At 43.9% G+C, this 288,358-nt stretch overlaps 1 protein-coding gene across 3 annotated transcripts; it reads left to right on the top strand.

Annotated features, from left to right (window-relative positions):
* Positions 1–82,931: 82,931 nt before the first annotated feature.
* LOC121562277 (leucine-rich repeat and fibronectin type III domain-containing protein 1-like protein) lies at positions 82,932–226,146 on the top strand. Of its 3 annotated transcripts, none has more exons than XM_041874588.2 (7): positions 82,932–83,691; positions 167,064–167,266; positions 177,001–178,405; positions 213,494–214,155; positions 215,218–215,307; positions 215,912–216,341; positions 225,772–226,146. In XM_041874588.2, exons 3-5 carry the CDS (start codon positions 177,024–177,026, stop codon positions 215,286–215,288), a joined length of 2,115 nt encoding a protein of 704 aa, XP_041730522.1. In that variant the 5' UTR covers positions 82,932–83,691; positions 167,064–167,266; positions 177,001–177,023; the 3' UTR covers positions 215,289–215,307; positions 215,912–216,341; positions 225,772–226,146. The 3 variants fall into 3 exon arrangements, with proteins under 3 accessions (XP_041730522.1, XP_041730530.1, XP_041730524.1); XM_041874596.2 differs by having other exon boundaries at positions 215,218–215,334; XM_041874590.2 differs by having other exon boundaries at positions 215,218–215,444.
* Positions 226,147–288,358: the final 62,212 nt, after the last annotated feature.

Here is a 288,358-nt window from a genome sequence, read left to right as displayed (position 1 = left end):
AGGGAGCGGGAACTAAAACTGTCAGGGTATTTATGGAAGAATTTGTAATGAGGAAGTCAGTTCTCTGTCTGCCCTGCGTGGTATTTCAGTGAGCCCGTATACGAACCATCATACTTATCATACATACATTTTGCATATAATACATTTAGCTTGGATTGAATATCTCTTGATTATGTTTTCTCTTATTCCAATATCAGATTTGAATTACGCAATTTCTAACATCGTCAGGCACAGTGTTCAAACGACCAGCACTAACTGGAGGTTGAACTGCAAGAACTGAGGATTCTGCACTTGCCTCTTGTCAGGAGGTCAGTGTGATGCGGTAGGACGAAGTCAGGCACAGGACACAGAGCTAATCGAAAACGTACATTACTCGTAGGTAACGTAAACAACATAACCTCCACGCAGGGAGGAACAAACCCGCTCACCAGACGACAACCAAACATGAATCCGTGACACCTCTTCCGTTGACAATCTTGAATGTGGGAATGGGTGCTGTCCTCATTGAATGTCAATTTGCCTGATGATTTTTCCATTACACCTCATGGCACAAAACGTTTACTACTAATATAAAAATATACTTTTCTTTCTTCAAACTTGCATACAACGTCACAACATTGTGTGAAAGAATCATGTAGAGGAGCGTCGAATTAATACATCCTCGCCGGGGGGATGTCTATATCAAAGATCCTCCTAACAGCACAAGGGTGGCCAGTTTAACCAAATGGTTCTCAGACAGCCTGCAGGAGACATGGACACAGCAGATCTCGATGAATACTGAGGATGACTACGGCTCAGTCAAGTAACTTCTCCCTTGGAGAACAATAAACTGCCTCAAACGCTCTTATTATGCTTCAAATGCTCTTACCACACAATGTTCACACGGACATTGGAATTCATTATGAGAGTATACAAAATACCCTCCTTTTGTGTGGACAAGTGATTAATTCATAGGCTGTGCAGATCACAGAACGATGCAGGCAATGAATGTGGGCGGACTCGTTCCCTGGAACTTTTCCCTCACCTGAGCCAATCATAGCTCTCCTGACGAGTGGCCTCACCACTTCCTGGTTCCAGGACTATAAACTGAACGTGTGAACACCACTCCTTGTGTTCGGATGGCGACCAGCCATATGGTTGCTGTCATTTATGAACTAAAAAAACATTCAAGGACTCCCCCCTCATGGCGAACTTGAGATACTGGTCTGCTGACCTTTGGTTCCAGACAGAATATACTGTACGTAAGATTATCCAGCTCGATTTCAACTATCTTTTCCCTGTTTTGAATATGAGCGTGTATCTTACTTTTATTATTGCTGTCTATATTACTCCTATAATCCCTGCCTTGTTTCGTTCTGAAATAGCTGTTTGTTTGATCTTAGGCCCAATAATCCTTATTCTCTGTTTGTGACTGATTCTATAACCTATGATATTAGTACATCATTTTGCCATTGTCACGCCCTGGCTCTGGGACTCTGTTATGTTGAGCCAGGGTGTGTGGTTTCTATGTGTTTTGTGTGCTAGGGTGATTGTCTAGTTCGTTTGTTTCTATGTTGGCCGGTGTGGTTCTCAATCAGAGGCAACGTGAATCAGCTGTTGCTTGTTGTCTCTGATTGGGAACCATATTTAGGTAGCCTGTTTTTCCACAGTGTTTGTGGGATCTTGTTCCGTATGGTTTGTGTTGTAACTAAGGACTTCACGTTTTGTATCGTTTGTTGTTTTGTTCGTGTGGTGAATAATAAATAAGTATGTTCACTTATCACGCTGCGCATTGGTCCATTTCCTCCGACGATCGTGACAGAAGATCCCACCATAACTGGACCAAGCAACGTGTCCAGGAGCCAACGCCAGAGGTGACTCTGAAGGATATCAACCTCGACTGGGTCAAGCAGCGGGAGGAGGAGAGAGGCTGGACTTTGGAGCAGAGGAGCGAGAGTCTGGCGAGAGCCATGGAGGACTGGCCCACGTTGAGGAGAGACGCCCAGACATTTTTTAGGGGGGGGCTCACGCCGTGGACGACGGGGCAGCAGGAGGCCGCCAGGTTACGGGAGTCACTGGTCACCAGGGGGAAGGAGGATGTAGAGGCACGGCGAGAGGTACTGGGATGTGTTGCCAGTCCGGTCCGGCCCGTTCCTGATCCCCGCGTAGGGCCAGTGGTGTGTGTGCCCAGTACGGTCCGGCTTGTTCCTGTCCCTCGCACCGAGCCTGTGGTGCGCGTCGCCAGCCCGGTCCGGCATGTTCCTGCTCCCCACACCAAGCCTATGGTGCGCGTCACCAGCCCGGCCCGGCCTGTTCCTGCTCCCCGCACCAAGCCTATGGTGCGCGTCGCCAGCCCGGCCCGGCCTGTTCCTTCTCCCCGCACCAAGCCAATGGTGCGCGTCGCCAGCCCGGCCCGGCCTGTTCCTGCTCCCCGCACCAAGCCTGTGGTGCGCATCGTCAGCCCAGTCCGGCCCGTTCCTGCTCCCCGCACCAAGCCTATGGTGCGCGTCGCCAGCCCGGCCCGGCCTGTTCCTGCTCCCCGCACCAAGCCTATGGTGCGCGTCGCCATCCCGGCCCGGCCTGTTCCTGCTCTCCGCACTAAGCCAATGGTGCGCGTCGCCAGCCCGGCCCGGCCTGTTCCTGCTCCCCGCAACAAGCCTGTGGTGCGCATCGTCAGCCCGGTCCGGCCCGTTCCTGCTCCCCGCACCAAGCCAGTGGTGCGCTTCGTCAGCCCGGTCCGGCCCGTCCCTGCTCCCCGCACCAAGCCTGTGGTGCGCGTCGTGCCTGTTCCACCGGTGCCTGGTCCGGCACCGGTCAGCTGCTCCACTCCGGAGCTAGAGCAATCCGCTCCACCAGTGTTCAGTCCATCTCCGGCCAGCAGGGCCAGACCGGACCAGGGGCGCTTTGGGGGGTTAGAGAGGGAGTGGGGGTCATGCCCGGAGCCGGAACCGCCTCCGAGGAGGAATGCCCACCCGGCCCTCCCCTGTTCGGTTTATGTTTGGCGCGGTCGCAGTCCGCGCCTTTGGGGGGGGGGGTACTGTCACGCCCTGGCTCTGGGACTCTGTTATTTGGAGCCAGGGTGTGTGGTTTCTATCTGTTTTGTGCGCTAGGGTGATTGTCTAGTTCGTTTGTTTCTATGTTGGCCGGTGTGGTTCTCAATCAGAGGCAACGTGAATCAGCTGTTGCTTGTTGTCTCTGATTGGGATCCATATTTAGGTAGCCTGTTATTCCACAGTGTTTGTGGGATCTTGTTCCGTATGGTTTGTGTTGTAACCAAGGACTTCACGTTTCGTATCGTTTGTTGTTTTGTTCATGTGGTGAATAATAAATAAGTATGTTCACTTATCACGCTGCGCATTGGTCCATTTCCTCCGACGATCGTGACAGCCATCATAATCTCCATTATTCATTCATCCTGTACATTCATTGCCTTACCCTGGTTATTTATAAGTACATTTTCTTTGTTTTTGTAAAATATCTACTGCCTCCAAGAATGCATTACCATGTCATTTTAAGAACTTAATTGCCTTCAGAATGATAAGTTAAAAGTAGTTATAATTTTAACTATTTTATAGTTTGTTGCTGACTTATAGCAAGTGGTGCCCCGTTAATAATTTCCTAGTAATAAGTGTACACACTCCGTTATAATCATGAAGTCTAAAAACTACCCACAATCCTCTAAAAACAGAGTCACGTGGCAAGGTATGAAATACAAGGTGATTAAAACCAAATACTTCCAATGAGTTCAATCACTCTATTGTCTCTCTCTTTGGTTATCCTCATGAACAATGCTTTATTTTGGTAAAATGAAATTAACAAATCATTGAAACAAATATACAGTACCAGTGAAAAGTTTGGACACACCTACTCATTCCAGGGTTCTTCTTTATTTGTACTATTATATACATTGTAGAATAATAGTGAAGACATCAAAACTATGATATAACACATATGGAATCTTGTAGTAACCCAGAAAGTGTTAAACAAATCCAAATATATTTTAGATTTTAGATTCTTCAAAGTAGCCACCCTTTGCCTTGATGACAGCTTTGCACACTCTTGGCATTCTCTCAACCAGCTGGAATGCATTTCAATAAACAGGTGTGCTTTCTTAAAAGTTAATTTGTGGAATTTCTTTCCTTCTTAATGCGTTTGAGCCAATCAGTTGTGTTGTCAAATGGTAGGGGTGGTATACAGAAGATAGCCCTATTTGGTAAAAGACCAAGTCCATAGTATGGCAAGAACAGCTCAAATGAGCAAAGAGAAATGACAGTCCATCATTACTTTAAGACATGAAGGTCAGTCAATATTGAACATTTTAAGAACTTTGAAAGTTTCTTCAAGTGCAGTCGCAAAAACCATCAAGTGCTATGATGAAACTGGCTCTCATGAGGACCGCCACAGGAAAGGAAGACCCAAAGTTACCTTTGCTGCAGAGGATAAGTTCATTAGAATTAACTGCACCTCAGATTGCAGCCCAAATAAATGCTTCACAGAGTTCAAGTAACAGGTACATCTCAACATCAACTATTCAGAGACTGCGTGAATCAGGCCTTCATGGTCGAATTGCTGCAACGAAACCACTACTAAAGGACACCAATAATAATAAGAGACTTGCTTGTCCAAAAAACACAAGCAATGGACATTAGATCGGTGGAAATATGTCCTTTGGTCTGATGAGTCCAAATTTGAGATTTTTGGTTCCAACCGCCGTGTCTTTGTGAGACACAGAGCAGGTGAACGGATGATCTCTGCATGTGTGGTTCCCACTGTGAAGCATGGAGGAGGAGGTGTGATGGTGTGGGGGTGCTTTGCTGGTGACACTGTCAGTGATTTATTTAGAATTCAAGGCACACTTAACCAGCATGGCTACCACAGCATTCTGCAGCGATACGCCATCCCATCTGGTTTGGGCTTAGTGGGACTATCATTTGTTTTTCCACAGGACAATGACCCAAAACACACCTCCAGGCTGTGTAAGGGCTATTTTACCAAGAAGGAGAGTGATGGAGTGCTGCATCAGATGACCTGGTCTCCACAATCACCCGACCTCAACCCAATTGAGTTGGTTTGGGATGAGTTGGACCGCAGAGTGAAGGAAAAACATTCCTCATGAAGCTGGTTGAGAGAATGCCAATAGCGTGCAAAGCTGTCATCAAGGCAAAGGGTGGCTACTTTGAAGAATCTAAAATCTTTGTTTAACACTTTTTTGGTTACTACATTATTCCATATGTGTTATTTCATAGTTTTGATGTATTCACTATTATTCTACAATGTAGACAATAGTAAAAATAAAGAAAAACCCTGAACTTTTGACTGGTACTGTATATTTTGGGAGTGTTTTGACAGTTTATTGAGACAGTTATGAAGTGAAAGAGGGATACAGATTGAAGGGTTGGAGTGGAACATTTAACCCCGGTCTTTGGTGGGGAGAGGAGTGACGTGTCTGAGGCGGGTACGTTACCGCTAGACCACAGGCTCTGTACAACTTGCATTCATTTTTATTATGTCTGTGTTGTTGTTGTTGTTTTTTGTGTCAATTTCAATTCACCTCAGAAGAATTTCTTACAGTGTGGTTGAGTGGGTAAAATTTCAACAAAATGTTCCATCTTGCTGCCCCTCCTGTTTCTAATCTGTCTAAATCAAGCATTGAAAAAACAATTACACATCAAATATTCTCCGTAGGCCCTTTTTTCATCAATCAATATTAAGGCTATAAACCATTTTGTGTTTTCCAATCCAGAGTAGGGAAGCAGCACTGAGTGTCAGACAGTTAGCACTGTCCTTCTGCTGGGAAACCCCAGTCATCAGCTAAGGATGCAGAGTGTACATACCTATAACTCACTGATATTGGGGACCCCTGCTGCACACATTGAAATTATGGTAATTATATGGTAAATCTCAAATGTTCTGCTGCAGTTTTAATGTTTCTGAAAACCTTTGAGCAGTTTTGAGCTAATGATGGTGGTAATTAACTCATTACCTTCAAAGGCAGAAAAAAAAAAAAACATAAAATACAGCACACTCAAAGCACTCCAGGAAGGGTAAAAGTCTCCAGAACACTTGCTCAAATTGAAGGGGATTTAGTGTCACTTGTGCTGATTCATTCAACACCGTCAGTATAAACATTGTATAGTAGGTAGTGGAATAGCACTAAAAATGGAATGACTTTCCACCACCATTTAAAATGAATGTACCATCTTCATAACTGCTGCTTTATCTATGATATATCAATTGGTGATCTCTACATTAGATAATTTCAAGGTTGGCCCCTATTTGTGTGTATTCATTGAAACAGTAGCTCAGTTGGTAGAGCTTGGCGCTAGCAATGCCAGGGTTGTGGGTTCGTTTCCCACGGGGGGCCAGTATGAAAATGTATGCACTCACTAACTGTAAGTCGCTCTGGATAAGAGCCAATGCTAAATGACAAAAAAAACTTTAAAAAACCGACAGTGGTGTAAAGTACTCAAGTAAAAATACTTTAAAGTACTACTTAAGTAGTTTTTTGGGGTATCTGTACTTTACTTTACTATTTATATTTTTGACAACTTTTACTTTTACTCCACTATATTCCTAAAGAAAATAATGTACTTTTTACTCCGTACATTTTTCCTGAAACCCAAAAGTACTCGTTACATTTCAAATGCTTGGCAGGACAGCAAATGGTCCAATTCACACACTTATCAAGAGAACATCCCTGGTCATCCCTACTGCCTGTGATCTGGCAACTCACTAAACACAAATGATGTAAATTATGTCTGGGTGTTGGAGTGTGCCCTTGGCTATCCGTAAATAAAAAAAACAAGAACATCATGGCGTCTAGTTTGCTTAATATAAGGAATGTGAAATGATTTATACTTTTACTTTTAATACTTAAGTATATTTTAGCAATTACATTTACTTTTGATACGTAAGTATATTTTAGCAATTACATTTACTTTTGATACTTAAGTATATTTAAAACCAAATACTTTTAGACTTTTACTCAAGTAGTGTTTTACTGGGTGACTTTCACTTTTACTTGAGTCATTTTCTATTAAGGAATCTTTACTTTCACTGAAGTATGACAATTGGGTACTTTTTCCACCACTGGAAACAGACATGTCATCCATCTTAAAGTGATAGTCTTCTATCCTTTAATCTGTAATCATGTTGGTGATCTAGCCTCAGCCCTCAGTCTCCCTCTCCCTCCATCTTCCCTCTCTCCCTCTCTCCCTTTCTGCCCTCCTCCCCTTCTCGTATGAAAGAGGTTTGCTTCCCTGCACCACAGTCTCCTCTATTTTGCTTTGCTTGATTGCACTTTTGATTTCTCTTCCACTTGTGGAGTCTCACCGGGATGTAGATTTGTGGAGCCGTGGGAGAGAGAGAAATGTGCTTTTCAGACCCCATCCTCTCCTTGGGAAGCCAGGGCTGTAATAGCAGTGCTATACACATAATTGGCAATCCTTATTATTTGATCCCTCTCCAGCGTTAATGTTCAAATGCAATCTCTGGTGTGTTTACTTTGTTAAAGCAATCCTTATCTAGAGAATGTGATGTAGGTAGCTAGAGAATGTGACAGAAGGTGGCTGTTCAAAGCTCCAGTCCTTGGCCAGTGTGTGGCCTAGTGCAGCACTGAATGATACCTCCTCAGTTGTAAAACACCATATTCCATCTCTGGGACAACAGAGGTCATGTTACAATTCTCTTTTATAGTTTTTAATCCATGTCTGCTCTCCTTCATAACGAATTGCCTGGAAGGAATTGATCGCTAGCAGAAGTACTGCTACAAACCATCTCTCGTTGCATCCCTTCATTCTAGCAGCCCAGTCATATTAGTTAACGTGGTCTAGGAACTAGGAATCAGGACATAGCAAAATAATTGGAGTATTTGGACATAGCCAGGGATTTGGTGATTATTACACGTGACTCATCATTGTACTGATGAGACCAAAGCCTCCAGCTCCTCTTTATTACTTACCAACGGGAGGGAGGGCATCAGGGCCAGATCTCGCCCACCTGTAATAAAGACAGACTGAAAGATATTGTCTGGGACTGGGACGCAGACAGAGGCGTGCTCCAGAGCCTCTATTGTAGTTAGATGAGGATGAGGTTGGTGTAATTAAAGATAAGATCTCTGTGATGTCCCCCCACTAACCAACTCCACTTTTGATTGCTTCAGAGAAAATTAGAGCTTTGAAGCCTGTACCGCCGCCGAGATTGGTCTGGCACGCCAAGGAAGGGATTTGTTTGGAGTGTTATGATGAATGTATGTGTTGTAATGGAAAAGGAACCATTATTGGAATTTAGCTATTTTTCTCAGCTTGTTGTTGGTAAATGCTATGTTTGACCGTATTTCTGACTATACAGTGTTGAAGTAATGGATCTTCACATTAAAGTTTCTCACTTTTAACATTATGTGGCAGTTTGTCCTATCACAATCCACTGGACAATTGTCACGGTTTCGGCCGAGGCTGCCTCTCTTCCTTGTTCGGGCAGGCTTCGGCGTTCGTTGTCTCCGGAATACTAGCTGCCACCGTTGCATGTTTCTATGTTCGTTTGCTTTTGTCTAATTGTTGTCACACCTGTTTTCGTTTAGTGTATTAGTGTCCTATAAGTTCTCCTTGGGTTTGTGTTAGTGTTGTGTGTGATTGTTTTCACTGTCGTGCTTTGTTGCTGGATGTATTTACTATTTGCTCGGTAGAGCTGTCCTCCATAGTTTGGAGAGTTTTGTCGCACCTGTTTGTGCGCCCGTTTTGTTTCGCCTGCACGCGGAGTTTCGCCTTCGGGCTATTTAGTGCTTGCACGGTTAAAGATTTCACTAAAGTCTTTGGAACTATACTTCTGCGTCCTGCGCCTGATTCCACCACCACACCCACTTACAACATCCTTGACAGAATCACACACCTTTAAATGGAATCAGCAGGAGCCGAAGCAGCGCAGGCGTCCGCCAGCAAGATGACCAGATCCTGCGGATGGGGTCCGCACTGCAGGAGGTGATCACCACCATCAGAGGCTGGGAGACCCGAGGGACACCTCCACTACCATCGTCCCTGCCCGCGCCATCGGCAAGTCAGCCTCTTCCCGCTCCGGAACCCAGAGGAGTTCGACTCTCGCTCCCGAGGGCCTACGATGGGACCGCTGCCGGGTGTCAGGGATTCCTTCTCCAGGTGGAGCTTTACCTGGCCACCGTGCACCCGGCACCCTCGGGGCACGAGAGCGTGTCCGCCCTGATCTCCTGCCTTTCCGGTAAAGCGTTGGAATGGGCCAACGCAGAGTGGAGGAGAATAGACGCTAACACCATCACCTACGACGAGTTCTCCCGCCGCTTCAGGGCGGTGTTTGACCATCCCCCGGAGGGGAAAGCGGCGGGGGAGCGTCTGTTCGGCCTCCTGCAGGGGAGGAGGAGTGCCCAGGAGTTCGCCTTAGAATTCCGCACTCTAGCGGCGGATGCAGGGTGGAATGAGCGGGCCCTCATCGATCACTATCGATGTAGTCTACGTGAGGACGTCCGTAGGGAGCTGGCCTGTAGGGACACCAGTCTCTCGCTCGACCAGTTGGTCGACATGTCCATCAGGCTGGATACCCTGCTAGCTACCCGCGGACGTCCCCGAGGGGGGTCCGTCCATTTCACCCTCCAGCGCTCCGAGCCGTGCCCCATGGAGCTCGGTGGCGCTGGCGCTAGAGAGAGGAGGGGTCGGAATACGAGGGGGTCCATCTCCTGCACCAACTGTGGTCGGGAGGACACACCACGGCTAGGTGCTGGGGATGGCCTCCTAGGGGGAAGACGACAGGTCCCGCACTGGGGAGTCCTTCCAGGTGAGTAGGCGCCCCACTCACCCAGAGCTCTCTGTTGCACACTTTTGTATACCTGTGCGTTTTCCACAGGTAGCACCTCATTCCCAGCATAAGGCGCTGGTAGATTCAGGCGCGGCTGGGAATTTTGTTGATAAGCAATTTTGTTTAGCCTTAGGGATTCCCCTTCTACCTGTTGACGTTCCTTTCCCCGTTCATGCCCTAGATAGCCGTCCGTTGGGTGCGGACTTGATCAGGGAGGTTACAGAGCCACTTAGGATGTGTGCGCAGGGGGGTCATCAGGAGATGATCCAGCTATTTCTGATCGACTCGCCTGCGTATCCGGTGGTGCTGGGCATGCCCTGGTTGAGTGCCCATAACCCATCTATCTCGTGGCAGGAGAGGGCTCTGATGGAGTGGTCTGCCCAGTGTGTGGGTCGATGTTTAGGCGTTTCCGTAGGGGCTACCTCGGTGGAGAGTCCAAACCAGGTGCCCGCATTGCACGTTCCCCCTGAGTATGGGGATTTGGCTATTGCGTTTAGTAAGTTGAGGGCGACGCAGTTGCCGCCCCATAGGCAGGGAGATTGTGCGATAGACCTCCAGGCAGGAGCTGCGCTCCCACGGAGCCATGTGTATCCTCTGTCTCAGGAGGAGAAGAAAGCTATGGAGACTTACATAGACGGATCTCTGAGACAAGGATACATACGGCCTTCCACTTCCCCTGCGTCCTCGAGTTTCTTTTTTGTGAAGAAAAAGGATGGTGGGTTACGCCCGTGCATCGATTACCGTGGTCTCAATCAGATCACGGTGAAGTACAGTTATCCACTCCCGCTGATTGCGACCATGACTGAGTCATTGCATGGGGCGCGTTTCTTCACTAAATTAGATCTCAGGAGCGTGTACAACTTGGTGCGCATCAGGGAGGGCGATGAATGGAAGACAGCCTTTAGTACCACCTCGGGCCATTACGAGTATCTTGTCATGCCATACGGGTTGATGAACGCTCCGTCAGTTTTCCAATCATTCGTGGATGAGATCTTCAGGGACATGCAGGGGCAGGGGGTGGTTGTGTACATAGATGACATTCTCGTGTACTCGCCTACCCGAGTCGAGCATGTGGCCCTGGTGCGCAGAGTGTTGCGGAGGCTGGTGGAGCACGACCTGTATGTCAAGGCAGAGAAGTGTCTGTTTTTCCAGGAGTCGGTCTCCTTTTTGGGGTATCAGTTGTCTGCGTCAGGGGTGAAGATGGAGGTAGACCGGGTGTCAGCCGTGCGTAATTGGCAAACACCAACCACTGTGAAGGAGGTGTAGCAGTTTTTGGGGTTTGCGAATTACTACCGGAGGTTTATCCGGGGTTTTGGACAGGTGGCAGCTCCCATCACGTCTCTTTTGAAGGGGGGTCCGGTGCGTCTGCAGTGGTCTGCCGAGGCGGACAGGGCGTTCGGGAGGCTGAAGGACCTGTTTACCTCGGCCCCGGTGCTGGCGCATCCGGATCCCTCTTTGCCATTTCAGGTAGAGATGGACGCGTCAGAGGCCGGTATAGGAGCCGTGCTTTCGCAACGGTCCGGCGCGACACCTAAACTCCGCCCCTGTGCTTTTTATTCCAAGAAGCTCAGTCCGGCGGAGCGAAACTATGACGTAGGGGACAGGGAGCTGTTAGCCGTGGTACAGGCCCTAAAGGTGTGGAGGCACTGGCTTGAGGGGGCTCAACACCCTTTCCTCATTTTGACGGACCACCGTAACCTGGAGTACATCCGAACAGCGAGGAGGCTGAACCCTCGCCAGGCGAGGTGGAATATGTTTTTGACCCGGTTCACATTCAAGATCACGTACATCCCTGGGTCACAGAATGGTAAGGCAGACTCACTGTCTCGGCGGTATGACACGGAGGAGAGGTCCGTGGAGCCCACTCCCATACTGCCGGAGTCGTGTCTGGTGGCACCGGTAGTGTGGGAGGTCGATGCTGAACTCGAGCGAGCGTTACGCACCGACCCTAGTCCACCTCAATGCCCGGAGGGTCGGAGGTACGTTCCGCTCGAGGTTTGGGATCGATTGATCTATTGGGCTCACACGTCACCCTCATCTGGACACCCTGGTATCGGCCGGACAGTGCACTGTCTTAGTGCCAAGTACTGGTGGCCCACGTTGGCGAGGGATGTGAGGGTTTATGTTTCCTCCTGCTCGGTGTGCGCCCAGTGTAAGGCGCCTAGACATCTGCCTAGGGGTAAGTTACTACCCCTGCCCGTTCCACAACGACCATGGTCTCACCTCTCGGTGGATTTCCTAACTGACCTTCCTCCTTCACAGGGGAATACCACTATACTGGTCGTTGTGGACCGGTTTTCTAAGGCCTGTCGTTTGCTCCCCATGCCGGGCCTTCCTACTGCCCTGCAAACCGCCGAAGCACTATTCACCCATGTGTTCCGGCACTACGGGGTACCCGAGGATATTGTGTCTGATCGAGGTCCCCAATTTACCTCCAGAGTCTGGAGAGCTTTTATGGAGCGATTGGGGGTCTCGGTGAGCCTCACCTCTGGTTACCACCCGGAGAGTAATGGGCAGGTGGAACGTGTGAACCAGGATGTGGGTAGGTTTCTTAGAACATACTGCCAGGACCGGCCAGAGGAGTGGGCAAGGTACGTTCCCTGGGCCGAAATGGCCCAGAATTCCCTACGCCATTCCTCCACTAACCTAACCCCTTTCCAATGTGTGTTAGGTTACCAGCTGGTTCTGGCACCTTGGCAGCAGAGCCAGATCGAGGCTCCTGCGGCGGATGAGTGGGTGCGGCGCTCGGAGGAGACATGGAACGCTGCACACGTCCACCTGCAGCGGGCCCTCCGGCGTCATAAGGCGAGCGCCGATCTCCACCGCAGTGAGGGACCGGTGTACGCACCTGGTGATCGAGTCTGGCTCTCTACCAGAAACCTGCCCCTCCGCCTGCCCTGTCGGAAACTGGGTCGGCGGTTTGTAGGGCCATTTAAAGTCCTGAGAAGGTTGAACGAGGTGTGTTACAAATTACAACTACCTGTTGAATATAAAAGTATTAACCCCTCGTTCCATGTGTCTCTTCTCAGGCCGGTGGTAGCTGGCCCACTCCAAGAAAGTGAGATCAGGGAGACTCCTCCACCCCCATTGGACATCGAGGGGGCACCGGCGTACTCCGTGCGGTCCATCTTGGATTCGAGACGTCGGATGGGGGGTCTCCAATATCTAGTGGAGTGGGAGGGGTACGGCCCGGAGGAACGGTGCTGGGTGCCAAGGAGGGACATTTTGGACCCGTCTCTCCTGACGGAATTCCATCGTGGGCACCCGACGCATCCTGCTCCGCGTCCTCCTGGTCGTCCCCGAGGCTGGAGTCGGCGCACGTCTGGAGCCGCGCGTCAAGGGGGGGGTACTGTCACGGTTTCGGCCGAGGCTGCCTCTCTTCCTTGTTCGGGCAGGCTTCGGCGTTCGTTGTCTCCGGAATACTAGCTGCCACCGTTGCATGTTTCTATGTTCGTTTGCTTTTGTCTAATTGTTGTCACACCTGTTTTCGTTTAGTGTATTAGTGTCCTATAAGTTCTCCTTGGGTTTGTGTTAGTGTTGTGTGTGATTGTTTTCACTGTCGTGCTTTGTTGCTGGATGTATTTACTATTTGCTCGGTAGAGCTGTCCTCCATAGTTTGGAGAGTTTTGTCGCACCTGTTATTGCGCCCGTTTTGTTTTGCCTGCGCGCGGAGTTTCGCCTTCGGGCTATTTAGTGCTTGCACGGTTAAAGATTTCACTAAAGTCTTTGGAACTATACTTCTGCGTCCTGCGCCTGATTCCACCACCACACCCACTTACAACATCCTTGACAACAATTTACGAATGTCACCTTACAAATGCTGTGGAGTAATCCCTGAGATCTTCAGAGGACTGAACACATTAATACTGGCCCCTTGGAAAAGGCGACAACTGCTCCTGATGGGCTAAAAAACATCCAGAAATGATAAAAAACGAGGGTATTTTGGAGCGGGTGCATAGTGTGGTCTCCATGGTGTCACAGACTGTTCCAATTAATCTCGACTTGTTTACAACAACCTAATTAACGAGATGGTCATCTATCAAGGGGAGGTGAACACACTTATGTATGCATGTTTATACTAGTATGATCTATTCATTTGTACATTAATTGACTGCACACATCAGTTGAAATGCATCAACCATGGCAACAACAATCTACTTCAATGGGGTTACTGTCAATTCATTTTGTTAAATGACTGGCATGGTATGCGCAGACATGCTTAAAAAATAATTGCAGTGTATAATAATAATAAACCTGGTTTATTATTAATGGAAAATTGTCACCAAATACAATTACACACTATTCCATTTCTCCGAAGCTTGACTCATATTTGTTATTGTGGTAGTTTTTTTCTACGAACATAAAACCGGTGTCTGTTTTGAAATATTTAAAGGTCAGGGGTCATGCAAAACAAACCTGTTTTTGTTTATATAAAAATCTCTCTCTGGTGATCTGACATTCTGTTGTTTACTCTAGCCCATCTAGTCTGAGCTGAAGAGTCTATGAACTCACTAATTAAGTCTGTGGTAGTGGTAGATACTAATTGTTCATGACAATAAAAACATCTGAACACGACTCCTAGACCGAGGTGTTACCTGATCCTCTCAGATGTGTCTCCAACAAGGGGGAGTGACTGTGAGGACAGTATCTTGGCTAAAAGGTGGGTCCATAAAAGACTAATCATCTCACAGGAAAGGTCACTGTCATATTCCTCCAGCCCGTAAGTCTGATCGAGTGTCAGGGCCCGGAGATGAAAGCCTAATTGTACACAGACGTTGTCTGTAATTAACTGGCCCCACGCATAACGAAGCAACAAATGAACCACGGAGGACCTGCTTCCCTCTCTGGATCTACAGAGGATGTACTGCATGTGGGAACAGGACATTAAATTGATTAGGCAGTCCTCAACATTATACAGCTTTTAGGTTACTAAATGAAAGACCAAAAGGGATTTGATTATGTATTTCTGCCATCTATTTACACTTAATGCAACATGAGACATATCCATTATAGTAACATTGATAAAAAAAACAAAAATGCAGCATGTGTTACTGTATCAAATGTGTCCCCTGTACAAGAGAGCCTGTTGTTATGGCTATTTTGTTCCCCTTTGATCCATGTGGACACTCTCCTGCGCTCCACAACTAATGGGGTAGCCTTTCAGGAGAGCTGGGGAGATACTGTAGCTTAGTTGCGGAGCTAAGAGCAAATTATTAAGTGAATGGCCTGCTACAACTCTGTGGATTCAGACTAAAGGGGTGGTTGAGGAGAAAGGTGGTGAAAGCATGAACCACACACACAGAGACACAAACACTCATCCATTAAGACACACCATGTGATATCAAAGCCTTTCCAACCTGCGTACACTGGTTTTATTTCTCAAATTCTGGCACTGATATTTTCTTGCAACAAAACAACAATACAATAAAGAAACCTCATGCAACTTCATTATCTTCTCATTATGAAAGGTGAAGACAGGGACAATAATTATCCTCTGTCAGCCTGCCTATGACAAAATGCAAATCTTTAAACAATGGAAGATTATTCACATTTACAGGACTAAACTATTGTGCAATTTCACTCTGAGCTGTGCCAGCAGTATACTGTTGTTTAATATCACTGTTGCTGAGGCATATACAGTGGGGGAAAAAAGTATTTAGTCAGCCACCAATTGTGCAAGTTCTCCCACTTAAAAAGATGAGAGAGGCCTGTAATTTTCATCATAGGTACACGTCAACTATGACAGACAAAATGAGAAAAAAAAATCCAGAAAATCACATTGTAGGATTTTTAATGAATTTATTTGCAAATTATGGTGGAAAATAAGTATTTGGTCAATAACAAAAGTTTCTCAATACTTTGTTATATACCCTTTGTTGGCAATGACACAGGTCAAACGTTTTCTGTAAGTCTTCACAAGGTTTTCACACACTGTTGCTGGTATTTTGGCCCATTCCTCCATGCAGATCTCCTCTAGAGCAGTGATGTTTTGGGGCTGTCACTGGGCAACACGGACTTTCAACTCCCTCCAAAGATTTTCTATGGGGTTGAGATCTGGAGACTGGCTAGGCCACTCCAGGACCTTGAAATGCTTCTTACGAAGCCACTCCTTCGTTGCCCGGGCGGTGTGTTTGGGATCATTGTCATGCTGAAAGACCCAGCCACGTTTCATCTTCAATGCCCTTGCTGATGGAAGGAGGTTTTCACTCAAAATCTCACGATACATGGCCCCATTAATTATTTCCTTTACACGGATCAGTCGTCCTGGTCCCTTTGCTGAAAAACAGCCCCAAAGCATGATGTTTCCACCCCCATGCTTCACAGTAGGTATGGTGTTCTTTGGATGCAACTCAGCATTATTTGTCCTCCAAACACGACGAGTTTAGTTTTTACCAAAAAGTTATATTTTGGTTTCATCTGACCATATGACATTCTCTCAATCCTCTTCTGGATCATCCAAATGCACTCTAGCAAACTTCAGACGGGCCTGGACATGTACTGGCTTAAGCAGGGGGACACGTCTGGCACTGCAGGATTTGAGTCCCTGGCGGTGTAGTGTGTTACTGATGGTAGGCTTTGTTACTTTGGTCCCAGCTCTCTGCAGGTCATTCACTAGGTCCCCCCATGTGGTTCTGGGATTTTTGCTCACCGTTCTTGTGATCATTTTGACCCCACGGGGTGAGATCTTGCGTGGAGCCCCACATCGAGGGAGATTATCAGTGGTATTGTATGTCTTCCATTTCCTAGTAATTGCTCCCACAGTTGATTTCTTCAAACCAAGCTGCTTACCTATTGCAGATTCAGTCTTCCCAGCCTGGTGCAGGTCTACAATTTTGTTTCTGGTGTCCTTTGACAGCTCTTTGGTCTTGGCCATAGTGGAGTTTGGAGTGTGACTGTTTGAGGTTGTGGACAGGTGTCTTTTATACTGATAACAAGTTCAAACAGGTGCCATTAATACAGGTAACGAGTGGAGGACAGTGGAGCCTCTTAAAGATGAAGTTACAGGTCTGTGAGAGTAAGAAATCTTGCTTGTTTGTAGGTGACCAAATACTTATTTTCCACCATAATTTGCAAATAAATTCATAAAAAATCCTACAATGTGATTTCCTGGAGAAATTTTTTCTCAATTTGTCTGTCATAGTTGACGTGTACCTATGATGAAAATTACAGGCCTCTTTCATCTTTTTAAGTGGGAGAACTTGCACAATTGGTGGCTGACTAAATACTTTTTCCCCCCACTGTAATGTGATCAAGCCATCGACTCTTTTGATGTTTAGACACATAACAATAAAACAGAACTGTACTCAAGAAGCTTGACTTCATCCTGGAATATAAATGTTATTAAAAAGCTATTTCCTTCCAGGCTGAATTTTTTTGGCTAAAGCATCACCAACTTCTGATTATGAGGAATCCTTTCAGGGAGTCGTCTTGTGTTGTCAACTCAAACAAATGGAAATAATGACTGTTAAAGGAAACTTTAGTGTTGCGCCTTGATGAGATATCCTCCCCCGCCTAATCCGGTCTGTGTCATTACTAGCTAGAGCTTTGCTATCTTCAGGAAATTGCTCGGCACACTTTATGCAGAAGGTTTTCAAGGAGAGGCCAGTTATTCTAACCCAACCTCTGGAGGAATAACTAAGTGGGTGTGAGTCTGCTTTTAATTCCTCTGCTCTCCTCTCTCCTCCTCTCTGCTTTTACCACACTGTCCCAAGCGCAGCTAATGCACATTCTCATGCATCATTGTAATAGAGGAGTCATATCATCAGTAAAGGACATACCGCCTGGACACCGCCTCTCAATGTCGCCCTGTTGCATAATGGAGAGCTCTGAAATGGAGGTCTCTAGCCCAAGACACACTACAAAACCACTTACACGGCTTTAGCGGTTTCACAGCAAGATCTTTACAGGCGGATTAAATATATATTTTTACACACAGTTGCCATCCAGCTCCGGCTCTCTTGAACTGGCTGCCTCTCAAAAGTGCACTAAAAGCAACCTGGACACATTGTTTCACAGACGGGGCAAGATCAGAGCCGCACTTATAATATATAGGAGAGCTTCACTTTTTGTCTGGTGAAGTTGACAGAATTTTGAATGGGACATAAGGTTAGAGTTCCTCCACCTACTCTACTCACTCTGAGTGTAACACTTTTGAGATTTTTATAGATTTAAATGGGATGTTTTGGCTGCGCTCCACAGACGTGGTGGTTAAAATGATTCAACTAGCAGTGTTTTCTCTCTTCTCTAGCTTTGGATTGAGAGAGGGTTGGAGGTGAGGGGTGGACTGGAATAGTAGACTCTGCATAAGGATATTACTCTCAGACTGGCTAGATAGAGAAGACAAATGTGTTTCTCTGTTCATATATCATCCAATGATAGAGGGGCGATCTGTGGTATCTGTTTTTTTCATCAATAGAGTAAGGTACTGTGGGCCTTTAGGAGAAAGTTAATACACAGAGACAATAGAACATCCTTTGTGTTTTTATTTTCTTATCATATAGATCAAACCCCAGAGCCAAAAACATTGATCAAACTCTTTCTCTTCTCTCTTTGTCCACACAGGCCTACATCAATCTTGTGTTTAAAAGGAATCTTCTGCAAAAAAAAACCTGAAACAAACATTTACTAAAGCCCGTAGTAAAGATTTATAGTATTTCTAATATTAACTATATATTGCAAAAAACAAAGCATGTTTGTTACATTTTTTCATTCACTGTCTTAGAAATAGATATTCAACCTTGTATGACTATGGTCATTGAATGTTGGGCTTGTGTCAGGGGTCTTAGCCGCTAATGTCTTTATTTCACCTTGGTTAAATTTGACAGTATTACTGAACTTGGCCTCCTCTTCTATTAGCTGATCTGTTTGGCTATGCTGCTTCAATGATAGTACGCTGTAGGAACTCAAATTAACATGCCTACATTACTTGACAGAGATACAGCGGGGCTTTTTATAATAGGGGCATGACTTTATTTCAAGTAATTTAAAGCTAGATTTAGCCCCCTGAAGCTTAATTATGTTTCCTGATAAGCCGTCATTGTGTCACAAGTTGTACATTTAACACTTTTGTCGGTATTACATTTTCATAGTGTTGCGTGCCTTATTCATTGACTCTTCATTGTAGATTTCACCATGTCACTGTTCATCATGTGTTCAATATTCAGTGTTCTCCTCATTTCTACAACATCTTCCTCAGTAATTAGCTGTAAATGTTTCAGGGACACGGATAGCCTGGGGCTCAGGCCCATTCCACCACAGAGGTCAAACACACTGGTGCTGCCAGATACCCAAAGCAGAGCAGACACACATTCTCCATTCAGCGGGTACACAGCATTCTGTTTAAATCTACTGGAACTAATAAGTAATTAAAGGAAATGGGCATGTTTAGCTACAGGCAGTAAGACTGAAGGAGGTTACAACGGTTCAGCACCAAATATAAACCAATCACTATTTTCTTAACATAGAATATCCCAGACAAGACTTCAGCGTATTCAACTCCAGTCTACTCCCCTGATGCTGTCATTATTTTTTTTCACATGAAATCAACATTTAAAATTCAGTTTGTAGAGTTCAAAATGAGGTGAGAAAAAGTACAATGAAGTCACCTGGAAGACTAAAACAATGGCTGCAGAAGCAGAGACTGTAAAGCATTAAGCAAGTATGGCAGTGAGGAATTCTCAGGTATGTCACAAAACTTTTCCTAATCTTGATTATTTTTGGGAACACTCACTTATAAACGCGACCTGTGGAATGCACGTGGTGTTTTTACTTGGTAGCACCAGTGTCGCTCAGATAATTCATTGAATGGCCATGGTTACATCTGTATCGTTGTTTCAAGTCTTGTGCACTCAGGATGTTATTACATTTGTATCATTTGAGGGACGGGCATCACGAGCAAAGTAATTTGTATCATTATACTTCACCTGTGAGCGAAGATGAATGATGATGTACAAAACATTAAGAATACTTGCGCTTTCCATGACATAGACTGACCAGGTGAAAGCTATGATCCCATATTAAATCCACTTCAATCCGTGTAGATGAAGGGGAGGAGACAGGTTAAAAAAAGATTTTTAAGCCTTGAGACAATTGAGACATGGATTGTGTATGTGTGCCATTCAGAGGGTGGCACACATACAAAAACTGTAAATGCCTTTGAAAGGGGTATGGTAGTAGGTGCCAGGCACACAGATTTGTGTCAAGAACTGCAATGCTGCTGGATTTTTCACACTCAACAGTTTCCCATGTGTATCAAGAATGGTCCACCACCCAAAGGACATCCAGCCGATTCATCCAATGGCGTTGAGGAGTATACCACCTCAGTCATTGGCTTCACCAATAAGTGCATTGACGACGTACGTACGTACATATCCCAACCAGAAGCCATGAATCACAGGCAACATCCGCATCGAGCTAAAGGCTAGAGCTGCCGTTTCAAGGAGCGGGACAATAATCCGGACGCTTATAAGAAATCCCGCTAAACCCTCAGATGAACCATCAAACAGGCAAAGATTGATTAAGATTGAATCCTACTACACCGGCTCTGACACTTGTCGGATGTGGCAGGGCTTGAAAACTATTAAGGACTACAAAGGGAAACCCAGCCGCGAGCTGCCCAGTGACGCGAGCCTACCAGACGAGCTAAATACCTTTTATGCTCGCTTCGAGGCAAGCAACACTGAAGCATGAATGAGAGCACCAGCTGTTCTGGATGACTGTGTGATAACGCTCTCGGTAGCCGATGTGAGCAAGACCTTTAAACAGGTCAAAATTCACAAAGCCACGGGGCTAGACGGATTACCAGGACATGTACTCAAAGCACGCACAGACCAACTGGCAAGTGTCTTCACTGAAATGTTCAACCTCTCCCTGACCGAGTCTGTAATACCTACATGTTTCAAGCAGACCACCATAGTCCCTGTGCCCAAGGAAGCGAAGGTAATCTGCCTAAATGATTACCACCCCGTAGCACTCACATCGGTAGCCATGAAGTGCTTTGAAAGGCTGGTCATGGCTCACATCAACAGCATCATCCCGGATACCCTAGACCCACTCCAATTTGCATACCGCCCCAACAGAGCCACAGATGACACCATCTCAATCGCACTCCACACTGCCCTTTCCCACCTGGACAAAAGAAACACCTATGTGCGAATGCTGTTCATTGACTACAGCTCATCGTTCAACGCCATAGTGCCCACAAAGCTAATCACTAAGCTAAGGACCCTGTTACTAAACACCTTCCTCTGCAACTGGATTCTGGACTTCCTGACGGGCCACCCCCAGGTGGTGAGGGTAGGCAACAACACGTCTGTCACGCTGATCCTCAACACCGGGGCCCACTCAGGGGTGAGTGCTTAGTCCCCTCCTGTACTCCCTGTTCACCTACGACTGACCGGTCAAACACGACTCCAACACCATCATTAAGTTTGCTGACGACACAACAGTGGTAGGCCTGATCACCAACAACGATGAGACAGCCTATAGGGAGGAGGTCAGAGACCTGGCAGTGTGGTGCCAGGACAACAACCTTTCCCTCAATGTGAGCAAGACCAAGGAGCTGATCGTGGACTACAGGAAAAGGCGGGCCAAACAGGCCCCCATTAACATTGACAGGGCTGGTCGAGAGCATCAAGTTCCTTGGTGTCCACATCACCAACAAACTATCATGGTCCAAACACGCCAAGACAGTCATGAAGATGCCTTGACAACACCTCAGGAAACTGAAAAGATTTAGCATGGGTCCCCAGATCCTCAAAAAGTTATACAGCTGCACCAATGAGAGCATCCTGACCGGTTGCATCACCACCTGGTATGGCAACTGCTCGGCATCTGACCGTAAGGCGCTACAGAAGGTAGTGTATATGGCCCAGTACATCACTGGGACCAAGCTTCCTGCCATCCAGGACCTATATTCTCGGCTGTGTCAGAGGAAAGCCCAAAAAATTGTCAAAGACTACAGTCACCCAAGTCATAGACTGTTCTCTCTGCTACCGCACGGCAAGCGGTACCGGAGCGCCAAGTCTAGGACTAAAAGGCTCCTTAACAGCTTCTACCCCCAAGCCATAAAATGGCTGAACAATTAATCAAATGGCCACCAGGACTATTTACATTGACACCCTCCATTTGTTTATACACTGCTGCTACCAGCTGTCTATTATCTATGTAAAGTCACATTACCCCTACCTACATGTACAAATTACCTCGACTAACCTGTACCCCTGCAAATTGACTCGATACCGGTACCCCCTGTATATAGCCTCGTTATTGTTATTTCATTGTGTTACGTTTTTATGATTTTTTACTTTAGTTTATATGGTAAATATTTTCTTAACTCTTTCTTGAACTGCATTGTTGGTTAAGGGCTTGTAAGTAAGCATTTCACGTTAAGGTCTACACTTGTTGTATTCGGCGCATGTGACAAATAAAGTTTGATTTGATTTGAACTTGAACTTGACACAACTGTGAGAAGCATTGGAGTCAACATGGGCCAGCTTCCCTGTGGAACGCTTTCGAAACCTTGAAGGGTCCACGCCCCAACGAATTGAGGCTGTTCTGAGGGCAAAATGGGGTGCAACTCAATATTAGGAAGTCTGCAACACCATTAAGCAAGGGGTACCTCCAAGCAAGCGATACCATGAAGACCAAGGAGCTCTCCAAACAGGTCAGGGACAAAGTTGTGGAGAAGTACAGATCAGGGTTGGGTTATAAAAATATCCAAAACTTTGAACATCCCACGGAGCACCATTAAATCCATTATTAAAAAATGGAAAGAAATATGGCACCACAACAAACCTGCCAAGAGAGGACCGCCCACCAAAACACACAGACCAGGCAAGGAGGGCATTAATCAGAGGCAACAAAGACACCAATGATAACCCTGAAGGAGCTGCAAAGCTCCACAGCAGAGATTGGAGTATCTATCGATAGGACCACTTTAAGCCATACACTCCACAGAGCTGGGCTTTACAGAAGAGTGGCCAGAAAAAAGCCATTGCTTAAAGACAAAAATAAGCAAACACGTTTTGTGTTCTCCAAAAGGCATTTGGGACACTCCCCAAACATAAGGAAGAAGGTACTCTTGTCAGATGAGACTAAAATTGAGCTTTTTGGCAATCAAGGAAAACGCTATGTCTGGCGCAAACCCAACACCTCTCAGAATTGAAGGAATGACGGGGGGGCAGTATGAAAATAAAAAAGAATAATGTATGCACTAACTGTAAGTTGCTCTGGATAAGAGCGTCTGCTAAATGACATAAATGTAAATGTAATGTAATGAATGATGGATGGCGCTAAATACAGGTAAATTCTTGAGGGAAACCTGTTTCAGTCTTCCAGAGATTTGAGACTGGGACGGAGGTTCACCTTCCAGCAGGACAATGACCCTAAGCATACCGCTAAAGCAACACTCGAGTGGTTTAAGGGGAAACATTTAAATGTCTTGGAATGGCCTAGTCAAAGCCCAGACCTCAATCCAATTGAGAATCTGTGGTATGACGTAAAGATTGCTGTACACCAGCGGAACCCATCCAACTTGAAGGAGCTGGAGCAGTTTTGCCTTGAAGAATGGGCAAAAATCCCAGTGGCTAGATGTGCCAAGCTTATAGAGACATACCCCGAGAGACTTGCAGCTGTAATTGCTGCAAACGCTGGCTCTAAAAAGTATTGACTTTCGGGGGGGTGAATAGTTATGCACGCTCAAGTTTTCAGTTTTTTTGTCTTATTTTGCATCTTCAAAGTGGTAGGCATGTTGTGTAAATCAAATGATACAAACCCCCAAAAAATCAATTTTAATTCAAGGTTGTAAGGCAACAAAATAGGAACAATGCCAAGGGGGAGATACTTTCGCAAGCCACTGTACAGCCCTCATACATACCCCATCTACATCCTTGTTTCAATGAAATTCCTCTTAGCAATCATTCACCGGCTAGCATTCCAAATGTATTCAGCACCGTGGGCACACTGTCTATATGCAGTTTGAAATAGATGAATGCGCTACTCGATTGGATCATTAAATTGTTGTCACCTTCCACTAAAACTCTTTAAGATGTTATCCTTGTTTTGTAGCAATGTATTTTGTTTGTGAGAATAAGATACCATTTTGATTCCAACAAGTTTTTGTTGTTGTTTTGTTTATTTCATAGGTAAACAATAGATACCTGGGTTATTCAAAATGGAAATATTTTAATTTAATGAAACAATTAGCTGTGATAGACTGTAACAAGGCTCCATAACATATTAGCATTATAATTGTAATTTTAGTAAAAATCTGTAATAATCTTGTTCAAACAATAATACTGATCACACTATACAAACAGCAATAATTGTGCGTATTGAGAAGCTTCTTGTTAAATCATGCAACATAATTTAATTATTCCATTCACGCTGATTGTTTGTCTGTGAGAATCATAAATATGAATAATTATATTACATAGTTCTGTAGGCATAATAATCACACATTGTAATTTACAATAGAATTTCCTTCAAACCCAAAGAGCCATGGCAATATTATCTATGAGTGAGTGCTTAACGGAAACAGTCCAATACATGCCTGCACGTTATGAATAGGAAGTGATTATACCCCAGCTGGCTTCTCCTGTGGGAACCTTCAGGGCGACAGAACACAATTCGCCACAATTTACATTTATATGACACTTTGGGAAGAGGGCACCTGGAAAGAAGCAGCATCAAAACAAAATGTTGTTATCGATATGTTACATTTTGGCACTGAGACCAGTAGGTATGACATGCTGTCAGGCACACTGGACAATCTTCAACATAGACCCTCTTCAGAGTCCATGTTCATTGCTTCCTTTAAGCATTACACTAAGTCACTGATGTTTTACACTTGTAAGTGAATGTACCTTTTGTAATAGTGCTTTTTCTGGGTGTATCCATACCCCAGTCCTGAAAGACCTGCATGCATCCAAGTAAACAATTTCATAACTATACTCCTATTAGTGAAATTCAAACATTATCTAGGCTTACCTACAATCATGGTTTTGAAAGTAATTTCGTGCTTCTTAGATATACCGGAAAACTGAGCACGTCTGTCTGATATATACCCTTGAGCGTGTGTGCATGTGTATGTGCGTGTCTCAGTATGTGCTTGTGTGTGTCTTAGCTCATGTGCATGTGCCTCATCATCCATGTTATTGGCCTGTGGCCCACAGAAAAAACAATTAAGGCGTCCAATAATAACAGTGGCCCAACTCTTCTAGGCTACATGGGATGGTGAAGGTATTTCATAAACAAACAAATGAGGACTTTAAAGTACAACATTGTGTAATAAACATATTTGGAACATGGCAACAACAAACCACTGTATCACATCCCAAGTCATATTATAAAATAGGCCTACTAATTTTAGGGAGTCACTGGCCTTGTAGTGTTTTTCACTTGTCATGTTGCATCTTTGGTCCTGTGTGTTCTTAAAGGGGCAGTGCAGTCAAAAACGTGATTTTGGAATAATACTCTAAAATTTTGAAATGTATAACAATGCACTATTAGTGTGAGAGCTGTTTGGCTTGATGGGGCTTTTTTGTGATGTCACCAGGGGGTATAAGTTAATAGACCAATAACAAAGAGAGGTTGCCCTCCTCTCTGCCATTAACAGCTAGTTTTCAGGTTACACATTGCTCCCATTAGGCTCCTCCAATTAGGCCCCTCTCTCAGACCACTCCCAGACAGTCCTAGCAAAATTCTTGCTTGAGAAATTACATTTAGCCAAGAAGCTATTTTTGTTTATTTTTTTACAATTTTAATTGAAAACAATCACAGTAAGGTACTTCATTGTTTCCCAGAAATCGAATCAAATAAAATTTTATTGGTCACATACACATATTTAGCAGATGTTATTGCGAGTGTAGCGAAATGCTTGTAAAAAAAACACAAAAAACGTTCTGGGCTAATAATGTAAGAAATACATACTAAAAATAAATAAAAAATAACTGCTGCATTGGACCTTTAAAACAGATCATAAGAGTGTGTTGAGATTATTTCTGGATGTATGCTTTCACAGTGGGTGTATCAGTGCTTATCTCATTTGCATAGAATATTAATCTTGATAAGTAACTGCAAATGAGAAACAGCTTGAGCATTCTGCCGACCCAAATGGCAGCTAATTTTTCGGCACTTCTCCAAGCTCGCACCACTGTAATCGACTTAATAGAATGAGAATCCGTATAACTAATGTTGCACATTAGGTGGTAAACTGCTAAAGCTGGGGTGAGACAGTGTGAAGAGCTACCCAGTATGGAGACAAACAATATTTATTTACTCTCAGGCCACTAAGTCGGAAAGCACCAAATAAACCAACAAATCTTATTTCCTACAGTAAGTTTCCTCATGCTCAATTAGAGAACCAAGGGGAAATAGTATATTTGGTTTCTGGAGACAATGCAAGTTGAGTCACCTTATTCAGCCGGTGCAGTGAGTCGCTGAATCTCTGAGGTGCAGTGTGGGTAGAGTGGGCAGCTGGACGGGATTCACACAACCTGACTAAGACCGACTCATGTCCAATATTCATCTCCATACAACACAGGAGAAAGCCTACTGTCCTGCCATTGGTTAAGCCAACAGAGTGAGTGGTTTAAAGAGATAAGTAACTTAATTCCCAACCAGTGAATTGCGTGGCTCTTATAGTAATTCCTTAGTTTGGTCTACACATCTGCGTTTTGATAATAAAGACTTAATGAAGAGAGTATTATATGCTTGTGATAAAGCATATAATCTCAGTCACTAATCCCTTGCGTTACCCGGTGAGCAGAGTGTCCCCGTACATCTTTCAAGGACAATACCGCCTCTGCTTGGCACTACATATAATTTATACTGTACATTGGGGATCCATAGAAGATGTTATTCCCTTTCCTTGGGGTTGATAAGACGTTGTATCTCTCTATGCTGGCACCAAAGGTGGCTCATGTGTCATAGCACTAGCCCTAATCTCATTTAGCGAGGAGGAAGATCACACCCTCGCTCCTGGAAATAGACCGGGGGACTCAGTGGGAGGTTCAATGCACTGGATTAATTGAGCAATTATTTTATTACGTTACAGCCTTATTCTAAAATGTATAAAAAAGTTATTTCCCCTCACACAATACACCATAATGACAAAGCAAAAACAGGTTTGTAGAAAGTTTGGCAAATTTATAAAAAAAATAAAGAAAACGGAAAAATCACATTTACATAAGTATTCAGACCCTTTACTCAGTACTTTGTTGAAGCACCTTCGGCAGGGATAACAGCCTCGAGTCTTCTTGGGTATGACGCTACAAGCTTGGCACACCTGTATTTGGGGAGTTTCTCTCATTCTTCTCTGCAGATCCTCTCAAGCTCTGTCAGGTTGGATGGGGAGCGTCACTGCACAGCTATTTCCAGGTCTCTCCAGAGATGTTAGATCAAGTCCGGACACTGGCTGGTCCACTCAAGAACATTCAGAGACTTGTCCCAAAGCCACTCCTCCGTTGTCTTGGCTGTGTGCTTAGGGTCGTTGTCCTGTTGGAGGGTGAACCTTTGCCCCAGTCTGAGGTCCTGAGTGCTCTGGAGCAGATTTTCATCAAGGATCTCTTTGTACTTTGCTCTGTTTATCTTTCTCTCATTCCTGACTGGTCTCCCAGTCCCTGCCTCTGAACAACATCCACACAGCATGAAGCTGCCACCACCATGCTTCACCATAGGGATTGTGCCAGGTTTCCTCCAGACGTGACGCTTGGCATTCAGGCCAAAGAGTTTAATCTTGGTTTCATCAGACCAGAGAATCTTGTTTCTCATGGTCTGAGAGTCTTTAGGTGCCTTTTGGCAAACTCCAAGCGGGCTCTCATGCCTTTTACTGAGGTGTGGCTTCCGTCTGGCCACTCTACCGTAAAGGCCTGATTGGTGGAGTACTGTAGAGATGGCTGTCCTTCTGGAAGGTTCTCCATCTCCACAGAGGAACTCTGGATCTCTGTCAGTGACCATCGGGTTCTTGGTCACCTGCCTGACCAAGGCCCTTCTCCCCCAATTGCTCTGTTTGGCCGGGCGGCCAGCACTAGGAAGAGTCTTGGTGGTTCCAAACTTCTTCCATTTAAGAATGATGGAGGCCACTGTGTTCTTGGGGACCTTCAATACTGCAGAAATGTTTTAGTACCCTTCCCCAGATCTGTGCCTTGACACAATCCTGTCTCAGAGCTCTACGGACAATTCCTTCGACCTCATGGCTTGGGTTGTGCTCTGACATGCACTGTCAACTGTGGGACCTTATATAGAAAGGTGTGTGCCTTTCCAAATCATGTCCAATCAATTGAATTGACCACAGGTGGACTCCAATCAAGTTGTAGAAACATCTCAAGGATGATCAATGGAAACAGGATGTACCTGAGCTCAATTTCGAGTCTCATAGCAAAGGGTCTGAATACTTATGTAAGTAAGGTATTTCTGTTTTTTATGTTTAATACATTTGCCAACATTTCTAAAAACGTGTTTTCGCTTCGTCATTATGGGGTATTGTGTGTAGATTGATGAGGAAAACATTTTATTTAATCCATTTTAGAATAAGAGGTCTGAATACTTTCCGAATGTACTGTATATAAACATTATATTTGGGAGCAGTATAACGGTGAGTGGACATTCTCCCCTTCTCTTTATATTGGATCTTTGTACAGCTACTGTGAAAAGTTTGGATGTGCGTAAATCCCTCCATAGTCTGCATTGTTTTCATAGTATATGCCCATGGGAAGCAATTATGGTCTATTTAGACACAGCCTATTTAAAACAAGATGCTGTTTAGTTTTTAAAATAATTATTCACTCTCTTTTAAGGCCTTATCAATAATTAATTTCATCTTGCTTATTGACAATGTTTGGCATGTCCATAATGCATTTTACAGTAGGCCTAACCCCTATATCAGTGTGAATGCTATGTATACTTGTAACGAAGACCCAGGGAGTCAGGAAGCAAGTGCAGTTGGTGAGTTGAATAACAAGGAACATGAAGATATACAAAACAAGAGCAGTGTACTGGACATGAAAACAAAACCAATACCGCCTGAAGACTGTGGCTACTGAGGGCTAAATAAAGGGGAAGTAATAAAGGTAATGATGAAGTCCAGGTGTGCAAAACGATGGGGAGCAGGTGTGCGTAATGACAGAGGGTAGATGCGGCTGCGTGGAGGCACAGAGCCTGCAAGCAGGTAGATGGCACAGCCACGGGTAGGTTTGTGGACCCTACCTCCATGGGATCAGGCTCTGTCTCAGGGCGGCCAAAGGAGGAATGTGATAGCCGATGGGGGTTTCGATGCTCCCGAAGAAGGTGAGTGAGTCCAAGGAGAGGTTGTCGTCTTGACGCGCCAGCTCCGTCTGGACCTCTTCGTGTAGTCCTCTTCTGAATAGGGTGCAGAGCGCCAGCCCATTCCATCCACTGGAGGCTGCCACGGTCCGGAAGGGGAGGGCGTGCTCCACAGCGGTCTGGGCACCCTGCCGGAGTTGGAGTAGGCACTCACCTCCCTCTCTGCCAGGTGTGCGTAATGTGGGTTGCCAGGATCGGTGCTTAGCTGACCGGTGATGTCGAGCACCGGAGTGACAATTTCAAAGATTTTACTGAGTTACAGTTAATTTAAGGAAATCACTCAATTGGAATAAATTCATTGGGCCCTAATCTATGGATTTCACATGACTGGGCAGGGGTGCAACCATGGGTGGGCCAAGGCGGGAATACAGTGCCTTGCAAGAATTATTCATCCCCCTTGGCGTTTTTCTTATTTTGTTGCATTACAACCTGTAATTTAAATTGATTTTTATTTGGATTTCATGGAATGGACATACACAAAATAGTCCAAACTGGTGAAGTGAAATTAAAAAAATAACTTGTTTCAAAAAATTCTAAAAAATAAATAATGGAAAAGTGGTGCGTGCATATGTATTCACCCCCTTTGCTATGAAGCTAAATAAGATCTGGTGCAACCAATTACCTTCAGAAGTCACATAATTAGTTAAATAAAGTCCACCTGTGTGCAATCTAAGTGTCACATGATCTCAGTATATACACACCTGTTCTGAAAGGCCCCAGAGTCTGCAACACCACCAAGCAAGCGGCACCATGAAGACCAAGGAGCTCTCCAAACAGGTCAGGGACAAAGCTGTGGAGAAGGAGAGATCAGGGTTGGGTTATAAAAAAATATCAGAAACTTTGAACATCCCATGGAGCACCATTCAATTTATTATTAAAAAAAATTGAAAGAATATGGCACCACAACAAACCTGCCAAGAGAGGGCCACCCACCAAAACTCACGGACCAGGCAAGGAGGGCATTAATCAAAGAGGCAACAAAGACACCAAAGATAACCCTGAAGGAGCTGCAAAGCTCCACAACGGATATTGGAGTATCTGTCCATAGGACCACTTTAAGCCGTACACTCCACAGAGCTGGGCTTTACGGAAGAGTGGCCATAAAAAAGCCATTGCGTAAAGACAAAAATAAGTAAACACATTTGGTGTTCGCCAAAAGGCATGTGGGAGACTCCCCAAACATATGGAAGAAGGTATTCTTGTCAGATGAGACTAAAATTGAGCTTTTTGGCCATCAAGGAAAACACTATGTCTAGCGCAAACCCAACACCTCTCATCCCCCCGAGAACACCATCCCCACAGTAAAGTATGGTGGTGGCAGCATCATGCTGTGGGGATATTTTTCATCGGCAGGGACTGGGAAAATGGTCAGAATTGAAGGATGATGGATAGCGCTAAATACAGGGAAATTCTTGAGGGAAACCTGTTTCAGTCTTCCAGAGATTTGAGACTTGGACGGAGGTTCACCTTCCAGCAGGACAATGACCCTTAAGCATACTGCTAAATCAACACTCAAATGGTTTAAGGGGAAACATTTAAATGTCTTGGAATGGCCTAGTCAAAGCCCAGACCTCAATCCAATTGAGAATCTGTGGTATGACTTAAAGATTGCTGTACGCCAGCGGAACCCATCCAACTTAAAGGAGCTAGAGCAGTTTTTGCCTTGAAGAATGGGCAACAATCCCAGTGGCTAGATGTGCCAAGCTTATAGAGACACACCCCAAGAGACTTGCAGCTGTAATTGCTGCAAAAGGTGTCTCTACAAACTATTGACTTTGGGGGGATGAATAGTTTTTTGTCTAATTTCTTGTTTGTTTCACAAGAAAAGTATTTTGCATCTTCAAAGTGGTAGGCATGTTGTGTAAATCAAATGATACAACCCCCCCCAAAATCCATTTTAATTCCAGGTTGTAAGGCAAAAAAATTGAAAAAATCCAAGGGGGGTGAATACTTTCGCAAGCCACTGTATGCCACCCCCACTCGGCAGCCAGGCCCACCCACTGGGGAGCCAGGCCCAGCCAATCAAAATTAGTTTTTCACCCACAAACCCCCCTCAGAATATCCCAGAGGTGAAGAAACCGTATGTGGAGGTCCTGGGCTGGCGTGGTTACACATGTTCTGCGGTTGTGAGGCCGGTTGGACGTACTGCCAAATTCTCTAAACGACAGGCAGCTTATCGTAGACAAATGAACATTACATTCTCTGGCAACAGCTCTGGTAGACATTCCTGCAGTCAGCATGCCAACTGCCCGCTCCCTCAAAACTTGATGATCATGCTGTTTAATCAGCTTCTTGATATACCACACCTGTCAGGTGGATGGATTATCTTGGCAAAGGAGAAATGCTCACTAACAGGGATATAAACAAATTTGTGCACAACATTTTAGAGAAAGAAAATGTTTGTGCATATGGAACATTTCTGGGATTTTTTACTTCAGCTCATGAAACACGGGACCAACACTTTACATGTTGCGTTTATATTTTTGTTCAGTGTATATATTTCCACATTGAAGCAATGCAATTGCTCAGAACAATGTGGACTGCAACAGGTTTAAGTTACCATATTTAGTAAAGATGGGATAGGTCTACATTTTCCAATTTTTTTTAATAAGCTGTTTAACAAACTATAACGGACTAACATTGGAATTGGAGTTGATTCCAAGGCAATACATAAAAGATTGTAAATACACAACCTGAAGCAACCACATATTTAGCCATTGAGCACGTTCTGATTGGCCAGTGAGGGGCCAAGCCTCGACATACCAACAACTTGTTTATTAATCAAAACCCAGCCCTTTCACGACAACGTCAGCAACAGAGCCGATAATTGTGCTTGTGAAAATAGCTAAAATATTTCTGACACACCCCAGAACCTATAGCGATACCGCCAGCGCTTAGATTTACCATTGTGTTAGGTTTGTTTAAACAGAGCCCCCTATGTCACACATGCAGAAAATATATACACCTGTGTCCGTGAGAACCAGGGCTACGGTACAATGCAAGCCATTTCTATCTATGGTGTCCACAGATCGATTTATAAGTAAAAATGTTGGTTGGAAACGGTACCAGAACCACGCAGGTCCCCTAAACAGGGGAATTTACATCTAAGAGGTTTTGAAGGACACAATTATAATATGTCCACCCCTCCCACCTCAGCGCAAGCATGCTGATGTTAAACAGGTAAATTGACGAACCTGGCGTTAGGGCTGGAAAATGCCAGTGCACCAATTTTTATATGATGAAATGACAAACTAACTTGCCCCTCCTTGGTGTCTTAGTGCCAGATGAAAATAGAGCCACAAGTGTGATTATAAACTCTCTGTGGCACATATATTCTCTCTTTAAAGTTATTGAGACATGCTTGTGACTTATTAATGTTTGGACTTGGGAGTTGGAAGAGTTTAGGTGTTTCATTAAATACATTTAGTAAGGGAAGCAATTATTTCAGCTAAGGAATTAGCTGATGGATTTATTAATAATTAAAATACTTAAATCTTGATTTTATTATGGATATGAAATGGCTCATAAGAACATTAGAAGTGGATGGATTTGTCCCATTTATTTCCTTTTATTAAATGCTTATCTTAAATTTGATATCCATCTGGCAACAAGTTTCACACATTTCCTTCACAATTACATGAATACTGGACCGCCCACACATTTACCACATTACCTTGCTTTATCTTCTTTTTATTCTTCATGTGGGAGAAATTGTCATCCCTCAAAGCAAATTGCTGTGCCTTACTGCATGGAAGGAACATGATAACCCTTTATTTGTAATCTTGTCTGTTAGATGCTTCCCATGCTCTATGTAGGCCTATAGAACATCCATGTTGCTCTTTATGGTACAGTTACAATATCAAACTAATCAAATTCAGAAAACATCCAACTAATGGAACCTGTGAACTAAATAATCATAGCATTAATTTATGATGAACCTTATGTTGGTCATGATATTTACCATAATTATATTTAACATACAGTGCATTCATAAAGTATTCAGACCCTTGACTTTTTCCACATTTTGTTACGTTACAGCCTTATTCTTAAATGGATGCAATAGTTATTTTTTCTCCTCATCAATCTACACACAATACCCATAATGGTGTACAGAGCATTCGTAAGGAATTATCTGTTTTTGGTCACACCACTTTTTAAAAAACACACCACTTAAATCCATACAGTGAGCGTGTAGAAGGGGCCCTAGCACTAACGATGTGCATCTCTCCTTATTAGCACAATTCGATATGCATCTACATACATGGGCTCCGATACGATACAGGAATGATACTTTTAGTGTGAAACGATTCGATATAATTCGATGCACTAACAATTGTTTCATGAACACATTCATTTTCCATCCAAATTAATATACTGATGGAGCTCAGCAGCTAAACTGGATCTGTCTGAGCTGACTTCTCTGTGTGTGTGTGTGTGTGTGTGTGTGTGTAGTGTGTGAGCTGAGTCATAGGGCAGACTGAGCATCTACCACTATCAGATTAGGAGATATGTTTTTATCCCCCCAGTTTCTATCTGAAATCCTCATCACCCGCTGATTAACTTGTCATATAGCAGATTAAAATATTTTGAGCTAGTAATAATGTCAATATTTATCTTTAGAAATTAGCTTTGACATACAGTTGAAGTCGGAAGTTTATATACACTTAGGTTGGAGTCATTAAAACTCATTTTTCAACCACTCCACACATTTCTTGTTAACAAACTATAGTTTTGGCAAGTCGGTTAGGACATCTACTTTGTGCATGACACAAGTATTTTTTCCAACAATTGTTTACAGACAGATTATTTCACTTATAATTCAATGTATCACAATTCCAATGGGTCAGAAGTTTACATACACTAAGTTGACTGTGCGTTTAAACAGCTTGGAAAATTCCAGAAAATTACGTCATGGCTTTAGAAGCTTCTGATAGGCTAACTGACACCATTTGAGTCAATTGGAGGTGTACCTGTGGATGTATTTCATGGCCAACCTTCAAACTCAGTGCCTCTTTGCTTGACAAAATGGGAAAATCAAAAGAAATCAGCCAAGACCACAAAAGAAAATTATAGACCTCCACAAGTCTGGTTCATCCTTGGGAGCAATGTCCAAATGCCTGAAGGTACCACGTTCATCTGTACAAACAATAGTATGCAAGTATTAACACAATGGGACCACGCAGTCATCATACCACTCAGGAAGGAGACGCGTTCTGTCTCCTAGAGATGAACGTACTTTGGTGCGAAAAGTGCAAATCAATCCCAGAACAACAGCAACGGACCTTGTGAAGATGCTGGAGGAAACAGGTACAAAAGTGTCAATATCCACAGTAAAACGAGTCCTATATCAACATAACCTGAAAGGCCGCTCAGCAACGAAGAAGCCACTGCTCCAAAACCGCCATAAAAAAGCCAGACTACGGTTTGCAAATGCACATGGGGACAAAGATCGTACTTTTTGGAGAAATGTCCACTGGTCTGATGAAACAAAAATATAACTGTTTGGCCATAATGACCAGCGTTATGTTTGGAGGAAAAAGGAGAATGCTTGCAAGCCGAAGAACACCATCCCAACCGTGAAGCACGGGGGTGGCAGCATCATGCTGTGGGGGTGCTTTGCTGCAGGAGAGACTGGTGCATCAATAGATGGCATCATGAGGAAGGAAAATTATGTGGATATATTGAAGCAACATCTCAAGACATCAGTCAGGAAGTTAAAGCTTGGTCGCAAATGGGTCTTCCAAATGGACAATGACCCCAAGCATACTCTTTTCTCCGTGTATATCAATGATGTCGCTCTTGCTGCTGGTGACTCTCAGATCCACCTCTACGCAGACGACACCATTTTGTATACATCTGGCCCTTCATTGGACACTGTGTTAACAAACCTCCAAACGAGCTTCAATGCCATACAACACTCCTTCAGTAGCCTCCAACTGCTCTTAAACACTAGTAAAACTAAATGCATGCTCTTCAATCGAACGCTAATGGCACCCACCCACCCGACTAGAATCACTACTCTCGATGGGTCTGACCTAGAGTATGTGGACAACTACAAATACCTTGGTGTCTGGTTAGACTGTAAACTCTCCTTCCAGACTCACATTAAGAATCTCCAATCCAAAGTTAAATCTAGAATCAGCTTCCTATTTCGCAACAAAGCCTCCTTCACTCATGCTGCCAAACGTGCCCTCGTAAAACTGACTATCCTACCGATCCTTGACTTCGGCGATGTCATTTACAAAATAGCCTCCAACACTCTACTCAGCAAATTGGATGTAGTCTATCACAGTGCCATCCGTTTTGTCTCCAAAGCCCCATACACTACTCACCACTGTGACCTGTACGCTCTTGTTGGCTGGTCCTCACTACATGTTCGTCGTCAAACTCACTGGCTCCAGGCCATCTATAAATCACTGCTAGGCAAATCCCCGCCTTATCTTAGCTCATTGGTCACCATAGCAGCACCCACCCGTAGTCTGCGCTCCAGCAGGTATATCTCACTGGTCATCCCCAAAGCCAACACCTTCTTTGGCCGCCATTCCTTCCAGTTCTCTGCTGGCAATGACTGGAACGAATTGCAAAAATCTCTGAAGCTGGAGACTCTTATCTCCCTCACTAACTTTAAGCATCAGTTGTCAGAGCACCTTACCGTTCACTGCACCTGTACACAGCCCATCTGAAATTAGCCCACCCAACTACATCATCCCTATATTGTTATTTATTTTGCTCTTTTGCACCCCAGTATTTCTATTTGCACATAATCTCTAGCATTCCAGTGTTAATACTAATTGTAATTATTTTGCACTATAACCTATTTATTGCCTTACCTCCATAACTTGCTACATTTGCACACACTGTATATATATTTTCTGTTGTATTTTTTGACTTTATGTTTTTTTACCCCATATGTAACACTGTGTTGTTGTTTTTATCGCACTGCTTTGCTTTATCTTGGCCAGGTCGCAGTTGTAAATGAGAACTTGTTCTCAACTGGCTTACCTGGTTAAATAAAGGTGAAATAATAATACAAAAAAAAAATTACAAAATTGTTGCAAAATGGCTTAAGGACAACAAAGTCAAGATATTGGAGTGGCCATCACAAAGCCCTGACCTCAATCCTATAGAACATTTGTGGGCAGAACTAAAAAAGCGTGTGCGAGCACGGAGGCCTACAAACCTGACTCAGTTACACCAGCTCTGTCAGGAGGAATGGGCCAAAATTCACAAACTATTGTGTGAAGCTTGTGGAAGGGCTACCCGAAACGTTTGACCCAAGTTAAACACTTTAAAGGCAATGCTACCAAATACTAATTGAGTGAATGTAAACTTCTGACAAATAAAAGCTGAAATAAATCATTCTCTCTACTATTATTCTGACATTTCACATTCTTAAAATAAAGTGGTGATCCTAATTGACCTAAGACAGGGAATTTTTACTAGGATTAAATGTCAGGAATTGTGAAAAACTGAGTTTAAATGTATTTGGCTAAGGTGTATGTAAACTTCCAACTTCAACTCTACATAGCCAATTAATATAACACAGCTTTGGATTTCACCCTCATCTCAAAAGCGAATGGTTTTGACTGTTTGGAACTTTACAATTCCGACCAGTGTGGCTCGCAAAAATGATTGCTGTCCTTGTTATAAAATTACATCTTTACCCTGTTCATGTAAAAGTGACCAAATGCACTGACTGTTTAAAGCAGAATTATAAAATATATATTTTACATTGTACTTTTTGCCGCATTTGTTGATAACGATATCTGAAAAAACTCTGGATGCATTCAGTAACATGATAAGAATATTCCTTGAAAATGTAGGGTAGGTGCCACAGGTGTGCCGGTGCTGAGACAAGGGCCGGGGCCTTGCTCACTCCCCCTTGGCCTTAGCTAGCAGCGTCAATGTCTCTAAAAAACAGCTAATCCGAGAACAAAGTGAAACATAACTAGCTTTCACCACTTGGACTAGTAGCCTAGCTGCTTAGCACAGTGCTGGCCGGAGAAGCTAATCCTTTAACAATGTGAACATAGCTAGCATTGGTCACATGGGCTAGTGGCCTAGCTAGTTAGAACAAAGTTAGCCAAAGGAAGCTAGCGATATGTTGGTCTTGAGACTAACAAAAGCGTGGCTCTCGACCGATAAGCATTGACGCTAGGACGGTCTCTCTAGTCAATGCGGGTAGTGGGTTGAACTAAACAAGGGACTGAACTAGTAATTCTACCGTTCCAGGTAGAAAGCTAGTCGGAAGGATAGGTAGCCTTGCAGCGAGCTAGCCAGGTTAGCTAAGTATTGCAGCTAGGCTAGCCAAGTCTCCGCAGCTAGCCATGTGACTCTAGCTACAACAGTAGACAATAGAAGAAAAGTGGTGAAGCTAATTCTTACCCGAAGCGAAAACTTTCCTGTCGGTAATGTCACCCAACACAAAAGATGAAATCTGATAACCCTGTGCTCTGCTGCTTAACTGTGATGGCACACCTGTGAACAGTTAAAGAGGAAAACAGATCAAGCCGTGCTGAGGAGAGCTAGGTAGAACTCTTCTGTGAAGAACGATCAGAGGGCATGCGAATGGCTCTTTAGGATGAGGGGAGGGGCTCCCTCATTCACCAATCGACCTTTCAGTCTCTGAAAAAAGGGTATGATTGGGGTAACACTTTTGAACCATGGTCATAACCATGTCATAATTTGTCATAACAGCTGACATAACTTGTCATAACCTGTCATTATATGGTCATAACACTGTCATGACCCATATATTTAGACCTGTTGTGACATACACTACCGACAAAGGTTTTAGAACACCTACTCATTCAAGGGTTTTCTTTATTTTTACTATTTTCTACAACTATGAAATAACACATATGGAATCATGTAGTAACCAAAAAAGTGTTAAACAAATCTAAATATATTTTATATTTGAGATTCTTCAAATAGCCACCCTTTGCCTTGATGACCCTCTTTTTGACTGATGACTGACATAAGGGCATGTACGTGATAGGCCTATCTGGCATACATGATTCTGATGGTTATAATGCTTCTTGACAGTGTCATAAAGTGTATTTTCTTAGTCTAAGTAAAGTGACACAGTATAGTCATAATGCTTCATTACAGTGTCATAAAGTGTATTTTCTTAGTCAAAGTGGCACAGGATGGTCATAATGCTTCTTGACAGGGTCACAAAGTGTATTTTCTTAGTCCAAGTAAAGTGACACAGGATGGTCATAATGCTCCTTGACAGTATCAAATGTATGTTATGCAAGTTCTTTAAAATATGATGATGAAAACATGACTGTAAAGAATTCGCTTCAACAACAACAAAGGATTTAAGAAACAAACGTTCAAATGAAAGGAAACTTCTTGGCAGGGAAAAAAGACATTTGAATAAATGTGGGTTTTGACACTCTTATGTAGGTGTCATAACCAGCCATAAAGTAATGCAATATATTTGTCACAACAGGTGTAAATATATGGGTCATGACAGTGGTATGACCATATTATGAAAGGTTATGACAAGTTCTGTCAGCTATTATGACATTATGACATGGTTATGTCCGTGTCATAATGTGCTATGACGCTAGGTGTCAAGTAAAGTGTTACCATAATTGGTTTGTCGAGCTAGTTAGGAGACTCTGGTGAATCTCACTAGTGAGATGTCAAAATAATAATTGAAAGAGAACCAATAGCTTTTGCTTACGATGAAAATAAATAAAAGTAAAGCCAGTTCTCAATGAAAGCAATTCAGTTTGTAATTCTCATAGCAACCTAATGCTTTTAGGCCAACTCTACTTGAATAGTCCAACAAGTGGCAGCTCTCTGAGAGGGCTATCCCTTTGGTGCAATTCTCATATGAAGCCAAAACATTTGATGGAGAAATGGGCTAGTGACTAAAATGTTTGACAATCCTAATAAATAATACAATTATAAACCATTGCATGGCAATCTTATGTTTTTTCATAGTGACATTTACCATTAAACCCAACCCAATACCATTGCAAAGCACTGTGTGTTTGAGACTTTTACCATTGAAGACCCTTAGAGATCATTACATTGAAACCATTAGAACTGCTGTAGCTTAATGGTTTGCTTGTTCACCAAGAATGGTCTAACTAATCCAGACCTTGTCACAGATTAAGCCTATGAGAAGGATTGTGCGGCGGACACGGCCGGCTGCAACACAGCCTGGGATCGAACCTGGGTCTGTAGTGACCGCTGTACCACTCGGGAGGCCCCAAAACCAGGTACTTTCACACTAATTTATGGTGGAAAAACATCACCAAATTACATAGTATGAAAAACTATAAACAATGCACAGCTTCATACTACTTGTCAAACATAAAGAATGTATACTGTACACTGGCCGTTGGGGTGGGCATAGTGTGGGGTTTGGGGGGTCCGTGTGTGGTGTTTGACCATTTATTTTGATTAACCATTGTTAAGAAGTACTATGTTATTGAATATAATACAAATTCATCTAATTGAAATGGCCAATTTGGGTTCAATAAATTAGCTTAATTTCTCAGAGTCCAAATTATCTTTCAAGCAAAACAATGTTTCAGGATTGCTTATCTTATCTGTTCTTAACTACAGAAACAATTTCAGAACAATATGCGATGGTGGGTGACGAAATCCTGTTTCTTGTGCTTTTGAGGTGGAACGAGTCCATTTACACATCATACACAACTGTTGTATGCATACTTCGATGGGTTCATTCACAATCACAACCCAAAATACACAGTCCCAGTGTATGTCATACCACTTACTTCATAGATTATAATTTGGACTACAGTACTATACAGTGAGGGAAAAAAGTATTTGATCCCCTGTTGATTTTGTACGTTTGCCCACTGACAAAGACATGATCAGTCTATAATTTTAATGGTAGGTTTATTTGAACAGTGAGAGACAGAATAACAACAACAAAAATCCAGAGAAACGCATGTCAAAAATGTTATACATTGATTTGCAATTTAATGAGGGAAATAAGTATTTGACCCCTCAGCAAAACATGACTTAGTACTTGGTGGCAAAACCCTTGTTGGCAATCACAGAGGTCAGTCGTTTCTTGTAGTTGGCCACCAGGTTTGCACACATCTCAGGAGGGATTTTGTCCCACTCCTCTTTGCCGATCTTCTCCAAGTCATTAAGGTTTTGAGCCTGACGTTTGGCAACTCGAACCTTCAGCTCCCTCCACATATTTTCTATGGGATTAAGGTCTGGAGACTGGCTAGGCCAATCCAGGACCTTAATGTGCTTCTTCTTGAGCCACTCCTTTGTTGCCTTGGCCGTGTGTTTTGGGTCATTGTCAAGCTGGAATAACCATCCACGACCCATTTTCTACTAAGCCATATGGAATTGTTTTAAGAAGGTCATACCAAGGATCATTTAGCTATTTGATTTGGAATTTTTCGACCCCTTAAAATATAAATATCAATATATGTATATATTATATATATATATATTCGGAAAGGACCCCTTGACTTTTTCCACATTTTGTTACGTTACAGCCTTATTCTAAAATGTATTAAATTATTTATTTTGAAATAAATAAAAAACAGAAATACCTTATTTACATAAGTATTCAGACCCATTGTTTGAGACTTGAAATTGAGCTCAAGTGCATCCTGTTTCCACTGATCATCCTTGAGTTGTTTCTACAACTTGCTTGGAGTCCACTTGTGTTAAATTCAATTGGACATGATTTGGAAAGATACACACCTGTCTATGTAAGGTCCCACAGTTGACAGTGCATGTCAGAGAAAAAACTAAGCCGTGAGGTCGAAGGAATTGTCCATAGAGCTCCGAGATAGGATTTTGTCAAGGCACAGACCTGGGGAAGGGTACCAAAACATTTCTGCAGCATTGAAGGTCAGAAAGAACACAGTGGCCTCCATCATTCTTAAATGGTAGAAGTTTGGAACCACCAATACTCTTCCTAGAGCTGGCCACCCGGCCAAACTGAGCAATCGGGGGAGAAGGGCTTTGGACAGGGAGGTGACCAAGAACCCGATGGTCACTCTGAGAGGATCTGCAGAGAAGAACTGGAGAAACTCCCCAAATACAGGTGTGCCAAGCTTGTAGTGTCATACCCAAGAAGACTCGAGGCTGTAATCACTGCCAAAGGGTCTGAATAATTATGTAAATGTGATATTTCCAAGGGGTTGTTAAACCTGTTTTTGCTTTGTCATTATGGGGTATTGTGTGTAGATTGATGAGGAGTTTTTTGTTTTTTTTAATCCATTTTAGAATAAGGCTGTAATGTAACAAAATGTGGGAAAAGTCAAGGGGTCTGAATACTTTCTGAATGCACTGTACAGTATATTGGCCCTTACTCCTATTGCCCCATACAAATGCGTTGAATAACAGATTCACTACATGGAAGAACAGATAGTCCCCCCCAAAAAATTTAAAGGAAGTTTGTTCCACCATAATTTGCTAATTACATTGTAAAAATCTGATATTTTACCTAATGGCTCTCTCTAAACATCTGCAAATTCCAATAGGAACACAGACATTGTGCAGGGCTTGTGCAAAGTCATTTAGAGAGCTTGGGACTATAAGGTTCTATTTGCACAAATATGATTTTGAGATAATTGGCTTTAAAGTTCCAAACCCTCATTGGTTTGAATGTTGTCAGCGATTTTTTGCTGGTATTTTTTTGAATTTAGCAACATGAATTGGGTTACTATATTGGTAGAGAACATTGAACAGAACAAGGCAATGTTAAAAATAAAATTCTGACCAAAATGCAGATAGAACCTTATAGTCCCAAGCTCTTGTTTTTTCATCGTACAGGAATCATTTTCTGTTTTACAGGAATGATATGCGTATGAGGAGAAAGCTGAAGTCTCTACCTATCCTATGTGTACCACACATCCCTTATAATAATAGCGTTGAAAGCCATTAATTTCAAAAGTGTAAAAATGTGTTTTTTACATTTGGCAGAAATTCACTTGAAGCAATTTAGGTTTTTAACTGTGAGGCAAATGTCTCCACAGATACCAAGGCCAGCATCCAGAGGTCAAGCTGTAAACACACAGGAATGAAATGGATAAATGTATTATTTCCACGAGTGCTTCAGACAGTGACAGTTTCAGCAGACGTTTTAACAAACAAATAACTTCACACTTCCAAGTGGTGCTAGGGCGGCACTGAGACACTAATCAAAATGTCGACAGATAATATTCACTCTTAAGCCCAAATGAAACGGAAAGCGTATTTTTTACGCACGTGAACAAGTCTGTACACGCTGGAATTAGAATGCAAGGTAGTGAATGAGAGAAAACAGACGGGGCATCATAGGTCAAGTTAGACTGTTTGTGCATTGTTATGTCTGGAATTGTGACATGTATAGTTAAAAAGTGTCTATTTATATGCCATTTAGCAGACTCTATTTAGTGTTGATAATAATAATACTGCCAGTGCCAATAATACATATTTGAAAACAATAATATTATGCCTACCTGTGTTTCAATCACAGGCATATAGTCTATGCAGGCTACGGCTGGGAAAATCGAGGAAATGCTATTTCAAGAGACAATACTGTTAGTAGAAAAAATGAGACTAGCTAAATTCTTTATAAACTGCTCTGGTGTATTAGCTACAACTGTCCTCACGTTTGTGAGCTAACATAACAACTGTTTAGAGCAGGCAGGTATGGTGGCTCCCGTAGGACATACAGTATAAGGTGAGTGAAAAGGAAAACACAACAACAATTCACAAGGGCTACATAGCGAACATAACAAATACAACTTTATTATGGATTCTCGTGACAATTAAGCTGGCATACGCTACACAGTGTATGTGAATTGACGCTCTCTACTCCCGCATGCAAATTCTGACGCTGTTGACGACGTCTCGCCGTGTGATTTGGGCTTTAGATGTGTTTGAGTTGGGTTATCTCAGGGGAGGTTTTGAAAATCTCTAAGTGTAAAAATCTCACAATTTGAACTTGATTTAAGACTTTGTAGAATTTAATTGTAAAGTGTTACCATGAAAGCATTAAGTGAAAAATCAATGAAACATTACCCCTCAAATAAATTAAATTAGTTATGTGTTAATGTTAGCCAATACTATTTTAACACACCATATTGTAATGATAATTGGCTATTATGCTGCAGGTATGGGAATGGTTGGAGGCGTGTCCAACCCACAGGTGCCATCTTGAATTAGACTGCATGCCCATTGTTTCAGGAGAATTAGCTGGTAATTCCACAAATAAAGTACATTTTGTGTCTAATTTATATTTTCAGTAGATATTGTTTACCAATATTTAATTTTAGAATTCTGTTATATTAAATAAAGTCCCCTTTAATATAGACCACATAGAAACTGCCATAAATCAGCAGTTTGACATGTCCCTCATCATGTTTTTCCGACCTAGGGGGAGATTTTAACACACAGCCCCAAAATCTCTTCAAGTTTTCACCATGGTGTGGTACCTGAGGCGAGTTCAACAAGGCTTCTGTTTGCGGCAATATGTTGCCAGAGTAACAATTTCAGTTGAACGATTTTAATGAATGTTCCAAAATGTTACGGTGAAACGTCAAACAGCTACTTTTTGTAAGAATTGCTGTGTCTTTTTAGTGTCAATATATAAACTGAAAATGACTTAGCTATTCCTACTACATATAGTAGAAAGTCTACATGGCCACTTGATTATTTTTAGAGGTAGTTTAGACCCAAAACAGACACTTATGTTCACAGCACACTACCTTCTCAGACTGTTAGCTAATGTTAGCGAGCGGTCGCGGCTAACACAAAACAAATGGAATATATTTGCAAACGTTAGCCAGCGTTTGCAAACTATTTCCCTTGTTGAGCACCTCTGGTGTGGTCGTCATGAGCAGCTCTGTGTCAGTAACTGTTATCCTCATCTTAGTGTCTGGGAACTACAGGGAGGGTCTGGCAGCTGTTTGGAACAGAGTTTATTTCATACAGTGGGGAAAGGTTGGTCTCAGTTGGCCATGTAGTTGACTCATTATTGAAGTGCCACCTGACCTCCTATGATAAGTGGCTTATAAAGACATGGTCAGTGCGAGTGTGAACTTCCATTGTAGTACCAGCATCCATTCTCAACATGCCAACCGAAGAGGGAGAGTTGAATGAGGTCTACCTTGGTCACGCTTTTAGCAATCCTGCTACTCTATCTGTCCCCCTTCTGCAAACAAGCTGAAAATACTGACCTATGTTGACTTCAATGTTTCCCACAGTTGTGTCAAGTTGGCTGGATGTCCTTTGGGTGGTGGGCCATTCTTGATATACACGGGAAACGGTTGAGCGTGAAAAATCCAGCAGCGCTGCAGTTCTTCACACACTCTAACTGGTGTGCCTGGCATCTACTACCATACCCCGTTCAAAGGCACTTAATAAGGATCAGACCCTTTTTTTTCAATTTACGCCTAAAATGACATACCCAAATCTAACTGCCTGTAGCTCAGGACGTGAAGCAAGGATATGCATATTCTTGATACCATTTGAAAGGAAACACTTTGACGTTTGTGGAAATGTGAAATTAAGGTAGGAAAATATAACACATTAGATCTATTCATCTTTGAAATGCAAGGCCACAATATAATATTGCAGTTTAGGCGCAATTTAGATTTTGGTCTCTAGATGGTAGCAGTGTGTGTGCAAAGTTTCAGATTGATCCAGTGAAGCATTGCAATGCTGGACTATTTTGTATCAAGTCTGCCCAAATGTGCCGAATTGGTCAATTGATTCATTTTCAAGTACATAACTATAGAGAACATACAACAATGATATGGTAATACAAAATGTAAGTTTACACACTCCCAGGAATGTCATACATGATGGATCATTAGATTATACACTAACTTTCACACATCTAGATGGCCGGGCGGGGTGGGTGTGGAGCCAGAGACAGCAGAGGTTCAAAATGTAGAACCCAGTTCCTATATTTGAATATAAAAATGGATTTTATCAAACAAAACTATGCTACATTTTATCTCTGGGACCCTCAGGATTTCAAATCAGAGCAAGATAACTGAATTTAAGTACATTATTTACCTTCAGAGGTGAATGTATCAAACCAGTTGCCTCGATAAGTTTTTTGTTGTTGTGCACTCTCCTCAAACAATAGCATGGTATTTTTTCACTGTAATAGCTACTTTAAATTGGACAGTGCAGTTAGATTAACAAGAATTGAAGCTTTTTGCCCATATAAGACATGTCTATGTCCTGGAAAGTTTGCTGTTACTTACAACAGTCATGCTAATCACATTAGCTCACGTTAGCTCAACCGTCCCATATAGGGACACTGATCCCGTAGAGGTTAAATATTGTGTCTTGTCCATTCACCCTCTGAATGGCACACATACACACTTCATATCTCAATTGTCTCAAGGCTTAAAAATATTTTTTTAACTCTCTCCTCCCCTTCATCTACACTGATTGAAGTGGATTTAACAAGTGACATCAATAAGGGACCATAGCCTTCATCTTGATTCACCTGGTCAGTCTATGTCATGGAAAGTGCAGAGTTCCTAATGTTTTTTACACTCAGTCACCTCCAAAATTATTGACACCCTTGATAAAGGAGCAAAAAAGAAATAAAATGATTAATACAAATACTGAGCTACAGCTTTATTGTATGCTAAAGAAAACATGGAAATTATTTTATTTTATACTAATACAATTTCTCAGAGAAAAACATACATTTTTAGAAAGTTATTGGAACCCCTAAAGATGTTTTCAAAAAACAAACCCAAAAAAGTATTATCTGCGTAAAAATTATACTAAATTAGTCTCAGTTTAAGGAACTGTATTGTGGCCTTCAATTGCTTCCTGTGTCATTGGGGTATAAAAATGACGAAACACATAAAGTCCATTTGTCATCCATGGCCATGGGAAAAGGCAAAGAATAACAGCCATTGTTCAGGGAGGTTGATGATGAATTTACACTGATGGAAACATTTACGGACCTACAATATGATTAGTCTGCAGTGGCTGTGTGATATAATTATTTTAGTAAACATTTGGGCTGTGCGGCAGAAGAGAAAATAACTTATCCCGGCCATGAAAGCTGCCAGAGCACGTGCTGACATTGCTTACATCCGCTATGACAGGCTCATTGTCCACCCTCCCTCCCAAAAGCCTGGAAGGGATGAGAGAGCCAAGCCTATGGGTTCATAGTTTCAACCCCGCAGCACACACACACACACTTACACACACCAACTGATTAATGGAAGGCTGAATTATTATTTTTTTATCTTGCTTTATTTGTTATTTTCCATTTTATGTCTATCTCTGGGACGCTACCCAGGGAAAGGGCTGAAAATAGCCCATATTAATACACTGCTCAAAAAAATAAAGGGAACACTTAAACAACACAATGTAACTCCAAGTCAATTACACTTCTGTGAAATCAAACTGTCCACTTAGGAAGCAACACTGATTGACAATAAATGTCACATGCTGTTGTGCAAATGGAATAGACAACAGGTGGAAATTATAGGCAATTAGCAAGACACCCCCAATAAAGAAGTCGTTCTGCAGGTGGTGACCACAGACCACTTCTCAGTTCCTATGCTTCCTGGCTGATGTTTTGGTCACTTTTGAATGCTGGCGGTGCTTTCACTCTAGTGGTAGCATGAGACGGAGTCTACAACCCACACAATTGGCTCAGGTAGTGCAGCTCATCCAGGATGGCACATCCATGTGAGCTGTGGCAAGAAGGTTTGCTGTGTCTGTCAGCATAGTGTCCAGAGCATGGAGGCGCTACCAGGAGACAGGCCAGTACATCAGGAGACGTGGAGGAGGCCGTAGGAGGGCAACAACCCAGCAGCAGGACCGCTACCTCCACCTTTGTGCAAGGAGGAGCAGGAGGAGCACTGCCAGAGCCCTGCAAAATGACCTCCAGCAGGCCACAAATGTGCATGTGTCTGCTCAAACGGTCAGAAACAGACATGAGGGTGGTATGAGGGCCCGACGTCCACAGGTGGGGGTTGTGCTTACAGCCCAACACCGTGCAGGACGTTTAACATTTGCCAGAGAACACCAAGATTGGCAAATTGGCCACTGGCGCCCTGTGCTCTTCACAGATGAAAGCAGGTTCACACAGAGCACATGTGACAGACGTGACAGAGTCTGGATACGCCGTGGAGAACGTTCTGCTTCCTGCAACATCCTCCAGCATGACCGGTTTGGCGGTGGGTCAGTCATGGTGTGGGGTGGCATTTCTTTGGGGGGCCGCACAACCCTCCATGTGCTCGCCAGAGGTAGCCTGTCTGCCATTAGGTACCGAGATGAGATCCTCAGACCCCTTGTGAGACCATATGCTGGTGTGGTTGGCCCTGGGTTTCTCCTAATGCAAGACAATGCTAGACCTCATGTGGCTGGAGTGTGTCAGCAGTTCCTGCAAGAGGAAGGCATTGATGCTATGGACTGGTCCGCCCGTTCCCCAGACCTGAATCCAATTGAGCACATCTGGGACATCATGTCTCGCTCCATCCACCAACGCCACGTTGCACCACAGACTGTCCAGGAGTTGGTGGATGCTTTAGTCCAGGTCTGGGAGGAGATCCCTCAGGAGACCAGCCGCCACCTCATCAGGAGCATGTCCAGGCATTGTAGGGAGGTCATACAGGCACGTGGAGGCCACACACACTTCTGAGCCTCATTTTGACTTGTTTTAAGGACATTACATCAAAGTTGGATCAGCCTGTAGTGTGGTTTTCCACTTTAATTTTGAGGGTGACTCCAAATCCAGACCTCCATGGGTTGATACATTTGATTTCCATTGATAATTTTTGTTTGATTTTGTTGTCAGCACATTCAACTATGTAAAGAAAAAAATATTTAATAAGATTATTTCATTCATTCAGATCTAGAATATGTTGTTTAAGTGTTCCCTTAATTTTTTTGAGCAGTGTATATGTAGCTTTTGAAATAAGGTTCCTGAAATCAATAACTTGCTAACATCAGATAACATTCATATATTAGCCATTTCTGAGACTCACTTGGATAATTCCTTTGATGATACAGCAGTAGCAATACAAGGATATAACATCTATAGAAGAGACAGACATGCTTATGGGGGAGGTGTTGCTATATATAGTTGAAGTCGGAAGTTTACATAGACTTAGGTTGGAGTCATTAAAACTTGCTATTTAACCACTCCACACATTTCTTGTTAACAAACTTTAGTTTTGGCAAGTCAGTTAGGACATCTACTTTGTGCATGACACAAGTAATTTTTCCAACAATTGTTTACAGACAGATTATTTCACTTATAATTCACTGTATCACAATTCCAGTGGGTCAGAGGTTTACATACACTAAGTTGACTGTGCCTTTAAACAGCTTGGAAAATTCCAGAAAATTATGTCATCAATTGGAGGTGTACCTGTGGAAGCATTTCAAGGCCTACCTTCAAACTCAGTGCCTCTTTGCTTGACATAATGGGAAAATCAAAAGAAATCAGCCAAAGCCTCAGAAAAAAATGTGTAGACCTCCACAGGTCTGGTTCATCCTTGGGAGCATTTTCCAAACGCCTGAAGGTACCATGGTCATCTGTACAAACAATAGTACGCAAGTATAAACACCATGGGACCATGCAGCCGTCATACCGCTCAGAAAGGAGAGGTGTTCTTTCTCCTAGAGATTAACGTACTTTGGTGCGAAAGTGCAAATCAATCCCAGAACAACAGCAAAGGACCTTGTGAAGATGCTTGACGAAACATGTACAAAATTATCTATATCCACAGTAAAACAAGTCCTATATCGACATAACCTGAAAGGCCGCTCAGCAAGGAAGAAGCCACTGCTACAAAAACGCCATAAAAAAGCCAGACTACGGTTTGCAACTATACATGGGAACAAATATCGTACTGATGGTCTGATGAAACAAAAATAGACCTGTTTGGCCATAATGACCATCGTTATGTTTGGAGAAAAAAAGGGGGTCGCTTGCAAGCCGAAGAACATCATCCCAACCGTGAAGCACGGGGGTGGCAGCATCATGCTGTGGGGGTGCTTTGCTGCAGGAGGGACTGGTGCACTTCAAAAAATAGATGGCATCATGAGGAAGGAAAAATGTGGATATGTTGAAGCAACATCTGAAGACATCAGTCAGGAAATTAAAGCTTGGTCACAAATGGGTCTTCCAAATGGACAATGACACCAAGCATACTTCCAAAGTTGTGGCAAAATGGCTTAAGGACAACAAAGTCAAGATATTGGAGTGGCCATCACAAAGCCCTGACCTCAATCCTATAGAAAATGTGTGGTCAGAACTGAAAAAGCGTGTGCGAGCAAGGATGCCTACAAATCTGACTCAGTTACACAAGCTCTGTCAGGAGGAATGGGCCAAAATTCACCCAACTTATTGCTACCAAATACTAATTGAGTGTATGTAAACTTCTGACCCACTGAGAATGTGATGAAAGAAATAAAAGCTGAAATAAATAATTCTCTCTACTATTATTCTGACATTTCACATTCGTAAAATAAAGTGGTGATCCTAACTGACCTAAGACAGGGAATTTTTACTAGGATTAAATGTCAGGAATAGTGAAAAACTGAGTTTAAATGTATTTGACTAAGGTGTATGTAAACTTCCGACTTCAACTGTGTGTATATATTCTTAAATTCCATTCCTTACTAGATTTGTGTGTATTGGGTATATGTTGTGAAATTGTTAGATATTACTTGTTAGATATTACTGCATTACTGCACATTTCGCTACATCCGCATTAACATCTGCTAAACACGTGTATGTGACAAATAACATTTGATTCAATGTTTCACGAGATCCTGGCGCCTCAGAGAACACGGACATATTCTCCTGGACCAACTCTCTGATCGCTTGTCGTTGGGTCGGGCTGAGGTTTTCCAACATTGGAAACTTCGACAGAGGGCAGGTTCTGCTATGGCCGGGTCCACTTTGCACACAGCGCCTCTCATGCATGCATTCTCTTCAGTAGGTTCACATGGTAAAGCTGGAGGGGTTTTCTCCGCCCCGGTTGGCGGACCTTATAATTGACGTCGCCTACCCGCTCGACGATGTCATAGGGCCCATGCCACATAGCCAGGAATTTCCTCTCCGTTGTGGGGATCAGCACCAAGACCTTCTCACCCGGATGGAACTCTTGGGCCTTCATCCTCTCCCTCATCTCCTCCACGTGTTCCACCACGCTGCGAAGGGTGGTCGGTTGGTCCTTCCAGACCTCCTTGGCTAGGTCCAGTAGTCCGCAGGGCCGACGGCCATACAAGAGCTCAAATGGGGAGAACCCAGTGGACGCTTGGGGTACCTTGCACACCGAGAACATCAGATGGGGCAGCAGCTGGTCCCAGTTCCTCCCGTCTCTCTCGATGACCTTCTTCAGCATCTGCTTTAGGGTCTTATTGAAGCATTAGACTAGCCCGCCCGTTTGTGGATGGTACACGCTGGTCCTCACCTGTTTGATTCGTAAAAGATTGCAGACATCTTTCATTAAACGAGACACGAATGCGGTGCCCTGGTCCGTCAGGATTTTGCTCGGGATACCCACTTGGCTGAATAAAGGGAAGAGCTCCTGATGGATTATCTTAATTTTCTGGAGAAAAAAAAAGTGGAGGTCGAAAAACATCAGTCTATTATGGTTCAGATGGCCAAGTCTAGGCTACGGTGAAAAGCTATTTGCCTCAGCTCAGTTGCAATTCGCAAGGAGGAAGAACTTGCCGGTGTTTCTGATTAATTAATAAAAAATGTCATGCTGGTAGGTGGTAACATTCAAATAAAACCCAGCCCTGAAAATAAATGTTGACTGAAAAGTATTAGCACGTTATATCATAGGGGAAGCACACAGCATTGATAGCAAAACATTTTAAGTCCCCTCTTCGGATTTCCCACTTCAAGCACAAATATATCAGACTTTGACTAAAACAATATTGACTTAAATCGTTGTGTAACATCATGGGTAAGCTCTGGGCATCGTATTTCAATTCCCGCTCTTGTGGTACTTTAAAGTAGCCTCTACATTTTAACTGCCTTGATAACCTTTCCGCTGTTGTAGAGTGAAGGAAAAGCAGCCAACAAGTGCTCAGCATATTTGGGAACTCCTTCAAGACTGCTGGAAAAGCATTCCAGGTGAAGCTGATTAAGAGAATGCCAAGAGTGTGCAAAGCTGTCATCAAGGCAAAGGGTGGCTATTTGAAGACTCTCAAAAAATATATATATTTTGATTTGTTTAACACTTTTTTGGTTACTTCATGATTCCATATGTGTTATTTCATTGTTTTGATGTCTTCACTATTTTTCTACAATGTAAATAATAGTAAAAATAAAGAAAAAACGTGGAATAAGTAGGTGTATTCAAACTTTTGACTGGTAATGTATATATTTTATTGATTTTCTTATTTATTATTATCTAATCTTTGGATGTGTTGGCTCATACTGTATCCCCCACTAAGAAAGTTATAACACAATATTCAAATGAGATCCTCATGGGTGATAAATAAAAAAGGTGTAATCCTTCTCCTCCACCTCTCTGTCGCTGTCTCTGATTTCAACAGGCACAGTCAATCCCTCCCAGGTGGTGAAGACAAAGTTAAACATCCATATATCACAATGCTTTGGGGTCAGCATTTTTTTTTTAGAAAGGAGGTTGTAGTAAATTGCTTGTCATCAGTGTTATGATGGATTTGGAAATGTGGGGGATTTAAAAGAATAGTTTTAATCCGTCAATGGGAGACTTGTGTAACCGATTCCGCACAGCTCCGGAATTTAGAATTGTCTGTAGCAGCTTTCTTCTTGTCTTTCTTACCCTGCCCTGACCCCCCTCCCTCATCGACCTGAGTCCACCTTGGCCTGCTCGACAGCCTTTTGCCATAGCGTTTGATCGAAGCGTGACGGGCCGTGAAATTAAGAGTCACAATAATGTAGCTGAAAGGTGCCCTGCTCTGACATGTCTAAGAGAGATGAGTGTGGGATAATTCATAGCATTCCTTTGTGTCTGTCCTCTTCTAATGGATATGTTAAATTATGTTTATGGCTTTCAATTAACACAAAAGGACATTTATAATTATTATAGAGACGTGACAAAAACAGAGCAGGATTGACACACCACCAATTTCCTGAGCCGGTAAAGCCTCAGTCAAAAACATGGTTAAGGAGTAATCTGGTATGGGTCACTGATGCGATGATCGATTGTGTTCAGCTATATCAGTTTTGCCAAATGGATAACGGAATATTTTTTTTATTTAGTAAACATTAAATCATTTTCTACACATATAATTAGAATGACCCTCCTCCTAGGCTACTTGGTGATGCTGATGCCTTTTCTCACCCATCTCTGCCTTGGCTGAATTTGCATGTCCCCAGCACTAACCCACTCTCTGTCAGGGCTGATACATCACCAAAAGGTCAGCATAAGGAATATCCTTGGGCACAGCAGTAAGTGCTGCTGAATTTCCCGGAATGCAAAACACTGCCAATAATACCCCGGGAAGCCTGGGAGTTACACTGAGACTGCCTTTCTCTGCCACCTAGGCTGCTGACAGCATCACAACATTGCCCTGCATGCCCTGAAAGAGCCGACTCAGGGAAACCCATTATAAATGTAAATAAAAACAACTCGGTCATGATTCAGTTATCCCCTGTTACAGATTCAAATCTTCCTCATGAACATTGCCTGCATGACTGGTTTTTAGCATCCATGGCATTCCTGAAATCCAAAGTGAAATTCTAAATATTATTTGGGACAAGAGATCATTTCAGATGTGTGCTTAAAGTCTCCTCTCTTACCTCCTATTTGGGAGCCAGTCTTTGTTTTAGGTGACAGCACTGACTTACCGCAACAGACACTAAATTGTGCATTAAATGAAGATGTAAAATCATGATGCAGTAATTACAGATAGCTCAGTTTGTTATGGGATTAGGTGTTAGAGCAGTGCGTTCTCAATTAGCTGACAAGAATCTTAGACCAAGTGTAATCAGCTGTGGCTGTGTCCATCCCACGTCTGCCTCAGTCTCTTCACTTCTCCCCAGGATTATTCAAGTTCAACTTATTTAGTGTGAACCACGGCCTCAAATATCATTGACTGGATGGGAATATTCATACAGGTAACAGAACGCTTTATAACTGACATTGCTAAAGATTGCATTGGAGTAACAAGAGAATAGGCTATTGGATGAAGTCCAACATCACAATTTTCAGAACCTATTGAATTCTAAATAAAGTGATGTGTGTGTTTTTCCCTCTCACATCAGAGTAAACAAGGCAAAGGCCTTTAAAAGTCCAACTAGAGCATAATGCATAACTGAACAGGCTCCCAAAGCACTCAAAGGTGCACACGAGAAAGCTTCCTTATTTGGTCTTAGCATAACATAAACGTTTAATCAGTGCTACCCCTTTCAGTCTATTGCTTCAACCTGTAGTCTGAACCCTTGAGATTCCCACATTGAACCATTTGGACGATTCCATGCCAGCGTGGCCAGCAAATATTTTTGGTATCAGATTGTTGTGGGAATTCTACAATATAAACTTCATCAGGAGGAAAGATGTTTGAATCACAAACCATTTGTGAAGAAAAAAGAAACATGGCGAATGTGGCTGTTTTAAGCTCCTTTTATACCTACAGTGAGGGAAAAAAGTATTTGATCCCCTGCTGATTTTGTACGTTTGCCCACTAACAAATAAATTATCAATCTATAATTTTAATGGTAGGTTTATTTGAACAGTGAGAGACAGAATAACAGCAAAAAAAATTGCATTTTAATGAGGGAAATAAGTATTTGACCCCCTCTCGATCATAAAGATTTCTGGCTCCCAGGTGTCTTTTATACAGGTAATGAGCTGAGATTAGGAGCCCACTCTTAAAGGGAGTGCTCCTAATCTCAGTTTGTTACCTGTATAAAAGAAACCTGTCCACAGAAGCAATCAATCAATCAGATTCCAAACTCTCCACCATGGCCAAGACCAAATAGCTCTCCAAGGATGTCAGGGACAAGATTGTAGACCTACACAAGGCTGGAATGGGCTACAAGACCATCGCCAAGCAGCTTGGTGAGAAGGTGACAACAGTTGGTGCGATTATTCGCAAATGGAAGAAACACAAAATAACAGTCAATCTCCCTCGGCCTGGGGCTCCATGCAAGATCTCACCTCTTGGAGTTGCAATGATCATGAGAATGGTGAGGAATCAGCCCAGAACTACACGGGAGGATCTTGTCAATGATCTCAAGGCAGCTGGGACCATAGTCACCAAGAAAACAATTGGTAACACACTACGCCGTGAAGGACTGAAATCCTGCAGCGCCCGCAAGGTCCCCCTGCTCAAGAAAGCACATATACAGGCCCGTCTGAAGTTTGCCAATGAACATCTGAATGATTCAGAGGAGCACTGGGTGAAAGTGTTGTGGTCAGATGAGACCAAAATCGAGCTCTTTGGCATCAACTCAACTCGCCGTGTTTGGAGGAGGAGGAATGCTGCCTATGACCCCAAGAACACCATCCCCACCGTCAAACATGGAGGTGGAAACATTATGCTTTGGGGGTGTTTTTCTGCTAAGGGGACAGGACAACTTCACCGCATCAAAGGGACGATGGACGGGGCCATGTACCGTCAAATCTTGGGTGAGAACCTCCTTCCCTCAGCCAGGGCATTGAAAATGGGTCGTGGATGGGTATTCCAGCATGACAATGACCCAAAACACACAGCCATGGCAACAAAGAAGTGGCTCAAGAAGAAGCACATTAAGGTCCTGGAGTGGCCTAGCCAGTCTCCAGACCTTAATCCCATAGAAAATCTGTGGAGGGAGCAGAAGGTTTGAGTTGCAAAACGTCAGGCTCGAAACCTTTAATGACTTGGAGAAGATCTGCAAAGAGGAGTGGGACAAAATCCCTCCTGAGATGTGTGCAAACCTGGTGGCCAACTACAAGAAATGTCTGACCTCTGTGATTGCCAACAAGGATTTTGCCACCAAGTACTAAGTCATGTTTTGCAGAGGGGTCAACTACTTATTTCCCTTATTAAAATACAAATAAATTTATAACATTATTGACATGCGTTTTTCAGCTCATTACCTGTATAAAAGACACCTGGGAGCCAGAAATCTTTATGATCGAGAGGGGGTCAAATACTTATTTCCCTCATTAAAATGCAATTTTTTTTGCTGTTATTCTGTCTCTCACTGTTCAAATAAACCTACCATTAAAATTATAGACTGATCATGTCTTTGTCAGTGGGCAAACGTACAAAATCAGCAGGGGATCAAATACTTTTTTCCCTCACTGTATACATGCCTACTGTAAGACCCTATGATCCGTAAATCATAGATGATACAGACAACATCTTGGTATCATTATGCTCCTTAAAGTCTGCTCTAAAATATGGAGTAGATTCTGAAGTAAGTACGGTCTCTTGCAAAACTATTCATCCCCCTTGGCGTTTTACCTATTTTGTTGCATTACAACCTGTAATTTAAAAGCATTTTTATTTGGATTTCATGTAATCGACATACACAAAATAGTCCCAATTGGTGAATTGAAATGAAAAAAATAACTTGTTTCAAAAAACTCTAAAAAATAAATAACGGAAAAATGGTGCGTGCATATGTATTCACCCCCTTTGCTATGAAGCCCCTAAATAAGATCTGGTGCAACCAATTACCTTCAGAAGTCATATAATTAGTTAAATAAAGTCCACCTGTGTGCAATCTAAGTGTCACTTGATCTCAGTATATATACACCTGTTCTGAAAGGCCCCAGAGTCTGCAACACCACTAAGCAAGTTGCACCACCAAGCAAGTAGCACCATGAAGACCAAGGAGCTCTCCAAACAGGTCAGAGATAAAGTTGTGGAGAAGTACAGATCATGGTTGGGTTATAAAAAAATATCAGAACATCCCACGGCGCACCATTAAATCCATTATAAAAAAATTGAAAGAATATGGCACCACAACAAACCTGCCAAGAGAGGGCCACCCACCTAAACTCATGGACCAGGCAAGGAGGGCATTAATCAGAGAGGAAACAAAGAGACCAAAGATAACCCTGAAGGAGTCTGTCCATAGGACCATTAAGCCGTACACTCCACAGAGCTGGGCTTTACGGACGAGTGGCCAGAAAAAAAGCCATTGCTTAAAGAAAAAATTAAGCATGGAATTGTATAGAATTGATCCAAACGAGATGTTTAAAAATGAGCTAAATCAAAAAGGATACTTTTGAGATATGCACATTCATATGTTTAATATTAAATAAATTAATGTATTTTTTCTTCTTCTGAATCTAGATATACTCCATAATTTAGAGAACACTATAAGGAGTATAATGACACCAAGATGTTGTCTGTATGATGTACGGTTCACGGATCATAGGTTCTTACAGGAGGCATGTATACAGTGCATTCTGATACAATACCCCATAATTACAAAGAGAAAACAGGTTTTTAGAACATTTTGCACAAACAGAAATTACCACTGATCATCCTTGAGATGTATCTACAACTTGATTGGAGTCCACCTGTGGTAAATTCAATTGATTGGACATGATTTGGAAAGGCACACACCTGATCTATATAAGGTCCCACAGTTGACAGTGCATGTCAGAGAAGAAACCAAGCCATGAGGTCGAAGGAATTGTCCGTGGAGCTCCGAGACAGGATTTTCTCTGGGGAATGGTACCAAAAAAATTATGCAGCATTGAAGGTCCCCAAGAACACAGTGACCTCCATCATTCTTAAATGAAAGAAGTTTGGAACCACCAAGACTCTTCCTAGAGCTGGCCCGCCCGGCCACACTGAGCAATCGAGGGAGAAGGGCCTTGGTCAGAGAGGTGACCTAGAACCCGATGGTCACTCTGACAGAGCTCCAGAGTGGGAGAACCTTTCAGAAGGACAACCGTCTTTGCAGCACTCCACCAATCAGGCCTTTATGGTAGAGTGGCCAGACGGAAGCCTCTCCTCAGTAAAAGGCACATGACAGCCCGCTTGGAGTTTGCCAAAAGGCACCTATAGAACTCTCTGACCATGAGAACTAGATTATCTGGTCTGATGAAACCAAGATTAAACTCTTTGGCCTGAATGCCAAGCATCACGTCTGGAGGAAACCTGGCACCCTCCCTACAGTGAAGCATGGTGGTGGCAGCATCATGCTGTGGGGATGTTTTTCAGCGGCAGGGACTGGGAGACCAGTCAGGATCAAGGCAAAGCTGAACAGAGCAAAGTACAGAGAGATCCTTGATTAAAACCTGCTCCAGAGTGCTTAGGACCTCAGACTGGGGTGGAGGTTCACCTTCCAACAGGACAACGACCCTAAGAACACAGCCAAGACAATGCAGGAGTGGCTTCGGGACAAGTCTCTGAATGTCCTTGAGTGGCCAAGTCAGAGCCCGGACTTGAACCCGATCGAACATCTCTGGAGAGACCTGAAAATAGCTGTGCAGCTACGCTCTCCATCCTACTTGACAGAGCTTGAGAAGATCTGTAGAGAAGAATGGGAGAAACTCCCCAAATACAGGTGTGCCATGCTTGTAGCATCATTTACATTTTACATTTACATTTACGTCATTTAGCAGACGCTCTTATCCAGAGCGACTTGCAGTTAGTGAGTGCATACATTATTTATTTTTCATACTGGAATCGAACCCACAACCCTGGCGTTTCAAACGCCATGCTCTACCAACTGAGCTACATCCCTGCCGGCCATTCCCTCCCATACCCTGGACGACGCTGGGCCAATTGTGCGCCGCCCCATGGGTCTCATACCTAAGAAGACTGGAGGCTGTAATTGCTGCCAAAGGTGCTTCAATAAAGTACTGAGTAAAGGGTCAGAATACTTATGTTAATGTGATATTTCCTGGGTTTTTTTTATATACATTTGCAAAAATGTCTAAAAACCTGTTTTTGCTTTGTCATTATGGGGTATTGTGTGTAGATTGATGAGGGAAAAAAGCTAACAATTTAATCGATTTTAGAACAAGGCTTTAACTTAACAAAATGTGGAAAAAGTCAAGGGGTCTGAATACTTTCTGAATGCTCTGCAAGTCTACAAAATAATTGTGCTACAAATGTAAAATGAATGTCAAACATCCTTCATCCTAATGAAGTTAAAATGTGAGAATTGCCAGAACGATCTGAGATACCAAAAAAAAAATCAGTCCACGGTGGGATAGAATCGCCCATATGTCCATAATGCTAAAGTAGATGTTTGGCGACAATACATTATAGTTTTCCATGAGTGAATGACTTGACTTCTAGATTACAAATTTGCTTTCAAACTTTCATGCTCACTAGTTAGCTTTCTGGTGCTGAACCATAAATGTGTTTCTGCTCTGTACTTTGACCTTGAGTTTTTTCCTCACTCTGTTGCTGTGATACAAGCTTGGGAAAGGGAAATGTTTTGCACCTCAGGCTATGTCCCCTTATTGTGAGCTTCAAACACCACCAAGTATAAAAACATTTTCTTTTAAAGGCTTTAGGACATTCTCATTTAACCTGTACATTTAATTGTTTAAGAATTGTTTTAGCTTTCCTCTCAAGCAGAGCATATGTTGCCAGTTTATTGTTTCATAGAATATACTTGTTGGCAAACCAAGACATTAAACTAGTTTTATTCTCTAGCAAATCCTGGAAAGTCTTACCTCAGTCGATGTGGCCTTTTACTTTAGGATCATAGTCTGTTCAATTATGCCAATGTATCTCTGTCATTGTACATGACTAGAAGCACTGCAGCATTTACAGCTAACCAGAGAATATAGACAGTATTTTCAGGAAAAACAACACAGGTGGTACTTGACAGGGATAGTGTCACGTTTTCAGCGTGCCTAACATGTGTTATGGACATTGCTGTAATCAGACGGCAAACCTTGTGCAGGATGCAGAAAAGGCAAGCATGCTAATTATCAATGAAGATGCTGTTGGAGTTAGGCAAGTGCAACAGGACTTGAGGACATTGGCATTGAGAGAAAGTAAGGCAACAGCCTCCACAAACGTGTCCCCTTTAATGAATCTGTCTTTCTGCCTTACTGGCTCAAATCAAACACTCATCCCCCGTATCTTTAAAGAATTGGTTGGAGACTACAGTGGGGAAAAAAAGTATTTAGTCAGCCACCAATTGTGCAAGTTCTCTTCCACTTAAAAATATGACAGAGGCTTGTAATTTTCATCATAGGTACACGTCAACTATGACAGACAAATTGAGAAAAAAAATCACATTGTAGGATTTTTAATGAATTTATTTGCAAATTATAGTGGAAAATAAGTATTTGGTCACCTACAAACAAGCAAGATTTCTGGCTCTCACAGACCTGTAACTTCTTCTTTAAGAGGCTCCTCTGTCCTCCACTCGTTACCTGTATTAATGGCACCTGTTTGAACTTGTTATCAGTATAAAAGACACCTGTCCACAACCTCAAACAGTCACACTCCAAACTCCACTATGGCCAAGACCAAAGAGCTGTCAAAGGACACCAGAAACAAAATTGTAGACCTGCACCAGGCTGGGAAGACTGAATCTGCAATAGGTAAGCAGCTTGGTTTGAAGAAATCAACTGTGGGAGCAATCATTAGGAAATGGAAGACATACAAAACCACTGATAATCTCCCTCGATCTGGGGCTCCACGCAAGATCTCACCCTGTGGGGTCAAAATGATCACAAGAACGGTGAGCAAAAATCCCAGAACCACACGGGGGGACCTAGTGAATGACCTGCAGAGAGCTGGGACCAAAGTAACAAAGCCTACCATCAGTAACACACTACGCCGCCAGGGACTCAAATCCTGCAGTGCAAGACGTGTCCCCCTGCTTAAGCCAGTACATGTCCAGGCCCGTCTGAAGTTTGCTAGAGTGCATTTGGATGATCCAGAAGAGGATTGGGAGAATGTCATATGGTCAGATGAAACCAAAATAGAACTTTTTGGTAAAAACTCAACTCGTCGTGTTTGGAGGACAAAGAATGCTGAGTTGCATCATAAGAACACCATACCTACTGTGAAGCATGGGGGTGGAAACATCATGCTTTGGGGCTGTTTTTCTGCAAAGGGACCAGGACGACTGATCCGTGTAAAGGAAAGAATGAATGGGGCCATGTATCGTGAGATTTTGAGTGAAAACCTCCTTCCATCAGCAAAGGCATTGAAGATGAAACGTGGCTGGGTCTTTCAACATGACAATGATCCCAAACACACCGCCCGGGCAACAAAGGAGTGGCTTCGTAAGAAGCATTTCAAGGTCCTGGAGTGGCCTAGACAGTCTCCAGATCTCAACACCATAGAAAATCCTTGGAGGGAGTTGAAAGTTGTGTTTGCCCAGCGACAGCCCCAAAACATCACTGCTCTAGAGGAGATCTGCATGGAGGAATGGGCCAAATTACCAGCAACAGTGTGTGAAAACCTTTTGAAGACTTACAGAAAACGTTTGACCTGTGTCATTGACAACAAAGCGTATATAACAAAGTATTGAGAAACTTTTGTTATTGACCAAATACTTATTTTCCACCATAATTTGCAAATAAATTCATTAAAAATCCTACAATGTGATTTTCTGGAAAAAAAAATCTAATTTTGTCTGTCATAGTTGACGTGTACCTATGATGAAAATTACAGGACTCTCTCATATTTTTAAGTGGGAGAACATGCACAATTGGTGGCTGACTAAATACTTTTTTTCCCCACTGTATGTACCCTTCCGCAAAGCTCTGCCGTCAGGACATTTTCTCTGGATACCTCGATAGCTGTGAAAGTGCCAAGGATTTTTGCAATTCGTTCCAGTCATTGGCAGCAGAGAACTGGAAGGAATGGCGGCCAAAGGAGGTGTTGGCTTTGGGGATGACCAGTGAGATATACCTGCTGGAGTGCAGACTACGGGTGGGTGCTGCTATGGTGACCAATGAGCTAAGATAAGGCAGGGATTTGCCTAGCAGTGATTTATAGATGGCCTGGTGCCAGTGGGTTTGACGACCAACATGTAGTGAGGACCAGCCAACAAGAGCGTACAGGTCACAGTGGTGGGTAGTGTATGGGGCTTTGGAGACAAAACGGATGGCACTGTGATAGACTACATCCAATTTGCTGAGTAGAGTGTTGGAGGCTATTTTGTAAATGACATCGCCGATTTAGATTTAACTTTGGATTGGAGATTCTTAATGTGATTCTGGAAGGAGAGTTTACAGTCTAACCAGACACCTAGGTACTTGTAGTTGTCCACATACTCTAGGTCAGACCCGTCGAGAGTAGTGATTCTAGTCGGGTGGGCGGGTGCCAGCAGCGTTCGATTGAAGAGCATGCATTTAGTTTTACTAGTGTTTAAGAGCAGTTGGAGGCTACTGAAGGAGTGTTGTATGGCATTGAGTTCGTTTGGAGGTTTGTTAACACAGTGTCCAATGAAGGGCCAGATGTATACAAAATGGTGTTGTCTGCGTAGAGGTGGATCTGAGAGTCACCAGCAGCAAGAGCGATATCATTGATATACACAGAGAAAAGAGTCGGCCCAAGAATTGAACCCTGTGGCACCCCCATAGAGACTGCCATAGGTCCATACAACATGCCCTCCGATTTGACACATTGAACTCTATCTGAGAAGTAGTTGGTGAACCAAGCGAAGCAGTCATTTGAGAAACCAAGGCTATTTAGTCTGCCAGTAAGAATGCGGTGGTTGACAGAGTCGAAAGCCTTGGCCAGGTCGATGAAGACGGCTGCACAGTACTGTCTATTATCGATCGCGGTTATAATATCGTTTAGGACCTTGAGCGTGGCTGAAGTGCACCAGCTCGGAAACCGGATTGCATAGAGGAGAAGGTACGGTGGGATTCGAAATGGTCGGTGATCTGTTTGTTAACTTGGCTTTCAAATACTTTCGAAGGGCAGGATGGATATAGGTCTGTTTGAATCTAGAGTGTCACCCCCTTTGAAGAGGGGGATGACCGCGGCAGCTTTCCAATCTCTGGGGATCTCAGACGTTATGAAAGAGAGGTTGAACAGGCTAGTAATAGGGGTTGCGACAATTTCGGCGGCTAGTTTTAGAAAGAAAGGGTCCAGATTGTCTAGCCCAGCTGATTTGTAGGGGTCCAGATTTTGCAGCTCTTTCAGAACATCAGCTGTCTGAATTTGTGTGAAGGAGAAGCGGGGGGGGGGGGCATGGGCAAGTTGCAGCGGAGGGTGCAGAGTTGGTGGCCGGGGTAGTGGTAGCCAGGTGGAAAGCATGGCCAGCCGTAGCAAAATGCTTGTTGAAATTCTCGATTATTGTAGATTTATCGGTGGTGATAGTGTTTCCTAGCCTCAGTGCAGTGGACAGCTGGGAGGAAGTGCTCTTATTCTCCATGGACTATACAGTGTCCCAAAACTTTTGTAGTTAGTGTTACAGGATGCAAATTTCTGTTTGAAAAAGTTAGCCTTTGCTTTCCTGATTGCTTGTGTATATTGGTTCCTAACTTCCCTGAAAAGTTGCATATCGCGGGGCCTATTTGATGCTAATGCAGTACGCCACAGGATGTTTTTGTGCTGGTCAAGGGCAGTCAAGTCTGAGGAGAACCAGGGGCTATATCTGTTCTTAGTTCTGTATTTTTTGAATGGGGCATGTTTATTTAAGATTGAGAGGAAATTACTTTTAAAGAACAACCAGGCATTCTCTACTGACAGAATGAGATCTATATCACTGAGATCCTGGTTGAAGACAGCGGAGGTGTATTTAGAGGGTAAATTAGTCAGGATGATATCTATGAGGGTACCCATGTTTACGGATTTAGGGTTGTACCTGGTAGGTTCGTTGATAATTTGTGTGAGATTGAGGGCATCTAGTTTGGATTGTAGGATGGCCGGGGTGTTAAGCATATCCCAATTTAGGTCACCAAGTAGTACGAACTCTGGGGATAAATGGGGGGCAATCAATTCACATATGGTGTCCAGGGCACAGCTGGGGGCTGAGGGGGGTCTGTAGCAAGCGGCAACAGTGAGAGACTTATTTCTGGAAAGGTGGATTTTTAGAAGTAGAAGCTCAAACTGTTTGGGCACAGACCTGGTGTCACGGATTCTGCCGAGGCTGCTCCTCCTCCTTGCTCGGGCCGGCTTCGGCGTTCGTCGTCCCCGGAGTACTAGCTGCTGGCGATCGATGTTTCGGTTTTTGTCTTGTTTAGTCTTGAGTGTTTACCCCTGTTCGCTGTTATGTTTGATTGTAGTCCCTATATTTACCCCTGTCTCTCGTTTGGTAAATTGTGTGTTATTGTTTTGTTACCCATAAGGTCGGCATTGCTGTGTCGTATGCGTGTATTTGTTTCCTCCCTGTTAGGAGGTTTTGTTTTGTATGTTCTTTTACTGGTTAGTAAAGTTTGTCTGCCAGTAGCTCTGTGTCCTGCGCTTGACTTCGCTCACCGCATACACGTCGCCTGTGACAGAATAACACACCACACATGGAGTCAGCAGGATTGGCGGTGCCAACGGGATCACTGGAGGAGCGCGTTATCCAACAAGCGGCCATGATCCAGAATCTTGGCAACGCCATGGAAGGGGTGATGGACACCTTGAGGCGTTGGAAAAGAGGAGGTTTGCCCACACCTCCTCCAACGATACCACCACCATCAGCCATACCCATCGTTTCACCTCCGGAGTCCAGTGGGATTCGGCTCTCACTCCCGAGGGCTTATGATGGCACCGCGGCCTCTACCTGGCAACCGTCCACCCGGCGCCCTCGGGATGCGAGAGCGTTTCCGCCCTCATCTCCTGTCTGTCCGGCAAGGGACTGGAGTGGGCCAACGCCGAGTGGAGGGGAATAGACGCCGCTACAGTCAGCTATGCGGAGTTCTCCCGCCGCTTCAGGGCGGTTTTCGATCATCCCCCAGAGGGGAAAGCGGCGGGTGAGCGTCTGTTCCACCTCAGACAGGGGAAGAGGAGCGCGCAGGAGTTCGCACTGGACTTCCGGACTCTGGCTGCCAATGCGGGATTTAATGAGAGGGCCCTCATCGACCACTACAGGTGCAGCCTAAGGGAGGACGTTCGCTGAGAGTTGGCCTGCAGGGACACCAACCTAAGTTTCGATCAGCTGGTGGACATGTCGATTCGTCTAGATACCCTGTTGGCTACCCGCGGACGTCCGGAGTTGGGGCCGTCCATTCCATCCCCCAGCACCTCTGAGCCGAGCCCTATGGAGCTCGGGGGTGCTGGTGCTAGAGAGAAGAGGAGAGAGACCAGGAGAGAGGCCGTCCACTGCACCAACTGTGGCCGCAGAGGACACACTGCGGTTCGGTGCTGGGGAGGGTCTCCTAGGGATCGAGGCAGTAGGCCACGCACTGATGAGTCATTCCAGGTGAGTAAGCACCCAACTCACCCAGAGCTCTCTGTTGTACATATGTGTATTAAAGTTGTGTTTCCCGAGGTTTCTTCTCACTCCCAGCATAAGGCGCTAGTCGATTCAGGCGCAGCTGGGAATTTTATCGATCACTGTTTCTCGTATAAGTTAGGGATTCCTCTTATACCAGTTGATGTGCCCTTCCCAATCCATGCCCTAGACAGCCACCCTTTGGGGTCGGGATTGATTAGGGAGGTCACAGCGCCACTTAAGATGAAGACGCAGGGGGGTCATGAGGAGATTATACAGTTGTATTTGATTGACTCTCCTGCGTTTCCCATGGTGTTGGGGCTTCCCTGGTTAATATCTCATGACCCCAACATTTCATGGCAACAGAGGGCTCTCAAGGGATGGTCTGATCAGTGTGTCGGGCGGTGTATAGGTGTTTCCGTAGGGGCAACGATGGTGGAAAGTCCGAACCAAATGCCCGTAATGCACATTCCTCCTGAGTATGCAGACTTGGCACTCGCCTTCTGTAAGAAGAAGCCGACTCAATTACCGCCTCATAGACAGGGGGATTGTGCGATAGACCTCCAGGTAGGCGCTGCACTTCCTCGTAGTCATGTGTATCCTCTGTCTCAGGAGGAGACGGCAGCTATGGAGACATACGTCACCGAATCTCTGAGACAGGGATACATACGGCCGTCCACTTCCCCTGCGTCCTCGAGTTTCTTTTTTGTGAAGAAGAAGGATGGGGGTTTACGCCCGTGTTTTGATTACCGTGGTCTCAATCAGATTACCATTAAATACAGCTATCCTCTCCCTCTGATTGCTAGTATGACGGAGTCATTACACGGGGCGCGATTCTTCACAAAATTGGATCTCAGGAGCGCTTACAACCTGGTGCGCATTAGGGAAGGAGATTAATGGAAGACAGCATTCAGTACCACCTCGGGTCACTATGAGTATCTCATCATGCCATACGGTTTAATGAATGCTCCTTCAGTCTTCCAATCATTTGTGGACGAGATTTTCCGGAATTTGCATGGACAGGGTGTAGTGGTGTATATTGATGACATTCTAATATACTCCGCTACACGAGCCGAGCATGTGTCCCTGGTGCGTCGGGTGCTGGGTAGACTGTTGGAGCATGACCTGTATGTGAAGGCGGAGAAATGCCTGTTTTTCCAGGAGTCCATCTCCTTGCTGGGACATCGGTTGTCCGTGTCAGGTGTGGAGATTGACCGTGTTTCAGCCGTGCGTAATTTGCAGACTCCCACCACGGTTAAGGAGGTGCAGCGGTTTTTGGGTTTTGCCAATTACTACCGGAGGTTTATCCGGGGTTTTGGACAGGTAGCAGCTCCCATCACCTCCCTGCTAAAAGGGGGCCCGGTGCGTTTGCAGTGGTCGGCTGAGGCGGACAGGGCGTTTAGACATCTGAAGGACCTGTTCACCTCGGTTCCGGTGCTGGCACATCCGGACCCCTCTTTGGCGTTCCAAGTTGAGGTGGATGCGTCCGAGGCGGGGATCGGTGCTGTACTGTCTCAACGCTCGGGCACGCCTCCAAAACTCCGCCCCTGTGCTTTTTATTCCAAGAAGCTCAGTCCGGCGGAACGCAATTATGACGTGGGGGACAGGGAGCTGCTAGCGGTGGTTCAAGCCCTGAAGGTGTGGAGGCATTGGCTTGAGGGGGCTATACACCCTTTCATCATTCTGACTGACCATCGTAACCTGGAGTACATCCGGGCAGCGAGGAGACTGAACCCTCGTCAGGCTAGGTGGGCCATGTTTCTTGCCTGGTTTGTATTTAAGCTCAGGTATATACCAGGGTCACAGAACGCTGAGGCAGACGCCCTGTCCCGGCGATATGACACAGAGGAGAGGTCCATTGAGCCCACTCCCATACTTCCAGAGTCTTGTCTAGTGGCACCGGTGGTGTGGATTCGAGGCATCGGAGGGGGGGTCTGCAGTATCTCGTGGAGTGGGAGGGGTACGGTCAGGAGGAACGGTGCTGGGTCCCTAGGAGGGACATCCTAGATCCCTCCCTGTTGAGGGATTTCCACCGGAGTCATCCGACTCGCCCTGCTCCGCGTCCTCCTGGCCGTCCCCGACGGGGGGTTGGGGGGGGTACTGTCACGGATTCTGCCGTGGCTGCTCCTCCTCCTTGCTCGGGCAGGCTTCGGCGTTCGTCGTCCCCGGAGTACTAGTTGCTGCCGATCGATGTTTCGGTGTTTGTCTTGTTTAGTCTTGAGTGTTTACACCTGTTCACTATTATGTTTGATTGTAGTCCCGATATTTACCCCTGTCTCTCGTTTGGTAAATTGTGTGTTATTGTTTTGTTACCCGTAAGGTCGGCATTGCTATGTCGTATGCGTGTATTTGTTTCCTCCCTGTTAGGAGGTTTTGTTTTGTATGTTCTTTTACTGGTTAGTAAAGTTTGTCTGCCAGTAGCTCTGTGTCCTGCTCTTGACTTCGCTCACCGCATACACGTCGCCTGGATGACACCTGGATAGTATGATAGAGCTCTGCAGGCTATCTCTACAGTAGATTGCAACTCCACCCCCTTTGGCAGTTCTATCTAGACGGAAAATGTTATAGTTGGGGATGGAAATTTCAGAATTTTTGGTGGCCTTCCTAAGCCAGGATTCAGACACTGCTAGAACATCAGGGTTGGCGGAGTGTGCTAACGCAGTGAATAACTCAAATTTAGGAAGGAGGCTTCTGATATTTACGTGCAGAAAACCAAGACTTTTACGGTTACAGAAGTCAACAAATGATAGTTCCTGGGGAGCAGACTGGCCGAATAATAGATATGCTAGAGCTGGCTGGTAGGTGGTGCAGGCCACGAACAATGGTGAAAAACCGCTAACGGTAGCTAATAGCAAGTAGCTAGTTAGCTGGCTACTCCCGTCCGATAGACCGAGAGGTAGATAGCCGGGATATGGGCCTGGCTCTAGGCTAGCTCGAGGCTAACTGGTGCTTGCATCGGGAGCAGTGGTGATTAGCCAAACAGCAACATCCATTTGGTTGTGGCTAGCTAGTTGCGATCCAGTGATTAATGTCCAGTGATTAAATTATTCCGGCAGAAAAATCCAATGTTCTGGGTGAAATACCGCTAACTGTGGCTAATAGCAAGTAGCTAGTTAGCTGACTAGCTAGTTTCAACTGGATATTCTAGATAAAAGGTAAGTCAATAATGGAATCTGTTCCACATTGAGTGAGGCGAGTTGCAGGAAAGTATATTTTGTAGAAGGATGAAAAGTCTGATAGGGAAATATGTACGAAAAATACAAAAAAATAGGGTATTTACAGGCTATTTACAGACACACGACAAAAACAGGACTGCACTACTACGCCATCTTGGATTATTAAGATGGTGGTCCGATAGTCCAGGATTATGAGGAAAAACGTTTAGATCCACAATATTTATTCCATGGGACAAAACTAGATCCAGGGTATGACTGTGGCAATGAGTATGTTCAAATCAAATCAAATTAAATTGTATTGGCCAAATGCGCAAAATACAACAGGTGCAGACATTACAGTGAAATGCTTACTGACAGCCCTTAACCAACAGTGCATTTATTTTTTAATAAAAAAGTAGAATAAAACAACAAAAAAGTGTTGAGAAAAAAAGAGCAGAAGTAAAATAAAATAACAGTAGGGAGGCTATATATACAGGGGGGTACCGGTGCAGAGTCAATGTGTGGGGGCACCGGCTAGTTGAGGTAGTTGAAGTAATATGTACATGTGGGTAGAGTTAAAGTGACTATGCATAAATAATTAACAGAGTAGCAGCAGCGTAAAAAGATGGGGTGGGGGGGCAGTGCAAATAGTCAGGGTAGCCATGATTAGCTGTTCAGGAGTCTTATGGCTTGGGGGTAGAAGCTGTTGAGAAGTATTTTGGACCTAGACTTGGTACTCCGGTACCGCTTACCGTGCGGTAGCAGAGAGAACAGTCTATGACTAGGGTGGCTGGAGTCTTTGACAATTTTGAGGGTCTTCCTCTGACACCGCCTGGTATAGAGGTCCTGGATGGCAGGAAGCTTGCGGTCGGAGGCCAAGCAGTTGCCATACCAGGCGGTGATGCAACCAGTCAGGATGCTCACGATGGTGCAGCTGTATAATTTTTTTGAGGATCTGAGGACCCATGCCAAATCTTTTCAGTCTCCTGAGGGGGAATAGGCTTTGTCGTGCCCTCTTCACGACTGTCTTGGTGTGTTTGGACCATGATAGTTTGTTGGTGATGTGGACACCAAGGATCTCAACCTGTTCCACTACAGCCCCGTCGATGAGAATGGGGGCGTGCTCAGTCCTCTTTTATTTCCTGTAGTCCACAATCACCTCCTTTGTCTTGGTCACGTTGAGGGAGAAATTGTTATCCTGGCACCACACGGCCAGGTCTCTGACCTCCTCCCTATAGGCTGTCTCATCGTTGTCTGTGATCAGGCCTACCTGTGTTGTGTCGTCGGCAAACTTAATGATGGTGTTGGAGTCGTGCCTGGCCATGCAGTCATGGGTGAACAGGGAGTACAGGAGTGTAATAGTTTTCAAGCCCTGCCACATCCGACGAGCGTCAGAGCCGGTGTAGTACGATTCATTATTAGTCCTGTATTGACTCTTTGCCTGTTTGATGATTCGTCGGAGGGCATAGCGGGATTTCTGATAAGCGTCCGGGTTAGAGTCCCGCTCCTTGAAAGCGGCAGCTCTACCCTTTAGCTCAGTGCGGATGTTTCCTGTAATCCATGGCTTCTGGTTGGGGTATGTACGTACGGTCACTGTGGGGACGACATCATCGATGCACTTATTGATGAAGCCAGTGACTGATGTGGTGAACTCCTCAATGCTATCTGAAGAATCCCGGAACATGTTCCAGTCTGTGCTATCAAAACAGTCCTGTAGCTTAGCATCTGCGTCATCTGACCACTTTTTTATTAACCGAGTCACTGGTGCTTCCTGCTTGAGTTTTAGCTTATAAGCAGGAATCAGGAGGATATAGTTATGGTCAGATTTGCCAAATGGAGGGCGAGGGAGAGCATTGTATGCGTCTCTGTGTGTGGAGTAAAGGTGGTCTAGAGTTTATTTTCCTCAGGTTGCACATTTAACATGCTGGTAGAAATTAGGTCCAGAGACATGTTGGACAAAACCCACTGAGTCGATGATGGCTCCCGGCGATAGCCTCAGCGTAGCGAGCGAGGTACAGGTCGCATTGCAGAAGGAATTCCTTGCATCTCGCTGGCGCGCCGTCAAAGCGTGATGGAGATTTTTTAGTGGACTATGAGATAAAACTGGGTTAATCACGAACATAGAGTTAGAATTCTTTGTTACTAGGCAAATAACTTAATTGGGTCATTTCACTGTGTGTGTGGGTGAAGTGGGAATCTGACCTAGGGTCGAATGGCTCGCTCTTACTTAAATCCATGGCTGTCCTACTTTATCAGAGACTAAAACCAGACTGGGCCTTTTGCCTCTCTCCTCAAACAAAGTGGAAAGAGCGGCCAGAGTTGGACAGAGTTCAGGCTAAACCTTTGTCTCTCCTGGGCTATCTTCTTGATTAATTACAGCATGATGGGGTGGGGTTGTGTATGTTTGAAAGATTTAAGTATGGACCTGTCATGTTCAACAATCAGTCTTCAGGTCAAGCCCGGGAGAGCCGGGGTTGAACAGAGTTTAAACTAAACATGAGTGTTTTTGCAAGATAAGGGATTGATTGATTGTATTACTATTGATTCTGAACTGAATCAAAGTTGAACTTAGCCGCCATCATAGACAAAGGAAGTGGGCGGAGCAATAAAGAGTGGGAAACTGAAGAGGGAGGGATTTTAAGCTAGGGTGTGTGTGAAGGAGACTATGTAGCTAGGGAAGAGAGAGAGAGGGGGCCTAATCTGCAGATTATCCTGGCTTTGTTGAAATTGTAATAAAGTCATTCTTGATTCTACAAAAACTCTGGAAGAACTTTGAATTTTTAATGAAGTATAGTGATTATTTTCCACAACAAGCACTCCAGGAGGGACAGGGGTATTCCGTGGACCGGCTCAGATGGGACGGAGGCAGGTAGTGGTGGTGTGGGGGCTGGTGCCGTAACCGGTGCTGGAGGATGGAGGGACTGCACATTCCCATCCAAACGCAGGATGGTTGACAGCACGCTGTCCATGGCGCTGCAGAGTCTGGAGAGACAGTCCTCGTGATGCTGCACTGTCTCTACGATGGTCTGATGGTTGCTGATAATGGGCCTCTGGACGCCTATGTAGATATTCCATTAAACATCAGCCGTTTCTAGCTACAATAGCCATTTACAACATTAACAATGTCTACACTGTATTTCTGATCAATTTGATGTTATTTTAATGGACAAAAAAATGCTTTTCTTTCGAAAACAAGGACATTTCTAAGTGACCCCAAACGTTTGAATGGTAGTGTATATGTTGTCATCCAGCCCATAACTAGAGATTCAGCCAGTATCCTCTAAGAATATCTGAACGCAGATCTTTCCAGGTCTTCAATTAAAAGCAACTGATGATTTGAAGTGTGTTGTCTGTTGGTCTCATGAGTAAACCAAAAGAAACAGAAAACAGGCCCAAGGGTTGATGGTGTTACAACTGATTATTAACACTGCAATGAGCATCTCCAACACACCTGCCCTTCCCTGCCTGGCTGCTGACTCAATAGCAATCTAGTCTGTCTCTGCCCTAAGGCTCCTCTCATGACCGATGATCGTCATGTGACGGACTCTTTCTCATTATTCCCTTATTCAAGGAATCAAGCCAGAATAAAAAACTATTGCTGGTCTCCTAGACGTTGTTTGAGTATTATGTAAGGTAAACATGGCAAATTCTCGGAAAGAAGCTCGCAAGAAGCTCAGAAGACATTAGCATATTGTTCTTCATGAAAAACTATTTCTGGACAAAAAAAATATGTTTACCAAGAGCAGCACTGTATTGCTATTGTGCACTGAAATGTTGTAAGCATAAAAATTGCTGCAATTTACAAGCTTCATATTTGTATTATGCATATAATGGAGTTAGGTTTGACTGTGTTTCCCTTTAACAATATTACCTGAGCTCTGTAAAGGCATCATTCATGTGCAACATAAACGAGGAGAATCAATCTCCAAGAGAAAACGCGACTCGTCGACTGATACTGATGATTTATGCTTTTCACCACTGGGACTGGTAAGTGTGGAAAGCAACCTTTTGAAGTCGATAAATGACAAACTGGGCATACTAGAGTTGGTCAGTAATGATGTAAAAGAGTTGAAGGCGAGTGTTGAAATGAGTAACAGAAAAGCTGCGATAATGGAGAAAGTTACAAAAAAACTAAAAGAGACGGACGTTAAGGAACTTAAAAAGGAGAACAACTTTCTGAGAGAAGCCTTACTAGACATGCAAACTAGATTGACGAGGAAAAATCTAGTACTTACGGTTATCCAGGAAAAAGAGGGAGAGGTAACCGAGACTATTGTGAAGGACTTCTTTCTAACAGCGCTTCAAATCCCACTCGAGGCTGTCGATAAAATCCAACTTGAACGTGTACACCGTTTCGGACAAAGAGGACAGAGATATGAGCGTCCAATAGTTGCCAAATTTGCTTTTTTTAAGGATAAAGTAATGGTTAAAAGCCTAGGTAAAATACTTGCTGGCACCAAAATACGAATGAATGATCAGTTCCCGAGGGAGATTGCAGAACGGCGCAAAGTTCTGTACCCAATCTTAAAGGAAAATAGATTAAAAGGAAAGCGTGTTACTCTCGTTGTCGGTAAACTGTATATGGACAACCAAATGTTCCGCAACACAAAGACTACTCCATGGCTATTCTGAAAGTTCTAATAGAGGAGTCGAATAATGGAGCACCCAATACTAGCCATGGTAGGGATTGTAATAATAAAGAACATTTATAGTATGTATAGTATTTTATAAAAGAATAAAACGGTATTACAAGAAAAGATAACAAGCAAAATAATACATCTTCAAATACAACTAATTAGAACACATGTACTCAATCAACATAGTGGAGATAAAAACATAGTGAACAGAAGACATAGAAGGCACAGTATGTGGGTATGTGTGGATGAATTGTGATGGAAGGTGTGGTGTGTGTTTTTGTGTTTGAAAAAGTGTGCCGTTAAGTGAGTGAGAAAGGAAATGGTTGCATATCCCAGAACCAACGTGTGTCTGTGAACAGGGGTTGTGAGAGAGAGCTTTCAATTTTGTGCAGATGAGGGATATACATTTTAAAATAAAGTATACATCTAATCTATTTTTGAATTGTCCTATCATGATGGAACGATCCCCAACCCTATATCCTAGACACCCACCTGAGTGACCCATACACCAAAGAGAAGTCCCCATCTGTTTTATGGACCTGCTGTGAGTTGCCTATATGCAGCCTAAACAGAAAAATAAATGCGGTCAGATACCTACTTGAGCAGCATCGCCACCTCAAGATTCTGAGCCTGCCTGGCAGGGTTGGTCCTACAGAGCCAGAGCCCCCTGATGGGAGAGCATAATATACAAGGACATTCTCAAAGCTGCTAATGAGAACCTTGACGACCTTGTACCTAGCCGGTGGGGATTCCGGTGGGGTACCCCCACCCAGGTAGTGGCAGTGCTGGCAACACTGGCTGCAGTAAACCATGGGGAGGGGGTCACACTCGGACAATCAGAGAGGGGGCTTATTATTGTGGCCCAAGTGGCCCAAAATAATCAAAGGTCTGACTGCACGGAGATGCTTGGGGAAAATGGTTACAACGGGGTACCAGAGTGTTTGTGTCTCAGGTGAAGAGGGTGGATCTGATCTCCAGCACCTAGGACTTGACATAGATTAAATAGGTTAATCAAATCTCACATTGTTGTCCATTTTTGCTCAATCTTGTATGCTTTCTTAAACAGCTGTAACTGTATATGCATTCGTAAATCAGGTCCTTTCTTGAGTTGGGCTCTGGATGTAACAACCGTTGAGCATCTGATCTTATGGTTAATTGCGGAGGAAAGGGGTTGAGTGTGTTAGAGTATGTGTGTGTATGTTTATGCCACATCTGTTGCAAGGGGGTAATGATGTTAGGGAGAATATAGGATGAACCACAACAATTGTTTGCCAAAACAATAATTGCTTGTCAAAAATGTAATCCTACGCATGAACTGCCGACATTATTACACATATTAATCGATAATGATGGAAAATAAGATATGCAAGATATTTGAATGGATATATATATATATATATGAGTTGAGAGCATTGGAAATGCTTTTCGCGGTTGACCTGCTTCTGTTTTGTGGGTGGCACTGTGTGCTGTTTTCGATGGATGGGTCCTGGCCTCTCGGGGGCCTAGGGATTCGGGGGGACGGAGGTGGTATGCTGAACACTGGGATGACGGCCCAACTTGGGATGGGGAGGGGCTTTAGTGGGGGAATTAGTGGAGAACAATTGGATGGTTACTTAGTAGCAATAGAAATATCATGGTACAGCTACAGTGGGGAAAAAAAGTATTTAGTCAGCCACCAATTGTGCAAGTTCTCCCACTTAAAAAGATGAGAGAGGCCTGTAATTTTCATCATAGGTACACGTCAACTATGACAGACAAATTGAGAGAAAAAAATGTATGATTTTTAATGAATTTAATGCAAATTATGGTGGAAAATAAGTATTTGGTCACCTACAAACAAGCAAGATTTCTGGCTCTCACAGACCTGTAACTTCTTCTTTAAGAGGCTCCTCTGTCCTCCACTTGTTACCTGTATTAATGGCACCTGTTTGAACTTGTTATCAGTATAAAAGACACCTGTCCACAACCTCAAACAGTCACACTCCAAACTCCACTATGGCCAAGACCAAAGAGCTGTCAAAGGACACCAGAAACCAAATTTTAGACCTGCACCAGGCTGGGAAGACTGAATCTGCAATAGGTAAGCAGCTTGGTTTGAAGAAATCAACTGTGGGAGCAATTATTAGGAAATGGAAGACATACAAGACCACTGATAATCTCCCTCGATCTGTGGCTCCACGCAAGATCTTACCCCGTAAGAAGCGTTTCAAGGTCCTGGAGTGGCCTAGCCAGTCTCCAGATCTCAACCCCATAGAAAATCTTTGGAGGGAGTTGAAAGTCCGTGTTGCCCAGCGACAGCCCCAAAACATCACTGCTCTAGAGGAGATCTGCATGGAGGAATGGGCCAAAATACCAGCAACAGTGTGTGAAAACCTTGTGAAGACTTACAGAAAACGTTTGACCTGTGTCATTGCCAACAAAGGGTATATAACAAAGTATTGAGAAACATTTGTTATTGACCAAATACTTATTTTCCACCATAATTTGCAAATAAATTCATTAAAAATCCTACAATGTGATTTTCTGGATTTCTTTTTCTCATTTTGTCTGTCATAGTTGACGTGAACCTATGATGAAAATGACAGGCCTCTCTCATCTTTTTAAGTGGGATAACTTGCACAATTGGTGGCTGACTAAATACTTTTTCCCCCCACTGTATATATATATATATATATATATATATATATACATATATATATTTGCGAGAGAAAAAAACAAAAAAACATTAGCAGCACTTGTCTTGCTCATAGAGTTTATATGTTCAGCATAGTTTTTGATGGACTGTAGGCTGTGAAGCTGGTTTGATTACCACTGGTGCAAACTTCAGCATGTTGTCATTCTGGAAAGCCAATTTCAGCATGCTGTGGATGATTAGTATTTTACTGCAGCGAGTTCATCATTAACCATGATCCATTCCTCAGCTCCTCTTCAGCATGGCAAACACAGGCCTTAGCTGTGACACAAATGATGCATCTATATGTGTGTGTGTCTATGTAATTGTGTATGTGCTGCATCCATGTCCATAACTCAGCCTATACTGCATGTAAGGGGATTTTCCTTGGTACTTCATGGCAGAATATGTATCAAGGCAGTTGTTAATGTCATGATGTGTTGCAGCACGCACCTTGTCTTGCACTCTGCATGCATACATTCATGAATCAAAATCAATTTCAGCTCCCAGGAATCTGCTGCATGATCAAAATAAACATAGTCATATTCATTTAGCTGCAAGTAATATTTGAAAAACAGCACTGTACTATACAGTAGCCGTTCATCACTGATGCGTACCTATGCTATTGGCTTAGCTTTCCTGGCTGATACACACCCTAGAGCTCAGAGCATGCAAGACATTGCAGTGGATTATGTGTCAAAAGTGTACCAAATTCACCATTAATAAGCATGAATTGACAAATAAATGGATATATGAAAAAGCACCTATGGAAGGCTCTGAACCATGGAATGACCACATCCTCCTAACAAATCCTGTCAAGATTTCAATGATCATTTAGCCAGGAGGTAGCCATCAATCATCTATTACACTATAGATTACCTATCAGATCTGAAACAACTGATTGTCACAATTATATTTTCAGTTATATAGACAGGACACACCCATTACATTGAACATAATTTACAATCATAACCTTCTCTTGACTTGATCAAACAGCAGCTGCACTTACACAAACGTACTCTATCATACAGTTATGTAAGTATCACATTAGAAATGCAAACATATGACAATGTAATGAAAATATGTATATACTATGAATTATGTAATTATATCAATGTTTTCTTCTGCATTGAAAAATAATACAGTGTATCTTCTTTTTCCCTCATACAAAATGCAGGATCAATCATCCCACTTTGTTTAAGGTCTGTGCCTTCCTTCTGTCTGTGACATTAATTGGAGTGAAAAGTCCTTTGTGTCTGTCACGCCCTGACTCAGAGGACGTTTATTTGTTGAGTCAGGGTGTGTATATTCCGTGTTATGTTGTTTCTATGGTGTAGATTCTAGAATGTATAGATCTATGTTGGCCGGGGTGGTTCCCAATCAGAGGCAGCTGTAGCTCGCTGTCTCTGATTGGGGACCATACTTAGGCAGCCTTTTGGCACCTGTTAGTTGTGGGATCTTGTTCCATGTGAGGTATGTTATTTGTCAACCTTGGACTTCACGTTTCGTTTGTTGTTTTGTCATGTGTTCAGTACGTAAATAAATATGAATGCATATCACACTGCGCCTTGGTCCTTCTCGTTCATGAACGATCGTGACAGAAGATCCCACCAAAATAGGACCAAGCAGTGTATCCAGGAGCAGACAGCCTGGACCTGGGAGGAGATCCTGGATGGGAAGGGATCCTGGACTTGGGAGGAGATTCAGGCCGGGATGGATCGCCATCCTTGGGAGGAGACAGTGGAGGCGCGATATAGAGAGGAGCAGCGGCAACGCGAACGGCGCCAACAGTGCCGACGACGGAGACCCGAGAGGCAACCCCAATAAAAAAAAAATTGGGGGGGGCACACGGTGTGGACGACGAGGCAGCAGGAGGCAGCGACAGGGCGATTCTGCAGGTTAGGAGAGGAGGCCACCGGGTTACGGGGGCTATTGGTCCAGAGGGAGCAGGAGTTATTTATTACAGGAGGCTATAAGGGAGAAGGAGAGTGTAGAGGCACGGCGAGAGGGGCTGGTTAGGCAGCAGAAGGAGCGGGTGTTTATAAGGGAACCCAGTCCCGCTCCTCGCACCAAGCAAGTGGTGCGTGTCGCCAGTCCGGTCCGGCCCGTTCCTGATCCCCGCACTAAGCCAGTGGTGCGTGTTCCTAGTACGGCCCGACCCAGTCCTGCTTCCCGCACAAGGCCAGTGGTGTGTGTTCTCAGTACGGTCCAGCCCGTTCCTGCTCCCCACACTAAGCCAGTGGTGCGTGTTCCCAGTACGGCCCGACCCGTTCCTGCTCCCCGCACAAAGCCGGTGGTGCGCATCACCAGCCCGGTCCGGCCTGTTCCTGCCCCTCGCACCAAGCCAGTAGTGCGCGTCGCCAGCCCGGTCCGGCCTGTTCCTGTCCCTCGTACCAAGCCAGTGGTGCGCGTCGCCAACCCGGTCCGGCCTGTTCCTGTCCCTCGCACCAAGCCAGTGGTGTGCGTCGCCAGCCCGGTCCGGCCTGTTCCTGTCCCTCGCATCAAGCCAGTGGTGCGCGTCGCACCAAGCCAGTGGTGCGCGTCGCCAGCCCGGTCCGGCCTGTTCCTGTCCCTCGCACCAAGCCAGTGGTGCGCGTCGCCAGCCCGGTCCGACCTGTTCCTGCCCCTCGCACCAAGCCAGTGGTGCGCGTCGCCAGCCTGGCCCGGCCTGTTCCTGCCCCTCGCACCAAGCCAGTGGTGCGTCGCCAGCCCGGCCCGGCCTGTTCCTGTCCCTCGCACCAAGCTAGTGGTGCGCGTCGCCAGCCCGGCCCGGCCTGTTCCTGCCCCTCGCACCAAACCAGTGGTGCGCATCGCCAGCCCAGTCCGGCCTGTTCCTGTCCCTCGCACCAAGCCAGTGGTGTACGTCGCCAGCCCGGTCCGGCCTGTTCCTGTCCCTCGCACCAAGCCAGTGGTGCGCGTCACCAGCCCGGTCCGGCCTGTTCCTTCTCCCCGCACCAACCAGTGGTGCACGTCGTCAGCCCGGTCCGGCCCGTTCCTGCTCCCCGCACCAAGCCAGTGGTGCGTGTGTCCAGTCCGGCACGGCCCGTGCCTGTTCCACCGGTGCCTGGTCCGGCACCGGTCAGCTGCTCCACCCCGGAGCCAGAGCAATCCGCTCCACCGGGGTCCAGTCCAGCTCCGGTCAGCGGCTCCACTCCGGAGCCAGAGCAATCCGCTCCACCGGGGTCCGGTCCAGCTCCGGTCAGCTGCTCCACTCCGGAGCCAGAGCAATCCGCTCCACCGGTGCCTGATCCAGCTCCGGTCAGCGGATCCACTCCGGAGCCAGAGCAGTTCGATCCACCGTCGTCGGGTCCAGCTCCAGTCAGCGGTTCCAGTCCAGACCCAGACGTCAGCCCCTCTCCAGGTTCGGGGTCTAACCACACCAGGGTCCAGACAGGGCTTGGTACGTCGTGGGAGGAAGGATAGGGGAAGCAGCGCGCCGAGGTCCAGACCAGACCAGGGGCGCAACAGGGAGGTGGAGAGTAAGTGGTGGTCACGCCCGGAGCCGGATCCGCCTCCGAGGCGGAATGCCCACCCGGCCCCTACCCTGTTATGTTTATGTGGCGTGGTCGGAGTCCGCACCTTTGGGGGGGGGGGGATACTGTCACGCCCTGACTCTAGGACTCGTATTTGTTGAGTCAGGGTGTGTATTTCTGTGTTGTGTTGTGCTTTGTTGATTGTCTATGGTTAGATCTAGTATGTATAGATCTATGTTGGCCGGGGTGGTTCCCAATCAGAGGCAGCTGTAGCTCGTTGTCTCTGATTGGGGACCATACTTAGGCAGCCTTTTGGCACCTGTTAGTTGTGGGATCTTGTTCCGTGTAAGGTATGTTTGTGTGTTACCTTGGACGTCACGTTTCGTTTGTTGTTTTGTCGCGTGTTCATTTGTTAAATAAACATGTATGCTTATCACGCTGCGCCTTGGTCCTTCTCGTTCGTCAACGATCGTGACAGTGTCTTTGGGAGATGAAAATGCTTCGAGACAAGGTTGGAAAATGTTCCACAGCCTGTTCTTTAGCTCTGAACTAGGAAATCTCATGGGAATTCTGTGTAAGTCAGTGTTTACCTTCACAATGTAACTACTAACACGAACCGGGCATATCTGAAGAAGGAGACGTTCGCAATGCTGATTTTGTAGCTTCAATTTCAGAAACTCAGGTAACCTTAAGAGAACTGTTCTCACTCCTACAGTATCTGCACTTGAAACAAATATTTTGTGATTTTTGTTGTGCTTTACCTTATCGAGTACAGTACCCTACTACACACACTCTTGTCTTGTTCTTGGGAATGTTTTACCTTTATCTTTGTAATTCTGTTTTTCCAGGTTTCACCTTATCTTCCGTGTTCTCAGTTAGTCTACTCTTCCTTTATCTTACTCTGTTACAGAAACAATAGTGAAGTTTATTTTTGCCCCTGTCCTGAGTCTGTCAGGTTATTCACCGGGAAACTTAAAACCTTGTTCCCACTTCCTGATCCCGTCCAGTATTGACTTTTCCTCACCTCTTTATTGTCAATCAGTCACTCTTTCATTGCCCTCTCTGAGATAAACATCCGCTGGCGGAATATCTCTTCCATCTCTTCGTTCTTGCAATTGCGGATCTCGATCTTTCTCTCTGTCTCCTTTTCTCTCGAACGGACTCCTTCCCAGTTCCCCAGTGGTAGAATGAATGACGTGCCTGGTGAGATATCGAAAGGTCTGCTGAGTTCAACCTCTGTGTCACTGAAGGACACCTTTCAAACAACTACTGGCTTTTCAAAGTTGTCTGATATTCTCAACATTCCCGAAGAACAAAGTTGAACATGCTGGCCTTGTGAGGTATGCAGGTGCACTTGCTAAACAGAAATCAAAATACAGTGAATGAGACAAAATTGTAGACAAAGTACTTTATTCACTATTGACAGCTCTTTAAAATGTGTTTGTATAAAAGAAACACCTAGTAATTCAGGAAATGTGCATCCATTCGGAAGGATGTCGACCTCAACAACTGTGTTTACGCTACAGTATGTTGTTGGAATCTACTTGAGTATCCTGCTTTCATCCCATCCCATCCACCGACTAGGTAGAAACTCCCAAAACATGTGCAGACTACTGTGGAAATCAATGTGGTTAAACCTAACCTAGGCTAATTCTAAATTGAGGGATTGAGAAGGGATTGATTGATTGATGGATCGATTGATTGGTATAGAACCTGATGGAATATGCCAGAGACAGTATGCCTGCTACTAGAGACAGATAGTTAAGAGTTAAGTACTTTTTTCCATAAGTCCAACTGGGACTCAAACCCATGTCCCTCTGGTTTCTCCCAAGCAAACATGTTCTCCATAAGAGTTAACTCCCTTGGGGGAGCTAGGAATGCACTTATCCAGGATGGCTACACTATTAATCCCTCTTTCTGGAGCTCACTAATATCTGCCCGCACTTCAGATGTCCTGGCAGCCTCATCTCACTTTTGACACCATTGTAGCAAATCCAAGGAAAACCAGATAGGGACTCAAGCCCAGTAGTTCTGGTTCTGAGTCAAGGACACGAATCATAACCTCAAGAAAGTGAATTCCATTGGAGGAGATTGGAACACATCTACAGTGGATATAAAAAGTCTACACACCCTTGTTAAAATGCCAGGTTTTTGTGATGTAAAATAATGAGACAAAGATAAATCATGTCAAAACTTTTTTCCACTGTTAATGTGACCTATAATGTGAACAATTCAATTGAAAAACAAACTGAAATCTTCGAGGGGGAAAAATGAAAAATAAAAGTGTGCACACCCTCTTATAACTGGGGATGTGTCGGTGTTCAGAATTAACCAATCACATTCAAACTCATTTTAAATAGAAGTCATTACACACCTGCCATCATTTAAAGTGACTCTGATTCATCACAAATAAAGTTCAGCTGTTCTAGTAGGATTTTCCTGACATTTTCTTAGTTGCATCTCAGAGCAAAAGCTATGGTCTGCAGAGATCTTCCAAGGCATCAGAGGGATCTCATTGTTGAAAGATATCAGTTAGGAGAAGGTTAAAAATAATTTCCAAAGCATTACATATACCATGGAACACAGTGAAGACAGTCATCATCAAGTGGAGAAAATATGGCACAACAGAAACATTACCAAGAACTGGACGTCCCTCCAAAATGTAGGAAAAGACGAGAAGAAAACTGGTCAGGGAGGCTTCCAAGAGGCCTACAGCATTAAAGGAACTGCAGGAATTTCTGGCAAGTACTGGCTGTGTGCTACATGTGACAACAATCTCCCGTATTCTTCATATGAATGGGCTATGGGGTAGGGTGGCAAGACGGAAGCCTTTTCTTACAAAGAAAAACATCCAAGCCCGGCTGAAGTTTGCAAAAACAAACATCAAGTCCCCCAAAAGCATGTGGGAAAATGTGTTATGGTCTGATTTATTTTGGCTATAATTCCAAAAGGTATGTTTGGCGCAAAAACACTGCACATCACCCAAAGAACACCATACCCACAGTGAAGCATGGTGGTGTCAGCATCATGCTTTGGGGCTGTTTTTCTTCAGCTGGAACCGGGGCCTTAGTCAGGGTGGAGGGAATTATGAGCAGTTTCAAATACCAGGCAATTTTGCCACAAAACCTTCAGGCGTCCGTTAGAAAGCTGAAGATGAAATGGAAGTTCACCTTTCAACACGACAATGACCCAAAGCACACATCCAAATCCACAAAAGCATGGCTTCACCTGAAGAAGATTAACATTTTGGAATGGCCCAGCCAGAGCCCAGACCTGAATCCAATTGAACATCTCTGGAGTGATCTGAAGAGGGCTGTGCACAGGAGATGTCCTCGCAATCTGACAGATTTTGAGCTCTTTTGCAAAGAAGAGTGGACAAATATTGCCACGTCAAGATGTGCCATGCTAATAGACTCCTACCCCAAAAGACTGAGTGCTGTAATAAAATCAAAAGGTGCTTCAACAAAGTATTAGTTTAAGGGTGTGCACACTTATGCAACCAGGTTATTGTGAGTTTTTTATTTTTTATTTTTCCCCCTCAAAGATTTCAGTTTGTTTTTCAATTGAATTGTTCACGTTATAGGTCACATTAAAGGTGGACAAAATTCTGACATGATTTATCTTTGTCTCATTCTTTACATCACAAAAACAGGGGTGTGTAGACTTTTTATATCAACTGTATAATGGAGTGCTTGTATGCTTCAACTACACTATATATAAACATATTTCTGTCTTGTGACCAACAATTTGGTCAAATTTCCTAGACCAAACAATCTGATTAATTATACTGTCCTTTTAAACTTGTGTCCTTGCTCTGACTCAGTGAGTGTAGTTAACCGGCTTACTCGCCACTGACTGTGGTTCCAATTCTGAATCATCATTGTATCATCGTCTGACGCTGAGTCCCTAAAGCAGTCATCCCTAAAATGACATCAAAATTGTGAGGAGCCGCTCTGTCAAAGAGGTAGCAGAGAGAAACGTGTCTGAGGGATTGAGAGCTGTGATGTGATCAGACCGTATTTTCAGACCCAAAGCTTGCTGCTGTCCATGTTACTACGTGATTGTGTCATTGTGGTATCTAGTCTTAATCATATATTCACTTAAATATAATAGGCTATATTACATTTCCAATCTACATGTGTCAGAAAGGATACACATTCTGACCACGTATCTTAGCCCCTCTCTGCATGATCCCCATCATATGGCTCTTTGAAAATATAGCGGTTTGCATGTAGAACATTTCCTCAAATTAATCCTATAATTGCGCACGTTCAAATATTCCTATGAAATCTCAAACATGTAAATTGAGCACAGTAATCCACTCCCTGCTGTGGGTTGGTTAATGTAGACGCTTCATCAACGCGCACGCATCATCATCATACATTGTGTGCTCTTTCTTGCTATTTGATAAGGAGTCTTCTGTTTTGTGATAAAGGCGTCAATATGACATATTCTTTGACAGCAGTCAATACACTGTCTCCTAAGGCAGAACACCACGCTCGATGGCATGATTTGACAGTCATCGTTACCATTCATTCCGATTTGTAATCCCATAAACGCAGTACCATTTTCCCAATAGGAGGTGGAAAGAGCTTGTTGGCCGGCTGCGGCATGTAGCTGTGGAGAGAAGGCTGTTAATACTCAGTGCATCGAGGGGTGCGATGCATGCGTAAACTAGCGCAAACCTCGCCTTGAAACGCCCCTTACTCCGCACGGAGACCGCTGCCGGCCGCTCACAGCCTGTCAGTGCTACACCGGACTTGCATGGCTACCCAGACTCCTTACTCCATCCAAACCGTACGTCACGCCCACGGACGTTAGTTTCTTCTCCGCGAAGGACAGAGCAGCGGAAGAATGTAGTGTGAGTCGTCAGGTTAGCACTGGACACCGCCGACTCAACTTCTAGCAGGTCTTCGCTCCAAGGATGTATACCTGATACGGATATTCCTGCCTTAACAAGGCTATTAACGATCGAAATCGGGGCACGGATAATCTGGACTCAACAGATTAATTTACAATCACTGCCACTATATGGAATGACCGTTGCGTTCTACAGAAAACATTGAGAAACAGGGCTCTTCGGTCTGGGTCGGCTCATTTGACGCTAAAACGTAAAAATGTCAAATTTGGATATTGCACACATAGATGCTACTCATTTATGTGATCATATCTGAGGGAACTAATTGCAACGCAACTGCCCTCCGCGGTGCAAGTGAGTGTTCTTTGGACACCAAGTCCAGAAATCTTGGCTGGTTGTGGTGCTTCTTCACTCTGCTACTGGGGAATCGATGCATTTACTGCTCAAATCTACTCGGGCTATTTACCTCGTTGCATAGCCTACTGGAGATTGACAGATAACGGAGAGGCAACATCGGTCTCTGGAATAGAGGTAACCATATATCATCATGATTTCATTGTTTTCTCATATGCAAGCTTTTTCAATTCGGACAAAACAGACTAAGAGAAAATTGATAATTGTTTCTACAGAGGTAAGAGTATAGTCACATTGAGGTGTTATGTGATAGTGGAGTTCCATGTGTAATTGCATTTTAGGGTAGGCTAATACTAGGTGTGGATCAGGTGTGGTTTGTTTGACGTGGTGGGGGTCTACAACAGAATGCTGCGTAATGCTCTATGGATAGGCTATTGCACCATTCAAAAGTAACCCTCATACCATGATTCGTTAGCAGAAAGGTCACTACTCTAGTCTCGTTTGGTTGTCTCACCACATAAACAACCACAGGAAATGTAGATATGGTCATTATCAAGTTTGTTCCCCCATCCAGATATTTACTCCTAACATTCTTTAATCTGATCATCCTTCTGTCTTGATTTGTGACAAATACTGCATGCACACTTACAGCACACCAAACTGCTTTGCGACATTGTGAAATATGATTCTTAAGTTCTGTCATAGCCATTGCATTTTCTAAATCGATTCGATTGTGTGTTAAGTGCACTATATCCTAATGGAGATGGTAACCAAGAATGTGAAGACAGTGTTTATTATGAAGAATGCATTTGGAAATTATTTTCAACTATGTTGGCTGAACAGATCCTAGCCTACATGTTTATTTATGTTGATCTTTTTCGAAAAGACATAAAAAGGGCGAGACCGTGTCTGTGAAATCGATCTCCAATCACGTCGCAAATCCACAAGACTATACAGGCTAGGGTTTATGTTGGGACACTCATGTGCCTTACAAAATCAAGACACTGGGAGTAGAAAGTTCAAGAAATGCCTGTGCATATGAGTAATGGGATAAGCAGTGGCACAATTTAACGTCTGGTCTCCCCTTTTTATTTTGTATTGCACACTGGTGGACCAGTGTTTTTTCAATAATTCAAAATTACTTTTAATCATTCGCTTCCATTGGCATTACATAACGCAGGACCACTTTTAATTAATCTGTTCCACCTGAGCTAGTTGAGATTGTGCAATTCGGCTTTTAGCCGAGGTCTCTCCTCATCATTGCCCAATCATGGCAGTGCATTTTTCCACTGATGCAGCACCTAGATGTATATCCTTTGTACCGTAAATCCAGTGAGTATTCTTAATGTCAAGCTGCAGTGCTTGAGAATTACTTATTTTGTACCGCAGGTAGGGGGCCACGGAGCACCAGCCGCAGCTTGCAGCTCCCTCGTCACATGAGCTATAGTCGGTTATGCTTCACATGACAATGCTCTTATATCTGTGGGAACACAGTTAATGTGCTACTAAACAATCCAGGTCAGCTAATACATGCATGTGTGTCTGGCTAGCTACAGGTACCTGCCAAAATAATGGAAACACTTGAGTAAATGAAGGATACAAAGTATATTGAAAGCAGGTGGTTCCACCGAGGTGTGGTTCCTGAGTTAATTAAGCAATTAATATCCCATCAGGCTTATGGCCCTGCTACACTACAGCCATCGTGCATCCGGCATTGCCATCAGTCATTGAGGGAATGATTCCTTTGAAATCAATGAAAGCAGCTATACTGCCCGTGTTGCGCTCACGTTGCGTCACGTCCAATGGCAGCGTTCAAGCTCAAGACTCGCAGAGGTTCAATTTGCGATTGCTTACGCGCAAGTTCATTCTGTCTTGTGAAATGAAATAAGGATAAATAAAGTTGATTTTGGTTGCATATGGCCTCGACTATACACCACGTTATTTTACTAATATTTAGTCAAGAAGCTACTAGCTAACATAAACTATAGCTAGCTAGCTACATTGACTATGTTCACAAACTAAACAAAAGCAACTTGGGTAATTAGAAGATCATTTAGTACAACCACTAGCAACAATTTAATGAGTACTTGCGAAAAACTGGACCAAAGCTATTATTTTAGCAACCATGGCTATGCCCCCATAAGATGACAATGCCCCCATCCACAGGGCACGAGTGGTCACTGAATGGTTTGATGAGCATGAAAGCGATGTAAACCATATACCATGGCCATCTCAGTCACCAGATCTCAACCCAATTGAACAGTTATTGGAGTTCTCAAGTTTCAAGTTGTGTTAGTCCTATGTATGGCATACACTGTCCAGTGAAATGCTTACTTGCAGGTTCCTTCTCGACAATGCAACAACAATAATAAATAATAAAAGATAAGAAAACATTTTAGCATAAGTATAATACAGGAAGGCACAATTTACAGTCCAATATTTACACCTGTTTTGGGGAAAGGGGGATTGGGGCGAATGTGTTTAAATTATGCAGTATTTAGCAATCATAATAAGAGTCTGGTAGCAGCAGTTGTGATGTGTGTGCAGCATTAGTGATGGGGGAAAAAGATTGATGCAGTTACATTTTGGGATATTATTTTGGACGATATATCGTATCGTATCGTTTTGACAATATCGCAATATTATTTTTGCGCTAGTTGGCTGTACCTTCACCAAAACATAGATTGTTCTCCATCTTCTTTTTAATAGGGAGCCAATTTGTTTTCAGCACTTTTATTTCCAGGACTGATCAAAACTTGTTTTGTCATGGCTCTCTCTTGACTCTCTGCAGCAGACATATGATGAGAAATATGTTTTTAACATGAAATCATAATAAAAGTACAGTACGAATCGTGAGAATTGCAATGCATATTGTATCGGCACCTAAGTGTTGTGATACTATCGTATTGTGAGGTCCCTGGCAATTCCCAGCCCTATGTAACATGAATGTATATGTGAGTGTACAGTGGGGAGAACAAGTATTTGATACACTACCGATTTTGCAGGTTTTCCTACTTACAAAGCATGTAGAGGTCTATAATTTTTTATCATAGGTACACTTCAACTGTGAGAAACGGAATCTAAAACAAAAATCCACAAAATCACATTGTATGATTTTTAAGTAATTAATTTGCATTTTATTGCATGACATAAGTATTTGATACATCAGAAAAGGAGAACTTAATATTTGGTACAGAAACCTTTGTTTGCAATTACAGAGATCATACGTTTCCTATAGATCTTGAACAGGTTTGCACACACTGAACCCACACACTATTGGGTTCAGGTCTGGAGACTGGCTAGGCCACTCCAGGACCTTGAGATGCTTCTTACGGAGCCACTCCTTAGTTGCCCTGGCTGTGTGTTTCGGGTCATTGTCATGCTGGAAGACCCAGCCACGACCCATCTTGAATGCTCTTACTGAGGGAAGGAGGTTGTTGGCCAAGATCTCGCAATACATGGCCCCATCCATCCTCCCCTCAATACAGTGCAGTCGTCATGTCCCCTTTACAGAAAAGCATCCCCAAAGAATGATGTTTCCACCTCCATGCTTCACAGTTGGGATGGTGTTCTTGGGGTTGTACTCATCCTTCTTCTTCCCCCAAACACGGCGAGTGGAGTTCAGATCAAAAAGCTCTTTTTTTGTCTCATCAGACAACATTACCTTCTCCCATTCCTCCTCTGGATCATCCAGATGGTCAATGGCAAACTTCAGACGGGCCTGGACATGCGCTGGCTTGAGCAGGGGGAACTTGCGTATGCTGCAGGATTTTAATCCATGACGGCGTAGTGTGTTACTAATGGTTTTCTTTGAGACTGTGGTCCCAGCTCTCTTCAGGTCATTGACCAGGTACTGCCGTATAGTTCTGGGCTGATCCCTCACCTTCCTCATGATCATTGATGCCCCACGAGGTGAGATCTTGCATGGAGCCCCAGACTGAGGGTGATAGACCGTCATCTTGAACTTCTTCCGTTTTCTAATAATTGCGCCAACAGTTGTTGCCTTCTCACCAAGCTGCTTGCCTATTGACCTGTAGCCCATCCCAGCCTTGTGCAGGTCTACAATTTTATCCCTGATGTCCTTACACATCTCTCTGGTCTTGGCCATTGTGGAGAGGTTGGAGTCTGTTTGATTGAGTGTGTGGACAGGTGTCTTTTATACAGGTAACGAGTTCAAACAGGTGCAGTTAATACAGGTAATGAGTGGAGAACAGGAGGGCTTCTTAAAGAAAAACTAACAGGTCTGTGAAAGCCGGAATTATTACTGGTTGGTAGGTGATCAAATACTTATGTCATGCAATAAAATGCAAATTAATTACTTAAAAATCATACCTGATTTTCTGGATTTTTGTTTTAGATTCCGTCTCTCACAGTTGAAGTGTACCTATGATAAAAATTACAGACCTCTACATGTTTTGTAAGTAGGAAAACCTGCAAAATCGGCAGTGTATCAAATACTTGTTCTCCCCACTGTATGTCTGCTAAGGTGCAGAGAGTCAGTGCAGGTGATCAGTCCAGTTCAAGTGTTCAGCAGTCTGATGGATTGTAGATAGAAACTGTCTCTGAGCCTGTTGGTATCAGACCTCATGCTCCGATACCGTCTGCCTGATGGTGAGGGAATGAATAGCTCGTGGTGGGGTGTGTGTGGTCCTTGATGATGCTGCAGGCCTTCCTCAGGCACTGTTTTAAGTAGATGGGTGGGAGCACGATCCCAGTGATGATTCTGGAGTGGCGTCTGACACAGCGTTTTCCACCACCATCAACAAAACCCCAAATTATGGAATTTCTTGTGGAAGAATGGTGTTGAATTCCTCCAATAGAGTTCCAGACACTTGTAGAATCTATGCCAAGGTGCATTGAAGCTGTTCTGGCTCATGGTGGCTCAATGCCCTTTTAAGACACTTTATGTTGGTGTTTCCTTTTTTTTGGTTAGTTACATGTTGCCCTCTGCATTCTTGTATTGATCCACTCCCTGTGTGTGTTAATGGGTAGGCTGATATTGGCTAGGAATTGTTTAACAGCTGCCAAGGATCTGTGTGCATGTCTGGACTGTTATCATTCTGCTATGTGCCCGGAGGTGACAAATAAGACTTGACATCGGAATCTTGAGATACACTGACCTCAAATTGACAAAGAGTGTATGCGCTCCCGAGGTATCTCTCGAGATCTATTAGTGCTGTCTGGTGTTCTTTGTCCCGCGATAATGGATAGCTGACCTTCTGCAATATTCTCCCCCCTCCATTCCGTCTTCCACCCTCTAAACCTCTGTCTCTAAGACAGGTGACAGGCAGGGACACATGAAATGACAGTCCCCTCCGCCCATGTAGGACATCATGCTGCCAGTCTGAGGGTGTCAGTACCAGCATGGCTCTATAATAAGGCACATGGCTGCACCATCTGCTCCTGGGTTCACTATTTAAATGTGAGAATAGGCCTGGTGGAGCATCCTGGCCTTGGAAGTGTTTGTAAGGATTTTCCTGAAATCAGTTGGATTTTCTAGAAATATGATTTACAGCTATAATTGTTTTTTACTTGAAGACCGTAAAACATGTATGCTTTCAGGTAATACAAATCATGGCAAGACAAAAAGGAACTGTTGAGGTTTGTTCCTGAAATGTCCCAAAATGTATCTCTCTAAAATGAATACAGTTTAATCATATTTCACTATAATCTCAGATCTACATCAAGATGAAAGGGGCATGAATATTTCATGATGCATTTTGAAATGAATGTAAAGTGTAATATCGCTTCTGTGTGGAAAATTAGCTCAGTCGTCATTAGTGATCGCCTACCGGAGATCTCATTAATGTTTTCGGAAACATTGGTTAGAGTTGTTCTCGGTTGAGCAGAGCCTGTAGGCTAAAGTAACAATGTCCACTGAGGTGCTATATTTCAGCAGTTTTGGACTAATCACCTGATCTGTTGATAATACAGGGTTTGGTTCCTGCTTAGTAAGCACTTATTAAACGGGTGTTCTTCCATCCAGTCCGTAAGGCCATGAATCATTTAAAGTCTAACTCAAAGTCATGGGCTCATCAATCAGGATGGCATGTTAGCGAGCACTTCAGTGGGGTAATTAAGTTTAGACTGGTGAGAAACCCCACCTGTCTTCACCACAAGGACCCAATCACGCTCCACGATAAAGTAGTACTTCAGTAGTAGCTGTATGCTAATGTAACACTTGGTAAAGTGATGTTATCCTCAAAATGTGCAAGGTGTTTTCATCACACGTACAAGTGTGTTGAGATGGATGTGTCCGACGCATATTAATACTTGTCCTGTTTTTGTGAAGAGAGCTAGGCAAGTGCTATCATACACAGTACCTTGATGTAGCTGGCATCTTTGACAAGGCTTCATACCTGCAAGCTGGCCTTCATTATCTGCTCCCATGCTGATTGTTTCACAATGACTATGCTCTTACTTGCATCAACAGTCAATAATGTGTTATTGATTATATCCCTGCATCAGTTAAATGAACGTAATACATTCCTTTTGGACAAGGCTTTTCCAAATCTGTGTTATTGTTGGGCCTTCTCCAAAAGAAAAAGGCACAGCACCAAATGGGTTTCTTTGATGGCATTTTTGATGCATTTCTCAGTGGGATTGAGGCAGATATTTCTACAGTAGGCTGGTAGTCAGCATGGTGCTTTTTGATGACTATAGAAAGGCTCCTTGATGAGCATAGGGAGTGTGATTTACAGGAAGTGTGTTTTATATATGTGTAATTATGTTCTACAAAGACTAACATCCCAGCCAGCTACCAGATCCCTTACTTAATGACACCTCCACAGTGCTCATAACCCCACTCCCATCACCAGTACCACCCCTTAACCCCTCAACCCCCCTCCACTCCATCAGCCCAGCATGTAATGTACCAATTGATCCTTATCAAGCCCAAATAGGCTGCTGTGGAAGTATATTTTACTAAGCTCCCCCTCCCCCCTCTCTCTCTCTGTTACCCCACACTGTCATGGAACAGATGTGAAGACCAGGCTTATGACTGAAGTGGGGGGTCCGTCACTCCCCCATCTCACTCCAGAAACCAGCCTTTAAGATGGAAGCACATTGATACTGTGCTTGAAACCTTTTTACACCTCTGAGTCTGAAAAGGCGGGTAGCAATTGCAGTGTCAATTTCTTGGGCTCTATGGCCTTCTGCATCTCATGTTGGCTGTTACCGTGTCTATGCAAGAAAGGAGAGAGACCGTGGCATCTCACAGTGTATAATTTTCTCATTTCCCCAATACTTTTCCAATAGCGAAATCGTATTCCATATATTATTCCATATATTATTATCTCGCTAAGACACATTCTTTTTCATTACGCCACTTGTCTATTTGACCTTTCTTATTCGTTTGGATGACATCAAAGCGAGAGGATGATGCATCTATGGCACTTCGCCATTAAAATGTAACATTGTAATTGCAATAATTAGCTTGCAACCTTTAGGAAGGCTCTAATTTGAATTCCTAATTACTAGGGAGGCAAACGATGGTCTTTCAGTTCCATTGGGTTTGCCATTTTACACTGCGGTAGAGGTTAAGTATGGGAGTAATGACTTTGTGCTGCTTATAAATATATGCTTACCTTATCTCATTAGGTTGACTATAGAATATTAAATATCATTCACTGATGGATTATTGGGATTCATAAAGTCCCATCCCCTGTTATTACACAAGTCAACCTTAAATTCCTACACATCATTTATCTTATCTCAACAGTTGGCCTTCCTTTGACTTTATATCCTGCCCTGTATCTCTCCCTCTCCCTCTCTCACTCTCACTCTCACTCTCACTCTCATGCTCTCTCACTCTCTCTCTCTCTCTCTCTCTCCCGCTCTGCTGTAACCACTGGCACAGACAGAACTAATCACTTGCCGAATACCCTCTGGGGAACAGATCTGGCTCTGTGGGATTACTCCTCCTACTCCCGGCTGCCGCATTCCGATGTGACTCAATCCCATTGCATCCTGCCTATCGAGCGACCAGAATCTCAATCAGCCTGCTTCTGACCTCTGCTGCCAGGCATCTGGACCGGTGCCACTCACTGCCTGGTGAGATGGGGTATTAATGGATGGATACTGCGCTGTGCCGGGCTGGGACAGACCTCACTGCCAGGTCTGCTTCTGTGCTGTGCACGTCCAAAGTCACATTTTACTGTCTGGACCTTTATATTAGTCCTAGTGGGCACAGCACTTGGCCAGCAAATCAACCATGACACACAGTAAACCCTGTGAATATCAGTGTCCTCCCCCTCCTCTTCCCCCCTCCCACAGCCTTGTGCAGCCTGTCAGGTGGATGATATACAGTAAATAACAATGTTCTCTGTAACCATCTGCATCCTCTCCTATCAGACGGTGGGATCCATACAGACCTATCCGGCTCAATGTCAGCAGGCAATGCTGCCACATCTGGGCCTGTGTACATCTAACCAGATGCATTAGCATTAGTGCTGCCAAGGTTAGTGTGCCAGTTGAGAGGATTCCTGAGCTGAGACTTTACTGACACACATCAGGTTGGGATAAGGGCCGGGAAAGGAGGCAGATGGAGGCAGACGTGGGTGTGCCAGGTTTATGATCAGGATTATACAGGCAGGATCACATTCCCCAACTCACTCACTACAAAGGGCCTCGAGCAGATTGGTCCTAATCTAAATATAAAACAAAAAAAACATGACAAAACAACCCAAAAAGCAGAGGATCTATTCATGAGCAGAGGATGAGGGATGGCCATGCACAACTAAGAAGGAGAGCTGCTGCTGTGGAAATGTCCCATCAAAGAGCGGTACTTCAGGCTGCGTTCCGTACAGTACTGTCTGTATTCCACTTAACCCCTTCCCCCACAATGCAACGCTCCAGGACGATCTCCTCTCTCTTTGTTCTCCCTCTGGCTTTACATCCAAACAGCTGCAAACATAAACAAAGCACCTATGATTGACAGAGTCTTTATGAAGCAAGATATTGTTGCTGAGAGGTTCTTATCGTGACAGTCTTTTGACCCTGGCCCCAGTGAGAAATTACACATGCTGTGTTATCACACAAGCTGTACACTTTTACAGCAGGTTAAACAATTACACAACCCGCTCCTCAAACAGCAGTGGAATGCATTAGAGTGGTGGAGCGGCATTGTTCAAGTTGCCTGTTTATGTCTGTTTATGCAGATCTATGTGAGGAGGTGGATGCTGCGCTGGCATATTTCCCTGAGTCAGGGGGTCAATGTTCTCCATAGTATTTCTGCCACATCATCACATTGCTCCAGCGCCTTGCATATGATCCCTGCAACAGCTGTGTGGCTTGGCATGTGTGTGTGGGCACAGGGTGGGTAGACACTAGACAGAGGTCAACCTGAGTGCTGTGCGGCACATATTGAGGACAACTGCTGTGAATTATTCTATGCTAATCTATTATACAGTAGCTTACGTGGAGTGTGGTGATCCTACTGGGTGCTATAAATTGCATGTCTGTAATTAGGTCCCTCATGGGCCTTGGCTATCAGGCAGCAGAGGAGATTACTTGTCTAGCTGGTTTGAGAAATGCTTTGTCAGCATCTTTTCGTAATTCAAGTCAGTTGAAGTCAATAGCGCTTTCTTGTTTTATTTTTTACAATTTGGTAATCAGAGAGAAGATCCAGTCTATAGCCCTTAGTTGAGTTAGGTTAGGTGAGGCCAAGTTAGGCTAGGGCAACAGAGGTAAGGACGTTAGTAGTGTTCTTGAACGCCTCAGGGAATCATGAGAGACATCAGGCTGATCCAGAGTATGAGCATAACTAAGTTGTACTATATACATGGGGTATTGGAAGTGATGCAGACAATTACATTGATGTAAGTTACAATCTATCTGCAATATTAAGCTGATCTACCACCTTAAAAAAAAAAAAAAAAAGTGTACTATATATAGTACTGTATATATATATATAGTGCATTTTTACCCATATTTTTTACCATTAAACATTCAGAATACATTACAGTCTATCACAGATAGTGTCTGCTAACCAAGCATAACTCTAGGTTTCCCCCTGCGAGCTAAGGTGTGACGTTTGGAGACACCAACTCCAGGACACATCACTTCACTATAGTGCCTGAGGCAGGCATTGGCATTTACAGCTCACAGTGAGTTAGGGTACTGTCAAAGTGACAAAGATCTGTTGGCAGATATCGCTCCACACATCGATATGGGTAATGGGGGCGCATGCTTAAACAGGCTGATTTTCATACGACTTTCATGGGCAGCCTGAATGAAGAAGCAACATTCCTTCTCTTCTTGATGTGTGACAGTATGTCATATTTTATACTAGTTATGAATCCCACTAGCTTATTTATGTGCCCCATGAATGCTAGTGTTATTGTTATTGCAGTGTGAGATGCGTTTAAAATAATGTAGCATTTAACAGACTGAAAGCAAATAAATATTTTATCTCAGACTTACAGTTGAAGTCGGAAGATTACATACACTTAGGTTGGAGTCATTAAAACCCGTTTTTCAACCACTCCACAAATTTCTTGTTAACAAACTATAGTTTTGGCAAGTCAGTTAGGACATCTACTTTGTGCATGACACAAGTAATTTTTCCAACAATCGTTTACAGACAGATTATATCACTTATAATTCACTGTATCACAATTCCAGTGGGTCAGAAGTTTACATACACTAAGTTGACTGTGCCTTTAAATCGTTTGGACATTTCCAGAAAATGATGTCATGGCTTTGGAAGCTTCTGATAGGCTAATTGACATCATTTGAGTCAATTGGAGGTGTACTTGTGGATGTATTTCAAGGCCTACCTTCAAACTTACTGCCTCATTGCTTGCCATCATGGGAAAATCAAAAGAAATCAGCCAAGACCTCAGAAAAAAAATAGTAGACCTCCACAAGTCTGGTTCATCCTTGGGAGCAATTTCCAAACGGCTGAAGGTACCACGTTCATCTGTACAAACAATAGTACGCAAGTATAAACACCATGGGACCATGTAGACGTCATACCGCTCAGGAAGGAGACGCGTTCTGTCTCCTAGAGATGAACATACTTTGTGCGAAAAGTGCAAATCAATCCCAGAACAACAGCAAAGGACCATCTGAAGATGCTGGACGACATAACCTGAAAGGCCACTCAGAAAGGAAGAAGCCACTGCTCCAAAACCGCCATAAAAAATCCAGACTACAGTTTGCAACTGCACATGGGGACAAAGATCTTACTTTTTAAAGAAATGTCCTCTGGTCTGATGAAACAAAAATATTACTTTTTGGCCATAATGACCATTATGTTTGGAGGAAAAATGGGGTGGCTTGCAAGCCAAAGAACACCATCCCAACCGTGAAGCACGGGGGTGGCAGCATCATGCTGTGGGGGTGCTTTGCTGCAGGAGGGACTGGTGCACTTCACAAAATAGATGGCATCATGAGGAAGGACAATTATGTGGATATATTGAAGCAACATCTCAAGACATCAGTCAGGAAGTTAAAGCTTGGTCGCAAATGGGTCTTCCAAATGGACAATGACCCCAAGCATACTTCCAAAGTTGTGGCAAAATGGCTTAAGGACAACAAAGTCAAGGTATTGGAGGGGCCATCACAAAGTCCTGACCTCAATCCTATAGAAAATGTGTGGGCAGAACTGAAAAAGTGTGTGCAAGCAAGGAGGCCTACAAACCACACTCAGTTACACCAGCTCTGTCAGGATGAATGGACCATAATTCACCCAACTTATTGTGGGAAGCTTGTGGAAGGCTACCCGAAACGTTTGACCCAAGTTAAACAATTTAAAGGCAATGCTACCAAATACTAATTGAGTGTATGTAAACTTCTGACCCACTGGGAATGTGATGAAAGAAATAAAAGCTTAAATAAATAATTATCTCTACTATTATTCTGACATTTCACATTCTTAAAATAAAGTGGTGATCCTAACTGACCTAAAACAGGGAATTTTTACTAGGATTAAATGTCAGGAATTGAGTTTAAATGTATTTGGCTAAGGTGTATGTAAACTTCCGACTTCAACTGTATAAGCCATTTTTTTGTAAGGCAAAATGGAAAGTTCCTATTACTTAAGGACCGTATTTTTCACTTTCACTTTTCTTTCTTTTTTTCCCTCTGCTCAAAAGAGCTATGATAATGTTGATGGTTCATTTAAATAGGTACACCAAGTGCACTCTATCAGAAGGACTCATACCATTTGAATCTCAAACCTTCAGATATCCACTGTAAAAGGTTCCCGCTACCTCTGGTTGGTTGTCTGCCAAGGGTAATATATGTTAATGGTACAGTGTTACATATTTAATAATGGCCTTGTTTTATTTATAGGGCCGTTAAATATGCATTGTTCCTGAGCAATAGGAGTGCACTTTTCTATTCGTTCTTCCTAAGCCATACAAACACTCTTATAAAAAAAGGTGCTATTTGTGTAATGTCTGTTGGTTTGTGTTTTTTTGTTTGTCTTGACAACTAAAAAAATACAAAAACTTGAATTTAAATATGTGATATCTAGAACCTAAAAGGGTTCTTCAGCTGTCCCCATAGGAGAACCCTTTGAAGAACCCTTTATGGTTCCATCTAGAACCCTTTCCACAGACAGTTCTACATGGAACCCAAAAGGGTTCTACCTGGAACCAAAAAGGGTTCTACCTGGTACCAAAAAGGGTTATCCTATGGGGAGTGTATAGTTTGTTTACTAGGGCCTAAAATAGTTTAACCAACAACATCCGCTCCACTCTCTCTGGCTTAACTCGACTTAGATGAAGGTCTAATGCTGTTATCACCATTGAGATCAAAGGTCCCCTATGTTGGCACATGTTCTGCATCATTACCCTTCTGAAATGGCTCTCAAAACAAACTGAAATGGTAAACTGAAATGAGTCACAAACAGGGTCACCTGACCATATAGCCAATGCAGTCAAAGACCAAAGCCATTTCCTGTACTGCACTCCCATTACATGTGACTTGTAGATCACATTGCATCAGTCCTCATGTCACACCCAACCCCATGCTTTTAATTTTTTTCATTTCATCTTATGTCTACTGTTTCATGGCCATAAGTGCCTGGGTTAGCGCTGGATCTCTCTGTCCTTTTCACCATTTGAACTCTACTCTAAGTGCATGATAACATATGGTCTATTATATGCCTTCCTGAGTGTGATCCAATGGGTCCTAACTGCTGTTATGTAAAAGAGTGTATGTGTGTGTGTGTACATGACAGGCTTGCACCTTAATGTATTCTGTTGCCTGGCTCCCAGTCCCTTCTCTCATATGGGCTTAGCACTAACTCAACTGACCTGAGTGTGTGGAGCGGTCACATAACAGTTCTAGTTGGGCTGCTAGACTAGCAGAGATGTGATTTGTTCAGAGGGTGACATCTGTCTGCTTCGAACCTCAGTGGGAGAGCGGGAGAGGCCATGGTGAGAGAGGGGAAATTACATTGTGATTTATTTCTGTTTGGGGATATCTCACAGGTGTTATTATTCTGTTTAATGCCCTGCCCTTTTCACAGAAATGAAATGAAGCTTGAGAAATGGTTGTTGGAATTTACACTGAGTGTACAAAATATTAAGAGCACATTCCTAATATTGAGTTGCATCCCCCTTATGCACTCAGAACAGCCTCAATTCGTCAGGGCATGAACAAGGTGTTGAAAGTGTTCCACACACAGGGATGCTGGCCAATGTTGATTCCAATGCTTCCCACAGTTGTGTCAAGTTGGCTGGATGTCCATTGGGTGGAGGGCCTGTTGAGTGTGAAAAACCCAGCAGCGTTGCAGTTCTTGACACAAATCAGTGCGCCTGGCACCTACTACTATACCCCGTTCAAAGGCACTTACATATTTTGTCTTGCCCATTAACCCTCTGAATGGCACAGATTCACAATCCATGTCTCGATTGTCTCAAGGCTTCCAAATCCTTCTTTAACCTGTTTCCTCCCCTTCATCTACACTGAAGTGGATTTAACAAGTGACATCAATAAAGGATCATAGCTTTCACCTCGATTCACCTGTTCAGTCTATGTCATGGAAAGAGCAGGTGTTCTTAATGATTTGTACACTCAGTTAATGCGTTAATGGGTAGATGAATAGGCGGTGTTGACACTCTGCACTGAGTTGTCAGACGACTGTTTGATCATTGTCTCCAATGCAACGGCCTAGAAATGCTTTACTACCGTTAAATGTATAATTTAATGAGTTTGAGCAACACAAAGTTAATCATTAGTGGTTGTAATTCCCATACCTAAAATACAATTATTACTAATGCATGTAGATATGTCACAGTGTGGATTCCGTCCCTTTCCTCGCCACAACCTGGGCTCGAACACATCGACAACAGTCACCCACGAAGCTTCGCTACCCATCGCTCCACAAAAGCCGAGCATGGGAAACAACTACTTCAAGGTCTCATAGTGAGTGACGTCTGAAAATAGCTGTGCAGCGACGCTCCCCATCCAATCTGACAGAGCTTGAGAGGATCTGCATAGAAGAATGGGATAAACTCCCCTAATACAGGTGTGCCAAGCTTGTAGCGTCATACCCAAGAAGACTCAAGGCTGTAATCGCTGCAATAAGTGCTTCAACAAAGTACTGAGGTAAGGGTCTGAATACTTATGTAAATGTGACATTTCAGTTATTGATTTTTAAGAAATTAGCAACAATTTCTAAAAACTTGTTTTTGCGTTGTCATTATGGGGTATTGTGTGTAGATTGATGAGGGGGGAAAAAAGGGGTCTGAATACTTTCCGAATGCATTGTATAGTATACTAAAAGACTGAAAAAAGTATGTTTAAGTGTAATGATATTATATTTATAGTGTACTTAAGATATACTAGAAAAATACATCTCGTATTTGAAGTATATTATTATAATCTTTTGTATATTTAAGTATACTTTAGTATACTTGTAATATATGTAGTATATATTTTTTCGCGCTTATGTTTAGTGGAAGTATTGTTCACATATTTTTGAAATTTGTATCTAAAAGCATAAATGAGAAATAATTTATCAAAGTTGGCATATATGTGACATTTTGGCCTTACCCAGGCCTCCTTTAAGACTCCATAATGTTTCATCTGTAGGTGCTACAAAAAAACAATTGGTGTCATATGAAGCTTTACAACTTGCTATGTAATATGATTGGTATTTTGATTTCAATAAGATATTTTTCTATGTTAACTTATGAATATTGAAAAATGTAAACATGAATATAAAAAAAAATTACAATTTAGATTTGTTGAACATAATATATTCTGTGGGCATATCAAAGTTCCAGAGTGGGATCTCTGCTACTTTTAGAGTTATGATTCAATTTGTAAGAGTCTCTGCCATTTTGTAAGCACTATGCCAAATTCTCTGTATAAAATGGGCCATAACTTTAAACCTACCAGACATTCCACTCTGTAACTTTGATATGCCCGTAGAGTATATTATTTCTAACAATATATTGAAAAAATAGGCAAATATAAAATGGTGTTTTTCAGTATTCATGTTTATATTTTTCAATATTCATCAATTAATGTGCTTTTTTAAAATCAAAATACTACTCATATTACAGAGCAAGCGGCAAAGCTTCATAAAACAAGAACATTTGCTTTGTACAGTGGGGAAAAAAAGTATTTAGTCAGCCACCAATTGTGCAAGTTCTCCCACTTAAAAAGATGAGAGAGGCCTGTAATTTTCATCATAGGTACACGTCAAATATGACAGACAAAATGAGAAGAAAAAAAATCCAGAAAATCACATTGTAGGATTTTTTATGAATTTATTTGCGAATTATGGTGGAAAATAAGTATTTGGTCAATAATAAAAGTTTCTCAATACTTTGTTATATACCCTTTGTTGGCAATGACACAGGTCAAACGTTTTCTGTAAGTCTTCACAAGGTTTTCACACACTGTTGCTGGTATTTTGGCCCATTCCTCCATGCAGATCTCCTCTAGAGCAGTGATGTTTTGGGGCTGTCGCTGGGCAACACGGACTTTCAACTCCCTCCAAAGATTTTCTGTGGGGTTGAGATCTGGAGACTGGCTAGGCCACTCCAGGACCTTGAAATGCTTCTTACGAAGCCACTCCTTCGTTGCCCAGGCGGTGTGTTTGGGATCATTGTCATGCTGAAAGACCAGGCCACGTTTAATCTTCAATGCCCTTGCTGATGGAAGGAGGTTTTCACTCAAAATCTCACGATACATGGCCCCATTCATTATTTCCTTTACACGGATCAGTCATCCTGGTCCCTTTGCAGAAAAACAGCACCAAAGCATGATGTTTCCACCCCCATGCTTCACAGTAGGTATGGTGTTCTTTGGATGCAACTCAGCATTCTTTGTCCTCCAAACACAACGAGTTGAGTTTTTACCAAAAAGTTATATTTTGGTTTCATCTGACCATATGACATTCTCCCAATCCTCTTCTGGATCATCGAAATGCACTCTAGCAAACTTCAGACGGGCCTGGACATGTACTGGCTTAAGCAGGGGGACACGTCTGGCACTGAGTCCCTGGCGGTGTAGTGTGTTACTGATGGTAGGCTTTGTTACTTTGGTCCCAGCTCTCTGCAGGTCATTCACTAGGTCCCCCCGTGTGGTTCTGGGATTTTTGCTCACCGTTCTTGTGATCATTTTGACCCCACGGGGTGAGATCTTGCGTGGAGCCCCAGATCGAGGGAGATTATCAGTGGTCTTGTATGTCTTCCATTTCCTAATAATTGCTCCCACAGTTGAATTTCTTCAAACCAAGCTGCTTACCTATTGCAGATTCAGTCTTCCCAGCCTGGTGCAGGTCTACAATTTTGTTTCTGGTGTCCTTTGACAGCTCTTTGGTCTTGGCCATAGTGGAGTTTGGAGTGTGACTGTTTGAGGTTGTGGACAGGTGTCTTTTATACTGATAACAAGTTCAAACAGGTGCCATTAATACAGGTAACGAGTGGAGGACAGAGGAGCCTCTTAAAGAAGAAGTTACAGGTCTGTGAGAGCCAGAAATCTTGCTTGTTTGTAGGTGACCAATTACTTATTTTCCACCATAATTAGCAAATAAATTCATTAAAAATCCTACAATGTGATTTTCTGGATTTTTTTTCTCAATTTGTCTGTCATAGTTGACGTGTACCTATGATGAAAAGTACAGGCCTCTCTCATCTTTTTAAGTGGGAGAACTTGCACAATTGGTGGCTGACTAAATACTTTTTCCCCCCGCTGTAGCACCTACAGATTAAACATTATGGAGTCTTAAAGGACCTGGGTAAGGCCAAAATGTCACAAACTTTGATTAATTATTTCTTAATTATGCTTTTAAATGCAAATGTCAAACATATGTCAACAATCCTCCTCCAAACAACTATTCTATGGATTATATTTCATAAAAATCCCCCAAATGATGGTATTTTTTGTTCTGGTTTCATGATGAATCACTCACATGTAAAGGTTCATCTGTCTGATTCAACCCTTTTATGTGGAGATTTAAAGAAGGACTCTGTAAAAGGGGCACGCTGTAACTTCTGTAACCTCTACTAATTAACGCCAGATGCGTGTCTAGTAATGGACACTGAAATTAAAGTTTGATGTGCCAATATACGTGGCCTTTCTTTATATATTGATGCACTTGATTTGGATTTAGGCTGTATTTATGATTCAGAGAAATAGAATAAGCTCTGGCTATATCTAGTTCTGTGATGGTATAACAAATTCACATGAAAAGGACATCTCTGCTATTGTCTAGATGCTGAGGATGACAGGCAGGTCCAAAGCCTGCGGCAGTGTTCCGGTGATATGATCTAAGATGTTTTTTTACTGTATATACAGTACCAGTCAAAGGTTTGGACACACCTACTCATTCAAGGGTTTTTCTTTATTTTTACTATTTTCTACATTGTAGAATAATAGTGAAGACATCAAAACTATGAAATAACACATATGGAATCATGTAGTAACCAATAAAGTGTTAAACAAATCAAAACATATTTTATATTTGAGATTCTTCAAAGTAATAATAATAATAATAATAATATGCCATTTAGCAGACGCTTTTATACAAAGCGACTTACAGTCATGTGCGCATACATTTTTTACGTATGGGTGGTCCCGGGGATCGAACCCACTACCCTGGTGTTGCAAGCGCCATGCTCTACCAATTGAGCTACAGAGGACCACCCTTTGCCTTGATGACAGCTATGCACACTCTTGGCATTCTCTCAACCAGCTGCCCACACAGCTTGGTGGATTTTTTGAATTTTATGAATTACTTTAGAATTGTATTTTGTCTCTTTTCATTTTTCAGTCTAGTAAGAGGCTAACCTAACGTAGCAGGGGTAAAGAAACGGTTTAACTATATGCCGCACATTTCTGTCATGATGAGAAAAATAAACTGTTGGGGCAGGGTTTCTTCTGCACTGTTCAACCAATCCAGTAAATGTGGAGGAGGAGTTAAGATGGAGTGTTGCCTTGAAAATATTCCAGATGGAAACAACTTCAGAGAGCAAGCTAGCAAATGTGCTGTAGCCAGCTGCTACATGTTACACCGGAGACTGTAAACAGCGAGTTGCACATCCAAAAGTGGAAGTCGAGTCACAGGCTCTCTTCCTTTTCACCTGAAAACTGGATGTGTCCGATTTTTGATGAGGTTGGCACAGCAGAACAAACTCAAATCAAATAAAAACTAGTTATGGGAAACTAGGCTTTCTGAAGGCTTTGGTGCTTTCACCAAATTGTGCAGAAAAACGGTTCCTTTCTCGGAGCTTCATTATTTGTTCACAATGCACATTAGTGACATCTGCTGGTCAACAATAAATAGCAGCGTGTGATTATCAGATAGACGTTTTATTTCTCCACTGTTTTTATCAAAACTCTTTGGCGCAGCGGTAAATCGTTGGCTTTAGTAGCCTAAAATCAGTAGGAATACCAGGTTTACGTCATGCTTCCCTTTAAAAAATAATAATTTATGGCATCATTTAGGATGCTTAAGGCAGAAGCTTATACTATACTAAATAAAGCAAATTATTTGAACAATAGTGCAGAAAGTGTGGTTTTAATTTTTTTTTAATAATGTGCCTTCACCAGGATTTGACCTCACCCTCACGTCCCTGCTAAGCTACCGGTCAGGTACATTTCTGTACAAAATCCTAACTGGCTCTAGGGATGATGAGCGCAAGGCTTATGTAAGATGTTATGTCATAGTTGTTTGTGTCTGAGTGTGACTCAATAAAAGTAGCAGGAGCAGGTGTTTCAGTCTCTCTCCAGTCTGCCGGGTCCTAGCCTGCACTGCCCTACAGTTGGATCTGTGATGACGACTAGCATTCAGCCTGGGCCCCAGCAGAGCCAAGCAGTCTCTTTCTATTAGTGAAAGGAGCCTAGCTCTGCACATTGACACTTCTTCTCTGGTGACTTCATCACGCTTCTGTACTGTACGGAAATAACTTTAAACTTCTCTAAAAACAGCTCTTTTATTTTTGTTTATTTTTTTATGGGCATCACCCAGTGACAGGTGAAAGAGGCTAAGAAAACTTCAAACGAGAATCGTTCCTCTACAAAGTCTACATACTGCAAACAAAGTGTTTGACGTATATATTTTCTATGTTCCTTTCATATGGAGTTCGTACGTTTCTCGTTGTCACAGCGTGCCAACTGCCATAGTCACCGAGTGATATCAAAGGGTCCCGGGTGTTGGTGGTTGGATGGAGGACGGGGGGATAAGAGGTAGGGGAGAATGCTTCAACAGGCTGATCAAAGGGGAGGTGTGCGGTGACAGGGCGTCTGTTAGGAACCTGATCTGTTCCTGGATCACAGGGCTAGGAACGGGCTCTGCCTCCCAGGAGCCACATATGTGATGGGGGCTAGCAGCTTCCATTGCCATGACAGCAGCGGCTGACTTGAGGCTCCCAGGGAAGGGGGTCTGGGTAGTCACGGTGCTGGATATGTTTTTTCTCATACCCCATCACCAGCCTGACAATCTCTCCATTTTAGTGGTTTTCTACTCCCAAATGCTGCCTGGGAAAGTGGATAACTTTGCTTTGCAAAGCATCATGGGCGCAAGTGCCTTGGTGCAGATAACGTGTTAACAGAGCAATGTGTTAATATTGTATGTGGCTGTACCTTTAGCCTATCTAATCATTTTATCTAGCTCAACCAAGAAAAATAAATTGAACTGTCCCCTTCCTTTCCTCTCCCCGTCTCCAGGCAAGTCAAATTTAATTGTCGATTCAGATGCTTTTTATTTGTATTTGTATTTATTATGGGATCCAAGGCAGCAGCTACTCTTCCTGGGGTCCAGAAAATGAAGGCAGTTATATTTTTTAAAACATTACAATACATTCATAACATATTTCACAACATATTAAGTGTGTGACCTCAGGCCTCTACTCTACTACCACATATATATAACACAAAATCCATGTGTACAAAATCCGTGTGTATAGTACGTATGTAATCATGTGTTTGTATGCATGTGTCTATGTTTGTGTTGCTTCCTCAACTTGCTCAATTTCCACATTATTCATTACAAGATTTAGTTGAGGTTTAGGGTTTCGTTAATTATTTGTACAAAATACAATGCTTTCAGTTTTTGAAATATTTAGGACTAACTTATTCCTTGCCACCCATTCTGAAACTAACTGCAGCTCTTTGTTATGTGTTGCTGACATTTCAGTCGCTGTGGTAGCTGACGTGTATAGTGTTGAGTCATCCGCATACATAGACATACTGGCTTTACTCAAAGCCAGTGGCATGTCGTTAGTAAAGATTGAAAAAAGTAAGGGGCCTAGACAGCTGCCCTGGGGAATTCCTGATTCTACCTGGATTTAGTTGGAGAGGCTTCCATTAAAGAACACCCTCTGTGTTCTTTATCCACAATATAGCAGGGGGTGTAAAGCCATAACACAAACATTTTTCCAGCAACAGACTATAATCGATAATGTCAAAAGCCGCACTAAAGTCTAACAAAACAGCCCACACAATCTGTTTATCATCAATTTCTCTCAGCCAATCATCAGTTATTTGTGTAAGTGCTGTGCTTGTTGAATGTCCTTCCCTATAAGCGTGCTGAAAGTCTGTTGTCAATTTGTTTACTGTGAAATAGCATTTTATCTGGTCAAGCACCATTTTTTCCAAAAGTTTTGCTAAGGGTTGGGAACAGGCTGATTGGTCAGCTATTTGAGCCAGTTAAGGGGGCTTTGCTATTCTTAGGTAGGTGAATAACTTTTGCTTCCATCCCAGGCCTGAGGGCACACACTTTCTAGTAGGCTTAAATTTAAGATATGGCAAATAGGAGTGGCAATATCGTCCGCTATTATCCTCAGTAATATTCGATCCAAGTTGTCAGACCCCATTGGCTTGTCATTGTTGATTGAAAATAATACTTATTTCACCTCTTCCACACTTACTTTACGGAATTCAAAATTAAAATGCTTATTTGTCATAATTTGGTCAGATAGAGTTGAAGTCGGAAGTTTACATACACTTAGGTTGGAGTCATTAAAACTCGTTTTTCAACCACTCCACAAATTGCTTGTTAACAAACTATAGTTTTGGCAAGTAGGTTAGGACATCTACCTTATGCATGACACAAGTAATTTTTCCAACAATTGTTCACAGAAATATTATTTCACTTATAATTCACTTTATCACAATTCCAGTGGGTCAGAAGTTTACATACACTAAGTTGACTGTGCCTTTAAACAGCTTGGAAAATTCCAGAAGATGATGTCGTGGCTTTAGAAGCTTCTGATAGGCTAATTGACAACATTTGAGTCAATTGGAGGTGTACCTATGAATGTATTTCAAGGCCTAACTTCAAACTCAGTGGCTATTTGCTTGAAATCATGGGAAAATCAAAAGAAATCAGCCAAGACCTCAGAAAAGAAATTGTAGACCTCCACATGTCTGGTTCATCCTTGGGAGCAATTTCCAAACGGCTGAAGGTACCACGTTCATCTGTACAAACAATAGTACGCAAGTATGAACAACATGGGACCACACAGCCGTCATACCGCTCAGGAAGGAGATGCGTTCTGTCTCCTAGAGATTAATGTACTTTGGTGCGAAAAGTGCAAATCAATCCCAGAACAACAGCAAAGGACCTTGTGAAGACGCTGGAGGAAACAGGTACAAAAATATCTATATCCACAGTAAAACGAGTCCTATATCGACATAACCTGAAAGGCCGCTCAGCAAGGAAGGAGCCACTGCTCCAAAACCGCCATAAAAAAGACAGACTATGGTTTGCAACTGCACATGGGGACAAAGATCGTACTTTTTGGAGAAATGTCCTCTGGTCTGATGAAACAAAATTATTACTTTTTGGCCATAATGACCATCGTTATATTTGGAGGAAAAAGGGGGTGGTTGCAAGCCGAAGAACACCATCCCAAACGTGAAGCACGGGGGTGGCAGCATCATGCTGTGGGGGTGCTTTGCTGCAGGAGGGACTGGTGCACTTCACAAAATAGATGGCATCATGAGGAAGGAAAATGATGTGGTATATTGAAGCAACATCTCAAGACATCAGTCAGGAAGTAAAAGCTTGGTCGCAAATGGGTCTTCCAAATGGACAATGACCCCAAGCATACTTCCAAAGTTGTGTCAAAATGGCTTAAGGACAACAAAGTCAAAATATTTTTTTTTTTAAACAAAGTCAAAGTAATGCAGTTGCCATCACAAAGCTCTGACCTCAATCCTATAGAACATTTGTGGGCAGAACTGAAAAAGCATGTGTGAGCAAGGAGGCCTACAAACCTGACTCAGTTACACCAGATCAGTCAAGAGGAATGAGCCAAAATTCACCCAACTTATTGTGGGAAGCTTGTGGAAGGCTACCCGAAACATTTGACCCAAGTTAAACAATTTAAAGGCAATGCTACCAAATACTAATTGAGTGTACGTAAACTTCTGATCGACTGGGAATGTGATGAAAGAAATTAAAGCTGAAATAAATAATTCTCTCTACTATTATTCTGACATTTCACATTCTTGAAATAAAGTGGTGATCCTAACTGACCTAAGACAGCACATTTTTACTAGGATTAAATGTCAGGAATTGTGAAAAACTGAGTTTAAATGTATTTGGCAAAGGTGTATGTAAACTTCCGACTTCAACTGTATACTTGGATGTGTAGTGTCAGCATCTTTTGCTGGCATGTCATGCCTAAGTTTGCTAATCTTGCCAATGAAAAAATCATTAATGTAGTTGGCAATATCAGTGGGTTTTGTGTTGAATGAGCCATCTGATTCAATGAATGATGGAGCAGAGTTTGCCTTCTTGCCCAAAATTTCATTTAAGGTGCTCCAAAGCTTTTTACTATCATTCTTAATGTAATTTGTCTTTGTTTCATAGTTCTTCTATTTACTACTTCCAGCCTAAACCCCTCACGGTTATCTTCCATTGGCCCCTTTTAGAGTAGCACGGTTGGAGGAGAGGAGAGCCTACAATAGCAGTAGATATAAAAGCTATTTTCCGGTAATATTACCATTATGAGGCTTTACAAGTTGCTTTATGGCTGAAGCTGGTATGAAGAAGGCTCAGCTCTGTGAAAACAACGGGTGGTGCTAAGCTGAGGAGACGTCGAGACGAGATACCCGGTTCGTTTTTTCACCAATACAGACGAGGCGGACCACAATTACACTGCGAGCACGAATGAGTGGCCTTGGAAATGTGTGACCCGAGCATCATGGCACGAACGTACAGAATCCCCTGTCTGGCGTCTCACAATGAAAACAATAAGTAGCGAATGTTCCCCGCGTCTGTTGACGTAAGGAATAAAAATTATTTTTGAGGACAGATATCTCTCTGACTGCCGATCTGAGTCCTTAGGGACAGCGGGGAATGAAAGGCCCACATCCCTTTGAAAGGATGCCTAAACTCACTCATTACCCCGGCAGCCCTTTGAGGCATGGCAGAGAGAGGTTGCAATACAGTACGAGTGCAGCAGGAGTGTGTGATATGATATTCTAATGAGGGCAGCAACAATGAAATTACATAACTTCATCCCCTAGGGGGCCTATGAAGCAGGAAGTGGAGGAAGTGCATTCTGGTGTCTTCCTTGACACTCCAAAAAGCAAGTCCTGCAGGCTCTAGTGTCGTCTTATCTTGATTATTGTCCAGTCATGTGGTCGAGTGCTGCAAGAAAATACCTAGTTAAGATGCAGCTGGCCCAGAACAGAGTGGCACGTCTTGCTCTTCATTGTAATCAGAGGGCTATTATAAATACTATGCATGCCAGTCTCTCTTGGCTATAGTTGAGGAGAGACTGACTGCATCACTTCTTCTTTTTATAAGAAACATTAATGTGTTGAAAATACCAAATTGTTTGCATAGTCAACTTACACACAGCTCTGACACACACACACACACTTACCCCACCAAACATGCCACCAGGTGTCTTTTCACAGTCCCCAAATCCAGAACAAATTCAAGAAAGCTTACAGTATTATATAGAGCTATTATAGCGTGGAACTCTGTTCCATCTTATATTGCTGAAATGAAAAACAAACCTGGTTTCAAAAAACAGATAAAGCAACACCTTATGGCACAACGCCTCTCCCCTATTTGACCTAGATAGTTTGTGTGTATGTATTGATATGTAGGCTACCTGTGCCTTTTTTAAATTGATGTAGTTCTGTCCCTGAGCTGTTCTTGTCTATTAATGTTCAGTATTATGTAATGTTTCGTGTTTCATGATTTGTGTGGACCCCAGGAAGCGTAGCTGCTGCTTTCACAACAGCTAATGGGGATCCTGATAAAATACCAAATACCAAATCATTATTTCCATCAGGAGAACCTACTGGTGCTTGAACATGAAAGCAATCAGTTTCCCATATGCTTGATGGTAGGGTAGCAGCACTCTGTGGGTGGAAAAGATTGCTCAGAATGGCTGAGATGGTATGCCAGGCACATTCTGTATCTAACAGTTCTGACTCGTTGTGCTGTCTGTGTGGTCCGATGGAGGCTGTGCATGTAGCTTGATGTGGTGTGTGGGCTAGAGGTTGACACAGGAACAGGATTTCTGCAGGTCTTGCGGGTCCCGCGGGATTCCGTCAGGAATGGGAGTCAAGTTCTAGAGTCAAGTTCAGGACAGGACAGGACAGGATCAACAGTCCACAGGAACACGCAGTACAGGAATCATTTTTTGGGGGGGAGGGGTTAGAAATGTCATGTGTGGAGCATTTCATAAAAAAAAAAACTGTGTAGGCCTAATATAGTTTACTTAATAAAATTATATTAAATGGTAATTTCCCCCCTCCTCTTTCCGTCGGCTCACTCTCGCACCTCGCTCGAGTTGTAGTCACTGCCAGTCACTACTTTACCTCGGATGCCAAAGTACGTCAGTGAAGTATGAAACTTTCAAGATAAGAATTGCAACGTCTCATTGGAGCCAAGGACCCATCACTAACATTTGAGCCATTAAAAGGAAAGAGCAATGTTTTAGATACATTTCATAGAGTTGTCTTTTAAAACGAAGGAACCAAGTACATGGCTTGTAAAAATTGCAGCGGTTTAATCAAATACCAACCGGAGAGGGGGACAAATGGCCTGAAGCAGCATAGCTGCTCTACTACCAACAACGTTACAGGTGTAACCCAATTGTTTGTGTATTTAACTAAACCCGTTCCATCTGAGGAGAAGAGTAGGATGGCCCATAGGGTGCCAGATATATGTGCCAAATACTTTATTTACATGTTTAAAATACTGTGGATGACATTTGGAGAATAGCATGAACCATGAATGTTTGTTTTTAGCCTATCCCTGTGTGTTTGTTTAGATTTTATGCTAAAGATGTCCTCCATGTTGTTGAATAATAGCTACAGTAAATGCATCGATTGGACATATTTGGCATAAGGTAGGTCATTAGGGAAAGTGCGAGATTTTGTCAATGATACCCTTTCTCTACTTACCCAGAGTCAGATGAACTCATGGATACCATTTTCATTTCACTGTGTTTGAAGGAAGTTGCTATCTAGTGTTAGTGCAATGACTGGAAGTCTAAAGGATCGGCTAGCAGGCTAGCTCATCCCGAAGACTTTGTCATTGCGCTAACGCTAGTTAGCAAATCGCTTGCGAAACTACCTTAATCTTTCTTCAAAATGTGCGCTGAGACATGCACAATTACACATGTCCATATCCATGAGTTCATCCGACTCTGGGTAAGTAGAAGGACTGCTTTCATTGCCAAACTCTCCTAATTTGTTATCAGCTGTGTGTGCAGGCAACTGTCTCATGATCGCTGAGCAGCAGGCAAACGGAGCAGTTGCTATGGCTACTCACGCGCAGAGCAGGGGACAGACAGATGAGCAGCTTACGGAGGAAGATATTTCTGATATCAGCGTGTAAAAATTAGAACGGGATGGGACTGCAGGTAGCCGAAATTGGGCCAGTAACCGAAAGGTTGCTGGTTCGAATCTCCAAGCGAACTAGATGAGAAATCCTCTGTCGATCTAACCTTGAGCAAGGCACTTAACCCTAATTGTGCCTGTAAGTCGCTCTGGATAAGAGTGTCTGCTAAATTACTAAAATGTTAAATGACTGGAGTGATTTTTATCAGGATGGGACAGGAAGGTTCCAGGGTTATAGAACTGATGGTGATCAGGACAGTATGGGAAAATGTTTCACAGGACAAAACAGGACAGGAATGAATTTTCACTTCAGTGTCAACCTCTAGTATTGACTATATCCACCTATACTGATGGTAATCAGCTCAGAGGGGTTATGCGCTTTTGCGTGTTTGCAACGTGGAGCTACTATTGGCCTCATTTCTCAAAGAAAGATATGTTGTTTGCAGACACGTCTTCCATGCTGCAGCACTAGCCTATAGCTGTCCCTTCGTGGCAATGAGTTCATCCATGTCAACATCATCTCTGTACATGCTGCCAACAATAAACACACAAGCCTGCACACATTTACACACATACAGTACACGTGCTATTATACACACACACATACATACATGCACGTATGCACACTGACACACATACACTGAGGGTACAAAACAAACAGACTTGCAGAGAGGACCTGCCATCAACACAACACGTGTGAATTGTCATCAGCTCATGTTAACATCCCAGTCGCATCAAGGTGGTTGTTACTCCTTCAGTACCACAGAGACGAGCAAAAATAGCTTGTTGTCGAAGGCTTGAAGTATGTTCATGGCTTCCCTTAGGTTTCACATGCTTGAATGTTGAAGTGTTCCTGTTGGATACAACATCAAACCTAACAGGTAGAATGTTAGAATACGTAGCCCAGTATGGTCAGTATGGTCTATTTCTATTACCCGTTTCTCTCTCTTCCAACCATTCACACCTCTATATCAGAGCAGGCCTTGGACGGGAGGGGAGGGGTGTTAGGGGGTGAGGGGGAATGAGGAGTGACAGAGATGGAAAAGGAACACTGCTATTGTCTCGAAAACATTGTATAATGTCCAAGGCCCTTGTCGCCCACCGGCACTTTGTGTACATCTATCCGTCACGCGTTCCTTTCATCCTTGCATCTCCTCCTCCTCTCCCCTCTTTATCCCCCCTCTTCCCACTGTGTCTCAGACCCAGAATACCATTAACCTTTCACTAATAGTGCTCCTCCAGAACCTGGAACACATTGTCAAATCCACAGTTATTGTGTCTGAAATACATTTCCACAACACTCTGTAGTCGCTAGAATATTCAGTTTACAGCACAAGCCTCTTTGTTGAAACTGTAGCACACTGCTTCTCCAATGCTTCTGCAATGACAAATTTGGCGAGCGGAACATGCACGTGTGGACACAGAGCATTTAAGTAATTAATTAATTAATTTTGGATTGAAAAGGTCAAGTTAGCCTAGCCAACCCAATTAAATATAAACCAAGTTTGATCACATTCACATTTTCAGAAAGTTTATTTATGTAATTATAGCCTATTTGTGTTCCTAACCAGGTATAAATAACTTTTTTTAAATTATATATATATATATATATTTATAATGTTACCACTTCGTTTAGCCTGGCCAGAGGGGACAAGGCACATTGGCTGTAGCATAGCAGCTGCGGTGGTAATCAGTAGTCTGCAGTTGATCAGACTGAAAAATCACCTTGTTTTCATCCCATACAGCATGTCAGATTGATAATGTTTAGGTATAGGCTGCTGCAACATTTATTTTGTGGGAGGAGCTGTGCCCCATGTTTCCCCTTTTTCAGAGTCAGACACAAAGAAACAAAAGCCATGTACCCAATTAATAAATCATAGAGGAACAAGGACAGCTCAGAGAGATTGCTAGTATTTTTGTTTTGCCGTGGTTGCTGGCTGCATCACCACACCTTTGGTAGCAATCAAACACTTCAAATGTGATTGATCACACCTTTTCCCACAAGCCCAGTGCTGGAGCCAGAAATATGAAAGAGAAGGAGCTCTCTGCTTCACACAACATGGTCTCCTCCTTTCTTTGTTCAAGGGCATCTGTTGGACAAGTAGTTTTAATGTGTCTGGTGTAATTTTCAAGCGAAAACAAAGGAGATTAACATTCACTACTTATTTTGGGAGAATGAAGAGGTCTTTCCATTAGAAAGTAAATGTTAGGAAATGAAAACCGAAGGGAGATATTTATTTCGTGTCACACCCTGGCTCTGGGACTCTATTTGTTGAGCCAGGGTGTGTTCATTCTATGTGGTTATTTCTATGTTGGGGGTTCTAGTTTGTTGTTTTCTATGTTTGCCTGAGTGACTCCCAATCAGAGGCAACGAGTGTCAGCTGTTGGCTGGTTGTCTCTGATTGGGAGCCATATTTAAACTGTCTGTTTTTCACTTTGTGTTTGTGGGTTTTTGTTCCGTGTTGGTCATTGTTACCAAGGACGTTACGAGTCGTTTGTTGTTTTGTTTCGTGCTTTATTAAATAAAGTAAACATGTTCGTTCATCACGCTGCGCATTGGTCTACTTCTCTCCCTGACGATCGTGATAGAAAAACCCACCATAACAGGACCAAGCAGCGTGAAGAAGAGAGAGGATGGACTTAGGGAGCAGTGGAGTAGGAGTCTCGACTGGGCCAAGCCAAGCGAAGAGTAGAGAGGTTGGACTTTGGAGCAGTGGGGTGAGAGTCTGGCGAGAGACATGGAGGCCTGGTCCACGGGGAGAGACGGCCAGAAAATTTTAGGGGGGGCTAACGCCGTGGACGATGGGCCAGCAGGAGACCGCGGCAGAGCGGCCCAGCGGGTTGGCAGAGGAGGCCGCCAGGTTACGGGGGCCACTGGTCGAAGAGGGGGTGGAAGGTGTAGAGGCACGGCGAGAGGTACTGGGGTGTGTTACCAGTCCGGTCCGGCCCATTCCAGATCCCGGCGGGACCAGTGGTGTGTGTCCCCAGTACGGTCCGGCCCGTTCCTGCTCCCCGCACCAAGTCAGTGGTGCGCCCGCCAGCCCGGCTCGGCCCGTTCCTGCTCCCCGCACCAAGTCAGTGGTGCGCCGTCAGCCCGGCTCGGCCGTTCCTGCTCCCCGCACCAAGTCAGTGGTGCGCTTCGTCAGCCCGGCTCGGCCCGTTCCTGCTCCCCGCACCAAGTCAGTGGTGCGCCGTCAGCCCGGCTCGGCCCGTTCCTGCTCCCCGCAAGTCAGTGGTGCGCTCGTCAGCCCGGCTCGGCCGTTCGGCTCCACGCACCAAGCCAGGGGTGCGTATCGTCAGCCCGGTCCGGCCCGTTGCTGCTCCACGCACCAAGCCAGGGGTGCGCATCGACAGCCAGGTCCGGTCCTTTCCTGCCTCACGCACCAAGCCTGGGGTGCGCGTCGTCAGTCCGGCACAACCCGTGCCTTGGTCATTGGTGCCAAATCAGGTACCGCTTTATTGCTCCCCAACGGAGCTGAAGCTAGCCGCTCCTGCTACGTCCAGGTCAGCTCCAGCCAGCGGGGCCAGACCGGACCAGGGGCTCTATGGGGGGTTTATTGGAGGGTGGTGGGCAAGCCCGGAGCCAGAACCGCCGCCGAGGAGGAGTGCCCACCCAGCCCTCCCCTATTTTTCTCTGGTTGAGGCGCGGTCGCAGTCCGCGCCTTTAGGGGGGGGTACTGTCACACCCTGGCTCTGGGACTCTATTTGTTGAGCCAGGGTGTGTTCATTCTATGTGGTTATTTCTATGTTGGGGGTTCTAGTTTGTTGTTTTCTATGTTTGCCTGAGTGACTCCCAATCAGAGGCAACGAGTGTCAGCTGTTGGCTGGTTGTCTCTGATTGGGAGCCATATTTAAACTGTCTGTTTTTCACTTTGTGTTTGTGGGATTTTGTTCCGTGTTGGTCATTGTTACCAAGGACGTTACGAGTCGTTTGTTGTTTTGTTTCGTGCTTTATTAAATAAAGTAAACATGTTCGTTCATCATGCTGCGCATTGGTCTACTTCTCTCCCTGACGATCGTGACATTTCGGCTTAACCGGCACTAAGTTTTCCAACTCCCTTATAATGTTGATGATCAGCTTCTTATACCCACCTAGGGACATGCGGGAGTACTATTTCACCATAGTTGGTTTTTAATACCTAAAGGAAAGGTTCACCCATTTTGAATGTTATATTATTTTTGTGCATATCTGAGTGATGTTCTATCGATTCCCTGGGTCATTTCATGTTTGCATGTGTATTTTACTTACAGTGGGGAGAACAAGTATTTGATACACTGCCGATTTTGCAGGTTTTCCTACTTACAAAGCATGTAGAGATCTGTAATTTTGACCATAGGTACACTTCAACTGTGAGAGATGGAATCTAAAACAAAAATCCAGAAAATCACATTGAATGATTTTTAAGTAATTAATTTGCATTTTATTGCATGACATAAGTATTTGATCACCTACCAACCAGTAAGAATTCCGGCTCTCACAGACCTGTTAGTTTTTCTTTAAGAAGCCCTCCTGTTCTCCACTCATTACCTGTATTAACTGCACCTGTTTGAACTCGTTACCTGTATAAAAGACACCTGTCCACACACTCAATCAAACAGACTCCAACCTCTCCACAATGGCCAAGACCAGAGAGCTGTGTAAGGACATCAGGGATACAATTGTAGACCTGCACAAGGCTGGGATGGGCTACAGGAAAATAGGCAAGCAGCTTGGTGAGAAGGCAACAACTGTTGGCGCAATTATAAGAAAATGGAAGAAGTTCAAGATGACGGTCAATCACCCTCGATCTGGGGCTCCATGCAAGATCTCACCTCGTGGGGCATCAATGATCATGAGGAAGGTGAGGGATCAGCCCAGAACTACACGGCAGGAAATGGACAATGACCTGAAGAGAGCTGGGACCACAGTCTCAAAGAAAACCATTAGTAACACACTACGCTGTCATGGATTAAAATCCTGCAGCGCATGCAAGGTCCCCCTGCTCAAGCCAGCGCATGTCCAGGCCCGTCTGAAGTTTGCCAATGACCATCTGGATGATCCAGAGGAGGAATGGGAGAAGGTCATGTTGTCTGATGAGACAAAAATAGAGCTTTTTGGTCTAAACTCCACTCGCCGTGTTTGGAGGAAGAAGAAGGATGAGTACAACCCCAAGAACACCATCCCAACCATGAAGCATGGATTTGGAAACATCATTCTTTGGGGATGCTTTTCTGCAAAGGGGACAGGACGACTGCACCGTATTGAGGGGAGGATGGATGGGGCCATGTATTGCAAGATCTTGGCCAACAACCTCATTCCCTCAGTAAGAGCATTGAAGATTGGTCGTGGCTGGGTCTTCCAGCATGACAACGACCCGGAACACACAGCCAGAGAAACTAAGGAGTGGCTCCGTAAGAAGCATCTCAAGGTCCTGGAGTGGCCTAGCCAGTCTCCAGACCTGAACCCAATAGAAAATCTTTGGAGAGAGCTGAAAGTCCATATTGCCCAGCGACAGCCCGGAAACCTGAAGGATCTGGAGAAGGTCTGTATGGAGGAGTGGGCCAAAATCCCTGCTGCAGTGTGTGCAAACCTGGTCAAGACCTACAGGAAACGTATGATCTCTGTAATTGCAAACAAAGGTTTCTGTACCAAATATTAAGTTCTGCTTTTCTGATGTATCAAATACTTATGTCATGCAATAAAATGCAAATTAATTACTTAAAAATCATACAATGTGATTTTCTGGATTTTTTGTTTTAGATTCCGTCTCTCACAGTTGAGGTGTACCTATGATACAAATTACAGACCTCTACATGCTTTGTAAGTAGGAAAACCTGAAAAATCGGCAGTGTATCAAATACTTGTTCTCCCCAATGTATTGGCATTCAAGCAGGCAGGAATCCGGCCGGTATTGCGTAGCACCGTGATAAAGTCCCTCTCACTACACTACATTAGGAATATTACTTTTAGATCGCGAAAACTTCGATCATACATGTCAGATGTCAATACTGGTCATAACTCGGGAGGATGTCTTCTCTTGAATGAGCCATTGATCATATTTTTGCGATATTTCTACCTCGAGAAATGTGTAATTTAACGGAGAGTCTAGCAAATTTTTCCTATTCGGCTGCCTCTTTAGTCCAGGGTGCATTGCATGGTGCCATTGCCAGATATATAATAGAAAGGAGATAGGAATCCAATGAATGAAGGAACCTTAAACGCCCCACCCAGCAGACTGTAGACCAATCATGTTCACGTTGTCACGCGGTTGCTAAGCTAATCGTCATGCAATCCCTTCTCAAAGTACATGTCGAGAAACTTGCCTATTTTCCTCAAAAGTACGTAATGTCACGATTCCAAATCTCACATCTTGGAAAAGATGTGTAATCTTGTTGACGAAAATTTGTGCTACTGTTGGGTTTTTGAGCTAGCACCCAATAGACTCCCACTCCCACTTCTTGAAGGAGAGCGCTCCTTGTCCCAGTATCATCCAGAATATACCACGCGGCCCATTGACGTACCATGGGCAATGATATGATCCAAGATGGCGTAGCAGTGCAGTCCTGTTTTTGTCGTGTGTCTGTAAATAGCCTGTAAATACCCAGTTTATGTGTATTTTCCGTACATATTTCCCTATCAGACTTTTCATCCTTCTACAAAATATACTTTCCTGCAACCCGCCTCACTCAATGTGGAACGGATTCTATTATTGACTTACCCTTTATCTAGAATCTCCAGTTGAAACTAGCTAGCCAGCTAACTAGCTACTTGCTATTAGCCACAGTTAGCGGTATTTCACCCAGAACATTGGATTTTTCTGCCGGAATAATTTAATCACTGGGCATTAATCACCGGATCGCAACTAGCTTGCCGCAACCGAATGGATGTTGCTGTTTGGCTAATCACCACTGCCCCCGATGCAAGCACCAGTTAGCCTCGAGCTAGCCTAGAGCCAGGCCCATATCCCGGCTATCTACCTCTCGGTCTACCGGACGGGAGTAGCCAGCTAACTAGCTACTTGCTACTAGATACCGTTAGCGGTTTTTCACCATTGTCCGTGGCCTGCACCACCTACCAGCCAGCTCTAGCCTGGACTATTATTCGGCCAGTCTGCACTGTCTGCACAGCGCGTTATCGACCCAGAACATATCGGTTTTTCTGCCTGAATCACTGGACTTTTAACACCGGATTCATCGCTACCAGCTAGCTGCGAACAAAATTGCCGTTGTGGTTTGGCTGATGTGGTTACAACAGGCTTCCCGTTACAACGTCGACCACAAAGATTCCATCTGCTAGCCCCGGCCCGCTAGCATACGCTAGCCGTGGCCTCTTGCTCGCTAGTGCTTTAGCAGCCCCCGAACTACCTCCGAACTATCCTATTGCTGTTCACCGGACCTTATGATAACTCAGCTATACAGCTGATGCCTGCTGGACTGTTCCTTTTTACGGTACCGCATCCTGTTGATGTTTAGCCTCAGCCCAAACTGTGTCGCCATTACCACTGTTGTCTTAGCTCTCTCAAATTACACCTGTGATTGCTTTATGGCTCTCTCCCATGTCAATATGGTTTGCTTATTGCTGTTTCGGTTATTTCTTATTGTACTATTTCACTGTAGATCCCCCAGCCCAGCTAAACCTGCCTTAGATAGCTCCTTTGTCCCACCCCCGATATACGCGGAGACCGACTCAATCGGTGCCTCCAGTGATGCTATCTCTTTCATTGATACCCAACGCCTAGGTTTACCTCCACTGTACTCATATCCTTCCATATCCTTGTCTGTACATAATGCCCTGAATCTTTTCTACAACGCCCGGAAATCTGCCCCCTTTATTCTCTGTACCCAACGCACTAGAAGACCAGTTCTTAAAGCCTTTAGCCGTATCCTTATTCTAGTCTTCCTCTGTTCCTTTGGTGATGTAGAGGCTAACCCATGCCCTGCAGCACACAGTATCACTCCTACTCCCCAGGCGCTATCATTTGTTGACATCTGTATCCGTAAAAGCCTTGGTTTCTTGCATGTTAATATCAGAAGTCTCCTTCCTAAGTTTGAGTTATTCACTGCGTTAGCACACTCCGCCAACCCTGATGTTCTAGCAGTGTCTGAATCCTGGCTTAGGAAGGCCACCAAAAATTCTGAAATGTCCATCCCCAACTATAACATTTTCCGTCTAGATAGAACTGCCAAAGGGGGTGGAGTTGCAATCTACTGTAGAGATAGCCTGCAGAGCTCTGTCATACTATCCAGGTCTGTGCCCAAACAGTTTGAGCTTCTACTTCTAAAAATCCACCTTTCCAGAAATTAGTCTCTCACTGTTGCCGCTTGCTACAGACCCCCCTTCAGCCCCCAGCTGTGCCCTGGACACCAAATGTGAATTGATTGCCCCCCATTTATCCTCAGAGTTCGTACTGCTTGGTGACCTAAATTGGGATATGCTTAACACCCCGGCCATCCTACAATCCAAACTAGATGCCCTCAATCTCACACAAATTATCAACGAACCTACCAGGTACAACCCTAAATCCGTAAACATGGGTACCCTCATAGATATCATCTTGACTAACTTACCCTATAAATACACCTCCGCTGTCTTCAACCAGGATCTCAGCGATCACTGCCTTATTGCCTGCGTCCGTAACGGGTCCACGGTCAAACAACCACCCCTCATCACCATCAAACGCTCCCTAAAACACTTTAGCGAGCAGGCCTTCCTAATTGACCTGGCCCAGGTATAATGGATGGATATAGATCTCATTCTGTCAGTAGAGGATGCCTGGTTGTTCTTTAAAAGTAATTTCCTCTCAATCTTAAATAAACATGCCCCATTCAAAAAATACAGAACTAAGAACAGATATAGCCCCTGGTTCTTCTCAGACTTGACTGCCCTTGACCAGCACAAAATCATCTTGTGGCGTTTTGCATTAGCATCAAATAACCCCCGCGATATGCAACTTTTCAGGGAAGTTAGGAACCAATATACACAAGCAGTTAGGAAAGCAAAGGCTAACTTTTTCAAACAGAAATTTGCATTCTGTTGCACTACCTCCAAAAAGTTTTGGGACACTGTAAAGTCCATGGAGAATAAGAGCACTTCCTCCCAGCTGCCCACTGCACTGAGGCTAGGAAACACTATCACCACCGATAAATCTACAATAATCGAGAATTTCAACAAGCATTTTGCTACGGCTGGCCATGCGTTCCGCCTGGCTACCACTACCCCGGCCAACAGCTCTGCACCCTCCGCTGCAACTTGCCCATGCCCCCTCCGCTTCTCCTTCACACATATTCAGACAGCTGATGTTCTGAAAGAGCTGCAAAATCTGGACCCCTGCAAATCAGCTGGGCTAGACAATCTGTACCCTTTCTTTCTAAAACTAGCCGCCGAAATTGTCGCAACCCCTATTACTAGCCTGTTCAACCTCTTGTAGTATCGAGTAAATGTTGGCAATTATTGCTGATAAACAAAGGAGTCTGCTCATACTGAACCTTGATCATAAGTTTATTCATATCACAAGCTTTCAGCATGAGTTACAGGTGTCATGCCCACCCGGAGAGCGACGCCCCAGATTGCAATGGTCGCTCTAACCTCTTCTTCGCTTTTTACCCAGTATATATAATCTCCCCGAGATATGGGTGGCTCCCTCTACTGTCCAATCCCCTGTCTACAACACACATACTTCTCTGTCCTATCCGGGGTGTCACATTAAAACCATTCCCTCTGACACTAAAATAAACGTCCTCTCCGGTTCCACTTAAAAACATTAACAACGTCATAATCTTCATATACGACACTCTCTTTCGTAACGTCTGAGATCCCCAGAGATTGGAAAGCTGCCGCGGTCATCCCCCTCTTCAAAGGAGGTGACACTCAATATCCAAACTGTTACAGAACTATATCCATCCTGCCCTGCCTTTCGAAAGTTTTTGAAAGCCAAGTTAACAAACAGATCACCGACCATTTCGAATCCCACCGTACCTTCTCCGCTATGCAATCCAGTTTCCGAGCTGGTCATGGGTGCACTTCAGCCACGCTCAAGGTCCTAAACGATATTATAACCGCGATCGATAATAGACAGTACTGTGCAGCCGTCTTCATCGACCTGGCCAAGGCTTTCGACTCTGTCAACCACCGCATTCTTATTGGCAGAATAAATAGCCTTGGTTTCTCAAATGACTGCCTCGCCTGGTTCACCAAGTACTTCTCAGATAGAGGTCAAATCGGAGGGCCTGTTGTCTGGACCTATGGCAGTCTCTATGGGGGTGCCACAGGGTTCAATTCTTGGGTCGACTCTTTTCTCCGTGTATATCAATGATGTCGCTCTTGCTGCTGGTGACTCTCAGATCCACCTCTACGCAGACGACACCATTTTGTATACATCTGGCCCTTCATTGGACACTGTGTTAACAAACCTCCAAACGAGCTTCAATGCCATACAACACTCCTTCAGTAGCCTCCAACTGCTCTTAAACTCTAGTAAAACTAAATGCATGCTCTTCAATCGAACGCTGCTGGCACCCGCCCACCCGACTAGAATCACTACTCTCGACGGGTCTGACCTAGAGTATGTGGACAACTACAAATACCTAGGTGTCTGGTTAGACTGTAAACTCTCCTTCCAGACTCACATTAAGAATCTCCAATCCAAAGTTAAATCCAGAATCAGCTTCCTATTTCGTAACAAAGCCTCCTTCACTCATGCTGCCAAACATGCCCTCGTAAAACTGACTATCCTACCGATCCTTGACTTCGGCGATGTCATTTACAAAATAGCCTCCAACACTCTACTCAGCAAATTGGATGTAGTCTATCACAGTGCCATCCGTTTTGTCTCCAAAGCCCCATACACTACCCACCACTGTGACCTGTACGCTCTTGTTGGCTGGTCCTCATTACATGTTCGTCTTCAAACCCACTGGCTCCAGGCCATCTATAAATCAGTGCTAGGCAAATCCCCGCCTTATCTTAGCTCATTAGTCACCATAGCAACACCAACCCGGAGTATGCGCTCCAGCAGGTATATCTCACTGGTCATCCCCAAAGCCAACACCTCATTTGGCAGCCATTCCTTCCAGTTCTCTGCTGCCGATGACTGGAACGAATTGCAAAAATCTCTTAAGCTGGAGACTCTTATCTTCCTCACTAAGTTTAAGCATCAGTTGTGAGAGCACCTTACCGATCACTGCACCTGTACACAGTCCATCTGAAATTAGCCCACCCAACTACCTCATCCCTATATTGTTATTTATGTTGCTCATTTGCACCCCGGTATCTCTATTTGCACATAATCTCTTGCACATCTATCATTCCAGTGTTAATACTAATTGTAATTATTTTGCACTTGCCTATTTATCGATCTGCAGGTTGAACATGGTGAGATTGTAAACTCCTACATTGATAGTGCAGTTTGTTTAGGGATTTTACAGCTAACTAGCTACATTACATGCTGATATTGTCTTTGGTATTATTGTGTATAGCTACATTTGTTTGCTAGCTAGCTAACGAGCCAGCCAGCCCATAGAGAGAGCATTGCGTTGTGGATTTCATAGTCAACTTGAGCTGCAACAGATTTCCACAACGATTTTCCATGTTGCTACCAAACTTATTATAACGGCAAAAGGAAACATTTGTTCACAAAAAAATATTGATCTTACATATTATTGTTATTTAACCTCTACGGGATCGGTGTCCCGTATACGGGACTGTTGAGCTAACATGCGCTAATGTGATTAGCATGACTGTTGTAAGTAACAGCAAACTTTCCAGGACATAGACTTATATGGGCAGAAAGCTTCAATTCTTGTTAATTTAACTGCACTGTCCAATTTACAGTAGCTATTACAGTGAAAAAATACCATGCTATTGTTTGAGGAGAGTGCACAACAACAAAAAATATATCACGGCAACTGTTTTGATACATTCACCTCTGAAGGTAAGTAATGTACTTACATTCAGTAATCTTTCTCTGATTTGTCATCCTAAGGGTCCCAGAGATAAAATGTAGCATAGTTTTGTTTGATAAAATCCATTTTTATATTCAAATTTTATATTTGAACCCTTGCTGTCTCTAGCTCCACACCCACCACGCCCCGCCTTCTAGATGTGTTAAAGTTAGTGTATAAGCCAATGATCCATCATGTATGACATTACTGGGAGTGTGTAAACTTACATTTTGTATTACCATATCATTTTTGTATGTTCTCTATAGTTATGTACTTAAAAATGTATAAATTGACCAATTCGGCACATTTGGGCAGACTTGATACAAAACAGTCCAGTATTGCAATGCTTCACAGGATCAATCTGAAACTTTGCACACACACTGCTTTCATCTAGTGGCCATAATCTAAATTGATCCTAAACTGCAATATTATATTGAGGCCTTTCTCTTGCATTTCAAAGATGATGGAACAGATCTAATGTGCTATATTCTCCTACATTAATTGCACATTTCCACAAACTTCAAAGTTAGGTGAACATTTAAAAAAGGGTCAGATCCTTAAGAGGTTAATGCTGTCAATTAAAGGAATGAGTGGTTTTGGGTAGATTTTTCCTTTCAAAGGTACAGTACATTAATAGGTTTGAAGAGAAGCCTCTAGATTTAAAGAAGAATATCTTCCATCAACCAGAGCTGTAAAAGATGGTGGCGATAATAACGCTGCAGTTCCTCCTAGATTACCTGTCACCTCACTGATCAGTCCCAGCAATCAGCCCGGCCGGAAGTGAGCAGGTGATAGCTCTCATTTCCACATGAGGCTCCTGTGGCTGATGGATGAAAGGGGAGCAGTAGGTAAGAGCTCCCTAGCACAGTGTACAGTGAGGGAAAAAAGTATTTGATCCCCTTCTGATTTTGTACGTTTGCCCACTGACAAAGAAATTATCAGTCTATAATTTTAATGGTAGGTTAAATATACCCCTGGCACAGGGACTCGGTGACATATGTTTCCATAGCCACTGTTTCAGCCTGTGACAAGGGGTATATATGACTCCTGGGAGGTACAGCATCTACCCGGAGGTTTATTGCGCAATCCCCCGCCCAATGAGGTGGTAATTTAGTCACCTGCGTTTTAGAGAACTCTTGTGCCAGATCGAGGTATTCAGGGGGAATGCGCACGGTGGAGGTACTGTCTGTACTTTCCACCGTGGTTGCACCAACGGAAACATCTAGACACCTACCCTGACACTCTCGCGACCACCCCGTGAGAGCCCTCTGCGGCCATCAGAAGGTGGGGTTGTGGAGTGCTAGCCAAGGGATACCTAATACCACAGGGAAAGCAGGAGATTCAATAATCGAAAAAATTACCTGCTCACATTGAGTCTCCTGGGTGATCATGGTGACTGGTATCGTGACTTCCGTAACAAACCCGGACGCTATTGGTCGACTATCGAGTGCTCTGATGGGGAGTGGAATGGATGGGGGAACCAATGAAATGCCTTGACGGCGTGCGAATGCCCTGTCCATAAAGTTCCCAGCTGCGCCTGAATCGACTAGCGCCTTACACTGGGGAACTACCATGTGATCGGGAAAGTGGATAGGTAGGGTACAGTGCGCAACAGAGGGCTCTGAACAAGTGTGGGTATTCGATACCCGGGGTGATGCGTGAGTGACCTGCCTGCTGCCTCCAGGCCCAAAAGAACGTTGACTACGACGTGTGGTGTACTGTCCCGTCGTGCCACCAGAGTGTCACTGTCCTCCTCCGCTCTCTCGGCTGGCGGCTCCACCCAGCTCCATCTGCTCGGGATCCGAGTCGTCCGGGGTGGAAACGGGCAGACCCCTACCAGGACGTCCTCTGGCTGCCAGCAGGTTGTCCAACCGAATGTCCATGTCCACCAGTTTATTAAACGACAACATGGTGTCCCGGCAGGCTAGCTCCCGTCGGACGTCCTCCCGCAGATGGCACCGGAATTGGTTGATCAGGGCCTGCTCATTCCACCCGGACCCCACTGCCAGCGTCCGAAACTCCAAGGCGAAGTCCTGCGCAGTCCTCGTCCCCTGCCTCAGGTGGACCAGTCGCTTCTCTCGCCTCTCGACCCTCAGTCGGGTGATCGAAGACCGCCCGAAAGAGGCGAGCGAACTCCCTGTAGTCCTCCAACGCGGCTCCTGCTCGGTAGGGGTGAGTGGTGTAGTGGGCAATGGTGAGAGAGAGGGCTCAGCAGTGTATGGTGTGTGAAGGTGAGACTGAACAGGAGTCTGAGGTTGGAATGCATAATGTTAGAGCACTATAAGCCAGGAGGTGGATGTATTGGATGAGTTGAGGGAGTCTGAGAAGGACTGTGAAGCGATAGGGCAGGGGTGACATGTTCGGAGAGGAGTGAGGAGGGTTGCACTGCATGTGTGAGGTGAGGGAGAGGAGCTTGGGCAAGGATATGTGCTGCATTACAGTGAAGATACGCATGAAGGAAGACAAACACACACACACACACACACACACACACACACACACACACACACACAAAGGCAGAGGAGAGGCTTACTCTCTGACTAATGATTCTCAGATCACATGTGAATCCAGCCCCTTTGAAGGGAGCTCCTATCTCCTCTCCCCTCCCCCCATCCCTCTTTCACTCACTCTCACGCGCCGGTCCTCTATCATTGTGCCATAGAGGCATGCTGTTCAAACCGGTCTAGATGAGCATTTATGAAATCTCCCAAAAGAGATTGCCACTTTAGTCATTTTGAATAATTGATCCATTGCTGACTACCATAATCACCTATCAGTGATATTGATATTGACATTGATTGATATCATAGATGGGACCAGAGTTCAAGAGGATAAGATCAGACTGATTAACTATTAACATATCCACTAACAGATTACCGATCAATCATTTACTGTGCAGCCCTGATGGTATTGAAGGGGACAAATTATGATATACATATTAAAGTGCTTGGAAGACATGAAGGAGCATCGAATTAGGTATGCATATTGAAAGTTCCAGTTGGACTTCATTCAATAGACAGAACCAAATCTGCCTCGCCTGCCACAGATGTCATGTCTGACAAACTGTTGACAAGTGGTCCAAGGATTAGCAAATCGATTAGAAGAGAAAACAGAAACATTCATCCTCTTCTCAGGGTGAAGACAAACTGTCTGGAAGTAGCCCATTGCTACAATTGATCACATAGAGTTGAAATCAAGAAAACAACTATTTTTACCTTTCAATATTTTTACTTCACTTCCTCACAACGCACAGTTGGGCCTTGGAAGTAAACATCTAATACACCCAAGTGTGAGTCATGCCATAGATCCACAACATGACCGCAGGTGTCACTGTGTAAGTTGCCACAGGCTATGCGCCAGAAACATGTTCCTGAGTGATTGATTGCATCATTACATGTTGTGGATTGATTGGCCCAGGCAGTCACATTGTGCATATTGTGTTATTGATCATATTGCAGTAAAGGAGTTCCTGGATCATAGCAGGTACCTGATGGGGAAGCTAGTGAGTCAGGCAGGGGAGAATTTCTAATCAATGACCTAAATTAAAACATCTGTGCCTGCAGCCATCTGTATCCGTGAAGGGAAAATGGCAAACCTAATTGCTCAGGAGAATCACACAGCAACCCTTTCAAAATGGCGGACAGGGTGAAGCTGCAGTCAGAAACGAATCATGTACAGTAAATTCACATAGAGATGGATGGTATGGGAATGGGGTGGTGAGTCAGATGAGTCAAAAGATACATGGTGGCTGATGAGGGATGCAGCATGCCATATGAACTCCTGTATTCCCATCGGAATGTCTATTGATTCCTGTAGTCTATTGCTGTATCCAGTTTGTGCAGCGATGGAGGGACTCACAGCAGATGTTTGTTTTTTCTTTTTTGGGGGTAAGGATGAAACAGTCCATTGGGGCTGGTGTGCTGCTGCCCTGGTTTCAGGCTTGAATAACAGAACATGGAGTCATTATACAGTAACTTGTCATTCTCTTTTCATGTTTTTTTTTTCAATAACCTGATACTATGTGGTGGAGATATGGTCATTAGTAAAATATGATGTCTTCAACATGCAGAAGTGTTGCGAGCCTGAGTGCACAAGACATTAACTGTAATTATTTTGTTAATTATGTTAATTATTGTGCTAATCATCTATCACAGTTAGACCAATGTTTACTTAGCACCATTATAATGCTTTGTGAATTTCAGTACAGTATATGTTGCATGATGTACCATATACAGTGAGGTCCGAAATGATTGACACCCTTGATAAAGATGAGCAGAAATGACTGTATAATGTAAATAATTCAAATACTGAGCTATTTTGTATGTTCCCAAAAAATTGGGAAATTACATTATTTTATACTACTACAATTGCTCAGAGAAAGAGATGTATTATTTTTTTCTCAAAAGCTTAGGGGTCAAAATTGACACCCCTGTTTACAATACCTATCAATACCTCACGTGGCGAGGATAACGGCACTGAGCCTTTTTCTAAAATGTTTTATGAGTTGAAGAACCAATTGGGAGGGATCTTAGCGATTCCTCCGTACAGAATCCTTACAGATCCTTGATATCCTTTGTCTGCGCTTATGGACTGCCCTCTTTAATTCAAACCACAGGTTTTCAAAGGGGTTGAAGTCCGGAGACTGAGATGGTCATTGCAAAACATAGTTTTTTAGCCAATTAACCATTTCTTTGTGGATTTTGATGTGTGCTTGGGGTTATTGTCTTGCTGGAAGTTTCAGACTCCTGGCAGAGGCAACCAGGTTTTTGGCTAAATCCTGGTACTGGGTAAAGTTTATAATGCTGTTGACCTTAACAAGGGCCCCAGGAAATTATCAGGAAAAAGCAAAATAGCCCCATAATATCAAAGATCCACCACCATATTTTACAGTAGATATGGGGCTATTTTATTCTCATTGGTGTGCATGGCCAAAGAGCTCTATTTTCATGTCATCTGACCAAAGCACCGGTTCCAATCCAAGTGCCAATGCCTTTTAGCAAACTCCAGGTGTTTACATTTGTTGGATGACATGAAAATAGAGCTCTTTGGCCACGCACACCAGTGGTGGGTTTGGCGTCGAAATGAGAATGCATGAACAGAAAATAACCCCATGCCTACTGTAAAATATGACGGTAGATCTTTGATGTTAAGGGGCTATTTTTATGTTATGGGGCTACATCTACAGAAATGTATAAGCATGCAGGTGTCATCTCCAAATGTCAATTAGAGGAAAGTCATGCAAACACATCTTTCCTGAGCCTCTCTGAAAGTTCTACCATCATGCAAATTAAGTGGGAAAATGAGGATAAATATTATATCAGCAGAGGCAGGTCCCATAGAGGCACTACTCATCATGGATGCATGTGTTCCTCTGCCTAAGCATTCCCTCCTTCCCTCTCCGCTCATACTGTAGCTCGTTTGGAAGTGAGTAGCAGAGTTGCAGACTGTCACAGAGATGGGTAGTCTCCATTGAGAGCGATCACTTGAGTGGAACACTTTCTCACTACATCTGATTTATCTCTATATCCAGCCCCTCACCCTCCACCCTCCCACCTCTCACCCCCCTCTACTCGTACTTCTTCACCTCCCAGAAGATAAAGAGGAGTAAAACATTATTTGTTTTGTGGCAGGAAGCATTTGTGGCAGGAAGCAGTTTGCCAGAGAGCATAACAATGCGGGGCTGCAGTCAGACTAATGATATTTAAAACTAGCTGGCTGCTGAGAGAGATAGAGAGAGACAGAGCCTGGCTGCTGACAGATGAAACCTTAACGCCGGCCCATCAGATGCTCTGCATGAGCCTCAGAGCACCTACTGTTAGAGATGGGGCTCAGTCTCAGCATACACAATGGGGGGTCAAGAGATATACAGCTTGTTCAGAAGCTTATTACATTATAAAAGGTGCAAGGAGTAACTATCTCTTCACAGTGAAAGGTTAGAAAAACAAAAGGAGGAAAATATCTATGCTCAGAGGTTTTAGTGTTGTCCCATGTGATGCGGTTGCATGTATACCGTATGTCTCCCGAGCAAGCTTGACCATAGGTTGAAGGTTGAACACACCAGCTAAGAACTAGCACAAGACTCAGCCTCAACCCCCAAGCCATGCTAACTGATATATGAATACATCCCTCCAGAATAGCAGAATGGTTCAGTCCTTTCAAAGTGAATGCAGCCCAGCTGTCTATGATGTGCAGACTGTAGTCATAATCAAACTCCAGGGGGAGATTTCTGGTTGTGGATTGTTTCTATCCCTGTCGGGGTCCCTTGGAGAAACAGGTGGTTTGCTCTCTGTCTGCTTCACTAATCTCACTGAGAGGAATGGTATGTCACCCTAGTCATTTTCACAAACAATATTGACTTTTATGTCTTTAGAACATTTTCTTTGTCACTGACAGCGAGCAATTCTGTGATATTAGCAAACCTGGTTGTTTTCTAGACATCAGTCTAATATTGCCACTGTCACTTTGAGCAACAAGAGCAGACAACAAGAGCAGACCTCATGCACCTATTATATGCACCTATACACATTTTTGTGACTGTAAAAATTTTAACATTTTCCACCTCTTAAATTTATCCTTGGGAAGTCTGCTAAACTTTGCTGGGCCAACATTGCCATTGGGCGTATTTTTGTGATCTATTGAAATAATGGTTGTATGTGGGGGTCGTAAACAAATCATTATTTTTGGTTGATTGCAGGTAGGTGGGGTTAACTGCTTCCCATTACTCTACTGTTGGATGAGATGTCATAGTTTTCATGGGTTATTGACAGCTTGTGGGTATAAAAATTGCCTAAATTGTGTGTGATCCCTCAACCATTCTCTTAAGTGGGGGTGCTCATGTCAGCCAGTGCGCCTGAACATGCTGACAATTATCATGGCCTCAGGCAAGTTACCAGAACTCCACCGCAAAGCTACTGAGGCATCAACACATGTTTGTTTGTTGATGAATGGCATGTGCTTTAAGAAAATAAGCACAGTCCACTGTATGTGTTCAATGGGCCTATGATTCAAATTCAAGTGCTGAAATAGATTTTGACGTCCACTCTCATTCCTTTCTGCTTCCCTCTTTATGTAACAATGTCATTCCCAAGGAGATGAAGTATAGCTATGTGTGTATGAGGTAATTGGCCATCTCACAGCGATACTGGATGTAGACACTTTAGCGGTTGGCATGTCGATAAAGAGCTTTTAAGATGTGACAAGGTTGGAGGGCTTTGGAAGACTGCAATTTCCAACGGCATGTTCTGTAATAGAGGTTTAGAGATTGTAAATTGTATGTGGCTCTAATGGCTGTTTTATGTATGTTCCAACATCGCAGCCCATTAGTGTATCTGCTCACGTTGCTGGTCTGTAATGATGGGGGGCCTCACCAGGGTGTCCACTCTTCTGCCCGTCAAAGTTCCTATTAGTGGAGCTGATTCTGCTGTACGCGCGGCAGAGGGCACAGAGCCAGGAGTTAGATAGACACAGGGGTGTTCATCAAGCAACCACTTCGTTACACCACAATGGCCAATCAGGCGGAGAGGATAGCGGCTCGTCACAAAATAAATAAATGGATAAATGAACGAGTATAGATGCAGCCGGAGGGAAGGCTGAGGTGAGGGATGGAGCGGGGGAGGGAGGGAAAGGATGTCTCAAGGTCAAGCTGTTTGCTGGAATGAGAGACTGGGACCCAGGAGGAGGATGAGGGAGGAGAGTGAGAGAGAGAGGGGGGGTAAAAGCAGGAACAACATTGTTTGTTGTGCCAACGTTGAGATGAAGGGGTTTCAGTCCTAATCAGCCTGAGGATGCGGGCTGGCTTAAGTCTTCCACCCTGGTGCACTCGGGCTGTCTCGGAGTGGAGAGAGTGAGGCTAAGTGTCTGGCATCCAGCGGCCGCAGAGCTCCTGAAATGTCAGGAGGATTTGCTCTTAAATATAGCCCAGGCTGGAGGACCTTGTGCCCCGTCTGATCATATTAAGTCAATTTAGTGGAAAAATTTCACAACACGATGACAAAGCACCTCCCCAACAATTTCAGGGCAGAGAAAGTCAATGAAGAAAAGTGGTCCTACAACCAAGTGCCTGAAATATAGAGTTGAAGTCGGAAGTTTACATACACCATAGCCAAATACATTTAAACTCTGTTTTTCACAATTCCTGACATTTCATCCTAGTAAAAATTGTCTTAGGTCAGTTAGGATCACCACTTTATTTTAAGAATGTGAAATGTCAGAATAATAGCAGCGAGAATGATTTATTTCAGCTTTTATTTCTTTCATCACATTCCCAGTGGGTCAGAAGTTTACATACACTCAATTAGTATTTGGTAGCTGTTATGATGAGTTTCTAGTATTGAGAAGTTCAAGATGCAAGAATTTACTTAGACATTCTGTGGAGATTTTATACCAAGTATTTATTGGATCACGAGATCGTGGGTTAATCAAACAAACGGACATGGCTCTGCCCTCTGTCAGTTGAACTGCCCACACACACAAATCTAACCTCCTTTATACTCTTGGTTATACTTCCTTTCACATACATCTGGCAACCATCATAGGCACTCCCTTTCTCTGTTGTTATTACCCTTTGCCCAAGGTCATTATATCCTGTCCATCCATCATACTACCATAAACATCAGTAATCTCCTTTGACATAAGGAATATAGACTTCATGGCTCCAAATCAATTATCTCGTAACTCTACCTCAGTCCTCACAATACTATGACATTACATTATTACAATCGATTTTTTTTATTTTGTGGTAAGTGACATGACTTAACCCCCAACAATTCACATATAACTTCAATATTTCCAATCAGTAGTACATATATATCTCTGACTAGATCCTAAACTATGCTAGATAACTGATCCATCATCTTATACATGCTACCAAGAAAAACATCCATCAACTAAATTGTGACCATCATTACATCATCCCCACAAATACAAAGATCCATGACACTTTGTAAGATACATGGATATTACAATCTGAACACATGAATATAAACATACCAAAAACATCCGTCTTCATCATCCATGCACCGTCAGATGAACCCCAAGCTTTATCACTGGTCACAAGGGGCTCTATCTGATCCACTAAGATAGTCATCTGTCCACATCTTCGATCCTGTAAACCTTAAATTCCATTTTATACATTTCCAACTTAACATTCCCATTCCTCAATCAACATTATCAATGTACTATAACCTGTAATAACATATAGATTAATCATTTATCCTTACTCTCCTTGCATTTATATTGACTGATACATCTCTATTCATACTCCTAATACCTTCCTATATGTCTCTAACATTTCCCATAGCTTTATTTAAATTACCAATACCTTCCTAATCTTACTATCCAACATGTATCCCCCATATAATCACATATATTCCCTCTTTATCTACTATAATAGCATCCAATACTGTGTGATTATCACTTGCATATTCTAATGAATAACATCTCAGACCCAATTGCTTAACAACCCATGATTGCTAAAATATACAATGGTAAACTCCGACTTTGTCCTCCTAATATACCTCAAATATGACATACACATTATAACACTCTATATTCACTCCCTGTTAAATCATCACATCCCTCAACTATTCCTGCTTTAAGAATTCAACCAAATTCAGATCATGTGAAAATATCATAACCCCATGATAATAACCAATTAAGTATTTGCCTACCAACATATATATTTACCTCTCTAAACATCCATATCAATATCACCCAATACTTCAAATGTATATAATGACTAATATGCTAATACATTAACCCAATTAATCAACATATTCATGATCTCATTCACAATCCTCACCTTAACTTCCATGTTTAAAACAATGTCTACTCAACATAAATCATATAAATGTATCCTAAGACATTACCATAATGTATCACTATTTTAACCCATAATATCTGTATAAAACATTTCTCAATTGAACAATCACTATCCTTCATTTAGAAAATAATTATACTAATATATACCAATGATTTACTTAAATCATCCATTAATCTTATAAATTATAACCAACCAAATTACTTAACTCAACCAAATTTAAAATGCCAATTGTTATTGATTCACTTTATCCTTATCCATGAAAATTAAAACCCTCAACTTTATCACCCATTACAACTGTCCGAATGTATACTTATATTATCATACATTATAAACATCCATAATTCAATTATGACTTTCCTCATCCTGAAAATAAATACAGATCATTATCTCAATGCATTCTTAATACTATTAATTTAGCAGTGTATATACCTACCACCCAAATTATCAAATTTAGATAAATCCAATTTTATTATCAACAAGCAACCCCTTTATTCCTCCAACTTCTTAAATCTTCTTGTGTCTCTTCATTATGTTCTTCACACATCTTCATATTTCAAAATGACTTCCCATTACAATGTCACAACTTCAATGTCTCATTCGATTCACCACCAACTCCACCACCTCAATGTCATGCCCATTTGCCAACCATTATACCAACAACATGAGAAATGTTACATTTGAACAGATCTTTCTCCATTCTCACTCAATGGTGGACTCCTTTCCAACTCCTTCGATATAAAAATGTGAGAAAATCCTTTGATATCTTCGATTGGTTGTTGTACACCAGTTGCATGTAGAAGTGGTATTCTACAAAAACGTCTTCAACGCCACTGATATTAATCTTTAGCCGGTTCATAGTTTGTTACTTTTATTTATTTAGGTTCACCCCATGCTAGGCCAAATGATCCCTAATATGCATTGAGACAGAATCTGTGTATATCTCACTAGAAGACAAGACAAAACATAACAGTTTAATTGATTTCATTTCTAAACCAATAAATCCATATAAACATTCACCATATGACAAATTATTATGTTACACAATTATTCTTAATACCAATTTCTAATATACTTCCCAATTTCTATTATATAAACCCTTTAAATACATATAACCGAATGGAATGACAGCCAGTTGATTCCTGAAAAATCTGGAATCTCTTGAAATTCTTGGCGGTCTATAGCTCTGTGCCTCCCCTGAGATAATCAGCCATAAACCACAGCTCATCAGTATCATTTCTCTGACATCGTCTTCCATCACCTGATAATTGTCATCAACAGTATCCTCATCTCTAGATCGTCAGTTTCCTCGTAGCCATCTGTTGCAGTGGTTGACATGATACCTGTTCAATCTTCCCTCTATCCATACCTCCGTTGGTGTAGACTGTGTGACGATGCATGAACCTTCTTCCTTCACTAGTTCTATGATCATACATAGTCCTTCTCCATTTATCACCATCTCTCTGTTGTTGTGTCCTTCTATCAGCGTACCAATAGTCCCTGCTGCAAAAACACACAGACAAAACAAAACAATTCCCTGCCGAAGCGGTACCATCTTCCTCCTCTGCATTAGAAAAGTTCTACAATGGTACATATAGATCTAGTAATCTGTCTCTCTTACTTGCCCCTCCATCAAGGTAGCCATCAACACCTATTACTAACTTTCCCACTTGGGTTTTTCCATCTCTGACTTATTTAATCCTTTACCACCACATAGTCTCCAAGTTGCCGAAAATGTCCAAATTCTCCTGGTAGGTCTGGCAGAGAATCCTTCACCTTTTCGAAAGAAAGTCTGCATAACATTGTTAGTTGAGACACAGCATGCTACTTCATCCTTTCTAATCAGTCCTGATCAGCCTTTTAGATTAGGAACTGCACATTCTTGTAGCTTGTTGCAGTCCACTCATGTCATAGAAAGGCCTCCTCTAAATTCTGCCCTATACTACAAATACATTTTCCCCTAAAACATTTAATCAAACCCATAACCAGTGGCGGCTCCTGAAAAAATTCTCAGGGGGGGCAATTTTTCTGATGATTTAGGTGACCTACACACATATAAAAAAAGATGTCCAGCAACAACATGAAGACAGGGGCAGCATATAAGTCAATACCAGAAGCATTTATTGACTGATCTCAAAAGTGTTGGCTTACAAAAGCAAAATAAGTTATCACAGTAAAAATAATCAAGGGTGTTCTTTCACATTCCTCAACACTGCATAAACAATATGCATTTCCATAAAACACCTCATCTAATTGTGCCACAAAGTTGACAAGTCCAAGAAACATACCAGGGTTGGTGGAGCCCTCAGTTTCATCTTTGCCTCGCAAAGCTAACTCAAACACTCCGCAAAACTTCACACTGGATTAGCCGGCTGAGGATGTGGCGGTTCTTGCTAACCTCATCGTTGTGGCGGCGGACAGCTAGCCTGTATCCCTCATCCAGTTGAGTGGCAATGTTCACTCTCCCCAAAGCAGACAATCTCAAACAGCTATCCACGTGGGTCTTTGACAGCTCATGTTTCTTAATCTTTTCTGAAAGATGGTGCATGTCCGTTACACCAGTCGCTGTCCAAGCGGTGCTGTCTGCCGTGCCGCCTTCAGGGTGAAAGAGTAAGCAGGGGTAGCAGAAGACTGCATTAGCTACATCGCAGCCTGCTAGCCAGGTTTTTCGTTCGTGACCAATTTTTGGAAAATCCTCGGGTGTAGGACTTTCCCCCTTTAGTAGAAACCTGTTGAATTATTAAATTTGGTCTGGGAGGTCCTAATTGTTTCGTTGCCAATTTATCTTGATTTGTTCGCCGACAAAAGGAACTTCTTTCAAAGAGACAATCGAGTTGCACTGAACGCTAGCCATCTTGACAGTAGTACGTGAATTGATTGACGCTGCTACCCGCTCTTTTCTTAGTTACGTTCATGGTTATGTCACGTATGACGAAAGCGCGTAAGTGCAAGCCCTCCCGGAACCCATAGAGATTGTATTGAAAGCTCTGATATTTGGAAAAAATAGATTTTACATGAGAGTCTATGAGAGACTTCTGGGGCGATTTTCAACCTGACTGAAATCGCCCCAAAAGGGGCGGGGCCATTTGAAGCACGACTTTAGCCTGATTGGACATTTAGTGGCAGATCAGACGTCTAGATTAGAACACTGATAACTACTGTTGCCGTGATATAATTGATTAGAAAAAAAATCCCTTCCTTTTCCCGTTTGGCAGTGCGTCGCCCATATCGCCCTAATGAACACACCGCCCCTGCCCATAACACATTACTTACTACTGCTCATATTCTTAATATAATTTTCAAATGTACCAGTAAATCCTCTTACCATCATTACTACCCCCTTCTTTGAACAGATGAGTCACCACGTGATTCATGCTTTCAAAAACAAAACACCAACATTGTTTATTAAATCATAATAAAAATGAAATTAAAATGACAACATTTGATAATATCTTAACTAACTTCTATCCCGTAAAGTAATCCAAGATTAGTACAATTAACGAGCAACAAGTATCCCCCATTCAGGATAGCTCCCTATCTCTGTAGTTATTTTATGGTTCGAATCATATATTATTACCAAATTATAAACTTCTTCATAATTATCCTAATCATAACTAACCCTCAATTCAGCATGCCTCTAGGATTTACAGTGTGGATGATCAAGTCACACTATAAAGCCAGGACAGATTGCAGAGGTCATTGAAATCATTCAATGAATTGTTCCATCCAATAGTATACTAAACATTACCAACATTCAAAACATCTCATAAATGTTATGTACCCCAAGTGTTCATTAAATCCTCATGACATAATAATTAATAATAAAATGCCATTTAGCAGACGCTTTTATCCAAAGCGACTTACAGTCATGTGTGCATAAATTTTTACGTATGGGTGGTCCCGGGGATCGAACCCACTACCCTGGCGTTACAAGCGCCATGCTCTACCAATTGATCTACATTTATTCTCATAAGAAATTATCTAAAGCTATCTATTTACCACCACAAACTGATGCTGACACTAAGACATTAAATCCTCATGACATAATAATATAATAATAATATGCCATTTAGCAGACGCTTTTATCCAAAGCGACTTACAGTCATGTGTGCATACATTTTTACGTATGGGTGGTCCCGGGGATCGAACCCACTACCCTGGCGTTACAAGCGCCATGCTCTACCAATTGAGCTAGAGAGGACCACTCTGGACCACTCTACTTCTATGCTCGCTTCGAGGCAAGTAACACTGAAACATGCATGTGAGCATCAGCTGTTCCGGACAACTGTGATCACACTCTCCGTAGCCGATGTGACTAAGACCTTTAAACAGGTCAACATTCACAATGCTGCAGGGCCAGACGGATTACCAGGACGTGTACTCTTTGCATGCGCTGACCAACTGGCAAGTGTCTTCACTGACATTTTCAACCTGTCCTTGTCTGAGTCTGTAATACCAACATGTTTCAAGCTGACCACCATAGTCCCTGTGCCCAAAAACACTAAGGTAACCTGCCTAAATCCAAGATGGCGTAGCAGTGCGGTCGTGTATTCTGTTGTGTCCTCGTGTAAATAGCCAGTTTTTTTGTTTTTTGTATTTTTTCGTATATATTTCTCTATCTCACTTTCCATTATTTAACTAAATATACTTTCCTGCAACCCGCCTCACCCAATGTGGAACAGATTCTATTATTTCTTTATTTTTATCAAGAACCTACGGCTGAAACTAAGTAGCTACTTGCTATTAGCAGTCTTACATTAACATTTTAGTCATTTAGCAGAATCTCTTATCCAGAGCAACTTAATTTCTTCTATATATTTTTTTTTCATACTGGCCCCCCGTGGGAATCAAACCCACAAACCTGGCGTTACAAACACCATGCTCTACCAACTGAGCGACATCCCTGCCGGCCATTCCCTCCCCTACCCTGGACAACGCTGGGCCAATTGTGCGCCGCCCCATGGGTCTCCCGGTTTTGGCCGGCTACGACAGAGCTTGGATTTGAACCAGGATCTCTAGTGGCACAGCTAGCACTGCGATGCAGTGCCTTAGACCACTGCGCCACTCGGGAGTCTTCACCACTGTCCGTGGCCTGCACTACCTACCAGCCAGCTCTAGCCTGGACAATTATCGGCCAGTCTGCACAGCGTGCTATCGACCCAGAGCATATCGGATTTTCTGCCGGAATCACTGAATCACTGGACCTTAACACTGGATCATCGCAACTAGCTAGCTGCAACCGAATGGCTATTGTTGGCTAATCACCACTGTCCCGACACACCAGTTAGCCTTGCGCTAGACTCAAGCCAGGCCCATCTCCAGGCTATCTACCTCTCTGTCAACCGGATAGGGACCTCCTAGTGTCGACAGGGAGCCCCGCCGAGCCATCACGACTGGTCTGCCGACGTAATCATCTGATGTGGTTTCAACAGGCTTCCTGTTGCGACAACCATGAAGGTCCATCTGCTAGCCCCGGCCCGCTAGCACGTGCAATCAACAGCCGTGCCTCCTGCTCGCCTGTGCTGTAGCAGCCTACGAACTGCTCCCGGACTCCTGGACCTTATGATCACTCAACTACATAGCTGATGCCTGCTGGACTGTTCCTTTACACGGCACCCTATCCTGTTTATCTGTTTAGCCTCAGCCCAAACTTTAGTCGCCATTGCCAGTTGTTGTTTTACCCCTCTCGAATAACACCTGTGATTGCGTTATGCCTCTCTCCCATGTCAATATGCCTAGCCTATTGCTGTTACGGTTAGTTATTTTTGTACTATTTCACTGTAGAGACCCCAGTCCCGCTCAACCAGCCTCAGAGAGCTTCTTTGTCCCACCCCCCATACACGCGGAGACCAGCTCAATCGGTACCTCCAGTGATGCGATCTCTTTCATCGTTACCCAATGCTTAGGTGTACCTCAACTGTACTCATATCCTTCCATATCCTTGTCTGTACATAATGCTCTATTCTACAACGCCCGGAAATCTGCCCCTTTTATTCTCTGCACCCAACGCACTAGAAGACCAGTTCTTAAAGCCTTTAGCCGTATCCTATTCTATTCCTCCTCTGTTCCTCTGGTGATGTAGAGGTTAACCCAGGCCCTGTAGCCCCCAGTATCACTCCTACACCCCAGGCGCTATCATTTGTTGATCTCTGTAACCGTAAAAGCCTTGGTTTCTTGCGTGTTAACATCAGAAGCCTCCTCCCCAAGTTTGAGTTATTCACTGCGTTAGCACACTCTGCCAACCCTGATGTTCTAGCAGTGTCTTAATCCTGGCTTAGGAAGGCCACCAAAGATTCAGACATTTCCATCCCGAACTACAACATTTTCCGTCTAGATTGCAACTCCGCCCCCTTTGGCAGTTCTATCTACTGCAGAGCTCTATCATACTATCCAGGTCTGTGCCCAAACAGTTTGAGCTTCTACTTCTAAAAATCCACCTTTCCAGAAATGTCTCTCACTGTTGCCGCTTGCTACAGACCCCCCTCAGCCCCCAGTTGTGCCCTGGACATCATATGTGAATTGCTTGCCCCCCATCTATCCTCAGAGTTTGTACGGCTTGGTGACCTAAACTGGGATATGCTTAACACCCCGGCCGTCCTACAATCTAAACTAGATGCCCTCAATCTCACACAAATTATCAAGGAACCTACCAGGTACAACCTTAAATCCGTAAACATGGGCACCCTCATAGATATCATCCTGACCAATTTACCCTCTAAATACACCTCCGCTGTCTTCAACCAGGATCTCAGCGATCACTGCCTCATTGCCTGCATCCGTAATGGGTCCGCAGTCAAACGACCACCCCTCATCACTGTCAAACGCTCCCTAAAACACTTCAACGAGCAGGCCTTTCTAATTGACCGGGCCAGGGTATCCTGGATGGATATTGACCTCATTCCGTCAGTAGAGGATGCCTGGTTGTTCTTCAAAATTGCTTTCCTCTCCATCTTAAATAAGCATGCCCCATTCAAAAAATTCAGAACTAAGAACAGATATAGCCTTTGGTTCACCCCAGACTTGACTTGCACAAAAACATGCTGTGGCATACTGCATTAGCATCGAACAGCCCCCGCGATATGCAACTTTTAAGGAAAGTCAGGAACCAATATACACAATCAATTAGGAAAGCAAAGGCTAGCTTTTTCAAAAAGAAATGTGCATTCTGTAGCACTAACCCCAAAAAGTTTTGGGACACTGTAAAGTCCATAGAGAATAAGAGCACCTCCTCCCAGCTACCCACTACACTGAGGCTAGGAAACACTGTCACCACCGATAAATCTACGATCATCGAGAATTTCAACAAGCATTTTGCTACGGCTGGCCATGCTTTCCACCTGGCTACCACTACCCCGGCCAACAGCTCTGCATCCTCCACTGCACCTTTCCCATGCCCCCCTGCTTATCCTTCACCCAAATTCAGATAGCTGATGTCCTGAAAGTGCTGCAAAATCTGGACACCTACAAATCAGCTGGGCTAGACAATCTGGACCCTTTCTTTCTAAAATTAGCCGCTGAAATTGTCGCAACCCCTATTACTAGCCTGTTCAACCTCTCTTTCATATTGTCTGAGATCCCCAGAGATTGGAAAGCAGCCGCGGTCATCCCCCTCTTCAAAGGGGGTGACACTCTAGATCCAAACTGTTACAGAACTATATCCATCCTGCCCTGCCTTTTGAAAGTATTTGAAAGCCAAGTTAACAAACAGATCACCGACCATTTCGAATCCCACCGTACCTTCTCCGCTATGCAATCTGGTTTCCGAGCTGGTCATGGGGTGCACTTCAGCCACGCTCAAGGTCCTAATTAATATAATAACCGTAATCGATAAAAGACAGTACTGTGCAGCCTTCTTCATCGACCTGGCCAAGGCGTATGACTCTGTCAATCACCGCATTCTTATTGACAGACTAAATAGCCTTGGTTTCTCAAATGACTGCCTCGCCTGGTTCACCAACTACTACTCAGGGCGGCAGGTAGCTTAGTGGTTAAGAGCGTTGTGCCAGTAACCGAAAGGTCGCTGGTTCTAATCCCTGAGCCGACTAGGTGAAAAATCTGTTGATGTGCCCTTGAGCAAGGCACTTAACCCTAATTGCTCCTGTAAGTCGCTCTGGATAAGAGCGTCTGCTAAATGACCAATTATTTATTTATTTTACTCAGATAGAGTTCAATGTGTCAAATCGGAGGGCCTGTTGTCTGGATCTCTGGCAGTCTCTATGGGGGTGCAACAGGGTTCAATTCTCGGGCTGACTCTATTCTCTGTGTAAATCAATGATGTCGCTTTTGCTGCTGGTGACTCTCAGATCCACCTCTACGCAAACGACATCATTTTGTATACATCTGGCCCTTCATTGGACACTGTGTTAACAAACCTCCAAACGAGCTTCAGTGCCATACAACACTCCTTCCGTGGCCTCCAACTGCTCTTAAACGCTAGTAAAACTAAATGCATGCATTTCAATTGAACGCTGCTTGCACCCACCCGCCCGACATAGAAGTCTGACTTAGAATATATGGACAACTACAAATACCTAGGTGTCTGGTTAGACCGTAAACTCTCCTTCCAGACTCACATTAAGCATCTCAAATCCAAAGTAAAATTTAGAATTGGCTTCCTATTTCGCAACAAAGCCTCCTTCACTCATGCTGCTAAACCTGCCATCATAAAACTGACTATCCTACCGATCCTTGACTTTGGCGATGTCATTTACAAAATAGCTTCTAACACTCTACTCAGCAAATTGGATGTAGTCTATCACAGTGCCATCCATTTTGTCACCAAAGCCCCATATACTACCCACCATTGTGACCTGTACGCTCTCGTTGGCTGGCCCTCACTACATATTTGTTGCCAAACCCACTGGCTCCAGGTCATCTATAAATCACTTCTAGGCAAATCCCTGCCTTATCTTAGCTCATTGGTCACCATTGCAACACCCACCCGTAGTATGCGTTCCAGCAGGTATATCTCACTGGTCATCCCCATTCCTTCCAGTTCTCTGCTGCAAATGACTGAAACGAACTGAAAAGATGTCTGAAGCTGGAGACACTTATCTCCCTCACTATCTTTAAGCATCAGTTGTCAGAGCACCTTACCGATCACTGCACCTGTACACAGCCCAGCTGGGCGACAGGTAGCTTAGTGGTTAAGAGCGTTGTGCCAGTAACCGAAAGGTCGCTGGTTCTAATCCCCGAGCCGACTAGGTGAAAAATCTGTCGATGTGCCCTTGAGCAAGGCACTTAACCCTAATTGCTCATGTAAGTCGCTCTGGATAAGAGCGTCTGCTAAATGACTAAAATGTAAAATGTAAATGTAATTAGCCCACTCAACTACCTCATCCGTATATTGTTATTTACATTGTTATTTATTTTGCTCATTTGCACCCCAGCATCTCTATTTGCACATCATCTTCGGCACATCTATCACTCCAGTGTTAATACTAAATTTAATTATTTAGCACTATGGCCTATTTATTGCCTTACCTCCATAACTTACTACATTTGCACACACTGTCTATAGATTTTCTATTGTGTTATTGACAGTCCGTTTTGTTTATTCCATATGTAACTCTGTGTTGTTGTTGTTTTTATCGCACTGCTTTGCTTTATCTTGGCCACGTCGCAGTTGTAAATGAGAACTTGTTCTCAACTGGCTTACCTGGTTAAATAAAAGTGAAAAAAATAAAATAAATGACTACCAACCCGTAGCACTCACGTCTGTACCCATGAAGTGCTTTGAAAGGCTGGTCATGGCTCACATCAACACCATTATCCCAGAAACCCTAGACCCATTCCAATTTGCATTCCGCCCCAACAGCTCCACAGATAATGCAATCTCTATTGCACTCCACACTGCCCTTTCACACCTGGACAAAAGGAACACCTATGTGAGAATGCTATTCAATGACTACAGCTCAGCGTTCAACACAGTAGTGCCCTCAAAGCTCATCACCAAGCTAAGGACCCTGGGACTAAACACCTCCCTCTGCAACTGGATCCTGGACTTCCTGACGGGCCACCCCCAGGTGGTAAGGGTAGGTAACAACACATCCGCCATGCTGATCCTCAACACTGGGGCCCCTCAGGGGTGCGTGCTCAGTCCTGTACTCCCTGTTCACTCATGACTGCATGGCCAGGCATGACTCCAACACCATCATTAAGTTTACCGATGACATAACAGTGGTAGGCCTGATCATCGACAACGACGAGACAGCCTATAGTGAGGAGGTCAGAGACCTGACCGTGTGGTGCCAGGACAACAACCTCTCCCTCAACATGATCAAGAAAGGAAATGATTGTGGACTACAGGAAAAAGAAGAGGACCGAGCATTCTCATTGACAGAGCTGTAGCGGAGCAGGTTGAATGCTTCAAGTTCCTTGGTGTCCACATCACCAACAAACTAACATGGTCCAAGCACACCAAGACAGTCGTGAAGAGGGCACAACAAAACCTATTCCCCCTCAGGAGACTGAAAAGATATGGCATGGGTCCTCAGATCCTCAGAAGGTTCTACAGCTGCACCATCAAGAGCATCCTGACTGGTTGCATCACTGCCTGGTATGGCAACTGCCCGGCCTCCGACCGCAAGGCACTACAGAGGGTAGTGTGTACGGTCCAGTACATCACTGGGGCCAAGCTTCCTGCCATCCAGGTCCTCTATACCAGGCGGTTTCATCGGAAGGCCCTAAAAATTGTCAAAGACTCCAGCCACCCTAGTCATAGACTGTTCTCTCTGCTACCACACTGCAAGCGGTACCAGAGCGCCAAGTCTAGATCCAAGAGGCTTCTAAACAGCTTCTAACATATAATCAAATGGCTACCCAGACTATTTGCATTGCCCCCCTTTTACGCTGCTGCTACTCTCTGTTTATTATCTATGCATAGTCACTTTAATAACTCTACCTACGTCTACATATTACCTCAATTACCTCGACTAACCAGTGCCCCCACACATTGACTCTGTTCCGTTACCCCCTGTATATAGCCTCGCTATTGTTATTTTACTATTGTTATTTTACTGCTGCTCTTTAATTATTTGTTACTTTTATTTCTTCTTCTTTTTGGGTATTCTTTCTTAAAACTGCATTGCTGGTTAAGGGCTTGTAAGTCAGCATTTCACTGTAAGGTCTACACATGTTGTATTTGGAGCATGTGACAAATAAAATTTGATTTGGGTTTTGATTTGACGATGTCCATTTGCCCACTAACATGGGGTGAACAGCTGTGGTGATTGCTCTCTATCCAATAGCATAGACAGTGAGACAGAGCTGCCCAACAACTCAGACTGTTTACAACACCTCACACATTTTTTTACTTAAGAAATACTGCACAAACCACCCTAGTTAGATGTAAAATTGCGCAACTAAAACATCCTCGACCAAAACGTCAAAATGAATGACAGATTTCTTGAGTTATCTTATCATTCTGGGGATTTTGAGGAAATGAAATAGGCTACAGTGTAAAGGAAATCATACTACAAACTATCACCCTCATGCTCTTCAGGAAATCATGAATGTCATGGATACATTAGAACTCGTAGATATATGGAGGCTTAAATATCCTGACCTAGTGAGATATACATGGCAGAGACTCAATCAAGCTAGTCGTCTTGGCTTCTTTCTTATGTCATTCTCGTTGGCACCAAAAGTTTAAAAAGGGTTGATAGGGGACAGAATGCAGTCGGACCGTCATATAATTGGCATATACATTACTAATTTCCACGTGGGCGAGGATATTGGACATTTTATCAAGAAAACTTGATTTTAACTAGGACAGAGGAATTTCTAACAGATTTTTTCTGGCATAACATAGGTACAGCAAATCCCCTTATTGTATGGGACACTTTTAAATATGCCTTTAGAGGCATTGCATTTCAGTACTCATCTCGAAAACAAAAGCAATTTATGTCAAAAGAGTCCATAGAGGCTCAGAATAAATTAGAGGAAATACAAAAAGAAATGGAGAAACTTATTCAAGAAAGATCAAGTGTAATATATTATAAAAAGAAAAGAAAAATTCACAAAATTATTTTTTAATCTTCAACATAGAAATGCTACCAAAAATAAGTTACTGAAACTGTTTACAAATGACGGAGTCACCCATGATTCACCAAATGATATTTTGAAGGATGAAGCAAAGTACTTTCAGCATATGTTTTCTTTTCAGTCACCTCCATCTCCTCTAACTGAAACTAATTGTAGGGATTTTTTTCTATTTAACAGCCATACAGAAAGACTCATGTGAAGGAGAAATTACAGAGGAGGAACTTCTGGATGCAATTAAAGACTTTAAGTCCGAGAAAACTCCAGGGTCGGATGGCATACCAGTTAAGGTATACCAAACCTTTTTTTGGTTTACTCAGAGGACCGTTATTAGCATGTTTTAACCACTCCAATGTAAATGGTAGATTATCAGACACTCAAGAAGAAGGTCTGATTTCATTATTACTGAAACAGGATACAAGTGGGAAATATAAAGATCCAGTCCATTATAAAAATTGGAGGCCCCTTACACTTCAGTGTTGTGATGCAAAAATTAGAGCAAAATGTATAGCGAATATAATTAAAAAGGGCTTGTCGGACATTATTCATTCTAATCAGACAGATTTTTTATATGGACGATTCATTGGAGATTAATAAGGCAAGTACTGGAAACAATAGAACACTATGAAAAATCTGGGAAACCAGGCCTGCTATTCATAGCAGACTTTGAAAAGGCATTTGATAAAGTACGACTGGAGTTTATATATAAATGCCTGGAGCATTTCAATTTTGGAGAATCTCTTATAAAATGGGTTAAAATCATGTATAGTAACCCTAGGTGTAAAATAGTAAATAAAGGCTATTTCTCAGCAAGTTTTAAACTGTCAAGAGGAGTAAAACAAGGTTGTCCATTATCGGCATATCTATTTATTATGGCCGTCGAAATGTTATCTATTAAAATCAGATCCAATAATAATATCAAGGGATTAGAAATCCAGGGCATAAAAACAAAGGTGTCATTGTACGCTGATGATTCATGTTTTCTTTTAAATCCACAACTTGAATCCCTCTACAGCCTCATAGAGGATCTAGATACATTTTCTAACCACTCTGGATTACAACCAAATTATGATAAATGTACTATATTACGTATTGGATCACAAAAAAATAAAAAATGTACATTACCATGTAGTTTACCAATAAAATGGTCTGATGGTGATATACTTGGAATTATAATATAATATGCCATTTAGCAGACGCTTTTATCCAAAGCAACTTACAGTCATTTGTGCATACATTTTTACGTATGGGTGGTCCCGGGGATCGAACCCACTACCCTGGCGTTACAAGCGCCATGCTCTACCAATTGAGCTACAGAGGACCACATACATACCCAAATGAAATAAATGATCTCATTCCAATAACTTTTAATAGATAGCAAAAATAGTTAAGATCTTGCTTCCATGGATAGGTAAATACCTGACTATTTGTGGAAAAATCACCCTGATTAACTCTTTAGTATTATCCCAGTTTACCTATTCACTTATGGTCTTGCGTACGCCTAGCGAACAGTTTTTGAAATTATTTGAGAAAAAATATTCAATTTTATTTGGAAAAGCAAGCCAGAGAAAAATAAACGGGTCTATTCACATAATGAATATGAATTTGGAGGACATAAATTATTAAATATTAAAGCATTTGACCTATCACTAAAAGCTTCAGTCATACAAAAGTTATACTTAAATCCGAACTGGTTCTCTAGCAAATTAGTAAGATTGTCTCACCCCATGATCAAGAATGGCCTTTTCCCCTTTTTTAAGATTACAGCCTCTCACTTTCAGTTATTTGAAAAGGAAATAATCTCCCAAATATCACTATTTCTAAAACAAGCCATAGAATGTTGGTTGAAATTTCAATTTAATCCTCCATAAACAACAGAAAAATAATGCAACAAATATTGTGGATAAACTCAAACATACTAATTGATTAAAAAAACATCATTTTTTGAAAGAATGTTTAAAAAAGGTGTAATCTTCGTAAATTATATCATAGGTAGGACTGGTGGAGTTATGTCGCACATGCAGCTAACAAAAACATATGAACATCTCTGCTCTACCCAAAATTACAACCAAATAATTGCAGCAATACCGCAAAAATGGAAGAGGAAAGTGGAAGGGGGAAAAAGTAAGGAACTTGTCTGTTGGCCCTGCATTTAAAACAATAATTGGTTAAAGAAAATTGTGATAAATAAAAAAGTATATCAGTTTAATTTAAGGACCAAAGAATCGACAGCCGTCCCATATAGATTGCAAAATAGTTGGGAAGACATTTTCGACGTACCGATTCCATGACATAGTGTTTATGAACTGATACGCAAAACGACGCCAGATTCAAAACTTCAAAAAATGTTTCAATATAAATTATTCAAAAAAATTATTGCTACCAATATAATGTTATTTATTTGGGGGATACAATATTCCCAGCTCTGCAGATTTTGCTGTGAAGAGACAGAATCATTAGATCATATGTTTTGGTACTGTCCATTTGTAGCTTGTTTTTGGTCACAGGTCCAGGAATGGCTGAAGGACTGCAATATTTCCTGGGAGCTAACCATGCAGATAGCACTAATGGGTGATCTGAAAAGTCATAGTCAATTGATCAATAATATAATAATACTTTTAGCAAAAATGTTTATTTTCAATTTCCAATCTGTAGAAACAATGAGAAGGGTTCAGAACTTTTGTCAAACATCACAGTACATTTGAAAAATATATGACAAATAGAAATCCAGTATGGATGGTGTTAAGAGATAGATGGGAGGTGTTGAATGGAGCTGAAGAATGGGACTAATAACAACTAACAACAACTAATAATAACAAGCTAACTAATGTAAAGAATACTGGGTCCATAATAAGCATATACAGTGGGGAGAACAAGTATTTGATACACTGCCGATTTTGCAGGTTTTCCTACTTACAAAGCATGTAGAGGTCTGTAATTTGTATCATAGGTACACTTCAACTATGAGAGACGGAATCTAAAACAAAAATCCAGAAAATGTAACTGTATGATTTTTAAGTAATTCATTTGCATTTTATTGCATGACATAAGTATTTGATCACCTACCAACCAGTAAGAATTCTGGCTCTCACAGACTTGTTAGTTTTTCTTTAAGAAGCCCTTCTGTTCTCCACTCATTACCTGTATTAACTGCACTTGTTTGAACTCGTTACCTGTATAAAAGACACCTGTCCACACACTCAATCAAACAGACTCCAACCTCTCCACAATGGCCAAGACCAGAGAGCTGTGTAAGGACATCAGGGATAAAATTGTAGACCTGCACAAGGCTGGGATGGGCTACAGGACAATAGGCAAGCAGCTTGGTGAGAAGGCAACAACAGTTGGCGCAATTATTAGAAAATGAAAGAAGTTCAAGATGACGGTCAATCACCCTCGGTCTGGGGCTCCATGCAAGATCTCACCTCGTGGGGCATCAATGATAATGAGGAAGGTGAGGGATCAGCCGAGAACTACATGGCAGGACCTGGTCAATGAGCTGATGAGAGCTGGGACCACAGTCTCAAAGAAAACCATTAGTAACACACTACGACGTCATGGATTAAAATCCTGCAGCGCACGCAAGGTCCCCCTTCTCAAGCCAGCGCATGTCCAGGCCCGTCTGAAGTTTGCCAATGACCATCTGGATGATCCAGAGGAGGAATAGGATAAGGTCATGTTGTCTGATGAGACAAAAATAGAGCTTTTTGATCTAAACGCCACTCGCCGTGTTTGGAGGAGGAAGAAGGATGAGTACAACCACAAGAACACCATCCCAACCGTGAAGCATGGAGGTGGAAACATCATTCTTTGGGGATGCTTTTCTGCAAAGGGGACAGGACGACTACACCGTATTGAGGGGAGGATGGATGGGGCCATGTATCGCGAGATCTTGGCCAACAACCTCCTTCCCTCAGTAAGAGCATTGAAGATGTGTCGTGGCTGGGTCTTCCAGCATGACAACGACCCGAAACACACAGCCAGGGCAACTAAGGAGTGGCTCCGTAAGAAGCATCTCAAGGTCCTGGAGTGGCCTAGCCAGTCTCCAGACCTGAACCCAATAGAACATCTTTGAAGGGAGCTGAAAGTCCGTATTGCCCAGCAACAGCCCCGAAACCTGAAGGATCTGGAGAAGGTCTGTATGGAGGAGTGGGCCAGAATCCCTGCTGCAGTGCGTGAAAACCTGGTCAAGACCTACAGGAAACGTAGGTTTCTGTACCAAATATTTAGTTCTGCTTTTCTGATGTATCAAATACTTATGTCATGCAATAAAATGCAAATGAATTACTTAAAAATCATACAATGTGATTTTCTGGATTTTTGTTTTAGATTCCGTCTCTCACAGTTGAAGTGTACCTCAGTTGAAGTGCCCTCAAAATTGTCAAAGACTCCAGCCACCCTAGTCATAGACTGTTCTCTCTGCTACCGCACGGCAAGCGGTACCGGAGTGCCAAGTCTATGTCCAAAATACTTCTCAACAGCTTCTACCCCCAAGCCATAAGACTCCTGAACAGCTAATCATGGCTACCCGGACTATTTGCACTGCCCCCCCACCCCATCCTTTTTACGCTGCTGCTACTCTGTTAAGTATTTATGCATAGTCACTTTAACTCTACCCACATGTACATATTACCTCAACTACCTCAACTAGCCGGTGCCCCCGCACATTGACTCTGCAACGGTACCCCCTGTATATATAGCCTCCCTACTGTCACTTTATTTTACTTCTGCTCTTTTTTTTCTCAACACTTTTTTTGTTGTTGTTTTATTTTTACTTTTTTTGTTTAAAATAAATGCACTGTTGGTTAAGGGCTGTAAGTAAGCATTTCACTGTAATGTCTGCACCTGTTGTATTCGGCGCATGTGACCAATAAAATTTGATTTGATTTGATGATAAAAATTACAGACCTCTACATGCTTTGTAAGTAGGAAAACCTGCAAAATCGGCAGTGTATCAAATACTTTGTTCTCCCCACTGTAGGTTACAGGTTGAGAGCTTTTGTGAAAGAGCACAGTTAGAAAGATATGGCATATAGAAGCAAACCGGATGGACATCATGAAAACGATCAGAAAGGTTGAGGGTAGAGGAATTTCAGGAGTAAAAACAAACAAAATAGAATTATTGTAAAATTGACTGTGTCCATATATAATTTAGTATTTATAAGCTGGAAGTAGAGGCCTAAGCGTTGTTTTTCACTAGTTTACTCCAATTAGGGAAGGCGTGGTGGGGTTGGAAAGTAATAAAGGGAAATATATATTTTTTAAGGATATGTATATATATATATATGTATGTACAGTACATGTATTTATATGTATGTGTATATTTATGTGTATGTATGTATATGTATATATACACTACCGGTCAAAAGTTTTAGAACACCTTCTCATTCAAGGGTTTTTCTTTATTTTTACTACTTTCTACATGGTAGAATAATAGTGAAGACATCAAAACTATGAAATAACACATATGGAATCATGTATTAACCAAAAAAGTGTTAAACAAATCAAAATATATTTTATATTCGAGATTCTTCAAATAGCCACCCTTTGCCTTGATGACAACTTTGTACAGTCTTGGCATTCTCTCAACCAGCTTCACCTGGAATGGTTAAGTGTGCCTTGAATTCTAAATAAATCACTGAGAGTGTCACCAGCAAAGCAACCCACACCATAATTTTTTATGTATTTATTTATATATTTTACCTTTATTTAACTAGGCAAGTTAGTTATGAACAAATTCTTATTTACAATGACGGCCTACACCGGCCAAACCCGGACGACGCTGGGCCAATTGTGCGCCGCCCTATGGGACTCCCAATCACGTCCGGTTGTGATACAGCCTGGAATCGAACCAGGGGGTCTGTAGTGATGCCTCAAGCACTGAGATGCAGTGTCTTAGACCGCTGCGCCACTCGCGAGCCCAACACCTCCTCCCCCATGCTTTACGGTGGGAAATACACATGCAGAGATCATCCGTTCACCCACACCGCGTCTCACAAAGACACGCCGGTTGAAACCAAAAATCTCAAATTTGGACAATTTGGACCAAAGCACACATTTCCACCGGTCTAATGTCCATTGCTCGTGTTTCTTGTCCCAAGCAAGTCTTTTCTTCTTATTGGTGTCCTTTAGTAGTGGTTTCTATGCAGCAATTCGACCATGAAGGCCTGATTCACACAGTCTCCTCTGAACAGTTGATGTTGAGATTTGTCTGTTACTTGAACTCTGTGAAGCATTTATTTGGGCTGCAATTTCTGAGGCTGTTAACTCTAATGAACTTTTCCTCTGCAGCAGAGGTAACTCTGGGTCTTCCATTCCTGTGGCGGTCCTCATGAGAGCCAGTTTTATCATAGTGCTTGATGGTTTTTGCGACTGCACTTGAATAAACTTTAAAAGTTCTTGAAATGTTCCGTATTGACTGACCTTCATGACTTAAAGTAATGATGGACTATTGTTTGTCTTTGCTTATTTGAGCTGTTCTTGCCATAATATGGACTTGGTCTTTTACCAAATAGGGCTATCTTCTGTATACCCTCCCTACCTTGTCACAACACAATTGATTGGCTCAAACACATTAAGAAGGAAATAAATTCCACAAATTAACTTTTAAGAAAGGCACACCGGTTAATTGAAATGCATTCCAGGTGACTACCTCATGAAGCTGGTTGAGAGAATGCCAAGAGTGTGCAAATCTGTCATCAAGGCAAAGGGTGGCTATTTGAAGAATCTCAAGTATAAAATATATTTTGAACACTTTTTTGGTTACTACATGATTCCATATGTGTTTTAAATGTATAAAATAGTAAAAATAAAGAAAAACCCTTGAATGAGTAGGTGTTCTAAAACTTTTGACCGGTAGTGTGTATATATATATATTTGCGAGAAGAAAAAAAACATGTGGGGGATTGGAAGTGATGCAGATAATTACATTGATGGTAGTTACAATCTTTCTGCAATATTAAAGCTGATCTACCTCCCCAAGAAAAAAAAAAGAAAGAAAAAAAAAATAGGCTACAGTGTCTCATGGGGGACAAACATCATTAACCAAATGCAGAATCGGTCAGCAAACACAACTCCAACACTGCAATCTTGTTTTTCTAATGAGCAACCTAAAAACAAGTGCCAATCGTGGTGTTCAGTGGATCTTTAAGGCTGGTTTATACTTGGTCTAACAACATGTCTGTAGACAATTAGAATGCGACAAGTGTTGCTGGTCAAAACAACATTTCATTTATACTCCGTGGAATGTCTGTAGACCGTCATGCGACTGTTGGTTTTCCATGTCTCCAATGCATGAAAAAAGTTCAAGTTTGACCCTGTCGCAGTGTCCGTTACCAGCAACGAGACAGTGTCCATTGTCATGGTTACCAGCAACGAGACAGTGCACACCTATAGAGAAAGATATAGGCCTTTAGTGACTAGAAGGCCATTTTAGCATGGGCAGTGCCATTGAGGGCTTCCACCATGCTTCCGCCATTTTAAAGTAGTCAAAGTAGTCAACTCGGTGGGGATTACTAAGGATTGTAGCCTCAATGGTGAAGCCCATGCTGTCACAGACGCAGGTGCAGCAAAACACTTGTGTTTCTAGCTCCAACGGTGCAGTAATACCTACCAATAATAATAAAAAAACAATACTCACACAACCCAGATTAAATGACTAGAATCCACTATATACTGTACAGTTGAAGTCGAAAGTTTACATACACCTTAGCTCAGTTTTTACAATTCCTGGTATTTAACCTAGTAAAAATTCCCTGTCTTAGGTCAGTTAGGATCACCACTTTATTTTAAGAATGTGAAATGTCTGAATAATAGTAGAGAGAATGATTTATTTCAGCTTTTATTTCTTTCATCACATTCCCAGTGTGTCAGAAGTTTACATACACTCAATTAGTATTTGGTAGCATTGCCTTTAAATTGTTTAACTTGGGTCAAATGTTTTGGGTAGCCTTCCACAAGCTTCCCACAATAAGTTGGGTGAATTTTGGCCCATTCCTTCTGACAGAGCTGGTGTAACTGAGTCAGGTTTGTAGGCCTCCTTGCTCGCACACGCTTTTTTGGTTCTGCCCACACATTTTTTATAGGATTGAGGTCAGGGCTTTGTGATGGCCACACCAATAGCTTAAGCCATCTTGCCACAACTTTGGAAGTGTGCTTGGGGTCATAGTCCATTTGGAAGACCCATTTGTGACCAAGCGTTAACTTCCTGACTGATATCTTGAGATGTTGATATAATATATCCACATAATTTTCCTTCTTCATGATGCCCTCAATTTTGTGATGTGCACCAGTCCCTCCTGCAGCAAAGCACCCCCACAGCATGATGCTGCCACCCTGTGATTCACGGTTGGGATGGTGTTCTTCGGCTTGCAAGCAAACCCCTTTTTCCTCCAAACATAATATTTTAGTCATTTAGCAGACGCTCTTATCCAGAGCGACTTACAGTTAGTGAGTGCATACATTTAATTCTTTATACTGGCCCCCCGTGGGAATCGAACCCACAACCCTGGCGTGGCAAACGCCATGCTCTACCAACTGAGCTACATCCCTGCCGGCCATTCCCTCCCCTACCCTGGACGACGCTGGGCAAATTGTGCGCCGCCCCATGGGTCTCCCGGTCGTGGCCGGCTACGACAGAGCCTGGATTCCAACCAGGATCTCTAGTGGCACAGCTAGCACTGTGATGCAGTGCCTTAGACCACTGTGCCACTCGGGAGTTAACGATGGTCATTAGTGCCAAGCAGCTCTATTTTTTTTTCATCAGACCAGAGGATATTTTTTCAAAAAGTACAATCTTTGTCCCCATGTTAAATTGCAAATCGTAGTCTGGCTTTTTTATGGCGGTTGTTTTGGAGCAGTGGCTTCTTCCTTGCTGAGCGGCCTTTTAGGTTTTGTCGATATAAGACTAGTTTTACTGTGGATATAGATACCTTTGTACCTTTTCCCCCCAGCATCTTCACAAGGTCCTTTGCTGTTGTTCTGGGATTGATTTGTACTTTTCGCACAAAAGTACGTTCATCTCTAGGAGACAGAACACGTCTCCTTCCTGAGCGGTATGATGGCTGCGTGGTCCCATGGTGATTATACTTGCGTACTATTGTTTGTATTGATGAACGTGGTACCTTCAGGTGTTTGGAAATTGCTCCCAAGGATGAACCAGACTTGTGGAGGTCTACAATTTCTTTTCTGAGGACTTTGCTGATTTGTTTTGATTTTCCCATGATGTCAAGCAAAGAGGCTCTGAGTTGAAATACATCCACAGGTACACCTCCAATTGACTCAAATATTGTCAATTAGCCTATCAGAAGCTTCTAAAGCCATGACATCATTTTCTGGAATTTTCCAAGCTGTTTAAAGGCACAGTCAACTTAGTGTATGTAAACTTCTGACCCACTGGAATTGTGATACAGTGAATTATAAGTGAAATAATCTGTCTGTAAACAATTTTTGGAAAGATTACTTGTGTCATGCATAAAGTAGATGTCCTAACCGACTTGCCAAAATGATCGTTTGTTAACAAGACATTTGTGGAGTGGTTGAAAAACGAGTTTTAATGACTCCAACCTAAGTGTATGTAAACTTCCGACTTCAACTGTGTAAAGTTGGTGAAAGAGTGTTCAATGACTCTATGAACATAGGGCATCAGTCTCTAAGTTGCAGGGTAGAGTACCGGGTGGTAGTCAGCTAGAACAGCGACTAATGTTCAGGTCAGGGTACTGGGAAGAGGCTGGCTAGTGGTGACTGTTTAACAGTCTGATTGATGGCCTGGAGATAGCTGTTTCTCAGTCTCTTGGTCCCAGCTTTGATGCACCTCTACTGTCTCCATCTTCTAGATTGTAGCGCGGTGAACAGGCCGTGGCTCGGTGGTTGAGGTCCTTGATGATCTTGGCCTTCCTTTGACACCGGGTGCTGTAGATGTCCTGGAGGGCAGGCAGTGTGCCACAGCTGTTGTGTTGGGCTGACTGCACCACCCCCTGGAGAGCCCTGCAGTTGCGGACGGTGTGATTGCTGTACGAGGTGGTGATACATCCTGGCAGGATGCTCTCAATGGTGCAACAGTATAAGTTTGTGAGGGTTTTAGGGGCCAAGCCAAATTTCTTCAGCCTCCTGAGTTTGAAGAGGTGCTGTTGCGCCTTCTTCACCACATTGTCTGTGTGAAGAGACCATTTCAGGTCATTATCTATCATTATCATTATCATTATGCTAAATATGTGTATGCAACCAATAACATTTGATTTGATTTGATTATCTATCATTATCATTATCAGGTCATTATCATTACCCTGTAATTGATAGTGATTTAGCTTCCTGTAATAATGAATACAAATTAGCTAAAGTTAAGATGTTGTCAGCTATGCTCTGGTCATTATTTGAACTAGTGAACATTAGGATATTTCCTAAAAACACGCCACTTCGATACAGCTACAACTGGAAGTGACTTTTTCGTAACAGGTTAGGAGAACTTACGCATCAGGTTAGGGAAAGCTAACCCTTTTCCTAACCTTAACCTAATTCTCCTAACCTGCTGCGTAAATTCTCCTAACCTGCTATGAAAAGTCACTTCCAGTCGTAGCTGCATCGAAGTGGCATGTTTTTAGGGAGTGCTAGCTAGCTAGCTAACAAGCTAGAAACAAACCAAACATTGTTTAGAAAGTTGCTTTTAGTTGCCTGGCTTGATACATAGATATATACTAAATTAAAAGACAGCACTTATGTTATTTGGACCACCATGCTGTTGATGTCATACAGCCTGTCATTTTTGTGTTTACACTTTTACGTAACAACAATGACAAGTTTGATATTGGATGGCAATAGAATGTTCATGATGCGACAACTGTCTACAGCAGAGATGGAAACGGCGTAACAGGAACATACTGGTGTTTAGAAGATTACATCTGTCTCTGCCAGACATTCTGGATTGACTGCAGTAAGACCCAGAGCCCTCTGCACTATCTAGCAGAAGAACAGAGAACAGGCACACGTCTCTTTCTTTTTCAAGTTTCTTTCTTTTCTCTTTTACTGCACCTCCTGTGCTCACATTTGCCGTTTCTTCTTTGATCTTTGCCTCAATCGTCAAACTAGCAACCAGCAAATATTGAGCCTTTCACTCAAACAGCATCATTCTTTATCCACACGAAAATGTATTATTGTATTATTCTGCCTGCTGTAGAGTTTGAATGAAATGGGGTTTAGATACATGGATCTGGTGTGGGGCTAGAGCAGGAGATGAGAAAAGCAGGCAGGCAGTCCTGGCAGACAGACAGACAGACAGAGAGGGGGGTTATATATAGACTAAATAATTAGTGGTGCAGCCAGACTGAGAGAAAGGCGAGGCGATCTGGGCCTTGCTATAGCCACTGCTTAGACAGAAAGGGAATAGGCTGAGGAGAGAGACGGTCCACTGCATTGTCTGAAAGGCCCGTACCTCACAGAGGTGTCAGAAACCATCCACACTTACATCTGGCAAATGACAGCCACAAGGAGGGAGGACTTTAACTAGAAATAATCTGATCTAAAATAGACGCCAATAAGCCTAAAGCTATGCCGCTGGACGCTTGGATTTTGGGGAATGAGTGTCAAGACCAGTTTGCATACTCGTAATGAGGAGCAAATGTGATGCCTTTGCTAATAGATAGTTAAATTGTCCCCCTGCTTGCAAAGCAGATTATTATCTGTTGGCAGTAAGGCAAGGAAATGTTCCCTTGGGATTTAGCTAGGCCCACATCTGCCGGTCAGTTATCAGCTGTCTTGCATCTGTCGCCTCGGTACCAAAGCTGGAAGAAAACTGGGAGAAAAGATAAGAGCGGACCATTTGCATCGTGACTTATTTGAAGGTATTATTGGGAGCACTAGCCCGTCAGTTTCACACAGAGTGCCTCACTCCTCAGGTTGGTCCAGCGGTAGAGGCGTCAGGGGTGTGTGACTTGGAACGCTGCTGTAATACGAGTGACTGGATTCGCATCACGTTGAGGCCGTCGCTCTCCACCCCGCCGATCACGAGAGTGAGCTCCAATTATAAAGCCTTCATTTTGCTCAACGCAAAGTGACATCTCTGCATCTATCTCCCCGCAGTGCTTCACAATGCTTCAGCCACTGTTCTGGAATAAGCCATTGGACTGGCTAGAGCCCTCTCCAATCTGCAGACCCGTGTAGGGAGCCTTGATGCACTCTGAATCACAATTGTCTCACTGACTGCCATATTAGAACCAACATGGTTTATCTCTGATGTATTTAAGTGTGTTCTATGCATGGACACCGGAAGTGCTTTTCAGTAGTATTTATGTGACTGTTTGATTCCTTTGTATGTTAAGATCTAAATCTGTAATCCTCTCCGCATGATCAGCTGTGTGAGGTCAGATATTCTGAGTTAATATCAGCGCTCTCAGAGGGTTCTATTCTCGCACAGTGCTGCATGTCCCTATGGACAGATTGATTAATCATGGCAAGTGAAGTTCCAGTGAGATGGATTGTGAGATGCACAAACGTATGTGCTTTGTACACATACCCAGTCATGCACTCACACACACATGCAGTCACACATTAGTTTTCACACATGCATGCTCGCACCAATCAAATTTACAAAAAAAGGATACAAACATTTCAAAGGTCCCTGTACGCATGGCACTCAAGGGTACAGAAAGCACCTCCTTCTCAAAACAGCTAGGCTGCCCACGACAGCTGAAACAGAGCAGTACCTAGCCAACTGCTTTGCCCTAGTTTTTGTCAGGCACGCAATCTGGAGGTCACACACTGCAAGCCTGTGTACGTGGCCGAGACTGCCGAATATCAGTGCCACCAGCTTGTACCTACACCCGAGGCTGTCCAAGCGTGCCACGAGGGGCTCTTCTTGGCAAAGGCCTGCTCCATGTAGCTGTGAAATGAGCAGCTCACTTCCAAAATGAGCACCTCCCCTTGGCCTCTCCCCACAACAACAATATTTGGCACACAGGAAAACACATCATCATCAACATCAAACCAGCTTCCCCTTACACAAAAAAGTTTATGCATGTGTGCTGTTGGTGAGACTAGGGCTGTGGCGGTCACAACATTTCGTCAGCCAGTGATTTTCAAGCAAATAACTGTTGGTCACACGGTAATTGACCGTTAATTAACATAAACACATTTAGCATCTGCTGGCTTCCTCACATAGCCTACAAGACACTGATGCAGACCTTTGGAACATCTAGATTTTAAAATGTGGAAGAAATCCATGTAATATAGCCTACACCTTCACAATAAATCCATTATTTATTTTAGACAGGTATAAAGAAGCATTACATTGACATTTACGTCATTTAGCAGACACTCTTATCCAGAGCGACTTACAAATTGGTGCATTCATCTTATAGCTAGTGGGATAACCACTTTACAATATGTTTTTTTTTTTTTTTTTTTTGGGTGGGTGGGTGGGGGTAAGGGGGGTAGAAGGATTACTTTATCCTATCCCAGGTATTCCTTAAAGAGGTGGGGTTTCAAGTGTCTCCGGAAGGTGGTGAGTGACTCTGCTGTCCTGGCGTCGTGAGGGAGCTTGTTCCACCATTGGGGTGCCAGAGCAGCGAACCGTTTTGACTGGGCTGAGTGGGAACTGTGCTTCCGCAGAGGTAGGGGGGCCAGCAGGCCAGAGGTGGATGAACGCAATGCCCTCGTTTGGGTGTAGGGACTGATCAGAGCCTGAAGGTACGGAGGTGCCGTTCCCCTCACAGCTCCGTAGGCAAGCACCATGGTCTTGTAGCAGATGCGAGCTTCAACTGGAAGCCAGTGGAGTGTGCGGAGGAGCGGGGTGACGTGAGAGAACTTGGGAAGGTTGAACACCAGACGGGCTGCGGCATTCTGGATGAGTTGTAGGGGTTTAATGGCACATGCAGGGAGCCCAGCCAACAGCGATTTGCAGTAATCTAGACGGGAGATGACAAGTGCCTGGATTAGGACCTGTGCCGCTTCCTGTGTAAGGCAGGGTCGTACTCTCCGAATGTTGTAGAGCATGAACCTACAGGATCGGGTCACCGCCTTGATGTTAGCGGAGAACGACAGGGTGTTGTCCAGGGTCACGCCAAGGCTCTTCGCACTCTGGGAGGAGCGGCTGGTATTCACGTCGGGTGAGGTTGTGTTTTCTCTAGCAGGAGGTAAGCTTGGCTTCTTATATGGTGTTGAGTAAAGCTTAAACCATGTATTTAGATTGTAGGTAGGTAGGTAATGTAGTTAGATATTGTAGGTAGTTTATTTAGGTAGTTATTGTAGGTAATTATAGGTAATTATTGTAGGTAAGTATTGTATTCGAGTGAGCCCAGTGAGCACAAGGCTAGCTAACCTAGCGGGTAGCTACTGGTAACTTTTAGCAACGGTGGATAGTTGTTTCCAATGTTATTTCACGCTTAAGAGTACCTGTAATTAAGCCAGCTAGCTACCTACCATTCAGCTGTTTTTCTAACCTCATTATCTGAAGCATTAACCGATAGAGCTAGCTAGCTAGCGGGTAGCTACTGGTAACTTTTAGCAACGGTGGATAGTTGTTTCCAATGTTATTTCACGCTTAAGAGTACCTGTAATTAAGCCAGCTAGCTACCTACCATTCAGCTGTTTTCTAACCTCATTATCTGAAGCATTAACGTTAGGTAGTTAGTAGCTAGTGTACTTAATTACAGCTACTGATTGCAGAAAACCACCCAGACAGCTGGCGTCGGGTAAGTTTGGCTTTATGCATAGCTTGGGCTTTGTCGAGTAAGGCTTAAACTATGTATTTAGATTGTAGTTGGGTATTGTAGCTAGGCATCGTGGGTTGTTGTGGGTAGTTGTTGTATGTAGTTATTGTATGTTACTTTTGTATTTGGCGGTGCCGGGTGTAGCACGAAGCTAGCTAGCTAACTCACCTCCTGGACTAGCTGATTAGCAACGGTAGCAACTAAATACAATATCCTTTTAGCCAGCTACATTCGTTCGCAGCGACGTCGTTTTTCAAACAAAGTCAACACAGCAGCCATTGCTAGCTAGCCAACACTACCAGCTAGCTGTACTGTAGTAGCTAAATACAATATCTTTGTGCAAGCTTGCCAACGTTTAATTATTGCTGCGTTATGAAAGAACTAGACACGGACACGAATTATCTGTTTAGTGTGTTAACACACTATTGGTAGTTTGTTGTAACCAAGTATTGGTGCTAAACTGTGTGTTATTGGATGCTAGCATGCTAGTTAGCTATGGCGTCATAGTTAGTTAGCTGAATAAAGTAAGTTGAGTCTATTCCTTGAAACATTGAACCGCTGTAGTTTACAACAATTCTAATTTCTAAAGTGGAAGTTGGGAGAGTTTTATTCGGGTGGTTCAGTGAAACAATTATAGTTTCTGAGGTGGAAGTTGGGAGAGTTATATTTTTTTGGTGAGGGAGGCCCTGCTCTCTCCTTTCCCAGATGTTTAGTTCATTTCATTCCGATCTCCTCTGCATTATTGTAGCCATCTGCTACAGCCTGTCAACTATGCCTCTGCCTATCCTTGTGCTCTCCTCTCCGCACAGGCTACACAAACGCCTCACACCGCGTGGCTGCTGCCTCTCTAACCTGGTGGTCCCTGCACGCACCACACACCTGGAGTTCCAGGTCTCAGGCAGCCTCTGGAACTGCCGTTCTGCTGCCAACAAGGCTGACTTCATCCCAGCCTATGCTACCCCCCAGTCCCTCGACTTCCTGGCGCTGACGGAAACATGGATTACCACTGAAAACACTGCTACTCCTACTGCTCTCTCCTCGTCTGACCATGTGTTCTCGCATATCCCGAGAGCATCTGGTCAGAGGGGTGGTGGCACAGGAATCCTCATCTCTCCCAAGTGGTCATTCTCAATTTTTCCCCTAACCCATCTGTCTATCTCCTCATTTGAATTCCACGCTGTCACAGTCACTAGCCCATTTAAGCTTAATATCCTTGTCATCTATCGCCCTCCAGGTTCCCTTGGAGAGTTCATCAATGAGCTTGACGCCTTGATAAAATCCTTTCCTGAGGATGGCTCACCTCTCACAGTTTTGGGGGATTTCAACCTCCCTGCGTCTACATTTGACTCATTTCTCTCTGCCTCCTTCTTTCCACTCCTCTCCTCTTTTGACCTCACCCTCTCACCGTCCCCCCCCTACTCACAAGGCAGGCAATACGCTTGACTTCATCTTTACTAGATGTTGCTCTTCTACTAATCTCACTGCAACTCCCCTCCATGTCTCCGACCACTACTTTGTATCCTTTTCTCTCTCGCTCTCCTCCAACACTACTCACTCTGCCCCTACACAGATGGTAACGCGCCGCCGCAACCTTCGCTCTCTCTCTCCCACTACTCTCTCCTCTTCCATCCTATCATCTCTTCCCTCTGCTCAATCCTTCTCCCTCCAATCTCCTGATTCTGCCTCCTCAACCCTGAGGGAGGGAGGAGAGCGAGAGAGAAAAGGATACAAAGTAAAGGTCGGAGACTTGGAGGGGAGTTGCAGTGAGATTAGTAGAAGAACAGCATCTAGTAAAGATGAGGTCAAGCGTATTGCCTGCCTTGTGGGTAGGGGGGGACGGTGAGAGGGTGAGGTCAAAAGACGAGAGGAGTGGAAAGAAGGAGGCAGAGAGAAATGAGTCAAAGGTAGACGTAGGGAGGTTGAAGTCAACCAGAACTGTGAGGGGTGAGCCATCCTCAGGAAAGGAACTTATCAAGGCGTCAAGCTCATTGATGAACTCTCCAAGGGAACCTGGAGGGCGATAAATGACAAGGATGTTAAGCTTGAATGGGCTTGTGACTGTGACAGCATGGAATTCAAATGAGGAGATAGACAGATGGGTCAGGGGAAAAAGAGAGAATGTCCACTTGGGAGAGATGAGGATTCCTGTGCCACCACCCCACTGACCAGATGCTCTCTGGGTATGCGAGAACACATGGTCAGATGAGGAGAGAGCAGTAGGAGTAGCAGTGTTTTCAGTGGTAATCCATGTTTCCGTCAGCGCCAAGAAGTCGAGGGACTGGAGGGTAGCATAGGCTGAGATGAACTCTGCCTTGTTGGCCGCAGAACGGCAGTTCCAGAGGCTGCCGGAGACCTGGACCTCCACGTGGGTCGTGCGTGCAGGGACCACCAGGTTAGAGAGGCAGCAGCCACGCGGTGTGAGGTGTTTGTATAGCCTGTGCGGAGAGGAGAGCACAGGGATAGACAGCATGATATGAATAAAATGTTTTCTATTTCAGAAGAACAGAATAGCATACTCTGAGTTGTCCTCATGCTAGGTCCTGATCTGGCTATGCCAAATGGCTGTGGTCTACACTAGTTCATTTAGCAAGATTTGCTTTTAATTCCGTGGCATTATTTTATAGTATGAAGAGTACAGTTGAACAAAGCTGAATAAAATAGAAAGGATATTTTCTCCAAACGATTTGAGGGAGTGCGCACATAGGGCTATTCTGTGTTGAGCGGTTAACAAAGAAATAGGTATTTCTATATGCTTAATTTAGAGATATTAATGTAACTTTAGTTGTTCTACAAACGTTGGGCTATATGTGTAGATTTGTAATACTTTGTAAGGCTGCATGATGCGACCCTAATGATGATTTGAAAAAAGTTGCTTGAAAGGCATGAGCTCTGCTTAGTTTTTTTTGCTCAGGCTGTACACACTACATCAGTCACTCATTCACAATTTGACAAGCACTTGATAATGCCTCGAATTCCACGGCGGCATCCCCATTGTGTGGCCGTAATACACCCTAAAACAATCCATACCTTTCGCGGCCAGTGGCCGTTGTGCTCTTCTCCCTGTTAGCTGAACGCTCCAAATCACCTCTCACTCACATGGCTCTCCATCACGTGATCGGGTCTTTCTCACAGGCTACAAGTGAAGACAGACACATCGGAAGAACTGTCCACATTTACTTGTCGTCAGCCAACAAGATGAGTAGACCTAACGAACAGCAAAAGCACTAGCCTATGTCAATCTACTATCCCCCATAATACAAAAGTTGACCTATTCTATTCTGTGAGATAAATAAATATTCCATACATAGTCTGGGACAGTTGTGGGATGCGATTGATCCCAAATTAATACAACCATTAGCATTAAAAAACATTTTTTACACAATGTGGCTGACGCAACAGATCAGAACGTTTAGCTTAAAATGTTGATAAACTATTAGGCTATTTCTTCACATGGTAGTAGGCCATAAGCGCGAACGCTCCATTAGCGGATAACACCATTATCAAAAGTGACCGCAAATGCAATTATGCATGTAATGCTTTTATTATAAAGGTGCATTTTCATGGTGAAAATTATCTTCCCCAAACTTGAAACTCACATGCTGCTTATGTATGCCAGTTAGGCTGTACACCCCTTGTATTATTAAAGACGATGAATGTGCTTAATTTTTAAGAAGTTATTTGGCCACTTTAGTTGTGATACAAACCTTATCAAAACATATAAGCCTATGGGCTAGGCTACATGAGGTGTGCGACTATGATTAGAAAAAGTAGCAAAAAAAAGGCATTGTTTCTTATGCTGGGCATCATTCACAAGTGATAATATATAATTCACAAATGATAGGCTAATATTGTAACCCATCAGACTATTATTTATTAAATCTTGTCTTTACCATATACTAAATAATATATGTGTGAAATTTGTTTTGATTTATAATGGACCATTATCATAGACCTGTATCAAAACAGGGGCAGCGGGAAAAAATATATGTCATCTATGCACTTAAATAGCGAATGGAGGACGCTTTTTGCGCGGTTCATTTTCATGCCAGCCAGGTAGGCCTGTTGTAAATATAAGCAATGTGCTTAATATTAGGAAAGTTCAGAAATAAATATAGTAGGCCTAGCCTATAGAAAGCTGATGGGATCCTCTTTTTAGGCCATCATTCTGTTTTCTCGCACAATTGCATAGCCTATAGAAATGTTGCGCAACATGAGCTCATGGGCTCTAATGAAGTGTTTGATTAGATTTTCGATTACATTTGCATTGATGTCAGAGTGATTAGAGGGACAATAGAGTGCTGAGTACAAGGCAGTTAGCAAGTTTGGTAGGCTACTAATGACCATCAGCAGCATCGGAGCTTGGAGAAGCCTGATTACCGTGACTAAACGGTCACGTGGAATTTGACTGCCTTCATGACTCGTGACCGCCGGTGTGGCGGTAATACGGTCACCTCAACAGCCCTAGGTGAGACCACTTTTCTCACCTCGCTGGCTATCGGGTCAACAAGGCGGTCATGTCTAGCAATGTACAAATCATTGTATGAACAGCAGCCATTCACAACATGGGCAATGGACTCCATTACATTTGACTCATGTAGAATACATAATGGGTCATGGTTTGCAGGGTACCAGAGTGCTAGATTGTTTTTTGTTAGCAAAACTTCCATCCTTGCCTTAACAATAAAGGTGAGAATGTCCTCGCCAATGGCAGCATTCTGGTACATGGAATGGGAGACAGAGTGGTCAGCACAGTCCACACACACACGCACACATAGTCTCCCTTCCCTACTGTGCAGTATCGACCCATGCTAAAAGGCTGCAATACTGTAATGGAGGAGTCGGAGAGAAGAGTTGGTTTTCGACTGACTTAGGAGAGCCAGCCCACACCCAGAGGTGCTTCTAGAAGCTTAAGCTTAGGCATGGGTGGCCAGAAATCCATCAAGGCTTTTTAACCCAGCTTAATGCAGTCTCTATTTACTCAGGATTCTCATGCCTAAGTGGATATTTCATACTGTCTCACAGACACATGACGGGCACGTTTACCCAACACTCTCAACCCACGCTCCTCATCCACGTACAGTAGCTGCCAGTGTTTCCTGTCTGATGTTTGTGTTGTTGTTTGGAAAATGAACTTCTTTATCGTCTGATCAAAGTAACCCACCGGCATTGTTATTCTGCTGGTTGACAGGGCTGTTGAGCTGACGGTTACATCTGATGAGCGCGTGATAAATCCCTCACAGCTCCACCATGACAGTGTGCTCATCTGGGCTAGGTGAAGGGTCACAGATTCCTGTGTGTAACGTGTGCCAGAGTTAGGCCAGGTCTGTTCGAACATATAGAGCACGCGTATAGAGCACACACGACACAGACACAGGGCCAGCCTGGGTATTTCAGTTTAGGTGACACATTGAGATGTTTTCAACTCCATTCGCTCAGTATATGGAGAATCAGAAATTCAGGAAATGGTAGATTAGGGAAATGTGAGCTATCCCTTTAAACATGGCTATAGTTATTCATTATTATTAATAATACTATATGTAGTGTCTTCTCCCTTCCTCTCCTAATTTTGTTCTATTTCTGTAAATGATGACAATGCTTTTTTATGGCAACCTCTGCAACTACCTAGCCTGTTGTTAGATCATGAAACCAATGAGAGCATATGTAATGAAAACGTTTTTTTTTTTTTTATGCAGACGCTAATGAGTGGTTGTCTAATTATGTTCATATTGCTGAGAAAGGGAGAGAGGAGAGAATAAATATAGAGGAAATGTGGGAAAGAGCAAGAGAGGAGGAGAGGAAGACAGGAAGATATTTGTAGATAAATACTCTGATTAAATAAAAACACAATTCCTTCCTGTCTAGTTTGAAAGCAGGCCAATGATGTAAATAACCCCAGAGATATGAGACACTGTGTGTGTGTGTGAGTGTGTGTGTGTGTGAGTGAGTGAGTCTGTGTTATTTTCCTCTCCCTTTGTTAGTAAGGACTTGACAGTGCATCAGTGTATTATTATGCACTGTTTTTATGGTCTGCAAATACAAATGAGCTATGATACTCTAGGGCATATTTCCGACAACACGTGCAAAAGTTCTAAGCAGGAGTGCAAGGCGGTGGGTTGGGCTGATTTGGAGTCGCTGCAGAGTTTAACTCTGCTCTCCCGCTGAGAGGTCAGCCGTGAAGGAACAGTTTAGAGGGGGATAAATCTGTCATCCGGCCATCCGTGTAGCTCAGTTGGTAGAGCATGGCGTTTGCAATGCCAGTGTTGTGGGTTCAATTCCCACGAGGAGCCAGTATGAAAATGTATGCATACACTAACTGTAAGTCGCTCTGGATAAGAGCGTCTGCTAAATGACTAAAATGAAAAGTACTCTAAGATGCTACTTTTTTGTTGTTGCTGTGAATAGAATAGAATTAAGATGAGAATATTATAGTTAAGTTGAGCATATCATATAAATTGATAGAATAAAACAGGATCGAATACAGTCTGGAATAGAGTAGAATCAATTGGCTACTCCATTGTGGAATGTGTTTCGTCATTCCACATAACTGTTCTCTGATTTTGATTTCATTGTTGGTAGGTTGTTCTATAACCTACCATATGATAGCGTAGTTTTTCTCAAAACATATCAAGCATATACACTGAGTGTACAAAACATTATGAACACCTGCTCTTTCCATGATGTAGACTGAATACATGTGAAGGCTATGATCCCTTATGGATGCCACTTGTTAAATCCACTTCAATCCGTGTAGATGAAGGGAGGAGACAGGTTAAATAATTATTTTTAAGCCTTGAGACAATTAAGACATGGATTGTGTATGCATGCCATTCAGAGGGTGAATACAGTGAGGGAAAAAAGTTTTTGATCCCCTGCTGATTTTGTACGTTTGCCCACTGACAAAGAAATGATCAGTCTATCATTTTAATGGTAGGTTTATTTGAACAGTGAGAGACAGAATAACAAAAAAAAATCCAGAAAAACGCATGTCAAAAATGTTATAAATTGATTTGCATTTTAATGAGGGAAATAAGTATTTGACCCCTCTGCAAAACATGACTTAGTACTTGGTGGCAAAACCCTTGTTGGCAATCACAGAGGTCAGACGTTTCTTGTAGTTGGCCACCAGGTTTGCATACATCTCAGGAGGGATTTTGTCCCACTCCTCTTTGCAGATCTTATCCAAGTCATTAAGGTTTCGAGGCTGACGTTTGGCAACCTCGAACATTCAGCTCCTTCCACAGATTTTCTATGGGATTAAGGTCTGGAGACTGGCTAGGCCACTCCAGGACCTTAATGAGCTTCTTCTTGAGCCACTCCTTTGTTGCCTTGGCTGTGTGTTTTGGGTCATTGTCATGCTGGAATACCCATCCACGACCCATTTTCAATGCCCTGGCTGAGGGAAGGAGGTTCTCACCCAAGATTGGCCGGTACATGGCCCCGTCCATCGTCCCTTTGATGCGGTGAAGTTGTCCTGTCCACTTAGCAGAAAAACACCCCCAAAGCATAATGTTTCCACCTCCATGTTTGACGGTGGGGATGGTGTTCTTGGGGTCATAGGCAGCATTCCTCTTCCTCCAAACACGGCGAGTTGAGTTGATGCCAAAGAGCTCCATTTTGGTCTCATCTGACCACAACACTTTCACCCAGTTCTCCTCTGAATCATTCAGATGTTCATTGGCAAACTTCAGACGGGCATATATATGTGCTTTCTTGAGCAGGGGGACCTTGCGGGCGCTGCAGGATTTCAGTCCTTCACGGCGTAATGTGTTACTAATTGTTTTCTTGGTGACTATGGTCCCAGCTGCCTTGAGATCATTGACAAGATCCTCCCGTGTAGTTCTGGGCTGATTCCTCACCGTTCTCATGATCATTGCAACTCCACGAGGTGAGAACTTGCATGGAGCCCCAGGCCAAGGGAGATTGACAGTTCTTTTGTGTTTCTTCTATTTGCGAATAATCGCACCAACTGTTGTCACCTTCTCACCAAACTGCTTGGCGATGGTCTTGTAGCCCATTCTAGCCTTGTGTAGGTCTACAATCTTGTCCCTAAAATCCTTGGAGAGCTCTTTGGTCTTGGCCATGGTGAAGAGTTTGGAATCTGATTAATTGATTGCTTCTGTGGACAGGTGTCTTTTATACAGGTAACAAGCTGAGATTAGGAGCACTCCCTTTAAGAGTGTGCTCCTAATCTCAGCTCGTTACCTGTATAAAAGACACCTGGGAGCCAGAAAAATCTTTCTGATTGAGTGGGGGTCAAATACTTATTTCCCTCATTAAAATGCAAATCAATTTATAACATTTTTGACATGCGTCTTTACGGATTTTTTTGTTGTTATTCTGTCTCTCACTGTTCAAATAAACCTACCATTAAAATGATAGACTGATCATTTCTTTGTCAGTGGGCAAACGTACAAAATCAGCAGGGGATCAAATACTTTTTTCCCTCACTGTAGGTGAGACAAAATATTTAAGTGCCTTTGAACAGGGGTATGGTAGTAGGTGCCAGGCGCACCGGTTTGTGTCAAGAACTGAAACGCAGCTGAGTTTTTCACGCTCAACAGTTTCCTGTGTGTATCAAGAATGGTCCACCACCCAAAGGACATCCAGCCAGCTTGACACAACTGTGGGAAGCATTGGAGTCAACATGGGCCAGCATCCCTGTGGAATGCTTTCGACACGTTGTAGAGTCCATGCCCTGACAAATTGAGTCTGTTCTCAATATTGGGAACGTGTTCTTAATGTTTTGTACACTCCGTGTGTATAATGTTGTGTCTCTCTCTCACCCACAGGTCAATGAACATCCTCCATAAGGGACCCAGTTGTTTCCTTTAGTTCCCGACACCCAGATGCTGCTTAGGAAGTCACCCTTACCCCCTGCTCAGCCGCACCCTGACCACATGTACCTGCCCATGTCTGCCCTTCTCTGCTAGGCCAACACAGCCCACACAGTCTTCATGAGGATCACTACCCTGCCAGACCATACCAGATAGAGGTATGTATATTAGTACACGTATTGAACAGCACTGGCAATCTTGGGATGTTACACAGTGTGCATAATGGACAGACTTTCTTTTGAATATTGTAATGAGGCAGCAGTGGCTTGATGGTGGACAGTTGTCTTGGTCTTGGTCTTGATTTCAAATGCATGAAGAGGCATGAAGGGGGAACGTTGACATATCCAAGACAAGAGACAGCTCCCTCACACTGCCAATCTGCTGGCCATCTGTCTCATCAATAGTGATGATTTTGATGATTTAAGTCCAAATCCAAATCCACAGACCTAACCCTAAACCACCAGTTGGCTTTGCGGGATCTCATTTCCAAGAACTGAATTGATAGAATTCAAAGAAAGCCTTTCCCATTCCTATTCATCTGAGCTGAGGTTTAATGGCCGATTTTAACTTTTCACAACCGGTTGCCATGGCAGCACCTGCTACACCGTCCCTCTGGGAGAGCTGCCCTTAGTGTTTAGAGGTTTAAGATCAAAGGTCAGTGTCACAGCCTCTATCAAATACAGGGACCTGCTGTAGCCTGTCCCCTGAGACAGCTGCCCCTGTCTGGCCTGGGGTCAAAAGTCTCCTGTACCCTAACACAAAGTGACAGGCCCTATAACAGGAGGTAGAACCTACCACAACACCATCACAACACCATACATAAGTAAAATCTGCTTGTCCATTAGCACAAACTAAACAACTACTTGTAATGTTGAAAGGAATACTGTAGCTGTGCCTTTGTGCACCCAGGGTTTTCTTGTGTGCCAGCCCATGCAGTCTTAATTCATTCAGGCACTTTCGATGTTGCTTTAAAAGCCAGAAACATTGATGCTCACCCTACCTTTAGCGATGAATCGATCACTGAACTAGCTGTAACAAAGAAGAGAAATAGGGCTATTGCATGACGATAACACAGTATGCAGTCTGAGTGACTCATTTTGTAATTTGCAGTATTTCTCAGCTATTCTGAGACCTTGACATTTCTGTAAAAACAAGTAACAGACCCCAAAGTGCCCTTTTTCAATTTGCATGTTGTCATGGTTTTTAATTTAAGGAAAACACTGCTGTAGAAATGCCAACAGGTCATTTGGGGGCAGGTGGTGGTGTTAAATGTGCATAAATTGATATTTGTGCACCTTTGAGTGAATGGAGAAAAACAGAGAAGAAAAACAGATTCTCTTGGAATGGTTTGTACACTCTGGAGACATCTTGAATATTGATTTTGATATTGACGTTATGGAGGGATGGCTGGTTGGGTGGCTGGGTGGGTTTTAAGATGGATGGTTCTATGGGTGGGTGGGTGGATAGATGGGTGGGTGGTTGGATGGATGCATGGGTGGATGCATAGGTGGATTGGTGGAATGGTGGATTGGTTGATGGATAGTAGGTAGGGTAGGAGATGAAGAGCAGATCAGAGAGAGGAGGATAGCAGGATCCCATATGGAAAATATATTCCTATATGTTCTACCTGGAACTTGTAAGTACATATGGCAGCAAATACACTTAGAAGATTCATATAAGATTCTTGTAAAACCTGACTGATACGGGTGGTTAAAATTTAGACATAACAGTAGGAGGTGCTGCCCAACCTTAACCATGGAAACTCATACATGAAAATGTATATACAAATATTGTATTTTTCTTATAGTAATTGTCATGTTTTTTTATATGTTGACTTTTAAATAACTATGTGAAACATATGTCCTATGTCATATGTCATATGTCCTCCCGAGTGGCGCAGTGGGCTAAGGCTCTGTATCACAGTGTTAGCTGTGCTATTAGAGATCCTGGTTCGTATCCAGGCTCTGGCCGCGACCGGGAGACCCATGGGAAGGCGCACAATTGGTCCAGGGTAGGGAAGGGAATGGCCGGCAGGAATGTAGCTCAGTTGGTAGAGCATGGCGTTTGCAACGCAAGGGTTGTGGGTTCGATTCCCACGGGGGGCCAGTATGAAAAATAAAATAATGTATGCACTCACTAACTGTAAGTCGCTCTGGATAAGAGCTCTGCTAAATGATGTAAATGTAGAGGTTACATTCTCAGAACATACTATTTTCTTATAATATTTATAGATGATATACAGTACTTTGTCTTAAATATGTCTTAGCATATCTTTGTAGTTATATTTTCATGTATTCAATTGTGTATGTCATATAAGGCATATAAGTCACCGCATATACAAAAAACACCACTGACATATAAGGCAACACATACACAATCTTACCAGATTCTTATTAGATTACTTATTAGATTTTTTTACAAATAATCTTCTTCTGCCATATAAGATTCTTATTTGATTTTCATGATTCTTTTCCATATGGGATCTTATGTTGGAGATTATGATGGATGGAAATGGGAGTTGAGGCAAAGGTGAGAGAGGATGAGAGATATGAAGGGATGTAGATGAGGGACATGTATAGATGGGTTCAGTGGGGCAGTGGGAGGAGAGTCTGGGAGACAGGGATGAGTCTAGGCAGATATATCCAGGGAGGGAGTGTGTCTTCTCCAGGGGTAATTCACTGGGAGTTGCTGTGAAATGGAGCAAGTCTGCTGAAGCTGCCAGAGATTATTCAAACCCTTTCCGGGTAGTGGCTCTGAAATCATACTGCACTGGGTCCAATCACAGGCTGCAGAGTTCCTTTTCCCTTGGGCACCCATGCAGCACAATTATAATTAAAGAAAACATAGGCAAAAACTGAAGGACATTTGCTACTGCGGGACAGGGGAGAATTCATATATTCTCTATGCATTTTGTAGGTTTAGTAATACTAGGCAAATAGCATAAACCTGATTTCAGCTAGTTTTGCATAGGAACGTTTGATTAAGCATACTCAAGACGATTTTTTAATGCTCTGAGGCTGAAGGACTGGATATTTTTCACATGATAGAGGGATAAGTAATAGGCAAACTGACAGAAAAAGGTCAATTTTTTATTCCAGCATCAATCATATGGATAAAATACACAGTTGTTCAGCCTCAGAGCAATTTTAAATGTTTGCTTGATTTCCATGTACGGTAGTGCTAATACCTCGATGGTTTAGAGCATGGTTCTGGCAACAGCAGGGTTGTGTGTTTGATTCCCACATGGGCCACATACAGTATAATAATACTAGGCAAATAGCATAAACCTGATTTCAGCTAGTTTTGCATAGGAAAGTTTGATTAAGCATACTCAAGTCGATTTTTTAATCTGAGGCTGAAGGACTGGATATTTTTCACATGATAGAGGGATAAGTAATAGGCAAACTGACAGAAAAATGTCAAGTACATATGTCTTACTGTTGACAGCTTTGGATAAAAGTATCTGTTAAATGACCATATTTATGGGATAGCATAGCATCAAAGGTGATACACCATATGCCATATTCACTGTTATTTTTTAAAAACGTTCATCCTCCCTTTATGGAAGCTATAGTATTTAATCTGAGAGAACCATACAGTAATGCAGTGCTGTGACAGTCAGATAAAGACTTCACAGACTTGTGTCTTGAACTGTGAGATTTGAGGAAAGATCTGACAATTCAAAACCACTGAATATGTCTCACTACCTTTCATCCAAAGTAATAGCAGCAGTAGTGTAAAAGATTAAACAGCACACTGATTTAAATATAAATCTATTCAGCAGTCTGAAAAGTATGACAATTATGCAAAAATCGGTCTGATTGTGATATGCAAATATAACCATATCGGATTCAATGTAAAACAAAAAGCAATATTATATAAACTTCACATTTTACAATTCTAGTATTTTCCTCTAATTTGTCAGCTACGTATGCTGCTGATGCTGGCAAATTGAGATGGAGGTGAACACCGCAATGTAAGATGCCAAGAGGGGGTAAAGAAACTGAATATTCAAACGAAATAAAGACCATGATAGTCCCACATCTTACAAGCAGCATATATCTTTAAACAGTTTGTCTTATCTCTTCAAATAGAGGAGCCCTAAAGGGACAGCTGCATGCAGTGATCATGAATGGAGCTCAGTTAGCACTGCTGACTACCAAGTAGGGCCCCCGCATCGCCTCTTCCAGCTAAAAGGGGCTTTCAAAGGGAACCCGGCTTGCCAGTGTCACCACGTAAAATCCACAGCCAACAGAGTATTTTCTTGGTGCTTTGATTTCACATTCATTTAAGGCTTGCTGTGATGACTCTGCAGGAAATGTACAGACCCACAAATTATGATCAGTTATGTTAGGTTACAGTTGTAGTATGCGTTACGGTTGTAGTATGCTGCAGAGGTGTTGTGAGAGAATCATTCAATCGCAGTGCTATGTGTTAGCGGCTGTAGCCCCATTAGATGCACTTTATTCCCTGTGCGGCTTAGATCTTGGTAGTGTGTCTCGGCCAATGTGGGGATGTGTGGTGAGGGGTCCGTTGTCTTTGAGGTATAATGCTGATTTTAGGGTTTCACTCCAAAATATTTTATCTCTAAGGCTCCTGTCAAATATGGTTCTTTGAAGGCTTACTGGGTTTATGGTACAGTAACTTTACTAAACCCCGAGGATGTTTGCCTTGCAATAATCACGTAATGTTGTACTGTAACTTAACCACAGGAACACTGAATATTGCTCCAAAATACCCTCTAGGAAAGTCTTCACTGTATCTAGCATCAAACAACACCCAGTTACTGTAATGTGCAGTGGGTGCGTTATACATTTTATTTGACAAGCACAGATGGTGAGGACGTTTTTCCCTGTTTTCCCATTAATACTGCATAGTTGATGTCACACAGTGGACTTAATGATTGAAGGGATACTTTGGGATATTAGCAGTGAGGCCCATTATCTACTTTTCCAGTCAGGTGAACTCGTAGATACCATTTTGATGTATCTGTGTCTAGTATGAAGGAAGTTAGAGGTAGTTTTGCGAGCCAATACTAACTAGCGTTAGCGCAATTACTGGAAGTCTATGGGTATCTACTAGCATACTGTAAATGTACTATATAGGATAGATTGGTATGTTGCCCCTCAGTGTTTGTGTCTCTTGATAGAACTCAGTAGTTGAAGCAGTGTGTCAAATGATTGATTCTCTGCGGTCTCCCTCCTGAGCACCGCCGCAGTCCATCTCAATCCTCGCAGACCAAAGCACAACAACACAAGTCTTCAAATGTACAATATACGTGTTTTTGAAACCCAATCTCCTTCTCCTAGACCCCTAGTCTGCCTGTTCATCTGTGGTTGCTATGTGAAGAACACCTTGGAGCATGCTCTGAGGGTCACCCTGATCAATAATAGAGATGCATCTTGCTGAAGCACTTTGTTTTCTCTCATTCCTGTCCATCCCTTCATCTGAGGAGGAGAGTGGTGGTGGTGGTGTGTAATGGGGCGTAGGAGACAGGCCTTTGGTCCGTGGCCCTAATGGATAAGCTCCTGACCAGAGCTGAACAAACACAAACCAGAACCGTCTATTTATCCCAAAACTATTTATAGAACTCTTCTGTTTGAATATCAGCGTCATACCGTCAAGTAGGAAAAAAACACTACGGTGATATTTAACTCATTACTTTCCACAGAAAACAATAACATGAGCGCGCATCTGTCAAAACATGTCAGCCAGACACACAGGATGTGGTGCAACATTGCCATGATAAATGAACATTTCAAGCTACATTATTAATATTACGTACCGATACGATTGTCGTAGCAATGAAGTTATTGCTCTAAAGACGGATGGCAAGCTGAGACAACAAAGATCTGCATGTGCTAGATCTTCTCAGTCAGTTTATGTGGTAGGTCCTTCTGAGATGGAGAAAGAATCACCCTGATATATTCCTGTAGTTGTCCTCTATGTAAGGTCATTGGTGTACTACTGACGTCAGGCTCCTTTCATCTTGCCTCATGTTTCACATTATACTGTAGAAACTTGGTAATTTATATGATTAAAAACGAATGATGCTCATGTTTTAATTACTTGGTATTTGCACACGCCTGTAGCCTGTCTTGTACTAGCAAGACCATAATACATTAGTGCTCCAGTACAACTCTTCAGCATTAAAGTAAAAACATACTGACAGTAAGCAAAAGCCCGATACCTGAATAACAGAAGGACAAGCGATCCAATATTCTGTTTAGTGGAGGAAACGGCAGCATTCAAGTGTCGCCCTGACTGTCTTTAATCCATGTGTAGTGAGCCGCCCTGACTGTCTTTAATCCATGTGTAGTGAGCCGCCCTGACTGTCTTTACTCCATGTGTAGTGAGCCGCCCTGACTGTCTTTACTCCATGTGTAGTGAGCCACCCTGACTGTCTTTACTCCATGTGTAGTGAGCAACCCTGACTGTCTTTACTCCATGTGTAGTGAGCCACCCTGACTGTCTTTACTCCATGTATAGTGAGCCGCCCCTGACTGTCTTTACTCCATGTGTAGTGAGCCACCCTTACTGTCTTTACTCCATGCGTAGTGAGCCGCCCTAAATGTCTACACCATGCGTAGTGAGCCACCCTGACTGTCTTTACTCCATGCGTAGTGAGCCACGCTGACTGTCTTTACTCTGTGCGTAGTGAGCCACCCTGTCTGTCTTTACTCCATGAGTAGTGAGCCGCCCTGACTGTCTTTACTCCATGTGTAGTGAGCCGCCCTGACTGTCTTTACACCCTGCGTAGTGAGCCGCCCTGACTGTCTTTACTCCATGTGTAGTGAGCCACCCTGACTGTCTTTACTCCATGTGTAGTGAGCCGCCCTGACTGTCTTTACTCCATGCGTAGTGAGCCACCCTGACTGTCTTTACTTCATGTGTAGTGAGCCGCCCTGACTGTCTTTACTCCATGTGTAGTGAGCCACCCTGACTGTCTTTACTCCATGTGTAGTGAGCCGCCCTGACTGTCTTTACTCCATGCGTAGTGAGCCACCCTGACTGTCTTTACTCCATGTGTAGTGAGCCACCCTGACTGTCTTTACTACATGTGTAGTGAGCCACCCTGACTGTCTTTACTCCATGTGTAGTGAGCCACCCTGACTGTCTTTACTCCATGTGTAGTGAGCTGCCCTGACTGTCTTTACTCCATGTGTAGTGAGCCGCCCTGACTGTCTTTACTCCATGTGTAGTGAGCCACTCTGACTGTCTTTACTCCATGTGTAGTGAGCCGCCCTGACTGTCTTTACTCCATGCGTAGTGAGCCACCCTGACTGTCTTTACTTCATGTGTAGTGAGCCACCCTAAATGTCTTTACTCCATGTGTGGTGAGCCGCCCTAAATGTCTTTACTCCATGTGTAGTGAGCCGCCCTGACTGTCTTTACTCCATGTGTAATGAGCCGCGCTGACTGTCTTTACTCCATGCGTAGTGAGCCGCCCTGGGTCTTGCTCCTTTTCTCTTCTCCCCCAATCCTTAGATGGCGGGGCAGCAGCTTTCATTGACTGGGCACTCCCTGGGCCCCTGGGGCACTGCAGGCCGTTCCACTCCACAGCCGACAGCCTAATCCATCTCCATTGTGCGGATGCACAGGAGTCAGAGAGTTCTGTCTGAGCAGAGCAGAGCAGGGTGGAGGCTCATCCTGTAAATAAGCTCTGGGATGTCGTCTGTTTCCAGTCTTCACATGTCGACTGTTTCCAGTCTTCAGAGAGCTAATGGTTAGCTGCTTGGCGTTTCAAGCCCTCTACCTTGGAGAGTTCTGCCCATATACTGTAATGATGTTCCTGCAATGGCTGAGAGGGCTGTGGTTTTAGTAAACCTGATATGAGAGGATCTGGAAATCAGGCCCTCATTCTTAGGGTAGATTGTTTACCTTTAGATGATGGCAGATGGTGTCATCTTACAACAATTTAGCCTGAGTGAGATTGGGAAAGAGACTGAGATGGGGAAAGTAAGAGAGAGAGAAACACAGAGAGAGAGAGAGAGCTTATTAACAGAGGGAAATGTAAAAGCAACCATGTTTTTCTGTCGTTTACCTGCATTTCCTCTTATCAAGTTGAAAGCGGCCTGACCGCCATTAATTCAACAATGGAGCAACACATCTGTATGTTCATTGTTAGTCTTTATTTTTATCTACTGTATTTCTTTGTTCCTTCCCAGCAAAACCGCAATTTACAGTTGCTAATAGCTGTCTTTAAAAGGACCATTTTTTTGCTGCTGCTCACTAATTACTACAGAATAAGCACTTGATCGAAGCTAAATTATATTTTCTGTTGTCTGGCAGTACAGTTAATTCCTTTTTAATTATGAAGCGCCAGCAGGTAAGCGTTTTCAGAGCATCCACCATGCTGCCCTATTTCATCCACTTATGCTATGTAGGCTATTATGGTAGGTACGGTATGGTAGCCTAAATGTTTCACTCAATGATTTGACCTTGAGAGTAACCGCACCAGTGCCTACTGCACCTCTATTCACAAGATCAAATGCGTTCTGCAAAATCGAATGCATGTAATAATAGAAATAAATAAATGCTATGATCACGCTTCCAACGTGCCTTCCATGGCTTTACTTTCGTTTGATATTCATCATAGCATTAGCCCCATAATCCAAGGTACATCTGTGAGATGGGTTGATGAAATGAGATGCATATGGACAGCTGCTCTGTTGATGCTGCATGGCTGATGGCCACTTCGTCGCACGAGAGAAGCTATACAAAAATGTCACACATCTCCATTCCAATTCCATTCCCTGGTTTTATTATATTCACAGAGAGCAAACAAAGGGCCTATATAATGGCCTATGACAAATCCCATGCAGATCCTGGTGCATTAAGTTGAACACTGTAACCGCAGAAATGCTATCATAATACAGATAGAGCGTGTGTGTTAAGGGTACTTCAGCACGGACAAGGAATTACCACGATAAATACATTAAAGTACAGTTTCATGGATATGCTTTATAAGCGAGAGAGAGAGAGAGAGAGCGCGCACTCTTGGTGATGAGAAGATCTCGGCCATAGTCAGTTCATAGCACTTCAAATCTGTCCTGCTACCTCATTTCAGGAAGATATTTTCTATTTGTAATAGCACTACAAATCTTGATTTCAAAGCAAAAACAGTATCTGCCATACCTGGAAGCAGGGTAGATATGGGACACATGCCGTGTGTGCTTTGCTATTTGTGTGGTTGCGTGTGTGTGTTTTTTAGAGAGGACATAAAGAAAATGTGTTCGTAAGTGTGGGGGTGGATGACTGCTTGCTTTTGCTACAATTGTATATGCATTGCCAGTTGGCGTCTTCTATGCAGATACATTTGTGTTTTCACTCATATTGGAGATGTATGGAGCTATTTAAAAGACTGGCTTTTAGAGAATCCACAGAAGGTAGACCCGCTGTGATAAAACCCTTATTAAACTGTGATGTGGCAGCCAACTAACTTTGTCCAGGGATTGCATGTTGAGTTAAATGATTTGCTAAGCTATAATTACACACACCTATTATTTGTCCTTATCTCTTCATTTGGCGTATTAGCACGGCATGTGTATGATTCCCTAACATCTTAAAGAAGTTCCCATGAGGAGGAAAACAAGATACAAGCTGTTAAGAAAATTGGCTCTCTTGAACATCACCTCTTTATCATGCCTCAGTCTGTGCTAAACACTTAATTCAGGGTATTGCACATTCATTGAAATGTATCCACATACATTTACTGGCTTTACTCATCTGAATGTACTTCGAACACTGCTGTTTTGCATTCTGATCATGGCTGATAGAGATATTTAATCTCAGTGTTACCACTGTGATAGCTACTCACCTAGTGAATTCCACACCTGGAGTCCCACATCCTGACATGTCCTGACCAGTGTCTCTCTCCTTTGCCTTGCAGTTTCCCAGAACGCCGGAGGGAGGATGGACCGGCTGATCTTCTCCCTGTTGGTGCTGGCCGTCTCCACCAGGGGGCAGCTGTGCCCCAAGCGCTGCATGTGCCAGAACGTGTCCCCCTCGCTGGCCATCCTCTGTGCTAAGACGGGCCTACTCTTCGTGCCCACCGTCATCGACCGGCGCACCGTAGAGCTGCGGCTCACTGAGAACTATATCACAGCCATAAGGAGGCGGGACTTTGCCAACATGACTAGTTTGATCCATCTGACGTTGTCCCGCAACACCATAAGCCAGATCATGCCTTACACCTTCGAGGACCTCAAGCGGCTGCGGGCGCTGCACCTGGACAGCAACCGGCTGAGTGTTATCAGGGATGACCACTTTCGGGGGCTCACCAACCTTAGGCACCTGATCTTGGCCAACAACCAGCTGCACAATATCTCTCCCCACGCCTTTGACGACTTCACAGGAACCCTGGAAGACCTGGACCTGTCCTACAACAACCTGGTGGACATTCCCTGGGAGACGATAGGTCGTCTAACCAACGTCAACACCCTTAACATGGACCATAACCTTATAGAGCATGTACCCCAAGGGATCTTCACCAACCTGCACAAGCTGGCGCGTCTAGACATGACGTCCAATAAGCTTAAGAAGATCCCACCAGATCCACTTTTTCTGCGCATCCCTGTCTACGCTAAAGCCAAAGGATCTCCTCAGTCGTCATTGGTGATGAGTTTTGGCGGAAACCCGCTCCACTGTAACTGTGAGCTGCTGTGGCTAAGGAGGCTGACCAGAGAAGACGACCTGGAGACATGCGCCTCTCCTCCAGACCTCACAGCCAAGTACTTCTGGACTATCCCCGAGGAGGAGTTCATCTGTGACCCTCCGGTCATGACCAGGAAGTCTGCCAAGACCTTCACCATAGAGGGCCAGCCCACCAGTCTGAAGTGCAAGGCTAACGGAGACCCGGACCCAGAGATTCACTGGATTTCCCCCGAGGGCCGTCTGATCTCCAACACATCACGGACTGTCACCTTCAGCAACGGCAGCCTGGACATCAACATCACCTCCCTGAAGGACTCTGGAACCTTCACCTGCATTGCCTCCAACGCGGCGGGTGAGTCCACGGGCCAGGTGGAGCTGGTGGTCAACACCCTCCACCACCTGGTCAACCGCACCAACCAGCTATGGGAGCCCGACCCTGGCCCTTCAGACATCCTTACCTCGGCCAAGTCCACCATGGCCACAGGCAACGACACACGGAAGAACCAGGAGGGGAGGGTGCTGATTGCGGAGCTGACAGCTAGCTCAGTGCTGATCAAATGGCCATATCAGAACTACGTCCCTGGGATCAGGATGTACCAGGTCCAGTACAACAGTTCCCTGGATGACACGCTCATCTACAGGTGAGGAGGGATAGGGATCTGAACAGGGGTGATGGTGAAATTAAGAGGGGAAATAGCTTCAGTCTCTTGGTTAGAATGAGTTAATTACTTTCAAATGTGTTTTTTGTATTAATGACCTACTCAAGGTTTTATGATTAAATGACATTTTGATTCACAGATGTACAATTACAAGATGTCTATCAGCTAAACAGTAGCAATCATAAGAACACCAGAAACATTTCATCTTGTACAAATGTATGTAATTATAATGAGTTGAGAATGAGGTGGTAATTACTCATCGTTATTTGCAAGAGATAAACAGGGACAATTTTTCATTTGCTTTGAGAAAACATGTTTCATCTCTTCTTAATTATTATTTCTCTCCTTTGTTCTTGTTCCAAGGTTTATTTGTAATTATTTTTCATTTTGATGCTTCCTTCATTGCATATGCAAGGTCCAACATCAATATATATCAATTTGTAGAGTTTGTATCACTCTGATAGATGCTGATGGACCGTTCTGTAACTCTATGACAACTATTTTTGTCATCAAAAAGTATTGGTTTTCATTCAAGTCTCCTCACGTCGTCTTACAGGGCCTGGCCCAGGGCTATATGCAGGTGGGTTGTATAGATTTTCTGCTCTGATCAATGGCAGGGGTCACCAAGGGAGTATATTGATTTGGGATCTCATTTAGAGCGTCCACGCCGAGATTCTGGTGGCAAATCTTAGTGACTGAAGATATGCGGGTCTGTCCCACTGTCGAAAATGCACAGCCATAGTAAGAGAAAGAGAGAACTTCACTTTCTTTGGTGTTTTCAATCTTTGTTTCAGGGGAAATTTATTCCCCAAGAGGTGTCTGTTACCACGGGGAGTTGGAGAGATGACTTTGAATGCCGAACACGTAGAGGAACATTGTGCACAGAGAGACACAGTTTGGATTGTGGTTAGTTTTAGAGCAGGTACACAGTCTACAGACTGATTCTTCTGTGCTCTAATGAACTCTCTCTCAGCAGATATTGTGGGGAGCCTAAACTAATTAACTGACTGGGACAGGAGAGATGTTACTATAGGTGAATTTATCTACCACCAATGACTTAAACCTGGCTCCCTGATTCCTGTTCCTCATTGACTAGTTGTCTGATTTATTTATTTGGTGTGGGCAAGCAGTGAGCACACACGCACACACATACAGTGCCTTGCAAAAGTATTCATCCCCCTTGGTGTTTTTCCTATTTTGTTGCTTACAACCTGTAATTTAACCCTCCCATTGTCCTAGGGTCAAAATGACCCGCCACTGTGTTGAACCAACTTTATTAAATTTTTATATTTTTTTGATCATTTGTGAGAAGGAGGCAGTGACACTTTCTTTAAAGTCTCACTGCCTCCTTCTCACAAATGATCCCAAAAATATAAAAATGAAATAAAGTTGGTTCAACACAGTGGCGGGTCATTTTGACCCTAGGACAACGGGAGGGTTAAATGGATTTTTATTTGGATTTCATTTAATGGACATACACAAAATAGTCCAAATTGGTGAAGTGAAATTCAAAAAAATTAATAACGGAAAACTGGTGCATGCATATGTATTCACCCCCTTTGCTATGAAGCCCCTAATTAAGATCTGGTGCAACCAATTACCTTCAGAAGTCACATAATTAGTTAAATAATGTCCACCTGTGTGCAATCTAAGTGTCACATGATCTGTCACATGATCTCAGTATATATACACCTGTTCTGAAAGGCCCCAGAGTCTGCAACACCCCTAAGCAAGGGGCACCATCAAGCAAGCTGTCAGTAGCTGAGTGTGGATGCGGTGAGGAAATCAAGCGCAGGAAACACGGGCGTTCGTCAACAGACTTTAGTAAACAAAAATGCAGCACCAAACAGGCGAACAGCCAACCCAACCGGGAAGCAAAATACAAAATTACGCACAACACACACAGTGCGTAAAATGAATAAAGCGCACACAGTGCGGACTCTCTGAAAAAACAACAAACACGAGAGTACTACAACAGAGCAACAGCTTGACAATAAACAATACCACATAACACCTGCCCCCACACACGAAAACTAAATAGGCAACCAAATCAAACACTAACAAGGGACAGGTGTACAAACAGACAAAACCAAACAAACATGAAACATCGAACGGTGGCAGCTAGTACTCCGGGGACGACGACCGCCGGAGCCTGCCCGAACAAGGAGGAGGAGCAGCCTCGGCCGAAACCGTGACAGTACCCCCCCCTTGACGCGCGGCTTCAGCCGTGCGCCGATCCCGGCCTCGGGGACGACCAGGACGACGCGGAGCAGGGCGCGTAGGATGACCCCGATGGAACTCGGTCAGCAGGGACAGGTCTAATATGTCCCTCCTCGGCACCCAGCACCGCTCCTCCCGGGCCGTACCCCTCCCACTCCACGAGATATTGGAGACCCCCATCCGGCGTCTCGAATCAAGGATGGACCTCACAGTGTGCGCCGGAGCCCCTCGATGTCCAAGGGGCGGAGGAGTCTCTTCTATCTCATAGTCCTGGAGTGGACCAGCTACCACCGGCCTGAGGAGAGACACATGGAACGAGGGGTTAATATTCCTGTAATCAATAGGCAGTTCTAACCTGTAACACACCTCGTTCAACCTCCTCAGGACTTTGAATGGCCCCACAAACCGCCGACCCAGCTTACGGCAGGGCAGGCGGAGGGGCAGGTTCCTGGTCGAGAGCCAGACTCGATCTCCAGGTGCGTACACAGGCCCCTCACTGCGGTGGAGATCGGCGCTCGTCTTATGCCGACGGATGGCCCGCTGCAGATGAACGCGGGCAGCGTTCCATGTCTCCTCCGAGCGCCGCACCCACTCATCCACCGCAGGGGCCTCGATCTGGCTCTCGTGCCAAGGTGCCAGAACCGGCTGGTACCTTAACACACACTGGAAAGGGGTTAGTTGGGTGGAGGAGTGGCGGAGAGAGTTCTGTGCCATCTCGGCCCACGGAACGTATCTCGCCCACTCCTCCGGCCGGCCCTGGCAATAAGACCTCAGAAACCTACCCACATCCTGGTTGACACGTTCAACCTGCCCATTACTCTCCGGGTGGTAACCCGAGGTAAGGCTCACCGAAACCCCCAACCGTTCCATAAACGCTCTCCACACTCTGGAGGTGAACTGGGGGGCCTCGATCAGACACTATATCCTCGGGTACCCCGTAATGCCGGAAGACATGGGTAAACAGAGCCTCAGCGGTCTGTAGGGCAGTAGGGAGACCCGGCATGGGAAGGAGACGACAGGCCTTCGAGAACCGATCCACAACGACCAGGATGGTAGTATTCCCCTGTGAGGGGGGAAGGTCGGTAACAAAATCCACCGAGAGGTGGGACCAGGGTCGTTGTGGAACGGGCAGGGGTTGTAGCTTACCCCTGGGCAAATGTCTGGGCGCCTTACACTGGGCACACACCGAACAGGAGGAGACATAAATCCTCACATCCCTGGCTAACGTTGGCCACCAGTACTTAGTGCTAAGGCAGTGAACTGTCCGGCCGATACCTGGATGTCCAGAGGAGGGGGACGTATGAGCCCAATAAATGAGGCGATCGCGTACCTTGAGCGGAACGTACGTCTGACCCACTGGACACTGTGGAGGACTTGGGTCGGTGCGTAACGCCCGCTCGATCTCTGCATCGACCTCCCATACCACCGGTGCAACCAGACAAGACTTTGGTAGTATGGGAGTGGGCTCAACGGACCTCTCCTCCGTGTCATACCGCCGAGACAGGGCATCTGCCTTCCCGTTCTGGGACCCAGGGATGTAAGTGATTTTAAACACAAACCGGGCTAGAAACATAGTCCAGCGGGCCTGGCGAGGATTCAGTCTCCTAGCTGCCCGGATGTATTCCAGGTTGCGGTGGTCAGTCAAAATGAGGAAAGGGTGTTGAGCCCCCTCAAGCCTTCACCTCCACCGGGGGACCTTCCCCAACACCTAGCCGCGGTGTGCCCTCCACGGCCACAGTTGGTGCAGGGGACGGCCCCCCTCGGGTTCCTACTCCTCCTTTCTCTAGCGCCAGCACCTCCGAGCTCCATAGGGCTCGGCTGGGAGGTGCTGGAGGGTGAAATGGGCGACCCCCATCCGGGACGTCCACGGGTGGCGAGCAGGGTGTCCAACCGAATGGCCATGTCGACTAGTTGGTCAAACGTCAACATGGTATCCCTGCACGCCAACTCTCTTTGGACGTCCTCCCGAAGGCTACAACGGAAGTGGTCTATGAGGGGCCCGCTCATTCCACCCTGCATCTGCCGCTAGAGTCCGAACTCCAGGGCAAAATCCTGTGCGCTCCTCATCCCCTGTCGGAGGAAGAACAGACGCTCCCCGCCGCCTTCCCTTCTGGTGGATGGTCGAACGCGGCCCGGAAGCGGCAGGAGAACTCCGCATAGGTGATGGTAGCGGCGTCCATTCTCCTCCATTCGGCGTTGGCCCACTCCAACGCCTTGCCGGTGAGACAGGAGATGAGGGCGGAGACGCCCTCGTGTCCCGAGGCGCCGGGTGTACGGTGGCGAGGTAGAGCTCCACCTGTAGCAGAAACCCTTGACACCCGGCAGCGGAGCCGTCGTACGCCCTCGGGAGCGAGAGCCGAATCCCACTGGGTTCCGGAATGTGGACAGGAGGACTGACCGATGGGGATGGTCCGGTAGGTGGGGGCGTGGGTACCCCGCTGCTTTCCCATCGGTGGAGAGTGTTCATCACCCGATCCAAGGCGTAACCGATCTGGTTAATCCGGTCCTCCTGTCCACGAAGACGGTCCTCCATGACCTCTGTCGGCGCGGGTGCTCCTGCTGACTCCATGAAGGATGTGGTATTCTGTCAGTAGCTGAGTGTGGATGCGGTGAGGAAATCAAGCGCAGGAAACACTGGCGTTCGTCAACAGACTTTAGTAAACAAAAATGCAGCACCAAACAGGCGAACAGCCAACCCAACCGGGAAGCAAAATACAAAATTACGCACAACACACACAGTGCGTAAAATGAATAAAGCGCACACAGTGCGGACTCTCGGAAAAAACAACAAACACGAGAGTACTACAACAGAGCAACAGCTTGACAATAAACAATACCACATAACACCTGCCCCCACACACGAAAACTAAATAGGCAACCAAATCAAACACTAACAAGGGACAGGTGTACAAACAGACAAAACCAAACAAACATGAAACATCGAACGGTGGCAGCTAGTACTCCGGGGACGACGACCGCCGGAGCCTGCCCGAACAAGGAGGAGGAGCAGCCTCGGCCGAAACCGTGACACAAGCGGCACCATGAAGACCAAGAAGCTCTCCAAACAGGTCAGCGACAAAGTTGTCCAGAATTACAGATCAGGGTTGGGTTATAAAAAAATATCAGAGACTTTGAACATCCCACAGAGCATCATTAAATCCATAATTAAAAAATATAAAGAATATGGCACCGCAACTAACCTGCCAAGAGTTGGCCGCCCACCAAAACTCATGGACCAGGCAAGGAGGGCATTAATCAGAGAGGCAACAAAGAGACCAAAGATAAACCTGAAGGAGCTGCAAAGCTCCACAGTGGAGATTGGAGTATCTGTCCATAGGACCACTTTAAGCCATACACTCCACAGAGCTGGGCTTTACGGAAGAGTAGCCAGAAAAAAGCCATTGCTTCAAGAAATAAATAAGCAAACACATTTGGTGTTCGCCAAAAGGCATGGGGGAGACTCCCCAAACATATGGAAGAAGGTACTCTGGTCAGATGAGACTAAAATTGAGCCTTTTGGCCATCAAGGAAAACGCGATGTCTGGCGTAAACCCATCACCTCTCATCACCCAGAGAACACCATCGTGGTGGTGCCAACATCATACTGTGGGGATGTTTTTCATCGGCACGGACTGGGAAACTGGTCAGAATTGAAGGAATGATGGATGGCGCTAAATACAGGGAAATTCTTGAGGGAAACCTGTTTCAGTCTTCCAGAGATTTGAGACTGGGACGGAGCTTCACCTTCCAGCAGGACAATGACCCTAAGCATACTGCTAAAGCAACACTTGAGTGGTTTAAGGGGAAACATTGAAATGTCTTGGAATGGCCTAGTCAAGCCCAGACCTCAATCCAATTGAGAATCTGTGGTGTGACTTAAAGATTGCAGTACACCAGCAGAACCCATCCAACTTCAAGGAGCTGGAACAGTTTTGCCTTGAAGAATGGGCAAAAATCCCAGTGGCTAGATGTGCCAAGCTTATAGAGACATACCCCAAGAGACTTGCAGCTGTAATTGCTGCAAAAGGTGTCTCTACAAAGTATTGACTTTGGGGGGGGTGAATAGTAGTGCACGCTCAAGTTTTCTGGTTTTGTTTGTTTCACAAGAAAAAATATTTTGCATCTTCAAAGTGGTAGGCATGTTGTGTAAATCAAATGATACAAACCCCCCAAAAATCAATTTTAATTCCAGTTTGTAAGGCAACAAAATAGGAAAAATGCCAAGGGGGTTGAATACTTTCGCAAGCCACTGCATGCACACACACAGTTATGTAAATTTAGCATATTACAGTATGTTTCTTGCACCTGTCTACACACCCACTGAAGGGTATGAGCACATAGTACACTAAAATGCATTCAATACACTAATACAAACACACACCCACACAAACAAAGCAAGTAGAGTACAGTACATTTCTTAAACAGCTCATCATATAAAACATATTTCTTTGTTTTAGATTAATCAAAGGTTTTGTTCGACTCTAAGGCAGCAACGCTAGCTTAAATTCTGCCTCTGTCTTCCATATTGATTTGGAAGAAGAGAGGAATGTGCATAAGGGACATGTTTCATGGGCGAGGAGCTCAAGCTAACAACAACTCCCCGAAGCTATAATTTATAGACAATTTTCGAAAGCTGTGCAGAGGAATGGCGTAACAGCCACTGCCAGGTCCCAGTAAACAACACACCACAGCCCAAATATTATTAAGAGCGAATCAGTATAGCTGCTATGTTCTCTTTGGTCTGTTCCAGCTCCTACTCAAAATGTGTCCTTGATCATTTTAGGCATTTCTGTAAAAAAAAAATATATGTTTCTAGCAAATTTAGTAAATACCAGTAGGACTTGATAGTCCCTTCCTTCATGACCACTAATCTGAAATGACTTGACAGATGCATTCGATTCAATGTAAATCAATGCCCTCCTTTCACATGTCAATGGCCAGAAAGAAAATGAGAATATTAAAGGAAGGCATCTGACAGTATTGGGACATGGCCCCTACCAATTCCTCTGATGTAGGAAGTGATTGATAGTTTATATCAGACGGATGAGGCTTGAAGCACCCGGGACCGGCTGTGAGGACCGTTGGGGTCCACTGTATATTTGCTGGCACAGTCACTTGAGCGGTACCCATCGATGGCATTGATAGTGTATCCATGCAGGGTGTCATCAGGAATCAATGGGACCCAGCTGGACTTAGGCAGCAGTCACTCCTCCTCAACTCCCTTTAACGTCTCTACTTTACAGGACTATTGGCCGCACGGACTCCTCCGAGCTCCTCTCAGTCCCTCTCTGTGGTGGGGCCCTGGTGAATAGAGGCCCCACCACAATAGAATAGCACCGTCGTACACACACACTCCATTCATGCTCTGCTTCATAAATCACCTCTGCATGAGGCTCTATTAGGGATGGGCGGAAGAGCACTTTAGGGGGAGATAGTGAAAGTAAGAAGTGAAGAGAGAAAGATTTGAGAGAGCAGATATTTTGTCACTGTGATATCATGATTATCAGCTAAACTATATTACTAAGGGATGGAAGTTTGTTCTGTCATTTTAAATCAGGGATTAGGCTCAGAATGTGTAATCGAAACTATTACAGCTATTAGCAGTTGAATAGACTCTTTCTTGGCAAAATCCACTTGTGTGCAAGTGGACTCATGTCAGAGAAAGGAAGGCATTTACTGTTTGCTCACTTATACCATTGGTTGTTTTAATACTTTGTGACGACTAATGAGCTTACCAATCCACTCACTTGACAGACCTTTATACTTGAGTGATTATTAGTATACATACAACATTCACCACATATTTATTTGGTACCTTTGTTGGCTCTCTGATATGGGTTTTTTGGGAGAGACAAAGCCATCCCACTGGGCACACACTGGTTGAATCAATGTTGTTTCCACGTCATTTCAATGTTGGTTCCACATAATTTCAATGAAATGACGTGGAACCAACGTGGAATAGACGTTGAGTTGACGTCTTTGCCCAGCGCTATCATTGGTATGCAAACATTTGCCCACTTTAAGTGTACCTGCAATATCTCTCACAGTCATTATAAGGTCTATATATAGTCAGAACAAATCAAAACATTAACATAAGGGATTCTTCAAAACAAAGGCTTGGCAAAGTATGATAGCTGGAGTAAAACGGAGCATGGCATAAGTGAATTCCCCAAATTATGGTTTTGATAAGACTCAGTTGCCAACAAGCTCATCCTATTTTCAAACGTGACAGGTAATTTCCTTTTGGTGTTGTACTTGAAGGCCCCATGCAAAGAGGCCACAATGACATGTTCACAGCATTGCCTTGTGAGAAATCAAAGTAGAATCAAACAGAAGAGCATTACATTGCTGTACACAGCTCCTCCTGAGCAATGGGTATACCATCAACATAGCTGTCTCACTGTGCATCATGGTGCAGCATAGCACCTGTACAGAGATGGCTAGATATACAAAAAGCGAAATATGTAGGTTTTGGCTGAGGGAACAAGCTGGCCTACCTTGACATTATTTTATTTTTCGTGATATCCAATTGGTAGTTACAGTCTTGTCCCATCGCTGCAACTCCCGTATGGACTCGGGAGAGGCGAAGGTCGAGAGCCATGCGTCCTCCGAACCACGACCCTGCCAAGCCGCACTGCTTCTTGACACACTGCTTACTTAACCCGGAAGCCAGCCGCACCAATGTGTCGGAGGAAACACCGTACAACTGGCAACTATGTCAGCGTTCATGCGCCCGGCATGCCACAGGAGTCGTTAGAGCGCGATGGGACAAGGACATCCCGGCTGGCCAAACGCTCCCCTAACCCGGACGATGCTGAGCCAATTGTGTGCCGCCTCATTGGTCTCCTGGTCGCGGCCGGCTGAGACACAGCCCGGGATCAAACCCAGGTCTGTAGTGACCGCTGCGCCACTCGGGAGGCCCCTCCCTTGTTCTTTTGTTAACAACTCTTTACATTACGGTCCTCAGTGTTATGTTTCATTGGAACTAACCTCCAAACTGGCCAGGGCTTTAAAGCTTAAAGGATGACTCGTCCAGTTCACATAGTGGCTTGCGAAAGTATTCACCCACCATGGCATTTTTCCTATTTTGTTGCCTTACATTAAAATGGATTTTTTTGAAGTTGGTATCATTTGATGTACACAACATGCCTACCACTTTGAAGATGCAAAATATTTTTTATTGTGAAACAAACAAGAAATAAGACAAAAAAACAGAGAACTTGAGCGTGCATAACTATTCACCCCCCCAAAGTAAATACTTTGTAGAGCCACCTTTTGCAGCAATTACAGCTGCAAATCTCTTGGGGTATGTCTCTATAAGCTTGGCACATCTAGCCACTGGGATTTTTGCCCATTCTTCAAGGCAAAACTGTTCCAGCCACCTTGAAGTTGGATGTGTTCTGCTGGTGAACTGCAATCTTTAAGTCATACCACAGATTCTCAATTGGATTGAGGTCTGGGCTTGACTAGGCCATTCCAAGACATTTCAATGTTTCCCCTTAAACCACTCAAGTGTTGCTTTAACAGTATGCTTAGGGTCATTTTCCTGCTGGAAGGTGAACCTCCGTCCCAGTCTCAAATCTCTGGAAGACTGAAACAGGGTTCCCTCAAGAATTTCCCTGTATTTAGCACCATACATTATTCCTTCAATTCTGACCAGTTTCCCAGTCCCTGCCGATGAAAATCATGAAAATGGTGTTGTCGGGGTGATGAGAGGTGTTGGGTTTGCGCCAGACATAGCGTTTTCCTTGATGGCCAAACAGCTCAATTTAATTTCATCTGACCAGAGTACCTTCTTCCATATATTTGGGGAGTCTCCCACATGCCTTTTGGCGAACACCAAAGCCTAGCTCTGTGGAGTGTATGGCTTAAAGTGGTACTATGGACAGATACTCCAATATCCGCTGTGGAGCTTTGCAGGTCCTTCAGGGTTATCTTTGGTCTCTTTGTTGCCTCTCTGATTAATGCACTCCTTGCCTGGTCTGTGAGTTTTGGTGGGCGGCCCTCTCTTGCAGGTTTGTTGTGGTGCCATATTCTTTCCATTTCTTAACAATGGATTTAATGTTGCTCCGTGGGATTTTCAAAGTTTCGGATATTTTTTTATAACCCAACCCTGATCTGTAATTCTCCAAAACTTTGTCCCTGACCTGTTTGGAGAGCTCCTTGGTCTTCATGGTGCCGCTTGTTTGGTGGTGCCCCTTGCTTAGTGGTGTTGTAGACTCTGGGGCCTTTCAGAACAGGTGTATATATACTGAGATCATGTGACAGTTCATGTGACACTTAGATTGCACACAGGTGGACTTTATTTAACTAATTATGTGACTTCTGAAGGTAATTGGTTGCACCAGATCTTATTTAGGGGCTTCATAGCAAAGGGGGTGAATGCATATGCACGCACCACTTTTCCATTATTTATTTTTTAAATCTTTTGAAACAAGTTATTTTTTTGAATTTCACTTCACCAATTTGCACTATTTTGTGTATGTCCATTACATGAAATCCATATAAAAATCCATTTAAATTACAGGTTGTAATGCAACAAAATAGGAAAAACGCCAAGGGGGATGAATACTTTTGCAAGGCACTGTACAAATGAAACCAGGCATTGGGTTGAGAAGGTTGATGTGGGACACATGGTTATCCCTACCTGTTCTTCCTCGTCTGCCTGCCAACCTCAACGCTTTCTTCAAGTTTATACACCATGACGGCATTTAAGTTATTTACAGCATGAAAAGAAGGTGGGGATTATGATAGGCTGCCATCACGTGTGATATCTCATTTGTACGCGTATACATTGCTGATGCTTTCAACTGGTGTTTGTGATATCACACATAATATGCTCAGCTGCACGTTACCATGTGCACTACACTTACAGTGGGGAAAACAAGTATTTAGTCAGCCACCAATTGTGCAAGTTCTCCCACTTAAAAAGATGAGAGAGGCCTGTAATTTTCATCATAGGTACACGTCAACTATGACAGACAAATTGAGGAAAAAAAATTCAGAAAATCACATTGTAGGATTTTTTATGAATTTATTTGCAAATTATGGTAGAAAATAAGTATTTGGTCACCTACAAACAAGCAAGATTTCTGGCTCTCATAGACCTGTAACTTCGTCTTTAAGAGGCTCCTCTGTCCTCCACTCGTTACCTGTATTAATGGCACCTGTTTGAACTTGTTATCAGTATAAAAGACACCTGTCCACAACCTCAAACAGTCACACTCCAAACTCCACTATGGCCAAGACAAAGAGCTGTCAAAGGACACCAGAAACAAAATTGTAGACCTGCACCAGGCTGGGAAGACTGAATCTGCAATAGGTAAGCAGCTTGGTTTGAAGAAATCAACTGTAGGAGCAATCATTAGGAAATGGAAGACATACAAGACCACTGATAATCTCCCTCGATCTGGGGCTCCACGCAAGATCTCACCCCGTGGGGTCAAAATGATCACAAGAACGGTGAGCAAAAATCCCAGAACCACACGGGGGGACCTAGTGAATGACCTGCAGAGAGCTGGGAGAGTAACAAAGCCTACCATCAGTAACACACTACGCCGCCAGGGACTCAAATCCTGCAGCGCCAGACGTGTCCCCCTGCTTAAGCCAGTACATGTCCAGACCCGTCTGAAGTTTGCTAGAGTGCATTTGGATGATCCAGAAGAGGATTGGGAGAATGTCATATGGTCAGATGAAACCAAAATATAACTTTTTGGTAAACACTCAACTCGTCGTGTTTGGAGGACAAAGAATGCTGAGTTGCATCCAAAGAACACCATACCTACTGTGAAGCATGGGGGTGGAAACATCATGCTTTGGGGCTGTTTTTCTGCAAAGGGACCAGGACGACTGATCCGTGTAAAGGAAAGAATGAATGGGGCCATGTATCGTGAGATTTTGAGTGAAAACCTCCTTCCATCAGCAAGGGCATTGAAGATGAAACGTGGCTGGGTCTTTCAGCATGACAATGATCCCAAACACACCACCCGGGCAACGAAGGAGTGGCTTCGTAAGAAGCATTTCAAGGTCCTGGAGTGGCCTAGCCAGTCTCCAGATCTCAACCCCATAGAAAATCTTTGGAGGGAGTTGAAAGTCCGTGTTGCCCAGCGACAGCCCCAAAACATCACTGCTCTAGAGGAGATCTGCATGGAGGAATGGGCCAAAATACCAGCAACAGTGTGTGAAAACCTTGTGAAGACTTACAGAAAACGTTTGACCTGTGTCATTGCCAACAAAGGGTATATAACAAAGTATTGAGAAACTTTTGTTATTGACCAAATACTTATTTTCCACCATAATTTGCAAATAAATTCATTAAAAATCCTACAATGTGATTTTCTGGATTTTTTTTCCTCATTTTGTCTGTCATAGTTGACGTGTACCTATGATGAAAATTACAGGCCTCTCATCTTTTTAAGTGGGAGAACTTGCACAATTGGTGGCTAACTAAATACTTTTTTTCCCCACTGTATACTCATGTGCAAGCAAAGTCACTTATACTGGAAAATAAATAATAGAAAACTCTCTGAATAGAGATTATAACAGGTTAGACGACTAGACTGCTGAGGATCAAGTGTTTTAAATCGACATGAAATGAGCTGGAAATATGGACCGATTCCTTTGACTTGTAATGTGGTTGATAGAGGATATGTTGAATTTGAAGTTAGACCTTTATCTCATGGGATAATATGAGTTTAACCAAGGCCATGCATGGAGATGAGGAAGTACAGTGTGTCGTTAGGCTCCATATAGTAGTGCTGGAAGCTGCACTCCATCAGAGGTGATTGGCAGATGGTTAATGTGTGAACTGGGATATAACATGGAGAAGAGACTCTCCCCTCCAAACCCTAATGTGGATCAGAATATAGCCTAGATAGATAGTCTTCCCCTCTAAGCCAGTGACTCCCCCATCGTGAATGATTGATGGGAAGAGAGGACGTCTTCTTGCTGGAAGGCTGCAGGGTGTGTACTATGTGATAGGATGACCCATAACCCTAAAACCACACTCTTTTATTCCTGTTTCAACTCTGGAATGATCCAATTCTATCCTGAACTTAAGTTTAAAGAAGGAATATTGTGTCATGGTTAGGGTTGCAAAGGGAGGGTGTAATACTGGAAACTTTTTAGGTTTATCGGTAAACTACCAGAATTTTGTTATCTTTCAAGGATTTTATGTAATATATCACAAGACATCTAGTGGCCTTTTTGAGTACTTCAGAATATTCCAAATTCTTCTCCTGAGTCTGAGTCTTGCCAGTAGTTAGTTCACCTACGGCTCATGTCTTCCTTATTTACTATGTTTGTGTACTTCTCTACTAATATGTGTGTACACACAAATGGCATTACTCACTTAGTTAACCATTAGGCCATTGTCCTCTAATTCAATGATTCACTTAGTTTTAACTAATTGGATTTCACCCCCTAACATCAACTGGGCAGTCACACAAGTACCAAATACCTGCTTCAATGACTGCCAATTATATTCAACCCATTCAAAATAATTAATGAAATCAAGCGCTGCCGTTCAAAAGAGCCACTAGGTGTGAGTGAGGCCCTTTTGTACTGCACGGTTACCACAGCACTTTTCCCTTTCTCCTCCTCTGGTCCAAATCCAGCCGAGCTCAGCTATAGGCCCTGTCACCTCCCCAGACCCATACTCATGTGCTGATCCTTGGCGTCTTGCTCAGAGTTTTCATCATCCTCCCAATGCCCCAGATCAATTTTTTATTATGGGCGTTGACACGCCCCCACCTCCTCCATCCCTGAGAGTGTGTAGATTAATTAAGCAGACAGACATGCGACAGCCGTAGCGATAACGAGGGAGGGAGGCGCTGGCCCAGTTAGTGATTTTAATTGCCGCCGACAACAGGTCGCTCTTGTTATAAAGGAGTGATTGCAGCAGCATGTGAGATAGATGCTGTTGAGTTACCTATTGATAGATATCATAACGGAGGTGACTACGTCATTGGATGAGGAGGATGGATCAAGTTGTATTAATAATTGATTCACAGTCCATCATCTGAACGCAAATATCAAATTCACACGCACGCACGCACAGTCACATGTGCTCTCTTTCTCATGAGCACACACACTCAGTCACATGCTCTTTCTCTCTTTCTTGCTCTCTCTCACACTTTCTCTCACAAGCACACACACACAGACAAACACAACCCATCCAATTATCCTCCATGGGATTTTCAAACAATGTACTTTGTATCATAGATCAATACTATTATCTATTGGATGCATCAAATAGAGGTTCTAATTTGTTTGGAAGAATTCTGCAGGACTCATTTTACTATTTAGACCTAACTAAGCATTACATTAATTTGGGTAGCAGGAATGTTATAAGAAGTATTAGTAAAGTACGCTCCTGCTCTTTTAAGTTCAAATCCATCACAGAAACAGTTTGATGCAAATACTAATTTCATAGGAAACACACAAGCCTGAAGTAAAACAAAAAAAAGTAACTTTTAAACTGACTTTGTCCACTTGTCTTCTCCCAAAAAACGTCTCACAATCATTTTAGGAAGTTTTCCAAGCAGATTTAATTCCTGAAATACTCAATTATAGTAAGCCAACGTACAATCATGCTTGTGACAGGCCCGCTGATAGTAGATCCATTTCTATAGGCTCTTGGGGTGTTTCCGGGTGAATTAGGGTGTTTTTTCTCAAAGCCTGTAGCTAAGCCCCTTAGTGATTGTAGATGACTGGGATTTCTCTGAAAGGCATTAAGGTGTTCTGAGCCCCACACTCCCTCCCTCCTCTTCAAATCCGAGTCACTTCATGTAATCGAGCAGATTTGAGGAAGCCACTTGCAGTGCCATATGTGACCGACCAGCTCGATTCGGTGTTATGTAGCAACATTTGAAATTGTGTTTTTTACATTGGATAAAAGTAGAGACTCAGAGCTAGAAAATGGTATATCATACACTACAGTTGAGGAACAATGAGAAAGTCATTCTGCTTTGAAAGTTGATAAACTTGGAACCTCACTTTTGAGAAAATGGCCTTGAATGTTTTGGTACACCTACTGGAGAGCTCTTCTTTGTCTACACCATTCAGCATCGTTCACACCCATCACTTTAAGGATTCACATGTGAGGCCATGTGCTAAACAACCAAAGATTTCAAGACTAAAGGCTTGTTTATACTACGGGTGTATTCATAAATTGAATCTGGAGTGCCAGAGTGTGCTCAGAGTGCGCTCTGGGCGTTCATAAACACAGAGCGTTTGTCAGATTGTCCGTTCGTAAATTCAGAGCGTTTCGATCTCGGGACGTTCAGAGCGCACACTGGACGCTCTGGCCGAGGAGTACGGTTGATGCGAGCATTCTGTCCTAACAACAGCGGGTTCTGTCCTATTCAACGGGTGTTGAGCGTTCGTAAATTTGTCAGTTATTCCGCACTCTGGCACACTCAGACTAGAGTGCTCTGAAATCGGAGTAGATAGCCAGAGCAAATTTACCATCTACGTCTATCGACAGTTGCCGCAGTGACATCATGAACATTCTATTAAAATGGTTACTTGCATAGTGGAGTCTTTTGTTTAGACACGTACACTACCGTTCAAAAGTACACAGACCGTTCAAAACTACACAGATCGCATACTCGTAACATTAGCTAGCTAGCGAGTCAGCTAGCTAATGTCAGCTAGCTAGCTAAGAGTACACTTTAACTTGAAATGAAAATGACTTTCTGACAAAAGTAGAAAAGTGTAATATCTGAAAATGTAGCTAGCTAGACTATCTTACATGGATGGACGCTTCTCCCTCTCTGTCATGGGTACCATGGTTGCCCTTCGTTTGAAGATGTAATCCAGAGACAGGTGTTTTATACAACAGCCTTCTGTGTGTTCTCTTTTTGACTCCGTCTGCATATTTGCAATCAAACTCCAGAATTTTCTCCATCTCCTTAGCTATCATACTCTAATTCCACTGATTCCACTAATTCCAAAACTCGGTCCACCAGAAAGTGGAGAGCAACACTTATACAGTTCTACTATGTGATATATTTCAAAAAAGCTGCGTAAGGAAGGATTACCTACAGATACTGACCAGCTCATGTTATAGACAGAAGTGTGCTACATGGCAGACCAATCTGAACTCATCTCTCGGCATGTCCAGCCCACTCATTATCTCAGCCAATAATGACTAGCGGAAAGGTTTCTGTCTTTTTCTGTGGCTAAACCAACTAGGCTCGTAATTTAACAATTTTATTCATATTTACAGATGGCATACAAGTTTGTTATTAAGGCATATGAAAGTTCACATGTTCCAGAAGGCATAGATTTGATCAAATGGCTCTCCTGTGAAGTAGTGACGCGCGACATACGCCTAGTTTCCTGAAACAAGTCACATATTTATACCCCATTGATCAAATCTATTGATCTGCAAGGCATTCATAGAGACATTTATACTGTCATTTTGTTCCATGTGACTGAGCGGCTCCTACTCAAGGTCTGTTTTTCATTGCGGTTGGATCTGCTGTTGTACAGTTACGTCTCCGTGTATTGTATGTTTGGAAACAATGAGAAAAATGTATGGGCAGTTTGAGATGGCTGGAAGGATTTGGATTTTGGACAGTAGATTCGGTCTGGTGAACATGCATATCATAAGACTCTGAGTGGTGGCAGGAGTGTGTACCATGGGTTGAGGGCAGCCTAGCAGGGAGTCTCTCTGCCATGTGTTAACTGATGGGCCACTTATATAGACTAGTACACTAGATCAGTGTAAGTGGGCTGAACTGGCCCTGTCTGCCACCTGAGGATCCGACAGAGGGAAGCAGGTGCTCTGGACAATTGTATGTGTGCGTCTTGGTGTGAGTGGATGTGTGTGTGTGTGTGTGGCACACACAAAACATACCTTCTGTGACTCACACTCACACACACATTGGGGAAGAGTAGAAATGTAGTAACTGCCAGTGCTACTAGACCCAGTGTGACTCAGGTGGGGCAAAGACCAGGTCCTGACTTCAACCAGGGTAGTCACGTGGCCACTGTCATGTTTCCAGTTACACTTTTCTGTGGCTTCTCGCCCTGTGGTGGTCAGATATTTGCCTTCCTTTTATTGACTCATGTCATGTGACAAGGTTAGAGGCCTTTTGGAGGGTGTGTGATGACGCGAATGTGAAAGAATGGTGCTGCTAAATTCAGAGATTTGTCACTTGAGTACATACCTTCGTCCCCTGAATACAAACCAAGTTATCTTACCTTTAGGTCTTCTTGCTCTCTTGAGAATCTTGAGGCTCTTGAAATGGAGTCGGTCGGCAGTGGTGAGCGCTTTGAGGTTGAGCCAGACCAGGAAGAATTGGGCCTACCTGCGGCGACAGGTGTAGTGGAGACTTCTAACGTTTGCCCTTAGAATCCTACCAGAGATTATTTTGGAGCGGTTGGAGTGAGAGTTTTGGAAAGAGTGCATTCCTGCTTTTTGGCCAACCCATACGTTGTGTCAAGCTGGATAAAGGACAAACTGGGAATGGTTCCATCTGTGAAAGTGTCGAGAAGTGGAATTGTCTAGATTATTTTGAGTATCCACTGCCCACTGCCCCGGGGAGGGGGGTGGACGGGGGACGGGGGACGGGGGGGACGGGGGGGGACGGGGGACGGGGGGGTTGGTTTGTTAAGATCTCAGTCAGAACATTAACATGCATCGCTTGTGGTACGGTTTTGGAAGCATAAGGACATTATCTTTCATATCAGCGAGAAATACGTTTCAAAAAACAAAAGGTTAAATTAATACACACCTTTTATAGGGTTAATGTTCCCACATGGCCATATCTCCATGTTACAGCACTTGTTTACGGAAAACAGACAGAAGACAGAGGGACCACCTGTGCTAATTAGCTATCTAGCATGCTCCAAACACCTGTGTGCAACGGTAGAAGGCCATCAGAAACGTGTTGTCACTGAAAAATACTGTAGTTAAAGCCAGTTAAAACAGTGTACAGTAAGTGTATATTTTGCAGTTGTGAAATTAATTTGATGTGATATGAAAGTAAAGGGCTTTATGTTTCTAGAACCGTATGGCAATTGAGAATCGATTCACGTTTAGATGGAGTTTTGGCTGCCAGAGCCAGTCTACCTCTGAAAATGGCATAAAATCCTTGGACCTTAAGGAGTAATGGTAAGCTCGTTAAGAGTACATCTTGGGCTAAGTGGAATGGTGCTATGTTTCCTCTGTTAGACTCCTTATACTGCATTGTATGATGGCTCTTTCTTTTGTATCATGACTTTGGAGTTTGAATTATGTATTGCCCTGTATTTACACATGAAGTTCTTAATTCTCACTCATATTTGATTGAGTATTTCTTGTTTCTTGTAGTTTCACCCTGAATCATTAAAGTGGATGACGATGATCAAGATCTTGACTCCAGTATTATGATAAGGCATTTCACTTTCATATCATACTGTAACATGAAGAGGACAGAACAGCGACAAGTTCTGCCCATAGAATGTACTGTACACGATGCAAACTATTCAAGATGAAAGCTAGACAATCACCAAATAGCTCACTGTGCCCTCAGGGGGCTCCTGCCACAATTTTTTTCATATGGTTTGGTAATGTCCAGAGGTTTTACGTTTCTGGAGTTGTGTTTCATCCTGTCTCTCTGATATAATGTGTAGAAATGTACCATGTTCACCATCTATTATATTGTTAAATGATGACACTACTTTAGACCTATCTGTCAGACAGCTACGTATTTGGCTGGCTGGATTAACATCAGCCAAGAAGATGATAGCCTCACGTTGGCAGGCTCCTCATTCTTTAAACAGACAGCTGTGGCAGCTATCACTCATGAACATAATAAACATGGAAATGTCTGTAGCAAGTATGCATGTGTCGAGTGAAAGAAAAATATCTGCTCTTTCGTCAGCGTAGGACTGTAAAAAGACTGCTATTGTGAACCACTAGTCCTGTGGGTGGGGGGTGGGATGGGAACTGCATGTGTTGTTCTGTCTTGTCACTTCTTTGTCCATGTGTACCTGTTTTGTGTACCTTACTAAAAACAATAAAAACATTTAATCACAAAAAGAACAGACACATTAGTAGTGTATGGAATAGTAACTGCATAGCAAGCAGAAAACTAGTACATGGAGATGGAGTAGTACTGTAAATTGTAAAGTGATGTGATGTTAGTTATATATTAACAGATAATGTTTGCTATGTTTTAATGGTATTGTGCATCACATATTTCAGGGTCTGATGTGTTTACACAGCTTAATGGCATGTAAATAAAGTTTCCTACCTATCTCGTGAAGCGAGGATAGCTAAATGCATTGTCAGCAGAGTCTCTTGCATGCAGTACGGCAAACACAGACTTTAATTGCATAAATGTGCCCTCTTAGAATGACCGCCTACAGCGATTGCAGAAAGGAAAGATACATTACTTTTATACCCTCTGTTGTTCTTAATCTCTCATCCCACCGGTATGTACTGTATTCTCCATTTTATCAGCCACCACACTTACACAAGTGTCCTCCTCTTCCAGTGGAATAAAAGCCGGAGATAACACTGTCGACAGCTGCTGCATTCATCACTAGCCATTACTAATATGTCATGCTGTGGTGTCATGCAATCCATTAGAGAAAAGGAGCGGTACACTAACTGTTTTACAAAGGTATAATTAGTTGTTCATTTTAATGGAAACGAGAGATCATATTATTTTGCTTTTACACTAGCTACGGTTGCATATGCATTAGACAATATTGAGGGCGCACAGATGACGATGGATCTGATGAAAATAACGTTATTAATGGAGTTTTCATATGGTGGTGACGGTCATGACGACTGTGATGATGGTTATGATTCGGCTATTGATGGTGACATCCAGAAGCATGAAATAGATGATAGGCTTGAAAGTAATGCTATATCAGTAATGGCATTATTGGCCTCTATAATTAGGATGATGGCGGTGACGATGGCCATGACAATTATCCCGAGGCATTACCAGCCAGCTCTGACTCGCTCTGACTTGCTCAGAGGCTGGCAAACCATTCTGTGATTCTCCGCTCTGTATTGGTAACCTGTCTGTCTGTGGCAGGTAACGCGTGACGTCTCTCCGCCCTCTGCACCATGCTTGGAAGAGCGTGCGTCATGCCACATTAGCGAGGGAGCAGAGTTAACTCTTATCAGCATGGCGAGAGCCCGCAGGACAACAGCAATCTCAGTCCATAGATTATTCACATGGAGGGAGGGGAGGAGTGACACTGGCGGATGGGCAGCAACACACATCCAACCACACATCTCACCCAGATCCCCCAATCTTAAGATTGGCACAAGCACAATGTACATCCTTGCCTTTGCCAAAGTCCCCTACTGTAACCAATGCGCGCTTTTGTCTTTCACTTTGTGTGACATTGTCATCACAATCCAATCAGTGTAGCCCTGTCTCCTGGTCTACTGTGCCGGTGTGTTCCATGGGTTTGACACTGAGGGGGCTTCTTTAATTCCCTCAAATTTGTCTGGCTGCCCCTGTGAAGATACGAGGCTAGCGCCTCGGAGTTGACGCCACGCTGTTTACCTGCAGTTAAAAGGATCTTGCGTCCTCCACAGGGGGTCTTATTATCCCTTCCTCTTCCATAAAGACAAGGAATTAGCCCGTCCCAACACCGGGGTGAGGGAACGCAGCAGTGCGCTGGGAATATAAATAGCTCCTAATGCTGAGCACTGATACGCCATCAAAACTCTGTTCATCCTACCTTTTGATTCTTACCCAATTCATTTTAGCGAGATCCCCGACTGTTGTCGGGTTCTTTAGACTGGCCGTTGGGTTTGTTTTTCGTTAGAGACAGCGACTGACGGTGTCTCATCTGAATGACAGAGAGGCTGCTGGGTAAATGGGGATGTTTTGCTGTTAATTGTGGTAGACTGTGGGATCTCAAGGCTGTTGCATTGGTTTCACTGGCCTCTGATGTTTATCACTTGCTGGTTGGTTGCATTGCAGCATCGTGACAATGGTCGAGTTCATTTTGTATGGCCCGGTGCCCCAGGTAGGCAGAGTTTGCTCATTTTAGACCATTCAAATCAAATACAATTTTTATTGACGAATACAACAGGTGTAGACCTTACAGTGAAATGCTTATTTACAAGCCCTTAACCAACAATGCAGTTTTAAGAAAGAATACTTAAAAAAAAAAGTAAAAAAAAGTAAAAAATAATTATAGGACCATTGGTCCTTAAGTGAAATCTCCACCCACCCGGAGCACCGAGCCATGCAAAACAAACTCCACCACTGAATCATCAAAGGCTACAGTGGCTTGCGAAAGTATTCACCCCCTTGGCTTTTTTCCTATTGTTTTGCCTTACAGCCTGGAATTCTCATTTGATTTACACAACATGCCTACCACTTTGAAGATGCAAAATATTTTTTTTTGTGAAACAAACAAGAAATAAGACAAAAAAAACAGAAAACTTGAGCGTGCATAACTATTCACCCCTCCAAAGTCAATACTTTGTAGAGCCACCTTTTGCATCAATTACAGCTGCAAGTCTCTTGGGGTATGTCTCTATAAGCTTGGCACATCTAGCCACTGGGATTTTTGCCCATTCTTCAAGGCAAAACTGCTCCATCTCCTTCAAGTTGGATGGGTTCCACTGGTGTACTGCAATCTTTAAGTCATACCACAGATTCTCAATTGGATTGAGGTCTTGGCTTTGACTAGGCCGTTCCAAGACATTTAAATGTTTCCCCTTAAACCACACAAGTGTTGCTTTAGCAGTATGCTTAGGGTCATTGTCCTGCTGGAAGGTGAACCTCCGTCCCAGTCTCAAATCTCTGGAAGACTGAAACAGGTTTCCCTCAAGAATTTCCCTGTATTTAGCGCCATCCATCATTCCTTCAATTCTGACCAGTTTCCCAGTCCCTGCCGATTAAAAACATCCCCACAGCATGATGCTGCCACCACCATGCTTCACTGGAGGACAGTGTTCTCGGGGTGATGAGAGGTGTTGGGTTTGCGCCAGACATAGCGTTTTCCTTGATGGCCAAAAATCTCAATTTTAGTCTCATCTGACCAGAGTACCTTCTTCCATATGTTTGGGGAGTCTCCCACATGCCATTTGGCGAACACCAATAGTGTTTGCTTATTTTTTTCTTTAAGCAATGGCTTTTTTCTGGCCACTCTTCCGTAAAGCCCAGCTCTGTCGAGTGTATGTCTTAAAGTGGTCCTATGGACAGATACTCCACTCTCCGCTGTGGAGCTTTGCAGCTCCTTCAGGGTTATCTTTGGTCTCTTTGTTGCCTCTCTGATTAATGCCCTCCTTGCCTGGTCTGTGACTTTTGGTGGGCGGCCCTCTCTTGGCAGGTTTGTTGTGGTGCCATATTCTTTCAATTTATTACTAATATATTTAACGGTGCTCCGTGGGATGTTCAAATTTCGGATGTTTTTTTATAACTCAACCGTGATCTGTACTTCTCCACAACTTTGTCCCTGACCTGTTTGGAGAGCTCCTTGGTCTTCATGGTGCCGCTTGCTTGGTGGTGCCCCTTGCTTAGTGGTGTTGCAGACTCTGGGGCCTTTCAGAACAGGTGTATATATACTGAGATCATGTGACACTTAGATTGCACACAGGTGGACTTTATTTAACTAATTATGTAACTTCTGAAGGTAATTGGTTGAATCAGATCTTATTTAGGGGCTTCATAGCAAAGGGGGTGAATACATATGCACGCACCACTTTTCCGTGATTTATTTTGTCGAATTCTTTTAAACAAGTTATTTTTTTCATTTCACTTCACCAAGTTGGACTATTTTGTGTATGTCCATTACATGAAATGCAAATAAAAATCCTGTTAAATTACAGGTTGTGATGCAACAAAATAGAAACAATGCCAAGGGGGATGGATACTTTTGCAAGGCACTGTATATGGGAATGGGCCTTCCATTGGATCCCTATATATCTCTGGTGCACACTAAAGGAATTTATAGTAGATACTTCATCTGCACTGGGAATGGGACACACAACGATTATGAGGGTAGTACAGATGCCACATTAAAATCCAGTAATACTTTGGATAGATATTTACTGCAGTGTTTCCCAGTTTGAGAGTGTGTGTTTAAGACATAAGCGGTATCTGTATGTTTGACAGATGAGGTGAATGTTTTATTGCCGGCATAAAACGAGAAACCTTTGGATATTCATCTGAAGTCGTTTATCCACTCGGTGCGAGATGGCTCTGGTACACACAAAAATAAGACAAAGTACCACAACAAAGGCTCTGTCTTAAAGATGCATTGTGGGAGAGTCATGGAGGAGATAGAGGTGGTGTGGAGGGAAATGGCAGCTTCCGGAGTAGCCTGTAGGGAGAATTACAACATAGCTGTTTAGGCTCATATACAATAACATAGCATTCTCATACTTACCGTCTGCATGGCCAGAGGACTCTGACACACCACTCTGAGCCAGACTGACAGAACCAGGTTGCAGGGCAAAGGTAATCGTGCAGCCGTTTTGTGTTGAGGGCTGAGAAAATTAATTATTCACACAAGTTCATTTTCGAACCAGTCATATTTATTCATATTTACCTAAAGCACATGTTGTAGAGCTTGAAGAGCCCTGTTGTTGACCCCTATTTAGTATTGCTCATCATACAGTATGATGCAGCGCTGAAGCGCTCACTCTGATTAGCATGGTGGGGAAACCTAGCATGGTTTCCAGTGCTTCCTCTCCACCAGGTAGAGGGCACCAAGGTTATCCCATGAATAAATGATGAAATAATTGCTGTCTGTTTGAGAGGCTGGTCATGCCTGTCCTACTCTCCCCTTGCCACCGTTCTCTCTGCTTGGCTCAGGCGCCGGCTCAGGCAGGGAAGCCTTGAGCGTGTTCTGTGCTGGCTAATTTCTCGTGGACAGATTCACGTGTAAATGGCGAGAATCGGTCAAGACCCATGTAGAATTATGTGATTATGAGCAGTAGTGGTTATATTTACTTATGTTTGTGGTGTGGTTTTCATATAAGCCCTTTTGGACTTCCAACCTCACCAGCACACTGTTTTTACCTGTTTTCTATCTGTACTGTTTTGTCTTTCACTTATTTTCTTTGGTGAGAATAAATAAATCCTAAAACCTAGTTCCTGGTTTTGGGTTTTCTTCATTGATTATTTTGATGAATCAGGATTAGGCGAAGGCAGTGCTTAAACTAGGGAAATGATTTCAAGCCCTGTGCGCAGTAGTTATTGTACCCATGGGGAAACACTGAAGACAGACCGTTCGTTCTACATTTATATTTTCATTAAAAGCCATGTTTCACATTAAAACCCACAAACAATAATGTGTAGTGCATATATGTATCAATATGATATGTCACTGTGTTTTTTTAATTCAAGATTGGAAATTTGAGTTAAAATCGATTCGACTGTGCCGGTGAACAGCTCTGGAATACTGAGCCATTGACTGCACCAGGTGGCTGTATACAGAGTGTGTTGCTTTTTGACAATAAGGCATCCGACAGTCTACAGCCATAAAGATTTTAACCTAGAAGAAGACTGAGAGACTGGAGTAGGCAAGAAGGAGTCAATCAAGATTGGCAAGAAGAATGTGGAGTTGTCCTGAACAGCATGGTAAGCTAACATTAAGGAGTGAGTGTCAAGCTAGCTACAGTAGCTAGCCAGCCTGTTGCTTACCAAGCTAGCTAGCTAACTTGTTGCATTTTACAGGCAGACTCTGTCAGTTTTACACATAACTAGCTAGATAATGAACTAAACTGCAATTATCGTAAACCATTATCTCGCTACCTACGGTAGCTATACTTATTTGTAAGATGTAAAGCAAGAAGGATCGTGGCACGTGTCAGAAGCAATTCATGTTGACTAGCTACCTCACATTAGCTAGATCCCATTAAATAATTAGCTAGCTATAGCCTACAGATGTAACTCGGAGGTGTAGTCTACTTAAGCAATAGAGTAGATACTTATAGAATTAATAGGGTTGTCACTAAGCTACCTAGGCAAAACATTTTCGACATCACCATATTTGAGGCAATTTGGCTGCAAAATTGGGTCTCAACAATCACAGTTATGTAAGTTAACAGCTAGCTAACTACAGTAAAATAAGGAGGAGCGTGATGTAATAATGGAATAAGTCGAGGTAGCAATTGTTAGTGATATGAGACTTGGTGCCATAATATAATTCAATTGGATGGCATGTCATATTTTGTTATTAGCTCTATTGTTGTTATTTAAAGACATTAATCAGGCAATAGGCAAACTGATAAATGAATCCTAAATGCAGGTACCATTTTCTTTTGTTAATCTCTGCAGGTTTGTCATCTGATTTCTTGGAGCCTGGTGGAGATAGATGCCACCATTCTACAAGGCAGGACATTTATCTGCATCCAGGTTGATCCTTGCTACCAGCAGGAATATGGAGCACTCCGTGTTAGTAAGTCATAATATTGTTTTCCTTTACATTGTACGATATTATTACAAGAGTATCAAGAGTACTAATACTTGACTCATATGAGTGGAGAAGCCCTATGCACCATACACCTGTATAATCCTGGAGTAATTCCCTGTCAGAAAGACTGTGATTAGAGGGTCAGGCAGGAGGCCCTGGGCCAGTAGGAGGTCAGGGGTGAGGACTGTATTTTCAACTGTATTTCATGCACACCTCTGTTTCTCTCCAGGTGCTAGAGACAGAATGGTCCAAGGACCTCTAGAGCCTTCTGATCAACAACTATCTCTCCAGAGCACAGAGAAGTAAGCTCCACTCATAATAGTATACTTGCCATAGCACATTTCCTTTACTATGGCAGTCTGCCTGCATAGCATATTTTCCAGGGCCACTTGTTGGATTGGATTTAATGTACTCACTCAAACTCATTCTCTCTCCTCCCTGTAAAAGTCTCCCAGACTTGTATAAAAACTAACATGTGTCCATCCCCCTATCCCCAGGTGAGTCTTCTGGGGTATGGAACTCTAGAGCAGCACATCGAAAAACCTGCCACCCTGTTCTCAGCTATCCTCAGACGGTTTCTTTAGGAGGATGCAACTAACTAACCATTTTAATTTTGTATAAACAACACATTTTCATTTTTCAATTGTTAGATTACAAACAATGACTTGTTCATAGCATGTTTGGCACATTGGTAACTTCAACATCAAGACAGCACAAGGTCAAATACCTTTTTGTTCATGTATATCAGACACATCACACAGGTGTGTCAACTGAAATATACTGTATATCCCAGTCAAGATTGAATAATGGGTCAAATGGACAAAGTTAATATAAGTCAGTGCTTTTGCCCATGGTACTTTGTATGAATTTGAGTAGTTACATACAATACATGTTGACAGAATGGCTGTTAGAGAGAGACTGTTGCTGTGCTCCCAGGTAAGGCCCTTGCTTCCGGTTGCACTGAAGGCCACAGTATTCAGTCAGGCAGCTTGAAGATGTGTGTCACCATCCAGGCCCATGAGACAGCATGACAATAAATAAATGTGTACCTTTCATCACCAAAGCCGTGTTAGCATTTACTACACATGTTGCTGAACAATTCAACCCCCTTTTGTTAGTGTCATTGATACACTGTATATGGAAATTCCCTTATATTCAGTTCATAAGCATTGACTGTAATACCTCTAGGGTCCTGTGGTGAAACGACTGCTGTGCAAGGTATTGGGAAATGGCTTTATTCCAGGGCCCGTATTCAGAGTAGGAATGGTGATCTAGGACCAGCTCCCCCTTGTCAATGTAATCATATTCATTGTGATATAAAAGGCAAAACTGATCCTAAATCAGTACTGCTACTCTGAGATGCTTTATGAATACGGGCCCTGGTCTGTCTGCAGCATGCTGCTTTCTGTGACCCAACTCCCTCTCCACCTGAAATGCAACAACAACATGAATAAGAATTAGCCTAGTCAGTCAGTAACTTAGCTAACTAATGAAACACTAAGGTAAATGTGCACAAGCCTAGTCAGCCAAATTATATCAAAACAACACAGCTTATTCGCAGTAAAATCAGGAGGGGCATTTAGCAATATTGCCAAATTCTTCAGTCTCCAAATGCATCAACAAACAGGCAGGGGAATGAAGTAGTTTGACAAAAAGTGTTTAAAAGTCAGTAACTAGTCTTTTAAAAATATAGGTAGCAATTATATAGCTAGCTAGTTATTTTCTAGAAGCTACAGTCCACTTAGCTAGGCTAAGGTGAACTCAACTCAAACAGATAGTGGGAATTAACGTTAGCTAGCTTTCCGCCCAGCAGTTTCAATCTAGCGAACTAGTTAATGGCATTTTCTCAACTTCATCAATCAGATGGATAGCTAGCAAATATATTTGTTTTCCCTCATATCTACAGTAAAGCTGCCTGATGCAGCTGGCCAGTTGATAGTAATGTAGGATGAATGATACAGCTAGCTAGCTGCAATGCCAATGGTTAGCCAGGAGTTCATCTGAAATGTATACTTACCGGTGAACAACAGTACGCACTTCGTACACTACCAGTCCTATCAACCGCTTGCTGAACATGGTTGTTTGAAGACATTTTCTCCATACATCGCTTCGTGTATGTTGCCAGTTGGCAAGCATGCGAAATCGTTCCCCTTGCCAGTCAAACATTTTAAGCAGAACTGTTACAGTGGCTTAAACGACGGGGTGGAGTGGAGACTGCTAAGATTTGAAATATCTGTGTTGAAAACATCCTCACTCACATCTTCCATGTTTACTGCTTTGCGCGTGTCCACCCGGATCATAAACACGGGTGAAATTAGCATAAGGGATGGGCTTGGCTGAGAGTTTCCTTTTGCGAGGGAGGAGACTTTGCTTCCTTCCTTCACACAGCAGAAATCACAATTTCACAGCACATTCCCCCCAGAAGTTAAACAGGAAGTGACAACTTTGCGAGAATTTTACTTCTGGGTAACCAAGATTATGTGCTGGCTAACTGTCTCTCCTTCCTGCTCCTCACCACAGTGGAGGCCATCCAACATCAATAATGTATCAGACCCCTGCTTACAGGTGAAGGGAGAGCTTGGCAGGCAGGAGTGGGCACTGCACTTTCTGTCTGCAGATGTTTTATCCATGACCTGCTTCCTCACCACACACAGGCCCTTTTAGTCCAACACAGGACATTGTGGGCAGGATTCGGTCCGTGCTAAGGATCAGGAGGGGAGAGGCCTAGTTCAGAAGTGAAACAGGGAGCGGGCATAGGCTCTGCCACCCACAGACTGATTGTCCCTGGCTGTGCTCTTTGTCCTGGGGCCCGGTGGCAGCGTTTCCCTGATATTGTGAGGGGAATGAATAATGGGGCGTGGCACGGAGTCTCTGTGGCAACCAGGCCTGACAGCACAATGCAGCCACTTTCATGCACTTCGAGAAGCTGACAGGCAGCTGTGTCTAACTGTTTGTGCATGTGCGTTCGTGCGTGCACCTGTGCGTCTTTATGTGTGTGTGTAGAGGTATGTGCGTACCCTTGAGAGCAGCGGCACCAATAGTATTTCATGCTTCCCTCTTTTATCAATCAACTTCTATTTGAATCATTGACTCAACTGTATCAAATTGATGTTTGTAACTAATTTAAAATGCATTGGAAATGCAGCCTGATGCATGGAGATTTAAGAAGGGATTACTGTTTGTGTGCTGGTCCTAATCTGTCCCTAAACAAAGCTTCTCAGTGACTCCAAACTGGCTAAGAAAATACCAGGGAGAAATTAATTCAGCCTTGAAATGAAACTTAACTCAACAGTTTTGTATGAAGAATATTGTCACTCTCTAATTGTGCTTGTCTATTCTCCCAACCTGGTATAATTAATCATGTCAAGTACATTTATTTTACAAAGAGCATTAAATATTTCCCATCTGAATTCCATTCTGGGGCCGCCTGAGGAATACCTGATATGAATGGGATGTCACAAGAGAGTCAGAGAAATTGATTGTCACTTATCCTCAACCTTCCTTTTGGAAAAGCCCATTAAAAAAAAGAAAAGAAAATGGTAGCACAGCCTTGGTAGAGTGTGTGTGTGTGTGTGTGTGTGTGTGTGTGTGTGTATGTGTATGTATGTGTGTGTGGGCACGTGCAATGATCCCTCAGTCAATGGGGGCTCGTTAGTAACCTAGTCGGGTGTGTCTAAGACTACAACTAGCTCTGATAATTGTATAAATAAATGAGCGTGGTGTGTAAGCGTACAAACCTCACTAGTGATACGCCTTTAATTCCCGCTGCTTCCCCGATTACACCATCATCCACGATGCAAATGCCCCTCGCATTAAAGATGTTTAGGTCAGTGTTTCTCCACCAGACTGCGCGCCAATCATTCAGGAAATTATACAGTGCAGACCTACAGATGGGATTATGTGGGAAGGAAATATTGTTTTTTGGCATCAGACTGTCTACAGCCATTATTCCTCTTGAGAAAACATGGAGGCTGATTTTAGTAAGCGCTACTACCAATATTATAACATTTTAAATAACAGTGTATGTTACAGACAGAAAGACTGCACCTGTAGCACAAATGAATTATCACCCCTTTAAAGATTCCAGACAAAGTACAATATATAGATATAATTTAAAACATGCTCTTTCTTACCCCCCGTCTATGGGATCAAGACCTCACTTACTATAGGCCAATGTTGTATACTATATGTTGTTGAGAGGATGCATGTGTGGTGCATTTAAATCATTCTATTAGGAGATTGGTTTTTAACACCTACCAAATAAACAGATTTATCAATATTAGTGATCCAAGGATGCATTTTGGGATCAACAAGCTGATTGTCATAGTTATTTACCAAGAAGCAGCATTTCATTTGCATTCCATTTCAAGCTCCATTCATCTCATCAGGCTCTTCACTTAGAGGTTTCAATCAGCCTCATGAAGAATTAAAAAAAAAACGAACAGTTTCATTTCTCTGCCCTAAATTTCCCACAAAGAGAATAATTTGCTGCCCTATTCCCAATCGGCACCCGGCTTCATTGTGGAGTAATTTAATTTGGGGTATCTGCCGCAAGGATGTTTCATGAATCATGAATCGGTCCCCCTGCATCGCACCAATACCCTTTTTCTAGTCCTTTGTGTAACTATGTTCATGTGTTTTCCTCGCCCTCAACACCTAAAGTGTCTCATGTCTGATAGCCTATTCCAGAGCCGCCATGTCCATGATAAGTCCCGTAATAAACCAAAGCGCAGAAACAAGAGCGTTGTGCCAGTAACCGAAAGGTCGCTGGTTCTAATCCCCGAGCCGACTACGTGAAAAATCTGTCGATGTGCCCTTGAGCAAGGCACTTAACCCTAATTGCTCATGTAAGTCGCTCTGGATAAGAGCGTCTGCTAAATGACTAAAATGTAAATGTAAATAAAGGTCCTCTACAGAGTCCAGATCAAGGCGACTTTGTTCAGCATTGTGCCATAATGATTCTCTGTAAAAGCAGTCTGGATGTCATACCTATACAGAGAGAGAGACAGAATGAGGCAGACTCTGGGCTTCCAATCAAATGAACAGGTAAAGTTGAGGCAAATGAGGCTAGACAGAGAGCACCTCCCTCTCCCTGCCACGCTTTAATAGAATCCAGAATTGAGATCCGCCAGCTACTCTCTTCTGCATGGTCATCTTCCTTTTCCCTACAGACCATAACATTAACTATTCTAGGTGAGAGAGGAAGAAAAAGGTGGACAGACCGAGACACAGAGAGAGAGAGCGACACTGAGAGAGACAAAGATAGGGAGACAGAGAGACAGAGAAAGAGAAGAAAATAGTATTTGCAGACTCGTGGACTAATTTGAAGACTTCTCCGTGATCCTAGTTGGATTAGGATAATGCTTCCTCAAACAGGTGCTCTCGTTTTAGTAGTCAATAGGTTGGAAGAGTTACCCAAGCAAAACAGCCACCTCAGGGGATCCACAATTAATAAACAAACGTCTTCTAGCACTGTCTTTCACCTTTAATAGGAATACACTCAACCAATTCACTGCCAATGTAAGTGTGATATTGATTCAAACACAAGAATGTTGAAACAAGAACATTGACCAAGATAAATGGAAGAATGCTAAATCAGCTGAACCCTATTTATATTATTATATTCTTCAATCCCCGTATAGGGGTTATGTGATGCATTATCATGGCAACCCATAAGGCTTTTGCATTGCATGTGAGAGAGGAAATCCCTTAGACTCAAACATCTGATATTATTATAGCAAAGATTGTCTGTAAGAGCATTAGCTACAATGACTCTTAAAAAATGGGGTTAAGATCAAGGCTAAGGTTATGGTTGGTTGATTGTCTGAATGGAGAATGTGGATTTGAACCTTTCATAACCTTGTGATTGACTCGTCACTTCTCTAGCTGGTTCTGGATTGGAAAAGCCTCTAGAGGAAGAGGTTGCAGTGGCAGTAATAACATTTCTGGCTCGATGTCGGGGTTACGATTATTGTTATTTTTCCCATGTAATTCCATTTTGTCAATTCACATAAATGAATTCATTTTCTTGTATGCACTAGATTTTTCAGAGGTTGTTGCAAACAACTCAGAGAATATTTCCTATTTAATTACTGTGTCAATATGTCTAGTTTGCGTAACAGCTTTCTCTGCTAATAGAAAATGTATTTTACAAATGAAAATCACTTTTCCATTATTATATTTATAATTTATTCTGTCCTTAGTGTAAATGTTAATATTTATTGGTTTATATTGAATAGTAGTGCTAATGATCCAAAGCTCAAGCTGGAGGCACCTTGTGATTTAACACTGTACTGAGCAATGCACATTCTCAGTCACTGTGTCCCGGGGGAGGACATTTCTGGGCGGACAGCTCAGTACTGTAGTCACAGTTGATGGTGACATCCTAGCCTAAGTCACCCATTCATTCAACATTGTCAACAATGTCTTCTCTATCTCTTCAAAATAATGGTTAACATTAAATGATTATAATTTGTTTGGAGAGTTTTCTTAGCTTATATTAAGTATTCTACTCGTATACTCAGCCTCAAACAAGCCGACTTAATGAGATGGCATTATTTACAAACTCAGCTTTTTCAACTGTTGATGTGAATTTAAATGTCAAGACTCGTTAGCCAGATAATGATACACGCATAATGAAAATGGGAGATTTGGAAGCTTTTGGGAGTTATGCGAATGGAGACTGACATTTAATCACAGCTCAAGATGTCGCTGGCATCACTTTTAATGACTGTCATACTCTCCTTTGTCCCTAGTGAAAGAGTTCCGGATGTATACAGATAATCCACTGCTCACTTATACTGTCAGAAATCACACACATGACCACACACTATCACAGTGCCTTTCAATGGTCTACACTACAGTGTTGCCAACTTTGTAGTTTCTGTCACAACAGTCTGCTTATTGTTGTCATTGCAAAGGTCTGATTCACCAGACTATTATGACAGGGAACGGTGTCTGCCAATGACTGCATAGTTTAATTTTTTCTTTGTTCATATTTTTTCTGACCCTGCCCATGATAGTGCTGTACAGCTGCAGGAATGGGACAAGAACATTTACATAATCTAGAAAAGTGGAGCAATCCTGAAAAATTACCTGACAAATTGAGTCCAATCATATCAAATCATTTCAGTTTAGTGTTGAAAGGGGTGATTTTAGAATGAAAAGGTATGGTACCAAAAGGAAAATGAAATTGCTTGTGTTGGAGGAACATACAGTACCTCCTGATGTTTCTATGTTTTACTGTGCTTCTGAAGCCTACATGCACCCTATTAACTGGTAGTATTGACACCTATTGGGCACACGTGTTACTCCTTGGAAGGACATTGATCTCAATATGGTCTTTCTCTACAAAGTCATTGGAACAGGGCTAGGTGATTTGACTGTGGATGTAACTCTCGAGCTCTCTGCAGAGTCAAAGCTTCAGAGAATCCACAAGGGACCCTTACACTGATTACTTTCATCCACAATATATTCCATGTTATACATTTCTGGTAAATCCATTTTTATGGCCCTTTAATATTGATTTTGAGGTTTGTCATTATGATGGTCCCAGTAGTAAGCCCAATGGGCTGTACCAGTTCAATCGCACCACTCACCTCAAACCAAGGGGTGTACCATAACGCTCTTATAATACGCTAATATAAAATGTCTTAAGATAAAAAGTATGTCTTAGCAGTCTATTTGAACTATCCATATACAGTGGGGAAAAAAGTATTTAGTCAGCCACTATTTGTGCAAGTTCTCCCACTTAAAAAGATGAGAGAGGCCTGTAATTTTCATCATAGGTACACGTCAACTATGAAAGACAAATTGAGAAAAAAAAATCCAGAAAATCACATTGTAGGATTTTTTATGAATTTATTAGCAAATTATGGTGGAAAATAAGTATTTGGTCACCTACAAACAAGCAAGATTTCTGGCTCTCACAGACCTGTAACTTCTTCTTTAAGAGGCTCCTCTGTCCTCCACTCGTTACCTCTATTAATGGCATCTGTTTGAACGTGTTATCAGTATAAAAGACACCTGTCCACAAACTCAAACAGTCACACTCCAAACTCCACTATGGCCAAGACCAAAGAGCTGACAAAGGACACCAGAAACAAAATTGTAGACCTGCACCAGGCTGGGAAGACTGAATCTGCAATAGGTAAGCAGCTTGGTTTGAAGAAATCAACTGTGGGAGCAATTATTAGGAAATGGAAGACATACAAGACCACTGATAATCTCCCTCGATCTGGGGCTCCACGCAAGATCTCACCCCGTAGGGTCAAAATGATCACAAGAACGGTGAGCAAAAATCCCAGAACCACACGGGGGGACCTAGTGAATGACCTGCAGAGAGCTGGGACCAAAGTAACAAAGCCTACCATCAGTAACACACTACGCCGCCAGGGACTCAAATCCTGCAGTGCAAGACGTGTCCGCCTGCTTAAGCCAGTACATGTCCAGGCCTGTCTGAAGTTTGCTAGAGTGCATTTGGATGATCCAGAAGAGGATTGGGAGAATGTCATATGGTCAGATGAAACCAAAATAGAACTTTTTTGGTAAAAACTCAACTCGTCGTGTTTGGAGGACAAAGAATGCTGAGTTGCATCCAAAGAACACCATACCTACTGTGAAGTATGGGGGTGGAAACATCATGCTTTGGGGCTGTTTTTCTGCAAAGGGACCAGGACGACTGATCCGTGTAAAGGAACGAATGAATGGGGCCATGTATCGTGAGATTTTGAGTGAAAACCTCCTTCCATCAGCAAGGGCATTGAAGATGAAACGTGGCTGGGTCTTTCAGCATGACAATGATCCCAAACACACCGCCCGGGCAATGAAGGAGTGGCTTCGTAAGAAGCATTTCAAGGTCCTGGAGTGGCCTAGCCAGTCTCCTGATCTCAACCCCATAGAAAATCTTTGGAGGGAGTTGAAAGTCTGTGTTGCCCAGCGACAGCCCCAAAACCTCACTGCTCTAGAGGAGATCTGCATGGAGGAATGGGCCAAAATACCAGCAACAGTGTGTGAAAACCTTGTGAAGACTTACAGAAAACGTTTGACCTGTGTCATTGCCAACAACGGGTATATAACAAAGTATTGAGAAACTTTTGTTATTGACCAAATACTTATTTTCCACCATAATTTGCAAATAAATTCATAAAAAATACTACAATGTGATTTTCTGGAATTTTTTTTCTCATTTTGTCTGTCATAGTTGACGTGTACCTATGATGAAAATTACAGGCCTCTCTCATCTTTTTAAGTGGGAGAACTTGCACAATTGGTGGCTGACTAAATACTTTTTTTCCCCACTGTACATTCACATAGCTCTATAGTATCTACACTACCTTTCGTTACCCAAAATGAATCATCATCTTTCCAAAATATTTCCCATCTACAGATTATTTGTTCCTGTATATATCGTGTCAGTCATCAATCCTAAAACATGTTCCTCTCTCTAATCAATAGGATGATCCCGTCCACCAGTCAGGACTTCCTGGTTCGTGACCTGGTGTCAGGGCGTGAATACGACCTGTGTGTCCTGGCGGTGTACGACGACGGCATCACCTCGTTGACAGCCACGCGGCAGGTGGGCTGTGTCCAGTTCATCACGGAGACCGAGTACAGCCAGTGCCAGGCCCTCCACAGCCAGTTCCTGGGCGGCACCATGATCATCATTATTGGTGGCATCATCGTGGCCTCCGTGCTTGTCTTCATCATCATCCTCATGATCCGCTACAAGGTCTACAGCCACCAGGGCATGGACACAGGCAAGGTGGGCACCCTGGCCAACATCCGTGCCCAGACCAACGGAGGACAGGCTGGGGGGCAGGTGTCCCACTCTGGGTCTAAAGTTACAGAGAGCCAGGAGGAGCAGCAGGCTCATGCCTTTGCTGGGGTGGGAGTGGGACCAGGGACAGGGGGAGGAGGGGGTGTAAGTGGAGCGTCATCGCCTAATGCCACCCAAAAGGACTCTAACACCATGGCGCTGGTGATTGACTGTGAGAAGGCGGTGCAGATATCAGACCTGCTGTCGCCCAGTAAGAGACGTCACTCCAAGACTGCCATTGAGATGAAGAGGAGAGCCTCGCTCACACCCAAAGAGGCCACCACCGTGAATGTGGGGGGAAGTAAGTACATGAGAGAGTGAGAGAAATAGAGATAGAGAGATAGAGACAGATACACATGGTTGTGAATGGGGTGAATGAGAGAGAATGGGAGTGAATGACTCAATTTTCACCATTTTCAATGTGGTATCTCTATGGTATGTCTGAAATAACTGGCTTGTAATTTTTATTCCTTCTGTGACCTACAATAGATATTGGCAGCTAGAGCCCTGCCACTGAACATGAGCCCATTGCATAACCCAACCCAGCACATCTCATTGCAGCACATAAAACGCCAGTTCAGAGACATGTAATTGCTAAGAACAGGGCTATTCAACTGACTCAATCGGCCACAGCCAAGTATATTTTAAAGAGCCTCTACAGAGGGAAAAACGTGGATACATTGTTCCAATCGGATAATTGCATTTTCTGAATGAATGGCCATGGATTTCCAGAGCCATGGCCTTGTAAATCACTAAATCAATATGGTGAATTAAATAGCGTCAATCACCCAGTGCAGCTACAAAATTGATTTTGGTGGAAATTAAGGGACATAATGAACTAAAATGATCAATTTAGGCTGAGGATCATTTTTCAATGAAAACGGTTGAGTTTGGCTGCCCTTGAACCTGACCAAAACCTTTGCAGTGAACCACATTCTCACAGTCATTGCTGTGTAATGCACACTTTGCACTGCAATGCAGATAATGAATTCCCAAAAGGTGCTGCAGTGAACAATCACTCTATACATTTACGTTCTGTAATCACAATTTACTTTCACCAGTAGAATCATATGGGACACATGACCAGAAAATGCAAGGCTACCATGTGATCGGAGTCACTTTGCCCGGATCCCATATCAGATCTGTGCCAAAAACCTGTGTAGCTGCCCTGTGTGAGACAAAACGGTGCCAATTTGGTACAGCTGACACCAGGCCATGAATCACATTCCCAATGCCATGTCCGCAGGCTCCCGAGTGCTGTGTCCCTGAGATGAAGGGTAAGGGGTGCACTGCGCCACGTCCAGCCTGGCTGTCACTAACTCTACCCGTCTCATCCCTCACCTCTATTTGTCTCTCCCACCAGACACGCCGGCGCCCACGGCCGGCGCCGACGACAAGAGGGCTCACCGAGACTGGAGCGACTTGAAAATTTGACGACTCCTTCTGCTTTTCGGTGAGAAGCAGACATCAACCTCCAAGAGTAATGGTGCCCTTCTTTCCCTGTTCCTCTCCATTCATCTACTTGAGAGAAGAAGATAAGAGAGAGGGGGGCTTTAGTGTAAGATAGATGAATAGATACAAACTGAGAAGGTGAGATGGCCGTGTCAGAGAGAAAATGTCACTTAGTCAGAGCTAACATATTGCTAGCCACATTACTGCCAGAGACCTCCCTCAGGAGTCTGTTCCTACACATATGGCATATTCAGCGAGACTAATTGCAGAGCACGCACCCTTAACACTCAGTGCTGACCTTTTGAAAGCAGCAGACATCCAAACAACATAATGCAGAAACGTGAATTACAATTACTAAAATGTTCATTCTACACCAATACACTGTAGTAGCAATACAAAACCAATCATAGCACAGTAGCAATTACAAACAAACAATCACAATCTGATCCACCTTCCATGCAAAATCATCATTATAAGTCAAATTACCATTCAAACTATTTTAAATTTCTCAAGATCAGTTGTGATTGATGTCAATCATTGATTTGATTGTACATGTCATGCATTCAACTCAATCAGTAACCATGGCTCATGTTTTTGTTTTTCAGAATATTCTATGGTTCCAGGAATCAAGGAGATTGGATTATAAATCAGGAACATTTTTAGGACTCCTGTCAGACTTCCTCCTTGCGTCCCCCGGAGTTCACACTGTATCCATGAACCCCCCATGAAAACACACCTAGATGGATTTAATAAGGACTCAATTCACCATCATAATCTATGGGAGTGGAGCTAGACGGGCCAATGGCCTTGCCAGTGACTTTTGAAACATATTGCCTTGTATCCCTCTGTAGCTCCGACTGTCTATGTATCCGCTGTCATTACCACAGAACTACTACTGTTCCTGGTCCTGTACTTGGACCAGGACTGGCCAATACCTGGACCTGTTCATGCACCTGGATCTATTCCTGGACCTGCTCATACTGTACCTTACTTTACCTGACTGTATTCAGACTCAGGATGGAAACCCAGCCAAAGGTGAGTGTACACAGGATCATGTACTCTATGTAGGTTGATCAGGAAACACTCCCTGGTTGGGTCACAAGGTCAGAAAACCCCCCAGTTTTAATGCCAGTGGCAGGTCATTGGTAAAAGTAGAAAAGAGTAGAGGGCCTAGAGAGCTGCCCTGCAGTACACTTTACATGTTTGACATTAGAGAAGCTTCCATTAAAGAAAACCCTCTGAATTCTATTAGATAGATAGCTCTGAATCCACGATATGGCAGAGGTTGAAAAGCCATGACACAAAGGTTTTCTCAAAAACCGGTAATGGTCAATAATATCAAAGGCTGCACTGAAATCTAACAGTACAGCACCCACAATCTTCTTATTATCAATTTCTTTCAACCATCAGTCATGTGTGTCAGTGCAGTACATGTTGAGTGCCCTTTTCTTTAAGCATGCTGAAAGTCTGTTGTTAATTTGTTTAAAGAGAAATAGCATTGTATTTGGTCAAACACCATTTTTTTCCAACAGTTTGCTAAGAGCTGGCAGCAAGCTGATAGGTCTGCTGTTAGAACCAGTAAAGGCCGCTTTACCACTATTGGGTAGCGGAATGACTGTGGCTTCCCTCTAGGCTGCAATTAAAGATAGGACAGATAGGACTGGTTATAGAGTCAGCTACCATCCTCAGTAGCTTTCCATCTAAGTTGTCAATGCCAGGAGGTTTGTCATTATTAATGGATAACCAAAAAAAATCCACCTCTCCCACACTAACTTTACAAAATTCAAACGTGCAATGCTTTTATTTTATTTTTCGTTTTTTTATGTGCTGAGTACGATGGCTCACTGTTCGTTGTTGGCATTTCCTGCCTAAGTTTGCCCACTGTGCCAATGAAGTAATCATTATTGGCAACATCAAATGGTTTTGTGATGAATAAGCCATCTGATTCGATGAAAGATGGAGTTGAATTTGTCTTTCTGCCCATAATTTCATTTAAAGTACTCCCCCCAAAAAAACATATAGTATCTTTATTTATATCATTGATCTTGACTTTATGATGCAGTTTCTTCTTCTTTTTGTTGAGTTTAGTCACATAATTTCTCAATTTGCAGTAAGTCAGCCAGTCGGATGTGCAACCAGACTTAATAGCAATTCCTTTTGCCCCTTATCTTTAAACCATACAGTTTTTCAATTCCTTATCAATCCATGGAGCCTTAACAGTTCTAACAGTTCGTTTCTTAACAGGTCCATGTTTATCAATAATTGGAAGAAGCAATTTCATAATTAATCAAGTGGAGCGTCTGGATGCTCCTTATTAATCATATTAGACAAACAAATATTTTCAACATAATTCATATAAGAGTCACAGCAAAATCTTCTGTATGATTTTATACACTATTTTAGGCCCAACTTTTGGAACTTTGGCTTTCCTGGATATAGCCCCTATATTGTGATCACTGCATCCAACAGGTATGGATACAGTTTTAGAATAAAATTAGTGTTAGTAAAAATGTGATCAATACATGTGGATGATCTTGTTCCTGTAGTGTTTGTAAACACCCTGGTAGGTTGATTAATAATCTCAACCAGATTACAGGCACTGTAACCAGTGAGAAGCTTCCTCATGAGCGGACAGCTTGATGAAAACCATCCAATATTCAGGTCCCCAAGAAAGTAGACCTCTCTGTTTACATCACATACACTATCAAGCATTTCACGCATATTATTTAGATACTGACTGTTAGCACTTAGTGGCCTATAGCAACACCCCCAAATAAAAGGCTTTAGATGTACCAGGTGAACCTGCAACCACAACACTTCAATAACCCTTTACATAAGATATTCTCTAAGCATAACAGGGATATGGCTCTGAATATATACAGCAACACCTCCCCCATAAGCATTCCTGTCTCTTCTATAGATGTTATATCCTTGTATTGCTACTACTTTATCATCAAATTAATTATTTAAGTGAGTCTCAGAAATCGATAATATATGAACGTTATCTGATGTTAGCAAGTTATTGATTTCATTAACCTTAATTTTTAAGGCTACGTACAGTGGGGAAAAAAGTATTTAGTCAGCCACCAATTGTGCAAGTTCTCCCACTTAAAAAGATGAGAGAGGCCTGTAATTTTCATCATAGGTACACGTCAACTATGACAGACAAATTGAGAAAAAAAAATCCAGATAATCACATTGTAGGATTTTTTATGAATTTATTTGCAAATTATGGTGGAAAATAAGTATTTGGTCACCTACAAACAAGCATGATTTCTGGCTCTCACAGACCTGTAACTTATTCTTTAAGAGGCTCCTCTGTCCTCCACTCGTTACCTGTATTAATGGCACCTGTTTGAACTTGTTATCAGTATAAAAGACGCATGTCCACAACCTCAAACAGTCACACTCCAAACTCCACTAAGGCCAAGACCAAAGAGCTGTCAAAGGACACCAGAAACAAAATTGTAGACCTGCACCAGGCTGGGAAGACTGAATCTGCAATAGGTAAGCAGCTTGGTTTGAAGAAATCAACTGTGGGAGCAATTATTAGGAAATGGAAGACATACAAGACCACTGATAATCTCCCTCGATCTGGGGCTCCACGCAAGATCTCACCCCGTGGGGTCAAAATGATCACAAGAACAGTGAGCAAAAATCCTAGAACCACACGGGGGGACCTAGTGAATGACCTGCAGAGAGCTGGGACCAATGTAACAAAGCCTACCATCAGTAACACACTACGCTGCCAGGACTCAAATCCTGCAGTGCCAGACGTGTCCCCCTGCTTAAGCCAGTACATGTCCAGGCCCGTCTGAAGTTTGCTAGAGTGCATTTGGATGATCCAGAAGAGGATTGGGAGAATGGCATATGGTCAGATGAAACCAAAATAGAACTTTTTGGTAAAAACTAAACTTGTCGTGTTTGGAGGACAAAGAATGCTGAGTTGCATCCAAAGAACACCATACCTACTGTGAAGCATGGGGGTGGAAACATCATGCTTTGGGGCTGTTTTTCTGCAAAGGGACCAGGACGACTGATCCGTGTAAAGGAAAGAATGAATGGGGCCACGTATCGTGAGATTTTGAGTGAAAACCTCCTTCCATCAGCAAGGGCATTGAAGATGAAAAGTGTCTGGGTCTTTCAGCATGACAATGATCCCAAACACACTGCCTGGGCAACGAAGGAGTGGCTTCGTAAGAAGCATTTCAAGGTCCTGGAGTGGCCTAGCCAGTCTCCAGATCTCAACCCCATAGAAAATCTTTCGAGGGAGTTGAAAGTCCGTGTTGCCCAGCGACAGCCCCAAAACATCACTGCTCTAGAGGAGATCTGCATGGAGGAATGGGCCAAAATACCAGCAACAGTGTGTGAAAACCTTGTGAAGACTTACAGAAAACGTTTGACCTGTGTCATCGCCAACAAAGGGTATATAACAAAGTATTGAGAAACTTTTGTTATTGACCAAATACTTATTTTCCACCATAATTTGCAAATAAATTGATTAAAAATCCTACAATGTGATTTTCTGGATTTTTGATTCTCATTTTGTCTTTCATAGTTGACGTGTACCTATGATGAACATTACAGGCCTCTCTCATCTTTTTAAGTGGGAGAACTTGCACAATTGGTGGCTGACTAAATACTTTTTTTCCCCACTGTATATTAATATGGTATATTTTCAGTCCTTTCCTGGGTAGCTTATCAGAGATAGACATAATATGGAAAAGAGCAACAAATCAAGAAAATAAAATAAACATTCAGCAGTCCATTAATAAGATGGTGTGTGTGTGTGTGCTGCGGGTTAAAGCTACGAACCCATAGGCTTGGCTCTCTCATCCCTTCAAGGCATTTGAGAGGGAGGGTGGACAATGAGCCTGTCATAGCGGATGTAAGCAATGTCCCCACTCGCTCTGGCAGCTTTCATGGTTGGGATAAGTTCTTTCCTCTTCTGGCGCACAACTTCAAGATAGTCTTTGTTGAGAAGATATACATTCCTCTCAAGTGCTTTGCTCTTTCCAGAACAGCTACCTTGTCCTTGAACCTCAGGAACTTGACCACTATCGGCCTGGGCTTGTCACCTGGGCCGGTGGTGGGTTTTCCAGTCCCGTGGGCGTGCTCCACCTCAATCTTCCTGTGATCCATATTCAGTTTCTCAGAGATAATTTCCCTCACATTGTCCTTAGACTCCGTCCAGGTCTCATGTGGAGATTCTGCAATTCCGTACACAACCATGTTGTTCCGCCTTGATTGTCCCTCAAGATAATCTGATTTCTCCGCCATTGTTATCATGGATTCACATAAAGAACTGATGTCCTCGCTCAATGACTTACAGATTGCTCTCATCTTGCCGTTCTCCTGTTTTGACTCACCGAGCTGACCCTGGGAGAACTGCAAACTGTTCTTCAGGTCCTGGACCTCTCTGGTCAAGTCGTCCATTATTTTATTAGTTGACTCCACCAGTATTTTGACAAAACACTTGAAGCTATTTTGTTGTTGTTGTAAAAACTACTTGTATAATTATTTTTGTTTATTTTAAAGATCCTTAACCTGTGATAGAGAGACACCACTGTCCTCAAGAGTACTCCCGCCGGCATTGGTCTTTGTCATGGTAGCAACGTAGGTTACGGTGTTATTCCTCGCAGTTCCAGACAGGGTAGGTCACAGGGAAGATTGAAAACAACAATAAACAGCAGGGATCTAGACAGCCACTAGCCCGGTTTTACCGTAGCATATTTAGTAAACCAACCAGTAGAGTTCCATGCTGAACGAGGCTATGGCTGTGTTCATTAGGGTAATGGTGTGTTTTTTTGTGTTTGGTTGTGCTGGCATGAAACTTTTTGTTTACTTAAGTCAATCAATACGTTTCTTGGAGGGAATGCGTGTGGTTGGTCATTTCTGGGAGGCCTATGAGATCATACTTAATTATTTTCACATCAATGAAATGTTTGTGCTTTCTAGAGATTTATCCATTAAACTTGTCATGGCTTAGGTCTATGTTATCTTAGATCACTGCAGTGGTCATAGTATACCATAGTACAGCCAAACACAGATCAGTCCTATTAACATTTGATCCCACAACTCATGGCAGTTGATTTCTTACCCTCGCCCACCTTGTGTTCAGACAGGCTTGGGTCTCTGTGATGGCCATTCTACAATTTGTACAACAAGGTGATTACACAGTGATCTTGCCCTATCGTGTGATGGAGAGAAGGGATGTTACAGGGAAAGGGCCTCTGCTATTACATATTGGCTTTCTGAAACAACGCCAGGGAGGTATGCATAATTGATAATTGCAGCTATTTCTTGCCTCAGACGTTAACCTTGCATCACTGTATGTCCTAACAAATAGTTTCACCGTACTCTCACTCTGATGGCTTTAGCCTTTGATAGTTGAGACTAAACTGACAATTAATATATTTTAGTGGCGAGTGGACAGGTGCTTTTGTTTGTATTCTTCGTTGGATATTAATGTGGAGAGGGTTGAGGTGTAGTGATGTTTGAAATCAGGGGACTCCATTGTTCTAAGCCCTCACCATTCCCAGAGAGGACAGGTACAATTGGAAAGGCTCAGCCAGCCGTCAGTACCTAGGCCTGGGTCATGAAATCACTATTGATCAGCCATATCTCACCATCAAGCAGTAGTTTGAGAAATGAGACTGGTTTAAGGTTAGACTTGAAAGAGATGAGATGAGGCCAAGATAGATGTGTGTGTTTATTTCAAACAGCCTGGTATCGTAAATATTCTCTCTCACAAAATAACATGAGGATTGGAAAACAGAACCACAGTAAAAGGATCGTAACTCTCCTGCTGGTGTTATTTCCTAATTAGTGTTTGCTAATCAAAGCAAGGGCGATGTAGAGACAATCTGTAGGATACGTGTGCGGGCTGTATGTGTTGTCCTTCATACGTGTGTGTGTGTGTGCATGCCTGTGTGTGTGTGTTTGTTGTGAGAATACCATGCCTCTCACATTTACACAAGAGTCCACCCTACAAAACAAAGACCACACAAACAAAAATCAGATGATGCTTACGTACCAAGAGGCCGGCAAATGTCAGCAGAGGAATGTATTTTGCTAATTTTGCAGCTTTCTTTATTGCCATGGCTGTGTGTTTGCTTTGATCAGGGCCGTAGTTTCTGCTTTCTGTGTGTGTGAAGCACTGGGCCTCGGGGCGCGCTGCAGCTCAATTTAAACTCAGCACTAATTCCAAACAGTGGCAAAGGCATTGATTCTGTTTTTTTTTGTCACACAGCCCGTCTGCGCCCAGAAAAATATGTTTGTATACCGAGTGGCAATTCCATTCTTGTCTCTTCGCGTTTGATTTGAGTGAGAACAGAATCGAGTTAGGGGCTGCCGTTTTCCTGCTTCTCCTTAAAACTGTATTTTCTAGCTGTGTGTGCTATGATCCTTATTGATCTGGAGACAACAAAAAATAATCACAACAACAACAAACAAAATTCCTCTCGGATTGAGATCACAGCAAGTTTTAGATTGCTATCAACATTTTGCTAAAATAGGCCTGGGAGAAATCAATGATGACGTGTTGTATGGCTTGATGGCACCCATCTTCCCATCCTCCCACACTTAGCATTACGTTTTGTCAAGTCTCCAGCCTAATTTCTCTGGCAATTAAAGGATCGTTATGTGGCTAATCGTTACTCCATGCTGACGACGCAGCGATGAGCCTGTTACCCAATATATCAGCAGCGGCATGGCACCTGATGATCATAGGTCCCTGGCATCAATAAACAGGTTGTTTAGAGTGAGATCACAGAGGTCTCCCCACTAATGGAAGTCAAGAACAGTGGGCTAAATGGTCTCTACTGAACTGTCAACTGTGGCATCACTATGCAGACATTGTGCAAACAAGTTCTTTGTTGTTTTTTGTGAGACAGAATGATGTTCGACTCAGATATCATGGGGGCAGAACCGAGGTGGCAGGGGACATTTGGTTGTTGGATCTATTTGATTTCATTTTGTCACTTTATCATGTTCTTCTGAGCAGGGAAAATGTAGAGGAGGCTACTGAGATTCACAATACCAGAGTTATGGTTTTATTAAACACTTTGCCGGTTCTGGTGACTAAGAGACAGACCTAAAACCAAGGGCAAAATACAGTTGATGTTATCACTCGCCCTCTAGCCAGACAATGTGAAACAGCAATAACATCAACATCCCATGTAAAAAGGTGAGATGATGAAAGGTGGTATGGAGAATAAATTACTGTCTGCCCCCTGAACAATGTCTGGGTCGGCATTGGATGGCAGTGGATGGCGTATGGAGAGAGATTTGTGTGGCAGAAACACTGAGGTGATTCATATCAGATGATGATTGGGTGATTGCCCCGGGGTCGGTGTTCAATCCATAGTACAGCAGGTCCCAATTGATATCTGCTGCTCAGGCCACATTTAATTGCATAATCAATAGGTGCTGATGAGAAACATGGTGTGATGATGGGAATCATAATTAGGGTTGTAAAAAAAACAGTCTGACAATGTGTATTGGACTGACCCCTCCATGGAATATACTTATTGTCCTTATTGTCAAATTTCTCAGGACATTTCCAGAGTGCCGCTAAGCCATGACCCTGTGACAGCAATGTTGGTCGTGTCCTCATTAAGGTCCAATATCCTTTCTCCTGGATGGTGAAGAAGACCATAGATATAGCTCAACAGTGCATGCTCAGCCCAATGAAACATGTTTGTTTGTAAATAGCTGTAAATTCAGCTATTTTGCATACAATCGCTGTCAATAGTGTTTCTAGAGATAGTGTATGATGCAACACCATGAATGATTTAGAGCAGGTGGCAGATCAGTATGGTGCTATAATTTAGTGTACAAATAGGTCTCCCTTACTCAGTTTGATACTTACACTTTTAAAGTGGTTAAGGAAATACAGGAAGATATTTCTGCACTTTTGCAGAATCCAAGCGCTTCATAATATGTGGTTGTGCTTTAACACCTGCTGTGCCAACGAGAGAGTGGTACAGATGGGCAGGTTCTGCTTTGTGTAGACGCTAGCTAAATGTATCAACGCTCCCATGCTAGGAGGGAGAGGCAGAGAACGCCCATGGTCGCAAAGGTCCCGGAGCAGAATATATCACACTTAAAGCCATCCATTTTTAACAGGATAAAAACCTGCTATAGGCTAGTCCAGAACATGAATTGAATGTGAATGTAGAATTTATTTTTTCAAGTCACTTGTTACAGTACACTTTGTTATTGAAAAGCAAATTGTTTGTTTGAAAGGGTTGGGGTGAAGGTGTAATGGCCACATGCTTCGACTGGACAATCTATTTCTGCCTTGTGAAGTCAGCATAAAGTGCCTGAAAACACTTTCATGCAGTTATGGTTTTTGACATAAACTTCATGCTAGTATATTCAGCCAACTGAGATGCGAAAATAAGTACCCTCTCAACTCCTCAACTTTATAGGCCCCATCCACTCAGGGCTTTCAGCATCAAAAATGTTAGCCTGACACAAGGGAACAACATTTCCAAAATGGCATCCATCATTGTAGCTCTTGCTCTCGCACCTGTTCAGCCTCTTCTCCTCTCCAATACAAACCACCTGCAGTGCCAGCTAGCCAGCTGCTGTATATTCAGGTGCCATACGCAGTGATACACCACCAGAAAGCCTATATCCAGCACCATTTTTCAAAGTGCCTAGTTCCATATGTAGATGTAAGCAGAAGTGTTCATTTAAAATGTCTGCCAGGCTTGTGTTCCGCTCACCACCTGCCATGCATCCAGAGCCATGAAATGCCCAACCCGAGGGAGGCTTAGTCAGGCTACCGTGAGGGCTGGGCTGTCTGAGCTGACCGGTTTAGCTCCTATCACTGTTCTGTGGACAGTGCGTGAGACATTGAGGATGAGTCTAGGGCCGAGGAGTCCCAAATGTAATCTTGCGCTATACTGGAAAAGCCTCTGGTCACTTCAATGGCTGTTTAATGGCACTGGGTTGTTGTTTTATAATCCTGTTTCGTTTCATGGCCACGCAGGCAGGCCCGCCACGGTTTGGCCAGTGCTGTGAGGGAGGCTGCCAGTCATTTACATTTGTATCAAACAGCAGTAGAGCACAACACAGATCCAAACAGAGGACATTGTCCAAGCACGGTGGTCGTATGGCTGCCAGTGTTTGTGAAGCTTCCTGTGTTTGTATTAGACACACAGGTTATTAAACTTATGTACTTTGGTCTATTGTCATTATGGAAATGTTTGGATGTTCTCTCTTTCATTATATAAAGCCTTAGTATGGCAGGGATTCAATGACTCTAACACTGGTCAAGGAGAACCAGTATCATCACCATACTTCAGGGGCTACAATGTTGGCTGATCTTCATGAAGCCCTTTCAATGATCAACCTGGATTAAGTGGACTTGTATGTGTGGTCAACCGTAACTGATGTTAGGGCAGAATAGAACATATTCCTCACTGATTTCACTGTCTCGCTCCTCTCTCTGCAGGTATGTGCCGTGTTTCCTCCATCCAGACTCTGAGGACACAAGGATATATGGGATGAAGAACTCCAACTAACAGGGATGAAGCAAACTGAACCGCATGTCTGTGCATCACCACCACATCTTCGTCACCATGGTCTTCATCACCCTGTTTTTTTTTCACCTTTGAGCCAAACCCAGTGAGAACTTAATCAAACAGACAGACTCAGACAAAACGCTCAGAGCTGGGGACTCACCTTCTTCTGTGTTATCCGTCACTTTTTATTTGGCTTTATCTTTTGTATCTGTACATAACGCAATTCCAAATCTTATAGTTTTGTACATGTAATTTTTATGGTGTGTGACATTTTTCTAATAAAATAAAAAAGTGGATTCATTCCCTAGAGACTAACAGGCCTATTTGTGGCTGATGATTTACCTTCCATTACACCTACTTCTCTCCTCTTGTATTCTCCCAATACAAACCTATTACACACACACCTTATCCCCGCCTCGCCTATCTCTGCCCATGACACCACGAAGCCAATAACCTGTGTTACCCAGTGGTTGTAGCACAATGGCAGCCATTCCAAATTACTTTAGAGGGAATAAGGGATCCCAGAGGTAAAAATAAATTAGGTTTGAATCATCCCAGAGCGTCAAGCCCTTTATATATATTACCCCACCACTCCTACAGCCTTCTCCATATGGAGGTATTCATCATCAGCATCAGGGTTAGCCTCTCTCCCCCACCTAGTAGGTTTTCATTTCTGAAAACTAAATTCCACTGACTTCTTTTTATGTTTTTCCCCCTGACCCTCAAAGCCGACCTGAATTAAAACACTGAAATTTGCACAGAATCTCTTCTGGTGGTTTTCACCGTCTGTTGCAGTGAATCTGATCCAAGTCAGGCATTGAACCAACAGAATGCTTTGTGTGAGTTGGATATCTTGTTTAAAGTGCTAGAGCCTAGCTTTTATGGCTGTTTATAGCTATCCCAAAGTCCTCCTAAAGGCTTGCTGGGAGATTGGCGCCATGTGAGTAATGACTGTCTGCCATCGTGCTAAATCATCATAATGCTGTTATTACATGCATCTTAAAATGTTTTAATCATCAGTAGTTCCTCATGGCAGGAGATCGAATGATTTCACTGTCATTAATACAGGGGAACATCAAGGTGCAGAGATAGGGGGTTGCCCAGCAGAAAATAAATGCTAACCTCAGTCACTCTGTGAGTTAAAGTGCGTTTGAACTGCGTATAGGGGGGACATTTTCAGTCAGGAAACTCTCTTTGGGACTCTCTTGCATACACCCTATATTTTCCCTTTTCTTTTTTCCCACCACAGACAGTACTGGTTTCCAGTCGATGGAATGTGAGACAGAGGTGATGGTAAAAGGCCATGTCTATTGGATTTCTTTATTGAGTAATTAATTATGTGGGTCGATAACAGTACTTTTGTAATGCTCAATTCTGCAAATGTGGGCAATGGTCATAGAGGAAATTGGCACTTATCAGCTAACTGGAGAAGTCCATCTGTGAAAGGGTGAATTTCATTCTTGAAAGTGATGTTACACTCAGTAGCATACCTAGCTATGCTACTTTTAAAGACCTTGTTAAAGACCTTGGAAAATCTCTGAAACACTATCAGCCTCTCTCTTGTCCCACTTTAACAGATTGTTTTCTTTCATTTCTAAGGATGTTAGATGCTGTATCTCCAGAGTTGAAGAATTAGGTTCTTTGTGAAATTAACCAATTGTTGAGAAGTTGTCAATGGTGAGAAGGGGATGTTTAGTGTAATGTATGGAAAAATCAGTGAGAGTTACAGTATTCTGAGGAGCCAAATGAAGAATAGGCTTGTTAAGGTCAGGCACCACAGGCTGAAATGACATTTTTGCATATATACTGAACAAAAATATAAACGCAACATGTAAAGTGTTGGTCCCATGTTTCATGAGCTGAAATAAAAGATCCCAGAAATGTTCCATATGCACAAAAAGCTTATGTCTCTCAAATTCTGAGCACAAATTTGTTTACATCCCGTTTAGTGAACATTTCTCCTTTGCCAAGATAATCCATCCACCTGACAGGTGTGGCATAACAAGAAGCTGATTAAGCAGCATGATCATTACACTCAGTAGCATACCTAGCTATAGTAATAGACTGGCTCTAACTCAATATTGATGCTGACTGCGTTGGCTACATATTTCTGTTATACTATAAGTTATTGTTTATACAGATTCAGACAACAAATGGTTACTTAAAACCCTTTGACACATATGAACACTCGGGTTTGATCATTCTACAGTTGTCCCTGCAGCGTAAACTCAAACTGGTGTGATCAGAACACTTTAGAACGTCCAGTTACGATTGACGCAACAGTCAGCATTTGAGCTGGCCACACAGTTTTTTCACATTTTGCACAAACACGGTCTTTACAATGTTATCTCCTCAATGTGAGCAGTTTATTTTTGGATGCAATGTTCAGACATTCAAAGAAGTAGCGACAGCATAACACAATTCTCATCCAAACCGGAAAATGTCTGAGGAAAGAGTGACCAAACACAAGTGGTCATATTTAGCTAACTCTCGGCTGGCAGAAACCATAATGTGAATTAGCTAATAGCAATTACTATTTACAATTCATCACATCACGGGTGACCTCACCAGTGATCGAAATAATTGAGTAAAACACTTTCTAAAAATCAAAAGTAATCAGACGCTGGGTAGTTTGTGTGCGCCACTGTGTTTGTTTTTTCAAGTCAAACTAAGATATGAGGTTACAAGGTGAGTTGGGTCTGTTTGTAGTATGCATGTTGAAGGGGGTGTGTCGTCTACCATCATTCAATTCCGGAAGTTTACTCGAAAGGCGAGTGAACCATCCCTTCACCTCGTTTTGTTATAACATCTTTGGTCTGACAGATGTTTACGTGACAACGAGAATGCATTGTATGATGTCAACAAACATGGCGCCACACATAGCTGGCAATTAGCTTAGCATTATCTCATCATAATCAAAATAATAAAATACAAAGATTTGCCACATGCGCCGAATACAACAGGTGAAATGCTTACTTACAAGCCCATAACCAACAATTCAGTTTAAGAAAAAAATTAAAATAGCAAATAATTAAAGAGCAGCAGTAAAATAAAATAACAGTAGGTAGGTTATATACAGGGGGTACCGGTACAGAGTCAATGTGCGGGGGCACCAGTTAGTCGAGGTAATTGAGGTAATATGTACATGTGGGTAGAGTTAAAGTGACTATGCATAAGTAATAGACAGAGAAGCAGCAGCATAAATGAGGGTGGGGTGGGGTGGGGTGGACAATGCAAATAGTCTGGGTAGCCATGATTAGCTGTTCAGGAGTCTTATGGCTTGGGGTAGAAGCTGTTAAGAAGTCCTTTGGACCTAGACTTGGCGCTCCGGTACCGCTTGCCGTGCGGTAGCAGAGAGAACAGCCTATGACTAGGGTGGCTGGAGTCTTTAATAATTTCTAGGGCCTTCCTCTGACCTTCAAGGAAGTATTTTACACACGTGTCCATTACAATCTATGCATCAATCGGAATGCATGATTTGTCACCAGTACTTGAAAACGTGAATAAAACAGTAAATACATTATGCTCCATACATACATACATACATACATACATACATACATACATACATATGGTGTGCTACAGTAGAAAAGACAACACGATATACAGAAACTATAATGATAGCGTAATAACGCACCTACTTTGATAGGAACGCACAAAGTTATCATTAGCAGTGAAGGCAAAATGTGCGCCAGCCGGAAAATGTGCCAGGGAGGAAAAAGTTTGTGCTTGGGCTCTCATCAAAGAGAGAAGTTTGTCCTGCTCAGTAATGCCTCAAATGTAAATTGTCCGCAACAGTGAAATGGGCTACTTCAATGTGAATTAATGAGGAGGCGGAACACACCTCAAATCAAACTGTTTTCAGAAAATAAAACTTGTTAGAAAATAATTTGAAGTTGATAATTATTCATTTCTAATGGAAAAAGTATATTAAGTGTTCAAGGATGTTAGATGCTGTAACTCCAGAGTTGAAGAATGAGGTTCTTTATGAAATTAACCAATTGTTGAGAAGTTGTCAACGGTGAGAAGGGGATGTTTAGTGTAATGTATGGAAAAAGCAGTGAGAGTTACAGTATTCTGAGGAGCCAAAGGAAGAATAGGCCTGTTTATTTCAGGCACCACAGGTTGAAATTACATTTTTGCATATGTACTGAACAAAAATATAAACGCAACATGTAAAGTGTTGGTCCCATGTTTCATGAGCTGAAATAAAAGATCCCAGAAATGTTCCATATGCACAAAAAACTTGTATCTCTCAGATTTTGAGCACAAATTTGTTTACATCCCGTTTAGTGAGCATTTCTCCTTTGCCAAGATAATCCATCCATCTGACAGGTGTGGCATATCAAGAAACGGATTAAGCAGCATGATCATTACACATGTGCACATTGTGCTGGGGATAATAAAAGGCCACTCTAAAATGTGCAGTTTTGTCACAACACAATGCCACAGATGTCTCAAGTTTTGAGGGAGCGTGTGATTGGCATGCTGACTGCAGGAATGTCCACCAGAGCTGTTGCCAGATAATTTTATGTTAAATTCTCTACTATAAGCCGCCTCCAACGTCGTTTTAGAGAATTTGGCAGTGCGTCTAACCGGCCTTACAACTGCTGACCACATGTAACCACGCCAGCCCAGGAACACATCCGGCTTCTTCACCTGCGGGATCGTCTGAGGGGGTGCTGAGGCGTATTTCTGTCTGTAATACAGCCCTTTTGTCGGGAAAAACTCATTCTGATTGGCTGTGCCTGGCTCCCCAGGGGGTGTGCCCTTGCCCAGTCATGTGAAATCCATAGATTAGGGCCTAATGAATTTATTTAAATTGACATTTCCTTATATGAACTGTAACTCAGTAAAATCTTTCAAACTGTTGCATGTTGCGTTTATATATTTTTTCAGTACACTTATAGTGCATTCAGAAAGTATTCACACCCCTTGACGTTTTCCACATTTTGCTGTGGTACACCCTGAATTTAAAAAGGATTAACTTGAGATTTTGTGTCACTGGCCTACACACAATACCCCATAATGTCAAAGTGGAATTATGTTTTTAGACATTTTTACAAATTAATAAACATGGTAAGCTGAAATGTCTTGAAGTGTTCAAACCTTTGTTATAACAAGCCCAAATAAGTTCAGGAGTAAAACTTTGCTTAACAAGTCACATAACTTGCATGGACTCACTGTGTGCAATAATAGTGTTTAAACTGATTTTTGAATGACTACCTCATCACAGTCGAGCAGTGAATTTCAAACACAGATTCAACCACAAAGACCAGGGAAGTTTTCCAATGCTGTCACGCCCTGGCTCTGAGGACACTGTTATGTTGAGCCAGGGTGTGTAATTCTATGTTTGTATTTCTATGTTGGCCTGAGTGACTCCCAATCAGAGGCAACGAGTGTCAGCTGGTTGTCTCTGATTGGGAGCCATATTTAACTGTCTGTCTTTCACTTTGTGTTTGTGGTTTCTTGTTCTTATTTGGTTTGTGTTAAACCAAAGACATCACGTTATCGTCCGTTGTTTTGATCGTGTGATCATTCTATTAATAAATATGTACGCATTCAACGCTGCGCCTTGGTCTCTCCCTGTCGATCGTGACAGAAGAAACCACCAAAACCGGACCAAGCAGCGTGTCCAGGAGCCATCGCTAGCAGATCTCCGTGGCAACCTCGACTGGGTCAAGCCTAGTGAGGAGCAGAGAGGGTGGACTTGGAAACAGTTGAGGAAGAGCTTCGACTGGGTCAAGCCCATTGAGGAGCTGAATAGCGGGAGTTGGAGACAGAAGAGCGAGAGTTGGGCGAGAACGATAGAGGCCTGGCCCACGGGGAGGAGAGACCCCCAGAAAATTTTTAGGGGGGTGCTCACGACGTCGGGGCAGCAGGAGGCCGCGATAGAGCGGTCCAGCGGGTTGGCAGAGGAGGCCGCCAGGTTAAGGGGGCCACTGGTCGAAGAGGGGATGGAAGGTGGAGAGGCACGGCGAGAGGTACTGGGGTGTGTTACCAGTCCGGTCCGGCCCGTTCCAGATCCCGATGTAGGGCCAGTTGTGTGTGTCCCCAGTACGGTCCGGTCTGTTCCTGCTCCCCGCACCAAGTCAGTGGTGCGCTTCGTCAGCCCGGCTCGGCCCGTTCCTGCTCCCCGCACCAAGTCAGTGGTGCGCTTCGTCAGCCCGGCTCGGCCCATTCCTGCTCCCCGCACCAAGTCTGTGGTGCGTTTCGTCAGCCCTGTCCGGCCCGCTCCTGCTCCCCACACCAAGCCAGAGGTGTGCGTCGTCAGTCCAGCACGGCCCGTGCCTGTTCCCCACACCAAGCCAGTGGTGTGCGTCGTCGGTCCGGCACGGCCCGTGCCTGTTCCACTGGTGCCTGGTCCGGCACCGGTCAGATGCGTTACGCCGGAGCTAGAGCAATCCGCTCCATCAGTGTGCAGTCCTGCTCCGGCCAGCGGGGCCAGACCCGGACCAGGGGTACTTTGGGGGTTGGAGAGGGAGTGGGGATCAGGCCCGGAGCCGGATCCGCCGCCAAGGCAGAGTGCCCACCCGGTCCCTCCCCTGTAGTATTTAGTTGGCGCGGTCGGAGTCCCGCGCCTTTAGGGGGGTACTGTCACGCCCTGGCTCTGGGGACACTGTTATGTTGAGCCAGGGTGTGTAATTCTATGTTTGTATTTCTATGTTGGCCTGAGTGACTCCCAATCAGAGGCAACGAGTGTCAGCTGGTTGTCTCTGATTGGGAGCCATATTTAACTGTCTGTCTTTCACTTTGTGTTTGTGGTTTCTTGTTCTTATTTGGTTTGTGTTAAACCGTAGACATCACGTTATCGTCCGTTGTTTTGATCGTGTGATCATTCTATTAATAAATATGTACGCATTCAACGCTGCGCCTTGGTCTCTCCCTGACGATCGTGACAAATGCCTCACAAAGAAGGGCACCTATTGGTAGATGGGTAACAAAAAAAAGCAGACATTGAATATCCCTTTCAGCATGGTGAAGTTATAAATTATACTTTTCAATGGTGTATCAATACACCCAGTCACGACAAAGATACAGGTTGCTGGAGAGGATGGAACAGCATTGTAGTTACTCCACAATACTAACCTCAATGACAAGAGTGAAAAAAAGGAAGCCTGTACAGAATAAAAATATTACAAAATGTGTATCCTGTTTGCAATAAGGCACTAAAGTAAAACTGCAAAAAATGTGTCAAATAAATTAATTTTATGTCCTGAATACAAAGGGTTATGTTTGGGGCAAATCCAACACAACACATCACTGAGTACCACTCTTCATATTTTCAAGCATGGTGGTTGCATAATTTCATGGGTATGCTTGTCACCAGCAAGGACTAGAGGAGTTTATTAGGATAAAAAGAAACCGAATAGAGCTAAGTTCATATATTGTGTGTAAATGTGTGAGAAAAACAAACTATTTAATTCATTTTGAATTCAGCCTGTAACACAACAAAATGTGGAATAAGTCAAGGGGTATGAATACTTTCTGAAGGCAATTTTGAGTTGTGTTAGTAAACATAAAAATGTCTAAAACTTAATGAAAATGTATATTTTCTTTAGTTTATTATACTACCATCATTAACATTTCAATGATTTTGAACCACATTAAAATGGACATTCAGTGGGGAGAACAAGTATTTGATACACTGCCGATATTGCAGGTTTTCCTACTTACAAAGCATGTAGAGGTCTGTAATTATTATCATAGGTACACTTCAACTGTGAGAGACAGAATCTAAAACAAAAATCCAGAAAATCACATTGTATGATTTTTAAGTAATTAATTTGCATTTTATTGCATGACCTAAGTATTTGATCACCTACCAACCAGTAAGAATTCCAGCTCTCACAGCCCTCCTGTTCTCCACTCATTACCTGTATTAACTGCACCTGTTTGAACTCGTTACCTGTATAAAAGACACCTGTCCACACACTCAATCAAACAGACTCCAACCTCTCCACAATGGCCAAGACCAGAGAGCTGTGTAAGGACATCAGGGATAACATTGTAGACCTGCATAAGGATGGGATGGGCTACAGGACAATAGGCAAGCAGCTTGGTGAGAAGGCAACAACTGTTGGCACAATTATTAGAAAATGGAAGAAGTTCAAGATGACGGTCAATCACCCTTGGTCTGGGGCTGCATGCAAGATCTCACCTCGTGGGGCATCAATGATCATGAGGAAGGTGAGGGACAGCCCAGAACTACATGGCAGGACCTGGTCAATGACCTGAAGAGATCTGGGACCACAGTCTCAAAGAAAACCATTAGTAACACACCACGCCGTCATGGATTAAAATCCTGCAGCGCACGCAAGGTCCCCCTGCTCAAGCCAGTGCATGTCCAGGCCCGTCTGAAGTTTGCCAATGACCATCTGGATGATCCAGAGGAGGAATGGGAGAAGGTCATGTGGTCTGATGAGACAAAATAGAGCTTTTTGGTCTAAACTCCACTCGCCATGTTTGGAGGAAGAAGAAGGATGAGTACAACCCCAAGAACACCATCCCAACCGTGAAGCATGGAGGTGGAAACATCATTCTTTGGGGATGCTTTTCTGCAAAGGGGACAGGACGACTGCACCATATTGAGGGCAGGATGGATGGGGCCATGTATCGCGAGATCTTGGCCAACAACCTCCTTCCCTCAGTAACAGCATTGAAGATGGGTCGTGGCTGGGTCTTCCAGCATGACAATGACCCGAAACACACAGCCAGGGCAACTAAGGAGTGGCTCTGTAAGAAGCATCTCAAGGTCCTGGAGTGGCCTAGCCAGTCTCCAGACCTGAACCCAATAGAAAATCTTTGGAGGGAGCTGAAAGTCCGTATTGCCCAGCGACAGCCCCGAAACCTGAAGGATCTGGAGAAGGTCTGTATGGAGGAGTGGGCCAAAATCCCTGCTGCAGTGTGTGCAAACCTGGTCAAGACCTACAGGAAACGTATGATCTCTGTAATTGCAAACAAAGGTTTCTGTACCAAATATTAAGTTATGCTTTTCTGATGTATCAAAAACTTAAAAATTAAAAATCATACAATGTGATTTTCTGGAATTTTGTTTTAGATTCCGTCTCTCATAGTTGAAGTGTACCTATGATAAAAATTACAGACCTCTACATGCTTTGTAAGTAGGAAAACCTGCAAAAATCGGCAGTGTATCAAATACTTGTTCTCCCCACTGTACATCAATAATTGCAAAGCCCATGTCATAGAGAATGTTACAAACTGGACTATATTTAGTAACTTACTTTAAAGGTATGGTGTTTGGGTTTAAATAGGTGTTTGACATCTAAATTCAGTGTACTTTTCTTTAACTGACATTTCCTAAAAGTCAGACTCTTACCACATGCCAACTCATTTACCAAATTCTGTGTGGTATATTCTCCAGACTTGCCCAAAGGGAATTGTTGATATATTGTCATTTTTTGTATTCTAGATAACCTTTTCTTTGGAAAAATGCGCCACAAATGCATTTTCCGTACATTTCTTTAGTATTTTACCGATAGAAAGATGAAAAAAAGTATTTATCCAAAATCTGCTCAGGACAAATCTGGTCCTGGAGTGTCTTAACAAAATGAAACCAAAATATTTAGACTGACTTCATCCAGTGTCCAGAAAAATGTATTGCACGATATGCAAATATGTGCATATTTAATGAGATGTCACTTACATTGCATATTTAAACTAATATATTTAAGAAACATTTTGAATACAAAAAGTTGTATATTTGTGTTTACATTCAACTGGTAAAAGTTGATTTTGATATGATTAAGGGAACAAATTATTACCCTATGAAGGTGTGATGCCTGGCCTTAAAGCATTCAAGACTCAAGTGATTAAAAGCCCACAACATCACCCCTTTACTTGCCCACCTTCCAGCCCAAACTCTAAACTAATCTGAAAGTGCAAGAAACTTCTACATCTTGTGGATGAATCTTCAAGAAGAGAAACATTATGAATAATTGTGCCTCATGAAGTGAGATCACAGGGGAAGTGCAGAGTTTTGAATTGCTCTGGTGAATCTTTAAAAGGTGAACACTTATCAATAATTACCATCAATCTAGGGATCCCGTGGAGGTACAGTAGGACGTTACTGCTTATGAAGGAGGAGGAGGAGTTCACAGAGTAGCTGAGGATGTCTGTAATGTCACGGTTTACTATGCCAGAACCCAGAAGCAGACCAGGACAAGGAACGTAGAGAGAAAGGTGAGTGTTTATTAAATAGATTCCGAGTGAGGCTGGATAATCCAGGGAACAGAGCGGGTGGCGTGGATGGGTTGTTGAGGGTGCAGTGGTTGGTCCGGTACTGGCTCGGCAGCCGCCGACCATCAGGCAGAGGTTGGGTGAAGGTTCCGGGTGAAAGACTGCAGACAGAACAAAAACGGAGGTCAGTACACAGCAAGTCACAAGGTGCAAAACAACAAAACTAACACTAATGGCTCAGAGGCTGATACGCTGACAAACATACTGTTCATAGCTAACGATCCGGCAGGAACTGGATGTTAGGCCAGAGCCTAAGAAGGGTGATGATCAGGACCAGGTGTGCAGATTGCTGATGGGATGCAGGTGCGGAAAACAAGAGCGCTCCCCGGAGCGTTCCCGAACCCTCGGGAAACTGGAGATTACGAACCGGAACACTAGTCACCAGACAGGACCCGACTCAGACAGCCGGGATCGTTACAGTACCCCCCCTCCGACGAACGCCACCGGGCGGACTCCCCGGAGCGCCAGGATGGAGGCGGTAGAAGTCACTGATGAGGTCCGCATCTAGGACCTGTCGCCGCGGAATCCAACTCCTCTCTTCAGGACCATACCCCTCCCAGTCCACGAGATACTGGAAACCCCGGCCCCGCCGTCTGGAATCCATGATGCGACGCACCGTGTAGGCAGGACCACCTCCGATCATCCGAGGAGGAGGAGGAGGAGGCGGAGGAGGCAACAGAGGACTGAGGAAGACAGGCTTGAGGCAGGAGACATGAAAGGTGGGATGGACTCTGAGCGTCCTCGGTAGTTTGAGTCGAACTGCCACTGGATTGATCACCTTCTCCACCACAAACGGACCAATGAACTTCGGTAACAACTTCCTAGACTCAGTCCGTAACGGAAGATCCCGTGTGGCCAACCAAACCCTATCTCCGATGGTATAGGTGGGAGCGGGGATCCGGCGACGATTCGCCTGGAGCTGATACCGGTCCGAAACTCTAAGGAGTGCCTTTCTGGCCCGATGCCAGGTCCGGTGGCAACGACGAATATGGGCCTGAACAGAAGGCACTGAGAGCTCCTTCTCCTGAGAAGGAAACAGGGGAGGTTGGTAGCCATACAGGCACTGGAAGGGAGACATCCCAGTGGCAGATGTAGGAAGAGTATTGTGGGCATACTCAACCCAAGGCAACTGAGAGACCCAGGAGGTGGGGTTGGAAGAGACCAGACAGCGTAGCGTGGATTCCATCTTCTGGTTGGCTCTCTCCGCCTGACCATTGGATTGGGGGTGAAAACCAGATGTGAGACTGACTGTAGCTCCAATGGCCAAACAGAAGGACTTCCAGACAGCAGAGGTAAACTGAGGGCCACGGTCGGAAACGATATCACTGGGCAAACCGTGGACCCTGAAAACCTCCCTAACCAGGATCTCGGACGTCTCCGAGGCAGAGGGAAGCTTGGCAATAGGCACAAAGTGGGCGAACTTGCTGAATCTGTCCACGATAGTCAGAACGACCGTGTTCCCCTCAGAAGCGGGCAACCCAGTGACGAAGTCCAGGGCCAGATGCGACCATGGTCGCCGGGGAATAGGAAGGGGGGTGAAGTAGTCCAGAGCTGGGCCGATTGGTACTCTTATTCTGCGCACACACTGGACAGGCAGCAACAAAACCCCGAGTATCCTCGGCCATGGCAGGCCACCAAAAACGTCTGCGAAGAAACGCCATTGTCCGAGCCACGCCAGGGTGACAAGCCATCTTGCTGGCGTGGGACCATTTGAGGACAGCAGGACGAACCGACTCAGGCACAAACAACCGACCGGGTGGACCGTTACCGGGACCGGGCTGAGTCCGAAGGGCCGCCAGCACCTCCTCCTCAATCTTCCACATAACTGCTCCCACGACGCAGTTCCGGGGGAGGATTGTCTCGGTCTTGGACCCACTCTCCTCCGTCTTGGAGAACATCCGGGACAAGGCGTCCGCCTTGCCGTTCTTAGATCCAGGTCGGAACGTCAGGGCAAACTTGAATCGTCCGAAAAACAACGCCCACCTGGCCTGGACGGGAGTTGAGACGTTTAGCCGATTGCACGTAAGCAAGATTCTTGTGGTCAGTCCAGACAATAAACGGTTGCTCCGCCCCCTCCAACCAGTGGCGCCACTCCTCCAAGGCAAGTTTCACCGCGAGAAGCTCCCGGTTACCCACATCGTAATTCCTCTCCGCAGGCGAAAGGCGACGAGAGTAGTAGGCGCAGGGATGGAGTTTACTGTCCGTGGAGCATCGCTGCGACAGGATGGCGCCAACTCCCACATCAGACGCGTCCACTTCAACGACGAACTGACGGGCCGTGTCCGGTTGAGAGAGAATCGGTGCGTTGGTGAATCGCCTCTTCAAATCCAGAAAGCGCTCGATCCGCCTCCGGATTCCACTTGAAGGTCCTGATACTGGAAGTCAAGGCAGTTAACGGAGCGGCCACACGGCTGTAATCCCGGATGAATCTGCGGTAGAAATTCGCAAACCCCAAAAATCTCTGGAGCTGCAATCTCGTACCGGGCTGGGCCCATTCCAGAACCGCTCTAACCTTCTCCTGGTCCATCCTAATCTCTCCCCTGGAGATGATGTACCCGAGGAAGGATGTCGTGTGGGCGTGAAACTCGCACTTCTCGGCCTTCACGAACAGGCGATTCTCCAACAATCGCTGCAGAACCTGCCGGACATGCTGGACGTGGTCGGAAGGTTCCTTCGAGAAGATCAGAATGTCATCCAGGTAAACAAACACAAAGAGACCGATCATATCTCTCAGGACGTCGTTCACCATACTCTGGAATACCGCTGGAGCATTGGTCAGTCCAAACGGCATCACCTGATACTCGAAGTGACCCATCGGTGTATTGAAACCCGTCAACCACTCGTCCCCCTCTCTGATCCGGACCAGGTGATACGCATTGCGTAGGTCTAGCTTGGTGAACACCGTAGCACCCTGTAAGGAGTCGAAGGCAGAACTCATCAAGGGCAGGGGATACTTGTTCTTGACCGTGATGTCATTCAACCCCCGATAATCAATACACGGTCGAAGAGAGCCATCCTTCTTACCCACAAAGAAGAATCCTGCCCCCAGGGGTGATGACGAGGGGCGAACGAGACCAGCAGCTAGGGACTCCTTGATGTAGGTCTCCAACGCCTCACGTTCAGGTCGGGAGATACTGTATAACCTTCCCTTGGGGTAGACAGCTCCAGGGACCAGGTTGATGGCACAATCATATGGTCGGTGGGGAGGGAGTGACAGAGCCTTCTGCTTACTGAAAACTTCCCCAAATCGTGATATGTCTCGGGAACCAGGGACAAATCTGGGGGTTTAGCCTCAATCACCTGACTGGGAACCGAATGGGGGCAGGCAGTCTTGAGACAGTTAGCATGACAATCAAGGCTCCAACTCGTTACCTTGCCCGTCACCCAATCGAACGTGGGATTGTGTTCCTTCAGCCAGGGGTATCCAAGGACCAGAGGAACATGGGAAGACGGCAGAATGAAGAATGAAATCATCTCAGAATGATTCCCCGACAACCGCATCTTAACCGGTTCAGTCCTCATCGTGATACGTGCCAGACTACTGCCGTTCAGAGTGGTCGCTTCAATGGCTTCCGGCAATTGCTCCTTGGAAAGCCCCAGCTGTTCCACCAACTCGGCATCAAGAAAGCTTCCATCGGCACCTGAATCGATAAAAGCGTTAAGCGCTAAGCTCTGATTCCTGTTCACAAGGGTAGCCGGGAAACGGGGTCTGACAGAGGTACTGAGAGGTTGAAACTGGCTCGCTAAAAGTCCTCCCAACTTTAGCGAGCCGGGCAGTTTGACGACCGCCGGGAACAAGTGGAGATGTAATGTCCCGAGCTACCACAGTAGAGGCAGCAGTTGGTCTTACGTCTATGTTGACGCTCCTCCTTGGTTAACCCGTGCCGCCCCACTTGCATGGGTTCAGAATCGGGAGAGAGGACCTCTCCACTAATCCATTGTGGTGGAGAATGATCGACGTGTTCTGGTCCACCACCCGACCCGACTGGGAACTGAGAAGCTGATCGATTGGACGGACCCCATTGCTTCTCCCTCCTTCGCTCTCGGACTCGATTATCCACCCGAATAGACAAGGCTACCAAGCTGTCCAGGTCACTAGGCTCCGGATAGGAGATCAACTCATCCTTGAGCTGCTCCGACAGACCCTGGTAAAAGGCCGCTTGCAGAGACTCCTCGTTCCACCCACTCTCCACAGCCAACGTCTTGAACTCGATCACGAAGTCGGCCACGCTGCGAGTTCCTTGGCGAAGCGAAAACAGGCGCCTAGCTGCGTCCCTCCCTCGGACGGAATGGTCGAAGAGCTTCCTCATCTCGGCCGTGAACCCCTGGTATGAAGCCATGCAGGGATCCTGTCGTTCCCAAACGGCTGAAGCCCACTCCAGCGCTCGACCACGCAGCAACTCAATCACAAAGGCTATCCTAGCCTTGTCTGTGGCATAAGAGTAGGGCTGTAGATCGAACACTAATCCACACTGCATAAGGAAGGAACGGCATCTTCCCAGCTCCCCCTCATATTTATCCGGCGTCGGAACCTTGGGCTCACGGATGGACACAGCTTCAGAAGCGGCAGGCGAGATGGGTGAAACCGGTAGTGGATCCTCCACCGGACACTTACGTTGGTTCTGGACCTCCGTCAGACCGGTAGAAAGGTTCCGAACTGACAACGCGATCTCCTGTAGTACCATGCTATGATGGCCCAACATCTTCTCCTGCTGGGTAATAGCATGGCGAACAGAGTCCAGGTCCGCTGGGTTCATACTGGCCGGATCGTTCTGTCACGGTTTACTATGCCAGAACCCAGAAGCAGACCAGGACAAGGAACGTAGAGAGAAAGGTGAGTGTTTATTAAATAGATTCCGAGTGAGGCTGGATAATCCAGGGAACAGAGCGGGTGGCGTGGATGGGTTGTTGAGGGTGCAGTGGTTGGTCCGGTACTGGCTCGGCAGCCGCCGACCATCAGGCAGAGGTTGGGTGAAGGTTCCGGGTGAAAGACTGCAGACAGAACAAAAACGGAGGTCAGTACACAGCAAGTCACAAGGTGCAAAACAACAAAACTAACACTAATGGCTCAGAGGCTGATACGCTGACAAACATACTGTTCATAGCTAACGATCCGGCAGGAACTGGATGTTAGGCCAGAGCCTAAGAAGGGTGATGATCAGGACCAGGTGTGCAGATTGCTGATGGGATGCAGGTGCGGAAAACAAGAGCGCTCCCCGGAGCGTTCCCGAACCCTCGGGAAACTGGAGATTACGAACCGGAACACTAGTCACCAGACAGGACCCGACTCAGACAGCCGGGATCGTTACATGTAATGCGATAAAGCAGGCCAAATGCGAGCCTTTTCACTTGAATGTCTTTTTAACTCTGCATGACCTCTTTCTAAAGGCATAGAGCGTGTGTAGCCCTCCTCCTCCACCTTCCACCCCAGGGACTCCCACCTGTGTGAAGCAACCTGGTAGAAGTCCAAAGATGCCAGGGAAGAGGGAAGGACAGAACGAGGGAGAGAGGCAGATACTTCCCCCCATTTTTCCTCCCACTATCTTCTCCTCCATGCAAAGGGCCAGTGGGACAGAGCCAAGCAAAATGGCCATCAAAGTCAACAAACCCCACATGCTGATTGGCTGAGCTGACGCCAAGGAGCATGCCATCGGAGAGCCGTGCTGGGGGCAGCAGCAGAGGGATGGGGGGGATTTAGAAATCCATCCTTGGAGACAGAACTGGAGGAGCGGAGCGTTTGATCTGCCTTTGGCTGGATTTCTCTTTTTGTTGTTCCACTCAAGCCAGCAGAGAAAAGCAAATTGAGGGTATGTTTATCAGGCCACCTCCCTGCTGACTATTCCCCACAAAATGAAAGAGGGAGGGAGGAGAGAGTGAAAATGGGGAGAGAGGAGGGAAAGGGCAGTGAAGACTGATTGGGGAGAGGAGAAGAAGAACAGCATAGATAGAAGGTAGAGAGTGAGATAGTAAGACATGATGAAGTGGAATGGGAAAGGAAAAGGGAGAAATACTGAGGAAAGATTTGAGATGAGAGTGAGGCAAAAAGGGGAAGGGAAGGGTGAAGGAAGGAGAGAGGAAACCACAGAGCAGGAGGAGATATGCTACACACACCATGGTGAATCAGGGAAAATAGGTTTTATTCTCTCTTTCGTTTCCACTAAGCACCCTGTGGAGGCCCATTCATGTAATAGAAGACACATTTCCCCCACTGAGAAATACTAACACAGAAAGAGATGTGACCAGGCAAAAAAGGAGTTTGTCTGAGGTTCGTTCGTCTGAGGTTCTAATTCCCCCTCTCTGCTTTCCGCTTTTCCTAGTGCAGGGAATGGTTGAGTCAGCTGCTGAGTACAAATGTAAAGCCATCCTTATTAAACAATTTATTGTACAAAATGGGTCTCCTCATATGTCTGTAAATTAGTGCCCAGACTCTGAACAGGCTAAGGCCTCAGTGCAGTCTGCCCCCTAAATGAGATGTAGAGCTCCCCTCTTTAAAGAGCATCCGACTCTTCAAAGTAAGAGGTATTCATTTGGGCTTTTCCCCTGCACAATAAAAGTGTTTGTCCGTCTCAGAGTAGTAGTATATTACAGTAACGTAGCTGGAGAAAAGCTATAGAAGCTAGAATTCAAAACAATGGCCCAATAGGAGCAGCATTTAGATGAAAGAAGCAAGACTTCAAATATTGTCTTTGATTTTGAAACAAAGGCACCTTTAAGCAGACTTTTCCTCACTGTTAAGACATCTCATGAGAAACTGAACCTGTGTCATGCATCAGTGACTCAATGGATCGAAATGACAGTGGTATGAAAAATTAGCCTGGACGTGTGCGTGCATGTGACGGGGAGAGTGTTTACTTGCTTGTACTTGACAGTGATTGTATGTATGTGCATGCGTGCACGTGTGTGAGATAACGTGCTTGCATGCGAACACACACTTGATGTCTGTTAAATCGGTACCCGTCAGTCTACCAACCCACCGACTGGTGACCTTCTCTCGCTCTTTGCCTGTAGGGACTGCATTTAAAGGACAAGAGACAGGTCCTGTTAGCCTCACTGTGATACGTGCCCCACAGCACTCCATCAAAAATGCTGCTCCATTTCACTTGGTGCCATTACCAAACAAACCCTGGACCACACAGTACGTCAATAGAATATGAATCATCCGTGATCGGATCCCTGAACAAAGCCAGTAATGTAAAGAGCACTTCCTTAATTAAACATGCGGGCAGGCGGCCATCGGGTTGGTTGCGGGTATGAACTGGCAGGCTAATGCACCGCAACCTTGTCCTGCATTATGAAATAGATAGCCCACATACAGGGTTATGCCAAGTTAATTGGGTCTTCTCTGAGGTCTGGCTATGCTAGCTGCTCACTCGATGGCTGTTGAAAGGAGCGTACTGGATGAATGGGATCTCATGAGCTTCTAATGGATGAGCCAAAGTAATGGAAGCAGACCCATTCCGAGTTACAGTGGGGAAAAAAAGTATTTAGTCAGCCACCAATTGTGCAAGTTCTCCCACTTAAAAAGATGAGAGAGGCCTGTAATTTTCATCATAGGTACACGTCAATTATGACAGACAAATTGAGGAAAAAAAATCCAGAAAATCACATAATAGGATTTTTAATGAATTTATTTGCAAATTATGGTGGAAAATAAGTATTTGGTCACCTAAAAACAAGCAAGATTTCTGGCTCTCACAGACCTGTAACTTCTTCTTTAAGAGGCTCCTCTGTCCTCCACTCGTTACCTGTATTAATGGCACCTGTTTGAACTTGTTATCAGTATAAAAGACACCTGTCCACAACCTCAAACAGTCACACTCCAAACTCCACTATGGCCAAGACCAAAGAGCTGTCAAAGGACACCAGAAACAAAATTGTAGACCTGCACCAGGCTGGGAAGACTGAATCTGCAATAGATAAGCAGCTTGGTTTGAAGAAATCAACTGTGGGAGCAATTATTAGGAAATGGAATACATACAAGACCACTGATAATCTCCCTCGATCTGGGGCTCCACGCAAGATCTCACCCCGTGGGGTCAAAATGATCACAAGAACGGTGAGCAAAAATCCCAGAACCACACGGGGGGGACCTAGTGAATGACCTGCAGAGAGCTGGGACCAAAGTAACAAAGCCTACCATCAGTAACACACTACGCCACCAGGGACTCAAATCCTGAAGTGCCAGACGTGTCCCCCTGCTTAAGCCAGTACATGTCCAGGCCCGTCTGAAGTTTGCTAGAGTGCATTTGGATGATCCAGAAGAGGATTGGGAGAATGTCATATGGTCAGATGAAACCAAAATAGAACTTTTTGGTAAAAACTCAACTCGTCGTGTTTGGAGGACAAAGAATGCTGAGTTGCATCCAAAGAACACCATACCTACTGTGAAGCATGGGGGTGGAAACATTATGCTTTGGGGCTGTTTTTCTGCAAAGGGACCAGGACGACTGATCCGTGTAAAGGAAAGAATGAATGGGGCCATGTATCGTGAGATTTTGAGTGAAAACCTCCTTCCATCAGCAAGGACATTGAAGATGAAACGTGGCTGGGTCTTTCAGCATGACAATGATCCCAAACACACCGCCCAGGCCTCTCTCATCTTTTTAAGTGGGAGAACTTGCACAATTGGTGGCTGACTAAATACTTTTTTTCCCCACTGTATATTGATATGATGCAGTAGGAGAGTGTGTGAGGTTCAGATCGTACAATCACAATATCTTCCAGTGCTTTTATTAAAGACTAATCCACATGTTCTCAAACTTTAATTATTATACTTTCTGCTTTTCAGAGGTGTTCTGTCAGAGGGGACCATATATCCTCTTATTCAACAGAACACTGACACACACACAATGACCATGAAGGAAAACATACCGGGTCGTGAGGCCCCCTGCGCAGACAGACAAATGACAGCATTATCTATGGTGAGTGAGGGGAGGGAGGTCATTTTATCCCTTAACAGAGACATGGTAACCTTCACGATTGGTGCGTCACAAAGACCCACCACCACCGGGGACTATGTCTCTCAGTCTGGCTTGTGTCTCATCCCTGTGCCCTAGCATGCTCCAGATAAGGCAGCAGGAGTGTAAGGGCGGGGCCGGAGGAGCTAATCCGGGTGCTGCGATAGGAGCAGATTGCTCTGGGAGTTAATTGTGCGTCTGTGAGTTATGTAAACATCTCAAGCGGAGGCAGGCAGCGCGGCTTACTGATGCATCAAGGGCGAAGCACAAACAACACAGGCAGATGGATGCCCCAACACAGTCCTGCTGAGAGGAGGCTTTTAGAATCAGGTTGAAATCTACAGTAAGTCCAATGAGATGGGACCTTATAAAGGGCACTTATAAAGATGGCCTCACTTGCCAGTCTTTCAGCATCTACTATGAGTAGTGCTAGAAGACAAATGGCTGTTACTATATGTCTATTATACCAGAGAGAGGCAGTTTTCTTGTCTCTATAATGAAATAAATGCTTACAATTCCGTAAGTAGAAAAGATGGGATGGTTCCATTTTGACAAGGCTGTGTGATCCGATCCCTCTCAACTCCTGCACCTGATCCCCATCACTTCCTTGGATCCAAGCAGATCATCTCAACCTGATTGGCAAACTGCACTGTGTGTTTGTGCATAAAGAGCTTCCTCACACAATAGGCACATTTTATGGCGGGCATTGTCTTGTTTCGAACAAGAAACTGCTCATGATTTGAAATTATGTACATTAGCCACATGCATTAGCTCCTTACCTGATAATGGAGATGAATAGGACAATAATGATCATAATAAGGAAGAGCATTAGGCCATCTGAAAGGGAAGTTGCCTAATGAGCAGAGGCAAATTTTCCCCCTGAAAGCCTAATTTACCACAAACGGACAGACACACACACACACACACACACACACACACACACACACACACACACACACCATGGACAAAATAAAAGGGTACTGGAAAAAAGTCAGTTCAAAACCTACACACCGGTTGCCATACCAACAAAGTTGTTCAGAGAGGAACAGAGGAGCAGAGATGGAACAGGAATCCCTGTGGACCCTGGCTATCAATTTCTGCCAGGTTTATCCCTATGATTAGAGGTGGTTAACACGCTAACACCGCTGTCTCCCGTCGCTACGCTAGATCCACCGCCATCTCATTGAGAGCACCCAACTCCCCTGGACTTCATCAGTGGGCTCATTACCTAGAGTAAAAGCAATACAGGCTTGAGGACTCCATTTCAGAGCCCCCGCCACCAACCATCCCCAAGGGATCTCAGTCCACGAGATGGAGGACCTGACGAGAGAATGAGTTGTTGTTTTATGTCATTATGTAGTCCATTTTAAGACTGCTATGCCTACCAAAATGATGGGGGATGTAGATAATGTATGTAACGGCTGTGTTTTAGTTCCATACATTAAAAGGGTTGTTGAGTACAAAGGTTTGTGTAAGTAGTCTGATAGAACATACTGTAGTTCTGTAGTCGATTATCTGGTAGTGACTTAAAGCTAGATTATAGACTTGGAAACCCATGATAAAGACCGTCACAAACCCAGTATGACCCAGTATGAGGAAAAGGCTAGTCATTAATGAACTTGATGATTTGGAACATGATTTGGAAAAGGGTTGATACCACCAAATGATGTATCACATGTTCATGGGAAAAAATATTTTGAGATTGCCACAGCTCTACTTACCATTTTAACAAATGACAGAGAGAACGGTTGTTATCCTGTCGGGCTGTATCACCGCCTGGTACGGCAACTGCACCGCCCTCAACCACAGGGCTCTCCAGAGGGTGGTGTGGTCTGCCCATCGCATCACCGGGGGCAAACTACCAGCCCTCCAGGACACCTACAGCACCCGATGTCACAGGAAGGACAAAAAGATCATCAAGGACAACAACCACCCGAGCCACTGCCTGTTTCACCCCGCTATCATCCAGAAGGCGAGGTCATTACAGGTGCATCAAAGCTGGGACCGAGAGACTAAAAAACAGCTTCTATCTCAATTCCATCAGACTGTTAAATAACCATCACTAGCACATTAGAGGCTGCTGCTGCCTATTGAAATCACTGGCCACTTTAAGAAATGGAACATTAGTCACTTGAATAATGTTTACATATCTTGCATTACTCATGTATACACTGTATTCTATACTATTCTACTGTATCTTAGTCTATGCCGCTCTGACATTGCTTGTCCATATATGTATTTATATATTCTTAATACCATTGCTTTACTTAGATTTGTGTGTATTGGGTATATGTTGTTAAATTGTTAGATATTACTTATTTGTCACGCCCTGACTCTGGGGACTCTTATTTGTTGAGCCAGGGTGTGATTTTCTATGTTTGTGATCTAGGTTTTCTAGATCTATGTTGGCCGGTGTGGTTCCCAATCAGAGGCAACTGTCGCTCGTTGTCTCTGATTGGGGACCATTCTTAGGCAGCCTATTGGCACTAGTGGGTTGTGGGATCTTGTTCTGTATAAGGTTTGTTGTGTTACCTTAGGACTTCACGTGTCGTTAGTTTATTGTTTTGTTGTGTGTTTATTCGTGTAATAAACATGTTTGCATATCACGCTGCGCCTTGGTCTGACCCGTTCATCAACGATCTTGACATTATTAGATATTACTGCTGTCACGGTTACTAAGCCAGAACCCAGAAGCAGACCAGGACAAGGTACGTTGAGACAAAGGTGAGTGTTTATTAATAGATTCCGAGTGAGGCTGAATAATCCAGGGAACAGAGCGGGTGGCGTGGATGGGTTGTTGAGGGTGCAGTGGTTGGTCCGGTACTGGCTCGGCAGCCGCCGACCATCAGGCAGAGGTTGGGTGAAGGTTCCGGGTGAGAGACTGCAGACAGAACAAAACGGAGGTCAGTACACAGCAAGTCAAAAGGTGCAAAACAACAAAACTAACACTAATGGCTCAGAGACTGATACGCTGACAAACATACTGTTCATGGCTAACGATCCGGCAGGAACTGGATGTTGGGCCAGAGCCTAAGAAGGGTGATGATCAGGACCAGGTGTGCAGATTGCTGATGGGATGCAGGTGCGGAAAACAAGAGCGCTCCCGGAGCGTTCCCGAACCCTCGGGAAACTGGAGATTACGAACAGGAACACTAGTCACCAGACAGGACCCGACTCAGACAGCCGGGATCGTTACAGTACCCCCCTCCGACGAACGCCACCGGGCGGACTCCCGGAGCGCCAGGATGGAGGCGGTAGAAGTCACTGATGAGGTCCGCATCTAGGACCTGTCGCCGCGGAATCCAACTCCTCTCTTCAGGGCCATACCCCTCCCAGTCCACGAGATACTGGAAACCCCGGCCCCGCCGTCTGGAATCCATGATGCGACGCACCGTGTAGGCAGGACCACCTCCGATCATCCGAGGAGGAGGAGGAGGAGGCGGAGGAGGCAACAGAGGACTGAGGAAGACAGGCTTGAGGCAGGAGACATGAAAGGTGGGATGGACTCTGAGCGTCCTCGGTAGTTTGAGTCGAACTGCCACTGGATTGATCACCTTCTCCACCACAAACGGACCAATGAACTTCGGTAACAACTTCCTAGACTCAGTCCGTAACGGAAGATCCCGTGTGGCCAGCCAAACCCTATCTCCGATGGTATAGGTGGGAGCGGGGATCCGGCGACGATTCGCCTGGAGCTGATACCGGTCCGAAACTCTAAGGAGTGCCCTTCTGGCCCGATGCCAGGTCCGGTGGCAACGACGAATATGGGCCTGAACAGAAGGCACTGAGAGCTCCTTCTCCTGAGAAGGAAACAGGGGAGGTTGGTAGCCATACAGGCACTGGAAGGGAGACATCCCAGTGGCAGATGTAGGAAGAGTATTGTGGGCATACTCAACCCAAGGCAACTGAGAGACCCAGGAGGTGGGGTTGGAAGAGACCAGACAGCGTAGCGTTGATTCCATCTTCTGGTTGGCTCTCTCCGCCTGACCATTGGATTGGGGGTGAAAACCAGATGTGAGACTGACAGTAGCTCCAATGGCCAAACAGAAGGACTTCCAGACAGCAGAGGTAAACTGAGGGCCACGGTCGGAAACGATATCACTGGGCAACCCGTGGACCCTGAAAACCTCCCTAACCAGGATCTCGGACGTCTCCGAGGCAGAGGGAAGCTTGGCAATTGGCACAAAGTGGGCGAACTTGCTGAATCTGTCCACGATAGTCAGAACGACCGTGTTCCCCTCAGAAGCGGGCAACCCCGTGACGAAGTCCAGGGCCAGATGCGACCATGGTCGCCGGGGAATAGGAAGGGGGTGAAGTAGTCCAGAGCTGGGCCGATTGGTACTCTTATTCTGCGCACACACTGGACAGGCAGCAACAAAACCCCGAGTATCCTCGGCCATGGCAGGCCACCAAAAACGTCTGCGAAGAAACGCCATTGTCCGAGCCACGCCAGGGTGACAAGCCATCTTGCTGGCGTGGGACCATTTGAGGACAGCAGGACGAACCGACTCAGGCACAAACAACCGACCGGGTGGACCGTTACCGGGACCGGGCTGAGTCCGAAGGGCCGCCAGCACCTCCTCCTCAATCTTCCACATAACTGCTCCCACGACGCAGTTCCGGGGGGAGAATTGTCTCGGTCTTGGACCCACTCTCCTCCGTCTTGGAGAACATCCGGGACAAGGCGTCCGCCTTGCCGTTCTTAGATCCAGGTCGGAACGTCAGGAAAAACTTGAATCGTCCGAAAAACAACGCCCACCTGGCCTGACGGGAGTTGAGACGTTTAGCCGATTGCACGTAAGCAAGATTCTTGTGGTCAGTCCAGACAATAAACGGTTGCTCCGCCCCTCCAACCAGTGGCGCCACTCCTCCAAGGCAAGTTTCACCGCGAGAAGCTCCCGGTTACCCACATCGTAATTCCTCTCCGCAGGCGAAAGGCGACGCGAGTAGTAGGCGCAGGGATGGAGTTTACTGTCCGTGGAGCATCGCTGCGACAGGATGGCGCCAACTCCCACATCAGACGCGTCCACTTCAACGACGAACTGACGGGCCGTGTCCGGTTGAGAGAGAATCGGTGCGTTGGTGAATCGCCTCTTCAAATCCAGAAACGCACGATCCGCCTCCGGATTCCACTTGAAGGTCCTGATACTGGAAGTCAAGGCAGTTAATGGAGCGGCCACACGGCTGTAATCCCGGATGAATCTGCGGTAAAAATTCGCAAACCCCAAAAATCTCTGGAGCTGCAATCTCGTACCGGGCTGGGCCCATTCCAGAACCGCTCTAACCTTCTCCTGGTCCATCCTAATCTCTCCCCTGGAGATGATGTACCCGAGAAAGGATGTCGTGTGGGCGTGAAACTCGCACTTCTCGGCCTTCACGAACAGGCGATTCTCCAACAATCGCTGCAGAACCTGCCGGACATGCTGGACGTGGTCGGAAGGTTCCTTCGAGAAGATCAGAATGTCATCCAGGTAAACAAACACAAAGAGACCGATCATATCTCTCAGGACGTCGTTCACCATACTCTGGAATACCGCTGGAGCATTGGTCAGTCCAAACGGCATCACCTGATACTCGAAGTGACCCATCGGTGTATTGAAACCCGTCAACCACTCGTCCCCCTCTCTGATCCGGACCAGGTGATACGCATTGCGTAGGTCTAGCTTGGTGAACACCGTAGCACCCTGTAAGGAGTCGAAGGCAGAACTCATCAAGGGCAGGGGATACTTGTTCTTGACCGTGATGTCATTCAACCCCCGATAATCAATACACGGTCGAAGAGAGCCATCCTTCTTACCCACAAAGAAGAATCCTGCCCCCAGGGGTGATGACGAGGGACGAACGAGACCAGCAGCTAGGGACTCCTTGATGTAGGTCTCCAACGCCTCACGTTCAGGTCGGGAGATACTGTATAACCTTCCCTTGGGGTAGACCGCTCCAGGGACCAGGTTGATGGCACAATCATATGGTCGGTGGGGGAGGGAGTGACAGAGCCTTCTGCTTACTGAAAACTTCCCCCAAATCGTGATATGTCTCGGGAACCAGGGACAAATCTAGGGGTTTAGCCTCAATCACCTGACTGGGAACCGAATGGGGGCAGGCAGTCTTGAGACAGTTAGCATGACAATCAAGGCTCCAACTCGTTACCTTGCCCGTCACCCAATCGAACGTGGGATTGTGTTCCTTCAGCCAGGGGTATCCAAGGACCAGAGGAACATGGGAAGACGGCAGAATGAAGAATGAAATCATCTCAGAATGATTCCCGACAACCGCATCTTAACCGGTTCAGTCCTCATCGTGATACGTGCCAGACTACTGCCGTTCAGAGTGGTCGCTTCAATGGCTTCCGGCAATTGCTCCTTGGAAAGCCCCAGCTGTTCCACCAACTCGGCATCAAGAAAGCTTCCATCGGCACCTGAATCGATAAAAGCGTTAAGCGCTAAGCTCTGATTCCTGTTCACAAGGGTAGCCGGGAAACGGGGTCTGACAGAGGTACTGAGAGGTTGAAACTGGCTCGCTAAAAGTCCTCCCAACTTTAGCGAGCCGGGCAGTTTGACGACCGCCGGGAACAAGTGGAGATGTAATGTCCCGAGCTACCACAGTAGAGGCAGCAGTTGGTCTTACGTCTATGTTGACGCTCCTCCTTGGTTAACCCGTGCCGCCCCACTTGCATGGGTTCAGAATCGGGAGAGAGGACCTCTCCACTAATCCATTGTGGTGGAGAATGATCGACGTGTTCTGGTCCACCACCCGACCCGACTGGGAACTGAGAAGCTGATCGATTGGACGGACCCCATTGCTTCTCCCTCCTTCGCTCTCGGACTCGATTATCCACCCGAATAGACAAGGCTACCAAGCTGTCCAGGTCACTAGGCTCCGGATAGGAGATCAACTCATCCTTGAGCTGCTCCGACAGACCCTGGTAAAAGTCCGCTTGCAGAGACTCCTCGTTCCACCCACTCTCCACAGCCAACGTCTTGAACTCGATCACGAAGTCGGCCACGCTGCGAGTTCCTTGGCGAAGCGAAAACAGGCGCCTAGCTGCGTCCCTCCCTCGGACGGAATGGTCGAAGAGCTTCCTCATCTCGGCCGTGAACCCCTGGTATGAAGCCATGCAGGGATCCTGTCGTTCCCAAACGGCTGAAGCCCACTCCAGCGCTCGACCACGCAGCAACTCAATCACAAAAGCTATCCTAGCCTTGTCTGTGGCATAAGAGTAGGGCTGTAGATCGAACACTAATCCACACTGCATAAGGAAGGAACGGCATCTTCCCAGCTCCCCCTCATATTTATCCGGCGTCGGAACCTTGGGCTCACGGATGGACACAGCTTCAGAAGCGGCAGGCGAGATGGGTGAAACCGGTAGTGGATCCTCCACCGGACACTTGCGTTGGTTCTGGACCTCCGTCAGACCGGTAGAAAGGTTCCGAACTGACAACGCGATCTCCTGTAGTACCGTGCTATGATGGCCCAACATCTTCTCCTGCTGGGTAATAGCATGGCGAACAGAGTCCAGGTCCGCTGGGTTCATTACTGGCCGGATCGTTCTGTCACGGTTACTAAGCCAGAACCCAGAAGCAGACCAGGACAAGGTACGTTGAGACAAAGGTGAGTGTTTATTAATAGATTCCGAGTGAGGCTGAATAATCCAGGGAACAGAGCGGGTGGCGTGGATGGGTTGTTGAGGGTGCAGTGGTTGGTCGGTACTGGCTCGGCAGCCGCCGACCATCAGGCAGAGGTTGGGTGAAGGTTCCGGGTGGAGACTGCAGACAGAACAAAACGGAGGTCAGTACACAGCAAGTCAAAAGGTGCAAAACAACAAAACTAACACTAATGGCTCAGAGACTGATACGCTGACAAACATACTGTTCATGGCTAACGATCCGGCAGGAACTGGATGTTGGGCCAGAGCCTAAGAAGGGTGCTGATCAGGACCAGGTGTGCAGATTGCTGATGGGATGCAGGTGCGGAAAACAAGAGCGCTCCCCGGAGCGTTCCCGAACCCTCGGGAAACTGGAGATTACGAACAGGAACACTAGTCACCAGACAGAACCCGACTCAGACAGCCGGGATCGTTACAACTGCACTGTCAGAGCTAGAAACACAAGCATTTTGCCACACCCGCAATAACATCTGCTAAATTCTTGTTAATCTAACTGCACTGTCCAATTTACAGTAGCTATTACAGTGGAAAAATACCATGCTATTGATTGAGGAGAGTGCACAACAACAAAAAACGTATCACGTCAACTGGTTTGATACATTCACCTTTGAAGGTAAATAATGTACTTACAGTGGGGGAAAAAAGTATTTAGTCAGCCACCAATTGTGCAAGTTCTCCCACTTAAAAAGATGAGAGAGGCCTGTAATTTTCATCATAGGTACACGTCAACTATGACAGACAAAATGAGAAAAAAAATCCAGAAAATCACATTGTAGGATTTTAATGAATTTATTTGCAAATTATGGTTGAAAATAAGTATTTGGTCAATAACAAAAGTTTCTCAATACTTTGTTTTGTACCCTTTGTTGGCAATGACACAGGTCAAACGTTTTCTGTAAGTCTTCACAAGGTTTTCACACACTGTTGCTGGTATTTTGGCCCATTCCTCCATGCAGATCTCCTCTAGAGCAGTGATGTTTTGGGGCTGTCGCTGGGCAACACGGACTTTCAACTCCCTCCAAAGATTTTCTATGGGGTTGAGATCTGGAGACTGGCTAGGCCACTCCAGGACCTTGAAATGCTTCTTACGAAGCCACTCCTTCGTTGCCCGGGCGGTGTGTTTGGGATCATTGTCATGCTGAAAGACCCAGCCACGTTTCATCTTCAATGCCCTTAATGATGGAAGGAGGTTTTCACTCGATACATGGCCCCATTGATTCTTTCCTTTACAAGGATCAGTCGTCCTGGTCCCTTTGCAGAAAAACAGCCCCAAAGCATGATGTTTCCACCCCCATGCTTCTCAGTAGGTATGGTGTTCTTTGGATGCAACTCAGCATTCTTTGTCCTCCAAACACGACGAGTTGAGTTTTTACCAAAAAGTTCCATTTTGGTTTCATCTGACCATATGACATTCTCCCAATCCTCTGCTGGATCATCCAAATGCACTCTAGCAAACTTCAGACGGGCCTGGACATGTACTGGCTTAAGCAGGGGGACAAGTCTGGCACTGCAGGATTTGAGTCCCTGGCGGCGTAGTGTGTTACTGATGGTAGGCTTTGTTACTTTGGTCCCAGCTCTCTGCAGGTCATTCACTAGGTCCCCCCGTGTGGTTCTGGGATTTTTGCTCACCGTTCTTGTGATCATTTTGACCCCATGGGGTGAGATCTTGCGTGGAGCCCCAGATCGAGGGAGATTATCAGTGGTCTTGTATGTCTTCCATTTCCTAATAATTGCTCCCACAGTTGATTTCTTCAAACCAAGCTGCTTACCTATTGCAGATTCAGTCTTCCCAGCCCGATGCAGGTCTACAATTTTGTTTCTGGTGTCCTTTGACAGCTCTTTGGTCTTGGCCATAGTGGAGTTTGGAGTGTGACTGTTTGAGGTTGTGGACAGGTGTCTTTTATACTGATAACAAGTTCAAACAGGTGCCATTAATACAGGTAACGAGTGGAGGACAGAGGAGCCTCTTAAAGAAGAAGTTACAGGTCTGTGAGAGCCAGAAATCTTGCTTGTTTGTAGGTGACCAAATACTTATTTTCCACCATAATTTGCAAATAAATTCATAAAAAATCCTACAATGTGATTTTCTGGGGTTTTTTCTCTCTCAATTTGTCTGTCATAGTTGACGTGTACCTATGATGAAAATTACAGGCCTCTCTCATCTTTTTAAGTGGGAGAACTTGCACAATTGGTGGCTGACTGATCACTAAATATGTTTTTTCCCACTGTATATTCAGTAATCTTGCTCTGATTTGTCATCCTGAGGGTCCCAGAGATAAAATGTTGCATAGTTTTGTTTGATAAAATCCATTTTTATATTCAAATGTAGGAACTGGGTTCTACAGTTTGAACCCCTGCTGTCTCTGGCTCCACACCCACCCCGCCCGGCCATCTAGATGTGTGAAAGTGAATAAGCTAATGATCCATCATGTATGACATTCCTGGGAGTGTGTAAACTTACATTTTGTATTAGCATATCATTGATGCATGTTCTCTATAGTTATGTACTTGAAAATGAATCAATTGACCAATTCGGCACATTTGGGCAGACTTGATACAAAATAGTCCAGTATTGCAATGCTTCACTGGATCAAACTGATACTTTGCACACACACTGCTGCCATCCAGTGGCCAAAATTTAAATTGCGCCTAAACTGCAATATATTATTGTGGCCTTTCTCTTGCATTTCAAAGATGATGGAACAAAAAAACAACAAAAAAATGCATGTTTTTTGGTTTGTATTAACTTTAACCAGATCTAATTTATTATTTTCTCCTACATTAATTTCACATTTCCACAAACTTCAAAGTGTTTCCTTTCAAATGTTATCAAGAATATGCATATCCTTGCTTCAGGTCCTGAGCTACAGGCAGTTAGATTTGGGTATGTCATTTAGGCGAAATAAAAAAAAAATGTCAGATCCTTAAGAGATTAACAAGAATTTAAGCTTTCTGCCCATATATGAAATGTCCATGTCCTGGAAAGTTTGCTGTTACTTACAACAGTCATGCTAATCACATTAGCGCACGTTAGCTCAACCGTCCCGTTTACGGGACACCGATCCCATAGAGGTTAAGGTAGAGAATTTAACCTTTCAACAATAAGGAGGCTGTATATTAGTTGTAACCTGTGTCATGTTACAATTAGACAGATGATTTTGAATTGAGTAAAAATGTGAGCGAGCCAGAGAGGAGTGAGGAGTTATGGAGTGGACCCATCTTCTAGGTAAGATTGATGGAAAGAGAATTAAGCAGATGACATGAAGCAGAGAGGAGCAATGATGTAGTTTAACCAAGCATCGAGAGAAAGCTGACCTTTTTGTATAGCTCAATGAAATTCCTTCTCAGTTAATAAGGATATGCAGAGGGAGACTATAAATTACAATTGGCTGGATATACCAGGGTCTTTCTGTTCACATAATACGACAAATGTATCAGTCAATCATCAATGAGCATTGCAAGATAGTTCATTGGGTGCTGTCACTGCAACAGTATGTGACTTTCAGTTTTTAATTCTATTGAGGCTCTATGTGGGAGTGGGAGTATTGGTTTGGATCACTTCTTGAAGGTGTGATACTCACAACAATAGTGTATTGTCTCATTTCCCTTTGGGCATTCTGTCCATAATTGTGTACGCTATGCTCTGGGACATTCTCTGAAAGGCTTGGTGGAACCTTCACTTATTCTAAAGTGAATGAAAGCGAGGGCGTTTTTAATCAGACTGCTTGTGAAATTCGACACAAAGGAATTTATCTATCATCAACCTCCAAAACTTTTTAACCCTCACATTATTATGATTGACGTGTGTGATGTCTTTTAGAGCCATTGTAGTTTTGAATGCAGTTATTTCATAATATTAAGTACCATGGAAATGATTGACAGTATGGACAATGGTATAGCATGTGTGCAGTAGGATAACATCTGGACATGGGGGTTGTCATTGTTCCTCTCATATTCTTTGTATCTACAGAGTGGATGTGGGTTGATGCCTGGCTTCTCTGAACAATGCACATTTTCATTTATTAAATTGATCTCTGCATTTGTTGTTTGCTTTATTATGAACAGTGATTTGAGGGGTGTCTGTGTGTTCCTCTTAACCATGGCATTATGAGTACATTTACATTTTAGTCATTTAGTAGACACTCTTATCCAGAGCAACTTACAGTTAGTGAGTGCATACATTTTTCACACTGGCCCCCCGTGGGAATCAAACCCACAACCCTGGCGTTGCAAGCGCCATGCTCTACCAATTGAGCTACATGGGGCCAGTATGAAAAATGTATGCACTCACTAACTGTAAGTCGCTCTGGATAAGAGCGTCTACTAAATGACTAAAATGTTAATGTTATTGTACTCATAATGCCATGGTTAAGAGTACTTCTTGAGATTGGTGTTCTCAGTAGCTCCTACCACACATTAAACTCGTTTAAGATGATGTATTCTGAAATCAGACAAGCATCAATGATAGCATGCACATGAGTGTTAGTGTCAGTCTTTCAAATCACCAACTGAGCCAAATGAGATGCTAAACTGAGACTGGCTGGAGTCAGGACTCAGTTTGGAGCATGAACTGACTTGAACTGAACTGAAGATTTCAAATGTGATTATTCAGTTTTAGCCACAAACCTTTAGTGAAGGGTCTGCTTCAAATTCACATTGAACCTCAGGCTATGGGTGACTTCAAATTTTATCAATGTATGTTTTGTGATCAGATAAAACTTGTGAAACTATTCCCTTCTACATGAATCATGAACCGGAATATTGTTTAGGTATTACCCCAACCATCCATTGATGGGATGGATTCCATTTTAGATGAATCCAAGAAAGGCTTACTACAAAGCCATGAAGATAAGAAGAGAAACTTGAAAAAGTAAAGTGGTATAAGATTGAAGTGAAGAGCGTGATTGATGTGAATTGTAGGGATAGAGCTGGGACAGCAGCACATACAGACATCCAGCCATCTGTCCAATAACTGATAAGAAACATGCGTCTAGGACAGTTCTGGCCTTAGGCACTCACATCTCAATCAAAGTATACTGTCTCCATAGATTAGGCATCTCCTAGGTGATAGACCAGGCTCAGATTATCTCAAGTTACAACTGAGATGGAGTTGAACTTTGACTAAACTCTGGTGGCGCCTTGCCTCTCCTCCCCTCATGCTCAGTTCTCTCTATCTCATCTTCGTAAATCTTTCATTTGAAAATAAGAGCGATCAATTTCCAATCTGTGAATTAGGGAGAAGTGATGTTTGATCTGTGGAAGCTTGATCTGCTGGAGATTGTCGTCCAATAAGAATACATTTACATTGACCCCTTTACTTGACTCCAAAAAAACAGACTTCATAAAATAATTGATACTGCAGACAAAATTAATTATTTATTAGTTTTTGATTTCCCCTAAATGCTAGGAAATAATTTTGGTATATCTTCAAATTGGCCTCAATTACCTTGGAAGGCCATTCCTGGCACTGGTCCACTGCTGCAGGCTAGCTAGCACTACCTCTGTGGAATGGACATTGTGATGCAAGGTAATCATATCTCTATCATGGCTTCCAACCATGGAACCAGGAGACATGGATTCTCCTCCACTACCACAGCTGTCTCCTGCGTGAATAAGAACATGGACGTTAGCCTTTGCAGCTCTCCATTTTCTCGCATGATTAGGCTAATGCTATTCACTGTAATCATTGTGGTGCAGATTGGGTATTTCTCACACAGATTGGAATAGCTGGCAGGCAGTGATTTTTCAGACAGCAAGAAAACATTTCTCTCTTTTTCACTTCTGTTTTAGTCAAAGCCAGTTTAGGGAATTATTTGGGTGATTGGATTAAACAGATTGGCGTGAGAAAAGGTCTGTGTTGTCGAACCTGTTGGCACAGAGGTCGAAACAACCCGGAATAAGTGGGGAAACAAGATTACTGTGACAGTCAAGATACAATAGGGCAAATCTTGTTCTGAGGACTGTTATTGGCAATGTTTTGAAGGTAGTCTCAGGCGGAATTTGGTATGGGAGGAAGATTGAAAAATGGGACAAATTATAAAGTCATGGACTGCAGTTCTTTTCACACTCTGTGCCCTTGCTATAAACTTCTGATTTACTGTAGCCTACAGTATGTTGTAAAGTTGGCTCTATTTGTTGTTAGGAGGACCGAAACTCCCTCTGCCAGAGATTAGCCTCTGATCTGTTCTGTTCAGTGAAACACCAGTGAAGCTCAGTGAATTAAATTTGTGAGGTGCTCCATTGCCTTTGATATCCCCAGTAAATAATAATGAAATAGCAACCTGGCATTCTAATAGCAGAGAGCCTCTTGTAAAACACAATTGATTTATGCATTCAGCAGCCCAGTAACAGGTGCTGAGCGTGTTTTGAGTCAATAAAATGGCCGACGTGGCGCATTATCTCATCAGCGGGTCATCAGAGGATCATGCTTCTAATATAACTCCTTACCCAGGTGAGCTGCAGCATAAATATATTACCTAAAGGATGGGGCTGAGTGCCTGGGGAAGGATTTTTGGTTGTTCTTTAGCCTGGCCAGTTCTTTACATGAAATATGTTGTGTACTCCCTTTGCTGGAGTGTGTTTTCGTGCCATTAATTGCCATGTATCTGAGATGCCGGCTTGCCTGGTGTAGGAGTCTAATTGGCAGATTGAAAGGCAGGGGAAGACTACCTCCTGTGGTTTCTATGGAGTGGGTGGATGACCATGCTGTCAATTATCTGTTTGGTGCATTCACAGGCTGACTTTGTGGGGCCCTTACTGCCAAACAAGGGCAGAGTAAGGAGAGACTATGTGTGTTTCACTGATATAGCGGTATCAATATATTTGTTCTCCCTACAGAGACATTTATTCTAGGAGTTTGGTTATTAAGATAGGGTCAAATAACATGAAATATACACTACCGTTCAAAGGTTTGGGGTCACGTAGAAATGTCCTTGTTTTTGAAAGAAAAGCAATTTTTTATGTCCATTAAAATAACATCAAATTGATCAGAAATACAGTGTAGACATTGTTAATGTTGTAAATGGCTATTGTAGCTGGAAACGGCAGATTTTTTATGGAATATCTACATAGGTGTACAGAGGCCCATTATCAGCAACCATCAGTCCTGTGTTCCAATGGCACGTTGTGTTTGCTAATCCAAGTTTATCATTTTAAAAGGCTAATTGATCATTAGAAAACCCTTTTGCAATTATGTTAGCACAGCTGAAAACTGTTGTGCTGATTAAAGAAGCAATAAAACTGGCCGTCTTGAGACTAGTTGAGTATCTGGAGCATCAGCAATTGTGCGTTCGATTACAGAATCAAAATGGCCAGAAACAAAGAACTTTCTTCTGAAACTCGTCAGTCTATTCTAGTTCTGAGAAATGAAGGCTATTACATGCGAGAAATTGCCAAGAAACTGAAGATCTCATACAATGCTGTGTACTACTCCCTTCACAGAACAGCGCAAACAGGCTCTAACCAGAATAGAAAGAGGAGTAGGAGGCCCCGGTGCACAACTGAGCAAGAGGACAAATACATTAGAGAGTTTGAGAAACAGACACCTCACAGGTCCTCAACTGGCAGCTTCATTTAATAGTACCCGCAAAACACCAGTCTCAACGTCAACAGTGAAGAGGCGACTCCGGGATGCTGACCTTCTAGGCAGAGTTGCAAAAGAAAAAGCCATATCTCAGACTGGCCAATAAAAATAAAAGAGTAAGATGGGCAAAAGAACACAGACACTGGACAGAGGAAGATTGGAAAAAAGTGTTATGGACAGACGAATCGAAGTTTGAGGTGTTCGGATCACAAAGAAGAACATTTGGGAGATGCAGACCAAATGAAAAGATGCTGGAGGAGTGCTTGATGCCATCCGTCAAGCATGGTGGAGGCAATGTGATGGTCTGGGGGTGCTTTGGTGGTGGTAAAGTGGGAGATTTGTACAGGGTAAAAGATATCTTGAAGAAGGAAGGCTATCACTCCATTTTGCAATGCCATGCCATACCCTGTGGATGGCCCTTGATTGAAGCCAATTTCCTCCTACAACAGGACAATGACCCAAAGCACAGCTCCAAACTATGCAAGAACTATTTAGGGAAGAAGCAGTCAGCTGGTATTCTGTCTATACTGGAGTGGCCAGCACAGTCACCGGATCTCAACCCTATTGAGCTGTTGTGGGAGCAGCTTGACCGTATGGTACGTAAGAAGTGCCCATCAAGCCAATCCAACTTGTGGGAGGTGCTTCAGGAAGCATGGGGTGAAATCTCTTCAGATTACCTCAACAAATTGACAACTAGAATGCCAAAGATCTACAAGGCTGTAATTGCTGCAAATGGAGGATTCTTTGATGAAAGCAAAGTTTGAAGGACACAAATACTTTATTAAAATTAATTATTTCTAACCTTGTCAATGACTACATTTCCTATGCATTTTGCTATATTTCCTATTCAAACTAATTTCATGTATGTTTTCATGGAAAACAAGGACATTTCTAAGTGACCCCAAACTTTTGAATGGTAGTGTACATGGTAATGTTTTTTAGCTAATCTTTGACCACATATAACTTAATTATGAGTACAGTGGCTATGCTGTATGGCACTTGACCCTACATTTCAAAAGCATTTTTTTCTGTCTTATAGACATTCTTAACAGATGGAAAGTAGCGAGCACTTTTCTTAACGCTATTCGACATTCAAATGAAGTCTTCATTAATTAAGTGGTTTGGTGAGTCAAATAGAGCGCTCTGCACATGTTGTTTGAAGGACTGAGTGAATGAGTGACTGGTGTGAGGGGTTTTGATCCCTTTGCCTCCTGTCTGTCCCTGCTGAGGTTTAAAGCACAGAGTGCTCCCTTTGAAGTTACACCGTGTTTGATATGAGGACATTCAATCTTCCTCACCCTCTGCCTCATTTGATTCTGTTACGCCACACTCCCTCTTATCAAACATGTGGGCATGGGGTGAGAGCACTGCTCCGCCACAACCCTGATCAAATTCCTTCAAAAGTGCAATTTCCACAAGCTGTCATTGGAAAACAATACATCATAGTAATTGCTCATATTAAAGTCGGGTTTTTAAGGTAATGGAAAGGTGGGCGATATTTTCATGCCAGTCACTTTAGAAAGGGAAGGAAAGAGGAAAAGCTGTGATGAAAAATAGAGTGTGTGAGACTGCTTTTTAGGAATGGCTGCCAGGTGAAAGAAGAAAGCCAATGTTGACATTAGGGCGGCTGCAATTATGACTAGTATTAACCCATCTGTCTAACCCCTAGAGGGGAACACGGGAGTCAGCACATCCACAGCATAGATGTAATGTCTGTATGTTTTATTCAAATGCATTTTAGCTGCTCACTCTGTTCCAAAAAAGGCTGGCATGTCAAACCTGTCGTGTGCTGGGCACATATAAAATGAAGCCTCCAAAACCTGTTTGCCCAATTACACCTTTGTTCCAAGCACAGACCAAACACTCAAATTACTATCTCTCTTAAACCTTTGATTCTTGAGTAAACACTAGATTTCCAACCTTTCAGGTGTCCAAATCAAGCCTTTGATTACTGGGTACACACCAGAATTCCTAACCTCTGGGCTTCCAAATCCCATCTTTAATCCAGGAGTAAACAATGGAAATCCCAAACCATCCGAATCAAAATCCTGAGCAGAGCTTGACAGACGCAGCAGGTGATCTCTCCTGTGATCAGTGTGAAATCACAGCCCGTAGTAGTGGGACACTACACCATTAGCAATCACTCACAATTATTAAAATACCCAGAATTCTTTCAATTTCAATGGTATCAACCATTGGCATTCTCTCTCTCTATCTTCTCTCTCTCGCTCTTTTTCTATATGTGTCACGACTTCCACCGAGGCTGCCCCCCCTCCTGGTTCGGGCAGGCTTCGGCGTTCGTCGTCACCGGAGTACTAGCTACTGCCGATCCCATTCTCATCACTCCACTTGTCATGTCTTGTCAATCACACACACCTGGTGCTCATTCCCCTAATTAGTATGTGTATAAGTGTTGCCTCTGTTCCCCTTGTCTTTGTGAGTGATTGTGTGTTGTGAGAGCGTGTAGCTCGGTTGAGCTACTATTCACTGTGTTTATGCCAAGGTGAATGTTTTCCCCTTTAATAGTTTCGTTTGACGCTTGGGCCGTTTGATTTATGTAAACGGAATAAACCCTCGACTTCGGTATTTTACCTCCTGTGCCTGACTCCTTCATTCACACTTTGTCACAGAATCACTCACCTGATCTGATATGGAGTCAGCAGGAGAAGACCGCATGCCTGGAGTTGTGGCAAGGGTCCAGGAGCATTCCTTGATGTTGGCCAGCTTGCGGGAAGCGATTGATCGGGTTCTTCAGGTGGTAGAACGCCTGGAGAGAAGAGGATCCGATCTATCGAGACCAGCTGGTCAACCGGATCCAGCCACCTACACCCCAGCCCCTTTAGGGATCCAGATATCCCCGCCACCGGCGTTTGATGGGACGGCAGCGAGATGTAAGGGATTCCTACTCCAACTGGAGTTGTATTTCTCCAGCATCAGGCCGGAGCCCCGGAAGCGGGAGAAGGTATCCGTCCTCGTTTCCTGCCTTTGTGGGAGAACCCTGGAGTGGGCCAACGCGGTGTGGAATGAGGGAGATACCGCGTTGGAGGACTACGGGACGTTTGCTCGCCTCTTTCGGGCCCTTTTTGATCACCCGCCTGAGGGTCGAGAGGCGGGCGAACGACTGGTTCATCTGAGGCAGGGGACGAGGACCGCTCAGGACTACGCGCTGGAGTTCCGGATGCTGGCAGCGGGGTCTGGGTGGAATGAGCGGGCCCTAAATGACAATTTCCGGTGCCACCTAAGGGAGGACGGCCAACGGGAGCTAGCCTGCCGGGATGCCATGCTATCGTTCTCCCAACTAGCGGACATGGCCATCCGGCTGGACAATCTGCTAGCAGCCAGAGGACGTCCTGGTAGGGGTCTGCCCGTTCCCATTTCGGACGACTCTGAACCCGAGCAGATGGAGCTGTGGGGAGCCGCCGGTCGAGACAGAGCAGGAGGACAGCGACAGTGCCACTCTCGTGGCACGAAGGGACAATCCACCACACGTCGCAGTAAACGTACTTTTGGGTCTGGAGGCGGTAGGCAGGGTACTCACGCATCACCCCAGGTAATGAACACCCAAACGTGTTCAGAGCCCTTTGCGGCGCACTGTACTTTATCTATCTCCTTTCCCGATCACTTGGTAGGTTCCCAGTGTAAGGCGCTAGTCGATTCAGGCGCAGCTGGGAATTTTATGGACAGGGCATTTGCACGCCGTCAAGGCATTTCATTGGTTCCCCTAACCATTCCACTCCCCATCAGAGCACTTGATAGTCGACCATTAGGGTCCGGGTTGGTTAAGGAGATTCGGTACCAGTCACCATGATTACGCAGGAGACGCATGTTGAGCAGATCACCTTTATGATTATTGAGTCTCCTGCTTACCCTGTAGTCTTGGGTATCCCGTGGTTAGCCCTTCACAACCCCAATTCCTCATGGCCGCAGAGGGTTCTTACGGGGTGGTTGCGTGAGTGTCCGGTTAGGAGACTAGGTGTTTCCGTTGGTGCGACCACGGCTGAAAGTTCAGACGGTACCCCCACCTTGCGCAATCCCCCCCAATACCATGATTTGGCCCTCACGTTTTCCAAGACGCAAGCAACTAAATTACCACCTCATCGGGAGGGGGATTGCGAGATAAACCTTCGGGTAGACGCTGTACCTCCCAGGAGTCATGTGTATCCCCTGTCGCAGGCTGAAACAGAGGCTATGGAAACATACGTCACCAAGTCCCTGCCCAGGGGTATATACGTCCCTCCACTTCACCTGCCTCCTCGAGTTTATTCTTTGTGAAGAAGAAAGATGGCGGTTTTGTCATGAGAATCTATATCTCTAATTCAACCTAAGCTTGAATCATTACCAGGGGTTGTAAGGCTGTTTTTAACCAGTTTTCTCAGTCCCCTTCACCCTGGAATGTTTAGTCCCGCCGCCCTCTGTTAGTGGGTTGCCACTACATTATAACTCTAACACCGTTCACACATTTATACTGTATTTGGGGTGAAATCCTTTAGTCATTATTCTTAAAATACAAATTAATCTATCAGGTTTACGCCCGTGCATTGATTATCGACCACTGAATAATGTGACAGTACGATTTAGTTATCCTCATCCCCTCATTCCTTCAGTGATTGAGTCAATGCATGGGGCCCGCTTTTCACCAAATTAGACCTCAGGAGTGCCTACAACCTGGTGCGTATTCGGGAAGTGGGTGAGTGGAAAACAGCATTCAGCACAACCTCGGGGCATTATGAATACCTGGTGATGCCCTACGGTTTGATGAATGCTCCATCCGTTTTCCAGTCCTTTGTGAACGAGGTGTTTCGGGAAATGCTTGGTCGGGGTGTGGTGGTCTACATCACTGACATCCTGGTGTATTCCGCTACACGCGCCGAGCATGTGTCCCTGGTTCGCAAGGTCCTGGTCCGACTGCTGGAAAATTATCTTTATGCCAAGGCATAGAAGTGTGAGTTTTTCAAGCAGTCAATCTCCTTCCTCGGATATCGCATTACCACCACAGGTGTGGAGATGGAGGGAGACCGCATTGCAGCCGTGTGTAATTGGCCGACTCCAACCACAGTAAATGAGGTGCAGCGCTTCCTTGGCTTTGCCAACTACTATTGAAGGTTTATTCGGGGCTTTGGCAAGGTTGCTGCTCCCATTACCTCTCTGTTGAAGGGTGGGCAGTCCCTGCTCCGCTGGTCTGCTGAGGCTGATTTGGCCTTCAGTAGATTGGGGGCTTGTTCACCTCAGCCCGGTACTGGCTCACCCCGATCCATCACTACCATTTGTAGTGGAGGTGGATGCGTCCGAGGTAGGGATAGGAGCTGTCTTATCCCAACACTCGGGCACGCCACCCAAGCTCCGCCCCTGTGCCTTCTTTTCTAAGAAGCTCAACTCGGCGGAGCAGAACTACGGCGTTGGTGATCGGGAGCTGCTGGCTGTTGTCCGAGCTTTGACGGTGTGGAGACATTGGCTCGAAGGGCGAAACACCCTTTCCTCGTCTGGACAGACCACCGTAACCTGGAGTACATTCGGGCAGCGAGGAGGCTGAATCCTCGCCAGGCCAGGTGGGCCCTCTTCTTCACCCGGTTTGATTTCACACTCTCACACATTCCGGGTACGAAGAATGTGAAGGCAGATGCACTGTCTCGGCTGTATGACACAGAGGAGAGGCCCAGAGACAACACCCCCATACTCCCGGCCTCGTGCATTGTTGCGCCGGTAGTATGGGCAATGGACGCAGATTTAGCGCAGGCATTACGCACAGATCCATCTCCACCGCAGTGTCCAGCTGGGCTGCAGTACGTGCCTGCGCTTATCCGTGAACGTCTGATCTACTGGGCGCACACGTCACCCTCCTCTGGTCATCCAGGTATCGGTCGTACAATGCCTGACCGAGAAGTACTGGTGGCCTACCTTGGCTAAGGACGTGAGGGTGTGTGTTTCCTCATGCCCAGTGTGCGCCCAGAGTAAGGCACCAAGGCACCTCCCAGCGGGTAAGCTACAACCTTTACCAGTTCCACAATGACCATGGTCTCACCTGAGTATTGATTTTCTCACTGATCTTCCCCCCTCCCAAGGTAACACCACTATCCTGGTCATTGTGGACCGCTTTTCAAAGTAATGCCGCCTCCTTCCTCTGCCCGGTCTCACCAGACTCTAGACGTGAACTGGGGAGGCTCTGTTTACTCACGGCTTCCGGCACTACGGGGTACCAGAGGATATAGTGTCCGACCGAGGTCCCCAGTTCACGTCTAGAGTCTGGAAGGCGTTCCTGGAACGTCTGGGGGTCTCGGTCAGCCTGACCTCTGGATTTTACCCCAAGAGTACTGGGCAGGTGGAAAGGGTGAATCAAGATGTGGGTAGGTTCCTGCAGACCTACTGTCAGGACCGGCCGGGGGAGTGGTCAGTACTCCTGAGTGGCGCAGTGGTCTAAGGCACTGCATCGCAGTGCTAACTGTGCCACTAGATATCCTGGTTCGAATCCAGGCTCTGTCGCAGCCGGCCGCGACCGGGAGACTCATGGGCGGCGCACAATTGGCCCAGCGTCGTCCAGGGTAGGGGAGGGAATGGCCGGCAGGGATGTAGCTCAGTTGATAGAGCATGGCGTTTGCAACGCCAGGGTTGTGGGTTCGTTTCCCACGGGGGGCCAGTAAAAAAAAAATATATATATATATATATATATATATGTATTCACTAACTGTAAGTCGCTCTGGATAAGAGCGTCTGCTAAATGACTAAAATGTAAATGTAAATGTGGTCGGTGTTCCTGCCATGGGCAGAATATGCTCAGAACTCTCTCCGCCACTCCTCCACTAACCTAACACCCTTCCAATGTGTTTTGGGTTACCAACCGGTCCTGGCACCGTGGCACCAGAACCAGGCTCCTGCGGTGGATGACTGGTTTCGGCGCGCGGAGGAGACTTGGGACGCTGCCCATGTTCGCCTCCAGCACGCCGTGCGTCGTCAGAAGGCCAATGCTGACCACCACCGCAGGGAGGCCCCGGTGTTCATACCGGGGGATCGGGTCTGGCTCTCGACCCGGGATCTGCCCCTCCGACTGCCCTGCCGGAAGCTGAGCCCGCGGTTTGTGTGGCCGTTTAAAGTCCTGAGGAGAATAAATGAGGTGACATACAGGTTGTCACTCCCCCCTGATTACCGTATTAACCCCTCGTTTCATGTCTCTCCTCAGGCCGGTGGTAGCTGGTCCACTCCAGGAGTCTGAGGTACGGGAGGTTCCTCCACCTCCTCTGGAAATTGAGGGGGCCCCGGCGTACTCGGTCTGTTCCATCCTGGATTCGAGGCGTCGGGTGGGGGGGGTACTGTCACGACTTCTGCCGAGGCGGCCCCCTCTCCTGCTTCGGGCAGGCTTCGGCGTTCGGCAGTGACTCTACTGCCGATCCCATTCTCATCACTCCACTTGTCATGTCTTGTCAATCACACACACCTGGTGCTCATTCCCCTAATTAGTATGTGTATAAGTGTTCCCTCTGTTCCCCTTGTCTTTGTGAGTGATTGTTTGTTGTGAGAGTGTGTAGCTCGATTGAGCTACTATTCACTGTGTTTATGCCAAGGTGGATGTTTTCCCTTGTAATAGTTTCATTTGACGTTTGGGGCGTTTGATTTCTGTAAATGAAAAAACTCTGGACTTCGGTATTTTACCTCCTGCACCTGACTCCTTCATTCACACCTCGTCACAATATGTAAACATATCATCAAACTAAATGGCCTAGTTGTAATATATTTCCAGACCACAGATAATTGTAAGTCCCATCATTGTAACAATATCATATTCATTGTCCTCTAATTTTGTGTGGATCTTTTTAGTATGGTCTGCAGACTATTTGTATAGTAATTGGATCCTATTTAGCTTCAAATACAGTCCTTGAGAGGTGTAGAGCCTGGTAAAAGTCATTCGCCGGCTGCCAATTTTAATCAAAGTGGCTCTTAATCACATTATTTGCTTGCATCTCTGTTGTTGTGCTGAGATTAACGTGTAAATGGGATCATCTAGGATTTTATTTTTGGGCATCCTCTTCTTTCTTGCTGATACCTAACTGTCAACATCTCCCAATGTCATAAAACCTCTGTCTGTGTAATTGTTGATAGACACATGAATGTAGAGGGAGAGAACACTAATCTGCACTTGAGGAGGTATTTATGGAGAGGAGGTTAGTTACTATGGGACTCCATGGGAATCTTCTTGGGACAATTACTGTAGGTGTGTGGGTATAGCTTTTTATGCTACTATGCCTTGTCAACTCTATGCAATACTATGCAATTTGCAAACAGTAATCTAAATTGAAAAGCTTGATTGTTTGTTGTCCAATGTGTGTGTTTGTTCACACTGTTGTGCATCTATCGCCTGTCACTTTAAATTGATTTCATCCACAGTTGTAAATTAAGTTGCACCTCGTTGACAGGAAGGTAAAGATAGCTTGCCAAAAGATGCATAGATTCAGAGCACATTTAAATAATACCGTCTGTTGTGGCTTAGGTGACGAATCGCAGTCTCATCCGTTAGTCAGAGTAAAAATAGATAGATGCCAAGATCACCAGATGCTGCATTCAACAATTCCAGAGCACCGCTCATACATACCAGGCAGTAGACGTAACATCACAATCAACTCAATAGCCATGAAATGATGGGAGAGCAAAGCAGGACTGTTTAACACTGTGTCAATAACTACCATTTGATTATTCCATTTGGTCCTGAACTGAAGTGAATCATTTCAAATGCTACCTTTCTTTGAGATTATGTGTTGCCAATTGCATCTTCAAGGTTGTCAGAGCTGCTGAATGAAGCTGTTTTTGATGGTGAGCATCAACTGATGTGAGTTTGTGGTGTGTATTGAGCCTAGAGTCACACATGGGGCACAGTGGCATAGATAATCCAATCTACGGTAGGGTAAGGGAGATTGGGGGTGTGAAGAGGATGGGGCACACAGAGCCAACCACACATTACCCCCACCCTCTTCTGTCTCTCGAATTAAAGAGAAAACATGGCCAATGTTGTGTAAAGTACAGTACATTTTCTTCAAGACTTAGACAGATTGAGGTTGAAAAAAGGCCTGCTGTACTGCAAAAGAAAGAGAGCAGACATGGTCAGAAAATCCCTGTTCTGTGCCACGTTGCCTGGTTGGATCCTACATGTTTCCTGTGAAGTTCTCCCTTCTCAGAAAGAAACACATTTCCCCATTTCACCCTCTTTAACCCACAGTTGTATAATGTATCACCGTCATAGGACATTTATTTATCTTTCTGAGCTATACAACAATACTTAGAACATGACGTTAAATAATACATTAATAGGTATTTGCAGAATTAGTTATTGGAAACCATTATAAAGGAGGGTACCTTGATCATGAGAAATTACCCATATATTATCCACACAAAATATTGCTTAATACATATTTTAGAGCTCAGTTCTTGTAATGCTTTGCATAATTACATTATTCTTGAAATATGCACGTTTAGTGACAGTTTAGCCTCTGAAGTCTACATACTACTGTTAGTCTACTTTCAATTTCGTAACACATACTATATTTGAGGTAAGTAGGTAGGTAATTTTTCCTCCCTTTTTTCAGCACCCAGGCATGAGTTTGTGCACTTTACAGGGTTTGAATTTCCATCATGCTTCTTCCTATGGGAAAGAGGAAAAAACATAATTTAATTTAATTGATTGCCATTGTGGAGCCCTCTATCTAGTTTCAACTACATATGTAGGATCTTGATTTGATCACTATTTTGTTGCTGAGATTTTCCTGCACTGAAGGAAATGCAAACTTGTAATGTATTCAAGGTTTAAAAAGGCTTCTAAAGAGTTAATAATTTCCACTTTCAAATGTCACACTTGATTTGGCCTACAATTTTTTTTCCATTAATTATAATCCACAGAATAATTTACATTTCCTGTTGCTGAAGGAAAATGTTCCTGCTGTAGCAAACTGGCTCAAATTAAGATCCTACATCTGTACATGTCATCATCATGTTTGTCTCCGTATGAACCAGGGACCTTCCTGGATCAGGATCAGCTGCATCATTATAGCAGCTCCCTCAAATCCAGGTGATTAGTGGATATATCTCCCTGTAGTCCACAGGTGGGAACAACGATACCTCTGGAGACCACACATCTTTACATCTTCAGTCATTTAGCAGAAGCTCTTATCCAGAGCGACTTACAGTTAGTGCATACATTATTTTATTATTTTTCATACTGCCGATACTGCAGTACCACAGACACATGACAGCAGGCACGACGCATCGACTGTGGTTAGAAAAACACAATATAACTGACTGGCAGTGCAAAAAGGCTGGGGAACACAACCTCCCACAACATTCCACAACACAGTGACAGCTATGTGACAACATTCAACATTCAACATTATCAGCCACTGACTCTACTAACTTGACTGTGGGAATGTATAGCAAATGTATTGCCAACAGCAACAGAGGAGGTCGGCGAAGGGTCAGCTGTTCATTCCCTGCCTTTTTTACTCATCCCTAGAGCCATCCAGAGAGGTATGTTCTGGTCATGTTAGGACGTACAGTACAAGGCTTTGACCTATAGATACCACCATGCAGCTGTGATAATACTGGCGCCCCTACTCCTGTGCATAGGCGATGCACGAACCCAGCATTGACCTGGATGTACGCTCCTTGAAGTGATAGCAGGCATTGTCACGACTGTGAGGGCCCCCTTAATTGGAGGCTAATAGGCTGATTTGGCTGACCCTCTCCCACACTCATTCCGCAGTGCAGTCAAGCTTCAAATTGAGTGATTTAACCAGCTATCTGCACAAGCGATGGGCCAGGAGATAAGCTGAGTGTTTGTCGAGAGCGACGGTGAATCTCTCATAGGGTTAAACCCATGATTAATGTCTTATCCGCAGGTGCCTTTACTCTGTTCTCATCTCATTTATGAAATGAAATGTAAATGACGGTAACTCAATTAAGAGAGAGGACACTCATTGGAACATAATAACAGACTTCCAGCCTACTCCAGATGTAAAGTAGCCAATGGGGTTTATGTTTGGGTAATTTATGTATTGCACTTGCTAGCTCTAGTTTAAAAGTGGATCATCTCACCATTAGAACTGAGCCTCTGTGAGAAATGTTGTGGAAAAAGAAGAACATACAGCTTATGTAATCCGCCTAGTGATATTCAGTAGTAACTGAGGGCAATGGCGTTTTTTTTAAAACGTATACAGTGGGGAGAACAAGTATTTGATACACTGCCGATTTTGCAGGTTTTCCTACTTACAAAGCATGTAGAGGTCTGTAATTTTTTTATCATAGGTACACTTCAACTGTGAGAGACGGAATCTAAAACAAAAATCCAGAAAATCACATTGTATGATTTTTAAGTAATTCATTTGCATTTTATTGCGTGACATAAGTATTTGATACATCAGAAAAGCAGAACTTAATATTTGGTACAGAAACTTTTGTTTGCAATTACAGAGATCATACGTTTCCTGTAGGTCTTGACCAGGTTTGCACACACTGCATCAGGGATTTTGGCCCACTCCTCCATACAGACCTTCTCCAGATCCTTCAGGTTTCGTGGCTGTCGCTGGGCAATACGGACTTTCAGCTCCCTCCAAAGATTTTCTATTGGGTTCAGGTCTGGAGACTGGCTAGGCCACTCCAGGACCTTGAGATGCTTCTTACGGAGTCACTCCTTAGTTGCCCTGGCTGTTTGTTTTGGGTCGTTATCTTTAATGCTCTTACTGAGGGAAGGAGGTTGTTGGCCAAGATCTCGCGATACATGGCCCCATCCATCCTCCCCTCAATACGGTGCAGTCGTCCTGTCCCCTTTGCAGAAAAGCATCCCCAAAGAATGATGTTTCCACCTCCATGCTTCACGGTTGGGATGGTGTTCTTGGGGTTGTACTCATCCTTCTTCTTCCTCCAAACACAGCGAGTGGAGTTTAGACCAAAAAGCTCTATTTTTATCTCATCAGACCACATGACCTTCTCCCATTACTCCTCTGGATCTTCCAGATGGTCATTGACAAACTTCAGACGGGCCTGGACATGCGCTGGCTTGAGCAGGGGGACCTTGCGTGCGCTGCAGGATTTTAATCCATGACGGCGTAGTGTGTTACTAATGGTTTTCTTTGAGACTGTGGTCCCAGCTCTCTTCAGGTCATTGACCAGGTCCTGTCATGTAGTTCTGGGCTGATCCCTCACCTTCCTCATGATCATTGATGCCCCACGAGGTGAGGTCTTCATGGAGACCTAGACCGAGGGTGATTGACCGTCATCTTGAACTTCTTCCATTTTCTAATAATTGCGCCAACAATTGTTGCCTTCTCACCAAGCTGCTTGCCTATTGTCCTGTAGCCCATCCCAGCCTTGTGCAGGTCTACAATTTTATCCCTGATGTCCTTACACAGCTCTCTGTTCTTGGCCATTGTGGAGAGGTTGGAGTCTGTTTGATTGAGTGTGTGGACAGGTGTCTTTTATACAGCGAGTTCAAACAGGTGCAGTTAATACAGGTAATGAGTGGAGAACAGGAGGGCTTCTTAAAGAAAAACTAACAGGTCTGTGAGAGCCGGAATTCTTACTTGTTGGTAGGTGATCAAATACTTATGTCATGCAAAAAAATGCAAATTAATTACTTAAAAATCATACAATGTGATTTTCTGGATTTTTGTTTTAGATTCCGTCTCTCACAGTTGAAGTTTACCTATGATAAAAATTACAGACCTCTACATGCTTTGTAAGTAGGAAAACCTGCAAAATCGGCAGTGTATCAAATACTTGTTCTCCCCACTGTATGTGTAACCTGTCGTGTTCCTTACCTCTATACCACACTACTTATTTGAAGTTTAGAGTACTGTATGATATACGTTAGATGTTATATGGTTAACAATGCATGCACATGCCACTGAGCCAAAGCCCATACAGTACCAGGCCACTGGGCCTTAGCTGAGATGCCTCATCCAGAAAATGTATGTAGATAGTGGAGCTCAGGTACCTGGCAGGGACACACGGTATTTATCATGCTAGAGTGGATTAACACAGCACTCTGCAGACCGGTTCAGGAGCAAACATGAATCACCATTTTTTGGACATACAATAATGAATAAATATTTTTTCACTTAAATGTTACTCTGGATTTTCTTACTGATTTTTAAAGTGTCATCAAGGGACTGAGGATACGCCAGACACATTTGCACACACACAGATCTGAGATGAGCAGCCTTCTACCAGTGATCAGAGAGAGAGACAGAAATGTTCCAATCTGGAAGTCACTACTGTCACTCAGAGTCTACCAGCCTGAGTGCAGCATAATTATATTCACCAATTATATTCTCGCTTTGTGTATTAAGTGTGTAAATGCCGTTAAGAAAATAGCGTTTCAGGTATGTGTACCGTTGACCTTGCTTTGACAACCAGACAAATGAAAGGAGTTTGAAATGTGGTACTTCAGACATAATTATGGAGCCTCTCTCTCTCGCCCTCTCTCTCTCTCTCTCTCTCTCTCTCTCTCTCTCTCTGTCACTCTATATCTCTCTCCCTCTCTTCATGAGACTCAGGCAGTGACAGAAAACCCATTAATGGTATAAAAGAACGGCAAATGCTATTACTCGCTTTGTGGTCGTTTCTCACACAACTGCAATTTAACCAGCTACATTAGATGATTTTGATAAACTGACATATCACTGGATCTGGTGTGTTGTGGCAAATGAGAATCCACATGAATATATAATAATGGGATTTAAACTTATAATGCTGTCTTGGGAGAGTTTCTTTGAATAAATATGCCAAAAACGATTTGTGCTTTCTCAAAAAAGAAAGAGTAAGGGAGAGCTTTGTGACATGCCCATACCACGCAACGTAAAAGCTCTCTCTCATAGCCCGCTGTTTGAATTCAAAATGACAAACCAAGTGGTTCACTGAGATATAACTCAGGCGAGGAGGTCGAGGAGGCGATGGGGTGAGGTTGTGTTCCTCTAAGCGGGGAGGTAAGCTTGGTTTCTTCTTTATATGTGTTGAGTAAAGTTTAAACCATGCATTTAGATTGTAGTTAGGTATTGTTGGTAGTTATTGTAGGTAGTTATTGTAGGTAGTTATTGTAGGTAAGTATTGTAGTGTACTTCGGCTGAGCCCGGTGAAGCACGAGGCTAGCTAACTAACCCACTACCTGGACCAATAAAGCTAGCTAGCTAGTGGGTAGCTACTGGTAATTTGGTAACTGTTAGCAACTGTGGATAGTTGTTTCCAATAATATTTCACGCTTAAGTGTACCTGTAATTATTGTAGGTAGGTATTGTAGGTATTGTAGATAGTTTATCTAGGTAGTTATTGTAGGTAGTTATAGCCAACTTTACCAGCTAGCAGTCAACACTGCAGCCACTGCTAGCTAGCCAACCTTACCAGCTAGCACTACTGTAGCAACCAAATACATTACAACGGAACTATTTGATTTGATTAGTGTAATGTTAGCCAGCTACATTTGTTCGCAGCGACGCCGTTTTCCATACTAAGTCAACACCGCAGCCACCGCTATCTGGCCAACTCTACCAGCTAGCAGTACTGTAGCAACTAAATACATTTCAACGGAACGATTTGATTAGTGTAAAGTTAGCTAGCTACATAGTTGTCTTGGTATCAAAGACAAAGGTGTAGTATAGAGAAACTATCGAGGTTAGCTAGCCAGCTACATTTTCAAACAGTTAACACCGCAGCCACTGCTAGCTAGCCAACATTACCAGCTAGCAGTACTGTATTATTTTAGTCAATGAGAATTTTGCAACGTAAGCTTCACTTTCTGAACATTCGAGATGTGTAGTCCACTTGTGTAGCTAGCATGACTGACTTTGTGCTAGCTAGCCAATGTTTAATTACTTCTGCGTTATGAAAGGAACTAGACACGGACATTAATGATCCATTGGTAGTTTGTTGTAACCAAGTATTGGTGCTAAACCGTGTGTTATTGGATGCTAGCATGCTAGTTAGCTATGGCGTCATAGGATACGGTGCCCTGGGCGGTTTTCACAGAAGAATACTGTACCAAGTTAGCTAGCTGAATAAAATAAGTTAAGTTCATATTTGTAATTTTTCACAGGTGGATGGTGGTTTCATCACTGGGAATTTAAGTGCTGACATTAAGCCGGGCTTCTGCACTGACTCTCCCAGATACAGTCATGAGAATACTTTGTTCTAAATGACTACTGCAAAAAGCCACAGTACATAAGATGGCTTGTGTTTAATCATCCAATGACAAAGATATACAGTGCATTCGGAAGTATTCAGACCCCTTGACTTTTTCCACATTTTGTTACTTTACAGCCTTATTCTAAAATGGATTAAAAAAAATTTTTTTCCTCATCAATCTACACACAATATCCCATAATGACAAAACAAAAACTGGTTTTTAGAAATGTTTGCAAAATGTATTATAATAATAACTGAAATATAACATTTACATACAGTTGAAGTCGGAAGTTTACATACACTTAGGTTGGAGTCGTTAACTCGTTTTTCAACCACTACACAAATTTCTTGTTAACAAACTATAGTTTTGGCAAGTCAGTTAGGACATCTACTTTGTGCATGACACAAGTAATTTTTCCAACAATTATTTACAGACAGATAATTTCACTCAAATGATGTCAATTGGAGGTGTACCTGTGGATGTATTTCAAGGCCTACCTTCAAACTCACTGCCTCTTTGCTTGACATCATGGGAAAATCCAAAGAAATCAGCCAAGACCTCAGAAAAATAATTGTAGACCTCCACAAGTCTGGTTCATCCTTGGGAGCAATTTCAAAATGCCTGAAGGTACCACGTCCATCTGTACAAACAATAGTACGCAAGTATAAACACCATGGGACCACGCAGCCGTCATACCACTCAGGAATGAGATGTGTTCTGTCTCCTAGAGATGAACGTAATTTGGTGCGAAAAGTGTAAATCAATCCCAGAACAACAGCAAAGGACCTTGTGAAGATGCTGGAGGAAACAGGTACAAAAGTATCTATATCCACAGTAAAACGAGTCCTATATCGACATAACCTGAAAGGCCGCTCAGCAAGGAAGAAGCCACTGCTCCAAAACTGCCATAAAAAAGCCAGACTGCGGTTTGCAACTGCACATGGGGACAAAGATCGTACCTTTTGGAGAAATGTCCTCTGGTCTGATGAAACAAAAATAGAACTGTTTGGCCATTATGTTTGGAGGAAAAAGGGGGTCGCTTGCAAGCTGAAGAACACCATCCCAACCGTGAAGCACGGGGGTGGCAGCATCATGCTGTGGGGGTGCTTTGCTGCAGGAGGGACTGCTGCACTTCACAAAATAGATGGCATCATGAGGAAGGAAAATGATGTGGATATATTGAAGCAACATCTCAAGACATCAGTCAGGAAATTAAAACTTGGTCGCAAATAGGTCTTCCAAATGGACAATGACCCCAAGCATATTTCCAAAGTTGTGGCAAAATGGCTTAAGGACAACAAAGTCAAGGTGTTGGAGTGGCCATCACAAAGCCCTGACCTCAATCCTATAGAAAACGTGTGGTCAGAACTGAAAAAGCGTGTGCGAGCAAGGAGGCCTACAAACCTGACTCAGTCACACCAGCTCTGTCAGGAGGAATGGGCCAAAATTCACCCAACTTATTGTGGGAAGCTTGTGGAAGGCTACCCGAAACGTTAGACCCAAGTTAAAATATGTAAAAGGCACTGCCACCAAATACTAATTGAGTGTATGTAAACTTCTGACCCACTGGGAATGTGATGAATGAAATAAAAGCTGAAAGAAATCATTCTCTCTACTATTATTCTGACATTTCACATTCTTAAAATAAAGTGGTTATCCTAACTGACCTAAGACAGGGAATTTTAACTAGGATTAAATGTCAGGAATTGTGAAACTGATTTTACATGTATTTGGCTAAGGTGTATGTAAATTTCCGACTTCAACTGTAAGTGTAGAGAAGAGTAGGTAGGAGGCATTCGCAGGTTTAGAACTACTGAATTTATTAAAGCACCATAGCTTAAAGTGGGACGAAACCCACAGTGCAAAATATATAGTATTCAGGAAATAGTAGGAGAGATTCCTCTCAGGAAAACAAGCAACATATACAATGACCGACAAAGACAAATGACAGAGGGAGTATATACACAGTGATAGAGTGGGGATTGGAACTAGGTGTGTGTAATGATGACAAGACAAGTCCGGGGTTGATGAGAGAAGGGTGTTTGCCAGCAGCAGGTTCGGCAGCAGATGGAAGGCCGGCGACGGCGAACGCCTGAGCTGGACAGGAGGGGGAGCCAAAGCGAAGGCTGGTATGACAATAAGTATTAAGACCCTTTACTCAGTACTTTGTTGAAGCACCTTTGACAGCGATTAAAGCCTTAAGTCTGCTTGGGTATGACACTACAAGCTTGGCACACCCGTATTTGGGGAGTTTCTCCCATTCTTCTCTGCAGATCCTCTCAAGCTCCGTCAGGTTGGATGGGGAGTGTCACTGCACAACTATTTTCACATATCTCCAGAGATGTTCGATCGGTTACAAGTCTGGGCTCTGGCTGGGCCACTCAAGGACATTCAGAGACTTGTCCGAAGCCACTCCTAAGTTGTCTAGGCTGTCTACTTGTCCTCATGGAAGATGAACCCTCTCACCAGTCTGAGGTCCTGTACTTTGCTTCATTCATCTTTCCCTCAATCCTGACTAGTCTCCCAGTCCCTGCTGCTGAAAAACATCCCCTTAGCATGATGCTGCCACCACCATGCTTCAGCAAAGGAATGGTGCCAGGTTTCTTCCAGATGTGACGCTTGGCATTCATGCCAAAGAGTTCAATATTGGTTTCATCAGACAAGAGCATCTTGTTTCTCATGGTCTGAGAGTCCTTTAGGTGCCTTTTGGCAAACTCCAAGTGGGCTGTCATGTGCCTTTTACTGAGGAGTGGCTTCCGTCTGGCCAGTCTAACATAAAGGCCTGATTGGTAGAGTGCTGCAGAGATGGTTGTCCTTCTGGAAGATTCTCCCATCTCCACAGAGAAACTCTAGACCTCTGTCAGAGTGACCATTGGGTTCTTGCTCACCTCCCTGACCAAGGCCCTTCTCTCCCAATTGCTCACTTTTGCCGGGCGGCCAGCTCTAGGAAGGGTCTTGGTGGTTCCAAACTTCTTCCATTTAAGAGTGATGGAGGCCACTGTATTCTTGGGGACCTTCAATGCTGCAGAAAAGTTTTGGGTACCCTTCCCCAGATCTGTGCCTCGACATAATCTTGTCTCGGAGCTCTACGGACAATTCCTTCGACCTCATGGCTTGGTTTTTGCTCTGACATGCACTGTCAACTGTGGGACCTTATATAGACATATGTGTGCCTTTCCAAATCATGTCCAATCAATTGAATTTACCACAGGTGGACTCCAATCAAGTTGTAGGAACATCTCATGGATGATCAATGGAAACAGGATGCACCTGAGCTCAATTTCGAGTCTCATGGCAAAGGGTCTGAATACTTATGTAAATAAGGTATTTCAGTTTTTAATTGTTAATACATTTGCAAACATTTCTAAAAACCTGTTTTTGATTTGTCATTATGGGGATTGATGATGAGGAAACATTTTTATTTATTCCATTTTAGAATAAGGCTGTAATGTAACAAAATGTGGAAAAAGGGAAGGGGTCTCAATACTTTCAGAATGCACTGTATGTTAACCTGCTAAGTATAACATCTTCTCTGGGAATAGTTATGAACACATAATAATGCAGGCACAGTACAGAATGGATGGTATTTATGTACACAATGTAACAAATCATGCATCAAGCATGTCATATCACCTATGTTTGAATAGTTTAAAAGTTCTTCATAGTCACTTTACCCCTACCTACAGTTGAAGTCGGAAGTTTACATACACATTAGCCAAATACATTTACACTCAGTTTTTCAAAATTCCTGACATTTAATCCTAGTAAAAATTCCCTGTCTTAGGTCAGTTAGGCTCACCACTTTATTTCAAGAATGTGAAATGTCAGAATAATAGTAGAGAGAATGATTTATTTCAGCTTTTATTTCTTTCATCACATTCCCAGTGGGTCAGAACTTTACATACACTCAATTAGTATTTGGTAGCATTGCCTTTAAATTGTTTAACTTGGGTCAAACTTTTCAGGTAGCCTCCCACAAGCTTCCCACAATAAGTTGGGTGAATTTTGGCCCATTCCTCCTGACAAAGCTGATGTAACTGAGTCAGGTTTGTAGGCCTCCTTGCTCGCACACACTTTTTCAGTTCTGCCCACAAATGTTCTATAGGATTGAGGTCAGGCCTTTTTGATGGCCACTCCAATACCTTGACTTTGTTGTCCTTAAGCCATTTTGCTACAACTTTGGAAGTATGCATGGGGTCATTGTCCATTTGGAAGACCCATTTGCGACCAAGCTTTAACTGCCTGACTGAGATGTTGCTTCAATATATCCACATAATTTTCCTTCCTCATGATGCCATCTATTTTTTGAAGTGCAGCAGTCCCTCCTGCAGCAAAGCACCCCCACAGCATGATGCTGCCACCCCCGTGCTTCACGGTTGGGATGGTGTTCCTCGGCTTGCAAGCGTCCCCCTTTTTCCTCCAAACATAACGATGGTCATTATGGCCAAACAGTTCTATTTTTGTTTCATCAGACCAGAGGACATTTCTCCAAAAAGTATGATCTTTGTCCCAATGTGCAGTTGCAAACCGTAGTCTAGCTTTTTTATGGCAGTTTTGGAGCAGTGGCTTCTTCCTTGCTGAGCAGCCTTTCAGGTTATGTTGATATAGGACTCATTTTACTGTGGATATAGATACTTTTGTACCTGTTTCCTCCAGCATCTTCACAAGGTCCTTTGCTGTTGTTCTGGGATTGATTTGCACTTTCCGCACTAAAGTATGTTCATCTCTAGGAGACAGACCGCGTCTCCTTCCTGAGCGGTATGACAGCTGCGTGGTCCCATGGTGTTTATACTTGCGTACTACGCCCTTCAGGCGTTTGGAAATTGCTGCCAAGGCTGATTTCTTTAGGTTTTCCCATGATTTCAAGCAAAGAGGCACTGAGTTTGAAGGTAGGCCTTGAATTGCATCCACAGGTACACCTCCAATTGACTCAAATGATGTCAATTATCCTATCAGAAGCTTCTAAAGCCATGACATCATTTTCTGGAATTTTCCAAGCTGTTTACATTTCAGTCATTTAGCAGACGCTCCTATCCAGAGTGACTTACAGTTAGTGAATGCATACGTTTTTTGTTTGTTTGTTTTTTTCATACTGGCCCCCCATATATAAGTGAAATAATCTGTCTGTAAACAATTATTGGAAAAATTACTTGTGTCATGCACAAAACTATAGTTTGTTAACAAGAAATTTGTGGAGTGGTTGAAAAATGAGTTTTAATGACTCCAACCTACGAGTATGTAAACTTCCGACTTCAACTCTACATGTGCAAATTACCTCGATTAACCTGTACCCTCGCACAATGACTCGGTACCGGTACCCCCTGCATATAGCCTCGTTATTGTTATTTTATTGTGTTTCCTCTTTTTACTTTTATTTTATTCAGTAAATATTTTCTTAACTTTTATTTTCTTAAAACTGCATTGTTGGTTAAGGGCTTGTAAGTAAGCATTTCACGGTAAGATGTATTCGGCGCATGTGACAAATACAATTTGATTTGATTATTATTATTATTTTATTTTTTATTTTTTTCACCTTTATTTAACCAGGTAAGCCAGTTGAGAACAAGTTCTCATTTACAACTGCGACCTGGCCAAGATAAAGCAAAGCAGTGCGATAAAAACAACAACACAGAGTTACATATGGGGTAAAAAAAACATAAGGTCATAAAATACAACAGAAAATATATATACAGTGTGTGCAAATGTAGCAAGTTATGGAGGTAAGGCAATAAATAGGCTATAGTGCAAAATAATTACAATTAGTATTAACACTGGAATGATAGATGTGCAAGAGATTATGTGCAAATAGAGATACTGGGGTGCAAAAGAGCAAAATAAATAACAATATAGGGATGAGGTAGTTGGGTGGGCTAATTTCAGATAGGCTGTGTACATGTGCAGTGATCGGTAAGGTGCTCTGACAACTGATGCTTAAAGTTAGTGAGGGAGATAAGAGTCTCCAGCTTCAGAGATTTTTGCAATTCGTTCCAGTCATTGGCAGCAGAGAACTGGAAGGAATGGCTGCCAAATGAGGTGTTGGCTTTGGGAATGACCAGTGAGATATACCTGCTGGAGCGCAGACTACGGGTGGGTGCTGCTATGGTGACCAATGAGCTAAGATAAGGCGGGGATTTGCCTAGCAGTGATTTATAGATGGCCTGGAGCCAGTGGGTTTGACGACAAACATGTAGTGAGGACCAGCCAACAAGAGCGTACAGGTCACAGTGGTGGGTAGTGTATGGGGCTTTGGAGACAAAACGGATGGCACTGTGATAGACTACATCCAATTTGCTGAGTAGAGTGTTGGAGGCTATTTTGTAAATGACATCGCCGAAGTCAAGGATCGGTAGGATAGTCAGTTTTACGAGGGCATGTTTGGCAGCATGAGTGAAGGAGGCTTTGTTGCGAAATAGGAAGCCGATTCTAGATTTAACTTTGGATTGGAGATTCTTAATGTGAGTCTGGAAGGAGAGTTTACAGTCTAACCAGACACCTAGGTATTTGTAGTTGTCCACATACTCTAGGTCAGACCCGTCGAGAGTGGTGATTCAAGTCGGGTGGGCGGGTGCCAGCAGCGTTTAGACTATATTCATTAGATGCACTTAACATCAAAGGTAATGGAAACCATTTAAATGCCTTAATGGGTCCTGAAATGTGACCTGATATTGCATACATTACTAGTCCAGACTAGGATTGGGCAGTATCCAGAATGTCATACCGGGATACTTGTGCCATACCGGGATATTCGTCAATACCGGCACTGAACACAAGGGGCGCTATTGTAATCCAAAGGTTAGCAAGTACATTTAAACTCCCATAGAGAATGTTAACTAAATGCCAACGAGCACATTGCAAACATTTTATACAGTCTCTGACCTAAAGTATTTGCAGGACAGACATCCCATCTCATAAAGCTATACAAGTAACTCAAAAATGCTAATATTAGACAGCAAGGCTCTTGATCCAGGAGAGGATTATCTAATGAATGATTTTGGAATACGCTGTTCACTTAGCTAGATAGCTAACTATCTACTAAATTAGCAAACCAAATGCAAAACTGCACATTTTAGACAGTTCATTTAATCGTTATAAGATATCTAGCTTGCAAACATTAAACTACATCACCTAGATCACTTGGCTGCACAAGAGTGAGTGACTCACAAGGCTCCGGTCTCTTGTCATTGTGTGCTTTTAAACAAACACCATGTGACTGGGGCTACCGGTAAGCTTCATAATGAAAAATTATGTGACAGGTGAAATAAAGAACGCAGTTTTCTTAATCTCCTAGTGTATTGCACAAGTTGACTTCAGGTATTCACTTAAAGTAGCTACAAATATTCAAATTCATAAAAAAAAAAATCAAAATAAATACTGTAGTTCCAACGGTATTGACAGTATTAAAAAACATCCTGTGACTATTTCCAAATACCCCGGTATACGATATATACGGTATACCGCCCAAGCCTAGTCCAGACTAAATTACAATAAGGCCAGCAGAGTGGCAGTGTGCTGGCTTTATGCCCATGTGTGTCTCCGATAGATGTTGTCAGACTGACCAATGGATGTCACTCCACCGACGACTTTGTGGGTGGTTTTCAGGGACAGTATGGCTGTCTGACTGCCTTGAAGACTGTTAGCCATAGTCCCGAAAGAAGGAGCCACTAAATTAGAGTTAGATAAGTTAGAATCATATTACCCCATATACCTTGTTCTCCTCGTCTGTAACACCTTGTCCTTTGGTAAGCCTTTAACTGTCACACCCAATGACCCTTCCATGTCATCTGTTGTGGTCCTCTGTAGCTCAGCTGGTAGAGCATGGCGCTTGTAACGCCAAGGTAGTGGGTTCGATCCCCGGGACCACCCATACACAAAAAAAAAATAATGTATGCACGCATGACTGTAAGTCGCTTTGGATAAATGCGTCTGCTAAACTGCATATTATTATTTATTTATCTGTTGCACATGTGACATGCCTATGAACAGATAAGACATTGTTTGTAGACATTGAACTGACATAAAGTACATATAGTAGGACATTCATCTGTCCACTGGAATACATGCTATGTGTGCTATGTGTTCAGTAAACTTGTGCCAACCAGTAGCACTTGTTTAAGTATCCCAAAGGTGGTTTGTGGTTGTGAGAAGGATTTCTGATGGTTCCTGATCTGGACCATGTCTCAGTGAAATATCCTCTTATTTGTTGGCTGAAGCTGCCGGAACCAAACAGGATTTTCAGAAGTGATCGTCACGGCGCAACTGTTGAGGGCTAGATAATAGAAAATAGATTTTTGGGGAGCCAATCCGTAGTTTTTCATGTCACTGTTGTCTTTGTACAATAAAGATTACTGCAGGCTTAAAAATGTGCTACTCGCAGTGAAAAAACTAATTAAGGGAAGAACTCCACAAAGCATTAGTCTGAATTGGTCCAACAGCTGCATATTTCTGGCATAGAATTTATGAGCTCCCTTTTTTAATGTAGTTCAAGACCAAGTCTAAAGGACAGGGTGTTTTTATTTTATTATTCAGTTAATTAGTTGGTTCAAGTGAATAATACATACATTGACAACGTTCTGAGGAAAGAATCAGCACCACAAAGAATGTGTTAAAGAGTAACTTTCATGAAAAACGTATAGTTATAGTGAAACACGTCAATTCTGGTCTTCATTTTGACAATTAATTGCAAAAATGATATATTTTGGTCTTTCAGAAGTAAATCTAGCTTTTTTTTGCCTCTAGCGGTTCAACTCTACCATTGAAATCGTGATGTAGAGACACCTTGAGAACAGTGGAGGCTGGTGGGGGGCAGTATAGGAGGACGGGCTGATTGTAATGGCTTGAATGGTATTAATGGAATGGAGTCAAACATGTGGCTTCCATATGTTTGATGTGTTTGATACGGTTCAATTTATTCCATTCCAGCCATTACAATGAGCCCGTCCCACCAGCCTCCACTGCTTGAGAAGGTGCCTCTACCTCCTCTCAAGGGAGGGGTTCGGTATGAAATACACTCCCTTCTTGATGTGCTGGGTGGTACCACCTCAAGGCTTACTATAAAAGCAGGTGACAAACAGTTGACGGCACAACTTATACGGAAATGGTCTTGGGAAGTTGAGTGTGCCAATATATTTAGCGTGTTGCTTCCTTGACTAGACTACTGAGTTTGCACAACATTCAAAAGGCACTAATGCACATTTCCGCATATGACCAAATTCAACGTTTTTGCTTACTGTTTCATACACATGTACATACATGTATGTGCTTTTACGAAGAAACCAACATGTAGGCTATGAGGATTATACATTTATATTCGTATCTACATCCATTGTAACAAGAAATAGATGACACTGGTGGTCAGGTCAAGTTGTTGTAGTTTTTCCTAATTACTGTAACTGTTTGGTGGCACAGTCAGCTAAAACAGTTGGTTCATAGGTGTGAGTTCTAATCCCACGTGGGGCAGGTATCTATCTCTCTTTTTTACACAAATACTCTATTTACAATATTCATCCTGTGCCCACACACTTCTAATTCTGAAAAGTGAAAGCATACCTGTGAGAGGGTTCACCCTGGTAGTAGTAATTTGACCATTGGTAAAAGAGCTAATGTATAAATACTGCAATGCAGGTTGGATTGAACCCTGAATCTTAATTTTGAAGGTGATGATTGCACTTTCCTTCTCAACACAATAATTGTGAGTGGCAGCAGATGTCTGGAACTCGGTGCCTTACCATTGTGAGGTAACTGTCCACAGCCATATTTGTTTACAATGCACATCATTTTATTATCAGAGCGTGCGAGTGGACTTCTGGTAAGTATGCTTTAGTGAGAAAGTGTTGGGATCAGGTACAACTATGTTTACCCACCCCCAAAATGAATATTTATGAGCAATTCCCTCCACCCACTGCTTCTCACCTGAATACATTTGTAGAACATTTTAAGGGTTGGGCAAAAGGCTGAAATTGGGGTTGAAAGTTACCCTTTAAATTTACATTTCAGGACCACAGGCAGCAGCACACAGCACAGCCACACAGTGTTGCTGTACACTCAGCACCACCTGTGGCTCTATGACTTATTGCAGCAACCCTGGACAGCCTCTAACCCTAGCAACTCAGCCTCTTCTTTCAATCACTCATCTGTCAGTTACATACAATACAAGTTATTTTCTTGTTATCAAGTTATCATCTAATAGTGAAACCCATCAATAAACTCTGAGATAGCTGTTTACAACATCTCATCAAAGTCAAGGTCAATGTTTAAACCCCTGTTTATAAGGGGTTTATTGGCAAATGAAGTGTTTAGTGCTTCTCTGCAGTTCAGTCATAATGGGATTACTTGAGCTCCCCCCAAACCACAAACACCCTCTGTCATCCAGAGCATAATTGCGGCCCAAATCCTCTACTTCTACAAAGAATGCACCAGAGAGAAGCAGTTCTGCTGATTTATGTGATTAAGCAAGCATCTGCCTTTTTAATCCAGGTCCCTAATCGAGCAGCGTCTGAGGCACAATTCATGGCAGATAGTGGAAATTAAAACCTTTTTAAATACAAGAAAACAATTGATTAATCAATTCAGTGGCAAAAGATCCGCATTCACTTCCATGTAGATTTTATCCAATGAATACACAGTGAAAGATGAATTCCAGGCAGATAACAAGCTTATGACTGCATTATTTTGTATATATTTTACCCCCAATTATGATTTTGTCTCATCGCTGCAACTCCCCAATGGGCTCAGGAGAGGTGAAGGTCGAGCCATGCATCCTCCAAAACATGACCCGCGAAACCACGTTTTTAACACCTGCCCGCTTAACCCAGAAGCCAGCCGCACCAATGTGTCGGAGGAAACACCGTTCAACTGAAGTCAGCATGCAGGTGCCCGGCCCGCCACAGGGAGTTGCTAGAGCGCAATGAGCCAAGTAAAGCCCCCCCGGCCAAACCCTCCCCTAACCCGGATGACGCTGGGCCAATTGTGCAGCACCCTATGGGACTCCTGGTTATGGCCAGTTGTGACACAGCCTGGGATCGAACCCGGGTCTGTAGTGCTTTAGACCATTGCGCCACTCGGGAGGCCCTGACTGCATTATTTCAAAGCAAACTCCAGTTGAAAAGTTCTAGGGAGCTGTCACGACTTCCGCCGAAGTTGGTGCCTCTCCTTGTGCGCGCGGCTATCGGCGGTCGTCGTCACCGGCTGCCACGATCTACGTTTCTGTTTTCAATTTTGTTTGTCTTGTTTGTACACACCTGGTTCCCATTGTATGATGATTATTTCCCTATTTAACCCTCTGGTTCCCACATGGTTTTGTGCGTGTTTGTTCGTTGTGTGTGTCATACGCTTTTGTGAGCTGGTGTGTTTTCCCTGCTTGGAAATTAATGTTTGTTTTTTCAGGGTAAAGTACGTTGTGTACTCAGTTCTGTGTCCTGTGCCTGACTTCGTCCTACCGCTGCACATTTGACACCTGACAGAAACATGCACCTAATATGGAGTCAGCAGGTGCAGCCAGTCCTCCGGTACCCGTGGAGGAGTGCGTCCAGCAGCACGCGACGATGCTCCAGAATCTGGGCATGCGATGGATCGCGTGTTGCAGACCATGGAGCGATGGGAGAGAGGGGATTTTCCCGCAACCCCAGCAACTTCAGGTCAACCCACACGATGTCCACCCCTCCGTCACCTGGACCCAGTGGGATTTGGCTCTCGCTCCCGAGGGCATATGATGGGACGGCTGCCGGGTGCCAGGGGTTCCTGCTCCAGGTGGAGCTCTAACTGGCGACCATCCACCCGGCTCACTCGGGATACGAGAGCGTTTCCGCCCTCATCTCCTGTCTGTCTGGGAGAGCGCTTGAGTGGGCCAATGCCGAATGGGGAGGAATAGATGCAGCGTTGGTTCGCTATGAGGATTTCACCCCCATCTTCCGGGCTGTTTTCGATCATCCACCAGAGGGGAGAGCGGTGGGGGAACGCTTGTTCCACCTCAGACAGGGGAAGAGGAGCACACAGGACTTCGCTCTGGACTTTCGGACCTTGGCGGCCAGCGCGGGATGGAATGAGAGGGCCCTGATCGACCATTACCGGTGTAGTCTACGTGAGGATGTTCGCCGGGAGCTGGCATGCAGGGACACCACCCTTACCCTCGACCAGCTGGTGGATCTATCTATACGGCTGGATAACCTGTTGGCCACCCGCGGACATCCGGATCAGGGTCCGTCCCTTCCATCCCCCAGCACCTCCGACCCTACCCCTATGGAGCTCGGAGGTGCTGCTCCTAGGGTGACCGGAGGGGGGGCCGGTTCCTGCACCAAGTGTGGCCGCAGAGGGCACACTGCTGGTCGGTGCTGGGGAGGTTCCCCAGGGAATCGAGGCAGCAGGCAGGGCACTGGTGGATCATCCTAGGTGAGTAGGCACCTGACTTATCCAGAGCTCCCTGTTGCGCACATGTATGTATGGTCCTCTGTAGCTCAGCTGGTAGAGCACGGCGCTTGTAACGCCAAGGTAGTGGGTTCGATCCCCGTGACCACCCATACACAAAAAATATATGCACGCATTACTGTAAGTCGCTTTGGATAAAAAAGTCTGCTAAATGGCATATTATTATTAAGTTTGTATAGAATATCCTGAGTTTTCCCCGCATTCCCAGCATAAGGCACTAGTCGATTCAGGCACAGCTGGGAACTTTATTGACAGTTCATTTGCACGTAGATTAGGAATCCCTATTGTTCCTGTTGATGTGCCCTTCCCTGTACATGTCTTAGATAGTCGTCCTTTAGGGTCGGGCTGATCAGGGAGGTCACAGCTCCACTATGGATGAAAATGCAGGAGGGTCATGAGGAGAGAATTAGTCTCTTCCTGATCGATTCTCCTGCGTTTCCTGTGGTGTTGGGGCTTCCCTGGTTGGCCTCTCATGACCCCACTATTT

The sequence above is a fragment of the Coregonus clupeaformis genome, chromosome 5 (assembly GCF_020615455.1).
Source record: "Coregonus clupeaformis isolate EN_2021a chromosome 5, ASM2061545v1, whole genome shotgun sequence".
Lineage (NCBI taxonomy): Eukaryota > Metazoa > Chordata > Actinopteri > Salmoniformes > Salmonidae > Coregonus > Coregonus clupeaformis.
The sequence above is the reverse complement of the archived record's forward strand: the minus strand, read 5'-3'. Positions and strand labels throughout refer to the sequence as shown.

Coding starts and splice junctions, on each gene's coding strand:
- LOC121562277 (XM_041874588.2), top strand. CDS start 177,024: ATGGACCGGCTGATCTTCTCCCTGTTGGTGCTGGCCGTCTCCACCAGG. Junction 178,406..213,493: donor GATGACACGCTCATCTACAG/GTGAGGAGGGAT, acceptor TCTAATCAATAG/GATGATCCCGTCCACCAGTC. Junction 214,156..215,217: donor CACCGTGAATGTGGGGGGAA/GTAAGTACATGA, acceptor CTCTCCCACCAG/ACACGCCGGCGCCCACGGCC.